Genomic DNA, 288,358 nt, shown 5'->3' on the forward strand with positions numbered 1-288,358 from the left:
GTTACTTTATATACTGAATACAGTTGAGCGAACTTTGAGCACACTCGAGTCTGCAGCATTTAAATAGTGGTGCAGCCCTTGGGAGTCCTGGAAAACATGGATACAGACATAGCCAGGGGCGGATTAACTTCACCACAGGCCCCGGGCTGTTGACCAAGCTTGGGCTCCCCAACCCTACTGTAACTATGGCAACACTAGTGTGGTGTTCATGGTACAAGATAGATAATCTCATGATGCCCGGATTTGTGCAAAACTATGTTAAAAAAAAAGCAGCAATTTTTGCAAATCATGGCAGAACGGTGGTCAGGAGAAAATATACCACTGAAAGTATGTCTTTTAAGGTGGCCATAGGCCCCCCCAGGAGCTCAGGGCCCCGGGCTACTGCCCGAAAAGGACCTATTATAATCTGCTACTGGACATGGCCCATAGGCTGTATCCACCAGGACTCCCTAGGGTTGCATCCAACTTTAGTTTGTTCAACTCAAATACTAATAAAAAAAAAAAATGAGAAGCATTTTCTGTACATTAGAAAGCAAGAGGAAGAGCATATCTGGGATCTGAAAACAGCATGCATGTTAAGCTTTTGTGAATGTGTATGTTATTGTATTGAGAATAAGTAGATACCAAACTCTTCTAATTCGGCTCTATTTCTTTTGTAAAGACAGACCATGCCAGGCCCCCAACTATCCTGTTTTTTTGCAAGACCTCAAAATACCTGGAGTAATACAAATGTTCCTTATTGAAAGTGTTTAGTTAATGAGAGTTCAAATGTTAAAGAGAACCAATCCTGACAACATAATATAGCCTGCAGCTATAAAAAAAAAAAGTATTATATATCATCCAGCACTGTCAGCGTTACTTATATGGCCCGAAAATGTACTGACACTGTATGTAAATCAGGGGTAGAGAACCTTCAGCCCTCCAGCTAAAGCTGTGGCTTTCCAGGCATGGTGGGATTTGTAGTTTTGCAACAGCTGGAAGGCCGCAGGTTGCCCACTCCTGATGTAAATCATACCTCTGCAGGCATTGGGGTGGACATTTCCACCCCACCTCATTTTCCTCTTCAATTCCTCATCTATTCCTCAGTGTGAACATATTAGAAAGACGGAAAGTGGGGGAGGGGTGTTAAATGATTTCTTGGGTAGCATCTTTGCAGATTTCTTTGTTTTGTTTGTAAGGATTGTATATTCTACATTTAGTATTCCTTTTACTCAGACATATACAGTTATGAATATAAATACAATTTGTCTAATCTTTATGTAGCTATCTGGCGTACACAGTTTTACAGCATTACAGCAAATGCTAAATGTGCAATTAATATGAACCGGCTGGAGGTTTTCTGTGCTATTAAGTATTGAAAAGCTGCTTGGTAAAAAAAATCTGTCTTTTAGCACAAAAGCACAACAGGACTGTTTAGATTAAGAATGTTATTATCAAATGTAATGCTGTAGAATAAAAGCATTAGTGAAAATGTGCGGCGTATTTAAAACGTCATAGTGAAAGATGTTTGCTGGACTAATCCCTACAGCCTGTCTAATAGAGCTGTGCGCTTAGTCCTTTACTAAACATAAACTATAAACTGAACGATGTCTGGATATTAAGAGTATGATAAGCATAACGCAGGGCAACATGATCTACTGTATGTACTGCAAACATCAATACAAACTATATAACCCACTCTGCAGAAAATAATCCCTCACCCAGCTCCAGACATGGACAAATTAAATACAGTAGTTAAAAGTAATTTGTAAGTAATTAAAACTTAATTCATGTTGGTAAATTGTAATGTGAACTTGCCCTAAAACATGACTAGAGAATTGCTGATTCAGTGCCCCTATATTGCCATGGCCCCCACCAAGGGCTGCACAAATGATCTAGTGATTGTCCATGTGGCCCTTCCCACACAATAGCCAAGCCTCATAATAGGCTCTTTAAAGGGGTACTCCGGCGGGGGGGCATTTTTCTCCTGGGACCGGGGATGAGGTGGCTGAAGGAAACAACGTCCACTCACCTCCCTAGTTCCAGCGGCGGGTCCCACATCGCGGCGCTCCAGTCTCCGGTTCCCGGCCACTTCCTGGTGTCTGACGCAGGCCGTGACAATATGTCTTAGGTCCACTCAGCCAGTCAGTGACGGAGGCGGGATCCGTTTCAAGTCCGCTCAGATCCCGTCTCTGTCACTGACTGGCTGAGCGGACCTCAGACGTATTGTCTCGGACCCGCGTCAGACACCAGGAAGCGGCGGGGAACCGAGGACCGAATCGCCGCGATGCGGGACCCACCGCTGGAACCGGGGAGGTGAGTGGACGTCGTTTCCCTCAGCCACCTCATCCCCGGTCCCAGGAAAAAAAATGCCCCCCCACCGGAGTACCCTTTTAAAGGCTCTTTTTCATAACTAACCAGGTAAAAAATAAACGAACAGCAGCAGCCTAGGGTGGGAAGAGCCATATATTTTGACCCTCCCCGGCCTACGAACAGCAGCAGCCTAGGGTGGGAAGAGCCATATATTTTGACCCTCCCTGGCCTATTAATACCAGCCTGCTACCACCCAGTCCAAAAGTGCCTTTTTTTTTACTCTATTGGTACCCGGCTCTTACCAGTACCCCTGTGGCAGTAGGTACAGGCATAATAATGTTGAGGTTAGTGTTAGCCATTTAACGGGCTAACACTAGCCCCAGCTTAGTAATGGATGCTGTCTATCAGATGGCTTCCACAACTAAGCCTGTACAGTAAATAAAAAAGACAATACACAGTCCATTAGTCCATTAGGATACTGATATCTGAAAAACAAAATGGAGAGATGCAAAAAAAAAAAAAAAAAGGCAGGAGCAGATCACCCATTGTTTTAACAGGTTCACTGCTCCGTACAGTATGCAGTATTTGTACAAATAGTTGCTTACAGCCTGGCCCTGAGAGGGTTAAGTGGGGATTTTCTGCATCCCCACTTAACCCTTTGAGGGCCCAACTGACAACCTGGCCCTCAAGGGGTTAATTGAGGATGCTATACACCCCCATTTAACCCCACAGGGGATTAAGCGAGGGTGCTCAGCAGCCTTTCAGCTGTTTGTTTTTTTTTATTAGCCAATGAGCACCTAAGCTTGTCAAGGTATGAGCACCTAAGCTTGTCAAGGTACTTGTTGAGCATTGAGCATTCTCTAGTAGCCCTATGCTTAACGAGTATCATACATTTCAGACAAGCATTCTCACTCAACAATGGATTAGGTGAAGGAGTATGATACCGGCTCAGGAGACAGGATTTATACCTACGATAATCTAAAACTAAAGTTTTCTGTTAACCTATTATTTCCAGTGATCCTAAAGGAAATGTGACCAAATGTGTAGTGTCCCGGTACAGGTGAAACACTAAGGGGGAGATTTATCAAAGGGTGTAAAATTTAGACTGGTGCAAACTACCCACAGCAACCAATCACAGCTCAGCTTTCGGCAGTGCTGAAAGGAAAGCTGAGCTGTGATTGGTTGCTGTGGGCAGTTTGCACCAGTCTAAATTTTAAACCCTTTGATAAATCTCCCCCAGTGTCTTCCATTCCACCTGAACAAAGGTAACTCTGTCAAGTGTCATACTCTGGGATGATGGATGCCTTTCTGAGCCATCACCCCTTGGTGTCTCACTTTCCCCTGTCTGTTGGCACAGCTGAAGGTGTAAAAGGGTTAAAGGACAACTCCCGCGGGACCCCAAAAAAAAAAAAAACACAGACACACACAGACACCATACTCACCATCTCTCCGGTGACGATCGCCACTCGATTCGCCCGCCGTCCGCCTCTCCGTCGCCGCCGTCCGCCATCCAGCGATGTCTCCGACTTCCGGGTCCAGGGGATGGAAAAGGCTGCCAGTGCGCTTGCGCACCGGCAGCCTTTTCATTGGCTGGAGCGCATCACATGGCTTCCAGCAAGCTCAGCCAATCAGGGCTGAGCAAGCTGGAAGCCATGTGATGCGCTCCAGCCAATGAAAAGGCTGCTGGTGCGCATGTGCACCAGCAGCCTTTTCATCCCCATTCACTTTGCATGAAGACGCCGAGGAGGAAGAAGACCCGGACCGCCCCGAGCTCTGACGTCGTCGTCACCAGATGCCGCCCCGGAGAAGAGGACTGTGACGATCGTAATAGGTAATGTATACATTCTTTAACTTCCGGGGTGGGGGGTCGGGGGTCCGAAAGTGGGGGAAGGGGGCCAGGCCGGGTATTTAACCACATTACGAAGTTATATAACTTTGTAATGTGTGTTAAATGAGCAAAAAAAAAATTTTGTGGGAGTTGTCCTTTAACTGATGTGTTCACTGTGTTGGGTTCACACTACGTTTTTCTTTATGCAGTTTTTCCTTCATTTTTACTAAAGAACACATGAAAAAAAAACGGATGGGAAAACATGCATTTGTGTGCATCTGTTTTGATCCGTTTTTCCATTGACAAATGATCTAGTGATTGTTCATGTGACCCTTCCCACACAATAGACTCCAAAAATGAGTACCAATTAGAGATGTAGAATTTGGTTACCGATGACTAAAAAAGTTGGATGCAGCCCTAAGGCTGCCTGAAAAGCATGGATACAGCTATAGGCGGTATCCATGTTTTCCAGGACTCCGTAGGGCTGCACCAAACTTCTGCAGCTACTGGTAATCAAATGCCTCACGTTCACATCTGCCTGCTCGAAATTCGGGAGTATAATTATTGATAAATGACACCCATGCAGTAGCGTAATTTGGTGGGGGCAGAGGGGGCAGCTGCTCCCAGGCCCACAAAGCCAGGGGGCCCACCGAAGATTTTGCCAGTTAATGCTGTCCACAAAAGTTATTGCGTTTGAAGACAGACTTAACAAATGTCTATTGGCTGTAGGTGGCCCCTGGCCAGAAACCAGTGCTCCTGGGGGGCCCACACAGCTACCAAATGTTGTGTCTGACCATTTAGTTATATGCGCTTGTATGCGAGGAGAACATGCAGTTGAATACAGCAGGGTGATTGACAAGGCAAGGAGAGCAATGGCTTTCCACCCTGCCAATCACAGTTATGGCCACAAGAGGCCGTTCCCTTTCTTGGAGCTGTGGGACATGAGTGATGTCACTTGTGTGCTCAGAGAGCAGTGAGAGAGTTGACATCAGAAGACAACAGTACTGCAACCACGCAGCAGGTAAGTATGTCTTTTTTTCCCTTAGTTATAGAGGAGGAGACCTATGTGGGTGGGTGGGTGGGGATAACTCCTGGGAAGGATGTTATCTATGGGGGTTGGGGTATGGGATGTGCTGGCTAACTGCAAAGGGGGTACCTAATTTACAGGAACAGTCTACTCAAAGTGATGGTGGTGGTGGTGTCTAACCACCAGGAGGATTACCAGGGACATATTACTGCTGGGGAAGGTGGTGGCTGCATGGGGAATACATACCGGGGGCATTACCTACATGACATGGTGCTGACATGGAGGATACTTCCCTTTTTTTTTTTTTTTTTTTTTTGAGGCGGGGGGGGGGGGGGGGTGGATTGCCTACACAGAGAGGTCTAAATGCTAGACAGATGCTCAGAGGGGAGTCTTACTTCTATATGAGGGCACAGATGGCCCTATATGGAAACAGAGGGTAATAATAACTATATTGGGGCACAGAAGGCCTAACTAGCATATGGATGCACGGAGAAGCTGAATTTCAATATGAAGGTACAGAGGGGCCTGACTACTATATGGGGGTGCACAGGGAGGGTCTATCTTCTATATGGAGGAACATGGAGGTATTATCTACTATGTTAGGGTATAGATGGTGGCCTTTTTACTATATGGGAGCATAGAGGGACCCTGCAAACTATATGAGGGCTAAAATTGGGTCTGAATACTACATATGTACATAGTACATATAGTTTATTTAGTATAGTTGCCTTAAACTGCATGGTACTATTTATTGTTATTACCCAGCATTTGTACTATACATTTACTCTATTGGTACTGCGGGTATCCCCTTCTGGTGTTGCTAATTTGGTCAATGACCATCAGTTAAGGTGTAGTCCTCAAGCTGCCCAATAGATATTAGACAGATAGATATGAGTTAAAGAGTGAGAAGAATGGATAGATGGCTAATTAGAAAACAAAAACAGCGCTATAGCTTCCTCTATGTTGTTTGTGGTATTACAACTTGGAATTGGGCTGAACTACTACATCCAAGCTTTGGAGGAGAGCTGTTTCTGGAAAAAGGCAGCTATGTATTTGCAATGCTGGATAACCCCTTTAATTTTTACATGGTTATATATGTGAAATGTAAAAAGTCTTTTCCACCGTTCTCAGTCCCTGTTCACTATGAGTATATGAGTAATATAGCTGAATATGACCTATATTATTCGGAAAGCATTGTCATCTACTGAGGTTCCCTAGGGGTAACATAATCGGTTTGGGGCCTACTAAGACTAACTCACCCCCCCCAGGCTGAACCCCTAGCTTCGCCCCTGCACCCATGGATCAGATTTTTTTTAACCTGTCTATGCTATCACAGTCATAACTGAGACAACTACTATAGTAAAAAGGACTTGCATTCTTTTCAGGATGGAATACTTATGTTTCTCCTTCTCTATACACGTATTATTGCTGACCTTGTTTTCTTCCTTGTTTTTTTAATTACATTTTTTCTGATTTCAGTAAATGTTCTCTCAAAAACTCAGTAAATCTATTGCAACCATTTAGATAACACTAAAGCTTCTGGTTCGTCCTCAGGCATGTAGAGCAATAGGCCAAATTCTGCTAATACGTCTATAAGCATCAGACCTTCTGGTCACACTACAAAACTGGTTCCAGGATTTTCTCCCTGGTTACACATATTTCATCATGTGGGTGTGTAATTGTGTATCCTACATATGAGCCAATCAAGATGAGTCTGAGAGGAAAAGCCTTCATTGGCAAGAGATGGAAGAACTGTCAATACAGCACTGGGTGATGGCCATGACGTGTTAGGTAAGTCTGTTCAATAAACTCAGATAACCGACCTCTTACAGTGCGGGGATCAGGCCAAACTGACCTCCTTCAACTAGACTGCAGTCAATGACCTGTTTTCTGTTGGCTAAAATATTTCCCCATCTCATGCAGCAATACAGCTATCTAGAACATTACCAAATCTGTCAACTCATTGCACATTTAGCATTATTATGTACAAACACATATATAATATATATATATATATATATATTATACACACACACACACACACAGTGGACAAAATAAGTATTTTAAGTATTTGTGAGAGACAGACTCTATAAAAAAAATTCCAGAAAATCACATTGAATGATTTTTTAATAATTATTTAGCATTTTATTGCATAAAATAAGGATTTCATACAATAGAAAAACAGAACTTAATATTTCGTGCAGAAACCATTGTATCCAGAAACCTCCTCCAAACACATCTTTCGGTGTTGTCGCTGACCAACGTTGAGTTTCTGCTCCCTCCAAAGATTTTCTATTAGGTTCAGGTGTGGAGAATGGCTAGGCCACTCCAGGACATTGAAATGCTTGTTACAAAGCTGCTCCTTAGTTGCTCCTGGCACTGTGTTTCGAGTCATTGTCATGCTGGAAGACCCAGCCATGACCCATCTTTAGTGCTCTTAGGGTATGTTCACACTGAGTAATATAGGTGGAATTAGGTGGAGAGCACCGCCACGGAATCCTGCCTACCTCAATGTCTCTATGGAATGGCTCGCGCATCTCCACTTCCTGCTAAAAGAATTGACATGCCAATTCTTAGTGTAAAGAGCGACGGAAGCGGAGGCACGTGAGCCATCCTATAGAGACACTGTGTGACACTGAGTCAGGTGGGGTTCCGCGGCGGAGCTCTCTACGTACTGTATATTACTCAGTGTTGTAACGCCTGGAGTCGTGGATCCACTGAATCGTCACTAGCGATGGCACAAACCTCACCAGGGAGCGGAGTCTACGGGGCCGCTGGTTTTCACCAGATCCCGCCGCAAGGCGGGATGGGCTTGCTGCGACAGGCGACCCCCAGGTCGCTACCCCTGGCTTGGTAGCTAGTGACGGCAGGCGAGGCGTAGCAGAAGCAGTAGGCAGGAGATAGTGCTGGCAATGGTCTGTAGGCGTAATCGCAGGTGGCAGACAGTACTCTGGAACAATAGGAAGACAGCGGACAGGAACTAGGGACCGGGTAGCGAACAGGAACAAGGAACAAGGACTGAGGTCAGGAACAACAGGGAGCTGGGCCAAACGCTATGGGAAGCATGTAGAGGCTCCAACACCTGAGGTGAGGCAGGGCTGGAATTTATAGGAGAGTGTGTGGGCAGCAACCAATTAGGGGCGGACTGCCCCTTTAACTCTGAGACAGCTGGCGTGTGCGCACCCTAGGAGGTGGGGACGCGCACGCCGGCTGGCACAGCGAGACAGGAGCTGGGCGAGATAAGGCGCCCCCCGGGGCCCAACTAGTAGCAGCGCCGGGTCCCTGCACATGGACCCCAGCGGCTGCATGGGGCAGGGGAAGGTTGCGGCGGCGGCCCGGAGCACGGGACGCTGTCGCGGCCGTGACAAGTGTGAACATATCCTTACTGAGGGAAGGAGGTTGTTGACCAAAATCTCACAATCCATGGCCCCATCCATCCTCCCTTCAATACTCTGCAGTCATCCTGTCCTCTTTGCAAAAGGCATCCCCAAAGTATGATGTTTCCACCCCCATGCTTCACTGTTGAGACTGAGCTCTTGGGCTTGTACTCACATCTGACCACATGACCTTCTCCCATGCCTCCTCTGGATCACCTGGATATTGGTGAACTTTAAACAGGCCTGGACATGTGCTGGTGTGAGCAGGGGAAGCCTTGCGTGCCCTGCAGGATTTTACTCCATGATGGCGTAGTGTGTTACTAACTGTAATCTTTGAGGCTGTGCTCCAAGCAGAGACAAAAGCCAAGATTTTGTGTTACATCTCAATAAATGCAAAACTAGAGTAGGTAATTGTCACGTAATCAAACTTATATTATTTATATTAGTGTTACATAGTGTAACATTTAAGGAAAAATATTGTCAATAATTATACAAACAATGGCTAATATTTGTCCTTCAATGACGGCTATCCAATAAAAACCACCATCATTTAACTTTGTGTTATATTTATGCGCTGACTGACGGCAACAAACATTCCTAGGAACACTCGTTTGTTCAATGTTCAGGTTTTTCTATCACAGCATCAGGTTTTACTCTCTCTTTAAAACTGATACATGGTTCAAACATACATACATGGTATATACTGTACCTATATTACAAAGTTATAGAATATACTATTTATGTAATCCACATGTGCAGTATACAGTATATCCATTTATAATACACACAGATATACCCAAAGTATAGAGTATAGATCCATATGTAATACACCCCTGTGTGGTACAATGTTTTGACCTAATATAGGTCTTTGTTTCTCTGGATTTCTGCTGTGACTTTGTTTTCTATACTTAAAATTCTCTCAAAGTGATTTTTGCGTTTCTTCGAAGTAAAAACCAGAAAAATCAAGTTTTTAAGCTTTTTTTTTTTCATAGACACAACCCAGAATAGGTTATGTAAGTACAAATACCATGACCTGTAGCCTGGAAGATTTGCAATGTCACACTGTATGTTACACATTATTTTAAGGTATTGTATCGGAGGGCCCAATTATGGTGCGAACGAGCCACAACCAATGACATCAATGACTAGCTATTCATCGCGGCATCTAAACATTTTGCTGGCATGGCAGGATATGTTATTAAAAAGAAGACACTGTCCTCTTCTGAAGCGAGCAGTCAATGAAACTGCCGGAAACGCCATAGTCTACATTTTAATACACTTGCAGTCTACGGCAAGTCTAGGTTCTGTATTTTCTTAGGAAGTCCGGTCCAGAGTCTAGGTTTGGTATTTGAATTTGTGTTCCTATAGAGCCACTGCGCTCTGCACAGTAACTATAAGCCCTCGTAACGAGCGCTCAAGAGGGGAAGAGAAGACTCCCAGACCTAGGTGAGTATAGGAGTTTTTTTTAATGTTATATGCTATATGAGAGGGGAGCACAGGGGGGCTATATACTACTGGGGAACACAAAGTGGGGGGTCTATATACTACTGGGGGAGCGCACAGGGGGGCTATATACTACTGGGGAGTGCGCAGGGATCTATATACTACTGGGGGAGCACACAGGGGATCTATATACTACTGCGGGAGCGCACAGGAGGGCTATATACTACTGGGGGAGCGCACAGGGGAAATATGTACTACTGAGGGAATGCACAGGGGGTCTATATACTACTAGGGGAGCGCACAGGGGGCTATATACTACTGGGAAGCACAAAGCGGGGGGTCTTTATACAACTGGGGGTGCACTCAGGGGGGCTATATACTACTGCGGGAGCGCACAGGGGGGCTATATACTACTGGAGGAGCGCACAGGGGGGATATGTACTACTATGGGAGCGCACAGGGGGCTATATACTACTAGGGGAGCACACAGGGGGCTATATACTATTGGGGGAGCACACAGGGGGACTATATACTACTGGGAGAGCACATAGGGGATCTATATACTACTGGGAGAACGCATAGGGGATCTATATACTACTGGGGGAGCGCAAGGGGGGGCTATATACTACTGGGGGAGCGCACAGGGGGGATATGTACTACTAGGGGAGCACACAGGGGGGCTATATACTACTAGGGGAGCGCACATGGGGCTATATACTACGAGGTGAGTGCACAAGGGCTATATACTACTGGGGAAGCGCACAGGGGACTATATACTACTGGGAGAGCACAAAGGGAGCTATATACTACTGGGGGAGCACACAGGAGGGCTATATACTACTGTGGGAGCACACAGGAAGTCTATATAGTACTGGGGGAGCGCACAGGGGGGGATATATACTACTGGAGGAGCGCACAGGGGGGATATATACTACAGGTCTAGGTTCTTTATTTTCTTAGGAAGTCCGGTCCAGAGTCTAGGTATGATACTTGAATTTGTGTTCCTATAGAGCTGCTGCTCTTTGCACAGTAACTATAAGCTCTTGTAACAAGCGCTCAAGAAGGGAAGAGAAGAGGAGATGCCCAGACCTAGGTGAGTATAGGTGTTTTTTAATGTTATATACTATATGAGAGGAGGAGCACAGGGGGGCTATATACTTCTGGGGAACACAAAGTGGGGGTCTATATACTACTTGGGGAGCGCACAGGGGGGCTATATACTACTGAGGAGCACAAAGCAGGGGTCTATATACTACTGGGGGAGAACACAAGCAGGACTATATACTACTGGGGAGTGCACAGGGGATCTATATACTACTGGAGGGGCGCACAGGGGATCTATATACTACTGGTGGAGCGCACAAGGGATCTATATACTACTGGTGGAGCGCACAGAGGGGCTATATACTACTGGGGGAGCACACAGAAATTTGTACTACTGGGGGAGCGCACAGGGGGGATATGTACTACTGGGGGAGCGCACATGGGGCTATATACTACTGGGGGAGCACACAGGGGGACTATATACTACATGCGGAGCGCACAGGCGGCTATATAGTACTGGCGGAGCGCACAGGGGGGATATGTACTACTGGGAAAGCGCACAGGGGGATATGTACTACTGAGGGAGAGCACATGGAGCTATATACTACTAGGGGAGCGCATGGGGGCTATATACTACTGGGGGAGCGCACAGGGGGACTATATACTACTGGGGGAGAGCACAGGGGGCTATATAGTACTGGGGGAGCGCACAGGGGGATATGTACTACTGGGGGAGCGCACATGGGGCTATATACTACTAGGGGAGCACGGGGGGGCTATATACTACTGAGGGAGCGCACAGGGGGACTATATACCACTGGGGGAGAGCACAGGGGGCTATATAGTACTGGGGGAGTGCACAGGGGGATATAAACTAGTGGGGGAGCGCACAGGGGGATATATACTACTGGGGGAGCACACAGGGGGGCTATATGAGGGCTGCTGTGAGAGAAAAAATGCCAGTTTTCCCAATAGGCATTAATTCTGAATGTAAATAGTTCAACAATGTTTACTACATTACATTACTACATAGTAAACAACATGTTTACAACATGTAAACAACATGTTTACTACTGATGTTAAGTAGCCTTCACCTGGCAACAGACCCTGGTAAGTGGACCTTCACTAAAAGTTGTTGAGTACCCCTGCTATAGAGGATAGGGGTGTCTGCAAAAATTAGGGACCAAAGGAGTCTTGGAAACGTCAACAGGAGAAGTTATAGGTTTGGGCCAGAATGTGAAGAAAAGACAGAGAATGTTCAGATAGTGTTCTATAGTGGATCTGTCATACAGTGTCCGATTCCCCGTTATCTCAGCTGCTGAAGTGTACTATAGTACACTGTGGTAGTGGTAGGGTACCTGCTATATGACCACTGTATGGCAGTATTATTGGATAAATAAGTATTTATATAGTGGTAGTATACAGAGCCTATGTAGACTCGCTATATGACCACTGTATGGTGATATATGGCTACATTAGTGCTAGTGGTATCATAGGCCTGTCCATGTGATTAGGTAAACCCTAATTTTAACTTTATACAGTTTTTTGGTTGGGGACCCCATAAATCCTAGCTATGACCCTGTGTAGGACACTACAAACAGGAGGAGCCATTTACTGTAAGCCAGACATATAGTTTACAATGTATAACAGGTGCTCTTCTAGTATTGTTTTGTCACAGTGCCCTATGTTTCCTGATAAAGGGCTTAAACTTGCGTGAGCTGCATAGTTTGGGCATCAGGACAGATCGACTGCTCCGGTTGCTCTGACTCAGGGAAGGGTCCAGAAAAGAGTTCCTGGGAGCATGGTGGTGGATCTGAATCCCTTCTTTTCCTGGAGTGGCCAGGCTGTGGGGAAGGAGGCTGAGCTAATGGAGCAAGGGTTCCACTCCCTTGGGTAGAGTGGGCGGACTGCGTTGAAGACTGGGTGGTGGATAAGTTACTGGACACATTATCCGCTATCCACGTGATCACCTGTTCACACTGCTGCGGTTTCAATATCGGTCTACCTTGAGACCCTGTAAGTTGGGCAAAGAAGCTAGGGAGTGGACGTCTGCGGTGTGCCAATGCTACCTCCTCAACAGGTGCTGCTGTGTCACCCTGCCCTGAACCACGGCCTCCTGGGGTTCACCATTTTATGGACACTGCACAATATGGAATTTAGATAGGCCTTGCGTATGAAATACAGAAATCAGGAAAAATACTTGTGATCCCACAAGTTTTGGGGGGGCTGTACGGTACAATCTGGTAGTGGCTGGACCTAGATACACGCTGTGATACCCCCTTACAATGAGCAGTGAAGTTTTATAAAAATGTACTACAAATCCCAGCAATACAGTGTAGTACCCACTAGTTTAGGGGGGGCTGTACGGTACTATCTGGTAGTGGCTGGACCTAGATACACGCTGTGAGCAGTGAAGTTTTATAAAGGTGTACTACAAATCCCAGCAATCCAATGTAGTATAGCAGGACCACCAGCCCCCAAATCAAAAAAGAGTACACTGAGCACTTCTTAGGGGTCTGTATGCAACACCTAATGTCCCCTTTCTGCCAGCAGCCGATCACCACAGTGTGCTGCTGAATTCGTGGTAGCAGCACTGCAAGTCCCAGCCAGCAGTCTGTAGTAATAGTATAAAAAAACGATTTGAAGCCCTGAAAAGGGCTGTTTGTTTATATTGCTAGTATATATCCTGCCTACTGGAACGCCAAATCTTACACTGACACTCTCAGCTCTGTCCCTGATCTCTCACAGCATGCGTCTAAAGCGAGTACTGCCAGCTGCGCGTTTTATATGACAGGGTCATCTGATCTGGCCAACCAATCGCTGCTATCGACATGTATGGGTCCCACGTCATCGCAGGATGTACCAAAGAGTCTCCTGCATGTTTATTGGCTGAGAAATAGTGCCCAAACTTACAGGAAATGGATGAGATTTTCTCGAGTATCGCGAGATGCTCGTCCGAGTAACGAGTACCATCTAGTACCCTAATACTCGATCGAGTACCAAGCACGGACGAGCATGCTCGCTCATCACTAGCTTAAAGTCTTTTAATCATTAATATTGCTTAAATGCAACCAACCTTTCCTGCCCTCTGTATCTTATACAGCCCTGCATGCAGCTTAAACCAGATGGCAAATGAGCAGAAGGAATTCAGAGCTGACACACCAGCAAAAGCAAGCTAAAACTAGTCACCCTCACGAAAGGTGCAGTATGTGGGAGAACAGCATTGAGCAGCAGGCTCCTTTAAGATCACCTTTTTTTAAAGGAAATGTATTATAGAAGGAACTGAAGGAGGAGTGTGTCTCCTTGAGGACACTGCCATATAGAGTCTTACAAGCCATGCAATGCTTCATGGGAGAATAAAAATCAATGCTTCTCATAGACTGATGAAGTTGCAGGCCAATAGCAAGAGATCTTGTATTACTTACAATCCAGTAGTAGTTCCCCTTTTATTAATGTATGGCTATTTTCCCCACATATACCTTCAATGTACACTTATGTCTGATGCCACTCCCGTGTTACAACATTTATACTGTGTAGTATACATTGTTTTTCTGTATACTGCTTTATATAAAAATGCAGCAGCTTGTGTTATTTCACCCAGAAAATCTTAATCTCAATGTAAATTACTTTAGATGAGCGAGCACCAAAATACTCAATGGGAGACTTAAGTATTTAACTAGGTGCCCCAAACTTGGCAGAGGGAAGGGTGCCTAGTTAATCTGAAAGTGCAGTCTGACCACCAGGGGGTTAAAGGTGTGCTCATGCAGAAGCATTTTTCCTTTATATTAACTGGTGTCAGAAAGTGCCAGAGATTTGTAATTTACTTCTATTAACAGATCTTAAGTCTTTTAGTACTTATTAGCTGCTGTATGTCCTGCAGGAAGTGGTGTATTCTTTCCAGTCTGACACAATGATCTCTGCTGCCACCTCTGTCCATATCAGGAACTGTCCAGAGAAGAAGCAAATCCCCACAGAAAACTTTTCTGCTCTGCAGACTGAAAATAATACACCACTTTTTGCAGGGCATACAGTAGCTAAATAAATTACAAATCTCTGGCACTTTCTAGTTCCAGTTCATTTGAAATATTTTTTTTTCAGCTGGAGTACCCCTTTAAGTTAAATCTCTGGGGGGGCAAGGTTGTGCTCTGTTGGTGGGGATTGGGGAAAGTATATGTTCTGCTCCGGTCTTCTATAGTATACATTCCCCACTTTTCCTCCCAAAATTTAAAGTGTACCTTTGACGACTGGCCCCTCTGGGTCAGTGGTGAGATTCTAATCCGGAAGGTAAGGTGTCCATGGATATGGAGATGGAATCAAATGATAATGCATTATCGTGTTATTGCGCGACCTTCTGGATAAGAAGAGGGTCTTGCTGCTGATCAGGTAAACTTTACTAAGGCTTTGGAAATGCATTATGCTCAGCAGTAGGGATGGTCCGAACCTGCCGAGGTTTGGGTCCGTACGAACCTGAACTCTCGGCAATGATTCCCGCTGTCTGCCCGCTCCATGGAGAGGGTGGATACAGCTGAAGGACCGCCTGGAAAACTGGGATACAGCCATAGCCATAGGCTGTATCCCAGTTTTCCAGGCGGTCCTCCAGCTGTATCCACCCTCTCCACGGAGGTGGAAGACAGCGGGAATCATTGCCGAGAGTTCAGGTTCGTACGAACCCGAACCTCAGCATGTTCAGACCATCCCTACTCAGCAGCCTTTCAACAAGCTTTCTGATAATGAGAAGCTGAGCAGCAGGCAGTAATCACTCCAGTACCGAGAACTTTCAAGTAGCCTGAAACTCCTGTAAATACTATACCCAGTAGAGCATGCTCACTTGTCTCTGTAAGTTACCAAACAAATGACACTACTTTGGCTTCTGTCAGATAATGAGGGTTATGGTTGTATACCATATACAAGATTTCCCAACACATACAGCAAACAGGCACCAAAAACTCATGATGCTAAAATAACCTAAGTTAACCAGGATGTACCTTCAATTTAAAGGATGCTGGGACCCCCACCGATCACTAGAACAAGTCGGAAGAAGCATTTCTCTCCCCTTCCTGCAGGTGACACATTCTACAGAAAAACTTTTTTACACCTTTTAAAATCTTTTTTTTTCTTTTCACTTTTTAAGTCCCCCTAGGGGACATTTTTATGTATTCATTAGATTAGGTTGTACAAGCAAATTTACATTGTGTTGCGGGGGTGGCAGTTTGGCCCCTGACAGGTACGACACCTGTCAGGTCACATGCCGCAATTGCTATTGATTTAGAGGATTAAACAGCTGGGATAAGACTAAAGTCCACTCGCAGTAGTTGCAGGCAAATGTCAGCTGTAATATTAAGCCGGCACCTGCCGTATATAGAGCACAACTTAGCTAAATTAAAGGAAATGTCTCAACTAAATTTTCTTTTAAAAACAAAAGAAACAAAAATTGTTTTTAAAAAATTTTTCTTTTTTTTCCTAATCTGTTTCTATTTTCTGACTGCAATTTTTTATATTTCACTTTTTGTACATTGTTATGGGGGCTGCCATCTTGCCTGACTCAAACACACTAGTTTACATAATAGTAAACTAGCAGCATACACTAATGCTAGAATCACATATGGCAGGTTTTGTTTTTGTTTTTTTGAAAACTACGACTGCAGTTTTTGGGCCAAAGCCAGAAGTGGATTCCACTGGGATGGAAAATATACTGGAAAGACTTGTACTTCTCCTTCCTGTTGGATCCACTTCTGGTTTTGGCATAAAAACTGCAGTGGCAATTTTCCAAAAACACTTAGGGGGGCATTTATTAAGTCCGGCGTTTTTTACGCCGGACTTATAAATGCCCCCGCAGCTCCGGCGCTACGGGGATTTATGTAGAGGCGGACTGCCTCTACATAAATCCCGTGCGCGCCGGTGCGCACTGCCGAAAACCTACGCCAGCTGAGGACTGGAGTAGGTTTTCGGCGTACATTTGGGCGGAACGGATGGTAAATCGCGCGGACTCTGAGTCTGCGCCCTCTGTTCCGCCCACTACACGCCCCCTTTCCGCCTCCCTGGTGTACTAGGCGGAAAGTGCCGAATTTGCGAATATTTTATTCGCAGATCGGCCATTTGCATATAAAAAAATACGCAAATCGGCACTTTCCGCCGAAAATCATCCGTTCGCCGGATGATACATGTGGCCCTTAAGACTTTGCGGCAGATTCAGATGTGAGTAGAGGGTTATGGGGCCGTCTAGAACCACCACTCAAAACATTTACCCACATTTCTATTCCCTTCCCCAATATATACATTACTCCCATAGGGATGCTTAATCTGTTCTGCTGTTTACAGCCACTTTTCTGCTCTCAGCTGCTGCCCAGGAAGATCTGTAGTTGCTACTTTTTCTATTACTGTTGACCCCTCTTATCTGTAGCTGCTGCCATTTTGTGTCAGCCTGTCAGTGTGCCGCCATTTGTTGTCAGCCTGTCAGTGTGCAGCCATTTTGTGTCAGCCTGTCAGTGTGTCGCCATTTGCTGTCAGCCTGTCAGTGTGCAGTCACTGCTCTGGGCTGGGGATTCTCTCTCATGGGTTGTAAACCATCCCCCTTCCTCATGGCTCATTTTCATCAGTTGTCCTGTCACTTCTGATTGGTCTGTTAGTCACATGGTGCTTGCTGGCCAATAACGAGGCAGGTTAGGATACTGATCACATGCTCATGCTGAACTAAGGGAATCTCTCATATATGGATCTCAGTCAGGGATTTGCACCTTCCCAGCTACAATATACTGCTCTTTCCTCATACAGGCAGCTCCTCTACTTTCCTATGGGCCAGTGGAATTCCCTGTCAAGTGATCTCATAATAACGTGTGCTGAGCAGGTGTGAGAGGAGAGGTATATAGGATGAGATATACAGAGATAGCAGGAAATGGAGAGACAGAGACAGTGAGGTGTTAGTGCACAATGTATATGACCCTGCTTTTCTAGGTGCAGAAACATCTTCAACTCATCCTAATTCCTGTAAGTGGCTGTAGTTCTTACTACTTCCTAAGCTTGGTTTATCAGCACCTGGAAAAGTTGGGTGGTTGTTATCAAGAAGTGCATTATTCTCTCTCTGCCTATTCTTTCCCTATCCCTTTTCACCTCCCTATCTGTCTCTCGCTTTACCCTCCCCCTTCTCTGTCTCTCAATTTCCTGCTATCTCTGCATATCTCACTCTCTTTCTGTCTCCATTTTGTTATAAGATCACAATCATCCAATTGTGATGAAAGCCTGTGCAGGAATACATATACACTTATGCCCTTCTGTTTGATTCATACAGGCAGGCACCCAGCTTTCCCAGGTGCTGTGATTGTTACATTCTCTCTGCAGGCTGAGGCAGTAGGAGCTGTGGGGTGTCTGTTGGGTTGTGTGATATGGCCTCATTGAGATAAGGAGGTGGGGAGTGGGCTATCTTAGCAGCTGTGGGTATTACTGAGAGGGCTGTCTTGGCAGCAGTGGCTGTGGCTGAGCAGTGGGTGTTACTGAGGGGGCTGGCTTAGCAGCTGTGGCTGAGCAGTGGGTGTTACTGAGGGGGCTGGCTTAGCAGCAGTGGCTGTGGCTGAGCAGTGGGTGTTACTGAGGGGGCTGGCTTAGCAGCAGTGGGTGTGGCTGAGCATTGGGTGTTACTGAGGTGGCTGGCTTAGCAGCAGTGGGTGTTACTGAGGGGGCTGGCTTAGCAGCAGTGGGTGTGGCTGAGCAGTGGGCGGTACTGAGGGGGCTGGCTTAGCAACAGTGGGTGTTACTGAGGGGGCTGGCTTAGCAGCAGTGGGCGGTACTAAGGGGGGCTGGCTTAGCAGCAGTGGGTTTTACTGAGGGGGCTAGCTTAGCAGCAGTGGGTGTTACTGAGGGGGCTGGCTTAGCAGCAGTGGGTGTTACTGAGGGGGCTAGCTTAGCAGCAGTGGGTGTTAGTGAAGCGGCTGGCTTAGCAGCAGTGGGCAGTACTGAGAGGGCTGGCTTAGCAGCAGTGGGTGTTACTGAGGGGGCTGGCTTAACAGCAGTGGGTGTTACTGAGGGGGCTGGCTTAACAGCAGTGGGTGGTACTGAGGGGGCTGGCTTAACAGCATTGGGCGGTACTGAAGAGGCTGGCTTAGCAGCAGTGGGTGTTACTGAGGGGGCTGGCTTAGCAGCAGTGGGTGGTACTGAAGAGGCTGGCTTAGCAGCAGTGGGTGTTACTGAGGGGGCTGGCTTAGCAGCAGTGGGCGGTACTGAGGGGGCTGGCTTAGCAGCAGTGGGCGGTACTGAGGGGGCTGTCTTAGCAACAGTGGACGGTACTGAAGAGGCTGGCTTAGCAGCAGTGGGTGTTACTGAGGGGGCTGGCTTAGCAGCAGTGGCTGTGGCTGAGCAGTGGGTGTTACTGAGGGGGCTGGCTTAGCAGCAGTGGGTGTTACTGAGGGGGCTGTATTAGCAGCAGAAGGCTGTACTGAGGGGGCTGGCTTAGCAGCAGTGGGTGTGGCTGAGCATTGGGTGTTACTGAGGTGGCTGGCTTAGCAGCAGTGGGTGTTACTGAGGGGGCTGGCTTAGCAGCAGTGGGTGTTGCTGAGCAGTGGGCGGTACTGAGGGGGCTGGCTTAGCAACAGTGGGTGTTACTGAGGGGGCTGGCTTAGCAGCAGTGGGCGGTACTGAGGGGGGCTGGCTTAGCAGCAGTGGGCGTTACTGAGGGGGCTGGCTTAGCAGCAGTGGGCGTTACTGAGGGGGCTGGCTTAGCAGCAGTGGGCGGTACTGGGGGGGCTGGCTTAGCAGCAGTGGGTTTTACTGAGGGGGCTAGCTTAGCAGCAGTGGGTGTTACTGAGGGGGCTGGCTTAGCAGCAGTGGGTGTTACTGAGGGGGCTAGCTTAGCAGCAGTGGGTGTTACTGAGGGGGCTGGCTTAGCAGCAGTGGGCAGTACTGAGGGGGCTGGCTTAGCAGCAGTGGGTGTGGCTGAGCAGTGGGCGGTACTGAGGGGGCTGGCTTAACAGCAGTGGGTGTTACTGAGGGGGCTGGCTTAACAGCAGTGGGTGGTACCGAGGGGGCTGGCTTAACAGCATTGGGCGGTACTGAAGAGGCTGGCTTAGCAGCAGTGAGTGTTACTGAGGGGGCTGGCTTAGCAGCAGTGGGTGGTACTGAAGAGGTTGGCTTAGCAGCAGTTGGTGTTACTGAGGGGGCTGGCTTAGCAGCAGTGGGCGGTACTGAGGGGGCTGTCTTAGCAACAGTGGATGGTACTGAGGGGGCTGTCTTAGCAGCAGTGGGCGGTACTGAAGAGGGTGGCTTAGCAGCAGTGGGTGTTACTGAGGGGGCTGGCTTAGCAGTGGGTGGTACTGAGAGGGGTGGCTTAGCAACAGTGGGCGGTACTGAGGGGGCTGGCTTAGCAGCAGTGGGCGGTACTAAGGGGGGATGGCTTGGACACTCAAGGAATGCTGGCCTTGCACAAAAAATGCATTGCAAAGAACACGCGTGGTAATACTGATCACATTGCAGTCCAGACACACAGGGGGAGATTTATGGTGTATAGTAGAATTGTCTTAGTTGCCCCTAGCAACCAATCAGATTCCACCTCTCATTTTTCAAAGAATCTGTAAGGAATGAAAAGTGGAATCTGATAAAAATGGCTGCATCCCCACCATATGGGGCAACCACTATAAAAAAAACAAAAAAACAAAACAATTTTACTCACCTGTGACCCATTCCTGGCAACCGTGCAGGCAGTGTGACATACCCTGCCTGCACCAAAGGTCCCCAAAGCTCTCCCGGGCAGTCGAGCGTCTCATCGGAGAAGCTTGGCTGCCGGGAGAGCTTCCAGAAAATAACAGAGGCTCCGGAAGAGGACAGGAGACGCGTGGCTGCTGGGACCGGGTCACAGGTGAGTTGATTGTTGTTGTTTCTTTTCTTTAGCTGCAGTTAACCTCTGCCTGACCGCAGCAGGTCTCCAGCTAGTAAACCCTGCTGCGGTCAGGCAGGGATTAACATTTTCCAGCGTATAAGGCGAACCCCTAACAATCTTCTTTAAAGTCAGGGGTCGTCTTATACGCTGGTAAATATGGTATGTGACCAAAGAAATGCAACAAAAACGCAAATGTGGGAACATAGCCTTAAGCACATTGGAATCCCCTTTAATTTCCAAAAGTGTTACTGTTACTTCTGGTATGTCGTCACACATGTCAAACTGCTGAGCAACGCGGCAGTCCTGAGATACAGCTGGGGGGTATTGTGCAGCAGTGTGCTCCATTCCTATTATAACTATCATGAAGCAAAAGAGTGAGATTTGGTTAACAGCCAGATAGAGATACGTGCGATCACAGTGGGTCTCAGCAGTGACTGGGTGCGATCAATAACTTTTGGCATCTCTGATAACTAGAGATGATCAAACTGGACTATACGTTTTTGCAAAATTCTTAAAGTGATATTATCACCTCCCTTACTCTATGTACAGTTCTCTGCATCATCCACAAGCTTAGACTCTGCACATTCAACATATACCTGTATAACACTTGTCTGTGTCTTCTTTCTGCTCTAACTTCGCTTTATTTTATCGGTGGACAGTGTCACCTAGGTGGAGCTTCATGGCAGTTAGGCCCTCTACCCACCTGGGAGATAGAGCCTTACTGTTGCGATGCCCCAGGCCCCTAGGGGCCACTCCGCAGTATAGATGGTGCTAACAGGCAGGAACGGGTGCAGCTGTAGGGTATAGCGTTGTCACGGTGTAGGCACGAGGGTGATACAGCTGGAAAACGGGCTCCTGACCATGCGGGAATACTGGGCATGCGATTTCTCGTTGTCCTTAGTCAGGGCACCAATTATAACACCAATGCCAAGGTTCAGAAACAACGGTAGTTGTATATTTATTGTAACGGTGGTAACTAGTAGCAACAGTCTCTCAGGATGCAACCGGGAATAAGGCAATTTTGAATAAAGCAAAGTAATGGGTGATGCTGCAATAGGCTTTGAGAGTAGCGTGCTGAATGATGGGAGTAGTAGTGAAACTGAAGTTGAGATGCTGGGTGGAATGAGACTTGAATGAAATACTTGCTGTTGATGATTAGAGAAGATGATGAGAGGAACAATTGAAGAATCGACACCCAGATGAGAATCTTGAGACTTGAGACAGGAACACAGCCAGTGGACTGGAGCAGCAGAGCACACGCAGGCCTCTCTCTTAGCAGGGAGAGAGGACAGACAGAACTTGTCTCCTGAAGGTGGAGGACAAGACAAGACTGAGGTAGAACAGGAAGTCACATGGTAACCCCAGCCAAAGCTCGATGACCATTGGAGTTACCATGGAAGCAGGGGCACAGTCACAAGACATCCAGCCATTGCATCATCACACCATTAGGCATATACAGAGAAATATACATGAGAAGTACCATACTTGAACACTGGGGGGCGACATAATACCATTAGGCACTGATACCTGAATAGATATACAAGAAATGAATGGAATAGCAGACCTGAATACTGAGAAGGGTAACACAATACACGCAGTTTGCAGTGGACCATAGCTTTCCAGAACAGAACTGGTTATAATACAAGTGTGAGCATGAGAAGGGCTGTTCTGGGACACTGCACTTTCACTGTCCATATAGGAGAGAGGGCCCAACTGCCATGAAGCTCCACCAAGGCGCCTCTGTCCACCGATAGGATGCATCATATGTGGGTGTGGATGGTCAGGGTTAGGCCGGGTTCACACTGAGCAAAACTAGCGGAATTCGTTAGCCTCCCTCTCTTAATGTGAGTCTATGGGAGGCGCGCGCTGCTGTTCTCACATTGTCTCTCCGCGCTGAAGAATGAACATGTTCATTCTTCAGCGCGGACAGAGCAGGAGCGCGCGCCTCCTATACAATCCCATTATGAGAGGGAGGAATTCCGCTTGTTTTGCTCAGTGTGAACCCGGCCTTAAGATAACCATATAGATAATCCAAATGTCACCACAGTGTCCTTTACAGACAAAAAACAACTAACATGACAATTGTGGTTGACTCCTAAAAGGATAAAACATAGCTTTTATTATTTTCTAGTATAAAAATTTGTGCTGTAAATAAACAAAAAAGTACTCAAAAAACTCTGACCTAGAAAAGTCTTATAGGATGGTATATATGGTCAGAATGTCACCCTATCAAGTCCCTGCCTATAGCTAGATGTGGCCGCCTGGTGTGGGCGTCCCCTCTTGCCAGGCGGGACTAGCCCTACCTCTGCAGAGTAAGAATAGTGATCAAGGTGTGAACACTGTCAGTGTAGGGTACTGCATTAGTGTAGTACCCTACAGGTACTACACTACCTGTAGTCTGTATGTAGTCTGGTGTAGACCCTAATCACAAGGCTATATGGTGGAACCATACGTCAATGTCCATTTGATATGCAGTCAATACAATATCATGCAAACTGCCAATTTGACCCTGTGCCGTCATCCGACGCGTTTCTCCCAGTCTGTAGCGCTGGGTTCCTCAGGGATTGGATGGGTCAGCCGTGTATGATGTGCAGCTAGTCAAATTGTCACTGATGTTGCATTGGACCATAGCCCCTAGTGCAAGTATCTAGTGCTCCATACCAATATGTACAATTCACTGATCATGAGGGGATGTTGAAGATATCATATGATCCCTTTGTCAATAGATAGTAATAGTGTGAGGTCTCTTTGTATGTTATCCTGGGTCCTTTGGGTGATATAAATGTACCCCAGGATAGGGAGGGTTTGTAGGTGGCCCCGGATACTAATAAGGGTTAACAGGTCCCTATTGATTGATTGATTGAGATTCTGTAGACTTACCCAGTGCGTGAATCATGTGGTGCTGATGATTGTCAGGCCATACCATCAAGAGTATGACATGCAGTGGCGTTGGAGCAATGGATCCTCGCGTCCCAGAAGATGATCGGAACTGCTGGTGGGCGTGATAGGATGCAGCAGTTTTAGAGCAGAAAGAAGATGCAGACAAGTGTTATACAGGTATATATTAAATGTGGAGCATGTAAGCTTGTGGATGGTGTGGAAAACTGCACATAGAGTAAGGGGGTGAAAATATCACTTTTTAGAATTTTGCTAAACGTTTTGCAAAGTTCTTAATGAACCCGGTCCAAGATGGCAGTCTCACAATTTAATACACATAGAAAACAAAAGAATTCACATCAGCATGAGAAAGTGTTCACCCTGGTACATAAAAGTAATCCATTTGCTCTGGGATTCAAAAAAACAGGATATAAGATCCTGCCCTGATTGTATAGAGTCCCGGACAGGTTGCATGTCTTCTGGCCTCATGTGGACCTGTTGTGTTGGTGGTGCGGCTCAGCGGAGAGGATGCATCTTCATATTTTTTGGTCATGTCCTCTCCTGGTATCCTTTTAGGCTTCGGTGAAAAGGACTATTTAATGGGTAACTAGGACTGCAGTGACCCTCTCACCTGCTTCATTCCTTCTTCAGCATTCTTCACTCCCTGTGAAAGTATACAAGAAATCTTAAATTTTTGGTAATGGCAACAAGGGCTTGTATCCCCTTGAGGTAGAAGAAAACGGTTCCCCCGCTGTTGTCTCTGTGGATCGCAAAGGTCAACGACTTGCAGAATATGAAGGACCTGAGTTCTTCTATTCAAGTTTACTAAAACCTGGTATGACTGGTTGTGTTTCAAGAACACACCTGAATATGTGTCCCTGTTGAGTGCGGTAGACCCAGGTTGAATGTCAGTCGGTCTTGACCTTTGTGTTTCAGGCAGCCTAACCCCTCTTACTGCCTTTCTATGCCGCCGAAGCCTCCTGCCCCACTAGGGGCGTAGCTAGGGGTTCAGCCTAGGAGGGTGAGTGAATCTTAGTGGGCCCCAAGTAGATGACAATTCTTTCAAAATAATAAAGGTTATTTTCTACTACATTATTCATAGTGAACAGGGGAAAAAACTTTCTACATTTCACACATATGTAACCATGTAAAAATTAAAAGGGTTATCCACCAATACAAAAACATAGCTGCCTTTTTCCAGAAACAGAGCCACTCTCCTCCAAAGCTTCTTTTCCTTCAGTTCCACTAAAAGAGAATGGAACCAAGTTGTAATACCAAAAACCACATAAAGGGAGCTATGGCGCTGTTTTTGTTTTTAAATTAGCCATCTATCCATTCTTCTCTCTCTTTATCTCATCTGTCTAATATCTATTGGGCAGCATGAGGACTACACCATAGCTGATGGTCAATGGCCAAATTAGTAACATCTGAAGGGGATACCCGCAGTACCAGTAGAGTAAATGTATAGTACAAATGCTGGGTAATAACAATAAATAGTCTAATAATACTAAATAACCTATATACAAAAAAGCCAAACTACTGCAACATAACTAAATGGAATAATTACTTTATTAATCCATAGAAACAATACATGACAATACATCAAATATGTAGGAGAAATCAGCCCCCATAATCATGGTGTACAGGGTATATGAGAGCAGACAATTTATGGCTTCATGTAGTATTTAGACCCAATTTTAACCCTCATATAGTTCACAGGGTCCCTCTATGCTCCCATATAGTAAAAAGGCCACCATCTATATGCTAACATAGTAGATTATCCCCCTTGATCCTCCATATAGAAGATAAACCCTCCCTGTGCACCCCCATATAGTAGTGAGGCCCCTCTGTACCTTCATATTGAAATCCAGCTTCTCTGTGCATCCATATAGTAGTTAGGCCTTCTGTGCCCCAATATAGTTATTATTTCCCTCTGTTGCCATGTAGTAGTAAGTAGGGCCTTCTGTGCGTTTATCCAGTATTTAGACCTCTCTATGCAGGCAATCCCCCTACCCATAAGGTAGTATCCTCCATGAAGGCATCCCCTCCATCACAATCTCATGTAGGTAATCCCCCTGGTATGTATTCCCAATGCCCCCTTTCCCTAGCAGTAATCTCCCTGGTAATTCTCCTGGTAGTTAGACACACCACCACCACTGTGAGTAGACTGTACCTCCAGATTAGGTACCCCCTTTTTAGTTAGCCAGCACATCCCATGCCCCAACCCCCAAAGATATAATCCTTCCCAGGAGTTAGCCCGCCCACATACAGTAGGTCTCCTCCTCTATAACTAAGAGGGGAAAAGCCATACTTACCTGCTGTGCGGTTGCAGTACTGTAGTCTTCTGATATCAACTCTCTCCCTGCTTTGTCAGCGCACAAGTGACATCACTCATGTCTCACAGCTCTAAGGGAGGGAACAGCCTCTTGTGGCCAAAAAAGTGATTGGCAAGGTGAAGAGCCAATGCTCACCTCTCCTTGTCAATCTTTCTGCTGCATTTAACTCTATGTTCTCGCATACAAGCCGATACAGCTAAATGGTCAGACACAGCAATCGGTAGCCGTGTGGGCCCCCCAGGAGCACTGGTTGCTGACCAGGGGCCACCTACAGCCAATAGACATTTGTTAAGTCTGTCTGCAAAAACAATAACTTTTGCAGACAGCATTAACTGGTGACATCTTCACTGGGTCCCCTGCCTGTGTGGGCCCGGGAGCGGCCGCCCCCCCCTGCCCCCACCAAATTACGCTACTGTGCCCCACCAACAACTCTCCGGCCCTCCCTTTCACCTCCTTATTTGTTTCTTACTGTATTTATACAATCCCCCCTTCTCTCTCTCTCTCTCCACGTCTTCCTTCCCTCTCCTTTCTTCCGTTATCCTAATCTCTTAATCTCATTATTCCTACTGCTCTCTTCTCCTCAATTCTTTGTCTCACTTGAGACCTTTTTTTCTCTGTTTACACTCATGGGTGTACTTATTCTAAAAAAAACCTTTTTGGATGACGGGGGAGGGTCTGGTGTGACCCCTGGACCCTTGTTTTGTATTTTGGTCTATTGGTTTTTTTTCTGTTATTTTGGATCTGATCTCATTCTGGATGCTGTTAGGACCTCTTCTCTTCAATGTCTGATGTCATGTCAAAAGTTATTTTAAATTACAGTGACTCTTTAAGCATTGAAAACATCAGAGTTTACCTCCAGGGGTCAAGGACTGTTGATGTATTATTGTGACATAATATTTTTGTCAGTCACATGAGGCTCGATTCTAAGTATAAAGGCATTGCCCTTTACATTTACATGTAACAAATATGGCCAAAGCATTGACTGTCATACCTAAATACAGATGGAACTATAATAAATGTGGCGTAAATTAAAAATATCCAGCATATGGATGATCCAAACCTATTAGATAAGTGAATGAATGGACCAACTAGAGTAAATATTGAAAACTTCATCAATATAGAAATCACTGGAATTCTTATAATCTTTTTAAGCCTAAAAAAAATTACATAACCTGATTTGCAAACTTTGCAAAATTTGCAATTTCCTAACCTATGCTAAGCCCTGCCCCTACTTCCTGCGTTCTGTCTTGGTATCTGTTACTAGAGACCGTGAACAGCATTGCACTGAAGTGAGAAGTCTACTGGCCAAAACATTGCTGTTTTTCTGTGTTAAAGAGTCATTTTTGGTAAATGACTTGATTTACAACAATATTAGGAAAGTTCTATATAATGGATTAAAAATTAATTTTAGGCGGATGATATGCTTCTTTATACAGCTGATATTCACCGTTCTATTACACCCATTATGAGTATCATCCATGATTTTGGGACCAAATCTGGACTCAACATCAACTGGCATAAATCGGTCATTCTTCTGCTTGCTTCTTCCTCTCCTCCTCTTCAGCTGCCATCTGTACTACTCCAGGTGGTCGAGAAATTTAAGTATTTGGGGATAATTGTGACACCTAAGGTCCAGGACTATGTCAGGGAAAACTTAATGCCCTTGTTACAAAAGTGCACTGCTAAGGTGGCGGCGAGGCTTTGGCTTCCCCTATCGGTTGTGGGTCGATGCAATCTCCTAAAGATGATAACGATGCCACAGATTCTTTATATATTACATAATATGGATTCTAAAATTATATTTAAGGAAAATAGACTCACTTTTTAGGGAATTAATCTGGAATCGGGGCAGTGCGAGGATACGATTAGACACTCTCCACCGGGGTAAAGCAGATGGTGGGTTAGCGGTCCCCAATCCCTTTCTCTCCTTTCTGACAGCACAATTGCAGCACCTAAAAGGTAGGGGCCAAACTGACGGTTTGGGGAGGTCAGGTAAGTTGGTGGAGTGGATGACTGGTCACTCTCCACTGATTGCCACTATAGAAACTAGTACTGTGACAGCTTTTGGCCGTGTGACCCCTACATTAACGCTAATTAGAAAGGTGTGGGAGAGTGTTTGGACATTGTTGGGTCTGCAGGGCTTTTCAGTATATGCACCGTTATGGAAAAATCCTAAATTACCGAAACTGTTCCGATTAGGTTTCTCACCATGGTCAGCCAAGGGAATACACTACCTTTCTCAGGTGTGGAAAAATGGTTTGATGGTTCCTTTTGACCACTTTGCTCTAACTAATACACAATTCTACCAGTATTTACAACTGTGACATGCCCTGCAGGCTCAGCATGCGTGAGCACCCCTAATCATCTCTACACACAGCCTGATACAGGAAGTTGGGGAACAGTGGCTCTCCAGAGGAGCCATTTTGGTGGCTTATGCACAGTAATTGGAGGCAAGTCTGAATACTATACCTCTGACTGTGCGGCATAAATGGGAAACTGATGTAGGCACATTGGATGACTCCCAGTGGGACACAGTGTTGGGAATCACTCCTACTCCCTCTTTGGGAGAGGTACAGCGGTTGTCGTAATTATATATTTTACATAGAGTGTACAGAATGCCTGCTCTACTGCACAGAATTGGTCTCCGGTCTGATTCCAACTGCCCCAGATGCCATTTGCCAGACGTGCACATCATGCATATGTTTTGGAGCTGTGGGGAGTTGGAGTCATACTGGAAGGATGTTGTGTCTCTGATACATCAGGTATTTTGGCTGACATACAAAACACAGTTATCACTGAACTCAAGGAGAACAGTGAAAAAAATTCCAATGAAGTACTCAATCAAGAGTCTCCACTGATGCCCCCAAAAATTTAAATATGCAAAACAGGAGTCCGTGGAGCCTCGGTTGCGAGTCTCAAAACACGGGATAGCCAGATATCTCTAGCCTGTTGCCACGGGGTGCCTCCATGATAGGGAGAGCACCACACCACCCTGATAAATAGCCCCTTAAGTCCCACTCGGTTGCGAGATTTGGAACATAAATAGGGAAACACCAGGGTGGCCCCTTTTTGTCAATGTCTAACTCAAGGTGCGAGTATTGCGATCATGACAAGGGCTTGCCAAGGCAGGCTTCCATCCACAGACAGCCGTTTCGCAACCGAGGCTCCACGGACTCCTGTTTTGCATATTTAAATTTTTTGGGGCATCAGTGGAGACTCTTGATTGAGTACTTCATTGGAATTTTTTTCACTGTTCTCCTTGAGTTCAGTGATTACTGTGTTTTGTTGGTCGATTTGCTATTGCCCCAACTAGCCAGAATCCTACTCCACACTGACGAGGGGCAAAAACCCCGAAACGGCTGTCTGTGGATGGAAGCCAGGCTAGAGATATCTGGCTATCCCGTGTTTTGAGACTCGCAACCGAGGCTCCACGGACTCCTGTTTTGCATATTTTGGCTGACATACCCTTGACGCCTAAACAATGTCTTTTAGGGATATTGGATGACTTAAATATCATAGAACATGTCACCCTGGGCATCCAACGCATTCTGTATCAGGCCCGAAAAACAATTGCCTACCATTGGATGAGCGCTGTGGCTCCTACTAAATGTGAATTGGTGAATAGACTGAATGCTACTATTCGTTTGGAAAGGAGTGTGTATGTTAAACGTAAGTGTATGTAAATTTGAACTCATTTGGGATCGTTGGCTTGACACCCCTGGCCTGCCCATACCTATCCTTTTACAGATAGGTAGAAACCTGCTGCAGTTATTCTTAAATAACTTCTCATCTCGCTAGAAATATTGGAGGGGGAGTTGGGAGGGATGGGAGGGAGTGCAGTTCTTCTCTGTCTTCTAGGGGGGAGGGAAGTGACAATTTTCCTAGACGTCAACAGTTACTTCGATAGGGATGAACAGGCCGTTATTACTTTCTGTATTTGTATAACCTGCACGTGGCTGGAAAGTAGTTTAGTTAGTATAAATATTTATCAGAAATGTATGACTTTCATGTTACTTTTTGTTTTAAGTTGTTTGAATGTTTTATTCAAAAAAAAAACCCACGAAAAATCAAGATTGCCATGAATATTGCTTTTATTGATGTTTCCAACATGCACATTGTCTATATTAATGTCTCAATTCTTTCTGTTTTGTCCTGCGAGACAAATTGCAGTGCTTTTGTCATTTGATGGCCTTCTTCAATAAAAAAAAACATCTGATTTAAAAAAAAAAAATTTAATTAATTTTAGCAATGTCTTTCTAATTCTATTCTTATCCCATGAGAAGTAACAAATTATGCTACGCAGGACAAATATAATAAATGTAAAAAAAATAAATGCAGTTAACCATAAGGCTTCAATTAGATAAATAATTGAGGCCTTTATAGGTGCACTTGGGGGACAGAAAAAGTCCCTTCATATACAGCGAGAGAATGACATTCCTTTCCCACATTTAAATGGCCCCATGGATCATCAACACACACACTGCCAGACACCCTCTATATACAAAGCAGTCAAAACTACAGCCATTCAAAAGATAACATAAAACAAGATAGAAGGACACCCAGCCAAAGAGCGAGGAAATGTCATCCCTTTCCCAAAGGCAGTATAAACAGTAGATGTCTCTATGCTGTAGTAAATGTAGACACTGCAGAGAGAGGACCTACAAGAAGAAGCAGACTTCAGATAGTGACACTTATTTATAGTGGAATTAAGCATGTAAATTATCCTTAAGTGCTCAATACGCATTTGACAGCTGATCTGATTTTTTTTTTTACCAGGTTGCTGTAATTTTTATTTTTCAGTCCAAGCCTCTTGTTTCTGCAGATAACATGACGGTGCTGTGTGGCATGTCAGAGGCATTTATCTGAAAGGCCTCTGCAGATTCATCCTGCCCTAACTGCAGCAATATTAAATGCCCACAGACTCCCTTATTACACAGTTTCTAAGAAAACACTCTTAGGCTATGTTCACACACCCTTACAATGACGGCTGTTCTTATTAAATGGCCATCACTTAACAGCAAATAATAATTATTATTTGTATGACAGCCATCCAATAGAAACAGCTGTCATTTTGACGTTGTGTGAACATAGTCTTAAGCCCCTATTCCATGGCCCGACAGTGAGGAGCAAACTAGCGCTATCAGCGCTAGTTTGCTCCTCGTTCTGGGTGAGTGCGGGAAGGGCCACTGGGGGGGGGGGGGGACTGCCCGGGTGATCACTGGATCGTCCGGGCAGCCCATAGAGGATAGCAGCAGTCTACTGCCGCCGTTCCTATTCTGCGGAGCGACGCCAGCAGATCACTGCTAACACAGTCATTTGTTTTTCAACATGTTTGGAAGACAAACGACTGCAACGATCAGCCGATATGAACGATGTCAGCTGATCGTGGCCTTCTATTAGAATAGAATAGGGCCTTTAGGAACTATTGGGTCCATAGAGAAAAGTCCATGGTGTAACTCCTTTTCAGCCTCATCTTTGCCCAGCTCATCTTGATTGATGCATGCCAGGGCATCTTTAAAAGTTTGCAAAGAATGTTTGAACCAACCTGCCTTTGTACAGTTACTTTGTTTAATGAGATGTTTAATTTTCCATAGAAATGACACAGAAGAAGTCTTCATTTCTCAGAGGTCTGGCCAGGACCCATTTAAAAAAAAAACAACTCCCGGGGAGTGGGTGGGTGAAAACAATAACATCCACTTACCTCCATGACTCCATCGCTGCCATGCACAGACGCAAACAAGTGACGATCAGCGAGTCAGCGCTAGTTTGCTGTGCCTTTGTAATTAATCGAGTGGCTGGGCTGCCCAAACAATCCCTGCATCATTTGTGTGGCTATGGAAAATGACAGCACAGATATGCATATATCCATCTTTTGTGATCTGAAAACTGACAGCACAGATATATATGCATATCCTTGCTGTCAGTTTTCCTGATGATGTGCAGCTGATAGCAATACATTTTAAACCCTGCTCTTAAGATGCGATTAGCATCTGGACAACAAATAAATGATCATATACTGTAACTTCTGAATTTAAGAGAAATATTTAAGTGGTTTAGTAGATATCCCTGTGGATTTGTAACAACTTTAGAAAGTACTTAACAATAACAGATTTCACTGGACCCTCTGTACTAGAACAGTTATTTGCCAGTGCAGGGAACATGCTGTTATTCCATGTTCTCATAGATTCTGAGAATAAGCTCATATGTACCAAATGAGCAACCAAAGATTACAACTTAATTCATAGCAAAGTCTTAGCAACCCTTTTTGAAACTTACGTAAAGTAAGCTAAGTACATCAAAAACAGGTAGAAAACATGAAATGGACAAATAAATAACCTGCAGCACTCCAAACATAGGTGCAAAAAATCAGGGGAGATTTATTCCATTATATCCAAACTCAACCCACAGGCACGTGTTCTGTCATACAGCCAAAGCAATGCATGCAACAGTTCTGGAGGTCATTTGCAAGAACACTTTTTTTTTTTTAATGGACACAAAAATGAGGTTGACTACATCATTGTGTACGTTAAAAAAAACGGATCAGTTTTTTTTTAATAATGGAATACAATGAAAAAAATGGCTGCACACACATCCATCTGTTTTTCCTAAAAAAAATTGATGAAAAAAACTGATTGCAAAAAGAGAGTGTGAACGCAGCCTTATTCTGTTATACAGTATGTTTAATAGTGCCTGGTAAGGCCAAATTCACACATGTGCACCCGCAACCATCCACAACCTGCCCTTGGTTGCACAGATCCTTTCATTAACAACACGTACAGGTGTGTATGGGGCCATATAGATGAATAGGTCTGCATTTAATGGATGTGTGAAAGGGGCCTAACTGTGCTATTTTTGTTGTGCCACTCTCTTGAATTATAGATAGATGGCTGCACATAACTGGCTGAGTGGGGCTGGAACATCACAACCTGGGTCTACACCAGAAAGCAGCCAGGGGACCGGGAACCAGAGCTGTGGACAGTGGATCCCTGCGCTGGAGCTGGGCAGGTAGGTGCATGTTATATAAAGCCACTTCCTCCCCTGCTCTTTTAAAAAGAATGGCCGACATTTACGCCATGCAGTGGCAGTAATAATTAAAAGGTAGCTCTGGCAAAAAAAATCTTTCTGGCAAAACAAAATCTTTAAAATCAGCTGCTGTATATCCTGCTGGAAGTGGTGTATTCATTTCAGTCTGACACAGTGCTCTCTGCTGCCACCTCTGTCCATGTCAGAAACTGTCAAGAGCCGGAAAGGTTTTACCGTATATTGTCCGTGTAGTGTTAATAGTAGAATTTTTAGTTTTTGTTTTTTCTTTGCAGTAGGTTTCTTATTAACTGCATACTTAGGTGTTTTGGTGTTAGCTTGTCTAATAGAAATGAAAAGGCTCTGTTGGTGGATTCTGATGGGGTTTTTTTTACAAAAAAACTGCAAAACAAGTGACTAGTGGGATGGACACTTCATCATTATGCTGCGTTTACACATAACGATTATTGTGCGAATTTGTGCGATGACGTTAATCGAACGATAATCGTGCGTGTAAATGCCGCGAACGATCAAGCAACGAGCGAGAAATTGTTCATTTTGATCTTTGAACATGTTCTCAAATCGTAGTTGATCGTTCGCAAAAAATTTGCAGATCTTTCCGTGTGAACAGTCATTCGCTGATTTAACCAATGTGTGAGATAGGCTTAAGCGATCGCAAAACGAATCTTCCATACGATATATCGTACCGTCTAAACGCTGATCGTTATGAAAAAAAAAATTGTTACTCCGACATCATTAATCGTACGATCGGGCCAATTATCGTTTCGTGTAAACGCAGCATTACTGGGAAATTTTCAATCATAGTGTATGTTATTCAGCTGTTGTGGCATTATTTGGTCAATGCAGTGTCAACTAGTTTCCCAATGCGTTCTAGGTGTTTTTAGAGTTTAGCAACAGCCCTGGCGATAAATAAAGTAACAGTAAAAATAAATAAATAAATAAACCAAGATGAATAAACATGCTAAGAATAATACATTGTGTCCTCACGTGTCACACTACAGGAATCACAGGCAGAAATCTTATCTATACAGCCTGAAAACATTTAAGTATTGCGTAAGTAGCTTCAACTTTGTTCATTTTTCTTCAGTGTATTGTCCAGGAACATAGGGGTTTTTTTTGTTATTGACGACAAAGCTATATAGCTTTTATATTGTGAGTAGGCCATTTTCAAAATGATTATTGCTGTCATTCACAAACCCCCACAGCATTATGATGGTCTTGATTTATACCTTCTATTGGTATATGGCTAAATACTGGGACCAAGAGTAAAGCCATGTCTCCCCAAGTGTCCCTCTTTTTGACCTAGGAATTAGATTGACATTAAGAAACTTTTTATGTTGCTGTAGAAAGTGTCTGGTTTCTTACTGTATAATAGACCCAAACATGCAAAATATTCCGTCATGTGGTACACGATAAATCCTAAAAATTGTTATATTCAGATGAATCATATGACATTATGCCCCCTTTGATACATCCATACACACATGCAGTTCATATGGCCCCATACACACATCTGTAGGTGTTATGGGGCCATAATCCATGCCACAAAAAATGATTAAGCGCTTGTGCGTCTGTGTCACCTATATGACAGTGGGTCCCCGCAAATGTGGACAGTTACTGAAACACATAGTAATCCTGTCCACAGTTGCGGGTCCATAGTTACATACAGGGTTACTGATGTGTGATTGGGACCTAAGGATGCAGTCCCACATACAGGGTCTACTGCAGATTTGCAGATATCAATGTAACTAAATGCAGCAATCTGCAGCAGATCCTGTATGTGTGATTGCAGCAATCTGCAACAGATCCTGTATGTGTGATTGCATCAATCTGCAGCAGATCCTGCATGTGTGGATGCATCCTTGAATTAAAAGTATAAAGATGTCTGTAAGATTTTCCTAGACTGAACCACAAGTGTCTCTCTTTGGCTGTCTAAATAATTGGGCTGCAGCATCCTCTATTCCGGTGTTCAGGCAGCCTAGATCTTACGTTCACAGACGTAACCCAGCAGTGAGCACTTCAGCTCCTTAGAGCCTTGTCTGGACATCTCCTGCTGCTGCCGTGCATGTTTCGCCCTGGATGGTGTTTGACCACTGCTTGCCTCTGAAGCCCGCACTAGTACCAGGTACCAGCACCAGCAGGTTTGCAGCCACCTGGAGAGTTGTGTGTGAAAGGAGAGTTAACTGTTTAACCCCTTCTTTACTGTTACAGTGTTCTTTATTAATACAGAACACCTTCCCTACCTTATTTTTGGGTTGTGGAATGAATCGTTAGCATTTCAATTATTTCTTATGGGAAAATTGATTTTGATATAACAGTGATTTGGATTACAAGCACATTCCCGGAACAAACTATACTCGTAATCCAAGGTTTCTATGTAGTATAATATATACTTGCTAAAGGAATTATTGATTTTAGACCTAGGAAAAATATAATCATAAACTCTTGCAATACAGGGAATTCAGATTGGATGCAACAAGATTACAATAAGTCTTACTTGCAACAAAGGTGCCAAGACAAGATCACCCTCACCAATCTTACAGCCAGGGGGTTCCATGTGCTGACATGTAATAGAGGTGATGTGTGAGGAGGAAGTCATCAGTAGCAGTGCTACCACTACATCTATATTGTAGGCAAATGAAAGGTGATACCGCAGAATGTAATCAAGGAAGTATTATGAATATAAATGAAAAGAAGTCATTTGAAAGCATGAGTCAGTCTTCCTTATAAACGTCAGTGGGAACACCTATGTTTTGCATGCAATTCCTCCGGCATTGCTATGTTTTGCATCGACTATTTGATCGTTTATCTGTTTTTAATAAAAATGTAATCATTAGTGTTGGCGTTAGCAGTATGCAAACCTCGGCAAATGCCAGGAAGCATGGTGACCTTGGGAATCACTCTCTGCACCAGCAAATGGGTAAAATACAGTAGACATAAGTGGCCCTTTATCTCTCATGAGCCCACATGCACGTGGAGTAAGCTGAAGTAATACCCAAACAAGGTGTGCAAAGTATGTTTTATAAAACCACATGCTTATTAAAGATCAGATACTGATATGTAATGAGCACAACATAATATACATTTTATTATTTTTTACATCAGCAACGTGTAGTTTCAAAACTTATGTTGCAACATTGTTCATTGAAATCCATGAAAGTAGGTCAATGACAAGTCTGCAAAACACTATTGTATGTCTGTCACAGCAAAAATGATGACACCTACAGTAGGTGAACTTTATCCCTCTATCCTTTTATTCAAATGCAGTACACTTTTATTATATTTTCAATATTATGGGACAGATTTTCCAATCTCAGAAACTGACAGCAATGATTGCCCCCTCCCCAGACGTGTTCACACTGACTCTGTCCCGGTATACAATGCACCGTATTAGACAATTGAGCTGAAACTGCCAGAACTAATACAGAATGTTCAGGTTAAAAAAAATAAATAAATAATTTGCATTTAAGTTGTCATCAAAGTTCTGATTAAAGTTCTTCTATAAAACTCCACTCTTACCATTATATGGTAATTTCCATAAAACATGAGACCCAATAACTATGGGGTTATGATATTATTAAGTATACTAGGATTTTGTTTGCGACATTTGTATCGCTAGGGCCTCCATCCTTATCCATTGTAACTAAGGACTTATGCCTTGTAAGTTGCTAGTGACATGATAGTAACATGCCCTTAAGTTACTGGTGAGTGACACTTGTACTTTCACTGCTTACTGTTAAAGCACTCATTGTCTCTCTTGTACTCTAACACTCCTTGTCACATTTTCTCACGCTATCCATCACTAATGGTCATTTTCACTCACAAGCACACTTGCTTTCACTGACACACACACACAGGGCTCTATAGAAATAGGAATACAGTAGCTGGCATTATAGTGTACTATGACTTTTAACACCATGGTAGGGATCATGTGGTACTAAAATAGGCATTATACATATTTACAGTATAGTGTTTTGAGCCAGTTTTTTTTTTTAGCTCATTATAGAACTATTTAGACAGTGCACCATTATTATACTGTATGTCTCTGTACATTACCACAATGGACCATCCAAATATAACTGAAGCATAGACTTTCAGCTCTGATTAAAGGTCTATATCAAAATGATTCCCTTCCATTCCATTTAGAATTACAGCTATCCCTTTATTTTCACAGGCTTAAAAGTAACTGGGCAATAGAGCAGCAGCTTTGTGGTCTGGTGTGGACTATTCCCTCACTATTTTATGGCAGATTAGGGACTTCTAAAAAACAATTCAGTTACATTAGGTAAATGCCATGAAATAAAAAAAAGTAGCTTGATAAATCCTCTGCTGCTCCAGTAATTCAGATCCAGTCCAGTGGGGCCAAATGTGGGTATAGTGGTAGAGGGTGTATAGTACCTTCTCCTGAGGGTGGAGGATATGGAAAAGAGTTCCCTTATGATGTGATGAAGCATAGCCTGAGTAATTATTGTTTTTCTAAATTCAGATTTTACACTGCTTTTGATAGATCAATTTATAATTTCATTTAAAATCTTATCAGCTGCTGTATTGTATGTACTGCAGGAAATGGCGTATTTTTTCCAGTCTAACAAAAACGGTGCTAAACATAGGAAGGGGGAAGAGGGAACTGTTACTATCTATACACTTAGGGCCATTAGCCCACTAGGGCCCCCTCTATCTTGAAGCGTCCCCTACTGTTACTAGGTGTAGATAGTATTAGATATGAATAAAAAATTTAACTTTTGTTAGGGCAATCTGCCCTGTGCCTGAAGACGCCTGTGTTAGGGCGAAACTAGTCGCAGGGGCAGTGTGTGTCAGTTTTTACTAGCAGCAGCTGTTCGAGTGTATCTATGTGCACATTTAGATCTAGCAGGGGGATATACAGTAAAGTCATAATATTGCAGCATCGATACTATCTGGGAGTATGTGATATATTTGCTACTAGCGATACAGGATACAGACTATCGGGCAAGGACCCCTGGTGGCCACAGGGGCCGTGGTGCCAACACAGTGACTGGTGCTCTATGTGTTGACAGCACTAAATGAGTATATGTATCCTGTGGGACGGCACAGAGTTATCTTATATGGGCTATACGCAATGACTACATAAATATATATCATGTCCTGCTTGATCTCCTAGTATATACCACATTGCATACGAAGGTTATACATATACTTACCTATATACCCCCAACCTAATTGGGGTCTTGTCTGCACGTTATATGTGTGATTGTTTTAGTACAACACTGATTCAGCAGCTGTGTTTTTAATTAACCTATCAGTTTATTAGAGCATACTAACAAAAGTTAAATTTTTTATTCATATCTAATACTATCTACACCTAGTAACAGTAATTGACTTTTTTCCAGTCTGACACAGTGCCCACTGCTGCCACCTCTGTCCGTGACAGGAACTATCCACAGCAGTAGCATATCCCCACAGAAAACATCTCCTGCTCTGGACACTTCCTGACACAGACAGAGGTGGCAGCAAAGAGCACTGTGTCAGACTGGAAATAATACACCACTTCCTGCAGGACATACAGGAGCTGATATATAGTGGAAGGGGTACTCCAGCAGGGGGGCTTTTATTTCGATCTAGCCGGGGAGGAGGTGGCTGAGGGCAGCGACGTCCACTCACCTCCCCGGTTCCAGCGGCGGGTCCCGCATGGCGGAGCGCCGGTCCCCGCTGCCCGGCCGCTTCCTGGTCTCTGACGCGGGCTTGAGACGTAATGTTTCAAGTCCGCTCAGCCAGTCAGTGACTGAGGCGGGATAAAAACGGTTGTTTTATGAGGGCATGGGAACTCAGAATAATCATCTGCCCCCTATAAACTCCAATAACATTTCAGGTAGGGGCTTCCCATGCTAGACCCTGCTCTCTACATCGCAACCACATGCCACCCTAAGCATAAACTAGGTTAGCAATACCATGGTGGCTCCTAGCTTTATCCTCCTTACAGACCATATACAGCATTTGCAATGCATTATGGGTGGTAATGGAGATGTAGCCTGTTGAGTCAGGGACATGACTGTGATAAAAGCTGTAGAGTGGAAAACATGCACTGCACATTTCTGTGCCCATTCCATTCATTTTTCCCTCTACTTTCAAATATTCATTCTGTACTGTAGTATATCCTCTCCTTGACTTTAGACGCATGGTAGAAGACTCTTAAGAGATGAATAGTCAAATATTTGTCAATTATAATATTCTATATGCATTTTGCAATGATGGAATAAGCGTCAATATCTACAGAGTTAGAGATTTCAGTGTAAACAATTGTCTGTTACGTCAGGCTTTCTTAGCCTCCCTTGTACTAAAATTCCTTTTTAGCCTGACATCAAGATTTAAAAGCATTAGCTGATCCGACAAGCGTTATCCACTTAATCTTATGTTATTAGCTTTTCCCTGAATCTAACCATGACTTGGAACACAATGACTTACTTAAACCTAGAACAGATCCTATCACAGGACTGGACCATAGTCATTTTACTTGTTATGTAACATAGTTACTAATATATATATATAGATTCACATACATACAAACAAACACACACACACATATACACTTACGGCCACTTTATTAGGTACACCTGTCCAACTGCACGTTACCACTTAATTTCTAATCAGCCAATCACATGGCGGCAACTCAGTGCATTTAGGCATGTAGACATGGTCAAGACAATCTCCTGCAGTTCAAACCGAGCATCAGTATGGGGAAGAAAGGTGATTTGAGTGCCTTTGAACATGGCATGGTTGTTGGTGCCAGAAGGGCTGGTCTGAGTATTTCAGAAACTGCTGATCTACTGGGATTTTCACGCACAACCATCTCTAGGGTTTACAGAGAATGGTCCGAAAAAGAAAAAACATCCAGTGAGCGGCAGTTCTGTGGGCGGAAATGCCTTGTTGATGCCAGAGGTCAGAGGAGAATGGGCAGACTGGTTCGAGGTGATAGAAAGGCAACAGTGACTCAAATAGCCAACCGTTACAACCGAGGTAGGCAGAAGAGCATCTCTGAACGCACAGTACGTCCAACTTTGAGGCAGATGGGCTACAGCAGCAGAAGACCACACCAGGTGCCACTCCTTTCAGCTAAGAACAGGAAACTGAGGCTACAATTTGCACAAGCTCATCGAAATTGGACAGTAGAAGATTGGAAAAACGTTGCCTGGTCTGATGAGTCTCGATTTCTGCTGCAACATTCGGATGGTAGGGTCAGAATTTGGCGTCAACAACATGAAAGCATGGATCCATCCTGCCTTGTATCAACGGTTCAGGCTGGTGGTGGTGGTGTCATGGTGTGGGGAATATTTTCTTGGCACTCTTTGGGCCCCTTGGTCCCAATTGAGCATCGTTGCAACGCCACAGCCTACCTGAGTATTGTTGCTGACCATGTCCATCCCTTTATGACCACAATGTACCCAACATCTGATGGCTACTTTCAGCAGGATAATGCGCCATGTCATAAAGCTAGAATCATCTCAGACTGGTTTCTTGAACCTGACAATGAGTTCACTGTACTCCAATGGCCTCCACAATCACCAGATCTCAATCCAATAGAGCATCTTTGGGATGTGGTGGAACGGGAGATTCGCATCATGGATGTGCAGCCGACAAATCTGCGGCAACTGTGTGATACCATCATGTCAATATGGACCAAAATCTCTGAGGAATGCTTCCAGCACCTTGTTGAATCTATGCCACCAAGAATTGAGGCAGTTCTGAAGGCAAAAGGGGGTCCAACCCGTTACTAGCATGGTGTACCTAATAAAGTGGCCGGTGAGTGTATATATACAGTGGTACCTCAGTTTAAGAGTAACTTGGATTAAGAGCGTTTTGCAAGAACAAATTGTGACTTGGTATAAGAGCATTGCTTTGGTTTAAGAGCATAGCGGGGTCTACAACCCTGTACTCTGAGGGTGCCTTTACACAGAGAGATTTATCTGACAGATTTTGGAAGCCAAAGCCAGGAACAGACTATAAACAGGGAACAGGTCATAATGAAAAGGCCGAGATTTCCCTTGTTTTCAAATCCATTCCTGGCTTTGGCTTCAAAAATCTGTCAGGTAAATCTCTGTGTAAAGGCACCATAACTCTTCCCCCCACACAACTCCCCAGTGAACCTGCTGGTATTAGTGGCGGCTTCCTGGACCAGCTATTGGTAAAGGAGTCAGAGGTGGTGACACGTTCACGGCAGCGGTGGGAGGTGGCCGGGCAAGGCCTTGAGCAGTTTAAGTACTCACCCTTTGGGTTCTGTCTGTGCACACAGGATCTAGGCTGCCTGAACACTGGAATAAGAGGGCACCACAGCCTCCCTCACACTTAGTATTGGGCTTTCTACCCAGTACAGTATCAGGATGGGGACCCAGGGGGCTCATATTACCAAATCTTGCTTGTTTACCAAGTTACAACTTTTTAAAACTGTTACCCTGTGTTGCAAAATGCTCTCAGACCAAGTTACTTGTAATCCAAGGTTTCACTGTATCTATATTAAAGGCTTGCCATTAATCTAATCCTACACTTATATTATAGGCGATGTGGCAACTCCCTGGTATACTTCTCATTACTGCCTTTATATATGAAGCTTCCTGATGATATCAGAGTAGGGCACTGTCTGAATAATACCGGGAGGCCAAAGTAGAGATCATTCCAACTCATTATGGCAACCAAAGATAATTTGAATATTGCAAGTATATTAGGGAATAGTTCCATATGCATCTAGTCCTCTATATACCGCTACATACATACATACATACATACAAACAAACAAACACATTATTATCAAGATTATAGGCAAAATTTATAGCCCTGCAAAGAGAGAAATGTAAACAGCAGAAAATCTATGCAATAGTGTCAATTTAAGCAGAATCCTTACAATCAAATGATGTTAGCAAATGGGGTAGTATTTAATAGTGAATATTGCAATATTGAAAAGTGAATATTGCAATAAAAATAAGTGAATGGTGCAATACAAGCTCCCTTGCTGGTACGGCCAGTGAAATCAGTGTTCTCAGTGTGCTCCTTCTTCTCTGCTCTGCAGGAGAAGCACCAGGCAGATAGCTGCGACGTGATGCCGGCTCAGTGTAATGCACTTCAGATGGTGGCCATCACTAGAGCTTGTTTTTTGCCAGGTATGTTTCATTTTTTCAATAATTCCAATGGGCAAAAACTAGTTAATCTAAATTAAAACAGCACCAAGTGAATGCCAACAGTCCCTACCAGACTATATACAAGACTTGCCATCCATATGATCAGTCATAGTGGCTGAGCAATAGTATCTTGTCTAGTTTGGTAAATCACACACACACACACACACACACACATATTATATATATATATATATTCAGCCCTTGCTTAACGATTATCGAACCATGTAATAGGCTTCATAAACGAGTTCCAATCTAGCAGATAAGAGCTCATTTACATTATTGATCGGGCTGTCATCAGTTCATCTTATAGGACTCCAGTTCAGGTAAAAATGCAAAGTGATATGTAAAGCGCTAAAAGACCAGGTGACACTAAAGAAAGCGCATGTATGGGATCAGCAATCATTTTAAATTGGGTATATTTAATCCTTATTAAAGCTGAACAAATTTCGAGCATGCTCTGCGTTGTCCGATCCCAATTGCTCATCATTTGATTAGTGGTGGTGGGGGAAGTTGGATGCAGCCCTAGGGAGTCATGGAAAACACGGATACAGCCATAGGCCATAGGCTGTATCTTCCAGGACTGCATCCTCCTGTATCCAGATTCAGCAGCCACCGCTAATCAGATGCTGAGCAATTGGGATTGGGCAAACCAGAGAGTACTCACAGTTCACTCAACTGTAATCTTTAAGTTATAACATATACCTTTGTGCCATATCACTTTCCTATACAAAGTATTTTCACAAAGAAATTATTACTACTCAATGGAAATATTTCAGTTGGTCCAGACTGACATAAGACAGAACCAATCCCTTAGATGATTCATGAGGTTTAACGCTGACCTCTGTAACTCCTAGTAATTCACTCTAAGTCTAATTATGTAATGTATCCAGTTAAGGGAGATTACAGAAATAAGGTTAGCAATCACATCATGCTATTCTGAGAAGTTTTCCAATCCATCTCTAGTATACCTATTTACCATGCACTATATTTATACATAACGGATGGGATGTTTTGCTAGATTTTAAAGTAATCCATTTTCCCTAAGAGCCTTTTCCCCAAAGTATCCCAGATGACATAATAAATGGTACGTCCCTCTCATGGGGAGCTAAAGCTCTGTTCATTCTCTATAAGGCCGCCTAATATTTGTGAGCACTTAAAGGGGTATTCTGCTCAAAAATAAAATTTCATATGTTGGTGCCCATGGGGAGAATATAACAGACAGGCTATTCTTTCCTTTCCATGCTCCCCCAGTGTCCTTCTCTGTAATCATCGGCTATCTAGTGCCATTTCCACTTCCAAGACAGACCCGCTGGCAGTGACAGCCGCTCAGAAAATCACCAGCCGCAGAGCTGTCCCATCAGTAACTGTTGGTGAGTGGGCTGTCACTGCCAGACGAGTCTGTCTCGGATGTGTAGGCAGGATCATTCAGCTGCAGTGGCATAGCTACCAGGGGTCTGCCTGGTTTGCCTTCATGGTATGCCACTGGCAGCACAGATTACAGCAGCACCTACCACTTGCAAGCCTGCCCACACATACTCACCTGGCTCAATGCAGCAGTCCTTTCTTCTCTTAGCTTCCTGTCCCTCGTGTGGCACCAGCACTCCCACCCCCCCTGGACAGCTTGCGTTGGAGGGGGGTGTACAGGATTTATGGAAATACAGTTTTTGCTAGGGGGCCCCATAAATCCTAGCTATGCCCCTCTTCATTCAGGACCAGAAGAGGAGGACATTGGGGGAGCATAGAAAGGTATGAATAGTTATAATATAATAATAATAAAAGGTAATAATTGTTAAGTCTCCCTAAGGGCAGCAGCATATTAAAAATGTCATTTGAGCAGAATGACTATTTAATTGTAACTAAATTTTTATGCCCCTATAGGGAATGAATAAAGGACTAGCTATACACAGTGGGTACCATTCATTTTGGAGACAATTTTGCCCCCATTTATGTAATTGGTAGGGGTCCCAGAGGTGCCCCCCCCCCCTCAATTTAGTGATCATACATATATGAACTATATTGTAGACTGGTGAAACATGTTATTTGCTAGAAAAGAGTTATATATTTATATATACTCTTATATATTTTTGCCCCTTTATAAAGCATAATAAACATTTTATTCTTACTTTTACATGCTCCCCCGTGTCCTCCTGCAGCATCTCCAGGTCCCTTGCTGATTGTAGCTGCCAACACATCTGAGAAAAACTTGTCTTGGCAGTGACAGCGATATGCCGTCTCAGTCAGTGATTGGCTGGGTTCGTCTCAGAAAGGGCAGTGATTGCAATCACTCGGGGACTCTGATATGGTGCAGGACACTGAGGGGGGAAAGAAAGGAAAGGCGAGAATAAAATGTTTATTATGTTTTATATATTATATTATGTTTTATATATGTAGTACCCCTTCCATTAAAACCCCATACTTAACCTATGCCTCACTGTGAGGGTAAACCATAAATGCCCACATGCTGACCTCCTGTGTTGTTCTTTTTTCCAATAACATCCTGCGCCCAGCTCAGCCAATCACAGAGCTGAGTGTTGAAATGGGATGTCATCCAAACCAGGAAAACAACATGAAGCTCTGACAGCTGCAGCATTGGGGGCAGGGGCGGATTAACTTTACCATAGGCCCCGGGCTGTTCACCAAGCCTGGGCCCCCCCACCCCACTGTAACTATGGCAGCACTAGCCTGGCGTTCATAGTACAGGACAGATAATGTCATGATGTCCTGATTTGTGCAAAATTGCCATAAAAAACAGTGATTTTTTTGCAAATCATGGCGGAAGTGTAGCCAGGAGACAGTACACCACTGAAAGTATAAGTCTTTTTGGGTGGTCATGGGCCCTCCAGAAGCTCAGGGCCCCGGGCTGCCGCCCGAAACGCCCCTATTATAATCCACTACTGATTGGGGGAGCAGGTCAGGTAAGTATGCATGCATTTATTGCTTAAATGGAGGCATAGGGTTAATGCATTTTCTGCAACTTGTACAACATGGTACATGCATGCATACATCAAAATCTGCAGCTGATCTATTGGATCAGTTATTAATAGCAATCACAGTTGATGATACTGTAAATGTAACATGTATATTGTAGTAGCACTGTTGACCAATATATTGTGCTATTGACCTAAAGCAGTGCTTCTCAATTCCAGTCCTCATAGCCCACCCATGTTTTTTTAGGGTTTCCTTAGTATTACACAGGTAATATAATTACACTCAATGCATCAGGTATTAGGCTATGTTCACACCACGTGAACAACCGGCTGTTCCGTGACCCCGGCCGGGTCACGGAACGGCCAGTCTTAGCCTGGATCATCCTGGCCGGTACTTAAGTACCGGCCGGGTGATCTTTCCGGCCACGGAGCTCTGATACGGGCGCATCAGCGCGCACCCGCATTAGAGCTTCCCATAGCCCGTAGTGAAGCAAGCGGCTGGAGCCGCTTGCTTCACTGTGTGAACTGACAGGTCTTTCTGCGGCCGGAATTCACTGAATTCCGGCCGCAGAAAACTGGCATGTCTGTTTTTTTCGGCGCCACACGGGATCCCGGCCGGAGCGCACACAATGTTTGTACGCTCCGGCCGGGATCCCATTAAAAATAGAGCTATGTCCACCCCGCAAAACTACGGCCGTAGTTCTGCGGCAAGAACTACGGCCATAGTTTTACGTAGTGTGAACGTAGCCTTATATTGTATATCCTCAAAACATGACCTGTAGAATGCCCATGAGGACTGGAATTGAGAAGCACTGGTATACACAACAGATATGTGATTGATTTACACTTATAGGCTATGTTTGTATGTATCCCAAACATATTTGTGGATTTACCGTAAGTAACATGCAAAGTAGTGTATTACTAAGTGATCTGCCTGTATTTTCAGTCATGTGATCATTAACTACTACTGTCTGCCAAATGTCTGTGTACAGTATATCCTAGCTTCAGCTGGTTCACAGTGGTTGTGGATATCTACACTGTACATCTCTATTGACTTGGGTTCAACAATGTTAAGTGCATTTTCCAAGAAGACCATTACAGTGCTGTTTCACCTCCACCCATAAATGTAGGGATCTAAAGGTTAGTTGTAACAGACAGTGAGTGTGAACCCGCAGTGCTACTCTACCAGTTTGGCTTTCGGCCGCACCAGGGAGCAAAGCCCTCTAGGTCTTCACCTTTTATCCCGCTTTAGAATGTGGATGCTGGACTTCTGCTATAAGGCACCAGGTCGCTCGAGTGTGGTACCAGTGTGAGCAGCAACTGGAACCAGACAGAGTTGGTGCAAGGCACTGGAGAACCAGCCAAATATATGTGGCCAGCAAACCAGGTTGTCAGCAGGAAAATCAGTTCTGACCAGCCATGAGACAGGTATCATAGTCAGGCAGGCAAAGGGTCAGGGCAGGCAGCTTCAGAGGCTGGTCAGGCAATACGAGTCAGCAACAGGAGAGGCAGACAGTATAGACAAGGGTCAGCAAAAAAGCATAATCCAAAGAACAGGCACAAGTCAGGATACCCAGGAATAAAGCAGAGTCGCAGACACCTTCATTTGGAATGCTAGAATACAACAACGCTCAGGCAGGAAAGAGCAGGTGGATCTGGTTTAAATAGGCTCCAGATTGGCAGATGGCGATAGCAGCTGGAGACAAGCTGCTTCTATAAATCTAGAGCAGTTGGCTGCCTGCACACCCTGGTGGCTAGAGGTGTCATTGCAGCAGCAATAGGAAGAAGATGCCAGAAAGCCGAAGCGGGCAGGAGAGTGCCACTGCTGGTGAATCTCATACGGCAGTGTTATATTAGTGTTCCTCTTACTGTGATGCCCTTTTGCTGCAGAAGACTTCTCCATTGACTTTCACAATGGAGACTGTCACCTACAGTGAGACAAAAAAAGCTATCGAGCAGGGGAGTGAAGCACTTAGCCAAGCAATTCTTCTGGGTCTATCTGGCGATCGGCAAGGGTCTGAACATCCAGACCCCTTCTAATCCAAATCTTTTACATTTCTCTAGGATCTGTTTGTGTGAAGTGGCAAGGAAGATGCTCAACCACCACTGTATACAGACATGGCTGTGTGAGTGGGGTAGAAAAGAGGTTCCTCTTATTACGGTCTATGGGGCCCCTGCGATCAACCGCTTATCCTTTATTATTGTTTTATTTTACTTTATTTTTGTTTTTTATATGTTATTTATAACTTTCCTTATTTTGTGAAAATCTAATGCTTGTGAATGTTTAATGCTTTGACTACAAATAAACAAACTTAAATGCAATCTAAATATAATATCAGCATTTGATCCCGTCCTTGGTAAACTGTCCTTGCTAGCAGATGGTACTTTCAGTAAGAAGAGATAATAAGACTGTTAGATATTTGACCGGCATGTCATAGCAGTTTTTATAATGACCTTGGTATAGGATGAACTTTCATTTCATTTGTCGTTTTATTTAGAATGATCATTGTATTACTGTGAAACGCTGTGTATATTTACCCAGACAGCACCAACAGTAGCTGAATATGGGCCTTGTTCTAGAGGCTAGTAAAATCTGAGAATAAATGAATTCTTTACATGATATGTCTTCTTCGAAGATTATAGACTATATACAAAAGGCCTCTTGTCTGAAAATAGAAAACATATGCAAACACTGAAATAGTTTAAATTGTCAACCCACATTGAAGAATAGCAGTAAAATCTAAAACACACGTTGTGATAGGGCATTTTTGCATACCAGTGTCACATCATGGATTGCGTATGAAAATATATTTAGCAATATAAGAAGTTTATTTGACTATTACGGTACTAGACATGTCACAGGCGGATGCACATTTATTTTAAAGGAAAACTTTACTAAGCTAAGGAGAAGAGCAGGAGATCATCAGAATTCAAGTGGCACAAATACATGCTCAGCAAGACCAGGCTTCACAGATAGGCCCAGAGGGACACAATGCTAAAAATTATATACGCTACTTTAGGGTTTTATATAGTAACAAGGAGACAATTCTGTAAAATTCAAACTATTTCCAATTGATTATCAGAGATGAGCGCACTTAAGTCAGATCGCTTGGTATTTGAACACTGTAGATGAGGAAGTTGAATGCCGCCCTAGGGAGTCCTGGAAAACATGGATATAATCTATGGCTGTATCCATGTTTTCCAGGACTCCGTAGGGCTGCATCCAAATTGTACAACCACCGTATTCAAATGCCTAAGGATCAAGTCAAGCATGCTCATCTCTAGTTATTAGGTTTATAAAACCAATTTTTAACAATACCCTGTTAATAGAGTGAGATCCCTTATTCAAGACCCTTATGCATTAGCCAGGGCAAAGAAAAGCTGCAAAGACCTTCTCTATCTCTGGAGGACCTACCATGTCAATGCATTGTAAAGACAGTTTATTAAAGGGATAAGTGTCAGATTGTGGCGGGTCCAACAGGCCTCCAACTCCATTGTGTTAAATGGAGTGGCAGATCAGCATGTACACCACTTCTCCATTCAATCGCTATGGAAGCTGCCGAAGATAGCCATGAATATCTCTCAAATTAATTGCCTGCTTCCCCATTGAGTAAAGCTTTAAGAGGGTTGTCTGGGATAATATGATAATTGGGCCTCCAGTCAGCGCTGTGGGTTACATGTATACTGTCCCGCTCACCTGCCGTTGCCAGATCCCAGGCCGCCCACCTGCAATATCCTGTAACATTTTGCTTCCTCCGAAAATGGCTGGTTAGAGTAGAGTCTATGTTTTCAAAACACTGGCTGCGAGTGGGCGGCCCACGATCTTGCAACAGCAGGTAAGTATGCATTACTGACATGTCCTCCGCAGCCCTGCAGGATGCCCAATTATTAAGTTATTCCGGACAACCATTTTAAGGCCTAGTAACATTGGGGAACCCCCTTTAACAAAAAGATATTGTTTAAAGACAATAACTGTTCCTTCCTTGGTGGCCGAGGTTAACATTTGTTTATCAGACAGATACTTGACCAGTAGTCTTCCTATTGGCATTACTATGACTCCCCAGGATCTTCTAACAAACCTCCCTTCATCACAGCTTGGGAATAGTAATAGGACCCTAAGTCTTTAAGGAGCACAAGGCACTTAAATAGCTTCATGGCACAAAGTTTTACTGCTTATTTTACTACAACAGGACAGCAAACCAGTTTGGGATGGATTTATCCTGCCTGTTTTCCATGTCAGATTAGTCTTTAGGTGTTATTTCTGCCCATCGTTTCCATTCAGTGCCATTGAATAGCTCACATTTCATGTGCTCTGCTGAGTTCTGATTTGTGGACACTGCACTGCGGCGCTCAGGCAATACGAGTCAACAGTCAAGCGGTAAAAAACATCCACACACCATGAAGGTAAGCAGCCAAAAAATATCACTTTATACTGTTGAAAGGACAGACAGATGTCTTTAGAAAATACTTACTGAGGCATGATATGTTATCACAATATGTGGCCCAAAAGTTGTCTTATCTAAGTGGGTTGTTGGCGTGAGGCTTTGGATATTAAGTAAGCAGTCACATTACTAATACAAAGCATAGGATGGAATGCCAATGTTATCTTAGTAATGACCTGTTCACAATGAGTCCATAACCCCCTGTCTGTGTAAGGGCAAAAAACATAATAACACATCATATTCCTGGTATCACACCAGTGTGTAATACAGCTGGGAAGGATGTATAACAGCAAATGGCAGATCTACAAGCTGATCTAATACAAAATAGCCATTGTTATGCTGAATAGTAGCTGAATAAGGTTCACTCCTTCCCTGCGTCCAGTGTTCCCTCATTACATAGATTTACGAGATGGTGTATCTGATACTAGACTGCATAGATGGAACACACTACTATATGGGGGTACGGGGGGGGTAATACTACATGGAGGGCGGAGAGGAAACATCTGTTCTAAATGGTGGCAAGAGTGCCTGACTATTTGGGAGCACAAATTGGGCCTAATTACTATATGGAGGCACAGAGTGGGTACTATTACTATGTGGGGAATACAATTGGGGAGTTTGCGTACAGAGGAGGAGGGTGGTGGGGTGAAGAGGCTAAAATGCCTGCAATATTCTGCAGAGACAGTTTGTGGCTGGGAGAGGTCTTCATAATGGCTGAAGACAGATGGAAAGGAAAAGAAAAAGTGAGAATTCGGTAGAACCTGTGTAGCATTGGCATCTACCCCTGCTTAGGATCACTGCTTAGGATCATGACTTGATCACATCATGACCTGGCTCAGAAATGCCCACCCAGCCAGGCGAGACACCTCTGTGGTCACTGATAGGTACTTCCCACCAGGTCGTAATGACACAGGAAGCCAGGAAAAACTAGAGACCAGCTGAGATCAAGCTGGTTGCACTGCAGGGGCACCACGACAGGTAAGTATCACTTTTTTATTATGTTCCAATCACCCCTACCAGCCCTAGATTTTTACTTTTCACTGGAGTACTTCTTTAATGCATGTGGCCATGCCTGAGGAGGAAGCAGAATTGTCATTTAAACCTCAGAAGTAGGAGTTAGCCTTCCATTTACCATGTCAGCAGGAGCAGCAGCAGTGGGTGACACCTGTCTATATCAGGATGTTACTACAACTTTTATTTTAGACTGTGGAACAGGACAGGAGCAAAGCCTCAGAGAGCTTCAGAAGCAGAAGTCTGCTCAGAGTTTTGGCAGTTAAGTATTAGATGGCATTGACAATCTCCGTATAGTAAGGGGGGCACAGCATTGATAGTAACAACAGGAAAGCAGTGTTAAAGAATTAAGGCTTTAAGTTAATATACACTGTGGAGAAGTAAAGGCAAAGATGGCAGACTTACACCAGGCTGCACTGGAAGGAAAAGAATCGGAAAGTGAACAACTGAAATCAGAAAAGATCTACCCTTGATGATACCCTGCTGTTCTGATACTCTGGTTACTGTATGACCATTGTATTAGTTTTTTTTATTCTTCCATTATTTTATGTTTATTTTATTTATTTAGATTTTGCCCCCAGATCCAGTTGCAGTTGAGGGTCCTAGGTACCCCAATTCAACCCTGCATACAAATACTCAATATGAAGGTGGCCACATACATAATATATGGTATATTTAAAGAGGTATTCCGCTCAGAATGAACTTTTAATTTGTTGCTGCCCAGGCACAAAACATAAAAAACAGCCTATCCTTATCTTTCTGCTCTCCTTTGGTGTCCTGCTGCATTCTCTACTTCTGAGACGGACTTGTCAGGCAGTAACGAGTCCGCTGAGCCATTCACTGACTAAGAGGGAACAGTGCTGTGGGCAGTGATTGGCTGAGCGGGGTGACACTGCCAGAAAAGTCAGTCTCGAAAGAGGAGGTGGGAAAGTTCAGCCGGGGACTGAAGATGACGCAGGAGGTCAGCAGGGGAGTGGGTAGAGGTAAGAGTATGCTGTTTGTTATGTTCTGCACCTGGGCAGCATCATATTAAGGGTGCCTTCACATGTACCGGATCTGCAGCTTATCACGGTGGTCCGGAGTGAAGTTGTGACCCACCTGGACTATTGGTACCGCCACCCACAGAAAGGGGAGATGACCCAAGGAAGGTGCAATTGCTGTGTAGGTGTTTAAGTAATAATCACTGAGTCTTGTTACCATAAATAAACTCTTCTTTACTTCAGGAATGCTTAATACAATAGTAGACAATAGACTTCTGACTTGGTAATATACTTTGGCCTTGACTGACAAGACTTGTGCTGAGAGCTTGAGAGGTAGTATAGCCGTGCTGGCTTAGTTACGTGCTGAGAAGTAGAGTAAGTTCAGAGAAGTGGAGAGGAGAATGTCACAAGACTCCCAACCCACGTAGTAATGTGCTCTGCCAGAACTTTTAGAGATAGGAGAAATAGAATACTTGAGAATAGAGAGAATACTTGTGCTTGTTTTGACCTTAGTCTTTGCACCACATAATGCCCTACAGTGTTGGGTGATCTGTCCTCCTAGGGTGACACAAGCCCCAGACCTCGTTACCTAGGTTGAGCAGAGTGGTCAGAATTTTCTTGTTACACCCGTATTGCGACTTTCCTCTATCCGGTTAAGTTCCTTTTGCTTCAGGATACTGTCCTGCACCTATAGATATGTTCACAGCGTGGGGTGGGATGATCCCTGACTTTGTCCTCTCTGTGAGCGTTTAGCACTTTATAGTGAGTAGAAGTGCTGCTTTCAAGAAACAGATGTCTGTTCTTCCCATGTGTGTCTGTGCACTTTTGCTTCAGACTACACTGGACCCGTTGCCTCTTAGAGGATCTGGCATAAGCCAGGGCCCACCTTGACTGTTGTAGGGATCGTTCTGGCTTGTGTCCTCTCTGTACAGGAACCAGACTAAGACTGACTAAGTGTGTGTCTACACTTCCTCTCCCTATGTGACAACTTCCTACAGGGTATGTAATACCTGCTGTGAGTGGGTGAGAAGAAGTGCAAAAGAAGAAAGAGAACAGGGATAGGTGGAGAAGAGGAAAGAGCTCTCATTGGTGCACAAATCACAAACAACAATAACCCCTTGATTACTACAGCTGTGCAATACTTGAGTACAAAGTATACATACTAGCGAAATCTAGTGGTAAAACTTAGGTACAACCTCATTACCACTTTGACTTAGAGTACAGGCTTTTGTGAGGGACACCACATACATATATCCAGGGGCTGGCTGGCAGATTTTAGCCTGGGGGGCAAGCACACGGCACTGGCCCTTGACTGGCAGGCTAGCGGCCCATCCACCACCCTGGCCCTTACCTGGTATTACCCTCCCCAAATAAGTGCGGGAAAGGAAGATTACACATGCGCCACAGAATTATAGTGGCCAGTGTTCCCAGCCACGAAAAGCCCTTGTGATATACATCTATTGGATTAAAGGGAACCTAGCTCCAGGTGCACAGCATAGTACCTTAGGATGCCTTTAAACAGAGAGATTTATCTGACCGATGTTTGAAGCCAAAGCCAGGAACAGACTATAAGCAGAGAACAGGTAATAAAGGAAAAACTGAGATTTCTCCTCTTTTCAACTCCTTTCCTGGCTTTGGCTTCAAAAATCTGTCAGCTAAATCTGTCTGTGTGAATGCACCCTTAAGGTACCATGCTGTGTACCCGGTGACCCTGTTATCAGTGCTGTAATGCCCTTTTGGTTCTCTTATCATGTTAAAACCATCAGCCCTGAATCTCTGCAGCACCAGCTGTTATCAGAGGATGTACTACAACTCCCAGCATATCCTGAGGGCTGCAGACTGTAAGTAAATGCTGGGAGTTGTAGTGTTTGCAGCTGTTGTACTTGGAGGATTCCTGGTGTATTGTATACTGGAGGCTTTGTGAGAGATCAGTATACAGAGTTCTGTGGGGGATCAGTGTGTGGATGTGACCCCAGAACAGAACTAATAGGGGATAGAAGAAATATACCGTTACTGACCAAATCCAATACACCAGTATATAAGAAACATATATTGTCACTGTGACCACAACCATTACCACCCTATACTAACTAATACCACCACACCATAACTGAGATCCAGTATAACAAGACCAATAATACCAGTATAAAAGAAACAAATATCACAACCCCTTCACCACCACCGCCATTACTAACTAACATCCACTGTACAAATACCAGGATCCTCCCCATAGAAGGTTCTCATTATTAAAATGTGTCTGCTGGTTGTGATCTCATGTGTAATCAAAGATACATAATGAACTGCTAGATAGCTATTTCCTACTGGATATCTATCTATCTTCTATCTATCTATCTATCTCCTATCTATCTATCCATCTCCTATCTATCCATCTCCTATCTATCTATCTCCTATCTATCTATCTCCTATCTATCTCCTATCTATCTATCTCCTATCTATCTCCTATCTATCTATCTCCTATCTATCTATCTCCTATCTATCTATCTCCTATCTATCTATCTCCTATCTATCTATCTCCTATCTATCTATCTCCTATCTATCTATCTCCTATCTATCTATCTCCTATCTATCTATCTATCTATCTCCTATCTATCTATCTCCTATCTATCCATCTCCTATCTATCCATCTCCTATCTATCTATCTCCTATCTATCTATCTCCTATCTATCTATCTCCTATCTATCTATCTCCTATCTATCTATCTCCTATCTATCTATCTCCTATCTATCTATCTCCTATCTATCTATCTCCTATCTATCTATCTCCTATCTATCTATCTATCTATCTCCTATCTATCTATCTCCTATCTATCTATCTCCTATCTATCCATCTCCTATCTATCTATCTCCTATCTATCTATCTCCTATCTATCTATCTCCTATCTATCTATCTCCTATCTATCTATCTCCTATCTATCTATCTCCTATCTATCTATCTCCTATCTATCTATCTCCTATCTATCTATCTCCTATCTATCTATCTATCTATCTCCTATCTATCTATCTATCTATCTATCTATCCATCCATCTCCTATCTATCTATCTATCTCCTATCTATCTATCTATCTATCTATCTATCTATCTATCTATCTATCTATCTATCTATCTATCTCCTATCTATCTATCTATCTTTCTCCTATCTATCTATCTATCTATCTATCCATTATCTATCTCCTATCTATCTATCTATCTATCTCCTACCTATCTATCTCCTATCTATCTCCTATCTATCTATCTATCTATCTATCTATCTATCTATCTCATATCTATCTACCTATCTATCTCCTATCTACCTATCTATCTCCTATCTATCTATCTATCTATCTATCTATCTATCTATCTATCTATCTATCTATCTATCACCTATCTATCTATCTATCTCCTACCTATCTATCTCCTATCTATCTATCTATCTATCTCCTATCTATCTCCTATCTATCTCCTATCTATCTATCTATCTATCTATCTCCTATCTATCTCCTATCTATCTATCTATCTATCTATCTATCTACTATCTATCTATCTCCTACCTATCTATCTCCTATCTATCTATCTATCTATCTCCTACCTATCTATCTATCTATCTCCTATCTACCTATCTATCTCCTATCTATCTATCTATCTATCTATCTATCTATCTATCTATCTATCTATCTATCTATCACCTATCTATCTATCTATCTCCTACCTATCTATCTCCTATCTATCTATCTATCCCCTATCTATCTATCTATCTATCTATCTATCTCCTATCTATCTATCTATCTATCTATCCCATATCTATCTACCTATCTATCTCCTATCTACCTATCTATCTATCTATCTATCTATCTATCACCTATCTATCTATCTATCTCCTACCTATCTATCTCCTATCTATCTATCTATCTATCTCCTACCTATCTATCTATCTATCTATCTATCCCATATCTATCTATCTACCTATCTCCTATCTATCTATCTCCTATCTATCTATCTATCTATCTATCTATCTATCTATCTATCTATCTATCTATCTCCTATCTATCTATCTATCTATCTATCTCCTATCTATCTCCGGTATAAGAACACTGACAATAGAACACAGTTGTCAAACTCCGACCCTCCAGTTGTTACAACACTACAAATCCCATCATGACTGGACAGATAAACCATGACGGGAATTGTAGTTTTGCAACATCTGGAGGGACATAGTTTGACACCCTTGATAAGTTATAAGACCTTATAAGTTATTATAGTGCAGTTACATTCAGTGACTCACAGTAGGCGTCTTCTCTGCATGAAGAGACGTCCACTTTTCCTTTTCTTCTCCATCCGGCTCCGGCCATCATGAAGGCTTCTCTGGCCATGACTCCTCTCCACGGGATCTGTCAGACAGACATTTTAGGCTTCTTGCTCCAGCAACATCCTCATCAATACATCCCTCCATATAGAATAGCCCCCCGCTGCACATCTCTCCATATAGAATAGCCCACCTGTGCATCCCCCATATAGGATAGCCCCCCTGTGCATCCCCCCATATAGAATAGCCCCCCCCTGTGCATCTCCCCATATAGAATAGCCCCCCCCTGTGCATCTCCCCATATAGAATAGCCCCCCCTGTGCATCCCCCCATATAGAATAGCCCCCTTGTGCAACCCCCCTCGTAGAATAGCCCCCTGTGCATCCCCCCTCATAGAATAGCCCCCTGTGCATCCCCCTTCATAGAATAGCCCCCCTGTGCGTTCTCCTTTATAGAATAGCTCCCCCTGTGCATCCCCCTTATAGAATAGCTCCCCCTGTGCATCCCCCCTCATAGAATAGCCCCCTGTGCATCCCCCCAATATAGAATAGCCCCCCTGTGCATCCCCCCATATAGAATAGCCCCCCTGTGCATTCTCCCTTATAGAATAGCCCCCCTGTGCATCCCCTTCATAGAATAGCTCCCCCTGTGCATCCCCCCCCTCATAGAATAGCCCCCCTGTGCATCCCCCCAATATAGAATAGCCCCCCTGTGCATCCTCCCATATAGAATAGCCCCCTGTGCACCCCCTCATAGAATAGCCCCCTGTGCATCCCCTTCATAGAATAGCTCCCCCTGTGCACCCCCCCCCCCCTCATAGAATAGCTCCCCCTGTGCATTCGTTCCCTCATAGAATAGCCCCCCTGTGCATCCCCCCATATAGAATAGCTCCCCCTGTGCACCCCCCCTCATAGAATAGCCCCCTGTGCATTCCCCTTCATAGAATAGCCCCCCTGTGCATCCCCCTTCATAGAATAGCTCCCCCTGTGCATCCCCCCATATAGAATAGCCCCCCTGTGCATTCTCCCTTATAGAATAGCCCCCCTGTGCATCCCCCCTTATAGAATAGCCCCCCCCCTGTGCATCCCCCCAATATAGAATAGCTCCCCCTGTGCATCCCCCCAATATAGAATAGCCCCCCTGTGCATTCTCCCTTATAGAATAGCTCCCCCTGTGCATCCCCCTTTATAGAATAGCCCCCCTGTGCATTCCCCAATATAGAATAACCCCCCCTGTGCATCCTCCCATATAGAATAGCCCCCATGCACCCCCCCATATAGAATAGCCCCCATGCACCCCCCCATATAGAATAGCCCCCTGTGCATCCCCCTTCATAGAATAGCCCCCTGTGCATCCCCCTTCATAGAATAGCCCCCCTGTGCATTCTCCTTTATAGAATAGCCCCCCTGTGCATCCCCCCTTATAGAATAGCTCCCCCTGTGCATCCCCCTAATAGAATAGCCCCCCTGTGCATCCCCCTTCATAGAATAGCCCCCCTGTGCATCCCCCTTCATAGAATAGCCCCCTGTGCATCCCCCTTCATAGAATAGCCCCCCTGTGCATTCTCCTTTATAGAATAGCTCCCCCTGTGCATCCCCCCCTCATAATATAGCCCCCTGTGCATCCCCCCCTAATAGAATACCCCCCCTGTGCATTCTCCTTTATAGAATAGCCCCCCTGTGCATCCCCCCTAATAGAATATCCCCCTGTGCATCCCCCCTCATAGAATAGCCCCCTGTGCATCCCCCCTCATAGAATAGCCTCCCTGTGCATCCCCCCTTATAGAATAGCTCCCCCTGTGCATCCCCCCTCATAGAATAGCCCCCCTGTGCATCCCCCCCTAATAGAATACCCCCCCTGTGCATTCTCCTTTATAGAATAGCCCCCCTGTGCATCCCCCCTAATAGAATATCCCCCTGTGCATCCCCCCTCATAGAATAGCCCCCTGTGCATCCCCCCTCATAGAATAGCCCCCCTGTGCATCCCCCCTTATAGAATAGCCCCCCTGTGCATCCCCCCTAATAGAATAGCCCCCCTGTGCATCCCCCTTCATAGAATAGCCCCCCTGTGCATCCCCCCTCATAGAATAGCCCCCCTGTGCATCCCCCTTCATAGAATAGCCCCCCTGTGCATCCCCCCCTCATAGAATAGCCCCCCTGTGCATCCCCCCCTCATAGAATAGCCCCCCTGTGCACCCCCCCCCCTTATAGAATAGCTCCCCCTGTGCATCCCCCCCTCATAGAATAGCCCCCTGTGCATCCCCCCCTAATAGAATACCCCCCCTGTGCATTCTCCTTTATAGAATAGCCCCCTGTGCATCCCCCCTAATAGAATAGCCCCCATGCACCCCCCCATATAGAATAGCCTCCTTGTCCATCCCCCCTCATAGAATAGCCCCCCTGTGCATCCCCCCTCATAGAATAGCCCCCCTGTGCATCCCCCTCATAGAATAGCCCCCCTGTGCATCCCCCTCATAGAATAGCCCCCCTGTGCATCCCTCCCTCATAGAATAGCCCCCCTGTGCATCCCCCCCTAATAGAATAGCCCCCCTGTGCATCCCCCTTCATAGAATAGCCCCCCTGTGCATTCCCCCCCCCCTCATAGAATAGCCCCCCTGTGCATTCCCCCCCCCCTCATAGAATAGCCCCCCTGTGCATCCCCCCTCATAGAATAGCCCCCCTGTGCATCCCCCTTCATAGAATAGCCCCCCTGTGCATCCCCCCAATATAGAATAGCCCCCCTGTGCATCCCCCCCCCTCATAGAATAGCCCCCTGTGCATCCCCCTCATAGAATAGCCCCCCTGTGCATCCCCCCAATATAGAATAGCCCCCCTGTGCATCCCCCCCCCCTCATAGAATAGCCACCTTGTGCATCCCCCCTCATAGAATAGCCCCCTTGTGCACCCCCCCCCCTCATAGAATAGCCCCCTTGTGCACCCCCCCCCTCGGTGTGGCCACATGTTAATGGGTTTAGAAAAAAAGAAAAACAACTCACCTCTCCTCGGGCCTGATCTTCAGTGTGCAGCAGCTTCTCCCTGCTGCTGCAGCGCGGCGGCTCCTCTCCTCTCCCTTTCCTATCAGGTCCTCAGCGGCGCGTCAGGGAAGTGACGTCACCGCTGGGGACCTGATGTAGGTGCCTGCAGACGTGCCTGCGTACAGCACGTCTGCGGCTACTGGGGGGATCAGGCGGCCCGGAAGAGACTGAGGGAATAGCGCGGCGGCCGGCCGCGCTATTCTTTCAGTCTCAATTACTGCAGAGAGTCGGCCGCGGGTCGCGGCCCACTCATTGGTGGGGGAGACCGGCCCGGGGGGCACATGCCCTCCTGCCCCCTGGCCCAGCCCGCCCCTGCATATATCGTATTACACTTACAGTGAGGAATAACAACCAAAAGGTAAAATGTAACTACAGTCAACTAAAGGTCTAACTGGAAAATACTAACTTTGCATCCCATAAAATGCTGTCATGTGACCAAAAAGGCGTAGTGCAAGTAAATTGGATAAATGACTTTGCTTTCTATTACTGTACTAAGGACAGTCAGTCAAGCATTTGCTGGTTAGATATTAGAAGGGCATACAGAGAGACACTGAGGGTTATAAATACCTCTGTTTCAATGAAGCTCATGAATAAAGTTAGTGCTATATAATGTAACAATTTAAAACGAATGTACCACTTCAAAGCACATATTAAGCTTTTCACACAACCTTATTGGTGCTGATTCTGATAGCGTGGTCCTTTTCTCAATCTGCCGGATCAGATTATGTCGGTTCAATGAGCAACTTACTGGTCTATGCAATGTCGTAGCATGCATGGATCATTATTAGCAATCGAATAATCGCTTATGAAAGTTCCCTAGGGGGGGGGGGCAAAAAAAAATGTAAAAAAAAAAAAGTTTCAAAAAATATATTTTCCCATGATTAAAATAAACTGTAAACAAAGATAAATATATGTTTGATATCCACACATGCAGAATTGTCTGAGATATCAAATATAAGGCTATGTTCACACACAGTTCTTTTGCTCAGTAGTTTGGTCCTCATTTTATAACCAAATGTGCATTGAAAACACAGAAAGGGTATGTTCACACACTGTTGGAATTTAGTGGATGTCCGTCATTTTATGACAAATTATGGCCGTTATTTCATAACGGCCAATGTTTTAAAATAACACCAATTAATTGCTATTAAATGACGGCCATCCACTAAATTTCAACAGTGTGTGAACATAACCTGTGTTTTTAATCCACTCCTGGTTTTGGTTGCAATATGAGGACCAAAATACTGAGCAAAATTACTGTATGTGAACATAGCCTAATGTTATAAATCCTGCTCAGTAAACGGTGTAAAGAAAATGGGTATATTACGCATCTGAAAAGGCACATTAAAAAAAAATCACGGAAATACTATGTGAGAACATAGCCTATAGAGCTTTTAGAATTATTGTTAGGCTAGGTTTACACTATGTAAAAATGACGTCTCTCTTTCATAACAATTCTGTAATTTTTTGGATTGTATACTTGGTAATAACGGATTTTATTTGCACAATGACGGCCGTTGTTATTAGTGTGAACCTAGCCTTAAGAGCCCCTGCTAGTTCAAGGACACTTTTATCATTTGTCTTTCACTATGTGACCATCCTGCTGAGTACTTGTCTGCACATCCACAGAGATGGACTTTTTTTTTTTTAACTTAAAGTTTTTGTTTACAGACTTTAGATTTCAAGACTATAATATGCCGCTATCCATAACACTTATGACATCAGTGGAATCGTATATCCACCTATACACAATACATACATCTGTGTGAAGGACATCAGTGGAATCGTATATCCACCTATACACAATACATACATCTGTGTGAAGGAGTGTAATGGATGGTAATGTCAGTGTCTATGCCTGAAGTGATAGCTCTTACCTATGTAGTTCACTAACATGTATGTTATTACAGTCTAAGGGCGCCACCTGAAGGCAGCTAGCTGTATAGCAGTAGAAGTAATATTCACTAATTTATATTGTCATTGTTTACGCTGTATTCACATATGCAGAAACACAATGAAAATGCAATGTGTATGCGTCACTCCACTACAGTAATTAATCATTTAATTGCCATCCAGCTATCATTCATTGCTTTAACGCAGTGAAACTCCAACGTGTGTGAATATTGGTTAATCAGCTACCCATTGTGAACAAAACATTAAACATTGATTATTTTCTTACCCCTCGCCTTCTAAAACCTGTAACACTTTTATTTTTCTATATACAGAGCCATGTGAGGGCTTTTTTTTCAGGACTATGCTATGTTTAGTAGTTTTTCAGGACCGTATATAATGTCTGGAATCATCCTCATTCCATAGAAAATGTATTCATTTTGCATCCGTAATCTATATTTTTTGCAGATCAGCAAAAAAGAGAAAAGGTGATAGTTAAATAATTGGGAATGGTTTAAAATGATGACTTATCCGCATTTTTTACGTATTTGCAGATGTTATGGATGTTCATCTGTAAAAATTGTGGACGCTCCCAGAGACTTCTATAGGACAGTCTGTGCCGCAATTACTGTTCGTACTAGGAATTGCGGAATTGCGGGCATGTGAATAGGAACATAGGAAGCAATGGGACCATAGGTTGTCCCCAATTGCTGATCTGCAATTACGGAAAAATTGTGTGTGTGTGTATGTGTGTGTGTGTGTGTGTGTATGAAGCCTAATTGTACATTCTCATCACTCTTTACAGCAAAACTGGAAAAAAATGTGGGGTGAAATTGGGGGAAAAAACAGCAATATAGCAAACTTTGGGGGATTTTGTGCTTACACTGTTCACGTGACTGTTAGGCTATGTTCCCAAAACGATTTTCAATGGCCGTTATTTGATACTCAAAGTAACAGATTTTGGCAGCTGTTATTGGCGGCCAATCGGACACATGGCAGGTGCAGCACCTGTCAATCAACCCATTTAATGTTGCGATTGTGTTACATCGCAGCATTGAAAGGGTTAAAGGGGAACTCCAGTTCTGTATTGTGTCGCTGTTCCTTAAACATAAAATATACCGTAGAGTGCGCAATCGTCCGATCTAATAAAATAAATCAATATTGTTCCCACACGGTGAACGGCGTAAAAAAAAGTTAAAAACGTCAGGATTGATTATTTTTATTAAATTTTATTTGAAATAAAATGAGTAAAAATTGATCAATCATGTCTCATCTCCACACATATGGTATTAATAAAAACTAGAGATCATGGCGCAAAAAATTACACCCCAAACAGCCGCGTATGTAAAACAATAGAAACGCTATAAGAGTCACAATAGGGCCATTGTAATCACACCTATTTGCAAAAATAAGTTTTACTGTTAATAAAAATAGTAAAACATTAGAAAAGCTTTATAACCTGCATATGGCTGTATTCAGACTGATATATAGAATTAAGATAAAATATCGGTTTTACTGTAAAGTCCATTGCGTAAACAGGAAACCCCACACACACACAATTCGCAGAATTGTATTTTCTTCCCCAATTTCACCCCATAAATGATATTTTGGGGGTTCCGTCAAATGTACACCTGAAAAAAACAAGCTCTTACATGGCCCTGTAGGTGGAAAAATAAAAGAGTTATGGGTCTTAGAAGACGAGGAGAAAAAACAAAAACCCTAAATTGAAAATCATTCCGGTCCATAAGGCCATTATGTGGCCCAGGGTAAGCTTGACTGTCACTGTCAAGGGTTAATTACCTCTGTCTGACAGTTAGAGAATGCAAGTAGTTCCAGCACACAACATTTCTAGTTGTCCAGCAGTAAGGGAGTTAACAGTGACAGTTGTGCTGTGCATGCTGGGAGAGAAGGGGCAGAGAAGAATCAGGAAGACAGTCCAGCCAGTGTTGTGAGCTAAAAAGAAGCAAGATTCTGTGTGTGAGGTAGAAAAAGTGACAGAGAGTGCCAGATTTATGTGAAAACAGCAGCCAGAGATAACAGCACAGTAGCTGGATTTGCCACAAGGGCAGAGAATTCAGCCCAGTGGGAATGAGATGGATTACAGGATAGGACTGGTTGAACTCAGGTACCTGTAACTTATTCCCCCTGTGAGAAGCAGCCAGACTGTGTGGGCGCTAGGAAGCATTTCATCATTGTCACCACTGATATTTCTTTCTGCTGGAGTTCACTGTGAACTGCACTAAAATGGAGAATGTTTAAAGTAATATTGTCACCTTATATTCTGGACATTTTATAAAGGATTTCTTGGTGGTCTCTCCCCTCAAAGATGCATGTTGTTTTTGGACAGTGCCATATGGGCGGGGCTTAATGGCAGTGGTGTTCCATATCTCCGCCCACATTGACACTGTAGGCCCTGCCTCCATGAGAGCATTACTGTCTAGGCCACACCCCCTCCACGGCCATTGAAATGGGCCGGCCTAGAGGGGGCTGGCCTAGGTCTCCCTTTAAGAAGATGGCACCATCTTGGATATAGACCTCCTTTTAGAAAAACATGTAGCTAAGGAACAGCAGCAGCTAGAAAGATGGGAGACTGCTCAAAATAGTCAGGGGGACTTGATGAGTAAGACCAGCTAGGATGGGGGCATTTTATTTTTTAGCTCTTGGGTGGAATACCCCTTTAAATGCATTGAATGTAAGCAAAGCTCCAGGGCCTGATGGATTACACTCGAGTTCTTAGAGACCTTAGTTCAGTAATTATCTGGTGACTGCTATTGTGCCAAGGAACTTGCATAAGGCAAATGTAATGTCACTCTTCAAGAAGGGCTCTAGTATAGGCCAGTTAGCTTAACCCCTTGGGGATACACCCAGGTTTGGTGTTTATGAAGTCATTATCACCGTCATTGGTGGATTTTTATTGATCCTCTTATGCCAGCGATCACCGGTGCTGGACCCCAATTTTCACAATATCACTCATATCACTCCTCTGAATAACAATATACGGTGGCATCAAGACAGGACAGTTCCAAAGGTAAAAATTGTACTGTATTGTCACTGCACAATAAAAAAAAAATAATTAAAATAAGATAAAATAAGAATTTTTTTAAAAAAGTCAGAATTGTACCTTCAGAACAGTGCCAAGGAACAAATCAAGACTTCATAATAAAACACTGATGAGGGAAAAGAGAGACAGTATTGTGGCATCACAATAGATCTCTGCCAAGGATAAATTACACAGCATTGGGACATCACTTAAGAACTGGGCCAAGGATCAGAAGACACTGTATTGTGGTTTTACAATGGCACTCCTCCATGGAGGAAGAAAAGCATGGTATTGTGACATAACAAAGAATAATGTCAGGGAGAAAACATACGTTATTGTGACATAATACAGTAAAGTGTACGTGTCATGGAATTTGTCACGACCGCTTCTGAGTGGAGACCCGGGTTGTTATGTGTTAGGCCCACTCAGCCAGTCAATGGCCAAGGAAGGACCCTGCTATGGCTGCTGACTGGCTGAGCGGACCTGGCACGTCACATCCCAGGTCCCCACCCAGACCCAGAAGTGTCCAGGACCGAGGGACTGAAGCTGCGGGATACAGACATCAGAGCTGGGGCGGGGGTGGGGAGAGCATGTTATTTTCTTCATCCTCCTCCTTCCCAGCACTCCCCAGCCAAAAGTCACCCCAACCCTCCTTTAAGTTCTCCTTTAAGTGTGAAAATTGTCTGTTTAACACTTTATGGACCAGGCCTCAAATGGCCTTAAGGACCGGGCCAATTGTCACTTTTGCGTTTTCGTTTTTTTCCTCTTCGCCTTCTAAGACCCATAACTCTTTCATCTTTCCACCTACAGGGCCATGTAGGGCTTGGGGCCATGGGGCTTTTTTTTCAGGAGTAGGGGTACTTTGTAATGGCATCTTTCAATCAGCCATAAAATGAATGACGGAACCCCCAAAATATCATTTATGGGGTGAATTTGGGTCAAAGAATGTGATTCCGCAAATTTTGGGAGGGTTCCATCTTTACGGAATGCACTTAATGGTAAAGCTGGCATTTTTCCTTTATTCTATAGGTCAGTCTGAACACAGCGATATGCAGGTTTACTATGTTTTTATCATTTTACTATTTTTATTAGCAGTAAAACAGTTTTTTTGCAAATAGGTATATTTAAAATGGTCCTATTGTAACTCCTATAGCGCTTTTATTTTTTCACCTATGGGGTCGTATGGGGTGTCATTTTTTTGCGTCATGATCTCTAGATTTTATTAATAAAAATTTTTTCTAGATCAAACGTATTGGTCACTTTTAAAAAAAAATTTTATACATAAAATGTCATTTTAAAAAAGCAATCTCTACTTTTTTTACCGCTTTTTGTTCACGCCATTCACCGTGCGGGAATAGTATTGTTTTATTACATATACATATATACAGTATATAATATGTTAATTAACTATTACTTTTTATGTGTTTAATGTATGGGGGTGATTTACACTTTTATTGGGGGAGGGGCTTTGGGGCATTTTGTAAAACATTTATTTATTTACACTTTTATAGTTTCCTTAGGGAACTATCACTTTCATACATTAGATCAGTAACACTGATACCTGCTATGCCATAGCATTGCAGGGATTAGTGTTATCTGTGATCTTCTGATTCAGCCTGCCTGTGGTAGATCAGATGACCGATCCGAGGACTGCACGGAGGTAAGGAGAAGACCTCCGGCAGTCAGGAAATGCGATTTGGACCCCTGCAGACATGCTGCGGGGGTCCCGATCGCTAAGTGACCGTAGATGCTCAGGTCACTTATACTTAAACGCTGCGGTCGCCATTGAGGGTGAGGGCCTGGCTGCAGATAGCAGCCGGTCCTCCCCTACTATAGGGCGGGCTCAGCTCGTGAGCCTGCTCCATAGCCCGGGACCGCGGCAGGGCGTACATTTACGTCCTCCTGCCTTAAGGCCCAGGCATAAATGTACGCCCGCGGTCCTTAAGGGGTTAAAGTAAAATAAAAGTTCTAGAGGTCAGAGCTGCATGTAGTACATGAACATATTCATTTTACCGCTTGTTGCAATGCAAAGAAATCCAGCATTATTCCAATCTTTCTTGGTTTTCGATGCATTCTTAGGAGATGTTCTATAATAATTGTACAGTATGATTAAAGGTCAGACGATTTATGATTGTTTGGTCTTGTGTTGGACCTCTTATCCACTAGCTATCCTTGTATAATATGCTTTTGACATACTGGCGAAACAAAAATATTTTATTGAAAGGAAAGTACAAATTTATAGAGCAGCAGAGTACATGATGTCTCCCAACATTTGGCTTCTGATGACAGTTACATTCAATGTTCTTCATTGGGTCTGAATTCTTTCTAGGTCATTGACTTGCATACAGTAATCTATTCGATTTCTTGTAAACTGAACCTGAATGTCCTAGCAGGAAACCTGTACAAATGTCATGTCATAATGTAACCAAACAGAAGTTTGCATTTGTGGTCACTGGACCATTTATTTAATCCAAGCAATTCCTTGCAGTTTTTGTGGGGGTTTTTTCTAAACTAACAAGAATTGGAAGAAAAAGTCATGAGACATATCCTTGAACTTCCGCCTTTCCCCACACATCTGTATGTCATTCCCACGTCTGCAAGACTTGTCCTCAATTTCGGTCAAATTTAGAACCCATTGGTCTCTACAGCCTAATTTACACATCCACAATATTTGCGGATCTGTGATCTGTGTCGCAAAAAAGGACATGCCCTAGTGCAGACCACAATTGCGACACAGACACACCAACAGAAGTCAATAGGATCCATTTTATGTGGATTGCAGATCCGTTGGGTCTTTTTTTGCAGATTAGCAAATTGTGACATCGCTGTTTTAGCTCCTCATGCCAGCAAATTGAACCTGTATTGGCAAGGGAAAATGGTTCCCAAGCTATTATATGAACTTTTATAGGCCTCTTTCACACATGCATATGTTTTTGTGGACTATATTTAAAGTCTGCAATCCGTGAAAGGATGTCCGTATTACACGTTTTTTTTGCCGATCTGCAAAGTTTGTAAAGTTAATTTAGTTGAACTAGTTTAAAAAATGTAATGTAACAATTTGCAAATCCACAAATACCGGACGCCAAGGATCTGCAATCCACAAAAAATAGATTCAATTGGCTTCTTTTGGTGTGTCTGTGCCGCAATTGCAGTCCTAGGTTCATGTCCTTTTTTTTCGTGGGACGGACATGCAAATTTTCAGTGAGGCCTAACTCTATGGCAAGATCAGAAAAGTATAAATGCATAAGCTCTAAATTAGCAGGCTTCACCAACCCTACACTGGTCTCAACACCGAACAAATCAAGTGAAGATACAAAGTCCCCAGAGCAACAACTACTTAAAGAAGTATTCCACAATTTTTTTTTTTATCTATCCCCCCGCTGCACGCTGGGGCATATGCTCACCAGCGATGATCGTGTCTCGCATGCGGTGTCGTCACTGCTGTTGTGACCTCTCTTCTGTGTCCATGTCTATTGAAGGCCCAAAGTCACATTCTCCAATGCATCTCTAGGACAGTGCTCTCATAGAGATGGATTGGAGAGCATAACTTCCTGCCTTTAATAGACATGGAGACTTAAGAGGGGTCAGAAGAGTGGTGACATCACCGCGCAGGGGGATTTGAATGGCACCGCAGGACTGGAACAAAGCCGCGCTGTGGGACACCGATCATTGCTGGTGAGTATATGCGCCAGCGTGCAACAGGTGGACAAATAAAAAAAATTGTGGAATGCCTCTTTAAAGTAATGTTCTGGCCATACCCACTATATTTAAAGAGCAAGAGCTAATCACTGTGAGACTTTATTAGTTAACCCAAAATAAGTCTTTTAGGGAATCTAGAGTCTCAAGGTTTCTCAGCGTTTTAAAACTCTCCAGTAGTTTTCAGTGTTAAAGTAGAGTTAGAGCAAGTTGCTAAAGCTTCCCAGGATCATGTTTACTACTACAGGAGTCAATGCAGATAACAAAATCATTCTGTGTACAGTCTTTACCCAGATCTAAAAAAAAAAAAAAACTCTCTTAGAAAAGGTGAAGCCACAGGAAGAAAAGTTTTGGTCTCTCCAGTGCCCCTGAACCCAACCTAAATCCAAGCTCAAGAACTTCAATGGATTCAACATCTCAAATTGCTTTATGTAACCACTAGAGATGAGTGCAGCTCAAGCATGCTCGTCTGACAGTTTGGCATTTGATCACTGTTGGCTGAAGAAGTTTGATACCACCATACAGTCATAGGCTGGTTCACACACTATATTTCAGTCAGTATTTGGCAACCTCAACCAGGACTGGATTGAAAACACAGAAAGGCTCTGTCCACACACTGTTGAAATTGAGTGGATGGCCGCCATTTAACGGTAAATAACTGCCATTATTTCAATACAACAGCCGTTGTTTTAAAATAACAGCAAATATTTGCCATTAAATGGCGGCCATCCACTCAATTTCAACATTGTGTGAACAGAGCCTTTCTGTGTTTTTCAATCCACTCCTGGTTCAGGTTGCAATATGAGGACCAAAATACTGACTGAAATATACTGTGTGCGAACCCAGACATAGTCTGTATCCATGTTTTCCAGGACTCTGCAGGGCTGCATGAAACTTCTTCAGCCACCTGTAATCAAATGCTGAGTGATCAGACTTGAGCATGCTGAAGTTGTGCTCATCTCTAGTAACCACTCCACACAGGTTAACTTTTTCAGTGCCATCATCTGCCTAAGCCTGTATATACTGTATGTTAGCACCGACTGATGTCTGTGTGACAGTAACACTTTAAACTGGACAATCAATCATGGGCAGATGTTTTGTACTATTATACAGAGGGTGCAACAAATACTATGCTGTTTGATATTAGCTCATAAGAACAAAATATGGAAAAAATTACATTGGCACATTGGTTTACATGGACAAGTCAGTCACTTTTTCCATCTGCGATGGTAAAATAGCTTGTGTACTTTTGCTAGTAGTAAAGAATATGGCCTGTTATTTCCCCTTTCTCCTGAATAGAAAGTACATATTGATCTCCTCACTTTATTGCTTTATACTGTTTTGAAGGAAATAAACAAAGGCAACCAGTTTTATGAAGTCTTGTCATGAGCTCACATTAGGGGTTACTGGACACGAGCACATAGTAACTGCCCGAAGAAGGACAGCAACATACAAAAACAGACACTACTATCATCTAATAGTAAGAGTCACACTACATCACGCATTGCAACTAATGAAAGTTTTGTTTTATAAAACCCTTAGATGTCGAATAGTAGTACTATAGCCAAAATCACAGCAATTTATAATAATAATGTCATGAACACCAGCATTTCCCCTTATATCATTAAATGCACCTCCAAAAATCTGTTGGTATGATGGCAAAGTAGTCATGCTAAGTCTCTTAAGAAGGGAATTCCACTGATACAATACCTCCAATTGAAAACAAAGGGTAATCGTACACACTCAAATCTTCGGCAGTCTGTGGCTGCAAACAAGTGCCATTCAGTGAGATAGGTATTTAATTCCTTTAGACGGCACAACTAATAAAGCGGCCAGGTCTTACAAACAATAACTGTTTCGTTTGTGCAGCCATTTAAATCTATTGTTATTTGCTGTACATGCCTTGATTATGCAGGGAGATGAGCAGCCGATAGTCATAGATTTTAAAGCCCACTTAAAAAATTTGATCAGCTGAGAATCAGGCATTTTCCTGAGGCCGATTATCAGCCAAAGGAGCATTTACAGCAACACTTCTGGCCGATAATCACCTTTATAAAAGGCCCTAAACTGCTTTAATAAGCCCAGGTTAGTACAAATAAGGGATTTGAACTCTGGAGTCTTACTGCTCCCAGATAGGATAGCTTAAAAACTGTGATAGGTTCCTTTTAAGGAGTTGGAGGAAAAACTAAGGAAATTTTTTACCAGTTTTCAGCAGTTATTGAGTATGTTTACCAAATTTGCAAATTGTCTCTGGTTATAGAGGTGCCCTTAAACGCACATTATTAACCCCTTATCAACATATGCAGCACAGTTACAGCACGGGTACCTGGGAATTTGTGCATCCTTCCTCAACTGTATGTCTTCTCCTACTGTTATACTATGAAGCAAGCTGAGCTCGCTTCATAGAGAGCTGTCAGCAGCAGGATACTCACACTCAGTCAATGACAGAGAGCAGCAATGACGACATTTAAGTGTCATTGACCGAAGCTGCTCCTGTCAACGTCCGACTGGAACCCCTGCAGTGTTTCCCTGACTGTTGGAGATCTAATCTCTGTATATTTACCTCTGTGCAGTCTGATTGGCAATCTGCATCAACATTATCTGGATACATATTTTGACATAGTGACTGGGGAAATAATAGATGGCAGGTATGTTTCTCCCAGATTCCTATCATATGTGTTATAGCTCCAGGGAGTGCCCAGTAGTGTGTGTTTGGAAAAAACCTTATCTGGCTTTGCAAGGAAGCCAAAATAGGGCCTGGAGTTTTCTGGATTGGGGAAGAGTTGGGCGGGTTCCCCAATCCATAGTCCACTTCTGGTAGTGGATTAGGCTGAGGCCTAATCAGCTGCACCTGCAGCCGGTGCATATAAAGAAGCTAAACGAGTGCTCACTCTCCTCCTCAGTCCTGTGTCATGCCTGGAGGTGCCAAACAGTGCCTGGTAGTAAGGTGCTGGAGTTAGTTAGTAGTTTCTGTTTAGTTAGTGCTCAGACAAGTAGGGTTTTGTTTTGTGTTTTGCCATTGAACCTGTCTGATGTGTAAAGGCTGTTTATTTTCTGTTGCCGGCACCACAATAAACTGGACTTTTGTTATTCAACTTTATGCCTGTGTGTCCCTGTCTCTGTCTGCCAAATGAGTCAATCCTGCGTATACCACAGCTAATTCCCTTCTAATATATATATAAGTATATAACATAAAAATGCTGATTTTGTCCTATCTCTATAAATCCCCAATATATTTGCAAATACAGTTCTATTTAAAGTGAATTGGTCAGTTGCAAGTCATGTTCCAGATTGTTAGGTCTGTGCTTCCTGAATCTAGAAGAATACTTTTAATCTATAGTGCAGTCACAGAGGCCAAGCTCCTGACTGGCTACAAGATGGAATACCTCCTTGCTCCCCCTCCCACACCTTACCCTGCATGATTGGCAGTCAGCTGTAAGCTAAACTCCAAGTAGAGGTGGCAGGGGAGAAGGTGTTACAGGGCTTAGAAGAGCAGGCAAAGCCTCTCTGACACCTCTCACTGGAGCATAAAATCCTTCTACATTCTGGAAGCATAGATATATGGAAGGTACCACGTCTCCTCATCCTAACAGCCAGTGGCATTGCTACCAGGGTCGCAGCGGTCGCCGCTGCGACCCGGCCCGCCATGAGGGGGGGCTCGCGAGGCCCTCCCTCGCCACTGCACTCTCTTGTGACCGCAAGCATAATTTTGCTTGCGGTCACAAGAGTTCTATGTTCCCCGACTGATGCGCGGCTGCCAGGGGTGTCCCGTCCTATCCCCGGCAGCGCGGCGAATCAGTAAGCTCCCTATGCCGGCTGGGGCCCTGACTTCCGGCACAGGAAGCGCACGTCAGAGACGCTTCCTGTGCCGCAAGTCCCAGCCCCGGCGTACAGGGAGTTCACTGATGCGTGGCGCTGCCGGGGATAGGACGGGACACCCCCGGCAGCCGCGCATCAGTCAGGGACCGGACCAGGAGGCGAGAGGTTCGACGTGGGAACGGATGGCAGGTGAGTTTTTTTTTTTTTTTTGTTATCTGCTGTGCACAGGGGGAGGAGAGGAGGGGGGTAATCTATAAGAAGGGAGGAGAGGGAAGCCATCTATAATGGGGGGAGGGAGAGGGAAGCCATCTATAATGGGGGGAGGGAGAGGGAAGCCATCTATAATGGGGGGAGGGAGAGGGAAGCCATCTATAATGGGGGAGGGGGGAGAGGGAAGCCATCTATAATGGGGGGGGAAGCCATCTATAATGGGGGGGAGAGGGAAGCCATCTATAAGAAGGGGGAGAGGGAAGCCATCTATAATGGGGGGAGGGAGAGGGAAGCCATCTATAATGGGGGAGGGGGGAGAGGGAAGCCATCTATAATGGGGGAGAGGGGAGAGGGAAGCCATCTATAATGGGGGGAGGGAGAGGGAAGCCATCTATAATGGGGGAGAGGGAAGCCATCTATAATGGGGGGAGAGGGAAGCCATCTAAGAAGAGGGGAGAGGGAAGCCATCTATAAGGGAGGGGGAGGGAGAGGGAAGTCATCTATAAGGGAGGGGGGAGAGGGAAGCCATCTATGGGGGAGTGGGGGGCCATCTGTAAGCAGGGGGGAAAGGGAGCCATCTATAAGGAGGGGGGAGAGGGGAGCCATCTATAAGGGGGTATAAGTAAGGGGGGAGAGGGCCTATAAGGAGGCTACACAGAGGGGGCATATACTATAAGGGGGATCACATAGTGTCAGCCTACCCACTAAATGAGGGCATATAGGGACCAATACAGATGTGCAGTTAGTAGAGAGATAAGGATGGTGCCTAATGGAGTGAGGAGCCTAATATGTTTGTCTGGCAGATTCTGTGGATTCGTGGCTCGGAGAAGTTCTCATAACGGCCCAGGACGGATGGAGGAGAAAATTAAAACGACTCTGATCAGAGAAGACGCCCCTTGTGAGTCACCTGATATAACTGCACTATAATGTTTATGGTGTACAGAGCCTGTGTAGGGCTGGGTCAGCCTCTATATGACTGGATGAGGTGATAGTGATCTGTGTACAGTGGATTATTCAGTAGCAGCAGTGGGGTTAGTCAGTATGTGGTGGTAATATTTGTTACTTTTATCTGGTACTGTGTTTTATTGGTCTCAGTATGGATTTGGTCAGTAACAATATGGTGGTGATGGTAGTGGGTGTGGTGTAGCGGTAATATTTCCCTCCTATATACTGGTAATATTGGTCTCAGTGTACAGGATTTGGTCAATAACAGTATGGCGGTAATATGTATGGTGATAAAATGTTCTCTTCCTATAGGCTGGTGTTATTGGTAATATCGGTCTTGGTCGTGAAAATGGGGGGGGGGGGCCCAAGTCGACCTCTCGCACCAGGGCCCAGGAGACATTAGCTACGCCCCTGCTAACAGCTATCTAACAGTGTCAGCAGTCTGAAACGTGAATTATAGCTGACAGATTTTCTTTAAGTTGGAACATTTTGCCTTAGGGTATAAACCCACACACCGTATACGCAGCAAATACGCAGCAGATGTGAAGGTGAAGATTTCATGCTGTTCAGTTATTTAGATCTAATCTGCTGCGTATTTGCTGCGTATCGCAGTAGTAAATATGCTGCATATACGGTGTGTGGGTTTGTACCCTTAACCTTTATCTTTAACACCAACACCACTTCTTTAGGGTATATTCACACGAACGGGCTCGCAGCGAGATTCTCGCTGCGAGCCCGGCAGGTCCTGGCAGTTCCCATACACTACATACTTGCTGCGGTCTAAACGACCGCAGCGAGTATGTAATTCTGCCGTCCTTAACATCTTCTGCTCCCCCGGCTCCCCCGCTGTAAGCATACATTACCTGTCCTTGCTGCACGGGTTCGGCGTCCTGCTCTCCCGTCCGGCCAATCAGTGTGTTTCCCAGCCGCAGCCACCGATTGGCCGGACGGGAGAGCAGGACGCCGGACCCGTGCAGCGAGGAGACAGGTAATGTATGCTTACAGCGGGGGAGCCGGGCGGGAGCAGAAGGGGTTAAGGGCAGTAGAATTACATACTAGCTGCGGTTGTTTAGACCGCAGCAAGTATGTAGCGTATGGGAACTGCCAGGACCTGCCGGGCTCGCAGCGAGAATCTCGCTGCGAGCCCGTTCGTGTGAATATACCCTTAAAGAGATTTGTATTCTTAAGGGTCCATTTACACAGAAAGATTATCTGACAGATTATCTGCCAAAGATTTGAAGCCAAAACCAGGAATGGATTTGAAAAGAGAAGAAATCTCAGGCTTTCCTTTATGACCTGATCTCTGTTATAGTCTGTTTCTGGCTTTGGCTTCAAATCTTTGGCAGATAATCTGTCAGATAATCTTTCTGTGTAAATGGACCCTTATGCTAAGTTTACACGAGGCAATTATTGGCCCGATCGCACGATTAACGATTTCGAAGTAACGATTTTTTTTTATAACGATCAGCGTTTAGACGGTACGATATATCGTACGGAAAAATCATTTTGCGATCATACGCCCGCAGCCCGCCTCCCCCCGCTCAAGCGCAGCCCCCTGCGCCGCCCTGATCGCCACCCCCGCCGCTCCGATCGCCCCCCCGCCGCCGCTGCTATCGCCCCCACCACCGCCGCTCCGATTGCCCCCACCGCCGCGGTGAAGAACATACGTTACCTGGTCCGCGCAGAAGGTCTTCGGACATCCCCGGCTCCCCTCTTCAGCGCACTGATTGGCTGAAGAGATGAGCCGGGAATTTCAAACGGCTCCTCTTCAGCCAATCAGTGCTCCTCTTCAGCACTGATTGGCTGAAGGGGAGCCGTTTGAAATTCCCGACTCATCTCTTCAGCCAATCAATGCACGGCAGCACTGATTGGCTGAAGGGGAGCCGTTTGAAATTCCCGGCTCCCCTCTTCAGCCAATCAGTGCTGCCGTGCATTGATTGGCTGAAGAGTCCAACCAAGTCCAACCCATGAGGTCTGCAGGCAATTGAGGGGCCAGAGATTTAGGGAAATGTGAGATTAATTTCCTAAAAGAGTGGGTGAATTTCTAATGACATAAGGGCTGCTTCCTCCACACTAAGAGGATTTTGCTCCTAAAGATATTATATAACATATAAAACTAGAATTCTTGTAGAGTCATGGATTATGTAACTCTATGATGTTAAAATGAGGCACCTGGTTTATGCAAACAAAGACCGCTTTTCTCCTCTGACAACCCATTCATTAAAAGCCCTACAGATTGACGTTTAACTGGACATTCTTTCTACCATCTCCCATGTCTGTATCCACATGATTCTTAAAATAGAAGTCACATCATTCAGAAAGGGAAATGGGAGCGTTGCTAACCATGGCCCCTACCGTGTCATGAGCCCGCCATGTGACTAACTCAGCATTATGACCTTTACTACAACTGATAGAAATATCAAAGACAACAGTCTTCACCCTTGTATCTCATCATTGTAGGAACTTTACATAACTTCTCATCTAATTTTGTCCTTACACAGAAACCTTTCACTGGCAACATCCCAAGGAAAGGAAGAGCATTTAGAGGTGAAACTTCACAAGAACAATGTTTATTCGCTCTCTAGCTTGTAAATTCAGAGTACACTACTTCAGTCGAGCACCATCACTGAGTGCTTCACGTTTTTAGAGTGGCAGCCCTGTCAGAAGTGCACTGTATAGGGTGGCATAAACATGGCTGTGTTATACCAGCACAGCTAATGGCCATGGGTTGTGCATGTAAAGTGAATGGGGCTGAGCTGCAATACCACACACAACCAGTGGACAGATGTGGCACTGTTTTTGAAAGAAAGCAGCACTGTTTTACTTATCCTGTACAATTATTTTAATATTTTATTCCATCTCCAATATAGGCCAAACACATTTGCCCAGTACACGACCTTACAGCCACTGCTCGAGTTTAAACTAAGTTTGGAGCTGGCATAAATTTTCACTACAATACAGTATATGCCTCCTATAAGGTGTAACTACTAGAGAGGGGTGGATCTTGAGCATGCAGTATTTGATTACCGGTAGCTGGTAATTGGAAGTTGGATGCAGCCCTAAGGTGCCCTGGGAAACATGGATACAGCTATCGGCCATAGGCTGTATCCATGTTTTCCAGGCAGCTCTAGGGCAGCGTCCAATTTTTGCAGCCAGAGGGAATCAAATGCAGCACGCTGTGGTTCGGGCAGACCCAAGCATGCTCGGGATTCATCTCTAAAAAATACAGCATGCAGGGGTGGTCACACAGCCATCTTGGCAAGCCCCACCCAAAAGGCACAATTTTGCAGCTATTGGCCTATAATAAGTTGGCCATAATAAGTTCCACTGTAAGTTTCTATATGAAATGTGGCAGTGTTCAGAATAAAACAAAGTGGTTTATAACTATAGCATTAATCAGATAGCATAAATTACTGGCTCCCTTAATTACAATAACTTAATTCAATAGTCCATCTAAATCAAACATAGTGTATGTTATAGAATGCTATTCTGTGAAGTTTATGCACAGAATAACAAGTGTATATAGTTATTATCTGCTTACTAGTATTGAGCGAACACTAAAATGCTTGCACACTTGTTACTCGAGTTGAGTATTTTTAAATGCTCAAATTAAGTAACAAGCCGAAATCAATGGGACACTCGAGCATTTAACCAGGCTCCCCCTACTCGACAGAGCGGAGGGAACCTGGTTCACCTAAAAGTCTCATAAAGTGAGTCTTAATCCCCTGGGGGCCAGAATGTGCTCTGTTGTTGGTGGTGGTGGTGATGGGGTTAACTCACTCACCCTCCTGGAATCCCAGTATGTGGTATCTTCTTTCTTCAGCTCCTTCATCTGCAATGAGCCAATCAGTGGCTGAAGCAGAACATCGCCACAGCTGCTGATTGGCTGAGGGGAGACTCCTGCAGTTTCTGCTTAGCCAATCAGCGGCTGCAGTGGTGTCCCGTTTCAATTGCCGATTGGATTGTTGCAGATTAAAGTGACTGTACCACCAGGCCCCGGCTGAAGCACTGGAGGCGGGCCGACCCACCCTTAGTGGGAAGAAACTCCAGCCCCTCCATGATGTGACTCCATTAGAATCAATTGAACTTTATCATAGAGGGGCTAGGGTTTCCTCCCACTAAGGGTGGCCTCCAGTGCTTCAGCCTGGGCCTGGTGGTACAGTCACTTTAAGTAGCCCGAGAGAAAGTCCTGCTTACATAAGAGCTACAGTACTCTATATGCACTGAGTAAAGATATACGACTGCATGACTGAAATGTATAACCAGATTTGTCTGAGAAAACTCAAAGTGGTTGTCCAGCTATATATTTTTAGTTCTATAAGTTGTCCCTATTTTAGGAGCCTCATCAATCAGCCAGCGGTAAGCAGCTACAGTACAAGAACATCTCCCAGTGGAGGACCTATATACCTATATGTCTTATATAGATTTCCCAGGCATTTTCCTTGTTGATTTCAGCAAAGACTAGGCAACCTCCCCTGAGGTTGTCAAATAGAGATACTTGCTGCCAGGAGTCTCAAGAGATTACAGATGATTACTGAAGTATCAGCAGCAGCAGAGAGCCCAACTGGAGCATGCTCATATCTGCTTGTCCAGCATTTGATTACCGGTGGCTGAAAAATGCCACCCTAAGGAGTCTGGGAAAACATGGGTGCAGCCTATGGTCATAGGAGTGAATAGATTATCCAGATTATTGTGCCCACACCCATGGGGCTCGCTGCAATGCATATTTCTAAATGCTGTTAAAGCAAATCTATACCCACTTAACCCCTCCCCCCAAAAAACTACTGGTACCAACTCATAGATGAGGCAAAGCCCTTTGTGGATGTCTTCTCCAAAATGCTGCTGATGCCGTCTTTTGGGTGAAAAATCATCTTTTATTCCTCAGTAGTGTTGTCAATGAGATGGGGCCTAGAGCATTTGTGCCCTAGGCCTGCGCCGCCTTTGTGGTGGTATTCTACAACAAGTGTTGGAGACAAGAGATCTGGCCCAGGGGGGCAGTACAAGAATCCAGGGGATGCAGAGAATACTACAAAGGCAGTGCAGGCCTAGGGCACAAACACTCTAGGCCCTGCATCATTGACACCGCTACTGAGGAATAAAAGATTATTTATTTACCCAAAAGATGGCACCAGCAGCATTGGGGGGGGGGGGGGGGGTAGGTGGTGTCAGTAAGTACAGATTTGCTTTAAAAAAAAAATATGGACAACTCCTATTCATCTAACAAGGAACCATGCAATTAACGTGTTATAGATGTATTCCTGATATTACATAAAGTCTGGCACCCATGTATCAACTCTACCATATACTGTACGTGTACCATTCCTTTAGATACATTTTGCTCATCATATTCATGCAAGAACATGTTATGACTGTATTATTCCTAGAGATTCAAAGGCAAGGTACCATGTGAGAACTGAACTCGACGACTATGAAGATTGTAAAAACGTGGTACAGAGTGTGATGGTAGGTGTTATTATCAGCACATTGTTATGTCCAGAATAATAAAAGTCAGATGCCTTCTCCCCTATTAAACTCTGATCTAGTTGGTTCAAACCCTGTTCCCTACCTCAACACAAAACACGCTAGATCTTCTCAGCTAATAGAAAAAATTACACTACAAGCTCCTGTAATCACATAACCAGCATATTACATTTACAGCTATATACATATTATTAAAACAATCCAATTTTTTAGAGTTGGTCTCCTATTTAAAAGTTTAACCCCTGTAATAACTTTCAAAATCTAGATCAGCAGGGGATGTGATATAAAGCAAGTTTTTAATTTACATTCATTATTATTTTTTAGTTATTATGCTGTTAAACAAAGAGCGATAATAGGCCGAATTGACAGATTATCGCTCTGTGTAATAGAGACAACAATCAGTCGATGATCGTTTCTTTAGACCCTAACCTAAAATCGTGGGGCGCACAACTCTACGTGTGATAGCGATGTGTGGCCGACGGTGACAATTGAAAAACAGTTAATGTCGCTCCATGCTCCCAATCTTTTCCTGAGCTCTGCATGCATCCCGCCATTGCAATTGCAGCTTTACAGCCAGTCTCTGAGCTGACAGGCCGCTCAGCCAACCACTGGCCGCGCCTCTTCCAGCCAATGATTGGCAGAGCAGCCTGTCAGCTCAGAGATTGCAGTCACGGTATGGGGAAGAATGCAGAGTGCAGGAAAAGATCGGAAGCGTGTAGAGGTAATGTATTAACTAGGCGCTCATTTAAATATTGATCAGGCCTTCATCATCCTGTGTAATAATACCCTTACTTGTATCTAGGTCCCATCTTCTGAAGCTTTTTAGTCTTGTGCTTGTTGAAAAAAAAGAGACTAAACACATAAAATACCAGCCAGTACAGAGTGTCACGGCTTAATATGTCCATCTTTCACATGACTGCCTTCTCTCTGTAAGTAGAGATGACTGGGACTTCATGTGTTTAGTCTCCTTTTTTCAACCAGCACAAGACTAAAAAGTTTCAGGAGACCGGACCTGGATACAAGTAAGTATAGCTTTGTTATAAAGCATGAGAATTAAAAATAATAATGAATGTAAATTGCAAACCTTCTTTATATCACATCCCTGTGCGCTCACGACTCAAGCCCTCCCTATATCTTACGGATCATGGCTAATCAGGAGCTATCTCTGTTGCCAGCTATATTAACGGTTTAAATGTTGCTGTCATTGATGATGCAGAGGTGGGATGGGGATAATGTGATCTGTTGTAAAGACAGCCTCTGCAATTGCTTTAGGCTGCCTTCAGCAGGTTGTAGCATTCTAGTGCACATTTAAATCACTCCACTTTTCCTCTTAAAAAATGTAAACAAAAAAATAATAAACATGTTTGGTATCACCACATGTGTAATTGCCAAACTATTTAATGATGATAGTCATTCCCTATGGGTGTCAGACTCATCTCTGGTGAGCGCACGCACGGTTTCCGACGGGGATTTCTCAGAGGCGGGACGGGGTCGGGGCCAGGATTTTGAGAGGGGGGTAAGTATAAGGAGCTCCACTGGGGGCTTCACCCCAGCAGCCGGAGTGACAGGCAGTGCTGTGGAGTCGGTAAGCTGCAGCTCCGACTCCAACTCCTGAATTTTATCAGGACCGACTCATAAATGGCCAGTCATATACCAGGGGAGTTATTTATCACACTGGCTCAGCAGCTTCTCCCTAATGTCCTACATGATCCTGGGGCGACTTCTGAGGGAATGAGGAAAGATATAAAGCAGATTCTGCTGTGTGTGCAGTGGAAGCAGCCAGTCTCCAGCCTCCATGTCCTGAACTACTCACAACTAGGGATGGTCCGAACCTGCCGAGGTTCGGGTTCGTATGAACCCGAATGCTCAGCAGCAGATTCCCGCGGGAGTAACGCCTGGAAAACTGGATGAATTAGGAATGACATTACGAAGTACAATTGGTGTCACAATGATAAAAGCTCAAATGGGTTTGTATTTAACAAAGAAATATGGCCTTTTAAACGGGAGGGTAAAAAAAAAAGTGCAAAAATAAAAATTGTCCCAGTGACAAAGGGGTTAACACTGCGCAAATTAAATTATGTTCATACAGTATTTCCATCAGTCTTTTTTCAACCAAAACCAGAAGTGGGTTGAAAACACAGAAACTGGGCAATTTTTTCCATTATAATGTTATAATTTTGCCCTATCAGTTCCACTCCGGGGTTTATTTAAAAAAAAAAAAAAAAAGACTGACCAAAAGACTGATGGAAATACTATGTGTGAACATAGCCAAAAAGAGATTTGGAATGGAGTTGTCCAACAATGTTTCCTCCATACTTCACTATAATTGGCCAATAATCTGTGTAAAAATGGCCGCACACCTATATATCCTGATCCTTGTTAGATGCAATGCTTTTTTTTTTTTTTGCTATTTTTATAAAATCTATACAAATGGAGGTTTATACAAAGATTCTTTTGGGAAAACCTTGGAAAACATTCAAAAACATCACAGGAATTTCAACAGATATTTACTGTTCTCAGTTCCCATCAAGGTTGTAGCCTGACAGATAGTGATATACAGGAGCATGGATCACATGAATATTTCTCCTTATGTTTCAACAAGTTTGATTCCTGGCATCACATGAGTTTCCTTTCCTTCCCCACCCATCCCATGAATAGATAAAGGAGTATCTTCCTGTACAAGGTCATACCTCCGTACGATAAGAAAGCCATTGTCATGAGAACGGTGGATGAGTAGCAGACATCACAGATGATCTCACATGCAGTAGCATGCAAAGAGATAGAGGTCTATTGCCAGGTCAGTACTTGGAGGGGAAATACAACTTTACAAACCTGTTACTGACAGTGGTAGAATATCTGATACAGATTAGCAGACACTAAGCTCCTAACTTAAAGGAGAACTCCAGCAAAAGATTTTTTTCTTTCAAATCAATCAAAAGGTTATATGCAGATCTGTAATTTACTTCTATTTAAAAATCTCATGTCGTGCAGTACTTATCAGCTGCTGTATGTCCTGCAGGAAGTGGTGGATTCTTTCCAGTCTGACACAGTGCTGTCTGCTACCATCTCTGTCCATGTCAGGAACTGTTCAGAGCAGGAGAGGTTCTCTATAGGGATTTGCTGCTGCCCTGGACAGTTCCTGACATGGCAGCAGAGAGCACTGTGTGAGACTGTATGAATACACCACTTCCTGCAGGACATGCAGCAGCTGATAAGACATGGAAGACTTGAGATTTTAAAATAGAAGTAAATTACAGATCAAGGTAACTTTCTAAAACCATTTGATTTGAAAGGAAAAAAAAAATGCTGGAGTTCCCCTCTGTCCTAGTGATGTGATGGCCATACAGGTGCAGGACCGATTACACTAAAGGACCTTCTACATGGTTGATGATTGGGTGAATACCTATCTTGTAGAATGTGCTGCCAATGAACAATGTATGTCTATGATAGAAGGGTTTGCACAAAAGGTCACAGAAACATTCTTTCCTTAAGGGTACGTTCACACTTACCGGATCCGCAACGTATTTTCTACTACGGATCCGCAGCAGATTTAATTTAAATAACTGAACACAGCATCAAATCTGCACCATCAAATCTGCTGCAGATCTGCTGCAGATCCTGTAGGTGTGAACGCTCAATCCTCTCAACAATCGGTTAGTAAAAATAAATGTACACAAGTGCTAACTGACTTTATTTTTCTTAGAAACACATTGTAAATGGAATCAATTTAAACTTTTATTTTTTAACTGTCAGAAAACAAAAACCTGTAGATCAATGTTTAATTGTAACAGTTTTCACTTCGGTGAAGAACTCATATGAATCCTTTGCCCCTTCTCTACCCAGGCCGGATGCTTTCATGCCACCAAATGGTAAATTAAGGTCCCTCACTAACCAGCAGTTAGTCCATACCAGCCCTGCCTGAAGTTTCTTGGCAACGCGGTGAGTGCGGCCCACATCCCTTGTCCAAATAGTTGCAGCTAGGCCGTATTTCACACCATTAGCTTTTTCAATTGCCTCTTCTTCGGTATCAAACGGGACCACACATGTCACCGGACCGAAAATCTCTTCTTGCATGCAGCAGGACTCTTCCTTTAATCCAGTGATAACCGTGGGTAACATGAAATAACCACCCTGGTTATTTGATGGGATGTTCAGGGTGTCAACACCTTCGCCACATTTAATTGTAGCTCCTTCTGCCAAAGCCTTCCTGACATAGCTCCTTACCTACGGACAGATCATGGTCATAGTGTTAACGTTAATCTTGCAGAGTTGGGCAAAAGAATCATGGATCCAGAATTTCTAAAGATAATAGTGGGCAGGTCAAAAGTAAATTATGAATTAAAAGCAACAGCTGCGAGTATGTAAATGCCAGCCCCCTTAATTCCCCACGGCCTGTAACATACTTTACTTGGTCCGCGCTCCGGCTGCATCTGAGGCTCTCGTCCCTGTAAGTCCCACTCAGCCTGGGCAGGACCTACAGGAGCTGGGAGCCTCAGATGCAGCCGGTGCGCGGACCAGGTACAGTATGCTTCAGTCCACGGTGGGTTACAATCCCGCTGCGAGTATGTACTCTCATGGAAATTACAGTTTTTTGATCCGCAGCAGATTCTTCCTGTGTTAATCTAGCCTAAAGCTGTATTAAGGGCAAAATAAACTAATGAGCTATGCACAGCAGTGTCTCCGAACTCCAGCCATCAAGGCCCACCAACAGGTCATGTTTTAAGGATATCCCATACAAACACCACCTGTGGCAAAGCATGATGCACTGACTAATGGGCCATGAGGACTGGCGTTGGGGAACACTGCTTTAAAGGAGTGATTCAGAATGAAAAACATATACATAGTTACTGAATAATATTGGATACCCCTTTAAATGCCAGTTACAAAGGGCTGGTTCCTTATTGGCATCATTATTTAATTATAACATTTCCCATGAAACATTTTATTCTAATATGCCATCTAGCTTTTATTTGGACTAATCTGACCTCCCCCCCCCCCCCCCCCGCCTGCAGCCCTGTGTCAAACTGGCGTGGCCTAGATTGTGTATGCATTAGGCTGGCACAACCTCTCTGTCCCTCCTCCCCACCCTCCTCATCATTAGGAATGCTCCAGCCAGGTATTCTCCTATTCCTCACATATCAGAATGTAGTGATCCCCAGTGATGTTGTGTCGGAGGATCGGCCGATCACTTGCTAGATGGTAGGGTGTGACGCCACTCCGATGGTGGTTGGCCGAGATACAGCCAGGCCATAGGATGTTATGTTGTAACGCCAGTGCTGGTTGGGCACACAGGTATGATGGCACACCTGCTTTTAGTTTAAGGCTGGTTGTACCCTTTTCCCTTGTGGACAGTGTCCTGACGGGGTGCTACTGGGTACCTTGGGTTAGTATAGTCATGGATGGTGGTATTGTGACCCTCCCGGACTATCGGAACTGCCACCCACTTGAAAAAGGGTGTAACCAACAGCAACCCCCGTGGTAGGACACCACAAGAACACTGCACGGGTGTCTTAACGATCCAGCCCATGTGCCATGCTCACACAGTTGATAGATAGTAGAAAATCTGCCAGGAGCATTCCTAATGATGAAGAGGGTGGGGAGGAGGGACAGAGAGGTTGTGACAGCCTAATGCACAGACACTCTGGGCCACACCAGTACACAGGACTGCAAGTTGTTTTTCAGGACAATAACTGCATCACCTGCCGAACGGACCCCAGGACAGATCTTGGATTAAAAGCAGCTATCCGAAGCTACAAGTGGTTTGGGGGGGTCAGATTGTGGGTACAGAGTCACTTTAAGTTCTGAGGGGGGCAAGACATCAGTATCCTATTTGACAACAGTAGGTTGGTCCCATGTTACATATTTTGCATTGAAGCCTCAAGGTAAATCTCTGTAATTATTATTTCTTAGGATTAACTGGAAGAAAGGAATAAACCTAAATTGTTCTCTACTTCAAGCCCATGAAGAAGCCCATCGAGCCCATAAGGACTAGTGATTACCTTCCATCTTCTGTCACATTAACATTTCATTAATGAAACTCATCCACTATAAAAATACATAACATTGTATTTAACTGAAATAGCGATCTTTGTTTATTTTGTAGAAAAATTCAATAAAAACTATTGAACCAAAAACCATAACATTACCTTTGTTAAATGTGTCTGACTAATCAAAGCTCCCATATTGGCTGTGGGGTCAGAGGGAATGGACACCTTCCATTTTCTTGTTGCTTCCACAAACTTCTGCAGAAACTCAGTATAAATTGAGCTGTGAACATAAATTCTGCTTGTGCAAAGACAAATCTCCCCCTGCAAAACAGCATTTACCACCATAAGCGCAAAGAACTGGAAGTTTCTCTTTAAACCCTTAAGAATGCAGCCAATTGTGGCCTTCAGGACACAGCCCTAGTTTTCAAATGTGACCGCCCTAATTTATGTGGTAATAACTGTGTAAAAGAGACAATGTTACCAATTTTTTTGTTTAAAGGGAACCTGTCACCCCCCGTGCTGGGGCAGAGCCCGACCGACCCCCTGGTGGAGACCCTTATTCTTACCTCATGCACGAAGTTCCGCTCCTAGACCCGCTCCCGTTGCCGAGATATCACCGTCAGAAGCCCAGTGTGCGCTCATCAGAGATGAGTCCGATGCTCATAGAGAGTGACGGCTCCATTCATTCTCTATGAGCGTCGGACTGATCTCTGATGAGTGCGCGCTGGGCTTCCGACGGCGATATCTCGGCAACGGGAGCGGGTCCAGGAGTGGGACTTCGTGCACAGGGTAAGTATAAGGGTCTCCACCGGGGGGTCGGCCGGGTTCTCCACCGGCACGGGGGGTGACATGTCCTCTTTAAGAATTTTTAAGCAGTTCATCAAAATACTCCAATTTTTTTCTATGTTTAAATCAACATTAAACATACAGCCCCTTGGTGTCTCTCTACCTGTCAAATTGCAGTCCAAGCCCCCTTTGTGATGAGAGACCAAACACAGGAAGTCCCAGTCCTTTGCCCACACACATGGCTTAGTATTGATTAACATTAGAGATGAGCGAACCGGGTTCGGGTTCGAGTCGATCCGAACCCGAACGTGCGGTATTTGATTAGCTGGGGCTGCTGAACTTGGATAAAGCTCTAAGGTCGTCTGGAAAACATGGATACAGCCAATGACTATATCCATGTTTTCTACATAGCCTTAGGGCTTTATCCAACTTCAGCAGCCACCACTAATCAAATGCAGAAAGTTCGGGTTCGGATGGACTCAAGCATGCTCGAGGTTCGCTCATCTCTATTTAACATCCATTCCTGAGTGCGCACATAGCAGTGCAAGTCTTCACTGTGCATGTATACAGCTGCTGCATGTCCACATTCAGTAGCAGAGAATCCTGGAGGTGCTTGTATTGTATGGTCAGCTCTCCTGTCACACTGCTCCAAAAACCTCTGTACCCACACAGTGACATTATACTGACTAAATTGTTATATAATAAAGAGCATTGTCTCCTGGTAAGCTGCAGAGCTGATAATATAATTAGTAAAAGTTAATAATATAATGAGCCTAAGTTACTTGCCCTCAGCTGATGTACAACCTGGATGATGAACAGGTGTCTTTCTTTGTGTGAGCACACAAAGGACAGGGACTTCCCGTGTTTGATCTCTTTTCTTTAAAAAATATCGGCATGGAGCACAGTTTGGCCATATGTGTAATGTTGACTTAAATAAAAACTTAAATAAAATAAATAAAATAAAGCCAGTATATTGGAAAACTACTTTCCCCACTCCCCTTTATATATGATCCCCTATGAATAAAATACACATATTTGGTACCCCCTCTATTAACCCGTTACATTAATTATCCCGCCCGATTAACGCCGAAAATATTAATATAGTCCCGCCCCCTAAAAAATATAGAAAAAAAGCTATCAAAACGTCACATGTACCCAAAAGGTATATCGCTTACGCCAACTTATGCCGCAAAAAAAAGCCCTCACATAACTCCATTGGTGAAAAAACAAAAATATTGTTTGCACAGTATGCAAGACACAAACAGTAATTATAGTATAAATGCCATAAACTATAACAAAAGCTATATAACATGGATATCGCTGTACTCGTACCGACCTGACGAATAACAATAACGTCATATGTAACGTATAGTAAACGACATACAAAAAATAGATGAAAAACTGCTGCTAAATTGTGTTGTTTTTTTTCGTACCACCTCATAAAAAATTTAATAAAAAATTATCAGGGTGTCACATGGCCTCTGTGACATGGCATAATGGCTAAAAAGGGTTAATAAACTTATGAAATGTTACTTTGAATACTTTGAGGGGTGCAGTTTTTACAGTGGAGGGATTTATGGGGATAACTAACATACAGGCCCCACAAATCCACTTCAGAGCTGAACTGGTCCCTAATAAAATCAGAATTTTAAATGTTCCTGAAAATTTTAAAAATCACTGCAAAATTTTTAAGCGCTCCTAACAAGTAAAAGAACATTAACTAAATGACGTCACCATAAAGCAGACATGTTGCAGATGTTGCATTAATAATTAGTTTATGTGACATAACTATTTTTTCTTAAAACAAGAGAATTTTGAATATAAAGAAACATAATTTTTTCAAGTTTTTGTGCAAATGTTGTGTTTTTTACAAAAATCTACTGAATGTATCAACCAAAGTATACCACAAACATAAAGAGGAATATGTCATGAAAAAACAATCTCAGAATAACCGTGATAATTAAAAGCATCGCAGAGTTATCACTACATAAAGAGAGACACAACAATTTCTATATAGGCAGTAGTGAGCTTTTGACCCTCATAGATGTTTCACAGAATTAATTGCAATTTGGCTGTGAAAATAAAAAATTACAATTTTACCAATAATGTGCAGTTTTAGCTTAAAGGGGTTATCCAGCACTACAAAAACATGGCCACTTTTGCACCACTCTTGTCTCCAGATTGGGTGGGGTCTGAAACTCAGATCCATTGAAATAAATGGAGCTTAATTGCAAACCACACCTGAACTGGAGACAAGAGTGGGGCAAAAGTGGCCATGTTTTTGTAGCACTGGATAACCCCTTTAATGTTTTACACTTTTTAAAGGAGAATATTTACACCAAAATGTGTTATACCATTGCTCCTAAGTTTGTCAGTACCACATATGTGACAATAAATAGTATAAATAAAACTATTTATATAATAATATAATATAATATACAAATTAGACTCTTCATTAGTAGATACTATAAGTCTTTCTATAGTCCAACATTCTAGGCAGCAAAGAATATGTTGTGAGGTACAACAGCACCATCTTGTGGTGAAAATAGGCATGTGCAGAAGGGGATTTGGGTATGCCAATGAATTGACCTGTCATATATGTATTTAATCTAAACTAGGAAATGAATGCTAAGTTTCCAGTTTCATAGTTCCACATTGATCTCAGAGATAGACGAGCAACCTGATTGATTCTGCTAAAAAAAACAAACAAAAAAAAACGATCTTATAAAAAGCAATGAACTTTAAAGGCTGAAACTTAATTCCAGTAAATGTTGAAAATATTATTGTTATTTTGCTGAATTTTCATTGTTATTTTTTACATCTCACCTACAATATGCTAAGGTTATTTATTCTTATTGTACCTGTTTAAAACCTTCATTTCACAACCAATTTTCATTTTTACACTTTTTTTCCCCTCATGTTTAAAAAGCATGGCGATTTTTTTTTTACCTAAAGACCCACATGAGCCCTTATTTTTTTGCAACACCAATTGTACTTTGTAAGGACATGCTTCATTTTTCCATAAAATATGCTGCAAAACTGAAAAAAAAAATTAGAAAATTTAAAAAAGTTTTTTTTCAAATTTCAGGGGGCTTCTTGTTTATGCCATTCCCCATGTGGTAAAGCTGACATGTTATCTATATTCCCAAAGTCGGTTACAATATTAGGCAATGTATATAACTTATACTTCATTTGACTTCTTTTAAAAAAAAAAAAACTAAAAACTTAAAAAAAAAAAAAAAAAAAACTAAATATGGTTAAAATTGCTCTATTCTAATCCTTATAACGCTATTATTTTTGGTCTATGGATCTGTTTGAGGTGTCATTACCTGTACTTTTTTATCGGTACCATGCTTGCAAATATGCAACTTTTTAATAATATTTTATTCAAATTTGTATGGATAGGATGTGACCCAAAAAATTTTTTTGCGCTTATGCCATGAGAGATCAGGGATGTGATAATTTAATAGTTCAAATGATTCCGCACACGAAAATAGCAAAAAAAATATAAACAGTGGTACCTTGGTTTAAGAGCGATTTGGTTTAAGAGCTCACAGTTTTCAAAATTGTGACTTGGTTTAAGAGCATTGCTTTGGTTTAAGAGCTCCCTGTACTGAGTTGGAATGCAAGTGAAGGAGGGGGATGGTCTGCATAGCGGGTTCTACAGCCCTGTACTCTGACCCAGGAAGTCTCCCTCACCTTCCAAATCATAGCAGATCCACTTCAGGCTGGGGCCCACATCAGGGGACAGGACTGTGGAGGTAATCTCTCCATAGCTATACCCCCTCTCTCCGGACAGAGAGTGCTGCATGTATGTGCCCACATATGTCCTGCTCATTCCTTCATGCTCCCTGCAGTCTCTGTCAGCCCTTGTGTTTCCCATTCTCTCCATTACTGTACAGTAACCTATAATATCACATATTCTGCTGTTTCTGAATGTTTGTTTCATCTGTTTTACATGTTATTCAGAATAATAAATCATTATTTTTGGGGTGTGGAACCAATTGTCTGCATTTCTATGATTTCTTATGGGAAAATTTGCTTTGGTTGTGGAGTGGATTTGAATTACAAATTATGCTCGTAACCCAAGGCACCACTGTATGTGTATGTCTATGTATATATATATATATTTTTTTTTATTATATATTTTATTATATATTTTTTTGCTAATGCTATTAATGTTTATGGGCTGCTGGAGCCCGTAGTAATCAAGTGTCTAGCCGGGATCAGTGTCATTACATGTGCAGATGGCTGCTCAAATATGTGTAAGTGTTGAAAGAAGAGGCACTAGAGCTTCGGTACTGGTTGAGGGAATTTACCACAGTTAATTTGTAAAACTTTCAAACAACTTAATTTTTTTAAGGATTTCCTCCTCTTTCAGGCCCCCTTTACACTTTAGGAAAATCCATGCCAAATAGAACCCTATGTTACTCCATAGGGTTCTTTTAGGCATGGATACCTTTAAGGATTTTTCCATCATGGGTGTTAGTGCTGGAAAATAGGCCTGGAAATTAAAAGAAATATCCTAACAAGTGAAAAAACAAACAGAAAGAAACAGGAGTGTCAGAATGTTCTGCTTGTGTCAGAAATTGGTTGAACGAAATGAGCTTTACATATCAAGACAAAAGAAAACACCTAAACAGAAGAAACTAACTAAACTAACCTAACACTTAAACAGAAGAAAACAAGATCACAGTGAGATAAAGAAATGGGACCATGGAGTGTGGAAGACTAGATGAAAGAGATTTTCATTAATGCCCCCGAAAAAATGTTTGAAGAAATTGTTTTTTTTGGGGGGGTAAATTCCAATGCTTGCTGCTGGCACCAACCTGGTCCCGGTCCTGCCCACGCTGCTCTCCACCTTAGGTGTGGTCCTACCTGCTACTCCACCGCATTCCCAGGGCCGCTGGAGTCATCTGACGCCATTGCTCCTACCGGTCTCTGCTGCCTCCTTTTGACTGCCGTTGCAACGTCATCTATTTCCACTGGTTCGCTTGCTTGAAATTTAGAGCCATTATGTATCTACCTATTTCTGCCTCCTTCAATCCTGTTCCACCTAAACCTATTTAAAGGAGTATTTTGCTGAAATTAAACTTTTTAATATGTTGCTGCCCTGGCATAGAACATAACAAACAGCCGATTCTTACCATTGTGACTTCCCCTAGTGTCCTTCTGTGTCATTTTCGGGTCCTGGCAGAAAATTCCCACCACCACTTAACAAAGACGATAGACTTGTCTTGGGTGGGGGGGTGATAGTCCGCTAAGGCAATCACTTACTGAGACAGGACAGTGTTTGGCTTGAACGGGCTGTCATACTTTGAAGTGGAGGCAAGGTCACTCAGCAAGGACCCGAAGATGACACAGGAGGACACTGGGGGAGCACAGAAAGGTAGGAATAGGCTGTGCTATTTTCTGCGCCAGGGAAACAACATATAAAAAGTCTGTTTTTACCTGCCTGAATGTTGTTGAACCCTTGTGTTCCTGAGCAAAGTTGTGTTCACTATCCTCTCAGATTACATCTGCATGCCTGACCCTTTCTGTACCATTTGCCTCTCCCATTGCCAACCCAGACTCTCTGACCTGCCTCTGATGCGCCTACCTTGATCCTGCACTTGATTGGCTACGCTGCTATCTCATTCCTGGAACCATGCTGTTTTTCTCACTGATGACTCCCCTTGCTGACTACCTTTAACCAGTCGCTACTCAGACTTGGACCATGCTTGTGGAGCTAACCTGGTGCCCTCTAGGTGCAGAATTCCAGCTTCTGTGTCCTGGAGCAGGATGAAGGGTGAAGACCTAGAGTAGGGGTGTCAAACTCAGGTCCTCCAGCTGTTGCAAAATTACAATTCCAATCATGCCTGGATAGGTAAAGCTTTATAACAGCTGGAGGGCCTGAGTTTGACACCTGTGACAGAAGGACCTTTAGGCCATGCCAGGGAGCAGAGTCTAAGCTAAAGAGCATGTAATATATCTTTGTGATTTAGTGGAAACTTCTATATACTGTATATAGAGATGAGCGAATCTACAGTGGGAACGAAGTGAATCGTTTCGTTCCTATCTGCATTTCAGTCATGAGGCTGTGGGCTCTCTCTGAAGTCTGCTCCGCTCCATGCTGCTCCTCCCCAGGTGCTGGGAAAAGATGGATCCAGTCCTGGGAAAAGATGGATCCAGTACCAGGAAGCTTACAGCACCTGGGGAAAAGCAGCACGGAACGGAGCAGGCTTAAAACCTCACAGTCTGATGAGAAGAATGCAGATAGGAACCAAAGGCTTCACTTCGTTCCTACTGTAGATTAGCTCATAGCTCTCTCTATTTATTTTTGATTTATACATATACATGTAACCTACCTGGTTAGAAAAGCTGGACCTTACAGTGGTAGTCACACATTCTTCTAGGTTTGCATCTTCAAAAACAATAGCTGGGTTTTTTCCTCCTAGCTCTAATGACAGCTTTTTGCAATGGGGGGCGCTTTTTTCAATTATACGCTGAGCAGTCACTGTACTTCCAGTAAAGGAGATAATGGGTACATCGGGATGACAAACAAGAGCCTCCCCTGCTTTTGGACCGGTACCAAACACGATATTAACAACTCCTGGTGGAATATCTTTAAGGATATAAAGAATAGTAGGTTAAATGTAACAATCACTTGGAAGCAGAGAAATATTTCCTCCTAAAACAGTAGTATCCATCTCAACATAGAATTTATTTATTTATTGATTGCCCTTGCAGTCCCACTTTACTTAGAGCAAGGCCATGCCTTAAGAGATTGAAATGTTAAAGGAGTACTCCAGCAGGGGGGAAAAAATTCTTTCAAATCAACTGGTGTCAGAAAGTTATACAGATTTGTAATTCTATTTAAAAAATCTCCAATCTTCCAATACTTATCAGCTGCTGTATGTCCAGCAGCTCTGCTGCCACCTCTGTCCATGACCGGAACTGTCCAAAGCAGGAAAGGTTTTCTATGGGGATTTGCTATTGCTCTAGACAGTTCCTGTCATGGACAGAGGTGGCAGCAGAGAGCACTGTGTTATACTGGAAAGAATACACCACTTCCTGCAGGATATACAGCAGCTGATAAGTACTGGAAGAGTTGGTATTTTAAATAGAATTATATTACAAATCTGTACATCTTTCTGACACCAGTAGATTTGAAAGAAAAAAAATTGCTGGAGTACCTGTTAACAGTGAAGTTAAGCTCCACATGTTCCGTTTTGAAACTGATGTTCATACCTACTGTCAGCTAAGAGTTTATCACTTTCTCAGTACTCTTTATAAAGATTTACAATTGTAAATACCTGCTTCACTCAGAAACCTGCACATCATCCAGGCAGTAACTGAGGACATCTCACTTGGCTTTGCCACAACTGTATTTCCGCATGCTATAGCAGGGGCAATCTTCCAGGTCAGCAAATATAGGGGTAGGTTCCAAGGGCTGATGAGTCCAGCTGACAGAAAAGAAACACAGTAAGGGTGGGTTCACTAGTACCAGAATTGCAACGGATTTCACGCTGCGATTCCTGATATTGTCAGTTTTTCAGGACAGTGCACCGATTAGCTGATCGGGACGTCAAGGAGCGTCAGAAGTAGGCTGGAGCGCAGATGGGTAACGTATTCACCGGGCCACGGCGGGTTAATGGGGGTGGGGTTTACATACTCCCAGCGGAATGAACATTCTACTGCAAGTGTGTAAACCTATAGTAACTGACAGTAGCGGGAACAGCAACGGATTTCACTGCGAAACTCACAGCGTGAAGTCCGCTGCGATTCCAATAAGTGTGAACCCACCCATCTGCAGCAAGTTTGATGGCGCAGATTTGAATGTGCAGCAGATTTGATGGCCCAGAGTTACTTTGCATTGAATCTGCAACTTCAAATCTGAGCCATCAAATCTGCTGCAGATCCTGTAGGTGTGAACACACTCTTAAAGTAAACCAGTGTTAGGTGATTAAAAACCCAGCCAGCCTATGACTTGAATATATTACCAACTCCAATCGGGGTGCGCACAGTGTAATTCATGCAGTTCAGGTGGTCCATCTGTGTGCATTCTGTGGTGTGATGTAGGATGGATGACGCAAAGAAGCGAAAGTTGTACGCAGAACGGGGTATATCCACAGTACGTGCAAATGTAATGGTTTTCCCTGGAAATTTAAGGAAGAGTCGGATTATTCTTAAAGGAATTTTCCAACAAATAAAAAAGTCAGTATTTTATTAGTATGTATGGAAAAAACAACAACATTTTAGCCACATCAATTGATTGAGGCAAATATGCTGGGAGAGGGTTTGTCTGACACTAACTTATACAGTGCCTTTATCTGACCAGCTCCCTCCCCCTGTTCAGCTTCCAAGTCTTGGGGCCATGACATTGTAGGTGCAGTGTCCCAGAGTGGGTGTCCACTGCTGTCTGTCTATAGCAACAAGCGTAGGTCGGTAACAATGGGGGAGATTTATCAAACATGGTGTAAAGTGAAACTGGCTCTGTTGCCCCTAGCAACCAATCAGATTCCATTTTACATTCCTCACAGACTCTTTGGAAAATGAAAGGTGGAATCTGATTGGTTGCTAGTAATGGAACTGGTTTGATAAATCTCCCCCTATGTGTTTATATGCTCTGGGACTGAAGCCTGTAGTATGCTACTCCCACCACCAGGTGTCACTGTATCTTGTGTCTTAGGGTGCGTTGACGTGTCAATTCTTTGGGTGGACGGCAGAATCTGCCTGACCATAGAATGGAGACAATGGCGAGTGACAGAATCCAGTTGGGGCAAGTGGCAGAATCCACTGCGGGTTATCCATTCGGATTCCATAGTGTGAATGCACCCTTAGGGTATGTGCATACTGAGGAATTCAGATGGAACCTCCGTCATGAAATTCCCAGCTCGAGTTCAAAGAATGAACTTGATCATTCTTTGGACAGAGGGCGGAATCCACCCGTGCATAGAATGGAGTCTATGACATGGGCGGAGACGCACGCGCCGGCTGCAGTCCGCGAGCGGGTGCAAGCTGGGAATTCCTCAGTTTGCACATACCCTGACCCTAGCACAGCTGAAGGAAAGTAATAAAGGGCTACCTGTGTTTCTAATTGATTGTCTGCCTTATCCTGTTATATGCCACTGTTTTCTGTGATTTTATTATTTAACTAATACTTGAGCTAATAGCGCTCGTTTGCTCCTCCAAACGACTCGTGGAATAGGGGCATAAGTCTCCTTAGGAGTTGCCTCAATGGCTAGCTCTACCCACAAGGTGGGGTCTACATCACTGGATCTGTGTCACTCATGCCCAAAGTTCATACCCATGGGTGTAGGTACTCTTTCTCCAAAGCCAGGCTGTGATCTATAAAATACTCTATTCTAAGGTCTATTCCATTATATTTAAAGTTACCCAGCTCATGTTATGTCAGGAGTATTATTCTTGTGACTGCACCTTTATTGAAAGAGACTGTAATATTCTGTACTGACACAGTAGCCGTTGTTCCTGGTTATGTCTATTGCTGGTTCCTCTCACACCACACCTTCATTACACCTGTCCTAAACCTAAAAAACAGTGTGTCAGCACATCCAGGGGTTGGTGCAGCCCACTCCTGGCCACAGTGGCAAGTACCTTGTTGGCACAGCACCATCTTGTCCAGCTTAACAACACCTGGCAACCCCGGGTTCCTGCAAAGGCCCACCCAGCCAATCAGCGACTGAGATGGGAAGTAAATTACAAACCTATGTCATTTTCTGACACCTGAGATTTAAATGAAAAAAAAAAAAACCCTTTAAAACAAAGAAAAAATAAGAGGCTCTTCAGCAGCAGTAGCAGCCGGAAAGTACTAGGTGATATGATATACCTCAGCTGTCTCAACAGCAGCAGAATTTCTTTATCAAATGGATAAGAACATTATATATATATCAACTGAGAAAAATAATCTATACGATTATACAGATTATTCTATTCTTCTAATCAGTAAATGTACCCAGTGTAATACCTGGACAAACGCTTCTTTTGAGAGCCCTATGACAATTTTTACCATGTGATTTCTGGGAAATGTGGCTGCCAAGAATAATATCTCTTTTCATCTATGGGTGAGGCGTAGAAAGACACTTTCCACATTTGGTGCAGGTACCTTTTAGAGGAAATGGTTGATGTACAGTTCAGGCAGAGGCGTGTTGACTGCTTCTTTAGGAAATACCCATGCACATTTTATTTTAGTAGATCTGGTGCAAACCAACTTAGATGTTATGCAAACTCATTTCCTTTAGCATGCAGCTAACTTTCCCTGTTTGGGATTTTGCAGGCATAAAAAGTTATTTTGTGACTCATTTCTGATCCGCTACTACAACACCTATAAATGTGCTTGCAAATCAAGTGGTTTCCATCTAAGGTGATGGCTGAATCATGTTTCACTGAACTTTGGCTACACTGTGATAAATCCAGTATGTTATAACGCTAGATTCCAATAATGCCTTAAAAAATGGCAATGTTATTAAGGGGAAATCCGCCCATGGATAAAGTAGGACAGTGTTGTGGGTGTACACAGGGGACTAAGCAATGGTATATTGTCCTGGATATGCCTTTTAGTAAGGCCTCATCCACACATCCTTTTTTTATGCCAATAAATGATTTACAGACAGAAAAAGCACCAACTGATTTCTATGGGGTCATCCTCATATCTGTTTAGAAAATGGATTCATATGTGGCTGGGGCCTTAACCAGGGCCTTAAAGGGGTACCCTGCAAAAATATTTATTTCAAATCAACTGGTGCCAGAAAGTTATATAGATTTGAAATTTACTTATTTGAAAATGTCCAGTCTTCCAGTACTTATCAGCTGCTATATGTCCTGTAGGAAGTCATGTATTTTTCCAGTCTGACATGGTGCTTTCTGCTGCCACCTCTGTCCATGTCAGAAACTGTGCAGAGCAGGAGAGGTTTTCTATGGAGATTTGCTCCTGCTCTAGACAGTTCCTGATATGGACAGACGTGGCAGTAGAGAGCACTGAAGAGAATACACAACTTCCTGCAGGACATACAACAGCTGATAAGTACTGGAAGACTGTAAATTAGAGATGAGCGAACCCCGAGCATGCTCGAGTCCATCCGAACCCGATTGTTTGGCATTTGATTAGCGGTGGCTGCTGAAGTTGGATAAAGTTCTAAGGTTGTCTGGAAAACATTTATACAGCCAATGACTATATCCATGTTTTCCACATAGCCTTAGGGCTTTATCCAACTTCAGCAGCCACCGCTATACAAATGCCGAACGCTCGGGTTCGGATTGACCCAAGCATGCTCAAGGTTCGCTCATCACTAATGAAGATTTTTAAATAGAATTTACAAATCTATATTTTTCTAAAATCTGTTTAAAAAATATTTGATTTTATATTACTTGCCAGAGTTCCCCTTTAGAGGACTGGACACTAGCAGTAATTATTAAATAGTAAAGATCTATACAATAAAAATGTCACCTTGGTCTTTAGACTCTGCTTGTGCAAACTCCTCCAAGTGGTTTTCAATAAGGTCTGCTAACTTGTTCATGACTCTTGATCTGTCTTGGGCGCTCCAAGAAGACCAGATGGGGAATGCAGCTTTGGCAGCATTGACAGCTGCATCAACCTGATGAGGAAATAGGAGGTGTATACTGCACATTAGCCATACATTGCTGGCAGAATGGATTCACTCTAGCAGTCTATATTAGGATAGGCCATTAATGTGTGATCAGAAGGGAGTCCAACCACTGGTTAGTACAATAATGGAGTGGTGGCATTCCTTTAAAAGGGGAACTTTGGAAAGGTAAAAATTGTTTTCAAATAAACAGGAAACTCATATTTGTAAATTACTTCTATTAAAAAATCTCCAGTCTTTCAGTATCAGCTGCTGTATGTCCTGCAGGAGGTGGCGTAGTCTTTCCAATCTGACACAGTGCTCTCTGCTGCCACCTCTGTCCATGTCAGGAACTGCAGAGAGTAGCAGCAAATTCCCATAGAAAACCTCTCCTTCTTTGGACAGTTTGTGACATGGACAGAGGTGACAGCAGAGAGCCCATGTCAGACTGGAAAGACTAAACCACTTTTTGCAGGCCATACAGAAGCTGATAAGTACTGGAAGACTTAAGATTTTTTTTAATAGAGGTAATTTACAAATCAATAAAACATTCCCTTTAAAGGGGTTATCCAATGTTAGAAAACCATGGAACTTTCTTCCAGAGACAACATAACTCCAGTGTCCAAGTTCAGGTGTGGTTTGCAAGCCCCATTCACGTTAGTGGGACAGAGCTGCAAAACCTGCAACCAAAGGGCAGATAAGAGTGGTGCTGTCTCTGGAAGAAAGTAGCCATGTTTTTTTAACGCTGGATAACCCCTTTAAGCAGACACTCCAATTGAGTGTACAGGTTTGTAACAGTGCTCCATAGGATAAAATGTGATATTAAATTCTGAATAATCCCACATTTTCTGTATATTATTGTATGTGTTTAATTATGTATACATCAGAACATGGCACTGTGACAGCTATGACTATATGTATATGGCGGGGTATTAGTTTCTTTCTTACAGTATAAATAAACAAGATCATTGCAGTCAGTCTCCTCACCTCCTCTTTGCCACTATCAGGCACTTTGCAGTAGACTTCCCCTGTAGAAGGATCATGTGAACTGATGTGGGATTTAGTAGGGACAAATCTTCCACCAATGTAATTTTCCAGCTGCAGAAAAGCCTTTCCAGTCTCCATGTTAACTAGAGTTGTGTTCTCCCCGGGTTTCGAAACACAGAAACTCTTCTGGAATTTGGACTGTAAACTTCATCAGGATCAGCTCCTCCCTATTCTGCTAATATACAACTCACTGCACCTATTCCAGCCTTAATGTGGCTAAAGAGTAAATAACGGTATTTGTGCCATATTATTTGGTGTAATATTTGGCTTTATCCGTACTCTGTGGTTTTTTCATCATACTCTCATATAAAGTTATATTATACGATGACCTTGCTGCATCTTGGTATACTCTATTTTTGACAACTGACTGCTCTTTTATTTTTTTATTTTATTATACAATGATTAATGAATTTTGTTTATTAATAATGCTTTATTGGATAAGATACATGTGAGACACATGCCATCCCAAGCTTGGAAACTTCACATGCAATCTGAAGGAGGGAAGTTATATTCACAAAACGTCATCGTATTCATTGACACATTCCTCAACTTTCTCTATACTTGTCGCCACAATGCCAGTTCCAGAGATCTGCTCAACACTAATCATAAAGAGTCCATGGATTCTGAAGACCCTGAGAGGTTACAAAATAGAGTTTTCCTCCATACTTCCTTAAAACTTTGTGTAACCAACCTTAAAAAACATAACACAGACTTTGTGAGTCTTAGATCTACTTACCTCTGAGCCACATCTCCTGTTCCTCAGCTAGAGCCAAGAGGTCAAGGACAATATTCAAACCATTTCCTATTCCCACAGCCAAATAGCTTATATCAGACAATTAGAAATATCGAGTCCCTCAATCAGCATGGTCTTCTCCCTGCTCGTTCCTCTGATAGGACTGATAAAAATTTTAATAAAAAATTTTTTTTCCTGACATTTACCCTTTAAAGCGACTCTGTACCCACAATCTGTCCCCCCCAAACCACTTGTACCTTCAGATAGCTGCTTTTAATCCAAGATCTGTCCTGGGGTCCGTTCGGCAGGGGATGCAGTTATTGTCATAAAAACAACTTTTAATCCGGCAGCGCTGTCTCTAATGGCCGGGGCTTACATTTGTATATGCATTAGGCTGGCACAGCCTCTCTGTCCTTCCTCCCCACCCTCCTCATCATTAGGAATGATCCAGGAACATTTACTGCTGTTTGAGCTTTGCACAGGTGTATTAACGATCCAGCCCATGTTCATTATGCACACAGGTGGGGAATAGGAGACAATCTGCCTGGGTCATTCCTAATCATGAGGAGGGCGAGGAAGAGGGACAGAGAGGGTGTGCCAGCCTAATGCATATACAAATGTAAGCCCCAACCGTTAGACACAGGGCTGCAAGTTTAAAAGTAGTTTTTTAGGACAATAACTGCATCACCTGCCGAACTGACCCCAGGACAGATCTTGGAGTAAAAGCAGCTATCCGAAGGTACAAGTGGTTTGGTGGGGGTGGGGGTGGGGTTGTGGGTACGGAGCCGCTTTAAGGAATGTGCCCTCAGAGCTTGTAGGGACATTATTTTTCGTAATAACAAATAAAGGGTGATACGAATCGGGCTCTAGCCCAGAGTCAGCATCGGAAGAAAACTGAATCCCGATGCAGATAGATGATTTATTAGACTAAAAAGCCCTGAAGGGCGTTGAAGCAAGCTGTCCATGGCTTTTTACTTCAAACATAACCATTTTTTATGTAAGTTTTATAAAGGATAAAAGTTTTATTGGATATAACGTCCCTGTGGCCTGGAATCTCAATTGAAGGCTACCTGTGCCAGGATACTGCTCTTTTCCATGCGGTCTATAGGAGTCAGCTCCTCCCCCTGAGGATTACTGTAATAAATGCAGGAAGAAATGTGTAAAGGTAATAAACAGAAATAACATACTAAGGGCAGGTTTCTGTGTAGGGCTTAAAAGATTAGAACCAAATGTTTCCAATTTCACGTACAGTAACGACAATCAGATACAGTAACAGGAGCGACAATTACATGCTGTAACAATAGCAGTGATAGCATACACTTACAGTGGCGACAATCAGATACACTAACATATGAAACTTTATCAAATAAATTCAATCACAAATATATATAATCATGTGTTCAATGTGGGAAGAGGAAAACACAAATACAATGGAAAAGAGCCAATAAACTTTACTGTGATAAGTGTTTTCCTCTTCTCCTCACATTGAATACATAATTTTATATATTTGTGATGAATCAATTCAATAAAATTCTGTATGCTTGCTAATAAAGTATGTTTTTTCTTTTTTCTGGGGGGGATATATATCTTTTTCTTAGGAGTACATTGATTGATTTGGTAACTCTTATTTTTTTCCCCGAGTGGGATCCAGGGGGTAGTAGACTTTATTAGTTACAGTAACAGGGGACAGGGATAGCTGTTAGGTAAAGCAACAGGTGATAGAGGCAACTACTAAATACAGCAACTGGTGTCAAGAGATGACTATTAGATACAATGGCAGGAAGGGGTTAATCTGTGCTTTACTCATGACATATCTGTGCCAGCTCTCCTGTTTTCTCCCACCTCTAAACTCCTCCCACAGAGAGAGGTGGAGATTGGGGCCAGAAGAGCTTTCAGATGCCAGCCCATTCCTGTCAAGCCAAGTGACAATAGGTCCCTGGCTGGATGACAGACCTAAAGTGACTGTACCACCAGGCCCGGGCTGAAGCACTGGAGGCGGACCGACCCACCCTTAGTGGGAAGAAACTCCAGCCCCTCCATGACGTGACTCCATTAGAATCAATGGAACCCTATCATAGAGGGGCGGGGGTTCCTCCCACTAAGGGGGGGTCGGTCCGCCTCCAGTGCTTCAGCCCGGGCCTGGTGGTACAGTCACTTTAAAGCGGTCATAAGTATGTGGGGTTGCGCTAAGGGCACCATATGCAGATGTACATGTACATGACTTTGCGGAAGGGGTTAAAGGGGTTATTCAAGGCTTAGAAAAAGATGGCTGCTTTCTTACAGAATCAGTACTTCTTCTTTCTTCAGTTTTGGTGGGTTTGTATGTGTCAGCAGCTCAGTTCCATTGAAGTCAATGAAGCTAAATTGTAATACCAAACACAAAACATCCTGTGGTGCTGTTTTTCCAAGAAAGTAGCTGTTGTGGTTTTTTTTTTACCCTGAATAACCCCTTTAACTAAAAAGTTAGCACTATTTAGAGAAACAGCACCGCTTGTTTTCATTGCATTGAAGCGATAGTCTTTTTACTCACAATGTGAGTACAATACGAGATAGAGTTGCAATTCAAGAAGTGAGAATGAGGTCATGCTTTGAATTAAGACCTTGTGGTGTCCTAGTGGCCAGTCTAAATATCCAAAAGTATTCCCTGTTAAGGAGCTGTCTCCTATGACACCCACCTCTTCTTGAATTGCAATGCGGTTTAGATGCCCTTATAATGTGGTTTGAAAACTAGATATCTATAGGCTTATATGTTATGACATTATGAAGCCATCATCATATCTTTGCAGTTAGAAACATTCTTTATACTATGCTGCACTTTCTTATGTCTACTTTGTTCCTCATGCTTTTAATCATGTGTTTCTTATGAGATTTTAATTATTGATTATGTGATCTAGTGTTCATACCCCATAAAAATGGGTGTGTGTTAGAGGTCTTTGTCAGACCAAGTTGTGAACAAGGCGTGTGCCTACGCCGAAACGCGTCAACTGTCTTTTATTCCTGGTGATTTATTGATCTACAGTTACATTTTTTGGATACAAAGCTTTATCTCGTTCTGTGGTGCTGGACCCAAAAAGATCATAATAGATATGGTAACAGCCATGAACACAGTTTTTTGGTCCAATTTGTACCAGAAGCTGTCCCAGTGTATTTAAGGAGGGGTTATACATTTTGTAAAACAGAATGTAGACAGATATAATAAATATAGGGAAAGTATCCTCACATAGCATGTTACCATTATAGTATGACGTGGGCTTGCTGGTAGGAAGGAACCTGGAATACTTCACCTAAAACATCAGACTTTTTACATGGCATGACATGGGTCAGTGCAAGAACGCAAACGAGCACCGATTGGTGAGCTTGCGTTCATCGAGCTGCACGGATAATATTTGTATAGTTCACACAGCCATGAAAACGGACAGCATGTATATGCATAAATCTGTGCTGTCACAAGCAATGTATACTTACCTTCTAAGCAAGTCTGGTGAACAAGAAAATAGCTGCACATCTCACAAATGTTTGATACTAAAGCTTTCAGCTTTGTGTTGTCTCTGAAAGAAAGCGGCCATGTTTTTGTAGCACTCGATAACCCCCTATATTTTACTAATTAGCGGGAAGTTGTACGCATGGTAAGTACCTCCTCTTTCCCAGTCTAGCTAAGAGCACATGGAGTGAGCTTTTAGATCTGTTCACACTGGTGTTGGTTGGCGGCCATCACCTCTGCTTACTGTGTCTGCAGGGTGGTGCGGCCCTGGCCCTGGGAGCTTGGTCCTGTGACATTGGGGTTGCTGGACCGTTAGGTTGTTCTCCCGTGGGCGCTGGCTTTGCGGTGGTGGCGGACGACGGACAATGCGTCATTGCTAGAGTAGGAATGTGTATCAGAGTAGAGTAGGAATGTGTATCAGAAGACCTGCACGTGGTACATAATGCAATATAGTTTCATCCAATTATATACTAACTTCTGATGTTGTTTTTTATTGTAGCCGAACAAGCTTTAGTATCAAACATGTTGTTCTCTAGGTTTCTATACTTACCTTCTGGGCTGCTTGTGAACCAGCATCCAGCTTTTCGGACTCTGCCCCCGCTGCTCCGACTATCAATCAATCTGGAGGAGGCAGTGGCCTGAAGATACAGCGGCGGCTGGAGGACGGAAGAACCAAAGAGAAGGATGCCGGATCAAAAGCAGCACAGTAAGTATGCTATGACATCTGCCACCTCCTAAGCAAGCGACATAATGACATGTTTGCGTGGGTTTCCTCCGGGTGCTCCGGTTTCCTCCCACATGCAAAAACAAACATTAAATATAAAAAAAAAAAAAAAAAAAAAAATAAGCTAACTTCCTACCTGGTGAGCAGCCTGGCTGCTAATAAAGCCATCTGATTACATATCCACATGTAAATATATTTATATATAGATTTATATGTCATCGATGCCTTTATGACATCACGCCAGCTAGCTAGAGACGACCTTTGCCCTATGAGCTGGCTGGATACGAACCTTGCCTTTTGTTTCTATGGCAACCAAGACAGGACAACAGTGCATTAGAAATGCCGCCATCTTGTCCACGCCCCCACGGAGCGGCTAAGAACGGCCAAATTATCGGACAGACACAGATACACTCCGAGCAAGGCCTTTATTTTTGGGGAAACCTGTTGGCGTCAACCGACCACACGTTATCTTAGCTGAAAGGCAGACATGCAATGCCCATAGTTGGCAACAGTCAGCCCCGGTAAGCCCCACCCCCCTTCGTGGCCAGACAGCAGACGACATCACTGACTTAGCAACAACAGACATTTTTTTTTTTTCTTTCTTCTGTGCAGAAGCCTGGAATGCCCCCCAAAATATTAGCATTACCCTATGTTGCCATGGCAACCAAGACAGGCAGTGCTTTTGAAATGCCGCCGTCTTGTGCACGCCCCCAGGCAGCGGCTAAGAACGGCCAAATTATTGCCCGCAAACAGCAAGGGCTTAATTTTGGGGATAACACGTTTGGGTGCAATGCTACGCTATGCAACGCTACGTTTGTGATCTGAAAACCGAAATATGGTTACTATCTGAGACAACATTTAGATACTATTCTGCAACAGTTGCATGGAAAAACAGGACTTTGAATTTTTCCAGCATAAGAATAAGCCATCAGATCAAAGAAAAGCAGAACAGAGACAATGTATATGTTATGCTCAAACCAAGGTTTTTTTAATGAGTCTAAATTAAATTCATGTTCATTATTAATAAAATTGGCACACACAGCATATCCCATCTCTCATTACTTTTCAATGGTCGGCCATGCTCTAAAACTTAAAAAAAATATTGTCCTTCAGTTTTGTTCCACTGCACGTAAAGCAATTCATATTTAGCACTAAATATTTTAAACCAAATTTCATTAATATAAAGGGAGAAAAAAAGGAAGAGACTGCAGACATTTCAGAAGAGAGAACTGTAAACGTGTCTGCCATTGACAGCATTATGCCAAGTCCCAAAAAATTTCTATAAATTAATTTAGCATTTTGTAGGAGAAGCTGCTGCAAGTCATTAATAGTTACATAGGACGGTAGAGAGAGCTGGAGACCCTTGATCAATGGTCTTGTGTTCATCAAGATTCCGGACAAGGCCTCCGGGCCCTTTGTTCTATGAGATGGTGAGACTGAGTAGGGGTCTGCCTGTAACTGTCCACAGTGGCTCTCTGTTCTTTTAATTGCACTTTTGTCTTCAGCCGGGCATTCTAAGATAGAGAACTTGAGCGGCCAAGCTGGATGTACCCAACTGGTTGCAAATTTTTCTCTGTAACGGGTCAAGTGTCATTCTTTAATCTGAGAATTATATAAAAAAAAAAATAAAAAAAAAAACACATTAAAAATATGTATACTATAATACAGAAATCTCTACCATCTATGTATACCCAGGGCTATAGATACACTATGGGGGAGATTTATCAAACGTGTAAAGTGAAACTTGCTCAGTTGCCCCTAGCAACCATCAGATTCCACTTTTTATTCCTCACAGGCTCTTTGGAAAATAAAGATGGAATCTGATTGGTTGCTAAGGGCAATCAAGCCAGTTTCACTTTACACCATGTGCACAATTTTTAGGTAAGTTTAATTTTTCAGGATTAGTTCATTTATATTACTGTCCTAAATTGTAATAAACCTCAAACGTGAATATTTAAGAACGTAAAAGTGAGGGTTTGTATTTCTTAGGAGAATATCTGTGTGTGCATAACTGCAATTATTAAGGCCCTTTTACACAGGCCGATTATTGGGCAGGGGAGTTGCAAGAAAATCTCCTTCAGCTGATAACTGGCCCATGTAAGCGACAGCCATCAACCGAGGAGCAGAATAACGTCCTATCCTCAGCTCTCTAAGAAAATCTAGAATGCTGCTGAAACGTTGGTGTCATGGATATGCTGCACTATGCCTTTGCTAAATAAACCTCACATTTGAATTTATTCCTCTGGAGTGTCAAGGATTTTCTCCTGATATTTACGTACGATGTGAGGTCGAGACCTGGGTGTATGCTGGCAATACCTGTTATCTTTGCTGCTTCATTTTCTTAGCATATTTTACCATCTTACTTTTTACTTTCCTCTTCGAAATATGAGATTAATAAGAACCCAAAATTACAAAAAAAAAAATATTACATTTTAAATACACCCCCCCCCCCCCAAAAAAAAAATAACAAACAATATAGCTATCCTTCCAGTCTGTTTCTTAATCTGTTGACGATCAACTTTTTGTGCAGCACAGCCACATTTTTATTGTCATGTGGGCACAAGGGCCATATCGTTACTCTTTTATCTTTAAAGTGACACTGTCACCCCTTTTTGCATTATACCTTCTCTACACAGATGTGAAAGGGTAAATTTTGCAGTTTTCATATCTTATTTTATATCATATGTCATGGTGCTTGTTCCAGTAAAAAGTGATCTTTTATCATCTGCAGATTGGGCTATCTGGGCGAGGCTTCACGGACGAAGTGCCATTTAGCCCCGTCCACAATGCCACCGGGGCCAATGGTGGTAATTAGCAAGTAATTTACATCTTTGAAGAACAGGCACTTAGAAATGTATTCCAGCGCCAAATTCAAAATATATTAACATTACAAAAATGGGGGTGTGGCCTGGACATGGCGCTGACCGGACGCGTGGTGTGAGAGCTCCGTCCCGCCGCCGGCCCTAACCGCCCTTCACTAGCGTCTGACAGCTTCAGCATTGAGCCCACATGCCGGGGAAGCCCCGCCGCAGGTCCCCGCTCGTCTCTACAGCCCCCCCGGGTCCAAGATGGCCGCCCGCAACACGCTCTCTGCTGCGCACCAGAGCCCTCTGCAGGACGCGACACCCGCTCTCTCACAGGACTTTCCTGCCCTGTTAAGGGAACAACCACCTCCTGACCAGCCTGCCACCTCCACCTTCAGCCTGCCTGGGCCCTCGGGTAAGGAACTGCAAACCCTACAGTCCCATATAGCTGCAATGCCCACAAAATCAGACATGGAGGGCTACATAGCCCGTATGGAGGCTGTTTGTAAGTCTGAAATTAGATCCTTAAAGGACGACCTGGTTTCTCTCACTACTACGGTGCAGGCCCTAGAACACACTACAGGGGACCTGCAGGACGAACAGCAAACGCAGCGATCCCAGCTTGATCTACATACGCAGCAGATCCAGATGTTGTTCGACATGGCGGACGATGCCGAAAATAGAAACCGCCGGAACAACATCCGGGTAAGGGGGATCCCAGAATCAATTAAGCCCCCGGACCTCATGTCCACTTTGCAGGGACTCTTTAATCACTTACTGGGGAAACCCCCCACTGCACCCCTGGAAATGGACCGAGCCCATAGGACACTAGGCCCACCTAGCAATGACCCTGCCAGACCCCGAGACATAGTGTGCAGGGTGCATTATTTTCAAGTCAAAGAGACTATAATGCGCAAAGCCAGAGATCGCGATCACATTGACTTTCATGGTGCCGCTATTCAGCTGCTAACGGACCTGTCCAGGACCACCCTGGCTAAGCGGAGAGCGCTTCGTCCCTTGCTATCCCTACTCCGGGAGCGCAATGTCCCTTACTCGTGGGGCTACCCGTTCCAGCTCCAGATCCGCCACGAGGGGGGCCAGGTTCATCTTCGTACACCTTCTGACCTACCACATGTCCTGGAGACCCTGGACCTCCCCCGCTTAGAGATCCCGGAATGGCCGTTTCAGCCTCCCCTACTACAAGGTGCAGCGCGAGCAGGCCAACCAAGACCCCCACGGGAGCGGAGGCGTGGACGTCGCTCTCCAGAGAGGGTGTGACCTGACGGTTGCACAGGAGCTGTCTTTACTTAGCCCACATGAATGACTTCCATCGCATGTTGGGGCCTCGTTGGTGATTGCAGAGACTGCTGCGGATGCTGTGACTGTGATATCACTGCCATGGAAGTTGAGATGTCCTCACTCCCCCCCGCTCCCTCCCCACCCCTCCTCACCCCTCCTCTCCGCCTTCCTTCCCCCCCCCCCTTTTCCCCCACTCCTTTCCCCCTCCCCCCCCCCCCCCTCTCCCCCTTCCCTCTCCCCCCCCCCCTCCTCCCCCTTCCCTCCCCTCCTTCCCTCTCCCTTTCACCCCTTCCTTCCCTTGGAGTGTTGTGTCCTCCTCCTTGGGGGCCATACAGGAGGTCATTCATCGTGGACTTTATAGCCCTGGTTAAGGTTGGCTTGTATGTCAGCTATTAGGAGGTGGTGTGGATGCAGCTTGTTTGGGGGCCGGCCTGGGGTGGTCTCTTGTTTAGGCACCCTGACAGGGGCCGAATGTGGAACCGCTCTTGCGGTCAGTTATTATTACCTGCAGATTGTTGGGACCCACCCGGGACCGGCTACCCATGTATTCCATAACGCCGACTGGACGAATGTTGCTCTACCGCCAGGCTGGGTTTGTATTATACACATGCATTATTTCGCCCCGGTGTATTGCGGCCTTTAGTCGTTACATACAGGCATAGGCTGCAAAGGAGGGGGACCGCATATGTGAGAGCGAGTCGGGTGCGTGATAACATACCTAGTGGCACGGCTGTGACCCTGATTTTACTCTGCAGACCACATATGCGCTCCACCTCCGCTCTCCCTCATATATTTCTTTTTGGGGTTCCCCCTTTGGGGTAGTTTGTGTTCATATCCTCTGGGTTTGCTGACACAAGATGTTTAGGCGGCGAGGTGCTGGAGGCGTTTGGCGCATACGTTGGTGTCACTCCAGTCACTTCCCCACATAGCCTACCTTAGGTGTTTACTATAAACACGATAACACGTAAGTGTTTATACTTTCCTCTGTCCTTAGTGGATTGAGGCGGGCAGAATCTATCCTTCTGCCTTTTTTCTTTCCGTCAGTGTTTTCACTCATCTATTTGCCTCTTCTCTTTCTTCTGCTCCCTGTCCTCCGCCTTCCTCTCCTCCCTTGATACCACCCTTTCCCTCTCCACTTCCCTATACCCACCATGACGTCCCTACGGGTCACGACATTAAATGTGCGGGGTTTTAACAAGCCTGAAAAACGCTCACAAATTCTTTATCATATGCACAAAAAACGGATCCATGTTTTACTCCTTCAGGAAACACATTTCAGAACGGGTCATGTCCCGGCGCTACCCACCCGTCATTACAACTTATGGTACCATAGTACCAACGCAGCTGCTAAGACAAAGGGCGTCAGTATTGCCTTGCATAAATCTCTGGCGGCATCTGTGGTGGATACCTGTGTAGACACTGAGGGACGGTACCTTTTTTTAAAACTCAAACTTTCTGGGAGAGTGTTTACTATCGCTAATCTCTATCTTCCCAATCATAATCAGGTACAGGTGGGCAGGCGATACCTCCGGGAGTTCAGCCGCTTCGCGGAGGGCCTTCTCATCACGGCGGGCGACTTCAATTTGGTGATGGACCGGCAGTCGGACTCCTCCGCGGGTAGATCTTCTATTCCCTCCTCTCAGCTTCGCGCTCTGAAAAGAACGCTATTTGACAATAGACTAGTGGATGTCTGGAGGATTCTCCACCCAGGGGTAAGAGACTACACGTATTACTCATCTGTGCATGACTCCTATAGCCGGATTGATCTCATCCTTGTAGATCACCACCTCCTCTCCTGGCGCCCTCAAGTAGTCATAGACCCGATCATATGGGCAGACCATGCCGCAGTAACCCTGTCACTCCCCCTTCCTGATCAGGTACCGCGTGAGTGGACGTGGCGCCTGAATCCTAATTTACTGAAAGACATAGTGTGCCAGGCTCAGGTCAGGTCCGCCATCTCGGACTTTCTTGCCACCCACGGGGCTGATGATACCCAATTACCCCTTCAATGGGAAGCACTCAAGTGCGTAATTAGGGGGGTCTTCATCCAAAACGGAGCTAGACTTAAGAAAGACAATGGCCTTAAAATTCAAAAACTCCTTTCCCAAATACAGGCTGCTGAACTCAAGCACAAACAGACACGGGATACGGAGGTCCTGGCGACCCTCCTAGAAGCCAGAACTCAACTAAAAGCCCTTATTGACCAAAAGTATACACGCTTCCGTGAACGCCTACGGCGTTCTTATTACGAGCACTCCAACAAATGTGGCGCTCCGCTAGCCAGATTCCTACACCCCAAATCGGGCAGTACATTTATCCCCTCCATAGACTCTGGACATGGAACTAAGCATAACCCGACGGACATAGTCACGGTTTTCAGAGAGTACTACCAAAGCCTATATAACCTGAAAGGACCCCTACACGACATGGACCCGGCTGCCTTCTCGGACAGGGTGGAGTCATACATCACGTCTAGTGCGTTACCAGTCCTTTCGGGGGAGGCGGTTGATTCGTTGGAGGCCCCATTTTCTGAGATTGAGCTATCCACAGTCATTAAAAATACGCCAAATGGGAAGAGCCCGGGTCCAGACGGGTATACCGCACAGTTCTACAAGCAGTTCTCTGACCAGCTCGCGCCCTTTCTTGCCCGGGTTTTCAACTCCATTTCCCCGACCTGTCCCTTCCCACCCCAGTCCCTAATGGCCACAATAGTAGTGATCCCTAAACCGGGTAAAGACACGTCTTCGTGCGCCAACTACCGGCCAATCTCCCTAATTAACTCAGACATTAAATTCTTCTCTAAAATGATAGCCGGCAGACTGGCCCCCTCGCTCCCCCCGATCATCCATACCGATCAGGTGGGTTTTGTCCCGAGACGTGAAGCAAGGGACAACCTCAATAAAACGTTACTGTTGATGTCCCATGCCCAGGGGACGCGGTCCCCAGCGTGTATGCTATCAATCGATGCTGAGAAAGCATTTGACCGCGTCCACTGGGCATTTCTCTGGGCCACACTACGCCAGCTGGGTATGGGAGATGGGATGATGGGCAGGATAGGCGCCTTATACCACGGACCAACAGCCAGGGTCAAAGTAAATGGACTCCTTTCAGCCCCCCTCACAATTGCAAATGGGACACGTCAGGGGTGCCCGCTTTCTCCCCTGCTGTATGTCCTGGTTATGGAGCACTTGGCGGTGGCACTGCGGGCATCTCCTGATATAGCGGGCATACGTCTGAAGGGCTCCCATTATAAGGCGGCACTTTACGCAGATGACCTGCTGCTGTATATATCTAACCCTGTTACAACCCTTCCAGCAGTCCTGCGGGAACTCGAGCTTTATGGCCAGGTCAGCAATTTTAAGGTCAACTACTCAAAAACGGAGGCCTTAAACATTTCCCTCCCGGCCCCTATGGCACGGCAGCTCAGGGATGCCTTTTCATTTAAATGGCAATCACAAGCCCTCAAATATCTGGGAATCTGGGTCCCCACGGACCTATCATTGCTGTTCTCTTTAAATTTCTCCCCATTGCTAGCTCGAACAAAGACTGACCTTTCTAACTATAATCGCTCCCTCCTCTCCTGGTTCGGAAGAATCAACGTGATCAAAATGGATGTCCTGCCTAGATTCTTGTATCTCTTCCAGGCCCTCCCTTTACACATACCCGGCTCGTTCTTTAAACAACTGCGAACTGTTGTCCGGAACTTTGTCTGGGGCTCTGTCAGACCCCGCATCAAATACAAGACGCTCACGCGTGCGAAGCACTCGGGAGGCGCTGGACTACCAGATTTCTCCATCTATAGTAAGGCATGTACGCTGTTGCGCCTTGTGGATTGGTTCCACAGAGCCTCAGACAAACAGTGGGTGGGGTTGGAGGAGGCCTTGTCCCCGATCCCATTAAAGTCCCTGCCTTGGGTGCTTCCTGTAGACCGCCCTGCTATCTCCGCCTTTCCCCCGCTGACTGGACAGTTCCTGTCGGTGTGGGACAGGCTCCTCCCATTATATAGTCTCTCACATCGCCCGGGTCTCATGAGCCCCTTGTTTGGTGACCCAGCTTTCCCTCCAGCTTGCGGTAGGGAATCTTTTCTGCTTTGGTCAGCCCCGGAGGGCACCCGGATAGCCCAGGTCTTAGGCGCTAATGCCACTCTTCCACCGCTAGCAACTATGCAACAACTCTGCCCCGAGAAAAATCTATCCTGGTTCGAGCATGCACAGTTGAGAGCATACCTGACCCTGCATTTCCCAGGAGGAGTCCGCACTGTGGAACGGACTGACTTGGAGTCCTTGCTCCTGTCTCCGTCGCCGCCCGAGGGGGTCGTCTCCCAGCTGTATCGCCTTCTCATGGCTAAAGATGCAGATACGGCTCTTGCTTTCATTTCGGCCAGGGAAACGGACCTGGGCGTCACATTCTCAGAGCCAGACTTGCAGAAAATCTTCACCCTGACACATAAATGGCCACTGGCTTGTCACGCGCAGGAGAAGAACTTTAAGATACTCACCCGTTGGTACCGTTGTCCCTCGCTGCTTCACAGGTTCTACCCGGACGTGCCCGACACATGCTGGCGCTGCGCCATAGGGGTGGGATCTATGCTCCACATTTGGTGGGACTGCCCGGTCCTGCGCCCCTTCTGGAATGCAGTCTTCGAAATCTATACCACGGTCACGGACAAAAGGTTGGTCCCTTCCCCTGCTCTTGCCCTGCTCTCCTTAGTCCCGGGCCCTCCCTCGGCCGCCAAGAAAGGCCTACTTCGTCATTTTCTGACGGCTGCCAGAGCTGTTATTCCTAGGTACTGGAAGTCCACAGCAGCCCCTTCTATTGCTGATTGGCTAGCCGAGATGGATTCCCTCTATAGAATGGAATCCTTGACGGCGGAGGAACACGGCCGCAGTAAAAAAGTGGATCATACCTGGCTCCCATGGGCGACCTTCAAGGCCAGCCCTTCCCTTGCGAGGTGGCTCACATGAGCTGTCAGGACGAGGCTAGCCCTCTCCCGGGCCCCGTTCTTGGGGGTTGTTTCTCTTGCACTGGGGACGTCATGGCCCCCCCCTGCCCTCACATATACCCCCCCCTCCCTGACCCCCCCCTTCCCCCACATGTTCCCCCCCCCTCCTTGACCTCCCCCTACCCCCACAAGTTCCCCCCCTCCCTCCTTGATCCCTCACATGTACCCCCCCCTCCCTGACCCCCCCTTCCCCCACATGTTCCCCCCCCCCTCCTTGACCTCCCCCTACCCCCACAAGTTCCCCCCCTCCCTCCTTGATCCCTCACATGTACCCCCCCCTCCCCCCTCCCTGACCCCCCCCCCCCTGACCCCCCCTTCCCCCACATGTTCCCCCCCCCTCCTTGACCTCCCCCTACCCCCACAAGTTCCCCCCCTCCCTCCTTGATCCCTCACATGTACCCCCCCCCTCCCTGACCCCCCCCCCCTGACCCCCCCTTCCCCCACATGTTCCCCCCCCCTCCTTGACCTCCCCCTACCCCCACAAGTTCCCCCCCTCCCTCCTTGATCCCTCACATGTACCCCCCCCTCCCCCCTCCCCCCTCCCTGACCCCCCCCCTCCCCCCTCCCTGACCCCCCCCCCCCCCCTCCTTCCTCTTTTCTTCTTTCCTTTACTTCTTTTCTTACTCTTCTGATGGGAAGTAGTATTACGCACCATATGCCTCTTCTCTTTTATTCTGTACTTCCTTTTTCTCTCCTCTTTTACGGAGTGGTGCTTTGAACAAGTTAACCGCCTAGACGGGCGTTTCTGTTATACTATTGAATTGTATGGTGGACACAAAAGCCCACAGTTCCGTCCTGGGTGGGCGGAATTGTTCCAATATACTGCTTGCTTCAACGAATACCTCGATCTGTTCCTCTCCTGGACTATTAGCTGGCTGAGGACTCATTATTTGTTGGATTCGGATTGGTCTACCATTACTTTACTACTTTACTACTTTATTACTTTATTACTTTGTTCTTGTCTGCTTTGTTGTTGTGACATACCTTTCAATAAAAGCCTGATTTACAAAAAAAAAAAAACATTACAAAAATGACTATGGTGCATAGGATTGCATGATAGACTTTTCTGGGGAAAAAAAAGCTAGAGGTATACTCACAAATTGTTCTTTTAAATCAGTTTTTTGGCCATTTTTCCCCAAGGAAAACAAGATGCCTAATAATTATGTTTACCTTGTAGAGGCAGTGTCCAGAAAAAAAATGTTTAAGAAATCAACAGGGGTAGTGATTGCAAGCAGTTTTGCAATATACTCTCTATTTTATTTATTTATTTATTTATTTATTTAAGGGGTTACCCAGTTAACCTCTTAAGGACAGAGCCAATTTTCGTTTTTTCCTCCTTTTGTTTAAAAGGCCATAGCACTTGCATTTTTCTGCCTAGAAACCCACATGAGCCCTTATTTTTTGCGTCACTAATTGTACTTTGCAATGACAGGCGGAATTTTTGCATAAAGTACACTGGGAAACCAGGAAAAAATTCAATGTGTGGTAAAATTGAAGAAAAAAAAAACCTTTTCTTTTATTTGGGGGTTATTTGTTTTTACGCCATTCGCCCTGGGGTACAACTGACTTGTTATATATGTTCCTCAAGTCGTTACGATTAAAACAATATAAAACATGTAGAACTTTTCTTGTATCTGATGGCCTGTAAAAAATTCAAACCATTGTTAACAAATATACGTTCCTTAAATCGCTCCATTCCCAGGCTTATAACGCTTTTATCCTTTGGTCTATGGGGCTGTGTCTGGTGTCATTTTTTGCGCCATGATGTGTTCTTTCTATCGGTACCTTGATTGCGCATATACAACTTTTTGATCACTTTTTATTACATTTTTTCTGGATTTGATGCGACCAAAAATGCGCAATTTTGCACTTAGGGATTTTTTTGCGCTGACGCCGTTTACCGTGCGAGATCAGGAATGTGATTAATTAATAGTTCGGGCGATTATGCACGCAGCGATACCAAACATGTTTATTTATTTATTTACTTTTATTAAAAACATGGGAAAAGGGGGGTGATTCAGACTTTTATTAGGGGGAGGGGGCTTTTTATTGGCAACACTTTTTTTTTTTTAACACTTATACTAGAAGTTCCCCAGGGGGGCTTCTAGTATAATTGCACTAATCTCTCATTGAGATATTTGCTGTATACTTATACAGTCAAGATCATTGAGATCGGCACTCGTTTGCCGAAGACAAACGAGTGCCGAGTCGGGATCAGCACCATCTTGGCAGAGACTCCGGCCGGCACCAGACACTGAGATCGCTCCTCCGGGACAACGTCCCGTGGGGGGCGATCTCCGCCACTAGACACCAGGGAAGTGCTGCAGAAGGTAATCTGATGCAGCTGTCAACTTTGACAGCTGCATCTGATTACCTGATTAGCAGGCACGGCGATTGGACCGTGCCCGCTAATAGCCGCGGTCACGGGATCGTGGCGGTTCAGAGCGGGGTCGCCGCGTAGCCCCGCTCTGAACACCTCTTGCGGACGCATGACGTACGGGTATGTCATGGGTCCTTAAGAGGTTAAAGGAGAAGTCAGGCAAAAATTTTTATTAAAGTATTGTACTGCCCCCTAAAAGTAATACAAATTACCAATATACCCTTATTACGGGAAATGCTTATAAAGTGCTTTTTTTCCCTGCACTTACTGCTGCATCAAGGCTTCACTTCCTGGATAAAATGGTGATGTCACGACCCGACTCCCAGAGCTGTGCGGGCTGTGGCTGCTGGAGAGGATGATGGCAGAGGGATGCTCTGTGTCCCTTCAGTGCCCTGTGTCCCTCAGTCTCCCTCTGTCATCATCCTCTCCAGCAGCCACAGCCCACACAGCTCTGACGTGAAGGGGCTTTTTTTGTGAATAATTAAAATTTGTGCTATTGTGACTCTTATAATGCTTTTTTTTACCTATGGGGCTGTATGGGATGTCAATTTGTGTGCCATAATCTTTAGTTTAAATTAATATATTTGGGTAGATCAGACATTTTGATCACTTTTTATTAATTTTTTTAAAATATACTGTAACAAAACAACAACAAAAAAACTAAGACCAAATATTGGCACAAAACAAGCATGGAGCAAAGTTTGGCCATATGTATAATGATAATTTAAACATAGAAAACTTTAAAAATAAAGCAAACATATTGCTAAACTTCTTGGAATCACAACTCCTGCTGAGTTCTTAAAATAAATTGCAACAGGTACACTTATACAGCTTGGAGTTGGAAAATATGTATAACAATTATATAGTCAAAATACTCACTTGCCAAATACTTGGGAACAATGTGTACAACAAAGGGACATCCCCTTCATCCAACATTACAGTTTAGAGTTACTAGATTCTACCTCACGGGGGTTTTACCTCTGGAACACTGCAGGGCAACAGGCTAAATATTGGGACCTCAAGGGTCAGTGTATCTCTGGAATCCTATTAGTTACATGTTGGCAGAGTCTCGCATGGAGATTTTAGCTATTTCTTTAGGAAAATAAGTATGTTTGTGGATATTTATTGTATTAACAAATAAGCTATGTTCTACTTTTCTGCAATGTCTGCCGGGGCACAAACCAAACAGTAGCAATAAAATGTAAATGGTATTTTACATTCTATGCACCACAAACCTATAAAGGTTTTTTGTAAACAATGTGAAGAGTATGCTCTAGCGACAGTAGCCACTACTACCCCGCTGCCCAAACAATGTGTTCATTTTATATAAAAATGTGACCGATTTTATTATTATTACATGTAAATATTTAGAATGAGTGCAATCAGTTATAGAGGAAGTATAGGAACAGCTAGATTTCTACAGATTCCACTGCCATATGCTTATTAACAAGCATGCTGATCAAGCCTGCTTCAAATCACATTCACCATTTAGAATGGAGTTTGGACACCTCATGCTGTGATGTAGTTCAAATGGCTGCAAGAAAAAAGGTAGCAAACAAGTAATCTAACCCAGGGAACCAGAGAAAACAGCACTGCCGCAACTCACCTCTGTGACAACTCCAGCTGCTATAGATGACCCACTGTATCGAAGCATGAACCTGCCAAGTTCCTTAAAGTCTTTGTATAATTCTAAAGCAACAGGTCTCTGTGTCTGCAGCTCTATTATGGCATTCATTCCTTTTGTTAGACACCTGAAAAACAAGTTCGAGCAAGAGGATGAAAACAAACATGTATAATAAAAAATAAAAGCAAATAAATACATGCGGAGGGTTTTCTGCTGTGTTTTGAAGTGGCCCTGCATGTAAATTATCTCATAATGAGTCTGTGCATGCGATTATTTTGTGGTTTGTCACATAATTACACTGTTCACGCGGCTCTAAATATGATTATATTATGGGGGTGATTCGGCTCTAAATATGATTATATTGTGGGGGTAATTCGGCTCTGAATATGATTATATTGTGGGGGTAATTCAGCTCTGAATATGATTATATCGTGGGGGGTGATACGGCTCTGTATATGATTATATTGTGGGGGTGATTTGGCTCCGTATATAATTATATTGGGGGGGGGGGGGTGATTCGGTCCTGCCTGTGATTGTACTGTACTAGAGGGATGAAGCAACTATCCATGTAATTGTATTATTCACAGTCCACTAGATGCCATACTGGTCTGCGCCAGAGAAAAAACAAATTGGTGTCAGAAAATTATATAGATTTGGAATTTACTTTTATTAAAAAATCCCAAGTCTTCCAGTTTTTATCAGCTGCTGTATGTCCTGCAGGATCAGCTTGATTCTTTGCAGTCTGACACAGTGCTCTCTGCTGCCACCTCTGTCCATAGCAATAGGAAATCCCCATTAAAAAAACCTCTACTGATCTGGACAGTACCTGCCACGGACAAAGGTGGCAGCAGAGAGCAATGTGTCAGACTGAAAAAACACAACACTGGAAGACTTGAAATTTTCTTAAGAGACGTTATTACAAATTATTTAACTAAGGGTGGTATTACACGGAACGATTATTGTTCGAAAAATCATTAAATAGTTCGGATTTGAACGATAATCATTTCGTGTAATAGCAGGCAACGATTAAACGACCAACAAGAAATCGTTGATCGTTTAACCCATAGCTGCACCAGGACGTTATTGAACGTCCTCGTGCCGCTATGGGAGTTCAGAGGGGGGTCGCGCGGCGACCACCCTCTGAACTGCCGCGATCCCGGGTGCCGCGTGTAGCCCGGGCTCGCGGCTATTAACGGGCACGGTCCGATCGCCGTGCCCGCTAATTAAGTACTTAGAAGCAGCTGTCATACTTGCTTTTATTCATACCTGGTGGTCTAGTGGGGGGATCGCCCCCCTGCGGCGCGATTGCGGGGGGGCGATCCCTGCATCCATCCCGGGCCGGGGTCTGCTCCGTAATGGCGCTGATCCCGGCTCGGCATTCTATTGCTTTTGGCTGCAGCAGCCAAAAGTAATAGAACACCGATCTCATGGATTCATGCAGTATAACTATACTGCATGGATCTCTATGAGAGATCAGAGTACATATACTAGAAGTCCCCCAGGGGGGCTTCTAGTATATGTGTAAAGTAAAAGACAAATGTATTTTTAATAACACAAAACCCCCTCCCCTAATAAAAGTCTGAATCACCCCCCTTTCCCCATTTTATAAATAAAAATAAATTAATTAATTAACAAACATGTTTGCTATCGCCGCGTACGTAATCGCCCAAACTATTAATTAATCACATTCCTGATCTCACACGGTAAACGGCGTCAGCGCAAAAAAAATCCCAAAGTGCAAAATTGCGCAATTTCTGTTGCATCAAATCCAGAATAATTGTAATAAAAAGCGATCAAAAAGTCATATATGCGCAATCAAGGTACCGATAGAAAGATCACATCATGGCGCAAAAAATGACACCTCACACAGACCCATAGACCAAAGGATAAAAGCGCTATAAGCCTGGGAATGGAGCCATTTTAAGTGACGTATATTTGTTAACAACGGTTTGAATTTTTTACAGGCCATCAGATACAATATAAGTTATACATGTTACATATCGTTTTAATCGTAACAACTTGAGGAACATGCATAACAAGTCAGTTTTACCCCAGGGTGAATGGCGTAAAAACACATTTCCCCCAAATAAAAGAAATGCGTTTTTTTTTTTCAATTTCACCACACTTTGAATTTTTTTCTGGTTTCCCGGCACATTTTAGGCAAAAAATTACATCTGCCATAGCAAAGTACAATTAGTTGCGCAAAAAATAAGGGCTCACTTGGGTCTCTAGGTGGAAAAATGCAGGCGCTATGGCCTTATATACACGAGGAGGGAAAAACGAAAACGCAAAAATGAAAACTGGCTGTGTCCCCTAAGGGTTAATAGGATCCGGACCTATTTTTATCGTTCGATCGTTCGCTCATCGTTCGTCGTTTAAGATCGTTTATCGTTAATCGTTAGTCGTCGGAAAATTGCTTGGTGTAATAATACCCTTACTGACACCAGGTAATTTGAACGCAATATTTTTTTTCACAGGAGTAGCCCCTAAAGTGACACTGTCACCCCCTTTTTGCATTTTGACATCTCTACATAGGTGTAAAAGGTAAATTTAGCAGTTTTCATACCTCATTTTATATCATACGTCATGGAGCTTGTTTAAATAAAAAGTCATCTTTTATCAACTGCAGATTGTGGTAAATGGGCGGGGCGTCACAGCAAAATTGCCACTTAGCCCTGCACACAGCACCACCGTTGGTCCTACCCCTTCATGACGTCATAGCCACATAGCCCACGCCCCCTCATCGACCATTGGAACAGGCTGGCCTAAAGGTCTAGGCCCCCCCTCTCTAGGTCGGCCCATCAAGGGGGCGGAGCCTATGTGCCAATGGCATCACTGAGGGGCGAGGCCATTGGCAGCGCTGAGGGTTGTGCAAAGTGGCGTAGTTGCGGTGAGGCCCCGCCCACTTTGCACAGTCAATAAAAGGTCACTTTTTACTGGAACAAGCACCATGACGTATGATAAAAAATAAGGTATGAAAACTGCTAAATTTACCCTTTACACCTGTGTAGAGAAGTCATACTGCAAAAAGAGGGTGACAGTGTCACTTTAACTGTAAGAGGGTTAAGCGGCTAGGACAAGAGTTATACAGAAGTTTATGACTTTCATGAAGCAGGATAATTCAGAAAAGGTATTTGATATCTACAGCTAATGAAGCGGAAGTTATTACACTGTAAGATATGTGTCTTGTAATGCACTGCGTAGCTAATGCATGATCAGAACAGATTATTATTCACTGGAAGTGACAAGGATGCTTCCTAAAGAATGACTGCACGCAGGGATCTTAGAGCATTACCATGACAAGATATTAGGTCTAACTGCTGGCGCCGCTGCAGTCCTGAGATACAGCTGGGGAGAGTGCAGAAGCGTGTCTCCTCCCAGCTGTCAATCAAAACAGACTCTTTCCTTTCATTATAGTCTATGACGTAAAAGAGTTGGATCTTTGGCTTCCAGTGCATATTTTCCCCTGGTTGTATCTCAGGATTACAGCAGGTCTCAGCAGTGAATATGCTGCTCAGTAGCGCCCCATCAGTACACTTTTTCTTTCCATACAGTACAAAAGGTACATATCCAGGACATAAACTATATCTCACTTTGGCTTTTTCTTCATCACTTCTCCTGTGCTCTTGTGTAGTACACTGATCAGCTTCCTGATGGTAGCAGGCTCACTCACAGTTTGATAGTGTATAATAACCTACAGAGGCAGGAAATAAAAGTAAATAAAATGCACAGATTAAATAACTTATACAGACTTATAAATTACTTCTATTTAAAAATTTGCTGTATGTCCTGCAGGAAGTGGTGTATTCTTTCCAGTCTGACAGTGCTCCCCTGCTGCCACCTCTGTCTATGACAGGAACTGTCTAGACTAGCAGCAAATCCCCATAGAAAACCTCCTGCTCTGGACAGTTTCTGACATGGACAGAGGTGGCAGCAGAGAGCACTGTGTCAGACTGGAAAGAATACACCACATCCTGCAGGACATACAGCAGCTGAAATATTGGAAGACTGGAGGTTTTTAAATAGAAGTAAATTGCAAACCTATATAACTTTGACACTAGTTGATCTGAAAGAAAAAGTTCCCCCTTAATAAAAACATTAAAAGGCGGACATCATGTAGCTGACAAGTTTTTAGAAAGGCTTTAACGTAATTTTAGCCAAGGACTAAACATAATAAATCAAACTTACTGGGAATCCTTGCGTTATAGGAACATCAAAATTAAAGATGAGAACTCTGGCTCGGAAACGTGTGCAGGCTCTGGTGGGTTCACTAGGACTGCAAAACACAAAGCCCACGCTGCAAAAGAGATTATTCACTGTCAGGCTGTATTACATATATATGCTGCCATAAAGGCTTCAGAAATGTGACTACAGCTGGCCAGAGGTTATGCTCACACATCACCATTTTCCTATAGCAAATAGCAATTACTATTAAAGTACATCTAAGCATTTTTATTAGAAAGCACCCAAACCCTTAAAATAGGTACCCGTCATGATGTTTCCTCACCCGATCGCAGTGGATTTACTTCTACCACAAGTAGTTCAAATTACTATGGATATGACTATGCTGGAGTTGGCACAATGCCTATTAGATCAGAACAGGGCTTGTGCCGTGGCCCGGGTTGCAGGAACTGATGTTGGGCCTACTGGTGGGTTCTGGTGTTTTTTGGGCTACTAGTTACAGTGGCCAGGAGTGGTAACACCCACCACCGGACACACGGCAACTGAACCTTGGTTAGGTCAGAGGTGAGGTGCAAAGTGTATGTGCGTGTCCAAACTTTACTTATAGAAGGTATCTATAATAACAGTAACAGTGCTTAGGTACTTAGTGCAAAAAGAAATCAACAACAGTATTAGGAACCTACAAATAAGTGAGTTGATAGAAGTTAAACAGTAGAAGGCGCCAGGGCCGGGATAGAAGGGCCTCTTGTCTTCCCCCCCCCCCCCCCACCCCACACACACACCCCATCCCCCCAAAGAATATCTTCCAATTGAATCCATGGGCCAATACAAACCCTCCTTTTCCCATAGAGTCGATCCCGCGGGACATCCTCCAATAGTTCTCGTATTACGAGGTGCTTCAACTCTGACTCGCACTTCCACCTCCCCCTAACTTATTTGAGTAACTAATTTATTCTATCCGTGCAGGGTCTCCGACAACCCCCCCCCCCCCCCAACCCGCTTGCGGGACGCGCCCCAGGCCAGACCAAACAAACCACTCCAAAAAAAATAAAAAAAATAAATAGATAAGTAAATAATAAAATAAAGTAATAGAAAGAAAGAAAAGGGAAAAAAGAAAAAAAAGAAAAGACACCCCCTCTTGTATTTTTATAATATAACTATTAATACATTTCACCTCTCTTCAGCAGACCAGGCCACGGCAGCCCCCCATCTCACAGTCGGTATATTCGCCAGCGTCAGTCGCCCACCTTCCTCAGATGGATTCCCAACACACAGCAAATTCACCCCAGTTTTTAACACTGCGCAAACCCTCTCCAGTACCACTGTGGAGGTTACACGCTTATTCTGCTCTCTCCTGATGGCAAACAACCATATATTATGATCTAATCTGACACCCTGGAAGGCAGATTCCATACACACCCCACACTGGGGCTGCCCCTGGATAAGGTCCACCTGAGGCTAGAGAAACAAAAAAAAGAGTATCATCTTCTTCCCTCTATTTTAAATAATTAGCTTCATTTATGTCCTCATATATATATATATATATAGAACACAAAAAAAAGGGGGAAAAAAAAGGAAAAAATAAACCCACAGAGCATTTCATACCTAGTCGTCTCAGCCCGAACCCAGGGCACGCCCCCCCCCCGGACGGGCGCAAGCGGCCCCCCCGCACGGTCACCCCCAGGACTAACACCAATATCTTATCACAAAACACAGGTGTCCCTCAAGCACTCCACCGGTCACAATCTCTCATAGATGTATTACCCCCCCCCCCCCCCCCCCCCCCAAAAAAAAAAAAAAAAAAAAAATTCATAATTATACATAATCTCTTGCCCACCCTTAATAGTAAACATTACAAATATATAGAAAGTAAAAAAAAATAAAAGTTATTTTATCCAAAACAAAAATAAAGCCTAAACCTCTCTCTCACTTCTATCCTCCCCTCTCTCCCCCCTCCATCAGTTATTCCCAACTTACTTCCCAATGGCCACATCTTCCATGTTTTCTTAAACAACTGGATCTTATTGCTTTTCTTAGCTCTTATATACTGCATCACTATTATATTATTTACAGCTTTTTTCCAGCTAGAAATCTCTGATGGCCGAGGTTGTATCCACTGGCTTAAAATACAATTTCTAGCTGCAAATAAGGTTCTAGCAAGCATATTTTTTATATGTACAGGGCATCTTACATCTGTGAAAATCCCCAATATACAACAGAGGTTCAAAATAAATTTTGATCCTACTAAGTTTTTCTAGTTCTGTTATTACATCTCGCCAGTATCTAAAAAGTTTGGGGCATCTCCACAGCATATGTATCAAATCTCCCCTTGCTCCTAAACATCTAGTGCATACATCTGAATTTCTGATCTTCATTTTTGCTAGTTTCAAAGGAGTATAGTGTGTCCTATAGATTATAGCTAGCTGCGAGACCGTATGATTAAGACGGGGACTGTAATCCTTTGCCTCTTCGAAAACTGCAGACCAATCTATGTTTTGTAACCCAAGATCCTCTTCCCATTTTATTTTATAGTGTGCATTTACTCTATATTTAGTTCTCTGTACAATAAGTTTATATATTTTCCCTATAAGTCCTTTCTTAGCGTGCATTATTTGTGGTTGAAATATAATGTGATCCTGTGTATTAAATATATCTTTATCCTGTGTTGCCATAAATCCATGCCTAATTTGCATATATCTAAAATGCTCTCTATAACTAACTCCAAATTCTTTTTGCAAACTCAAACTTCTTAATATTACTACTCCCCTTATCTACTAAGTGATCTATCTTATGAATTCCCTTCTTTACCCAAAATATAGGATCGTCTATTTTGTTTAGTTCTTTAATTTGTGAGTTTTTCCATAACAGTGTAATATGATTTAATCCCTTTAAGCTCTAGCTTCCTTTTAACACTATACCATACTTTTTTTTTATCATATAATCTATAGGGTTACTTTTATTACCAATCTTATCCGCCTCTAGCAAAGTCGGGAGATCTGGATGGAATTGATTCACCTGTCGCTCCCACGTCCCCGTGGAGTCGTACACCTTCCAGTTTACAATATACATCATTTGGGCAGCTAGAAAATAAAGCTCATAGTCTGGTAGTTTAAAGCCACCCTTATTCCTATCTTGGATCAACGTGTCATATCTAATTCTCACATTCTTATTCTTCCATATAAGCATATTACATAGAGTAATTATATAACGAAAACATTTTTTTGTTATCCACACGGGGCAATTTGCTAACACAAAAAGGACTTGAGGTAGTATGGTCATTTTGATAATACTCATCAGAGCAGCCATGCCAATCGGAAGTTTATTCCATATTTGGATTTTCTTTTTGATTTTGGAAACGAGCGGTATCACATTGAGGCCAATAAATTTTTCTATTTCGACCGAGAGCTCTATCCCCAAATATCTAATTGACTCCCCTGGAGTACATACTCTTAATAGTCCAAAATCGCCACGGTCACTTTCATGAAATAACATTAACGACGATTTAGTCCAATTAATAGCAAAACCTGAGTGATCCCCAAATGCATCTATAAGTTGCATCAGCTTTGGGACCGAAGTTTTTATATCAGAAAGAAAAAGCAGAAGGTCATCAGCAAATAGCGATATCTTCTCGATTCTATCAGGATATACAAAGCCCCCTATATCTACGTCATCCCTAATCATAATGGCCAAAGGCTCTACTGCTAAGTTAAACAGGAGTGGGGACAGAGGGCACTCCCGTCTCGTACCTCTCGTCAAACAAAAAGCTTCAGACAAAACAGAATTAACAAGAACACGAGCCTTGGGGGCCGCATATAAAATCCGTATCCATTGCATAAAACTCGGGCCAAATCCCATACGCTCCATGACAATCCACAGATTGATCGCGTCAAGTGAAACCAACGCCCTGCCTCCAGAGTTGCCCCTGACCTCCTGTATATTAGAATATACTCTACGTATACTAGAATATACTCCCCTCTCCTGTATGAAGCCCGATTGGTCCCTATGCACCAACGATGTCATAACCCCAGCCAACCGTTTTGCCAGAACTGTAGCGAGAACCTTGACATCCGAATTAATCAAGGATAAGGTTTCTCCAGGTCCCTCATCTGTTCATCTGTAAGTCTAGGAATCGAAACTCTCTGTAAAAAATCACCTATAGCCTCACACCCACACTTCAATTCTGATGAGTATAGTGCTTCATAATAGTTCTTAAACACCTCTAATATTTCCTTAGTGGATGTAACTATCTTAATCTCCACTCTTTATAGCCACAATCCCCTTATTACTCTGTTGATGACTAATTACACGGGACAAGAGCCTCCCCGGCCCCTCGCTTTCTATACCATTTTTAGCTTTCCAAAACTGATCTCTAATTTCTACTTTAAGAGCTAGCGCTTCATCTAGTTTCTCTCCTTCCTGTATCCATTTTTTCCAGTTATCCTCTGTTGGTACCTCCCTATATCTTGCCTCAAAGCTTTTAACCGCATCGTATAGTTCCTCTTCTCTTTGCGCCTTTTTTGCACAATGATATTTTATGATGTAGTGTGCCTCGTAAAGTCGCCTTAAACGCATCCCAAACAATACTTAAGCATGCAGTGCCTTTATTAATCTCAAAGAAAAAACTTATTTTCATCTTCTAAATCTATCTGAATTAAATTCAACCAAAATGCATTAATTCTTATGGGTTTACAGATTATACATTCACTCTTATACAATTCAAGTATTAACGGGGCATGATCTGACAGTCCTCGCCTTCCAATTTTTATCCTCTTCACTAAGGACACACTATCATCTGTACCCAGCGCTAGGTCTATACAAGACATCATCTTATGGGATTTATTAACACAAGAATACTCTTGACTGTCTCCGTTTACCTCCCTCCATAAGTCTCTCCAGCCCAGTTCTCTTGTCATTTTGTAAAGCTGTGTATTTCCCTGACTCCCCAACCTCCCATCCAGTCTATATCTATCTAGAGAGTCCAAAAACACTTCATTAAAATCTCCTATGATATATTTGGAGCATCTTGCCATTTTATGCATATGAGTATCTCTCTCTATAAACATCCTGGAGGAGAAGGGGGGGAGGGAAGTACACAGCCGCCAACACCATCTCTATGCCCTCACACCGCATATGAACTATAACAAACCTTCCCAGTTTATCTATATGTGAATTAATTATTTCTACTTTAAGAGACCTATGGAACAGGATACTAACCCCTCTAGAGTAAGAAGAAAAGGTAGAGAGTGATAATTCTCCGCTATCCATCTCTTTTTTACCTTTTCTAGTGTTTCCGAGACTAGATGAGTTTCCTGCAATAAAATAATTGCTGGCAAATAATGGTTGAGAGCACTAAATACTGCAGCCCTCTTAATTCTATCAGACAGCCCCCGTATATTCCAAGAAACAATTCTAAGGGTCTCTGTCATTGTTCAAAGAAAGTAATATACGGGAGCACAAATATGTAGGAAGCCAGAGCAAAGGAGGATCCACAAGAGGACAAGAGGAGAAGAGGGAAGAGGAGGAGAGAGAAAGAGAGGAGAGAGAGAGAAAGAGAAGGGGGGGGGGGGGGGAAGGGGGAATACCAACCACTCCCTCCCTCCCCCCGACCACCCTCTTACCCCCCCACCCATTTGACCGACTACATAGCATTTACGCAGTCTCTAACCTAACCATCCCCCTCCCCCCTCACCACCACAATACTTCACTATAATAAAGAAAAAGGAAAAGAAAAAAAAACATCATTTTACATCGGGCAACTAATATATCAAATTCCCTTCAGCTCCATCCACCGGGAAGCCTCAGCAACATCATCAAAAAAAATGTGGTATCAGAGTATATCTCTAAGTCGTGCTGGGAATAATAGGGCATACTTAATCCCCGCTGCCAACAGTCTTTTTTTTACCCCTATGAAGCTCGTCTTCTTTTTATGTGTGTCGTAGGAGAAATCTGGATACATACTTATTCGATTGTTATTGTACATTCTTTCGCTATGCTTTCTATTAAGATCCAACAGAGTGTCTCTATCCTTGTAGAAGAAAACCTTAGCCAGAATTGGTCTAGGGTGAGCTCCTGGAGCCCCCCCCCCTTTCATTGGTACTCTGTGAGCCCGCTCAATTCCAAAGTATTTGGACAAGTTTTCCGTACCATATGTCCCAACCAACCAATCATAGATGAATTGCGTGCAGTCTTGACCCTCGCTCCCTTCGGGGAAACCAACCAGCTTCACATTGGAGCGCCTATCTCTGTCCTCAATCTCTACCAATTTTTTCTGAGTATGTTCAACCTTTTGTTTCAACTCTTTCACTTCCTCCAAACAAGAAATCTGCAAATTTTTCACAGAAACTACTCTGCCTTCAATTTCGTTCATTTTTTCATTCATTTTACCTAGGTCATTCCGAACAAACAGAACCTCTGCCTTAATGGATCCCATCTGCGTCAGAACCTCTGTTAGCGAATTATCCAACTTCTGTATCATATCGAACATCTTTCCCAATAACTCTGTGTCCTGAGTCTTATGCATTGAGGCAACCGCCCCCCTGTTCTCTTCCTCCTCCATTCCCTCTGATGTTTGTCCAGACTCATCTAAGGGGGGATGTGCAATTACAGAGTCACTAAGCAAGCTCCTCCTCCTATCTGCACTTGCAGGCGTTTGTAAAAATTTCTAAATTTTTTGACCTGGACCCTTGGGCCCTAATAGACTACTACTAGCCGGACCCCCTGATTTACGAGTTTGCTGCTCTTCAGGTTTCTTTTTTGCAGCATCTCACTTATCGGCTCCCCTGCACCAGTATACAGCTATAGCTTACAATCACAATACAGTCACAGTACTATCACAAGGTACAACCAGCAAAGAAAGAAAAGAGAAGATCAATTCCAGTAAGTACCGGCGCTAGTTTATTAAAAAAAAAAAAAAAAAGGGAGAAGAAAAATGTTAGTGTAGATTAATTCAAGTCTCTTGTTAGGGCTCCAAGTACACAGTGTTAGTACAGATTGGACCAAGTCTCTTGTTAGGGCTTCAGGCACACAGTGCCAATATGGATTAGATTTAGGGCTCCAAATGCACAGTATTGATGTGGATTAGATCAAGCCTCTTGCTAGGGCTCCAAGCATAAAATGTTAATGTGGATTAGATCACGTCTCCTGCTAGGGCTCCAGGTATACAATGTTAGTGTGAACTAGATCAAGTCTCTTGCTAAGGTTTCAAGCATACAATATTAATATGGATTAAATCAAATATCTTGCTAGGGCTCCAAGTACACAGCGTTAATGTGGATTAAATCAAGTCTCTTGCTAGGGCTCCAGGTATACAATGTTAATGTGAACTAGATCAAGTCTCTTGCTAAGGTTTCAAGCATACAATATTAATATGGATTAAATCAAATATCTTGCTAGGGCTCCAAGTACACAGCGTTAATGTCGATTAAATCAAGTCTCTTGCTAGGGCTCCAGGTATACAATGTTAATGTGAACTAGATCAAGTCTCTTGCTAAGGTTCCAAGCACACAATGTTAATATGGATTGGATCAAGTCTCTTGCTAGGGCTCCAAGTACACAGCGTTAATATAGATTAAGTCAAGTCTCTTGCTAGGGCTCCAACTACACAGCGTTAATGTGGATTAAATCAAGTCTCTTGCCAGGACTCCAAGTACACAATGTTAGTGTGGGTTAGATCAAGTCTCTTACTAGGGCTCCGAATACACAATGTTAATGTAGGTTAGATCAAGTCTCTTGCTAGGGGCTCCAAGCACACAGCATTAATGTGATTTCAATTGAGTCTCTTACTAGGGCTCTAAATATACAGTACTAATGTGGATTAAATCAAGTCTCTTACTAGGGTTCCAAACACCAGTACCGATGTAGATTAGATCAAGACTTTTGCTAGAGCTCAAAGCACACACAGTGCCATACAGTTAAATAGTGCTTCACATAGCTTCAGTAGTACACTATTCAGAACGATCTCACCCGTCTTCACAGGGTAGCAGGCTCCTCAGCAGCTGACTCGGCTCTCTTCCTCAGCCACTGTTACATACAAGATTCCCTTCAACACTGCACCTCCATTAAGTGTGCACAATGCACTTCCCCGGCACACAGCATTCAGGACTCGGCACTTCAACTCAGACAGCGTCCAGCCACTGTATCTCCGCCGCTTTCACAGCTTTCACAAGTAGCCACGATTCTGCTACTCAGTTGTCTCACGTTCTCCCAGCTCATCGGGTCTCTCTGGTAGCTTCACCGAAGGTAGCACATCTCATTGCCGGAGCCTAGCGCGCGGTTACCCGACGTCCGGAAGCATGTGATGGATGGGGGCAGGAGCTACGAGCGCTCACGTCTCATGCGTCCGCTCTCATGGTTCCCCCATTCCGGCCCTTTGTCTAATTCGTGAGTACTCTGCCGGGTTGTGGTGAAATGTCTCTATGAAATGTCTCTATAGTGTTATGTAGTAATCCTCCTACTCACCTCACTGTCTGGAACTAGACTCTAAGAACAGGTTAGCATGTCCCATCCGGCCTGAAGCCAGGCACTAAGTAAAACTAAAGGAAGTGCTTGCTATAGGGGGAGGTGTGTAGCGGAACCTAGTTTGTCTGCAGCTGTGCGGTCAAGGTGTGTGACACCTAGTGGTTGGAATAAGGTACAGCAGCTTACTGTCCTAACTGTGACACTGCAGAGAAACACTTTTGTCTAGGTCTAAGAAAGAAAAAAAAGAAACGCATAGTGGGACACTGAACCGACGCAGCATAGTCCTATCTATAGTTACCCAAAGTTCCAGTGGCACAAGCAAATCCACGACGATCGGGTGAGGAAACATCATGACAGGCACCCTTTAAGTATAGCTGGCTTAAAGGGGTACTCCACTCAAGTAAATTACATGCTGAATCATCCCTCCCTCCTGTAGACTAACAATTTGTTTCATCCTTCTTATGATCTTTTTAGTTTCCTTTCTTCCGTTCTGAGCTGCTGCATTCTGTAGACACAGAACACTGTGTGCAAGCTGTTCTCTCTGTCTCTACCCTGATCTCACGTAAACGGTGGCCCTGGCCGCTTGTCTCTTCACTCAGCACGCCATGAAGCTTAAAAAAAAAATGAAACTTCTGCAGAAGCATAACGCATTACTTACCTGTCTATCCCAGGTTTGAAACTACCAAAAATCCATTTGTTTGGGGCGGGGGTTTGCTCTGTTTTGTGTTTCTGTTCTTCCTGGTTTGGCATTTCTCAGAATGCAATGCTTTCCCTCATGTGATCATCACAGCCCCCACCCATTACAATCAGTAAAATTAGTGCAGCAGCTACTTCTGGCCGGACAGAGATGGTGAATCGCTCAGGGGATTGGGTTATCAAGCCAAGCCTCCTCTGACATCCCGCCCTGCCCCCTGTCTACATCATAAGCAAAAACACACAATGTGAGACAGAGGCATGTAAGATTTGTCCCCTAGCCCCCCTAGCAGCAGGAGCAGGAGACCATGTGAATTGGCACAGAGGTCATTTTTTTCACTTCCAGCTACCAGTGTGGCAGAACTGTACAGATACAGTAATACATTGTATAGACAAGTCATATACATCAACTTTTAAAGTACTTTTAATAGAAAACAAGTTTTTCTTATCTGGTGTTCCCCTTTAGAAGAGTTATCCAGTGCTACAAAACATGGCGTTTGAACATCGGGTTTGAAACTCAGTTCAAATAAAGTAAATGAAGCTTAACTGCAAACCACACCTGAACTGGAGACAAAAGAGGGGGGAAAAGTGGCCATGTTTTGGTAGCACTAGATAACCCCTTTAAGCTGAGGTCAAGTTGCTGGTGACCTCACTGTGATTAACTCTCCCCGCTTCAGAGTGCGCAGAGACGGTAAGGGACACTGTATATATGAGCCGTCTCGGAAGGGAGGGGGAAGGAGGGAGATCAGCACAGAGACAGAGTGAACAGCTTACACATAGTTTTCTGTGTCTTCAGCAGAAAGCAGCATGCTCATAATTGGGTGGATAACCCCTTTAATACCAAGTTTGCTCATTCTATTCTATTAACAGAAGAAATTAAAAAATGCATCCGTTATACAAATATATTTCCTTATTAGTGATGGCATGGGTTTCTACTAAGAAAACTGCTTGCCACTTCAAGGAATGCCACCAACTGCTGTGGTTAGGGGCTTGACATATGATATACACTTCCTGAAATGCCTGTATTTTGTAGTGTAGCATGTAAGACTGGGTTCATACACCTCAATGTGTTCCTAGAATTTTTATCAGTGTTCAGTAATACAAATGTTTGGATTTGCAGTGGTCAAATCTGTACTGATCAGGTAGTTATCACTTATCTTGTGGATAGGGGATACCTAGGAGGCATCTTTATTTTCTTTACTCATCAGGGGAGATGAATAATAATGCAAATGTTGCACCAAATCTGATCAGCCACACGCTGTATGCTATGAAGACCTATCACTCCTGTTTCCTGTCTCAGACACTGCTGACACGTAATTTGGACCAGTTGGATATTGCGCCCAACACGCCAGCACCATTATTCCTCCTCCTTGACGAGTTCTATTGGATGAAACGCGTAGGAGGCATTGCAAGGGTGAGTGTAGGGCCCCTTGACTAGGGGTAGCATGGGCAGCCCTTATTAGAGCATTCACCCTGACAGCTTCCTAAGTGAGCAGGGATAGTTTGGTGCACAGACCTCAGGGACACCTAGGGATTGCTGCTCTCGCCTATTGCAATATTTACAACTACCCCTCATACACAGGACCCAAACAAATGTAATTAAAAAGAAGTGTCCTCACTAACAGACAACTGAGGTGGTAAGATTGCTATTCCTTTTGTTTACATTGGGGCATGTGCAATACTATATGGAGACTTGTCTACTTGTGGCCACCTGGGTTTTGTTGTAGTTTGTCTGTGGAGGATGCACTATTTGTGTGTATTCTTATCCATTATAATGCATATCTATTAAAGGTTATATTTTATTGAAATACCACTCTGTAGTTAATTGCTCTACGTATTGTTACACATCCGCGTGGATCAATTGTCTGTGCATATAAGTATTAAACGTGACATCAACGTCTAGCATGCAGACAAAACACTACTTGGCCACAAGACAATCCCAAAATCAATGTCCAATAACCCGGTAACCACTATGCAAATGAATAAACCACTAACGTGAGTAAAAGACTACAAGGGAGAGGAGCCACACCCAGAGTTCTGCAAAGGTTGCAATGTGGTGACAACTGAAGTCTTTTTGGCTGAGAACAGACGCTATAAAGAAGTTACAAACTGCAGAGTAATATGTTCCTGTTTACGGGAGATTAAGTTTCAGACCCGGTTTCATTAATAATTGACAAAAATTTCAAGTAACAGTCAATTCTGTCTAAAAATAAAACCACGTAACTCTCGGAGGCTACGCCCTGCTCGCAGTGTCCCGAAACTGCTGCTGAGTCAGACACTGATTGATGAGCACTTACTTGATTTTGATGATATCCACACCGGTCAAAGTGAGACTAACATGATCTCCGGCGGCGGCCCAATCAACTGCTTCATCATGTAATGTGATTCCTGGAAATGAGTAAGATCACAACGTTATAGCTGGATGCAAGAAACAGAACCTTTTCTCTGCGTCAATTGCGATACATGACTCAGTCATGGCTTTTCAGTTACAAATAGGGCCAGAGTATAGATAATACTTGTGGCTTTAACTATGGGCCATCAGAGACAGGGGTTCACATTGTTATTACCTCTTATATTCAGTACCCATCTGACAATAGAGCCCTGTGTTCTGGGTCCAGGGCAATTCTCATCTGTTCGTAGTGCAACAAATATCATGCAACAAGTTCCCCTTTATCACCGACCACATTCAGAATACAAATACAGTGGCACCATGGTTTTCAAATGCTTCTATGTTCAAATGAAAATTACATTCAGAACTCACACACATAATGTCTAATGTTTTAAGGTCCCAAGTTAGAGATGGGTTAACTTCCCGATTGTTCGGCCTCGGACGAACGTTTCCGAACCTGAACATTCAGCAAGTAAGTTCATCAACAGTGATGCACATATTCCTGTGCCGCTTGTCTGCCCCTTCCTCCTCTTCCTGGTATCCTGACTCCTCCTGCCCCCCTTGTGTGTCTCCCCACCCACTGAAGTGGGTCTGAAGTGTCATTTTTCCAGGCATGGATTGTAGGTGACATTAGCACTAGAGTCCTAACATATAGTACAGCACAATGCTGATTGCTTTTCAATGCTATAGCTGAGATCTCTAGTTAATGTAAATGTGTTTAATTGGTCCCAGCACCTACCAATAATTATTTCCTAGAAGAAAACATTGCTTGGTTCTCAAAACTGCCTTCCAGAAACTATTAAGTTCAAGAATAGAGGGACCACTGTACTGGATGATTTATTGGGTTTTCATTTCAGTCTTATATCACAAACCCAAAACCTACATAGAATTATTGGGTGACTAAGACTGACAGTATTACAGAAAGAGAACTGTTTCAGTCTCCTGGATTCGTGGGATTACTCCTGCAAACATTCTAATATACTGCAACTTTTTAGGATATCTGCTAGTTTTCTACCCAGAAGATGAAAAACAATCCAAAAAATATCTAAAAGGTAATAGGTGCACATCCCATAAAAAAATGGCATGCACTTAATGGGCCATATACCTGTGTCAAACTTTGAGCATGTTTGGGTTCTTCTGAAAGTGAACTCTCTGCATTTGATTACCATCAGCTAAAGTGGTAGGATTAAGCCCTAGGGAGTCCTGGAAAACATGGGTACAGCCTATGGCTTTCAGGTTTCCAGGCAGCCTTAGTACTGCATCCATTTTCTACAGCCACCGGTAATCAAATGCAGAAAGTTCGGGTTTTGAATGTGCTCGAATTTTGCTCATTTCTACTCAGAAATAGTTAGAAATTGATACACTAACTATATAAATCAAAACTTTATTACGCAATAAATCTCTAATCGCATGAAACTGGTATGGGCCGTCAGAGATCAGCAGTATCCTTCATGGGTTTAATAATATGATCGAGAGTAATGTTTAAATGAGATAAAATATATGTTCAAAAGCAAGACTGCAGTTCTAACTGCTGTTACACAGGTTTTCACTAGAGGGCGCTAAATGCACATAACATATTTCTAACATAGACCCCCTGGACTTTACAAAGCACTTCTACATTTTCTATACCTCTCTATGAATGTATAAGAAAAAAAAAAGTAAAGCAACACTAAAAAAATATTGCCGCTTGCATTCTGCTGCTCTGGTCACCTGTGTCAGGCCGCTTCTTCCACAGGTCTGAGATGTGATGCAGCATCCCTGCTCAGCCACTGAAGCAGCTACAGCTAGGTCCCACCTTTACTACTGACTGACTAAGTGGGTCTGTTATATCACCCTCAGAACCCTGGAAGCAGCGAAATGTGGGCGGTAGTGATGGACCAGGGAAGTGGATGCAATCATTATCGCCCACACACTCACTGGGCATTGCCAAATTTGAGATTCTGTCATTAGGTGTATGTTGCCTTGAATGATGACTAGTGACAGAAATGCTGACCAGCTCGGTATACTACTTACATCATTTTGTCCAGTTGTTCTCCCGATATGTCTGAGAATGGGCTTCATGCCACAGAGGAAGGGCAGAGGAAGCTGGTGTACATGAATAATCAGGACTACTGTGGCACATAATGGACTCAGAGTCCTCAATATTCAGGAGGATATTTCAGAATCAGCCGCATAAAACAAAGTGATACATCATTCTGCTCAGCTACTCTGTCCCTAGTTTATGCTACTCTTATGATAAACCTACTGAAAGGGATTGTCTCAAGACTACAAATCCTGTCCTATTGATGCAGTCAGACATTAAGTGCCAAAACAGAGAGCCACTCTGTAAGAACAGAACTTGTGTCTAACATACATTGCATGAAACATGATCCCATGATAACCTGCTTTCAGCTTTAATTCTCCCTGAGATAACCGTATTGGCCGGTACCTGCCTGACAGGTGCCTGCCTTAGGTCTGCCATGTATGTACTCCCATTACACCCCATCAGATTATCACATTATTTATTCTACGTAGTAAAGACTATGTCCATTTTCCCAAAACTGAGAAGGAAAGGATCAAAATGTACCCCAAAATGGTACCAATGCAAACTGATGTATATGGCAAAATAGTACTATTGGGGTAGAGTGCTGTGTGCAGTAACTGTGCACTTTTTCTTTCGAGGTTAGACATTTGTACTACACAGTTTGATTTCTGATTCTGTACACGGTGGTGCCAAAAATCCAAGGACCCCTTCTAAGTTCTCTCTTACAAGCCACCAGGAAAGTGAACAGAGAGTCTAAAGATAATCTGATCTTTGCATTTAACCATGAAAACCAAAAAGAAGCACTTGGATGGCATTTATCTGCACCTTTTACATATACTAATGTAATTTCCTATTACAATCCAGTATTTAGCAACTTCAATTGCATCCTGAAAAAAGGAAGATCTCCAAAACATAGCTGTGGGTGTGTCATGACACCATTAGAGATGAGCCAACTGCGAGTACGTTCGGTTTCGTCCAAACCCGAACTCTCTGCATTTGATTACCGGTAGCTGAAGCTGTTGGATGCAGCCCAAGGGAGTTCTGGAATACATGGATACAGACTATGGCCTATGGCTGTATCCATTTTTTCCAGGCAGCCTTAGCGCTGTATTAAACTTCTTCAGTCACTGGCAAACAAACTGCCGTGAGTTTGGATGGACTCGAGTGTAATTGAATTACTTTTGCCTGCCTGACCCTTTCTGTACTATTTGCCTCTTCTGTTGCTGCCTTAGACTGTCTGACCTGCACCTGAAGCCACCTGCCCAGATCCAGCACCCGATTGACTACACTGCTGCTTCACCCGTGGTACCATCCGGATTCTCTCATTAACAAACCTGCTTACTGACTACATCCTTCATTTGGCCTGTTATCACATCTGGTACCTGGTGTTCTCTAAATGCAAAAGTGCAGCTTCTCCATCCTGGAGCGGTATAAAGGGTGGAGATCTAGAGGGCACTTAGACTCTTCTTCCTGGTGTGGCCCAAAGCCAAACTGGGTTGTGCAGCTTGCACATCTATCCATGTTCTTGTCCACAGAATTACATAGTGTAAAATTTATAAAGGACCTTAAACAATGCATTCACGTGGACACGATGATGCAGAAGTGTCCTCCAGACTGCAGTCTCTGTTCCAGCAGGAGCTCCAGCAGTACATACTAAATAATCACTGCAGTGCTTCCCTCTATGATGGATTCTCTGTAAGGTTTTACAGAGAAGAAGCAACTGCAATCTCTTTACATAGGAACATGAGACTATTTTCACTCTGGTCTACACTAAAAAGACAAGTTCCTGCCCTTCCAGGAAAAGCAGTCTCATAAATTCACATCTTTATTTCTTTCTTTTTATTTAGCTGTAGAATGCACACTTAAAGAGGGACTGTCACAATTTTTTCCATTTTAAAAAACTGGGGCTTTGCAGTTTTGCAATATACTCACTTTACTTATTTTTAAGTTTGCTATATATAAAGCAATGTCACACATATGGCCACTAGGTGTTAAAGGACAACTCCGGTAATTTTCTTTTTTAGCTTATTTAACACACATTACAAAGTTATATAACTTTGTAATGTGTGTGAAGAGCTATCTGCCCCCCTTCACCCACATCCAGGCAAGCCTCCTGTGAGATCACACCCTGCCCCCTGTCTGCATCATCAGCCTGTGCTCAGCAAACACACACAATGGGAGACAGAGGCATGGAATATTTGTCTCCTAAGGTGGGAGAGCAGTGGGAGTGGAGTTGGAGTTCCCCTTTAAATAAATTAAACATACCCAATAATTTTCGAACCCGTCCTCTTCTCCCGATGTCGACAGAGCAGGGAGCGGGGCTTCGGGCCAGGTCCTCCTCGCGTGTTCTGCTAAAGTGAATGGAAGAGGAAAAGGCTTCTGGTGCACTTGCGCCCCAGCAGTCTTTTCATTGGCTGGAGCGCATCACATGGCTTTCAGCCTGCTCAGCCCCGATTGTGATGTGATGCACTCCAGCCAATGAAAAGACTGCCGGAGTTGTCCTTTAACTGCACATGTGTACAGCTTCTGTGTGTCCACATTCAGAAGTACAGAATCCTACTAATTATATTAAGTTAATTGCCCTCAGCTGATATACAACCTGCATGATGAACAGGTGTCTTTCCTTGTGTGAGGGTGCAAGGGTCTGGGACTTCCAGTGTTTGGTCTCTTTTTGTGAACAGAGAAAAGACCAAATATCGGTATAGGACCACAGTTGGCAAAATATATAATGTTGATATAAACATAGAAAACGTTGAAAATAAATAAAGTGAGTATTTAGCAAAACTGCTTGCAATCACAACCCCAGCTGATTTCTTTAATATAAATTTTCACGACAGGTACACTTCAGTCTGATAAGCTTGCATTTATATAGCCGAGGCAACAAGAGACATCAGACTTTCGAAATGATTTCATACAAGTATATACATTTTATTTTTAGGACGTTAAAGCAAAAACATAACCCCTCTCACTAGTCCTAACAGAGTGTGATGTAAAGGGGTACCAAGCTAAGCAACAGTGTATAAACAAGATGACTAATAGAACAATGTGGGAATCATATGGTGGCGTGAGAAAAAGAAGAATCAAGCTCAAGCATCAAGAGAAAAAAAAGTCTCACAGACACGCAACCCCAGAAACGTTCAGACACAGTCACCTGTGAGGAGATTCGTTTCAAGATTCTGGATAAATTATTCAACAGTCAGTATCAGTTTGACAGCACGTTCCAGTTTCAGCTGCAGAAAGGGCTTTCAGAAGTTGTCCCAAAACAGATGCTGTGAGAAGTGAAATAGGGCATCCTTCGATAGCAGACTTCAGCAACATCTATCCACTTACCTTTTACTGTACAGGATTCATTAGGGGGCAAAGCTAGTAAGCGGTCTCCACTCTGGACATACCCAGCTTCTATCTTGCCAGTCACACAAAATCCAGAACCTTGATCTGCACAAAAAAAAAAAGAGTAGTAGATGCTTGAAACAAACTTCCAGCAGATGTGGTAGGTATATTTACACTAACTGAGTGTAAACCTGCCTGGGATAAACATATATATCGATCCTAAGATGATAAAAAAGGAAATACTAATAGGACAGACTAAATGGGGGGGGGGGGGGGCTTTTTCTGCCGCCAATATTCGTCAATGGCCTATGTCTCGTGTCTGTATCCTGTGTATACCGCTTGATATAAGAATAAAGGGAATGTTTTCCCTACAGTGGTGAGCACGGCCGCCGATAGGGCAGTACAAGTGGTACTGCCGTATGGGGCCCGGACCCTAAGAGACACGGTAGGGGGCCCGGCGGGCCCGCCGGCCCCCGACCGCTACACTAGGGGGGCCCGCACGGCCCCCCTTGCCAACTGTTTTTGAGCATCCCGAAAAGCTGCGGCCACGCAGCTTCTCGGGATGCACTGATCGCTTTAATGTTCCGCCCGCACAGCGGGCGGAACATTAAAGCGATCAGAATACAGGAGAAGGACCTGTCAGCGTCCTCCTCCTGTATTCTCTCCCATAGGCTGCCGGCACTTCATACCAGCAGCCTATGGGAGGCCGGGCCGTGGTCATGTGCTCCTCCGGCAGGCATGATGATGTGACGTCATCACGTCTGCCGGAAGTCCCGTCCCTGCGGCTCGCAAGATGGAGCCCGAAGAGGAGGAGGAAGAGCTGCTGCCTGCACAGCGCGGATTAGGTGAGTAGGATGTTTGTTTTTTTTAGGGGCACCTCTGGGGGCATTATTAGTGTATGGGGGCACCTCTGGGGGCATTATTAGTGTATGGGGGCACCTCTGGGGGCATTATTAGTGTATGGGGGCACCTCTGGGGGCATTATTAGTCCATGGGGGCACCTCTGGGGGCGTTATTAGTATATGGGGGCACCTCTGGGGGCATTATTAGTATATGGGGGCACCTCTGGAGGCATTATTAGTGTATGGGGGCACCTCTGGGGGCATTATTGGTCTACGGGGGCACCTCTGGGGGCATTATTAGTGTATGGGGGCACCTCTGGGGGCATTATTGGTGTATGGGGGCACCTCTGGGGACATTATTAGTATATGGGGGCACCTCTGGGGGCATTATTAGTATATGGGGCACCTCTGGGGGCATTATTAGTGTATGGGGGCACCTCTGGGGGCATTATTGGTCTACGGGGGCACCTCTGGGGGCATTATTGGCTACGGGGGCACCTCTGGGGGCATTATTGGTGTATGGGGGCACCTCTGGGGGCATTATTGGTGTATGGGGGCACCTCTGGGGGCATTATTAGTATATGGGGCCACCTCTGGGGGCATTATTGGTGTATGGGGGCACCTCTGGGGGCATTATTAGTATATGGGGGCGCCTCTGGGGGCATTATTGGTATATGGGGGCACCTCTGGGGGCATTATTGGTGTATGGGGGCACCTCTGGGGGCATTATTGGTGTATGGGGGCACCTCTGGGGACATTATTAGTATATGGGGGCACCTCTGGGGGCATTATTAGTATATGGGGGCACCTCTGGGGGCATTATTAGTATATGGGGGCACCTCTGGGGGCATTATTAGTGTATGGGCGCACCTCTGGGGGCATTATTAGTGTATGGGCGCACCTCTGGGGGCATTATTAGCTCATGGGGGAACCTCTGGGGGCATTATTAGTATATGGGGGGCACCTCTGGGGGCATTATTAGTTCATGGGGGCACCTCTGGGGGCATTATTAGTTCATGGGGGCACCTTTGGGGGCATTATTAGTATATGGGGGCACCTTTGGGGGCATTATTAGTATATGGGGGCACCTCTGGGGGCATTATTAGTATATGGGGGCACCTCTGGGGGCATTATTAGTATATGGGGCCACCTCTGGGGGCATTATTAGTATATGGGGCCACCTCTGGGGGCATTATTAGTATATGGGGCCACCTCTGGGGGCATTATTAGTATATGGGGCCACCTCTGGGGGCATTATTAGTATATGGGGCCACCTCTGGGGGCATTATTAGCTCATGGGGGAACCTCTGGGGGCATTATTAGTATATGGGGGCACCTCTGGGGGCATTATTAACTCATGGGGGCATCTCTGGGGGCATTATTAGTGCATGGGGGTACCTCTGGGGGCATTATTAGTTCATGGGGGCCACCTCTAGGGGCATTATTAGCTCATGGGGGCACAGCTGGGAATCCTACATACAGGGGGCACAGCAGGGGATCCTACATACAGGGGACATCCCACACAGCGCAGTTACTATGGGAGCCTACAGGGGGGAGAAAGGAAAGGAAGTTGCTAGAAATGTGCGGAGCCTAAATTGTTTGTCTCGCAGGTTCTAAGGGGATGAAACGTATCTGGAAGGAATCATCATGGAGGTCTGGGCCGGATGGAGAGGAAAAGGGAAAGTGACGCCTCAGATCAAAGAAGACGTCACCTGTGAGTCACTGTATGACACTTTTCTTATTTTGTAGAACATCATTTAGTAGGGGCGCCCCGAGGTGACAGCTACTACATTATCTGTACTCAGAGATATCACTGTGTTATCTGTTGTGTTACATAGGACTGCAGGTGACTACTACATTATCTGTACTCAGAGATATCACTGTGTTATCTGTAGTGTTACATAGGACTGCAGGTGACAGCTACTACATTATCTGTACTCAAGAGATATCACTGTGTTATCTGTGGTGTTACATAGGACTGCAGGTGACTACTACATTATCTGTACTCAGAGATATCACTGTGTTATCTGTGGTGTTACATAGGACTGCAGGTGACATCTACATTATCTGTACTCAGAGGGATATCACTGTGTTATCTGTGCTGTTACATAGGACTGCAGGTGACATCTACTACATGATCTATACTCAGAGGTATCACTGTGTTATCTGTGCTGTTACATAGGACTGCAGGTGAAATCTACTACATTATCTGTACTCAGAGATACCACTGTGTTATGTGGTTTTACATAGGACTGCAGGTGATATCAGGTGATTTCTCCAGGTTGCAGAAGTTCAAACTTCATCGTGCCCTGGTGTGCTGGTGTCTGTATGTGTGTATACATGTGTGCTGGTGTCTGTGTGTGAGATCAATTCTAGAGAACTGGCTCATATACCCCATTTTCCCCAGTGGCTTAAAATGTAACCTCTGTTATACAGTTATAGAATTGTAGAAATTAAATGTGAACAAGGTGCAATTCAAATAGACACTTACTTGTATAGCTGCCTCTTGTGCTCTGTATGCAGTGCATTATATTCACCCTTGCAACGTACAATTTATAGCGTGTCTACAAGCCCAGCGGGGCTCATTATGATGGAGACTAAAACTTATACAAGAGTGGGGTAGGGGTTCCCCTGTATTCAGAATGCTGTTGAGTGCTAGGCAATGCCCCGTCTGGGATTATTGAATTTCGAGGGTCTATGCAGAGCAGGATAAAGACACCTCTGCTGCACAAACAGGATCTCCTAGAAAGCGTTCTCACCGCCATGTATTCGCTATCACTGGCTTGGGTGAGCTAAACTAGTCTGCCTGGGGGGGGGATGATTTGTATATGCTCACTAACATGGAACAGCCTCATTATATTAGCCTTATCAACATATTCTATGTTAGTGAGCATACCGGGGGGGATATTGGTGAACATATACAAATCACACAGCCCCCCAGACCCTCGAAATTCAATAACCCCAAACGGGGCATTGCCTAGTACTCAACAGCATTCTGAATACAGGGGAACCCCTACCCCACTCTTGTATAAGTTTTAGTCTCCATCATAATGAGCCCCGCTGGGCTTGTAGACACGCTATAAATTGTACGTTGCAGGGGTGAATATAATGCACTGCATACAGAGCACAAGAGGCAGCTATACAAGTAAGTGTCTATTTGAATTGCACCTTGTTCACATTTAATTTCTACAATTCTATAACTGTATAACAGAGGTTACATTTTAAGCCACTGGGGAAAATGGGGAATATGAGCCAGTTCTCTAGAATTGATCTGAACCAAATTATACCTCCCAGCAAGGCGTGGGGCAAACACACAATTTTTTTTTTTTTTATTAATGTGGGGGGCCCAGACACTTTGGTTGTATGGGGCCCCGAAATTCCTGATGGCGGCCCTGGTGGTGAGTGCCGCTGATCGGAGCTATTGAATGTTATATCTAGGTCATCAATGTGGGTTGCTGTGCACTGGAATAAAGGTTAATACTGTTTGTATCCTATTTTACTGTATGTAGGTGGCCAAGACAGAGTAGTTTTTCTATATGAACACGATCTATGTGAACCCTGCTGTAAGCAAACAGATTTGAATGTTTGAATGAGATTTGTATAGCCCTCTTTATACCCAAAAGCATGCATCACCACAGGTTTTTTCCTGGTACTGCCATGTTAAACATCTAATAAAATGATCCCATGATCAGCATAGGGGATAACAAGCTGATTGGTAGGGATCCAACTCCTGCGACCCCCCCACTCTTAAGGAGAACAGAGGTGAAACATCCTTTGGATGAGCGGAGCACACTGCCATGATCAGAGGTAATCTGTGCACATAAATAATATTTTACAGTAAGTACTGTTGTCTTCTGTCTATTTTACTCCATTGGCTCTGATAATAAAATACAGAGGAAGAAAAAAAAAAAAACAGCAAAGCAAACATGATTTTCGTTATATTTTTATATAAGTATACTGGTGGCAGAGAAAAAGCTACAACAGCCATTTATATGTAAATACAGGTACCTAGGACAGAATGGGCTGTATCTGGATAAGGAAACCATGTAAGCACATATGACTAATCCAAGAAAGGGAAACTCTTACCTTTGAAAACATCAGATGCACACAACCTAAAAGGCTTATCAACTGAACGCTGTGGAGCTTTAAAAGAATCTGCATTGAAAAAAAAAAATTAAATAGCCATCAGTAGGTTTATCAGCCAGTTTCCCCAGACGGTCTAGTTTTGCATGGTTAAAGTAGAACTCCAGCAAAAAAAATTCTGAAATCCTTGGTCCATCTGATTTTGAAAGAACAAACAGCACCGAGGATTAAGGTAACAGACATACCCTCCACCTTTAGCGCCCCGTGCGCACTATGGAGCTACCCGCAGATTTGATTAATATAACCTGCTGATAGTTCCCCTTTAATAAAAAAATATTCGCTACAGTGTAATTTTAAACAGTCAACTAACACACAGACACACTGTTTATATGGGGGGGGGGTACCTGTTGTGTGAATAAAGTAGTGATGACTTTGACTTGTGCATTTTTTGTAGTAATTCTCTGTATTGGTCCATAAAAGATTATACAAAAATTGTTTGGATAATATGTAAAATAAAATCTTACCGATCTGGTCAATAAGGCACGGTCCTTGGTACCAACTTGTCAGTTCTTGTATTTCACTCTTTTTTGCCAAATTTTCACCACTCAGACCACTGGTAGGAACGTAATAAACATCACTGTCCTGCAAGAGGTGAAATAAATAAGTAGTACAACAGATTGCACATGCCCTGTGTCATATCAGAAATGTTATCCAAAACTAGATCACCTTGAAACCAGCTTGCTTTAGGAAGTGTCCAAGCTTACTAGTAACTTCACGAAATCTTTCCTCCTGCCAATTAACCTGAAAAAGGTCAAATGTTTTATTATGTACCATGGTATAAAGCACATCTGTGAAATATCAAAGTAAATGAAGCATTTCCCTTGTCTAATAATACCTTGTCTCCTGTATACAGATGACTCGAGCACCTCAATCCTTAAGGGGTATTTCCATTGCCTAAACTTTTGCAATTTTTTTGCTTTCTTTTGCAGTTTGGCCCCTTTCTCTTCTGTTGTCAACTTGTTGCCTAGGTTCCCGGCCACCGCTGTCCGCTCTGAGACTGGTGGCCAGGATCCTCGGGTAAGTATAGTTTCACTCCCTCTCTGAGCTAACATACATCTCCATTTATTGACTCATATTTCATATTTTTAATGATCAAATTCCAAGTTGTCTCATCTAGAACTTAAAAAGCTTTTTCACACCGAATTCTTGCCCTACGCAAATGAGGGGATTTCTTTTCCTCTACCAACTACTTCCTACCCCAATCTTCCTTAATACAGTGAAACTAATTTTTATTCTGTTAAATTATGTGTGCAAGACCTGTAAATACCAAAATTTATGGTTCAGGAAAAATACCATAAATTAAATAAAATATAAAAAAAATGCTTTCTTTCAAAGACAATAAATTTTTACATTGAAATCTACTTGGCGATCCGCTGATCAGTGCAGATCCATTGCGGATCTCCAAGCCCAGCTGTGACCATTGAGGAAAAGCTATACCTGATCCATCTTATTGACTACCACTGCTAACTGAGTTACACCGAGAGATCGGACCAGAAGAGCATGTTCACGTGTCTGTCCGCCAGCTTCAAAGCCTGCTTCAAACTCCCCACGACTGGCATCTACAACCAAAATGGCGACATCAGCCTAAAAGACAGGAGGACAGCTTGTATACAGAAAAGCCACACAGTACAAGAAACTGATAAAACAGGTTACAGATACAATCATATAAAAATGTAGACATGTAAAAGGATTTACAATAATTTATTGAAAATGTTTAGGAGATGCTGCCAATGGCTGTATCCAAGTTTTCCAGGCAGTTCTTAGACTGCATCCACCTTCAAATTCAGATGCTGATCATTCGGGTCTGTGCAAACCCCAACTTTCAGCAAGTTTGCTGTAGTCCTGAGTTATAACTATATGCACTAACTACTGACGACATTGCTTCCTGCGCTCCCAGCTAATTTGGACTGTATAAAACTAGTGTCAAATTTAACATTGAAACATCTGCAAATTTCTTGTCTCCTCACATTTAAAGCGAATGTACCATCAGGTGTTGCATATCAAAAGAACGGTGCCGGCACAGGGAAGACAGTGCCACGGTCCCTTTTTTTGAACCGCAGCCACGGTTCTATGGCGCCGGTCTGTTACTAAGCGCCGGCCTGGGCTGAAGCACTGGGGAGGAAGCCCCTCTGTGATGCTGTTCCATTGATTCTAAGGGGCGGTGGTTTCCTCCCACTGGGGGCAGGCCGGCTCACCTCCAGTGCTTCAGCCCAAGCCGGTGCCCGGTAATAGACCGCGCTGGCGCCGTATTATTCATATGCAACACTTAAAGCGAATGTAACTCAAAAATGAGTTCGCTTTGTTAAAATACTAAAGTTGTGGACCTCTAATCTCTGGAATATCATAAACCTTAATAGCTCATCCCATTTAGATACACAAGATCTTCTCCTATCATAACAGATTCTAATCATAAAGGAAGATTCTAATCTAAACATTTATGGTATATCTACAGGACAAGCCATACTGTACATGTCTGAGACATGTAGGTCCTGCAATATTGAAAAGATCAGACCTCTACTCTCATACCCTAACTGCAATCACCAAAAGAGGTTGGGAAGCTAAAACAACCAAGCCGACTGTTCGAAGCAGTTAACACAACTCCCACAGAACTTAATTGGAAATGAGCATAGCACTGGGGGCTTCGGTTACCAAAACCCCCAAATTATGAGAACAGAGCAACTCTGTGCAACTCCCACTAACCTCTATGGGACTTACAGAAACCACATGAAACAGTCCCTAGCTATTTTCAGCTTTCTGAGCACCTACAAAGTAGATAGAAATATTTTTGGTTTGTGTCCGAGCCGACACAAGGAACTTGATTTTCTACCATCTCTTATATTTTAAAATAGTGTTTTTTTTAAATACATTGCTTTAGTAGTCATCACTGCTCGCTGTTTAGACGCTACTGCACACAAAGCGGTACTGAAAGGCCACATCCCCTGTGTATTATATCAATAGCACTCTGCACCAGCGCTAGATCAAAGCAGCAAAGTAGGGACCATGGCTTAGACAGACCTGCAGCTCCCAAAGCAGCAGAGGAGCACATGCTCCACTTGCTTGAACTCAACGTAAAATGATGTATAAATAAAAATATATATACAATTATTTTACTGACATTATATTACAAAGTAAAATAAATTTATTAAAGCAATGTATTAAAAAAAAACAAACACACACACACACACACACACACACACACACACACCACACCACACCACACCACATTACTTTCCGGGGTATCCATTTGACTGTTTTGTTGGTCAAAAGGTCTTGATTTATTTTTGGCTTATACGTTGATAATTTTGTTTTCTTTCTATAGCGGACTTGTATTAACATGCGGTCAGAGAAAAGGGGGTCTCTGACAGCACAAGGGGGAAAAAAAATGTGCAAAATGACTACTTACTTGTGCAGCTCCGGTAATCATGTTTGGGATGAAATCTTTGTGCCCCGGGGCGTCCATCAGATTAATGACTTTAGTCTTCGTTTCAAATTTGGTCATGCCAACATCCATAGTTACTCCTCTACCACAACCAAATGAAAAAAGCAACATCAATCACAAAAAATAGGTATTATCTGCACAACCTCATCAGTCAGCTTTATCAAAAGGATAGCTGCGCGAACGCTGGAGCCTCTTCAATGTTTACCTTTGCTTGTCCTTCACATATCGTACTATTGGGAGATGACAATGATTACAATGTACTATAGCACTGTGCCTTTCAAGAGTGCTTCACCCCTTTCAAACAGTTGATCTGCAGAAGTTCACAATAGGCCACCAATTCTGTAACCCCTTTATAGTTGACCAGTAATGGCTGGGTAGGGCTAGTCATCATAACTCTGGATCTACCTATATAGCACATGTGCTGGAGTCACATGGGCTTCTGCAGTATTGAGCCTCATTTACATATTAAAAAAGGATTATATATAGGCACTGGAAAGGTCTATGGAGATTAAAAAAAGGTAAGCCCAAAAGCCATTTACCCATGTTTTCCTGCACACAGGTCAGCTTTAAGGCACAGGGAAGTCAGAGTGGGCAAGGGGGTCTTCCATCTATAAACCAAAATAAGGGTGATCGTTCTCTGTATTTCACCGAACGATAATCGGCTGAATCGGGCCAAATGGGGCCGATCATCGTTACTGTGGAATAGGGCCCTAAGTAGTTGCTAACAAGACCAGGTATATCCATGCATTATATTCACTGGAATAGCTGGATCTAATACTACAAGCTGTTTTGCAGCTAGGCCAATCAAGTTGTTTATATTAAAATGGGTGAAAGGGAACTGGTCATTAGGTCTACTGGTGCCTTCTCCAACAGAAGGCTTCTGTCAAAGAGTTCAGCTCCAGTAACGTTCTCTGAACCCGTAAGCCTGGCATTTGATTTCCCCTGGCGGGAAAGGTTAGATGCCCATGGCTGTATCCATGTTTTCCAGGACTCCCTAAAGCAGCATCCAATTTCTTCAGCCACCAGGAGTCAAAGTGAAGTCCACTCAACATTACTTGACAGAAAGAATAACCCAGACAATGCCAAAAACATTTATATGCCATAGTTTAAGAAGCTGTCCATTTTTCCATATTGCAATAGAGAATCATTTGTAATCTGCCCCTTTCCTATTGTTGTTTCCACGCCTCTGTGTTCCTGGGCACACTCCTCTGTTGCTGTTTTTTAGATTTGTGTTTGTTCACATAAAGAACTTATCCCAGGTACCAGGGGTCAGCAGTGAAATCACAGCTTTGGAAGCTTTCTGCTCCACCCCTTCCTCTCGGAATCTAGCTCCACCTACAGGGCTGGGAAATGTATGTCTCAGTGGTTAGTAATGTTCCCTTCCCTCCTCTCCATATTATAGGCAGTAGCAGCACTGCCCTAACACTGTAGATCTTTACAGTGCAATAGTAACAATGTTCCTTTATTCATATAGCACCAACTTATTCTGTAGTGCTGTACAGAAATTGTAAAAGAACATTGAGAGACAGCACTTCCAAAGCAATAAGTGGAATTTAATTGACACACCAGTGCGCGACGTTTCGGCTGTATTAGCCGTTGTTGTCTCACGACGTGATGGTTCACCCATTGGGCCAGGTGTGGATCTGGACCCGTTACCCCTCATTTTGTCTCACAGTCTACACTTATTTAGACCCTTATGCTATCCCCCTGAGCGATTTCACAATCTATGATATACTCTCCTTGTCCACATTATATATACAATCGGATTATTCCATTTAGTTACCCTTTAGAGTCCCCTTTTATTTATTTATTTATTTACTTTATTCTGTTATATTTATTCTGTTTACTTTACCTAGTGCCACTTTTATGTTGATCAGTTTATGTCCACAATTTCCGTGTATGGGCAATCCTTGCCCACTATCATCATGGCTGCCATGGGTTTCGGACTTCCTGTCTGTGGATTGGCCTCGGTGCGCTCATGCGCATGCGCGCGACTGGGCATGGTCGGTCCGGTCATGTGATGCAGGTCGTGGTCACGTGATCAGATCCGCCGGCTCGGACCAGTGATCATGTGTTCATACTGGGGACGCGCTGACGTGACGCAGCACCGGAGCGACTGCACTGTCTGGCGTCCTGACCCTCATCCAGCCTCCTGGTCTGATGTATGTACATGCCTTTTTTGTTTATCTTTTTGATGTTCATTACTGGAACCTGCAACGTTGTCACCCCATTAACACTAACATGTATTTTAGTATGTTGATCTTTGGTGTTTTCTATGATCAACCCTCATCACTGTGGCTGAATTTTGAGTATGTTCACATACACAATGTGGTATGTCATTTTTATTCACTGTATCAAGAATTTTGTTCAATTATGCACTATTGATTGTATTATCACACTTGGATTTGTAATTACTTGCACTTGGATATATATCCCTGACTTTGTAATGAAGTGTATCACTGCTTGAGAAAGGCTAATACAGCCGAAACGTCGCGCACTGGTGTGTCAATAAAATTCCACTTATTGCTTTGGAAGTGCTGTCTCTCAACGTTCTTTTGGATTTGCTGCCGCCCCTGGGCCGGAGTGGTGAGACAGGCACCCGCCCCATTCTACTTTTGGTTTGTGCTGCTGTGAACTTTACTCATGTACAGAAATTGTAGTCAGTCATATTGTAGTCACCCAATGGTGCTCACAATAAGTTAGAGTGTGTGATAAAATCCATGCAGGCATTGGAGGCATACATGCAAACGTTATCCTTGATGGCATTTGATCCCAGGACTCCAACACTACAAAGCAACATGGCTAACCTCTGTGCCCCCCACAACATAGCTATCAGCTCCTGGTCTCCACCATGTGATGCTGCTGCAGTTTCTACTTGGCTCAGATATTAGCCCCTCCCACAGGGGGTGGGGCTACATCAATGTGGACACATAACCACACCCACCTAAATGACCAGATACTTTGGAACACAGTGGAAATAGACAGGGAGCGTGACACAGGAAATAGAGAAAACGCAGGCAGAATGGTCATTTGAGCCAAAGAACACTAAATAAAAAATGAAAGTGTATATAGAACATACAACACCCACAGAAGCAATGCTAGTTTATAGAAAATCCCAGACAACCCCAAAAATACCTTTGCCTTTCTTCTCCCGTCTCATCTAGCACCCACGCATATGCAAATGAAGCTTTTCCCGCTTTCTTGGACTCTTGTTCATATTTATGCATAGTTCTCTTGTTTACATGTCCCAGGAGATATAATAAATGGCCCATTAGTGTGCTTTTACCGGCATCCACATGACCTGGATTAAGAAAGAATACAGCATAAACACTCACACCTTTGTCCCAACCTACTGCAGTAACTCAGGTTTTCAGCTTCTAAAAATAAACCTTACAGAACAGTAGGCAACCAAGCAATGCGCTTTGGAACGTACAAACCTAGACAACATGGTAAGTACCCTTTCATTAAAGAAAGAAGGGTGAAGGTAAGGAAATAAACTTCATCCTCAGGGCCCCATGCACTATAGGAACATAGGTTAGATGCTTCTAACCTGCTGTTAAGTTTGCCTTTAAGATTCCCGATGCCAGATAAACCCTAAAACATAACTGAGCCTCCTCCATGTTCATTGTACAGTAGGTACAAAGTCCTTTTGTATTTTTCAATTCAGAATTTTCTCTTGTGCCCACATTCAGGAAGGTTGGCTACAGTCCCATAGATCTTAAACTCTTGAATTGTATCAAGCTGTTTGGAGACAGTCTTAAAGTCTTAACCTTTAACTTGTTTGTCTATACTTTTCGCTTTAATCTTCTGAAACAAGTATGTCCTTTCTTTGGTTTCCATGTTCAGTGCGGTACACATCATAATACCAAAGCGCACAGTGACTACTTCTCACCCTAAAAATAGAATGACCGAAGGGTAAAGACACCTGTGGTGCTAATAAATAGTAACACAACTTAGGCCCGGTTCACACTGCGTTTTTGCAGTCTATTTAAAGTATACCTTTTATAAAAAAAAATAAAAAAATGGATGTAATTGTGTGCAAACCTTTTGAATTCGTTTTCTTTCCCATTTACTTCCATTATAAAGAAAACAGATCAAAAGCAGTTGAATTTTCTTCTTTTTTTCAACGTACACAAAAATGTAGTTGACCATTTTTTTGATATGTTAAAAGTAACCATTTAAAAAGGGATAGTGCGGAGCTAAAAAATTATTCACAGAATATGTTGTATACCTTTGTAACGTGTGTTATTCTGTGAATAATTTTTTTGCGCCGCACTACCCCTGCAAAAAAAGACTCTTGTTTAATAAAACCGATTAGAGTTTCTTAACCCCTTCACTTCCACAATTTGTGTATACATGGTCCTATTGCACATGCACCGTGCGGTAGGAATGTATTTATACGTTCCTGTAGTGAAGGGGCTTTAAAAGTGTGCAGGACCGCTCCAATGAGAGCCATCCCTCACACAGCAGTGAGGCCAGAGCGAATGGCAGACAGCCAAGTTCATGCGGCTGCCTCTCATTAACTACGTGATGCATAGTGATCATGGACTTTAAGGATAAGCACTAGAGCTGAGCGAACCTCGAGCATGCTCGAGTCCAACCGATCCCGAACTTTCGGCATATGATTAGCGGTGGCTGCTGAAGTTGGATAAAGCCATGAGGCTATGTGGAAAACATGGATAGTCTCATTCGCTGTATCCATGTTTTCCAGACAACCTTAGAGCTTTATTCAAGTTCAGCAGCCCCAGCTAATCAAATGCTAATCATTCGGGTTCGGATGGACTCAAACCCGAACCCGGTACGCTCATCTCTAATAAGCACCAGTCACTGAATGATTGGGGCTGTGGGGGTCCTGATCATTTAGACTGACAGGTGGGGTTAAACCACTTTACAATATCCTGATTCCTTCTGATTTATGGATAAAGTCTGCTCTGTCAGACTCTATGCACAGACTGCCGATAACACCGATCAATGCTATGATATGGCATAGCATTAAATTAGTATATGCAATCAAAGCATATATAAGCCCCCTAAGGGACTTACAAATGCAATATAAAATGAGTAAAAAAATAAAAAGTTTTAAAACTTTTTTAAAAACCCTAATAAAATACCCCAACAAAAATTTATATTACCTCCTTTCCCATTATTCAAATAAAAATATTTAAACTATATAATAATTAAACATATTACATATGACAGCGTGGAGAATTATATTTAAAATATAACAATGGTCCCAAACGATGAACAGCGTAAATTAAAAAAAAAAAAATCACACACACACACACACACACACACACACACACACGGATTGCTGACTTTTTAAAATGATATATTAGAAGAAAATTATAAAAAAGATAATCAAAGTTTTACTCTTACACTAATATGATACCAATAAAAACTAGAAATCATGGCACAAAGAAATGACATTTCACTCTTTACCGAAATGGTACCAACAGTTTTGTCTAGGTCTGTACTGCCTGAATGACCTCAATGGCTGAAATCTGTCAGATTTACTACAACATTAGAGGAAAGTGCAAGGTGAGATATAAGATTTCAATTGCTAAAAACGCAAGGGCAAACTCGAATATTTTAACTGGTGTAGAAAGCAGGCATAATAACAAAATGTAATACATATCAGCATATCATAAGATAGTGGTGCTCGTACCTATGACAACAAGGTTGAGTAGTTGCTTTCCTCCCTGTCTTTTCTCCAGCTCCTCTTTAACATTTATCTTTTGCTTTGATTTGCCAATACTTTTCACTTGGGATGGGGTAGAATTCAGGTCTTCTGTGTTGTTAGATGCGTTGGATAACGTAGGGGATAGCCCATTGTTATCAGCTTCTTCAATTATGTCATCCATAGCCTGGCCTTTTGTACCATTCAGTTCAGATGATGCACTGTTAGAAGCAAGAAACTAAACATTATATATGCACATACTACTCACAAAAAGTTAGGGATGTTTGGCTTACAGGTGAAATTTGTGAAAAATGTAAAAAAGTGATAAAGTAGGACATATAAGTAGAAGCATGTAATGGCGATTTCATTATGTCAATTTATTAAACCAAAACAAATATGTTATTATACCCCAACAAAATATGTCACTATATCAGTAACATGTCATGTGCCCAGCTTTGTTGTTGTTTACAAGTCGCGTTAATGTCTGCAGAGGCATGGCATCCCACTCTTCTTTAAGGGCGGCCCTTAGGTTATTGAGGTATTAGGGTAAAGAGATAGGGCCCTATTACACCAACACATTATCTGACAGATTTTTTTTAAACCAAAGCCAGGAACAGACTATAAGCAGGGAACAAGTAATAAAGGAAAGACAGATCTCTCCTCTTTTCAAATCTATTCCTGGCTTTGGCTTAAAAAAATCTGTCAGATAATGTGTTGGTGTAATAGGGCCCTTACAAGGCTCTACAGGGCTGATCCCATACGTTTTCTTTAGGATTCAGGTCTGCAGAAAGTACAGGTCACCTTATGCGAGGTCCCACAGTCTCCAGCAGTTGTTCCCTAATGATGCGACCTTGATGAGCTGGAGCATTATCCTCCATGAAGATATAATTAGGCCGTTGTTTTTCATGCAGAGGCACAATGACTGGATACCTGGGGTTTTACAATTAGTAAGCGCTTGTCACTCTACCATTCACAAAGCGTTGGGCAGTTCTGTATTGACTAGACACACCTGCCGACGCTGTAACACCATCATTACAAAAGGCACAAGTGGCTGATGCATAATGCTCTCCTAGAAGATCATTGGTGGCCATAATTTCTGGTCAGCATGAATCGACTTTCATCAGTGGACAGCACTGACACCCACTGGTACCTCATCCAGAGTAGGAGAGAATTAGGCATCAGCTACTGTTGCCTTTGGTGGTGTTACAGTGGGGGCAGGTGTGTCTAGTCACTACAGAACTGCAAGCCAAACATCCAAAACTTTTTGTGAGGTATATGACTCCAGACAATTATAGAATATATCCTATAATTTCCAGCCCTATTTCCCAGCACGGACATCCTTCAGGAAGAATCATGAAGGGTGTTCCCGTGTCCAATAGAATCAGATGGGTCAAGAAACTTTCCTGAAGTATGAAGGGGACCTTATTGTTTCCTTCCAGATATCTGTCCTGGTCATGTGATGGACACACTGGTGCAGGGCATCTCTGCGTAATAAGTAGATGAAGTCTGCAGTATCAAATCCACATGTATGTGTAAACATGCCCTTATTGTACATCTATAAGGGTGCGTTCGGCACATACTTGATTTGGTGTGGATTTGAGGTACTTATTTATATTGGTCAAACCTGCAGTGGATAAAGTACAAGAATGTATCCTAGCCATAAAAATCTGTGCGTCCAGCACATGAGTGGGACAGAGGTTTATTTACCAGAGAGGGTTACCCCCTCGAAACAGGTCTGCTCAATAAAAGAATTATTCTGTGCCTCCACAAGTCTTCTAACTCTCATGCTCTGCAATAATACCGTTGATCCGTTCTATGGAAAGGCAGAAGACTGCACACGTACACGCACACTCGCACCTAATGTGATAGTGTACAATATATATTATATATATATATACATACACACATATACACACACACACACACATACATACATACATACATACCTACCGTATTTTTAACACTCACTTCCTCCTAGTAGGCACTGATCAGAGATCAGCGCCAGTCTGGTGAGGAATGTAGAGATGATGTGCATGTGCATTCCTACATGTACAAGCCCACAGGAAATTATCCAGAACAGAGTTGAATACCAGAAGGACCTTTAGTGATGTCAGTCATATAATTGGTCACAAGACTGGAAGATGGGCTCCCTATAGGTACTGTAAGGGTCCTATTACACTGAGCGATTTTTAACGATTAACGATAAACTCGCAAACGAGATTGTTTATCGGTAACCTGAAATCATATTGCACAGAATGATAATCGTTAGTTACGATCATTACTACGATCATTACTATGATTATTCCTTCTGAACCCAGAAAAACAAACAATCAACAATGTGCAATTAAACTAAACGAGTTCTGTGTCTGTGGGTATGAAGAGCTGTGTCTGATGTAGCAGAGCTGTATGTGTTTTGATCTAGCAGAGCTGAGTGTGTGTATTGTACAATCATCAAAGCTGTATGGTATAACCAGGTCACAGATGTTATATAATCATGTATCATTTGTAGTTTAAGTTATTCCAATGTATTATAAACATTGTTACATGTGTAAGGCTGGGTTCACACTGTTTTTTTGATGTCCGTTTACTAAATGCATTTTATTTAAAATAAAATGAAAAAAAAAAAAAAATGGATGCAATTGTGTGGACTGTATGTTTGGATCCATTTTCCAGTGACTTCCTTTATTTATATAATTTTTATTTTATTTTCCATAAAAAGACAATACAAATAGTTCTCCTTGCAGGGAGTACAAATACCTACTAATCCAAAGTACTATAAATCCCCCCCTCCCCCCCACCCCTGACACTGGCCAGAGAGGGGGGGGGGGGACAAAAAAAAAACAAAAAACATACAACTCCTTTAGTCCTCAGACCATTTCCTCCAGGTTTTCAAATATTTTTTCCTGGATTTATCCCTTGCCCCAGCTAATATTTTTTCATACTTTTGTATTTTCCCCATGAGGTTAAACCACCGTTCAAACACAGGGGGATTGGGGTCCAGCCAAGCCCTCAGAATTACTATCCTGGCTAAGAGCAAAGCTTTAAGTACAAAGGTCTGATGGCTTTCCAAGCCCACCGAGCAGCCAAGTATAATATATTTCGCACAATATGGTACCACAATCTCCATTTTCTCAACCATACAGTCCACAACCTTCCTCCAGAAGACCTGTATTACATTGCACCTCCATAACATGTGGATATAATTTGCCCCAACCTGGCCACATTTAGGACATGTGTCATCCAATCTAACCCCAACCTTACGTAAAAAGGTCAGATGATAATGTAAACGATGTAAGATTTTAAACTGGACCATCTGATGGTTTTTATTCAAACTACACCTCCTAACATTACCTAGGATATTATCCCACTCTACTTCTGTCACCTCTCCTACTTCTTCTTCCCACTCTGTTCTTTTCTTACTACTAATAAACCAATCTGCGTATAAATTTTCTGTGAAAATCATATATAGTCTCTTCAGTTCCCCTTTCTTATTACCGTGCATTTCTTCTACTTTTTCCATAAAACTAAAAATATGAAACTTAGCCCTACTCCCACCCATCTGGGTTTTCATTGCGTAAAATAATTGCCTAAATCTTAACCAGTGAGATCAGTGTAGTGCAAATTCTATTTTAATTTCCTCAAAGGTCTTCAAATATCCAGCCCTAAATAAATGCTCCACACGAGTGATCCCGTGAGTGTACCAAAAACCATGATCTCTGACCGTATCCAATTGTGTCTGTAAATTCCCCCACAGAGGTGTATAAGATGTGTACCCTATAATACCCAAATATTTCTTAATTTTTCCCCATACTTTCCCCCACATTCGCACCATCTTCCAATCTTTATATGTGGGAAGAGACCACGATTGATAATTCAAATTTTCAATCCTAAAAACCATCTCTCTCCAGTGTACATTATCATTACCCCTAATGTGAAGAATTTTATACGTAAAAAATAAAAACAAAAATCTGGCAAAGACCAACCCCCCATATCGGATGGAAGAGTAAAAGTATGATACCTAAGTCAGCATCTCTTACCTCCCCAAATCAGTTTACCTAGCAACACTTCAAGACGCATAAAATATCCATCCGGGATCCAGGCCGGTGCCGCCTTAAGAAAATAAAGTACTTGTGGCTGAACCACCAGTACTTGTGGCTGAACCACCATTTTCACCAGGGCTATCCTATCAGTCATAGACAGCGGTAGTCTAAGCCAAACTTTGATCTTTCCCTCCAATCTATGCAAATAAGGCTTAAGGTTTAACATGGCATATCTTTCCAGTTTTGCAGAAACTTTTACTCCCAAATACTCTATAAAGTCCACCCGTCTCTGAAGCTCTAGATTCTCTGCTGTTTCCATTTGAGGGTGGTCAAGTTCTAACAGTGTTGATTTAGACCAATTAATCTGAAACCCTGAATAGGAGCCAAATAATGTAAACTGTTCACTGGGTCCCAGATGAACATCAGCACATCATCGGCATACATAATCACTTTACTATCTCTGCCCTTTAGCCCAAAACCCTCTATCCTTTGATCTTTTTTAATAACTGGGAAAGGGGTTCTATGTAAAGAGCGAACAGGACTGGCGAAAGGGGACAGCCTTGTCTAGTACCTCTATTTAGGCAAAATGCCTCAGAGACTACCCCGTTCACCATTATGCTCGCTACAGGCTTTAAATACAACATTTTTATATACCGACAGATTCCCTCCCCCAAACCAAACGCCCTAAGGGCTTCCCACAAGAACCCCCACTCCACCCTGTCGAACGCTTTAACAGCATCTATCGACAGGATGAAGCGGGGAATCCCCCCAGTCATCTGAATATTAGCAAATGTCTCCTCTATATTGGAGAATACTGATCTGCCAGCTATGAATTCCCTCTGATCTTCACTAATCAATACCGGCATTAAATCTATGAGCCTTTGAACAATAACTTTTGCAAAAATTTTACCACCCCTATTTAATAACGAGATCGGCCTATATGATCCTACATCAAGAGGGTCTAGAATAAGTCTAGAGGTCAGAAAAATGTTTCACCCAACTTGCATGCTGCAAATAAGGGATCTCGCTATTCAGGTTTGGAATCGGAAGATGGTGCCTCACTTTCGGGGGCCTCTATATCCGAGGGACAAGAGACAGAGGATCCTATACTCTCAAAAATTCTGTCCGAAGTGCAGAGATGCAATGTTGGAATGTCTGAAATGCAACTACAAATAGGTGGTTTAGTTACGGACGTTTCTTTGATCCGGGATGATCTCCACAAAATCCGAGACCGGGTCCATAATGTGGAAAAAACTGTTAGATCGTATTCAGTCTCAACTTAAGGGTTTAGAGGTTGAAATGAAGTCGCTTAAATCTAACTACTGGGCAGTAGCTAATCGCCTTACAGAAATGGAGGACAGGTCTAGGTGGGCTAACATACGAATGGTGGGTTTCCCGGAGGGGACGGAGGGAGAGAAGTGCATTGAATTCTGTGTTCAATGGATAAGGGATAATATGGATGCATCTCTCCTCTCTCCACATTTTGATATAGAAAGGGCACATAGGGTGCCTTCTAAACCGTTACCTCCGGGCTCCCCACCCGGCGAGAGGGTTTTTTTTTTTTTAAATATTTTTTGAATGGTTAACCCTGTAAGAGTACTTGTGTGGAATGTGAGAGGTCTTGGAGATAGGGTTAAGAGAAGAGCAGTTTTTGACTTGGTAAAGCGCCACCTCCCTACTGTAGTCTGTCTGACAGAGACTCATACCACAGAGGATACAACCTTCAGACTGCAGCAGAGATGGGCGGCACAGGAATTTCACGCCCCTTTACAAGTTACTCTGCGGGTCTCTCCATTTATATTCACAGACAGATTTATTTTTCTTTGATACATAAAAGGATGGATAGAAGGGGTCTATACATTTTTTTACACGCAAAAATTAATGGAGAAGTAATGGTCCTAGCATTTGTGTATCTGCCTCTACCATTTAAAACGGACGTACTTAGAACGCCGGTTGAATATATGAAGGATAAGCCTAACACCCCCCTGATAATATCAGGGGATTTTAATGCAGTAATGTGTCCAGAATTGGACAGGCATTACGAGGTTTGCTGGGGAGGTGGGGTGGAGGGATGTGTGGCGCTCTCTTTATTCTAATAGGATAGCTTTTTCTTGTTATAGTGCATCCTATAAAACGGCTTCTAGAATTGACATGGTTTTGTCGGATGCACTTGCACTCCTTAAAATCAATAACATGAGGTACGAAGGTAAATCACTGTCTGACCATGTCCCTGTTACATTCGAAATAAGGCCGGCCGGGGTGGGGGATCCTGGGAATGTAAAAATTAATTGTTTTAGGATCAACTCATACTGGTTAGAACTGATGAACAACACAGAACTAATAAATAAGGAAATAAATGAATTTTGGGCTATTAATAAAGGGTCCACTTCGGTTCTAATAGTTTGGGACACATTGAAAGCTTTTGTTAGGGGCCTCCTCTATCGGGAGGTAGTACGCCTTAAAAAACTTTAGGCAAGAGGAAAATAAACTCATAGAGGAGGTTAGGACCTCAGAGGCTTCTTATAAGTAAGAGGGGACAATAGAAACCTTTGATCTGATGAAATTAACTCAAGATAAACTCACTGGTTTTCTCTTGGAAAAAGCTCAGCATAAGTTGTTTTTCCAGGGGCAGAAAAATTTTGTTGAGTCAGGGAAACCTAATAAAACTCTGGGAGACGTAGTGAGGACCCAGGACTCTAGACCTGAGATCCCAGCTATTAGGAATGAGAGGGGAGAATTGGTGCTGGGCACCTCATCCGTGTCCTAGGTCCTGGAAAGATATTTTGAGGGGCTATATACCAGCCAAAGTCATCCTGAGCCGGAGTTGATTTCTCAGTTTCTAGAGGATCTGAATCTTCCAAAGGTCTCAGAGGAACAAAAAACAGAGCTGGATTCTTCTATTACAGAATCGGAGATAGAATGTGCCCTGAGATTGTTGGGGAAAAATTCTGCCCCTGGCCCTGATGGTATTCCATTTGCAGTGTACAAGAAATATAAAAAAGCTTTCCTGCCCATAATGTATGAGATGATTAAAGAATCCTGTATACTAGGTGAACTACCCCCTTCAATGTATGAAGCTACGATTATACTTTTACCAAAAAAAGGGAAAGACTTCCATTATATTTATAAAAAAAAAAAAAAAAAAAAAAAAAAAAAAAAGTGATGAAAACGTTTTTTTTGTTTTTTTTTTAGGCTACACAAAACCTGGTTGACCATGTCTATGTGTACATTAAAAGGAACCATTTAAAAACGGATCAGTTAATTGGTCTGCAAAAACCTGGAACTTACACTAACCTTTGTAAATTCCACACAAGTGAAAAACTAAAATTGAAGGCACTGAGTTTAAGAACAAAAAGGTCTGCAACTGCTACGAGTGCAACCTAGCTGGGACTTTAACAGCCATTCACATACAGAAAAATGCAAAACCCCAAATGATTTAAGTAACGGACACAGATATTAGTCATCTCTGCACTTGTTACCTACTGAATCTTCCTGCTACAATGCCTTGTTCTCAATTTATATGCTCGTCTTTCGACTTTGACTCAATTCACCCCACCTGTCCAAGTGAAATATACATGCCTATCCTTCCTCAGCAGTCTCATATCCTGTTCCAGATGACAAGTCAACTACACTACAGAACAACGTGAATAGGGGGAGGAAGATGGAAGAAACTGTGTATAGACTGTCTCTACTGCTGTCATATTGATGTTTCTATTATTGATCTTGAGTTTCAAGTTGAGCATACTTGTAATATATTTAGGCAAAAAAATATGTTTTTATACAGAGTACTGTTTGCATGCCTTTCTTCCTTTATAGTGTGCTTCTCATCTGCTGGTTTCCACTCTGTGTTCTTGCTTTCTTCATGCAGTGTACTGTCAGGTATGAAGACAAGTTATGAGAGTATAAAAAATAGCTTTAATTGCTAATTCTGCTTCTAAATAGTAGCCACGGTCAGTGCTGCTCATGCATAGGCCCTGCTCTCTGTATAGGCAACAGCGCAGTACCATTTACAGGGAAACTTGTGAAAGGTTTTCGTTTAATTAAACTGGCATCAGAAAAGTTATATAGATTTTTTAGACCACCCGGGCATCCCCCCCATCACCCCCCCCCCTCCATCTCTACATCAAAGAGCCTTGGATATGTTTGTTACATAACCTGCCCACTGAGAAATGTAAAATATGTTACTTAATACGTGTATTCTATGCAATTGTACCTCATACTCCTTGTCATACCACAACTTATCTCTGGGGGTATCTACCCACCTTGATTGTTTGTAAACTGTTTACTATGCAAAAAACGATAAAATAATAAAACATGTTTTATAAAGAAAAGTTATATAGATTTTTAATTTAATTCTATTTAAAAAATCTTAGGTCTTCTAGTACTTATGAGCTGCTGTATGTCCTGCAGGAAGTAGTGTATTCTCTCTAGTCTGACACAGTGCTCTCTGCTGCCACCTCTGTCCATGACAGGAACTGTCCAGAGCAGAAGAGGTTTTCTGTGGGGATTTGCTACTGCTCTGGACAGTTCCTGACATGTACAGAGAGCACTGTGTCATACTAGAAATAATACACCTCTTCCTGCAAAACATGCAGCAGCTGATAATTACTAGAAGACTGTTTTTTTTTTAAACAGAAGTTAATAACTTTCTGACACCAGTTGATGTGAAATTCACCTGCGTACCCCTTTAATTTGAGTCCAACACCATAGCTGAGGATGATGGGTGAGGCTGAGGAGTCCTACTTGGTTGCAGTTTTATTACTATCCATACCTATTTTACAGTCAGGGAAAGTTACACAGTTTTGCTCATCCATGTCCTTTATCATACACACCTTGGAACTGCGAATCCCATTGTTTGCTTATTTCCAGAGACTGTCAACTTCGCAATTTTAGGAACAATTTGTGTATCCGGAGAAGGCAGTTCCCTTACTTTGCCTATAACGTGAAAAAAAAAAAAAAGTGAATTTTTTTAAATCAGACTCTGCTTTTCCTACTTTTACTCATCCCCAAAAGATTTAAATTCAAAGGTTTCAAGGTGTGCGTGATCAGAGAAGAATTACTAAAGTGATGATACAGCCATAGATTAAATTCCTACCTGCGCAGCCTGAATATACCCAGATAGGATCCTAAGTAGAGTACAATTACAGTGTTTAATGTCTGGTTTAAGATGCATTTAAAAAAAAACAAAAACGACAGGACTCTTGTGAGACATCTTATCTGAGTAATGAGGCGAAAATCAGTGATCAATTTCAAATATATTCCAATAGCCAACAAAATGTGAAAAATTCATTTTTGGCAGCTTTCACACAAGTGTAATACAGACATACTTGCACATCCATATTATGGTTGCAAGTAATGGTCTGACCACTGGTCTTATGACCCAAACTGACGGCCACCAGTAGTAATATGGATGCAGAAATGCATCTGCTTAATGGTATTCCGCTCAGAATTAACCAAGGTGCAGAACATAAACAACCTATTTTTACCTTTCTGCGTTCCCCCGGTATTCTCCTACATCATCTTCAGTCTTTGGCCGAACAATCCCGCCTCCACCTCAGAGACTAGCTTGTCTGCCAATGACAGCCCGCTCAGCCAACCACTGACTGATCATGCATTTTATCTAATGAAGAGGAGTATACCTCCTGAACGCATCATGTTCTCTGCTGCATGAAATAAACTTTTTGCATTCTCCTACTACTGGACATCTTTGGGCACTTTGTTTGGATAGTGCTACGGAGTACCATAACCTTTTGCACTTTCCATTCTTTTTATATCACTGACTGTGAAAGGACATCGATGCAGCCAGTGATTGGTTGAGCGGGCTGTCACTGCCAGGTGATTCTGTCTCTGAGGAGGAGACAGGAACGTTCAGCCGGAAACCGAAGATGGCACACTGGGGGAGTGCGGAAGGGCAAGAATAGGCTGTTTGTTAGCTTCTGCACCATGAGCCATTGATGTGAGAAGTAAAAGGTCGACTATGAAGGTTTGTGTAGGCAGCCTCATGCGCTACAGTGAAGCAGCTCACTGCCCAAATGAACCAGGGGGCTTCCAGATATGTAAAACAGCAAACTGTACTACATATGGGGTTTCAAAAGCAGGCGGGTGGTCACTGCACCTCAGCTAACAAAGTTACATAGCAAGCAATGGCTTCAATTGGACTAGTATAAAAATGACATCTCCGCTGATCAGCAAGAAGTTGCCCGAATCATGTTTTCTGAAATGTCAGAGAACAAACACCCAGCAATCTTTTTAAAAAAATCTTTAGAGCAGTTTTTTAAATTACGTGTATATGGAGAGGGCAAGAGTGTATATATATATATATGGTATGTCCTAGCACTTGCAGGTTGCTGTTGCACTCTTCTGGTTTTATTTTTATAATTTCTGGAAGACCACCAGCTGGGGAATGCTTTTGAGAGCCCACTCACCCATGTGAAAAGCACTCAACAGTTGTATATGAATCCATCTTGCACATCATATAGACTAGGGATGAGCGCAACTCGAGCAAGCTCAGATTCGATTGTTCTCCATTTGATTACCAGTAGTTGAATGCAGCCCTAGCGAGTCCTAGAAAACATGAATATGGGCTATGGCTGTATCTAGGTTTTCCTGGACCTCATAAGGCTGCATCCAGCTTCTTCAGCCACTGGTATACAAATGCCTCAGGCTCAGGTTTGCTCATCTTTAGTACCTGCATACCATGTATCATAGCACTGTTGGATTGAATTACTGGAGAATAAGCTGTACTTTAGGACTATGCAGTTGTGCATTTGAACAAGAAATTCACAAGAAAGTTAGGGGTGGAAAGACTTCCAAATTGTATTATACATAAGGACACCAAACGCTTCTTGGACGGTAATTGGCCAAGTACGGTGCAATCAATCGGTGCAATAAGGCCTTTAACGGAATTGATCATTTCTCAATTAAAAGGTATAGAAAAACCCCATAGAGGTGGTGATAAAGACACTCGTTCTCTTGAGAACATTTCAGTTGTGTATAGTAGTTATGATTGTAACCACATTTGGTTTTTAAGGTTAGAGAGACTGCCTAGTTAATAACTTTTATCTTCTGAACCACAAACGTCTGGGGCTTGGCTCTTGCCACATAAGCTTCACCTTTTCATAAAAGTCTGGCCACAATGAAGACGTACTATAGCCGTGGTGTATGTGAAGTAAAAGTACATCCTTTGCTAATACTTTAGATATTATCTAGAAAGATACTAGCTCTACTCATATGACAGAAACAGATAAACAACTGGTATACTGAGAAATATCATATTATAGAAATAGCAAGATTTTTCACTAAAGTCAATGGAATAACATTTTCCAAGTGAAATACACACAAAAATACACCTATGGCTGTATCCATGTTTTCCAGGACTCACTAGGGCTGCATCCAACTTCTTCAGCCACCAGTAATCAAATGCCGAACGATCGGACTCGAGCATGGTTAAGTTGTGCTTATCTCTAGTCACGATCCGATTGTATCGTAGGAGTCGTGTAGTCCGTGGAGTGTGGAGTTGGATTGTTATCCGATGCAGTGCGAAGTTGGTTGTATCGTAGGGACTTGTATCAGAGAAAAGGTGCTTACATACAAATGTAAGAAAGCCAAACTGTTAAAAAATTTGCACTTCAATTGCACATCATTTTGGTGCCAAAGCGTGGCTATAATTTGCATAAAACAGAAACAACTAAGGTGCCAAAATGACGTTCAACAACGTTTGCAAAACGGAAAAAAAAAAAAGACACTGTGGGAACATACTGTAGCCTTTCACTACGTTTTTGCCAGCAGTTTATTGATAAATTGAGCCAGAAACCAGAGAGTGCTATATACAAAGCAATAAAACATGTATGCTTAATAATGTGCACAATCGTGGTGTGAACACAGTCTAAGTCCTGTTTGGAACAGTTTTTTTTTTATTGTTGTTCTTTTCTTTTTTTTTTCTGGGGGGGGGGGGCAACCGTGGCTTTCTATTTGGCATCATTCTTTCTATTCCTATATTCCTGCATTCAGTTCTTAAAAACAAAACAGCCATTCCCCTTCTCTATGGAACAGTTCTGGTAAATTCTCTGAGCTCCCACAATGCACTAATCCATGCAAACAGGAAGCGAACACAATTCTGAAATGAGCTTCACACATCAGCGGAGGAGAATCATGTATGTGACTCATCATTAGATCTGTACAAGACAAGCAACATGCCTGCAAGTCCACACGTTTATTGTACTACTGTAAAATACAGTTCAATCATTAAGGGTCCTATAAGACAAAGCAATATTTCGTTTTCTCAGATTACAATTACAATCGGTATTTATATGAATTATCAAAATGACCAACGAATGATGTGTACATACACTTAAGGCTTGAGAATGATTAACAATGGTTTTATGGTCAGCTCAAAAGATACGATCAACAACGCACAAACAAATTTTCGTTAGTCGTTTGATCGTTGCCTGCATACACATGGAAGAAATACTGGTTACATTTGATAACATGTTAAGATTTTTCTGCACAATAATCATTCCATTTAATAGGGCCCTAAGACATTAAAAAAAAAGGAAAATACCCTGCGCAATCCGGAGAAAAATTTTATACACAAACTGTTGGATTATGTACTAAGTAACCCACTTTAAATTCATTAACCCAATACTTGTGTGCAAGTAATATTTTTACAGTAGTGTTCCACAGATTTACTGTTCTCATGGTAAAGACGACAATCTTTTTTTCCTCCAGGCAGAGACCTGGTTTTTTTAAGGGGTATTTACATCTTTTCACCATATTTCTTATACAGGTAATTTATATACTAAGTGTAAAAGTCATTAAAACTTTTTTTTTTCCTTTCCAGAACTCAATTGTACAAGCGATTTTAAGAAATTCTGTAATGGGTTTTATTAGGCGAAAAAGCCTCTTTCTGTTCTCAAAAAGCTGTTCTGCAGCCCCCCGCCTCACTTTTTATCTGCTCAATATTAGGCCTTATGCACACGTTCAGTAATTTTTTCTGGTCCTGAAACAACCTGCTAAAATTTACGGATTGGACATCCGTATTGCATCCGTATTTCCGTAAATCCATTTTTACTACTCCAATGCTTTTCAATGCACTTCATCCGTATTTTTTTACGGAAATACGGATGCCAACATGTTACAATCCGCAAACAATTGATTTCAATGAGAGGATCCGAAAAAAAAAAAAAATAAATCAGGGTCCGCACCGGGTCCGTACTAGGACATGTCCTTTTTTTTTCAGGATTGATTTTCATCCATTTCTGCTACTGATAGTGTGAATAGCCCAATAGACATCAATGTGCACTAACTCGGATCCGTAAATTACGGAACGTGTGCATAAGGCCTTAGCCAAATCCATCTTTATTACAGAGAAGTAAATTGAAGGCAGGTTCTGCTGTGTCCATTATATCCTATGGAGGGAGGAGGGTCTGAGGACGATGGGTGAGCAGGAAGAGGACAGAACCAGCCCCTGGAGCTTGCAGACCGTCTTGGCACGTAAACCGCTGGATTCCCAGGTCAGAAAGCCCAGTGCTCATCTGGGAACTTGGTGAGATAAGATTGCAGGGTGTTGTGTTATGCTCTCTGCTATACACAAGCTGTTTGTCTCCTCTCTGTGCTCCCTCACCCCCCTCCTCCATAGAACATAATGGGGCTGCAAAACAGCTTTTTGAGTACTAAAAGGAAACTCTTACTTAATAAAAACTATTACAGGAATTCTCGCTGATAATTTGCAGTGTTTTCTGCCACTCTGCCCCACGCATTCCCACTTCACTCTCCGTCCATGACACAGACATGTCAATTCTTTGGACGGACGGCGGAATCTGCCTGAGTCTATGGCATGGGAAGAGAGTGGAGCGGGAGTGTGTGGGGACGAGCAGAGAAATCCGCTGCAAGTTATCCGCCAGAATTCCTTAGTGTGCACATGAACACATAAAAATGAACGTACGTACGTCGCCTATGGACATCCACACGCCTGAACCGCCTGACCCCAAATTTGGTTAATGCGGTGGGGGTGGGGGATATCCCTCAATGCCTATGGTTGGCCCGAAGGCTTAAAAAAACTTAACCTTTATTATCTATTCAATTTAAAATAAGAATGTGCTCAAAACAATTATAGTGGTGCAGTTGTAAATTAAAATAGGATTGGGTTGGTGTGTTACCTTCGGGGGGTGAGCAACAGGAGTTTTGTACTCCTTGAGAAAGAGATAGCGGTCAGAATAGAAGCACCACGGCTGCTGGTGCTAAGCTAGTGAACTCCCGTTCTATCAAATTGCAAGACGTGACAGACAAATGATAAGCACAAAACACGTTTGCTGTCTAAGACCACTGTAAGGATTCTTCCCCCAAAAAAACAACCTCTCATTAATCCTAACGCTGAGAGATGCAGCCGTGTCCCATTGGGGACAACGCTGTATGGCTCAGTATATGCGATTTAGTATACGCATCTGTTGCAAAGGCAACAGTGGGTTTTAATCTAGGATATGGGAATCTAAACTGAGTGGGTTGATAGGTATGAGTTTGATAGAATGTGAGTTTACTGAGTGGGTTTGATAGAGTGGGTTAGAGTTCACTAGCTTAGCACCAGCGGCGGTGGTGCTTCTATTCTGACCGCTCTCTCTTTCTCAAGGAGTACAAATTGAATAGATAATTAAGGTTCAAGAGGACCTGTCACCCCCGATGCCAGGGTGGCAGGCTCCCGACCCCCCCGCTAGAGCCGCTCATACTTAATTGATCACTGAGATGAGTCCGACGCTCATAGAGAATGAATGGACTCACCATTCAATCTCTATGAGCGTCGGACTCATCTCAGCGGCGCACGCGCCAGGCTTGCCCGGCACTGGCCGAAGAAGCGGGACACGGCGCGGTCAAGTAAGTGTGAGGGTCTCTAGCGGGGGGTCGGGAGCCTGACACCCTGGTTGTAAGTCTCCGGGCTAACCACAGGCATTCAGGGATATCCCCCCACCGTATTAACCAATTAAACGTGCCTCCTGGACTAGGCTGGGATCCCCCCCCCTTGTCTGACCCTAAATTTGGCACGAAGATACATTGGGTGCCCTGAAAAGTTAGAGCAAAGGTTCTGTCCTTTCCAGATGTACAGGAGAGGAGGGGGATGGGGGAAGATGGCCCCATAGAAATGAATGTGAGAATCACCACACTGCCCACACAGGTGACATAAGAGCTGTGTGTCTCCCCAGTAAGGGTATGTTCACACTGAGCAAATACAGCAGGAATCCCGCCGTGTTCAGTGTCTGACAGTGAGTGAATGAGAAGGCACGCGCGTCCGCTTCCTCCTCTCTCAAAGAAGTGACATGGCACCTCTTTGAGCAGATAGCCGCGGCAGCGCTCTCCCATAGACAGGCAATGACACACTGAATTCTGCCTGATTTGCTTGGTGTGAACATACCATCATGCACAGGTGAGGGAATTAGCCTCAGCCAGAGCTATAGATACATGAATGTGCAGAACCAAAGAACCACAATCACAAATATGACCAGGCCTGGTGGTAGCTTAGGAGGAGTTTGGGGAAAAAAACACCCACAAAAATAAAATAGTAGAATGTTCTGGAGAACAGATTTTAATCACAAAGATGCTGTCAGTGTTTGATCACACACCCCTCCTCTCACACTAATGGTAGTTGGGAAGGTATACTGAAGCCTTAGCAACCAGTATGTTTACTACTTTCATTTTCAAAGGGAGCTGGAATCTGTTTGGTTGCTAGGGGCCTCATCTCCCATTCTATCCTCCACTCTTTGGGCACAGAACTGCTCAGATCTCCCACCACCACACACAATGGACTCTTCCATCTCAGAAAGAAAACTCCAACTTTTCCCTGACCACCCTTAAAGGGGTTGGTCACTTTATAGAGTAATTGTTCTGTGTACAGTATTAGTAAGTGTATTTACATTACTTACTGACAGCAGCTCCCTGTGTACCTCATAGAGCTAAAAATCAGACTCATATCCTCCAGGCTGGGCTGTCCTGCTCTGCGGTCAGTCTGTCCTTAAGATGGCCGACATGTGGAAGCATGTGACCATCTTCTACACAGCCTGACCATAGAGCAGGACAGCACAGTCTGGAGGAGGGGAGTCTGATTTTAGTTGTATGGAACACATAGGGAGCTGCTGTCGGTATATACAGTAAGTACACTTACTAATACTGTACAATGAATTTTACTATAGCCCTGGTGCTTTATTACTGATCTATAGAGAAAATTCTTAAAGTGACTCTGTACCCACAACCTGACTCTCCGCCTGTACCTTTGGATAGCTGCTTTTAATCCAAGATCTGTCCTGGGGTACGTTTGGCAGGTGATGCAGTTATTGTCATAAAAAATAAAGTTTAAACTTGCAGCCCTGTGTCAAATTGACCTGGCCTAGAGTGTGTGTGCCCTAGGATTGCACCACCCCTCCATGCCTCCTTCCCACCCTCTTCATCATTAGGAATGCCCCTAGAACAATTTCTTCTATTCATCACCTGTATGAACACTGCCCATAAGCTGGATCGTTAAGGAACCTGTGCAGTGTTCAGGTGATGAAGCCCGGGGGCTTTCCTAGTGAAGAGGAGGGCGGGGAGGAGGGAAGGAGGGGTAGTGAAATGCTAGGGCACACACACACACACACACACACTACGCCACGTCAATTTGACACAGCACTGCAAGTTTAAAAGTTGTTTTTAGGACAATAACTGCATCACCTGCCGAACGGACCCCAGGACAGATGTTGGATTAAAGCAGCTATCCAAAGGTACAAGTGGTTTGGAAGGGTCTGGTTGTGGGTACAGTTGCTTTAACCCTTTGTAACTAAATGTATGTGAGAAAATGTTTTTTTTTTCTGGTTTTAATAATTAAGGGGGAGATTTATCAAACATGGTGTAAAGTGAAATTGGCTCAGTTGCCCCTAGCAACCAATCAGATTCCATCTTTCATTCCTCACAGACTCTCTGGAAAATGAAAGGTGGAATCTGATTGGTTGCTAGGGGCAACTGATCCAGTTTCACTTTACACCATGTATGATAAATCTTCCCCAAGGTCCTTAGATTGAAAGAACACAAAATATCAGTGAGGAATATTTATACAATTCATCTGAAAATTCATTCATAAAATTTTGAAAGATTTTTTTTAAAGCTGGAGTTGATACATTTTTCCGACTCCACAGCCCTGGTTAATACATACCAGCAATATGCAGTGAGTGAAAATATTCATTTACATGACACATTGGCAATACTAATATAAAAACTATGTACATCTTGAGTCTTCTTTCACGAGACAAATGTCATTTACATACCACATTATCAATCGCTGCTTAGGTTACATTTTGTGGTTACAGATGTTACACATTTGCTTCAGGTAAGGAAGCAGCAAACCGCAAGCTTGCTATCCGTGGACAAAAGCAAAAATAGATAAACTACAAGTGCTCGATTGATCGAGGACAAGATGTACAGCCTGAACATTCAGATATAAATTCAGTAAACCCCAAGACAGGTTTCCCAGGGGGTCAAGGAAATGAAGTTTTGGGAAGCCATTTGCTAGGTGCCTTTTTTGAGTAATAATTAACCATTTAAAAATGGCAATTTAAGTTATGACTAAAATTTGCCATACAGCTTACAAGCCTTTATAACTTTCTGACAAATGTTGCTTTAAAAACAATTTTCCCCCTGGAGTAACCCTGTTGCATCTGTACTATGGATTCCAGTTACTTCTGTGCCAGAAACATTTGATACAAGGGTGCATTCACACGTAATGGATCCGCAGTGGATTTTATGCTGCGAGTTTGCAGCAAAATCAACTGTGAATCCTGGTAATGTGAAGTTCAATGGGGTTACATACTCCCAGCAGAATTTTCATTCCGCTGCAAATATATAACCTGGCCCGTTTAACCGCCCGCAGCATACATTACCTGCTCAGCGCCGCGGCTGCTTGCGAGGCTCCTGCCTCTAGTCGGTTCCCATCAGCCAATCCGTCCATGGCACCACTGATTGGCTGAGCGGGACAGACGGGAGCCTCACATGCAGCCGCAGCGCCGAGCAGGTAATGTTTGCTGCGGGCGGTTAAAGGGGCCAGGTTTTATACTCGCAGCAGAATGAAATTCCGCTGCAGGTATGTAACCCCATCGAACTTCACACTACCAGGATTCACAGCGGATTTCGCTGAAAACTGGTACGTGTGAATGCATCACTTTTTTTTTTAGATAGAGAGAAAAAAAAAAAAAAAAAAAAGGGAGACCCTTAAAGGACAGATGCCCATAGAGAATGAATGGGGAGTCCGATGCTCCGTCATTCTCTATGGGCATCGGACTCATCTCTCAGCGCGCGCGCAGGGCTTCGGGCGCTGAAATCTCCGTGACCCACCCGGCTCAGGAAGCGGGACCCGGCGGGATCACGTGAGTATAGGTGGATCTAACAGGGGGTCGGGAGCCTGTCACCCCGGCACGGGGGGTGACAGGTCCTCTTTAATGCCTGCAGTCACATGCTAAGAATTATTAGCAGCGCTCTTCTGCATATCTTTATACACCCAAAAATACAGAACATCTGCTGCACAATTACTGCTGAATAGGACTTTCAGGTTGACCTTCAAGCACAGGGGTGGTCCTTTTCAGGACAACAAATCAGTTTTTCCTGAAGAATCAGATGTGATGGGCTAGGCTTGGGCTATGTAGATTTGCAATTTATTAAGTTAAAATCATTTATATATATAATACCTAGAAGTACCCACTTATACTTTAGAGAATGCAAGATCAGACCATCAGGAAAGCGTACAATGTAGCATCCAGTTGTAGGGAAATGATTTGTATGACTCACAGTGGAGAGCACCAGTGGTGGTCACCAGTCCCCCAGCTTCTTTCCACTGGCAAAACACAGTGACCCTTGAAGGGATTGTCCAGCGAATTTTTTATTTTTTATTTTTTTTTCCAAATCAACTGGTGGCAGAAAGTTTTGTAGATTTGTAATTTACTTCCATTTGAAAATCTCCAGTCTTCAGTACTAATCTCCAGTACTTATTAGCTGCTGTAAGTCCTGCAGGAAGTGGGGTTTTCTTTTTAGTCTGACACAGTGCTCTCTACTGACATCTCTGTCCGAGACAGGAACTGTTCACAGCAGCAGCAAATCCCCATAGAAAACCCATACTGCTCTGCACAGTTCCTGTCTCAGACAGACATGTCAGGAGAGAGCACTGTGTCAGACTAAAAAGAAAACATTTCCCATAGAGCATACCGCAGCTGATAAGTATGGGAAGATTTGAGACTTTTAACTAGAAGTAAATTACGAATCTATATAACTTTCTGAAACCAGTTGATTTGAAAGAAAAAGATTTTTGCTGGATATCCCCTTTAAGTGAAAAATAGGCATCAGCAGCTTCATGGCATGGCTTTCCATAGCTAAGCAGCTGCATCCAAGCCTTACATCACCACACACAATGGCAAGTGCCAGATGGCACGGTGGAATCTGAAGCAGTAGGGATGAGTTCTTTGTAGTGAGCAATCACCACATCTATCTGGTAGTATGATGGATAAGTCTGGGTACAGCAAATGCTAGGGCAATGTTACTCATCTGATTGCATTGTGTGTGTGTGTGTGTGTGTGTGTGTGTGTATATATATGTCACCTACTGACTACCTCCAGTGTATGATGGATAAATCCACAGGCTGCCATGGGTGACATTAATTACATCCTGAACCGGAAAACTCATGTGAGCGATGTATGGTAAGAAGGATATGCCGCCACACATGAATTTTCAGATATGGAGGAAAAATGTTCTAGGTTTCCATTCCTAGTGATTTCCAGGGAACACCATATGGCTGGTTAGTAATGTCCTGTAGGCCTTTCAGTTAGATGTCCATGAATCCCATTGATGTCATGTCAGTGTTAGAAGATGGAGCCAATAGTATCTGAATGCATTTGAGCACAAGGAATGACAGTTCAAGGTACTTCTTGAGTGCCACCTACTGGCAAAATGCAGTCAAAGCAGCAAATCTGGACAGTAGCCATACATGTTAAACTGACCATGTTAATCTCACCTGTATAAGGGCTTCCCAAGGAAGAATGAAAGATCAGGATCAGTCATGGTGGACTTATAACTTTTATTCTGTCCAGAGATATGAGCTGGACAGAGAGGTCTACCAGTGGCTTGTCTGTTTGTTCCTTTACAACATGAGAAGAGGAGGGAGGAGATATTGGGTGGTCTTTAAAGGGGTTATCCAGCGCTACAAAAACATGGCCATTTTCCCCTGTCTTGTCTCCAGTTTGGGTTGGGTTTTGAAACTCAGTTCCATTGAAGTAAATGGAGCTTAATTGCAAACTGCACCTGAACTGGAGACAACAGTAGGGGGAAAAGTGGCCATGTTTTTATAGCGCTGGAAAACCCCTTTAAGCATACAGCACATCTTTTACACCACAAGGGAAAAGCTCATCTAATCAATAGGCTTGAAGACAAAGTACACCTGTGAAAAATGTGCTCACCTGTGAACACAGTCCATCATGTGCAGAACTGCTGTTTTGTCCCTTTTTATTTATTGAAAGGGGTATTCCACTCAGGTAGAATACATGTTGAATCATCCCCCCATTCTATACATGTCATTATATTTTCAGTCTTCTTCCCAAAGTTCAGAGCTGCTGCTTTCTGCTGAAGACACAGAAATCTGTGTGTGAGCCTATCACCGTCTCCCACCTCCTCCCCCAGCCTTTCGAAACGGCTCATGTAAACCGTGTCCCTGCTGCCTCTGTCTCTGCATTGTGTAATGTCTGAAGGGTCCATCTGAAGTCAAGTTGCTGGCGGTTTCATTGTAATTAACCCTCCCGGCATTACACAATGCAGAGACAGACGGACAGGAACAATGTTTACATGAGCCACCTCAGAAGGTGGGGGGGGGGGGATGGAGAGAACAACTCTCATAGTTTGAGTCTTCAGCAGAAGCAGTAGCTCAGAACTGGGAGAAGGAGACTGAAAAGATAATAGGTATGAAAGGAACTGTTAGTCTCCAGGAGGGGGATAATTCAACATGTATTTTAACTGAGCGGAATACCCCTTTTCAACAGTGTGTGAACACAGCCTTTTGTGTTTTCAATCCACTCCTGGTTTTGGTTGCAAAATACTGTGTAAGAACATATCCTAAGGTTCCAAGCACAGGGAGCAAAAGTGGCAGACTTCTCCATCGTGGAATGCCACCAGCCTCAAGTTCATTCTTTAGCGTGGAGAGAGGAGGTGCACGATCCTCCCATCAACTGTCATTATGACAGGGGGGGCTGGCGGCATTCCACGGGGGAGAATTCCACCACAGAATTCCGTCACTTTTGCTCCATATGCACAGAGCCTAAATATGTATTTAGTGGAATTGTCCAGGTGTCTGCGTTCTTCCAAAACAGTGCCACACCTGTGCATGGGTTGTGCTTGGTGCTGCAACTTGGATTCACTTCAATGAAGCAGAGCGGCAACAGCCAACAGCTCCTACAGGTAGGCATGGTCCTAGTTCTGGTAGTTTTCAGAGGATATCTATAGGTCTTACAGATCACATCAGCAACACTTCCTATTGACAAGTCATACACTAACAATTTGGGAAAGCCCCTTAATACAAAAGAATGGGATGGTTCAGCGGATTCCAGTTCTTAATGTAACTTGCCTGTGACACTATAATGTATTCTACTTATACTATTTCTGGTATGGTGGTAATAGCTTTCATTTATTTGAGTTTATCTACAAGTATACAAATGTTACACAGAACAGGGTTATTCAGGTACCCTGACTGGGGCTTTCTTGAGCGACTACGAACATTTACTTGCAGACAGTTTCAATCTGTCTGTACAAGATACTCAGAACACTACTGTGTAAAGATTCAGAGAACATCAGACTTTTTCAAAGAAGCTCACTAAACGCAAAACAAATACTGGTTACAAAACAAGGCTACCTGCAAGCACGGCGAAAGTAAGCGTTCACACGGTAACTGCAAGAACGGACACCAACAGAGGAGGAGAAGAGAATGTTATAATAAGTAGGCTCTATGGCCTTTAAGTGATTCTGTACCCGTTGACACCCCCCCCCCCCCCCTGAACCACTGGTTCCATTTGTTAGATGAATTCAAGTATGTCCCCGATCTGTTTTTCAAAATCTTCCTGGTGCTGTTTTTGGTGTTAAAATCCACCCTTTATTGTGCAGCAGCGTCAATAAGGCCAGGCCTGGAGCATTTATTCATACTATAGGCTTGTAACGCCTCTAAATACTCCTCTTATACTACTTATTTTATTAAAGGGCCACTCTAGTGAAAATTTTCTTTCAAATCAACTGGTGTTAGAAAGCTATATAGATTTGTAACTAACTTTAATTATCTGAGGTTCTTCCAGTACTTATCAGCTGCTGTATGTCCTGCAGTAAGTGGTGTCTTTCTAGTCTGACAGTGCTCTCTGCTGCCACCTCTGTCCATGACAGGAACTGTCCAGAGCTGTAGCAAATGCCCACACAAAATCTCTCCTGCTCTGGACAGTTCATGGCATGGACAGAGGTGGCAGCAGAGAGCACTGTGTGAGACTGGAAAGTATACACGTTTTTCTAATGTTTATGGCTAATTTTGGTGGACTTGTATCTTTTTCACCCTTGCTATGTAAAGGTCATTTGCATGGTTTCTGTATGTCTTATGTTACTTGTTTCCCAACCTCATGAATAGAACATGCAGAAGCACATGACAGATTTCACAGATTTCGCCACAGAACCCACACATATTCTGCATCAATTCTACCTCCAAACCACATCCCATTCTTTTAAAATGAAATCCGTGTCGCCGTGTAATGCAGCACAGAGTTTTCCCCATTTCCCATTCTGATAACTGTAATGCAGGAAAGGCGACATTTCACTTTTGAATACGTGAAGAAAGCAACCTTAACAATCTTGTGCCCAAGATTCCATGGTCCTATCTGTGTTCTGGACGCCAGCTGCTTCATCATAGCTGGACAGACACAGGCAGAGGACCAGGGAAAGGTAGGCACATGAGCTGCAATGGGATGGTGAGTGTACAGGGTTTTATTTTCCCCTTTAAAAATAAAAAACGGGAAAAAGTAGCTGGCACGCTGCATCTTTAAGCTAGTGATAACAATTACCAGCTGAGGGCGCTAGAGCACTGTAAAAAAAAAAAAAAAAAAAAAATTCTAATATATAATAGAAGGATCATATGCACTGTGCTCACATAGTATTGTGGTCAGAGTTAGCCACTTAGCCAGAACTAGGAGTGGAACTGACAGATTAAAAACATTGTTACTGACTGACACAGCATGTCATAATGAATGATGATGTCGGGGGTTCTGAATTCAGGTCTGTAAAACATTGTCAGTTCACGTACCATGAATGTCCCATTACCCTGTACAGCAGCACCCTGGCCTCTCACTGTGCAGGGTCTGACTCCACTTGTGACTCCAAATAAATGGAATTGTACTGCAGGAGCCGGCCTTACTGGGAGACTGGGAGTGCTGCTGCACAAATAAAAAACTTAGGACAGGGCTGATTTAGTGCTGTAGTCCTTTAAAGAGGTTTTCCAGAGCTACAAAAACATGGCCACTTTCTTCCAAAGACAGCCCCGCTCTTGTCTCCAGCTTGTGCAGGTTTTGCTGCTCAGTTCCATTGAAGTGAATGGAGCTTAATTGCAAACCACACCTGAACTGGAGACGAGAGTGGTGTTATCTCAAAGAAAGTGGCCATGTTTTGTAGCACTGAAGGACCCCTTTAAAGGATAACTCCCGTGCTAAGAAGAAAGGGGGGAGATAAGACGGGGGTCTGTCATGAAGGGAAGATAAACAAGTGACAGGACTCCTTCACTCACTGAGTCCACTCGGCAGCAGGAAGGGGGGGTGTCGTGTCCTGTAGCTGGTTATGTGCTGGCAGTCAGTCCCGAGGGAAGATAAGCAAGTGACATGACTCAGATAGCTTGCAGTTGCTCAGCCAATCGGAGCTGAGCAAGCTGAGTCACCTGACAAGGCAGGGGAGGGGGAGGCTGGTGTAACAGGAGCTAGACCAGCCCTCCTGCTGATGACTCATGGTCACAAGAAGGAGCTGAGAGAAGAAACTGGTGACGACAGTAATTAGGTATGTGTGAGTTAGGACACTTCCTGGTGGGGGGTGGAGGGGGGAAAAGACAGGGAAGGGAGGCAGATAGGTGATTGAAGCACATTACAGAGTTATAAAACTTTGTAATGTGCTTCAATTGCTGGGAAAAAGTTTTTCATGGGAGTTGTCCTTTAATCTCAGGATTAGGGGATGTCAGACCTCTGGAACCTGACAATACACTATCACATTATAGATGGGAATTCACACGGCAAGACCTACAAATTTTCTTTTTGAAACTCTTGGCCTCCATTTGCCCTTTGCCCTTTTTGACCCGATTAGAGTAAAAATATGATATGTTTCAATTTGCATCAGTTACCACTGATGATACCAAAGTACCAGATTTTGGTATATGTTTCCATCCCTGTGTATGTGGGTTATAATACTTATCAACACAATCTACATTCTAGCTTTCACCTTGTTCTCGGTGCTATACATAATGTTATTGCATTTCCCCCATAAATGAGCTGCCGTGTCTAGTCCTTCAGACAAAAATATTAATGTGTTATTCCCATTATAAACTACACTTCATTCTATCCCTCCCAATTAGAGTTAAAAGAAGCAGAGTTGTTAAAGGAGAAACAGGCAAAAACTATTTCAAATAGACAGAAAGTTACACATTTGTAGTTTTCTTCTATTTTAAACTCTGAAGGCATTCAGCACTTATCTGCTATATATCCTGCAGGAAGAAATGTATTGATTCCAATCTGACACAGTGCTCTCTGCTGCCACCTCTGTCCATTTCAGGAACTGTCCAGAGTAGGAGAGGTTTTCTATGGGGATTTGCTACTGTTCTGGACAGTTCCTGATATGGACAGAGGTGGCAGCAGAGAGCACTGTGTCAGACTGGAGAAAATACACCACTTCCTGCAGGACATGCAGCAGCTGATAATACTGGAAGGTTATATAACTTTCTGACACCAGTTTATTTGAGAGAAAAATACATTTCACTGTTAGACCGCTTTAATTACTGACCACACTAGGCCGGTATCCACATTGTATGGACCTTTCATTATCAGAATAATCTCCTCCATACATATCCCAATGGGAATGCGAGCTACACTGTGAATTCTCCTCTACTGATTTAGTGAAATCAATGTCTGGTGAGCGCGTCCATCACAATTCTGGAGTAGTGTAATTTTCATTACTTCTAAAGTCACTGGAGTTCAGCTGTCAAATGATCTGGTAACTGTACAGCTATCCATGATACCAGGAACTCTAAAAGCACTCTAATGTTTCCTACTTATAGCCACAAGGACGGTTATTCCCCATAAACGGAACAGCATAGAAGAAACATCTGTATTAGAATGGTTTGCTGAGATCAGCCACTTACAGAGAATGGAGGAGTTAGTCACAGAACTTACGCCCATGGAGGTTCTTTACAGTAAGGTTTGGCTTGTGTGGGCCCAATTTGTCGACTCCCTAGAGTTTCTTACTGCACAAAAATAGTTGTCTCAAAATGTAGGCCTTTGCTACCTTCATTGTTTTACCTCTCTCTCGAGGGGGGGGGGGGGGAATGTAGCAAGACCTCATCTGCTGCACATTCGCTTCCACACCTCACCTTGGTTCCATCCCCATCTTTACCTTTCTTTAAATAAATTTCCCTCCCCATCTTTATCTTTAAATAAAATTCATATTTTTGAATGCAAATATCAGTATGCTATAATGGTGAATACCAAAATCAGCAAGTGAGGATAAAAAAACTTTGTAATATGCTATTAGATAATTTCCTCTTTTGTCTCCTTTCAATGTGTCACCAACCTTCTTAAAGGGTTGTTCTGGTTTTATGACACTGATGGCCTATCCACAGGATAAATCATCAGTGTCTGATTGGTGGGGTGCCAACACCCCTGCCGATCAGCTGTTTTGTTTTTTTCTTTAATCAAAAAGATTTTTTTTTTACAAAACAAGTTATCTCCCATTGCAAACAAAAAAACCCCAAGAGGGCATACCCTCCATCCCGATCCCTCCCCCCACCCCCAACACTACCCGCTCTACAATGTATGTAAACAAACATACAGCAACAGTTCGAAAATCCTGACGTCTCTGTGCAATGTATGTAGGGCCTGACGACCGACTGAGAAGGACCAGGCCAAGGCCTGCATACTGTCTTCTGGCAGGGGGTGACTGAAAGGTGAAGAAGAAACACAGATAACTATTCTAACGTGTAAGAAACCTAGTTTATGTGCGAGTACCGGGGACGCAAGTTCAGGAATAGCCATCCATTTACCCCAGAGCTTCTCAAATTTCTTAGTAGCTTTTCGTTTCTCATATGTGCACTTCTCTATACTGATTAACCAATTAACCTTTCCCACAAATTCCGACACCGAGGGGGGGGGGGGGGGGGCCTCATCAAGCCAGTGTTGGGCAATGAGTTTTCGTGCCATAAACAAGATAAAGGCCACTGCAGTTTGTTCCTCTGCATTTAACGCTAAGTCATCTACATACCCCAATATATATACCAGTGGAGATTGCTGCCGATCAGCTGTTTAATGAAGTTGCTGCAATGGCACACATACACAGCTAACAACCCTGCACTATGGGTCCGGACGAACCAGGGCATGCTCAAGATTCACTCATCTCTATTGTTAACCTGTCACAGACTAACCACCCACAGGTCAGCATTTCTAACGCCATGCTATCCTATCCTATCCTATTCAATCTCAAGCACTGGACTCTCTTCTACAGGTCAGAGCCCTCATCTGAAGAAGGTTTAATCTGAATAAAGACATTTCCTAAAATAATGTCCCTGCCCTGTGACCATCGGTCAACATCCCATGTCTGCAGATCTATAAACTAAAAGTAATGTAAATCTCTGGCTTCTGTCAAAAGCATACATGCATGATGAGAATTATGTAGATAAAGAACAAAAAAAAACAAAAACACTACATTTCAGAAAACCAGAAAGACTAAGTAAATAAATATGACATCTACAACAGAAAGCAGAGATATTGATCAGCAGATCCTTGTCGATTACCCAGCATCTACTTATAGGCTACTCAATATATTTATACATGTTTACATGAAAGAAAACCATAAAAACACTGGAGTCTCAGACTTTCCAGTGTGGGCGTACTGGTAAAAAAAAATAAAAAATAAAAATGATGCATTTGAAGTGTTCACTCTTAGCACCATGTTTTGTTGTAATAGAAGCCACATCCTCTGCTCAGTACCCACAGTACAAAATACCAGTGTAGGGAAGAACCTGCACAAACCCAAAACCCATCGCCACCATAACAATATGAACAATATGTAAGGAAATAAAAAAAATATATCTATTTATATCCCTACAACATTTACACATTTAAATTGGAACTCCAATGATTTTTCTTTCAAATCAATTAGTGTCATAAATGTATATAGAATTGTAATTTGCTTCAATTTAAAAAATTTTTAGTCTTCCTGCAAAGCATATGCGGGGACGAGCAACGGAATACGCCGCGGGTTATACGCAGCAATTCCGTAGTGTGCACACACCCTCACACAGTGCTCTCAGCTGCCTCCTCTGACTGGGACAGGAACTACACAGAGCAGGAGCAAATCCCCATAGAAAACCTCTCCCTCTCTGTACAGTTTCTGTCATGGACAGTGGTGGCATCAGAGAGCTCTGTGTCAGACTGGGGGAAAAAAAAAAACACTTCCTGTAAGACATACAGTCCAATTTAGAACTCAAAGAATGGAGCAACAGGTGGGGTCTGTGCAGGTACCTCTCTACACCCATCCTAACTAAAACCCCACCCATGTCTCGCCGCAGATTGAGTAATTTTGACGGAAATTCAGTCGCGGAATTCTCAGCTCGCGCCCGCCGCAGTCAGTCCAAAGAATGATCAAGTTCAGTCTTTGGACGGAGGGCGGAATCCACCCGTGCATAGAATGGAGTCTATGACACGGGTGTCCCGAGCTGAGAATTCCACAATGGAGTTTCCGTCAAAATTACTCAGTGTACGCATACCCTTATTGAGAGGAACAGCTGGTGTAGATTACCAGCATGATTTACATCTGTTTGCAGTGCCCCGTCCACCCATCAGCCAAGCAGGGTGTAATTTACAAAAAGGTGCAAATATTTGTGCAAAAATGTGCAACTTTTTTTTTTTGTATGGGCATGGTTTCATGTGAACATGATAATCAGGACTTCCACCCGCCCCTTATATCTCTGAAGGTATACTTCCGAAATGTGAGAAAAGCAGAAGAGCCAGGAAAAAGAATGCATTAGCTCTTTTCTGCTCCCCGTAAAAGGGGTTATCAAAGATTAGAAAAAGACAGCTGCTTTCTTTTAAAAATAGCGCCACCCCTGTCTTCAGGTTGTGTGTGGTGATATAACTTGGCACCATACTTCAATTGATCAGAGCTGCACTACAACCACAGAAACTAAAGACAAGAGTGGCGCTGTTTCTGGAAAATATCACCTATGATTTTTCTAATCCTTGCTAACCCCCTTTAAAGGGGTTGGCCACTTTATAGTAAAATTGCTCAGTGTACAGTATTAGTAGGTGTACTCACTGGATATACTGACAGCAGCTGCCTGTGTACCTCATAGAGCTAAAATCAGACACCCCTCCTCCAGGCTGTTCTGCCCTGCTCTGTGGTGATTTGGTCCATAAGATTGCTGACATGGAGGAGCATGTTACCGTACCCCGCCCCCATTGTCCACCAATGAGCCTGTATATGCCTATAGAGGAAACAGGGGACAGGGCCTGGTCACATGCTCCTCCGTGTCGGCCATTTTATGGACAGAAACAAAAGAGAACAGGGCAGCCCAGCCTGGTGAAGGGGAGTCTGATTTTAGCTCTATGAGGTACACAGGGAGCTGCTGTCAGTATATACAGTGAGAACACTTACTAATACTGTACACTGACCTATTTTACTATAAAGTGGCCAACCCCTTTAGGGAAAAGCAGGAAGAGAGGATCCAGGTGGATCATGACAGTCTCTTCCGACAGATGGACAGGCCAGTGCATTTAGCAGAATTTTTTTTATTTTAGAGAGTTTCGTGTTTACGCCATTCGCCCTATGGTAAAACTGACATGTTATCTATGTTCCTCATGTGAGTACAATATGTAACGTGTATAACTTAATTTGATGGCTTTTAAAAAATTAAAACCTCTATTGCCATCCTTATAACGCTTCTATTTGTTGGTCTATGGGGCTGTAAGGTGTTATTTTTTTGCACGGCGATCTGTACTTTCTATCGGTACCTTGCTTGTGTAAATGCGACTTTTTGATCACTTATTACAATTTCTGTATTTTATGCGACCAAACATGCGCAATTTTGCTGCTGGAGCCCAGAGCAATGTACTGCGACGCTAAGGCATGGCCATGTAAGGTTTAACAGCTGCATTTAAATGCTTAAATAGCTGGCATGGCGAGCGGACTGCGTTGGCTAAAAAAGGTGTCATTCAGAGTGGGCTCCTGGCACGCCCCCCTCTCTGAACACACCTTGGGCCACCATGGCATATGGAGGTACGTCATGTGGCGTTAAGGGGTTAAGTATTACTACAGGAATTAGTCTTTTTTTTTTTTTATTATTTTGACAAGGTTTTTTTCTAAGGCAATGTAAAAAAAAAAAAAAAAAGACATACGAACAATTTTTTTTCATTGTTTGATCAATGCTGCGTTTACATCTAAAGATTATTGCTTAAATTTGAATGATTTAACGATTTTTGGCACAGTAATAGGCCCATGTAAAAAGCCCTTTAGACCAGTGCTTCTCAAACTGAGGCGCCCCCTAGTTGCTGGTGAGGCGCAGCTTGGGAGGCAGTTCTCACAAAAGTGACTATAAGCTGCACAGTCCTTTCCCGGACTCCAACAATCTCTGTTTTAGGAACATTTTTGACTCATTTTGTACTTATTTTATGTTATACAGAGATAAGGAGACAAATGGAGGGTAGACTGAGCAATAGTTTTTATATTTGCATGGACTTCCACCACAAATGATGAGGCCTCAGCTTCCCCTTGCTCAGTCTGGTGAGGCCCAGGCATCATTTTGTCTGTTGGGTGAGGCTCCAGTAGAAAAAGTTTGAGAAGCACTGCTTTAGACCACCTTCTTCCCTAATGTTCAGGTACAGTGCTGATTTAGCTCTGTGTCTGACTGCTGAGTGATGTGCAGTGGACAGTCCTCTCCCTTCTCCTGCTGCATACTGGTTAGTAAGACCAGCACCGGGCAGCAGAGGAATCTGGTTGTAATGTGCATCACCTTTAGATTTCTACACACAAAAGCCACATCTGAGAACTTACTCAGAATGAAGACGCTCCCAAGATGTCACAGTCATGTAATTAATCACGACATGTACATTCCAGATACTGCTGGCAGAGACTTTCTATTAAAATTAGTGTGCTTGTACATATGTCTGTATGTAGCAGAACTGTTTGTGTATGGTGATTAAGTAGAGGGGGGGGGTGTCTGTATAGTGATGTAGTAGCACCGTGTATGTCTGTGGGTATGTTTATGTAGCACAGCTGTGTGTGTGTGTGTGTGTGTGTGTGTGTGTGGCAGCACTTTTTGTGTATGATGATGTGGCAGAGGTATGCGCCAGATGAGGTAGATCAGTGGGTATGTTTATGTAGCAGAGCTGGAAGTGTATTGTGCATGCTGCAAAGGTGTGTGTGTGTATGTATGTATGTATATATATATATATATATATATATATATATATATATATATATATATATACACACACACACACATACATCTTATATTCACTGCCTTAAAACACCATATAGCATGAAACATTTTTTTCCTGTATTTCACCATATAGCATGAAACATTTTTTTCCTGTATTCAGTAGTCTACACCAGGTGCGTCTTATAAAGCGAAAGATACGGTAATATGTACAGTACTGCAAAATAAATAATCAACATTAAAAATATGGCAAGTGTGAGCACAGTAATAAACTGTACACACTAGTCCTGATAAACAGAGAAATCTTCAGATGTTCAAATGAGGCATTTTTTCTTGTTTCACCTTTATTGATATACAGCATACACAAGCACCAACACATCTGATTAAAAAAAATACTATATTTCTATACTGTTTAAAAAGTTTTGAGGGGAAAAAAATTCTGACCAGAATAAGAAAGTTTTTCTGCCAAAAGTTAAAAAGGTATTTAAAAAAAAAAAAAAAAAAAAAGTTTTTACAATCTATACATATCACTATATTCATTTACGAAGACAAAAAAAAAATAATCCAAGCAGATTGACTAAAAAGATATTTAAGTAGTTAATATGTACACTCACTACATACAGTGCATTTTTGGTGGCATTTTTAGGCACTCGCTTAGAAAAAACAAATGTGGGAAAGATTTAAAGGGGTACTCCAGCAAAATTGTCTCTTTCAGATTAACTGGTGTCAGAAAATTACAATGATTTTTTATTTACTTCTATTTTAAAATCTCCAGTCTTTCAGTACTCATCAGCTGCTGTATGTAATGCGGGAAGTGGTGCATTCTTTTAAGTCTGACACAGTGCTCAGTTCTGCCGCCTCTGTCCATGACAGATACTGCCCAAAGCAATAGTGATTTTCTATGGGGGTTTGCTATGGCTCTTAACAGTTCCTGACATGGAAAGAGGTGGCAGCAGAGAGCACTGTCAGACTGGAAAGAATACACCACTTCCTGCAGGACATACAGCAACTGATAAGTGTTAGAAGACTGGAGATTTTTAAATAAAAGTCCCCCTTTAAGGGTATATTCCCATGCATCAGATTTTTTGTAGAGATTTATGCAAACCCATTCATGTAAATGAGGCTTGCAAAAAAAATAATAATAATAGTTTCAGTCGCCAGAAATTCTGCTAATGATTTGCTGCATGCCCTAATGCATTGTTATGAAAGTGAAACACACAAGCCTGCATTCCTAATGCTGGAATCACAGACGGCAGTTTTTTTGGAAAACTATCACTGCAGTTTTTGTGCCTAAACCAGAAGTGGATAGAAGATATAAGATATACAGGGGGGACTTGTACTTCTCTTTTCTGTTGGATCCACATCTGGTTCTGGCACAAAAATTGCAGTGGCAGTTTTCCAGCATAAATTATATACCCACAACTGAATATGCCAAGCCTTTGCTTTATATTACGACTAATACCGAGACACAAAGGGCACTGTATATATTGGGGGGGGGGGGGGGGGGGTTGGAGGATTGCTGTCCTGCAAAGACGATTGGATCGGCAAGTATCTCCTGTGCCATGCCGACAGGGCAATGCAGTTTTCATAAGCAGTTTATTTGTAGGAAAAGGCATTTGATACAAATAAAATAGTTCATAACAAGTATAAAAATGTGGTGTCATCACTAATAAAATGATTGGTAAAAAAAAAGAAAATAAATAAATTAACAAACTGAGTGAGTTATAAGGTAGGCTTCACAAACATATCTTCCCAGTAGCTGAATTAACTGACCTTAAAAGTCAGTTTAAGCCCATAAGTTTAAGGAGAAGCGCGGCAAAAATAAAAAATCCAATGGAGGCAGGGGAAACATAAAGGATGTATACTTACCCATCAGAAGGTCTCTGCAGCATATGCGTCACTGTTCCCGGACTCCCGCCAGCCTCTTCCAGCTGCTGCAACGTTACGACCCAGCTGATGGATTGTACGCTCTGTGGGCAATCCATCAGCTGGGTCACAACATGACAGAAAGCTAGGAGAAAACGAGTTCATGCCACTGTCAGGGAGCTGGTTATGTTGTGCTGCAGGGGAACGGAGACAGGTAAGTGTACATTCTTTATGTTCTCGCCCCCCTGCCTGCATTGGATTTTTTTAAACTCTGCCGGAATTCTCCTTTTATGCCAAAAATACTGTCAAGGAAAAGATACTGCTTCTGGATCTAAAAGTATTAAAAATCCTCAGGGTATAATGAAGTATAAAAATAAATGTTTGTAAAAACTAAATATATAGCTTCATTTATGCCAACTCTACATACAATGCAGGTAATAGCACTGTATATAAAAAAAGGGGGGAAAACTTCTATAGTATAAGACTTTATCTCATAAAAGCTTTCTTCTGACTCTCTTTTACAATATCATCAGGGGAGGGAGTCAAGAAATCGAATGGTGCAATCTCCGGATGAGCTGTGTGACTAGTCAGCCTCAGTTCATTGCTATTACAGTCAGGTGGATGAGTTAGTGGAGGAGATTTCCTGCACACTTTGGGAATGTAGGTAAAGCACAAACTTAATGCAAATGTGGAAGGTTTGGCTTTCATTGACTTGACCCAACGGCTGGGTTTCTTGCGATTTTTAGAAGCCAGAATTTTCACAGTGCGTACACATTTGTCACTGGAGAGTTTGGGCTGTTCATGGGCAGTAAATTTTGTATCGACACTTGAAGGACTAAGTCCACCAAGAGGCTCGCTAATAAGAAAGCGGAGATCAATGTTAGCATCGGCCTCGGTCAGAGTCACTCCGCTCGACTGAAACAAATTGTGGATGTCATCAGGTTTGTTACTTGCTTCAGCAATGAGATCAGACAAAGGAACGTGATGGTCTATCTGATCAGTGCTCTGAGAAACAGCCAGGGACGAGAGAGAGGTTGTCAATGATGGAAGATCTATCAATGTCTTAGGGCCGTCACATAACTGAGACAAAGGAACGAGTGATCCGGTCTGCAAGTCTATACTACGTGGACTCTTCCGAGGAGAATCAATCACAAGCTTTTGTAAAGGGTTCCTCTCTTTGTGCTCCTGGATCAGATCAGCCAGTGACGGACTTCCATATTTTGGAACAGACAGATTTTCACCATCAGATGATAGACTATCCTCAGAATGTAAGACCGAGCTTAGGCTTCCAAATAAAGTGGACTTTTCGAGCAGGACCTGATTTTCTGGCCCAATGTATTTGGGGAAGAAAGTTGCTTGAGAGTTTGGTGCATGCTCAGATGCCCTGGAATGGCCTATCTGCATGGAATCAGGAATGTTGGCTACAGGTTTAGGTGCAGACAGCTCTAAGTCACTGAAGGCACCAGAGTTACCAAGTGAAGGGTTCATCAAATCCAACAAACTCATCCGAGGCAGTACAACGGGTTCCCCACTGCCAGCATTCTGCTGTGAGCTCACATTTATGAGAGTGGATAAAGATAAACTGGGAGTGAAATCAAATGACGTATCCCCTCCGTTACCACCTAATATATCACCAGAACACATGCTACCCTGGGCTTGTCTATCGGGTGGGCTATTGCAGCTTGACCCTAAATTGTCAGTACATTGTGGTTTGTGTGGAAGTAAAGAAGATAAAGGTTCATTGATTAAGTGCTGTAAAGAGGTAAATATGGCTTCTTACCTTACCATGGCCAATAATATTCAGGGTGTCAGAAAGAGAGGTAGAGCCCAATGCATGGAGTTAACAGGAACAAAACATAAAGGGGGGAGGGGAGATATAAAAAGGCATTTATTTGCTAAATGTCACAATAAAAAGAATTTATACAGTAGATGAATTTAAAGAATTTTCTCAAGGAGATGAAAACCATTCAGCTTTTTCTATCGAACTTTGAAATATCAGAAACCACTCTTAGTGATGTATCTGGCCACTTCTACAAAACGCATGGATCAGGCAGACATCACTAAAAAGAAGGATTACAGATGAGCATGCTTGAGTCGGATTGCTTGGCATTTGATTACCTGTGGCTAACGTATTTGGATACAACCCATAAACTATAGCCATGTTTTACAGGACTCCCTAGGGCTGTATCAAACTTCTCTTCAGCCACCAGTAATCATATGCCGAACAATCTAACTCGAGGAAATTGTGAAGGGAACCCTATTGCTTTACAGACTAAATTAAAGGACAAGTGCCATGAAAAACTTTTTCCCAGTAATTGAAGCACATTACAAAGTTATATAACTCTGTAATATGCCCCCACCAGGAAGTGTCCTGACTCACACAGACCTAATTACTGTCTGTCACTAAGCTCTTCTCTCAGCTCCTTCTCCTGTTACACTAGCCTCCCCCCTCCCCTGCCTTGTCAGGTGACAGGCTTGCTCAGCTCCCATTGGCTGAACACGGCTCTCCTGCTGCCGTGGACTCAGTGAAGAAGTCATGTCACTAGAGAAGATAAGCTGAGCAAGCAGAGTCACCTGACAAGGAGGGGGAGGCAGCCCTCCTGCTGATGACTCATCCTCACAAGAAGGAGCTGCCTGGTGACGGTGACGACAGTAATCAGGTCTGTGTGAGTCAGGACACTTCCTGGTGGGGGGTGGAGGGGGGAAAAGACAGGGAAGGGAGGCAGATAGGTGATTGAAGCATATTACAGAGTTATATAACTTTGTAATGTGCTTCAATTACTGGGGAAAAGTTTATCATGGCACTTGTCCTTTAATAACCCTAATGCAGCTAAATCCCAGCAACCTGATATCACTGGGACCTGAAAGCAGTAAAGTATATCAATATTATCAAAGGCCAGTATAATAAGGTTACATTTCTGCATTTGTATTATGGATGTGAGTCCCAGATAAACTGTAATGCCATCTATTTGGGTCATAGATCCCTACAACTTTATGCTGCAATCACTTCTACTTAAAAAATAGACAGGGCTTTGTGGCAAGGGATGCGGGGCCACCACAGACCAGAACACGACATGCCTTATTTACTAATTTACTGAGCAGCAAGGCACAAATAGGCACTGTTTTAACAAAGCAAGCAAATGTTAGAAACTTTGTAATATATCTTATCAGACAAAACAGACATTCCCATCTTTGCTTAACTATCTTTCACTCTGAAAAAACAGCTCAGTCTTGTCCTGTGGTTAAAGAGGAAGTCCTACAAACTGTAAAAAAACGCAGGCAGGTGGGGGTGGGTGAGAAAAAAAGTGAACTCTGTTGCACCGCATCAGGGTCCCAATCATCGCTGCCGGCTGTTATCTTCTGCAGGAAACCGGGTACCATACCCAGCTCATTGCAAGCTAAGCCAGTCAGTGACTGGGGCGGTGTCCCGCCCCAGTGACTGATTGGCTGGGCGGGCAGTCACTCAGCCGGGGTTATGACGTAGCAGCTAGCAGAGCTGCAGAACCTTGGCTAAAGTAAACAGGACCTGGGAACGGTGCTATAGAGGCACGGGCATAGAAGAGTTCACTTGTTTGCTATTTTCTCCCACCCCTGCCTGACGTTTTTACAGCTCAATGGACTTCTCCTTTAACTCAGGGATCAAGTTACATGCAAGGCAAGTCTATAGAAGGAGATGAGGGTAATGGCTGAAAACACAGGCAGAGAGAGACAAGCTCTGCAAGTACGGGTCCTATAATACAAAATGATTATTGGCCGTACTTGGCCGATTACCGACCGATAATGGTTTTGTATAACAGCTTATGTTGAAAGGCAACATTTAGCTGATATGCACGCATGTCGACTTATTGGGATCACCGAAAATGCTGAAAGACAACAAGCAGTCGACATGCATGCATGTCAGTTGATCGTTGCCTTTCAACATGAGCTATTAAACGAAACGATTATCGTATTTTATCTATAGTTTAGGATTACAGATTAAACATTTTAATAGTTAAGGTATGCCTTGAAGCTTCCTTATCAAATACACCATATTCATAAACAAGATTATTGAATACAGGTGCGAGAAGGACAAAAGTACAATTTAGATAGGAGGTACAATAGGGATTTTTATTTATTTTATTAACATTTTAACACCCCAAAGCTTAGACAAACCCATCTGGCATAGGTTTAGTAAAGTTATCAGACAGTGAGCTCCCTCAGCCATTAATATAAGAGAACATACCTTTTCCTGGTCTGTCAGCAGAGGAAGCATCTTGGGTAGCCGGTTTCTTGGTTGTATTGCTGTCCCGTCCAAACACCAAGTCCAGAGCCTTTGGCACATCAAAGCCACCTTGTAATACGGCATCCATCATGATTTGCTCTGATACAGATTCTCCAAGGACTTCCCTCATTTGGTCAAGACATGAATACATACGAGCTGAAATATATATGAAATGTGTCAAGTGCTTCCCAAACAGCGCAGACTGTGGCCAAATGAAAAATAAGCTTCTATTACCTTGATCTAAAGGACTCAGGGAGGCACAGGAAGGTTTGGATTTGTTATCCTCCTCATATTCATCTTCTTCCTCTTCCAAGGGCTCCGTAAAGCTTGAATGTCTGTCCCGCTTAGAATATATGAACTGAGCAGCTGCAAATAAGAAGGAAAGGAGGCGGAGAAGGAAATTAGGGGTCATTGCTTTCACTGCACAACCTACATAATGGATAGGCAAAAAATGACAAGGAAGTTATGCATATATTATGGCATAAATGCCCCATGAAGTTCTTCTACAACCATCTTATGTTGGCATCCCACCTACCAGGGTATTGTGTGTTTGTGAAATGGACTAAATGCAGTCACAATTAGACTATGTATGGCCTATTACAGCCTATGGGCCTGGCGGCAACATGCTGAGCTTTACATTAGCAAGATCGGTGAAACATGTCAGGCGGCATGTTAAACCTTAATCTTACCACCCAGTCCCGGGCTACTTGCAGAAACCCAGTACCTCCATCTTAATACATGAGGAGCGAATGCAGACTTTGACATCATGAGATAGCCGCCGCCGCAGCAAGCTAGCACTATTAGGTAGAGAGGACGATACGTTTAGCCAAATCCCTGGACAGAGTAGCGATTACCCTCCTCCTCTAAAATAGCCACTGTACTAGCAACTTGCATAGCCACGACTTACAGCAGATCCCTGAACTGCAGCCCAGCTCTAGCTTTGCCTGTCCAGGCATGATGGAAATTGTAGTTTTGCAACAGCTGGAGAGCCAAGGTTCCCTACCCTGTCAGACTCTTCCGGAGACCAAATCAGTGGGGGGTGGGCCTACTATGCATGTCATAGTACTAGTTGCTGAAAGGATATGCCAAAAATATACAATATGCATAAATAGCCCAAGCAGGTAAAATGAAAAAACACAAGAATATGATGTCAAATTAAAAAGAAAAACTTCCAACCTCCTTTCATATTTTTGGGGGATTACAGAATGGTAAAGAACGTGGGGCTGTATCAATGAGGCTCGGCCAGGAATGAATACTAACAAGCAAGGCAACTCACAGAAGGCAGAACTTACTGGAAAAAACTGTATATATGGTCACCAGGAGTCAAAATTGCCATTGACAACACTATTGTTCAGAAATGTACTGACAGTCACAGAGGCTAAGCAAGCACAATGGATGCTGCAGAATGTCAATTGTATCTGTGTTACTACACAGTGACAGGAGGCAAGGTGCAGGGGACATCGTTGCCCACTAGCTTGGCTTGGATCCACCTGCGGCAGGTGAACAGATCGGGTTAACAGTTTCTGGCACTCAGCTAAATCAGCCGTGTGGTGGCTGTGTCAGTACAGCGGCGCAAACTTTTAAACTGTTTTAGAGCTCCCGGCATTATAATGAATCAGAATACCAGGAGTTCCAATATAAAGTCTGAAGAATACTGTCCATGCACGGACGTGTAAATGCCCCCCCTTTTTTCCATGTCTGTTCAGTTTTTAGAACCTGAACTGCATTTAGAAAAGTCATGAAAGTTTCCTATAGGACACAGCATATATAAATAAATACAATGTAATGCACAAAAAGTGTAACTGATGAAGCTATGTGGGGTTGGATTGGCCTGCCAGCACATTAAATAACATAACCACTCAACACAGCTGGAGTATACCTGTGGCTGGTGAGATACAGTAGTCATCCTCCACTGACTGTCCATACATGTCATCATCATCAAAATCTGAAAAATAAAAGACACACATGAAGTCTAAATAAAGCAGCAGCGCATCATTTCATGTACGTAATGACTTAATGTAATGTTATAAGGATTCACAAACATGAACCAGTGCCTAGGAATAATGACAAATGTAATGGGGCACTCCCTGAGCTGCTCAGGTTTACCTTGGTAAAGTAATTACATGCGATCCCCCCCCCCCCTCCAACTGGGCCATTGGGTTTTCCAGTAGCATGACTGGATTAGGCACGGATTCAGGGATTATTCAGAATACTACATTTGAAAAAGCATGGGCAATAATCATAGTAGCATGGTGGCGACTGGAATCTGCATCATAACGGGGGATGGGGGTTGCCTTCCTCTGGGTCAACACAGTGGAAGTTATAAATTGAACATGGATAACTCTAGAACTATGCGTGATCACGGTCTGTTTGCTTAAAGGGGTTGTCCGGCGATAAAAAAATATTAACAGAATAACACACATTACAAAGTTATACAACTTTGTAATGTATGTTATGTCTGTGAATGGCCCCCTTCCCCGTGTCCCACCACCCCCACCCGTGTACCCGGAAGTGTGGTGCGCTATACATTACCTGTCACGTGCCGACCACGGTCTCCGATCCTCAGCAGTGACGTCTTCTTCGAGAGGCCGGCGGATCTTCCCGAGTGCCGGCCGCCCTCTGCAGCGTCATCCGAAGCTCAGCCGCGATTGGCTGAGCATAACTGTGCTCAGCCAATCGCAGCTGAGCAGCTGATGACGTGGCTGCGTCATCAGCCGCGATTGGCTGAGCACAGTTATGCTCAGCCAATCGCGGCTGAGCTTCGGATGACGCTGCAGAGGGTGGCCGGCACTCGGGAAGATCCGCCGGCCTCCCGAAGAAGACGTCACTGCTGACGATCGGAGACCGTGGACGACACGAGATGCGGTGAGTATAATGCACCACACTTCCGGGTCTAGCGTGGGTGGGGGGAAACACGGGGAAGGGGGCCATTCACAGACATAACATACATTACAAAGTTGTATAACTTTGTAATGTGTGTTATTCTGTGAATAATTTTTTATCGTCGGACAACCCCTTTAAATGGGGACTGTCACCAAAAAAAGCTATTGATATGTCATAGAGACATAGCAAAAAATTTTTGTGGTTGGGGTCCAAGTGTTCATACCATGACCGATCAGGAGAACAAGTCAGGGAAAGCGTGCTTGGCATGTTCTCATGTGACTGAGACGGCTGCACAATGAAAGTCTATGGGGACATCACACTGGTATAGACAGAACTGGCTCATTCTCTTGATAAATACTTCTGGCCTGGGTATCTGAGTATCTTGGCAAGTACTGAACTGAAAGCATTGCTATGTATAGAAGAATGAAGGATAAGGACGGTTTATGTTGGAATGTAATAAGCTTCTAGGGCTGAGATAATGTGTGTGACATTTTTAGCCAAAACCAGTAATGGAGACAACTGAGACAAAGACTAAAATTGAAGGATTTGCACCTTCTTCTGGGTCGGTCCCAGTAGGGTTTGAAAATCAAATATTGAGCAAAAATGTGAAGCCAGACATACGCATGTCAGCAATATCCATACGGCCATATGGAAACATCTATCATTGCCATATTCTGCCAGTTATGAATTTCCGTTTTATGAATTTTAGAAAAAGGGTTATGCTTGCAAGTCACTTGACTTTGCTACTTTTTTTGTATAGCCACCAGTGGTCAGGAGTGGGGCAGCACAGCTCCTGACCAGTGTTGAGCTGACCTGTCAAACCATTTGAGTTTGGCAGTGTTCTCCAAACCTCAACCTGGGCATTTGATTCCTGGTGACTGCAGAATTTGAATGCTGCCCTGGGGTTGTCAGGAAAACACATTTCCACAACTCCCTAGGGCAGCATCCAACTTCTGCAGCCACTGGGACTCAAATGCCCAGCGTTCAGGTATGGAGAACATTGCCGAACCCCAATGGTTTGACAGGTCCGCTCAATACTGATCAGAGGCTGTGCTGTCCTCCTCAAACACTACATAATTCCATACTAGAGCACTGGGATAGATATATATATATATATATATGCGCCCCATCTTTTGTCACATATTTAACACATTGTTTCTACTGTGGGGAAAATCCCCTAGTGCCTATGGGTAGCCTGGAGGCTTAACACTTAACCTTTATTGATTGTACTATAAAATTGGTAAGTGCTCAAACAAACATAGTGCAGTAGTGAAGTTAAAATAGAACCAGGTGGCTCATACCTCTCTTGCAAGGACGAATGGGTTAATGTATGTTAGGCAGAGATAACGGTCAGAATGGAAGCACCTCGGCCGTAGGTGCTAGGCTAGTGAACTTAATGTTCTATCGACTTTTACAGAGCGTGACAACCAAGCGATGAGCATAAAACACGCTTAGTTGTCCTGACCGCTAAGGTTTCTCTCCTAATAGTCTCTCGCATTTAAGCAATGTTGAGAGATGCAGACGCGTCCACTCAGGAGCATGCTGAATGTCTGAGTACAGACAACTAGATGCGATTTAGCCCCAATAATCTTCACCCATGTTCTAGTCTAAAATCGTACTGCTGCCTTTTCCTAACATGTTTCACCAGCAGCTCGCTGGCTTTTTCAAAGTATCGGCAAGTTTTAACACATAGTTTATACATAGATGTCTTTCTATGTTTTTAAAGAAAAACTATCAGCAGGCTAGAAGTATGTAAACTGCTGAAATGTCCCTATAGCGCACAGGGCTCTGAGCATTCAGTAAATTTTCATACGTTTATCCTTGGCGCTGTTTAATGTTTATGCTATTTTGGTGGTTTGGTGCACTGGGGGCGGAGCTACTCCCCCCCCCCCCCCCCCGGCCTGTCCTCTCCACTGATTAATTAGAAAGGGTGGGCAGGCCAGGGCATATCCATGCGCTATAGGGACAGATCAGCAGGTTACCTTGATTTATCAAAGGGGTCTAAAATAGAATTGTCTCAGTTGCCTCAAGGAACCAATCAGATTCCACCTTTCATTTTCCAAGGGGCACCATCCTCAGCTGGCCATTCCTGCCCCTATGTTTAGTGATGGGTGGGGGTCTCATCGCCGGACCCCACTGATCACCATTCAGGATGCGTCCCAATGATATGTCAGTAGTAACACTGGTAGATATGCCTAAGTGGCCCCCAGCAGCCAATCACAATACAGCTTGCAGAAGTTCCCTTGGAGACAAGAATGCAGCATCCTGATTGGTTATTCCAGCCATACCGCACTACTCCCCTCCTGTGGGGATCTACAGGCTGAGCTATGTAGTGGTGTCACGTGTCTATACTAACCTATACAGGGGCCTAGAGTTATTATAGGTCACTATACACAGAGGCCAGCTAATGCCAGTCACTATGTGCAGGAGTGACGTTCTGGGCCAGACAATAACTCATCAAAATGGCTACAACATGCTGTACAGGCGCTCCCCACCCCCACCGTGTGTCCACAAACATATGGACAGCTCACACAGCCACCGATCACTGGGCCGCAGGCTCCTCCCACTCTGGGGCCACCCGCCCAGTGCCTCACCGTCGTCATAGTTGTACCCGCGCACATTGCGGTGCCTGGCCATGACGGTCGCAGCTCTCTTGGCTGTAGAACCCTCACCACCTGCACATCTTCTGCCGCTACCGCGCCGGCGCCGCCACTCTGACACGGCAGCTAACGTCACCGTATGTGTCCGCTACGTACGGAGCGGCGCGTCACTAGAGGCCGACACGTTTCGTAAGCTGTGTCATTGGCGGCCATTTTATCGAAGACCACGTGTATTATTCCCCACTGTATCCGCTCACTTATTTGGAGGACAGGAAAAGGTAACGGATTGTCAGGCAACACGTGAAAGCGCGTAGTCTTCGAGAGAAAGTTTTGAACTAACTTTATGAAATGAACAGTGGCAAGTTACTGCTCCATGATAACCACTGCTGGGTGATGGTGACTCCGTGGACAGCTGGCAGTTGTAGTGCTTGTGGTCACCCTCTAAGCCCCTGCACACTTTCCAGATTTAGCTCTTAGTGAAAATGAGGCGTACAGATGGTGATAATGTATACCAGTCATACCACTCCTCTTAGCCTAGACAGCGAGCTGCCAACAGGGGTTTAGTGTCCCAGTACAGGAGTACCACTAGGCCAGCCATGGGGAGCCTTCCGCACTGCAGCTGTTGTAAAACTACAATTCCCATCATGCATGGACAGCCAAAGCTTCTCTTTGATCATGCATGATGGGAATTGTAGTTTTGCAACACTTATAGGGGAGATTTATCAAACATGGTGTAAAGTGAAACTGGCTCAGTTGCCCCTAGCAACCAATCAGATCCCACCTTTCATTTTCCAGGGAGTCTGTGAGGAATGAAAGGTGGAATCTGATTGGTTGCTAGGGGCAACTGAGCCAGTTTCACTTTACACCATGTTTGATAAATCTCCCCTTATGCCTTTATTCCACCTGTCAAAAGGTATCTCTGTTAGGTCTCACACTCTGGGATGATGGGTGCCATTCTGCACATCACCACGATAATTTGCCCAATCGATCGTTTACCAATTTTGGGGCACCAATTTGGTTTTTATAACGATCAGTGTTTAGACGGAAAGATAAATCGTTTGAAAAATCATTATTGCGATCATTTTAAAATCGCTTAAGCCCATCTCACACATAGGGTGAATCTTTGACAGACTGTTTCAATGAAGCAAACTGTGAATTTTCAGCGAACGACCAACGGCGGTTTGAGAACATGTTGAAAGATCACGATGAATGATTTCTCGCTCGTCGCTTGTTCGTACCGCTGTGTTTACACAAGACGATTATCGCTTAAATGCCATCGTTATCGCAATTCGTTCAGCGATAATCGCTTCATCTAAACGCACCATTACTCTTGTCTTTTCCTTGAGCGGAGAGCAGAGGTGCGCAGGTTCTCCCATAGAGATGCCGTTTAACACTAAGGCAGGCAGGATTCAGCTGCACAGCTTCGCCGCAGTATTCCATTGAAATTGCTCAGTGTAAACATACCCCTAGAGATACAGAGCAATCTCACGAGATTGCTCTGTAAATCAAGAGCACAGGAGATGCCGGGAACATCCGGCAGGGCTGTCACGCTCTGACTCTTTGGACAGTTCTTAAAAATTGCTGTAGCGCCTCATAGAGGCAATAAAAATAATGGCATATATTTACAGTTATGCAGTGGCACTTAAGGCCATTGCATTACTGTAAAGTTAAAATGTGGTGATAGGTTCTCTTTAAAGGGGTTATCCAGCGCTACAAAAATATGGCCACTTTCCCCCCTACTGATGTCTCCAGTTTAGGTGCGGTTTGCAATTAAGCTCCATTTACTTCAATGGAACTGAGTTTCAAAACCCCACCCAAACTGGAGACAACAGCAGGGGGAAAGTGGCCATGTTTTGTAGCGCTGGATAACCCCTTTAAGTTTTCAAATGGTAACAGTCTCTTTTCTGCCCATAGCAACCAATCACAGCTTAGCTTTCATATTCCCAGAGCAATGTGAGAATTGAAAGCTGAGCTGTGATTGGTGAAGGTCTCACTGGCGGTTATGAGCCAAAACCACCTGTTGCAGAGGCTGGTCACCCAGGTGAGTAGCTGAATACTTGTGGCAATCCACAACAGCTTCTCACTGACATCAAATTTAGCAGCTCACCGGTGCTAGTGGTGGTGATGCAGCTTGTTACAGTTGTCCAAATGTGCTGTTAGCTCCTGCGGGTGAGGGTTCATATGATCAAGTTACTGTTGCTGCAGATCCAGGACATGATATCATTGGTGGTGGTGATCCAACTTAGCTGCTGAACACTGGCAGTGATCCATGTGAGCAGGTGGCTGCCAGTGAAAATCCAGCTCAGCAGGTGGCTGGTGGTGGACACCCAACTGAGCACATCACTAATAGCGGTGATCCAGCTGAGCAGGGCAAAGAAGGCGCTTTCCACACCGTGCAGATGAATGGTGATGGAGATCAGGCTGATCGGGTCTCCGGTGGTCATATTCCAGTTGAGCAGCTCTCCAGTGGTGGTGTTTGGACCCTGGAGGGTGCTGGAACTGGACCTCTGCACATTTCTGGTGGTAAAGTTGGGACACTGCAGGTTGGTGGTGGTAGAATTCCACCTGGGCAGGTCTCTGATGGTAGGATTCAGCCTCTGCAGGTTCCTGGTGAAGTTGTCCCAGCTGAGTGGGTCGCCGATGGAATTGCCCCAGCTCAGCGGGTTGCTAAAGGTTTCAATCAAGATGAACAGGTGTCTGGTAGAGAGACAGCCCGTCAGGATTGGAAACACATAGCACGGGAGGTTGCCAAAAATAGCAAGACCCCTGTCAATCCTTTCCTCTCTATCCATGTTCTGACAAAAATCAGAGGCACTAGAAAAAAACTGGCAGTATATGCAGGCAGAACGCACGGGCAGTACAGACAGTGTGATCGCTAGTGAGTCCCTAAGGTGGGACCCGGTGGTTCCTGGCACTGCAGGATTTCAAGTTCTGTGTGGAACATCGTCCGGGGTCCCAACAAGCGAATGCGGATGCATTATCACGTGTCTACAGTTTCGGGGCACAAGGTGCTCTGCCCCACAGGCCTGAGCAGATGGGGGGGATATGTAAGGCAGCCGCTGGAAAAGTCTGCAATGGTATATATATCCCGGCCAGGTTCTTGGTATATACCTGGAGAGACGCAGGCGCATGTTACCAAGGTATGGAGCCTTGGTGAAATAAGAGCCTTTAGATGGTGTCAGCGGTGTTAGGCAGCTGATACGTGTAGTGTTAAATTGACTGTTTAGTCAGTTCCGGGCCGGCTCTTATTGGGAGCAGGCAAAGTGTTGGGTGGGTGCCTGCTCCCCATGTTCCAGGCCGGGACTTGTTGGGTATATCTAAGTCAGCAAGTCAGCTGACTAGGTGTGGCTACTACCCTGGACTAACTGTTTTGGCCCTGGGAGAAGGAAGACTGGAGCAAGCCAGTATCTGCCACACAAGGTTCTGTTTGGTTTACTACAAGGTATAGTGAGGGAACTTACCTGTATAGTAAGTGCTCAGACGAGCAGGTTTTTCTTTATGTTCTGTATGTGTTACTGCTGTATGCATCTTATGCTGCAATAAACCCCTAATACGGGAAAACCCCGCATTGGAAAAAAAAGACTGCTCCTGTCTCTGTGCCATAACAAGGACTATGCTACGATCCCAGAGCTGTAAAGCTAACAATATATATATATATATATATATATATATATACAGCCCCTAGTGCTGTGCATCCCCCATAGAGAGATATATATATATATATATATATATATATATATATATATATGGGGGATGCACTGCACTAGGGGCTGTGTATATATATATATATATATATATATATATATATATATATATATATATATATATATATATATATATATATATATGGGGGATGCACAGCACTAGGGGCTATATATATATACATATATATACATATATACAGCCCCTAGTGCTGTGCATCCCCCATATATATACAGCCCCCAGTGTTCCCCTCTGATAAAAATAAAAAAACTCACAACTCACCTAACAACACGATCCCCCGTCGGTCGCAGGCCTCTTCTTCTCTCTTCATCTGCACCCGACAGATCAGCAGCTTCCAGGCGAAGTCCCGGGCAGCGCCACCACTGAGCTCAGTGTGCGCCGCGGCGGCTGGGACTTCCGGTACAGGGTGCGCGTCACTTCCTATACCAGAAGTCCCAGCCGCCGCGACGCACACTGACCTCAGTGATGTCGCTGCCCGGGACTTCGCCTGGAAGCTGCTGATCTGTCGGGGGCGGGGGCAACACTCTTGTGATCGCAAGCAAATGCTGCTTGCGGTCACAAGAGTGATTGACAGGGCGGGAAGCCTATGGCTTCTCGCGCTGCCAATCAGAACACTGAACACCCGGGAGGCCCGCTCGGACACCGGGTGTTGTAGGCAGTAAGCTCCGGGGGCCCAGGCCACGGGCCCCCCGATGCTAGGGGCCCCGTAGCAGCCGCTACGGCGGTAGTTCTGTCCCTGCCTTTAGGGGAGTCACAGAAATAAAAGCTAAGTGTGTAAGAAATTTGAAAATTGTAATTTTCTGTGCAGAGATTTTATTGTAATCCAATATTTTTCATAATTATAAACTTATTACCAAAGAAATGCACCCCAATATTGATTGCTCCGTTTCTGCAGTTTATAGAAATACCCCATATGTGGCCCTATTGCGCTATTTGACGCAACCACAAGCCTCAGATATAAAGGAGTGCCTAGTGAATTTCAACGCCTCCGTTATATTTGGTCATTTCTGACTGTACCACTTCAGGTTGGCAGAGGCTCTGGGGTGCCAAAACCTAAAAAACACCCCTAAAGGGACACCATTTAGAAAACTACACCCCTCAATGAATGTAACAAGGGGTGCGGTGAGCATCTGGACCCCACAGGTGCTTCACAGATTTTCCGAACAATATGGCGTGAAAAAAGAAAAAAAAATTTTTTACACTAAAACGTTGTTCTAGCCTTCAATTTTTCATTTTCTTTAAGGGATAAGAGGAAAAAAAAGACACAAAATGTGTAGAGCAGTTTCTCCCGAGTACGGAAATACCCCACATGTGGCGATAAAGCGCCAAGGGGGCGCAGGACAAGCCTCCAAAGGAAAGGAGCGCCAATTGGCTTTTGGAAGCTGAATTTCACTGGAAAGGATTTCAAGGGCCATATCGCATTTACAGAGCCCTCGTGCTGCCAAGACACTGGAAACCCCCCACAAGTGACCCCATTCTGGAAACTACACCCCTCAAGGAATCTAACAAGGGGTTCAGTGAGCATATGGACCCCACTGGTGACAGGCACAAATGTGGAACAATGTGACGTGAAAGGGAAAACTTTCATTTTTTCACTTTCATGGCACAAATGTGCCCGTCATCAAGGGGTCAATATCCTCACTGCACCCCTTGTTAGATTCCATGAGGGGTGTAGTTTCCAGAATGGGGTCACTTGTGGGGGGTTTCCAGTGTTTTGGCAGCACGAGGGCTCTGTAAATGCGACATGGCGTTCATCATCCATTCTAGCCAAATCCAACCTCCAAAATCCAAATGGCGCTCCTTCCCTTCGGAGGCTTACCCTGCACCCGCATGGCGCTTTATGTCCACATGTGGGGTATTTCCGTACTCAGGGGAAATTGCGCTACACATTTAGTGTTTTTTTTTATCTTTTAGCCCCTTGTGAAAATGAAAAAAATCATGACAAGATTAATGATTTAGAGTAAAAATTTTACAAAAATTACACTAAATGTTGGTCTAGCCTTGATTTTTTCCATTTCCACAAGGGGTTAAAAAAGAAAATGAACACAAAACGTGTAGGGTAGTTTCCCCTGAGTACGAAAATACCCCACATGTGGATATAATGTGCCATATGGGCACAGGGCAAGCCACCAAAGGGACAGAGCGCCATTTAGAGGCTGGAATGGAGGATGGAGGCCATGTCGCAATTACAAAGCTCCTGTGCTGCCAGGACAGTAGAAACTCCCGACAAGTGACCCCATTCTGGAAACTACACTCCATAAGGAATCTAACAAGGGGTGCAGTGAGCATATGGACCCCACTGGTGACGGGCACTTACGTAGAACATGTGCCGAGAAAATAAAAAATACAATTTTTTTCATTTTCACGTCCCAAATGTGGCCGTCACCAGGGGGCCATATCCCCGCTGCCCCCTTGTTAGATTCCTTATGGGGTGTAGTTTCCAGAATGGGGTCACTTGTGGGGGGTTTCTACTGTCCTGGCAGCACAGAGGCTTTGTAATTGCATCATGGCAAGTCTCTAATGGGAATGGCGGCCATACCTATTTAGCTGGGGAAAATGGACCATTCTAATTTATTTGGTGGTATTAGGCCAATTATTAGTTTATAAGGTTGAAAATGACAGGTGTCCATCAAATTCAACCTGTGTTGATCCAGAGGAAGGCAAAAAATCCTTGTGAGGCAGACGACAGTAGCCTCATCACAGGGGAAAAATTCCTTCCCGACTCCATATTGGCGATTAGAATAATCCCTGGATCAACGTGACCCCTGAAATAGGAATAAGGGACAGAATTTAGAAAATGTAGAACTCCATTGACCTGTGGTACGCCTTGAAGCGATCCAGTATGCAGAGGCCGGGGTGATCAGGACAGGCGTTACACTGGAAAATGGTGTCCTTCCTGATCACCCTCTTACGCCACACTCTGCACTTCTTCTGGGGTCTCCCATTCTCCAGTGTGGGGGACGTCACCTGGAAAATGTTGTCCTGGTGTGATACGGGGTCCTTCATATCCAGAAGCGCTGGGTCCGCTCCATGGCTGCTAAATATTAGGGCTCTGTTACTGCTTCTGATATTTTCGGATCGTGCCGCAAGCTACAGTAACTCGGGCAGCGAGGGACCAGAAGAGGGGGATAAAAGTTATCCCCGTACAGGTGGTGACCTTTATCCAGCAGTCGGAAGATCAGTTCCCCGACGATCTTCCCACTTGTTCCGAGGATGGGGGGGAGGGGGCATCTTGGGCTGGATTCGGGTGTCCCTTCCTACATACACTCTAAGGGTACGTGCACACTGCGGAATCGCGACAGATAACCCTTCGTGCATTCCACAGCTGGCACACACCGGCGGACTGATGCGGGCGCACGTCTCCATCCGTGTCATAGACTCCATTCTATGCACGGGTGGATTCCGCTCTCCGTCCAACGTGATTATTCTTTGGATGGACGATGGAATCCGCCCATGCATAGATTGGAGTCTATGACACGGGTGGAGACACGCGCCCGCATTAGTCCACCAGCGGGTGCCAGCTGCGGAATGCACAAAGGGTTATCCTTCGCCATTCCGCAGTGTGCACGTACCCTAAATCTGTAAGTGTACCCTGAGGTACTCTCACAGAGTTTGGAGAATTTCACGCCATACCGTGATCTCTTATTGGGACAGTACTGGCGGAAAAGACGTGTCTGGGGGCAGCGTACGCTATGCTACCCCCAGATACGTCACTGGATGATGAGGATGAATGGAGTAAAGAAGGATCCCCCCCGTTCATCCTCACTGGCTGTTTCGGTGTCGGAGGCAATAATAACGTATCCCTCTGACACCAAAAACACCCTGGGGGCCATCTTTATACGGGGATTGGTATATGGGGTATGTAGTGGTGTAGTGTCAAACTTTATTCAATGTAGTGTGGTGTAATGTAGTTTTTTTACGTGTTTTTTTTACAGTAAGTATAAAAAAAAAACCTACGCCAACAAAGGAGTTGCTGATAAATGCCGCACTTATCAGCAGACCGTGGCAGTAGAATATAGAAAAAAAACACCCTACGCCAAAAAGGAGAAGTTGCTGATTAGCAGCGCACTTTCGTGCGATGCTGATCAACACTCAGCGGCGATAGGGTGCGGAAAATAGAAGAAAAAAAATTTGGAAAAAAAAAAATTTTTCTACATTCTGAACATCCCTGTAGCTGCTAATAAGTGTATTACACATATCAGCCGCTAGAGGGCAGCATATCGCAAAATCCAGAAAAAGACGAGGCTGGAGCCGAAAAAAGCCGATGGGGACCGCCGGAAATAGCTAAAGACCCGACAGAAAGACGGAGGACGCCGTGAACCCGGAAGACGCCGATCAGGATCCCGGGACAGGTGAATAATGTACAAATACCTGCTCTGGACCCCTCAGCTACCTAGCTGAGGGGTCCAGAGCAGGTATTTACTATTTTTGTGGACTCTGATCGCCGTGCCACCGGCCCGATCGCCGTGAACGGCCGGCCGGTACCGGCCGGCCGTTCACGGCGATCGGGCCGGTGGCACCGTGACCACCATTACTTTTTTTCCGGGTCATCGGGTCACCGATGACCCGGAAAGGTTCTGATCGCCGCTATTGGCTGATCTGAATTGATCAGCCAATAGTGGCGATCGTAAGCCGCCCCCCGTGCCGAGAAGCTAAGATGGCCTGCTATGATTTATAGCAGGCCATCTTCCCCGATCGCTGTGTGCGAACACACAGCGATTGGGGAAACATCAGGCGTAAATTTACGCCCTGATGCGTTAAGTACCAGGGCGCAAGGGCGTAAATTTACGCCCAATGTCGTTAAGGGGTTAAATGAGTGGAGAGTGATCTCCAATGCCAACCAGTGACAGTGAGCACACTCAATTCGAATAATAGATCAGGAAGGGTTCGTTAGCTGTATGAGGAAAGGATGTAGAATGTGTGGGTCCATCCCCGTATGAGTCGATCTTATCGTGGTGGGATGGTTTACACTATTTGCAAATGGTAACCAAGAGCCTTATTATTTTTATGGAGATTTTTTGGGCAATTTTCATGTCTGTATTGGGTCTGTATCTTGCCATTAGCGGTGAGCTGTTGCATTTTTTTTGTGTTTTTGTGTGCTTACCATTTCAGCCATAGCAACGTGCCTAGTGTGAATGGTGTTGTAGAAGAGCTGATCAAATTTGTCTTTTTTGCTCTCTGAAACAGCACCTGTCCAGCCCAATACATTACCTGTCCACGTTCCTGGTCTTCTCCTGCTCTCTGCTTCCTCCCTGGTTCCGTGTCTCTCAACTTCAGAGTGGCCTATCTGAGCTGACAGGCCACTCAGCCAATCACTGGACGGGAATGCCGTGGCCATTGTTTGGATCTTAAGGTTCCGCGCCTGGGATCATGGAGGAAGCACATAAAAGGAGGAGATTGGGACAGGTAATGTACACTGTTTGAATCTTCAGCTGTCGGCCATGCATTGCTATTATACGTAACGACGCACAGTCAGCGTCCGATAATTTTAGGTCAGGGCCAAAAGAAACAATCAGCCAATGATCGTTTTATTGGTTGATTGTTGTCTCTATTAGGCCGGGTTCACAATGAGCAAAACTAGCAGAATTCCGAGGCGGAATTGTACGCAGCGGAATGCCGTTAGCCTCCCTCTCATAATGGGCGTCTATGAGAGGAGCGCGCTCCTGCTCTGTCCACGCTGAAGAATGAACATGTTCATTCTTCAGCGCGGAGAGACGATGTGAGAACAGCAGCGCTTCCCATAGACTCACATTATGAGAGGGAGGCTAACGGCATTCCGCGGCGGAAAATTCCGCCACGGAATTCCACTAGTTTTGCTCAGTGTGAACCCGGTCTTACATGGAACGATAATCAGCCGAATCGGGCCAATATTGCACCGTGTAATAGGGCCCTTAGGGCCTCCATGGCTCATGGTCATGATTCTAATCATATTACACAGTGTAATATGCCAAGTTCACTTCTTGCACCAGGGCCCATGAGACATTAGCTACACCCCTGGTCATGCATGATTTTATTTTGGTTGTAAAACAGTGTTTTATTAGCCAAATGGTTACAACTGGAGATGTGCAAATTTGCAGTAATAACAAAGCTTTGTTGAAAAAGGGAGAAGCTGCCTTTCAACTCTGTGCCGCTCTTCCTGGGTGCTGGGAAAAGCTGGATCCAACCCTAGGAAACTGGGAGAAGATTCCCAGGACTGGATCCAGCTTTTCTGAGCACCTGGGAGGAGCGGCACGGAGCAGCAGTCAGTTAAAAGGCAGATGGCTAATACGTGGATTTGGGAGATAACAAAATGCTTCACTTCATTATTATTGCAAATTTGCTCATCTCTAATTACAACCCTCACTTTCTTCAATTTCTGAGGTCTTGGGCTAGATAAAATGTTTCCTTAGGATAGACCAGTTAGATACTGAGCAACAAAAAGATAAGAAGGTGAGATATTTTATTGGTAAATGGAAAACCTACAAATGTGCCTTTCTTGAACCTCAAATAATCATACAGGTGGTGAAACCATTTTGTTGGATGGAATGGTACTTAAAGGTACATTAGGGAAACTGAAACTCCCACAGGGGACAAGTTAACTTGTAGTTAAAGGGGTTGTCCAGGATATTTTAATAAACTAGCATTGCATTGACCTTTGTGGGTGTTGCATATTCTACATACACTTCTATTTTTTATTTAGAGTGCTTACTGTGTGGCTCAGTCACATGACCACTCTGCCTGTGTTTTCTTTACTTCCTGTGATGTCACGTTCTCTTTCTGTTTCCTGTTCCTGCCAGTGAGGGAACAGTGAGTCATCAGGTGGGTGGGGTTATGCATCCACATGGATTTAGCCCCACCCCTAACATCTAACTGACATCTGAGCCCAGAAGAAACTGCAGCAGTAAGGAGAGCATGACAGGCCACAATCTCTGTACAGCACTGCAGCATAGGTTGGAGCTATATACAGTAAATAAAGGAACTATGGGGGTGATTTATCAAAACTCAAAACAGAGGAACAGGGAAGCAGTTACCAATAGCAACCAGTCACATTCCAGGTTTCATTTTTCAAGGCCTTTTTAAAAATGAAAAAAGCGATCTGATTGGTTGCTATGGGTAACTGCTCCCCTGCACAGGCTTTGCTAAATCTCTCCGTATATTGTTATTATTGTAGTGTAAAGATGTACAGTGTTAGGGCAGTGCTGCTGCTGTGTGTAATATGGAGAGAAGAAATACTTCACCTCATGGCAGCCACCATTCTATCTATTTCTTGCTGAGGTATACTTGCAGCAGATTTCTGGCTCGTTGAAACCCACCCACCTGTAGGATGGCTACTGTAGTGTATATGTAATCAAGGACTACAACTCCTAACATGTACCTGTGTGCTACAGCAGATAAGCTTCTAAATGGTGATCTTGGCTGGAATCGACGGACAAAAGAATCCCCTTGTGTCTGAGCACAGGAGACTCAAATTTAAGTCCTGTATGGATCTGGTCGCGGCTGTGGAATAGGTCTCACAGACTGATCCAATGCAAGTAATGTACAGATTTTTTATTGGTATAAGCAACATGTTTCGGCATGTGCATACTATCAGGCCTTTCTCAAGCATAAACCAATAAGCGTCGCTTATACCAATTTGTACATTACTGTAGTATTGGATCAGTCTGTGAGACTTATTCCACCGCCGCGACCAGATCCATACAGCATTGAAATTTGAGTCTCCTGCGCTCAGCCACAAGGGGGATTCTTTAGTCCCTCGATCCCAGCCGGGATCACCGTTTAGAAGCTTGTCTGCACCCCTGCCTCAGGGTCCCCCGGAGGAGCTGCGTTGATATCTAAGCGATCTATAGTGTTGTGCCTATATTCTAGCACAACCTTCTCAGGTGAGTGGGATAACTCCCCACACTTCTGCACACACTATAGAAAGCGCATTGCCAGTATTGCACCAGGGAACGCCCCTATTTTCCTTTCTTCTACAACAGATGAAAGATTTTAAAAAACTAGTTGATTTGATAACAAAAGTAATTGGCAGACCATGAGCCACCATGCTGCTCAAAGGACACTTGTAGTAATAAAGACATTTCTTGCCTATGGGTAGAGCGGGTGTAGCCATATTTAGAGAGAAGTGGGTGGAGCTACAGGCTTGCAGAGCTGTGATGTCACCGCTGACCCCTGTGACCTGGAAGTTCTTTATGTAAACAAACACAAATCCAAAAAGCAGCAACAGAGGAGGAGGCCCGGGGCCACAAAGGAGAAAAAAGTTAGAGAAAACCACTAAGGGAAAGGGACAGATTACAAATTATTCACATTTCCAATAAGAAAAAAATGTTGGACAACCTCTTTAACTAGATAGTATAGATAGGGGGAGGGTGGGGGTTCTCTTCACAAAATTGGGGGTGGAAAGGGTGTTCTTACTTTTTGTTGTCCTATTACAATGACCATTGTCTCTGTTACTTGCTATATGACACTTGCACAACTCGAGAGGTCATTCCTTTGCTGGTATAAAATTCAGTGAATTTATGTCTGGATATATTTGTACCTTTTATTTATGTATTTGATGTATGCAATGTGACATATAACTGTACCTTATTGCTATGCTGTATTGCTTGTTGGAAAAAAAATTATTGAACATTTTAATTAAAAAAAAATATATACAATTTTTTTTATAATAAAGGACCCTAAGTCAGTTTTAGTAAATCTGTCTCAGTGTATTATGTATAAGACAAATTGGTTAATCAGGTACTCTGGAGAAAAAAAAACAGTTTTCCAATCAACTAGTGTCAGATAGTTGTATAGATTTGTAACTTACTTCTATTTAAAATTTCCAGTACTTATCAGCTGTTGTATGTCCTGCAGGAAATGGTGTATTCTCTCCATTCTGTGCTCTCTGCTGCCACCTCTGTCCATGTCAGAATCATCCAGAGCAGGGGAGGTTTGCTATGGGGATTTGCTACTGCTCTGGACAGTTCCTGACATGAAGATTTTTTTTTAATAGAAGTTATTTACAAACCTGTAGAACTTTCTGATACCAGTTGATATGAAAACTATTTTTATTTCTCCGGAGTACCCCTTTAACTTTTCAGGAGGTTGAATACTTTAGTAAAGAGCTGTATATATTCCAAGTGAAATATAAAAGTCTATGAGACAATTATTTATTTCACCTATACTAGTCTTTCTGTAAACTATTGCTCATCCTAAACACTGATGAATGAATATGTGGGAACCGTCCAAAGACAAAGGACGGTTAATTTAATATACTCAATTAGTGCTGTGGGGGTGTGAGAGGCAAAAAGAGCCTCACAATGTATGAATAAATAAAATAATCTGTGGTTTGTTTCAAAGAAACCATTACTTGGCTCTGGGCAATGGTGAGGGTACATCAGCTACCTATAGACACAGCTCAAGGCATAGTACCTTGCCTGTAAACACGAACAGCACTATTGTACAACCAACACAAAGCCCGGCTATACAAAGTTCTGGCCCGCTAATCAACTAGCATCTGTTTTTTTTTTTTATCAGTAGCTCTGACTCAGTAAAAAAATTCCCCTTGGCTAGTATTCACAATAAGACTTTTATGCAATGAAATTGCATAATTCACCTTTCATAGATTTTGTACTTTAATGACAATGTCTGAGGATGTTAAAATTAGTTGGTAGTATGATTAGGACTAGTGAAAAAGATCACTTCTTCCCTTAAAGGTACGTTCACATGTACAGAGTTCACAGTGGATTTCATGCTGCGAGTTCCACTGCAAAATCCACTGTGATACTCTGTACTGTTATTAAGTGATTATAGGAAACTCTGTATTAGGTTTTATTACGCAAAAAAGCCTCTTTCTGTCCTCAAAAAGCTGTTTTTCAGCCTCCCCCCTCCTTACATCTTATCTGTTCATTATCAGCTACATTACAGAGGAGCAAAGTGAGGACGGGTTTACTTAGAGGGCGGTGGAGTCAGAGCTAGCTTTGGCTGGAGTAGGGTTTGGAAAAAATGTACCAATTCCAGCTTTAAAAAAATCCCTTTCTTACTCCCCACTCGCTTCCTGGTCTGAGATGGGACTTGAGACGTCACATGGGCAGGCCTGCCCAGCCATTCAGCGGGTGGGACGGTGTCTCGTCTCTCCTGCTAAATGGTTGAGCAGGCCTGCCCGCATCATGTATCACATCCCATCTCAGACCAGGAAGCGGATGGCAGCCCAGGAGCCCAGGAGGTAAGTAGATGTAATTGTTTTCAACTACCCCCTCCCCAGTGATTGTGATAAAAGGGGTCCCAGCCAGAGTTCCCCTTTAAGTAAGATAAATTCCACAAACAAACATTATAGGCATAGCACAGCATTAAAACGTTTCCCATGCTGTATCTTGTACCAGACATTGATGTACATTGAAGCTACCAAATTCTCTGTACATCACATTGGTGCTTCACTGGATTATGATCTGTGGAGAATGTGCAGGCATTGTAAGATGAGGTGTGTTTTGGTAACATGGTGGTTGGAATAGCCATTAGAAGACAAGTATACTGTGGTGCACATACAGAACCTCCAGCCTGAAATGTTGACCCAACATTTGAAGCATCCATGTACTTTTGTAGCTTACAGCGTTTTTGTTCTGCCATTTGCATGCTACAACAAAAAAATTATAATAACCAGATGTGACATTTTTTTTCCAAAACTGTTCAGTTTTGTTGCATTAATTCCCACCATAGCTTCAGTTTCCTGTTACTGGCTGACAGGTGTGAAATGCAATGTGTTGTACTGAAAGCCCATCCATTTCAGATGTCAATGTACTCAAGAAGTATTTAAAGCAGCACATAGGGGGAGATTTATCAAAGGGTGTAAAATATAGACTGGTGTAAACTGCCCACAGCAACCAATCACAGCTCAGCTTCAAGCTCTGGTAAAATGACAGCTGAACTGTGTTTGGTTGCTGTCGGCAGTCTACACTAGTGTATATTTTACACCCTTTGATAAAGTAAACTTACCCATCCTCGTGCCTGCAGCACCACTCCTGGGTCAAGCTGACAGCCGCCGGCCTCCTGCAGCTCTTTCAGCTGCAACATCACGTCCCTGGCTAAGATATTGGCGGCTCAGACAGTTGGTTATTGGGGTGGGACACCGCCCCAGTCGCTGACTGGCTGAATGGGCGTTCGCTCAGCCGTGCCGTTGCACCTGGAAGGGTCGGGTACATGATGTATCGGTTTCCAGCCGAACACGACATCCGGCGGCCGTCAGCGGGACCCAGGAGGCGCTGAGATGGGTGAATTAACTTGTTTATTATTTTCCCGCAAACATTACCCCAACACCCCCCCCCCCCCCCCGCCTTTTTGAATTAGGTGGGACTTATTCTTTAAGAACCAATATATTTATGAAGATGAGAATACCCCTTTAACTCCATAGTATTACATAGCAAAAAATTTTTACACTACTAACCATTTCTAAACATTGAAATTGCAACACTAAGAAGCAAAAGTCATGGGATTATGGAAATCACAGAATCAATGGAAATGTTAGTGATATTCAAATAAGAAAAAAAGGAAACAAACGATTCAAAACATCTCTTCATTTATTCAGTATTGGCATACTTACACACCTTGGTTATTAATGTTTGTCTGAAGAATGTTCTCCACGCTGAATACACTTAGGCACACAAATCATTGAATCAGCGTCTTTGCTACTGCAGACCAATGACATTTAGGCCAAGCAGGCCGCTCACTAACAACTGGCTGTAGCACTAACAACATGCAGCCTAGTACCTCTGGTTTTCCGACCAAATCAATGTAAGTCCATGCTGTCAAAGCAGAAGTCCGGGCAGGAAGATTTTTTTTCTAAGTGTCTGGGAGGGGGAGGTAGAAAAAAAAACCATGCACTTACCTCCCTGCTCTAACACACAGTCATGACGTGATGTTCCAGGCCCACTCAGCCAGTCAGAGGCGAAACCCCACTTCAGCTGCTGACTGGCTCAGTGGGCCAGGAATGTCCCAGGTCTCCGCTCAAACCAGGAAGCCAAGAATCGGAGTGGTGGTATGTAGCACCAGCACATGTGGATTAAAAAATCTCCTTACCTGGACTTCTCCTTTAACCCCTAGACGACCCTGGACGTAGAGTTACGTCATGGAAGTCTGTCCCCTGACAACCTTGGATGTAACTGTACGTCCAGGGCATTCCGCGGCTGCAAGGGGTTAATAATAACATATAAAGTAAAGATGGCTGCTGATCCTCTCAGCAGCTATGTTTTGCTCACCTGCAGCCGCGAAATCACGCGTCCCCCACGCCATTACGATTGCTGTGATTGGCTGGCCAATTAAGGGCATACCGGTGCATTGTGGGCCGGTATGACGTTAATAAACCGTGATTGGTGCTGTCCGAGACAGCACCAATCATGGTTATGCCTGGGGCCGTGTGCCACGTGACCCCCGTCCCCCAACACCCGGGTAACTGGCCAATCACGGGCGAGGCGAGCGATCCAAAATATTGATCCCTCCCTGCTCGCCCTCCTTTTTGTCAGGATCGGCGAGCAGAGAGGGTGTATGTGAGTGCCCGTTGCTGCCCCGTTGCCCTTAGCAGGGAGATCGTGTTAGCAGCACACTCTGTGATCCGCCCCCGCCCACTCCCTTGTGCCATCCGCCCCCACCCCTGTGCCATCCGCCCCCACCTCTGTGCCATCCGCCCCCCCTGTGAGATCCACCCTCCTCTGCCATCTGCCCCCTGTGCCATCCGCCCCCTGTGCCATCTGCCCCCTGTGCCATCCTCCATCAGCCTCTCCCCTTCCTTACCCCCTGTCATCCTCCTCTTCTCCTCCCTGTCATCCTCTCCTTCTCCCTTGTGCCCTCCCACTGTTTTTGTCCTTCCCCCCATCCGTGCCAGCCTCGTTGGTGGCATAGTGCAGGGTGATCAGCCAGCAGTGCCCTCTGTGTGCTGCCTGGCTGATCCCCTGAAATTTCTGACTGTGCAGCAGCAGCAGTAGTTCTACTGCTGCTGCTGCTCCTGTCTCTCTTGTTCTGATCAGTGACTCATCACTGATCAGCAACAAGTGGGCACAGGTTTTATTTTTTTGTAAAAAAATAAAAATTGTTTTCTTGTTTTGATTCCCCCTGCGCCGCTCCATGCCGCCCGTGCTGTCGTGTCCGTCAGTGGCATAGTGTGTGCAGGGAGATCCTGCTAGCAGCATCCTTTGTGCTGCTAGCAGTCCCCCTGGCTCTCTTTGCCCCCCTCAGACCGTTCCTCTGCACCTCCCCCTCACCTGCCCACCTCACTTTCCCACCCCTGTTCCATCCTCCCCCTGCATCTTTTCGACCCCTCAGACTGTTCCTCCACCAGCCTTACCTGCCCACCCCTGTGTGCCATCCTCCCCCTGCCTCTTTTTGACCCCTCAGACCGTTCCTCCACCTGCCCACCCCTGTGCCATCCTCTCTCTCTGCCCCTCTTTGCCCCCTCAGACAGTTCCCCCCCACCTCACCTGCCCACCCCTGTGCCATCCTCCACCCTTGCCTCTTTGTTCCTCCCCACCCCCCGTCTCTCTTGTTCTGATCAGTGACTAATCACTGATCAGCAACAAGTGGGCCCTTTTTTTTTCTCTAACAAATAAGTTTTTTCCCCCTTTTTTTTTTGCGTCCGTGCTGCCCAGTCCCTCTGCCTCTCTTTGCCCCCTTAGACCTCACCTGCCCCCCTCACCTACCCACCCCTGTGCCAGCCTCTCCCCCCTGAGTCTCTTTGCCCACTCAGACCGTTCCTCTGCCACCCTCCCCCTCACCTGCCCACCCCTGTGCCAGCCTCTCCCCCCTGACTCTCTTTGCCCACTCAGACAGTTCCTTCGCCACCCACCCCCTCACCTGCCCACCCTTCTGCCATCCCCCCTGTCCCTCTTGTTCTGATCAGTGACTATTCACTGATAAGCAACAAGTGGGCACAGTTTTTTTTCCACTGAAAAGTTAAGTGTAAAAAACACACTACACATAAAGTTTACTGATTTACTTAATCCCCCCTCTAAATCTTTAAAAAAAATGGCCCATCGTCTGTATTCGGCTGAAAAGGCATATGCTCTCATTGCCTCTGACACCGATACAGCCAGTGAGGGAGAAGAGGAAGATCCTACTTTCCTCGTTTCGACCTCCTCCTCCTCTTCATCATTTAGCGATGATAAAACCCGAAGGCGTCCAAGGTGATCGCCTCGGGCAGCCTCCCCTGATCTCCACCCCAGTGACCCCATCTCCACCCCAGCCCCCCATACAAGTGAGCCCATCTGGACCCCAATTCCCCCTCAATTTTGAGCCACAGATTCCCGATTTTGTGGGACAATCGGGAATCCAATTTGACCCCTCAGGCTTCACTGAAATAGACTTTTTTAAGCTCTTTTTCAGTGAAGAACTGATAAGTCTGATGGTCGTGCAAACTAATTTGTAAGCCCAGCAGGTTCTGGCTCAGAACCCCGTCTCCTCTTTTTTTTCGGGATCCCACAGCTGGACCCCAGTTGATGCAGCAGAAATGACCACGTTTTGGGGTCTTCTGCTGCACATGGGGCTAGTTAAAAAACCCCGAATTAGGGTAGCTTCACACGGGCGGGCTCGCAGCGAGATTCTCGCTGCGAGCCCGGCAGGTCCTGTCAGTTTCCATAAACTACATACTTGCTGCGGACCGCAGCGAGTATGTAATTGTACCGCGCTTAACCCCTTCTACTCCCGCCGGCTCCCCCGCTGTAAGCAGCATACATTACCTGTCCTTGCTGCTCGGGTCCGGCGTCCTGCTCTCCCGCCCGGCCAATCAGTGGCTGCGGCTGGGCAACACACTAATTGGCCGGACGGGAGAGCAGGACGCCGGACCCGAGCAGCAAGGACAGGTAATGTATGCTGCTTACAGCGGGGGAGCCGGGCGGGAGTAGAAGGGGTTAAGCGCGGTACAATTACATACTCGCTGCGGTCCGCAGCAAGTATGTAGTTTATGGGAACTGCCAGGACCTGCCGGGCTCGCAGCGAGAATCTCGCTGCGAGCCCGCCCGTGTGAAGCTACCCTTAGGCAGTATTGGCGTGTGGAGATTTTATATAACACTCCAATACACCGGATGACCATGACAAGGCATCGCTTCGAGGCCATCCTCAAATTCCTGCATTACATCGATAATGCAAGGTGCCCCCCCCCCCCCCCCGGGATGATTCCTCTTACGACCGCCTATACAAAGTTAGGCCGGTCATTGATCATCTCGCGGCCAAATTTTCGGAGGTATATATCCCAGGGAAATATATCTCCATTGACGAATCCCTTGTCAGCTTCAAGGGGAGACTCCAATTTCGCCAGTACCTGCCAAGTAAGAGGGCAAGGTACGGCATCAAACTCTACAAACTCTGTGAGAGTACCTCAGGGTACACTCACAGATTTAGAGTTTATGAAGGGAGGGACACCCACATCCAACCTCCAGAATGTCCCCCACTCTGGGAGTTAGTGGGAAGCTTGTGTGGGAACTGATGTTCCCACTACTGGATAAAGGTTACCACCTCTACGTGGATAACTTTTATACCAGTTGTCAGACTCGGTAGGCAGAAATAGTACGAGACAGTGAGCCCTGAAGCTAAACCCACCTTCTGACCCTACCTGCTTGCCGCAACGACCCTAAACGGTCGCGGACAACCACGGTGCCGGTCCCTATACTGATATAAGTGTAAACATGAAACAAAGACAGACAAACGAACACAATAGAGCGAAGTCAACAAGCCAAGTCAGTAACACACGGGCAGCGAGGTACAAAATCGAAAGACAAGCGGGAAGTCAGTAACAAGCAGAAGGTCAGAAAACGCAGCAACAACAGAGGAAGGATAGGGCAGGGAAGGCAGAACCAGGATCAGGGGAGCTGGGACTAGAACAATCTAATAGCCAGCACATGAGTCTGATACTGGCTATACTTTATACTGGATCAGGAGTCCAGACCAGCCTCTCATTGGTCCGGCCTCCTGAATCCAAAGTCTGTGCAGCTGAGACACTGCAGGCTGAATGGCAGAGCGATCTGCCCCTCAGCCTGAGTGTGACCGCACTCAGCTGTGAGAGGTAAATCTGTTATGAAGTCCATTGAGATGTGGGTCAAAGGTCTAGCAGGTACCGGTAGGGGTTGGAGAAGTCCCTTGGGTAATCTGCGAGGAACCTTGGACCTGGCGCAAATCTCACAAGCCTCTACAAACAGCTTAGTATCTCTGACCCAAGATGGCCACCAATAATGGCGAGATAACAAATACTTAGTACCAGCAATACCTGGATGACCTGCCAAAACTGAACAATGTGTTTCTTCCAGAACTTTCAAACGAAGATTTGGGGGAACAAATAGTTTGTTCTCCGGGGCATTTCTAGGAACCATAGATTGAGACTGGACAACTTGGGCAGCCAGATCGGGCTGCAGTATAGCCACCACCACCCCCGGAGATAAGATGGTTTCAGACTCCTTTATGGGGACTTCATTGACGTTGAAACTACGAGATAAAGCATCTGCCTTTACATTTTTGGAACCCGGTCTGAAGGTGATTTCAAAGTTAAAAGAGTGCCCATCTGGCCTGTCGTGGAGTAAGACGCTTGGCTTTATCTAAATAAACAAGGTTTTTGTGGTCGGTTAAAACCTTAATTTTTAGCCCCCTCTAGAAAGTGCCTCCATTCATCGAATGCCCACTTAATGGCAAGGAGTTCCCTATTGCCTATATCATAGTTGCATTCCGCTTTGGAGAACTTTCTAGAGAAATAGGCTATGGGTCGGAGATTGGTGAGTGTTTCAGGACCCTGTGAAAGAACAGCCCCCACCCCTACCTCTGAGGCATCCACCTCGACAATAAAAGGTTGTTCAAAGTTAGGTTGAATCAACACCGGAGCTACAGAAAAACATCTTTTAAGTTTGTCAAATGCCAGAATGGCCTCAGGAGTCCAGTTATCCACATCAGCTCCCTTTCTGGTAAGATCTGTTAAGGGCTTAGCAATCACGGAGAACCCCTTAATAAATTTTCTGTAATAGTTAGCGAATCCCAAAAATCTCTGTAAAGCTTTAAGATTCCTTGGGCGCTCCCACTTTTCAATGGCCGCCACCTTAAGGGGATCCATACCAAAAGAACTAGGGGTGATTTTATATCCCAAAAAAGAGACCTCCTGAACACCAAACTGGCACTTTGACAACTTAGCAAATAAATGGTTTAGTCTTAGGAGTTCCATAACCTTACGGACATGACCAACATGTGAAGACCAATCTGGAGAGAAAATCAGGATATCGTCCAGGTATACCACTAAAAAACGTCCCAGGTAGTCGCGAAATACATCGTTAACAAAACGTTGAAAAACTGCAGGTGCATTACACAACCCGAAGGGCATGACAAGGTATTCAAAGTGTCCCTCGGGGGTATTGAAGGCAGTTTTCCATTCATCACCCTCCTTTATACGAATCAAATTATACGCCCCCCGGAGGTCAATTTTGGAGACCCACCGGGCCCCCACAATCTGATCAAACAAATCAGGAATCAGAGGGAGAGGATGTTGATTTTTAATCGTGATTTTATTTAACTCCTGATAGTCAATGCAAGGGCGTAGGCCACCATCCTTTTTACCCACAAAGAAAAACCCAGCACCAAGGGGAGAACAGGAAGGACGGATGTGACCCTTATGTAAACTCTCTTTAACATATTCACGCATTGCCTCTCTCTCTGGTTTAGACAAGTTAAAAATTCGTCCTTTCGGGTACTTGGATTCAGGAACTAAATCAATAGCACAATCGTATGGACGATGAGGAGGTAGCTCGTCCACCGATTTTTCATCAAAGACATCAAGAAAATCAGATAGAAACTCAGGGAGCTCCCCTTCTAACAAAGAACATTCAGTTAAATTCAAAGAAATACAATGGGCGGCACAACCTGGTCCCCATTGGACAAGTTCTCTATTTACCCAATCAAACACAGGATTATGTTGGGTCAACCACGGTAAACCTAAAATAACATCAGAGGACAAATTGTCCATAACCAAAAAATCCAGACACTCAGAATGGATCGACCCCACTTTCACTTCGAGGGGAGGAGTGATATATTTTACTCTACCTTGGGCCAATGGAGTAAAATCCGCCCCCGTGATACTCAGCGGGCATTTAAGCTGAAGTGGACATACCCCCAGACTGGATCAAAACCCGGAATTAATAAAATTAGCGGATGCCCCTGAATCAACATGGGCAAACCCCGAGATACATCTCTCGCCCAAACATAGCGAGATGGGAACCATCAACTTATTCTTATCGAGTGGTACCTGTGCGCCTGAGTGACCCCCTCGATAGTCACTCAGGCGCTGGAGTTTTCCGACGATGTTCCAGGCCTGGAGGTACATTCCCGAACATGGTGTCCAGCTTTGCCGCAGTACAAACAAAGATTATGCTGCATACGATGGGCTCGTCTAGTTCTTGCATCGGTGGCACCAATTTGCATAGGTTCTTCCGGTGGTGGCAACAGGGAAGAAGGGGTTTTAGGAAAAGACACAAGAGAGGAAGAGGTACTACAGGGTTCAGGGGTACATTTCTCCCTTCGTCTGTCTCGCATCCGGCGATCTACCCTAATGGCTAACGTCATGGTCTCTTCTAATGTTTCAGGGGGAGGATAAGCTATTAACAGGTCCTTCAACTGGTCAGAGAGACCCACCCGGAACTGGTAGCGCAGGGCAGAGTCGTTCCAACCAGATGGGATACACCACTGGCGGAACTCTGCGCAATAATCCTCAACTGGCCTTTTCCCCTGTTTTAGGGACGTCAATTGTCGCTCGGCTACTGCAGTCCTGTCAGGGTCATCGTACAATAGTCCCAAGGCCGAAAAGAAAAAGTCAACAGAAGTTAATTCTATGGCATTGGGAGGGAGAGAGAATGCCCACTCTTGTGGCGGACCTTGCAGAAGGGACATGATAATTCCCACTCTTTGGGCCTCATCCCCTGAGGAACGGGGACGTAGTCGAAAGAACAACCGGCACCCTTCTCTGAAGGTTCGGAAACTCTTTCTATCCCCCTTTAATTTTTCCGGGAGTTGTATAGGCGGTTCAGGGGGAGAGGGGGTGGTCATCGTTACTTGTCGAGGAGCAGCCTCCTGCTCTTGAACCCGTTCAGCGAGATTCTGAACCAATGTGTTCAGATTCTGCATCTGTTCCACTAGCGCCTTCATAGGATCCATGATAAAAAATCCTTGGCACACGTCACACCATATTTTTAGGCTGGCTATTCTGTCAGACTCGGTAGGCAGAAATAGTACGAGACAGTGAGCCCTGAAGCTAAACCCACCTTCTGACCCTACCTGCTTGCCGCAACGACCCTAAACGGTCGCGGACAACCACGGTGCTGGTCCCTATACTGATATAAGTGTAAACATGAAACAAAGACAGACAAACGAACACAATAGAGCGAAGTCAACAAGCCAAGTCAGTAACACAAGGGCAGCGAGGTACAAAATCGAAAGACAAGCGGGAAGTCAGTAACAAGCAGAAGGTCAGAAAACGCAGCAACAACAGAGGAAGGATAGGGCAGGGAAGGCAGAACCAGGATCAGGGGAGCTGGGACTAGAACAATCTAATAGCCAGCACATGAGTCTGATACTGGCTATACTTTATACTGGATCAGGAGTCCAGACCAGCCTCTCATTGGTCCGGCCTCCTGAATCCAAAGTCTGTGCAGCTGAGACACTGCAGGCTGAATGGCAGAGCGATCTGCCCCTCAGCCTGAGTGTGACCGCACTCAGCTGTGAGAGCTGGGCGGAGGCCGGCCGTGACACGGAGCCGCGGCGTCCCAGGTTGTCAGGGACGCCGTCGGGTCTCCGTGACGTCACGCGGCTCCGGCGGCTGATGCGGCGCTGAGTCCTAGCGCCGTCAGACGGGGCTGAGGCCGAGGAGGACGCGGCTGGATCCACGGCAGGTGAGTTGCTTACACCAGTCTTCCTCTTTCCAAATCCCTCAGAGCCCGAGCAAGTGTAGCTTGTGGCACTGTGAGGAAAAATCAGAGAGGCCTCCAGAGTTCTCCTGTGGATTCCTGCGGAATCCCGTCGTGCTCAGTGTGCTGCTGTAAGTAAATGAAAGGGCGCACGCTAGTCCGCTGGCGCTGCTCTCCACTCAAAGGAGTAACATGTTACTTCTTTGAGCGGAGAGGAGAGGGAGTGGACGAGCACGCACCCTCTCATTCACTTACAAGAGCACACTGAGCATGGCGGGATTACGCCGTGTTTACTGTGAACTGGCCCTTTTGTGGAGGGCAGACTTTCCATGACGGCATCAAATACCGACGTGGAGAGTCATACTGGCCTAACAGTTGAGCAGTGTGAAAATTGGCATTTCTAATTTTCAACCAATGCAGCACATTCAGTCCAGGAAAATACATTTTTGAAATGCTCATGCACCCTACACCTCCTAAATACATTTCTTGGGTGGTGTAGTTTCTGTAATTTCATTTTTCTATTTATTTTCCTGAGAATGTCTGCAACTGTCAGCCAACTCCGTGCATGTCTAATTTATTTTTCTCTTTTAACCCTACCTATGTGCCTGTCACCAGTGAGGTCCGTGTAGCATGAGGGCGCAAAAGGGCATTCCGGCCTCAAAAGGGCACTCAGTCCTTTTGGAGGCTTGTCCTGTGCCCACATAGCAATTCATTTCCACACCTATATGCAAAGTGGATACCCCCCACAAGTGGTGTCCATATGCTCACTACACCCCTTGTTAAATTCCATGAGGGGTGTAGTTTCCATAATGGGGTCACTTGTGGGGCATATCTACTGTCCTGGTAGCCTGGGGGCTGTTAATTTAACATGGCTTCCATCATCCATCCCGGCCTTCGGGGGAAATTGCTCTACTCATTCCCACTCCATCCCGCTTTTAACCCCTTGAGAAAATGAAAGATTCCAGGCTAGACCAAACTTTTAGTCTAAAAAATTAACTTTTTTAGACTAAAATGTTGGTCTGGCCTGGAATCTTTCATTTTCACAAGGGGTTAGAAGAAAAAAAATACCCACTAAACATGTAGAGAATTTGCCCAAGAGTATGGAAATAACCCCATGTGGACTTAAAGTGCCAAGCGGGCACAAGGAAAGCCTCCAAAGGGAAGGAGCACCTTTTTGGAAGCTGGATTTGGCCAGAATGGAGGATGGAGTCCATGTTGATTTTACAAAGGGCCCGTGCTGCCAAAACAGTGGAAACCACCCACAAGTGACCCCATTATGGAAAGTACACCCCTCAAGGAATCTAACAAGGGGTATATTAAGCATATGGACCCCATATGGACCTCCAATCTGGCCAAATTCAGCTTCCAAAATCCAAACTGCGCTCCTTCCCTTTGCACCCGCAATTAACATTCACATGTGGGGTATTTCTCTACATGTGTAGCAGGTTTTTTTCTTTTTTCACCCCTTGTGAAAATGAAAAATTTGAGGCTAGACTAACATTTTAGTTTAAAATATAACATTTTTCATTTTCACGGCACATTGTTCCACATTTGTACCGGTCACCAGTGGGGTCCATATGGCCACTATACCCCTTGTTACGTTCCTTGAGGGGTGTAGTTTCCATAATGGGGTCACTTGTGGGGGGTTTACAATGTTTTGGCAGCACGGGGGCTCTGCGAACCCGACATGGCCTCTGTCCTCCAATCTGGCCAAATCCAGCTTCCAAAATCAAAACAGCGCTGCTTCCCTTTGGAGGCTCTCCTAGTGCCCGCTTGGCACTTTATGTCCACATATGGGGTATTTCTCTAAGCTGCAGAAGCAGGGCAATAAATTTTGTGGTGCATTTCTCTGGTAAAAGGTTTTCTATTATGAGAGAAATTGGATTACAATATAATTTGTGCACAGAAAATTGAAGTTGGGAGTGATTTTGAACAGTTTAGGGGGTGCAGTTTCTAAAATGTGGTGATTTGTGGGGGGTTATTACATATAATCCCCTTAAATTCACTTCAAACTGTAACGCCTGGAGTAGTGGATCCACTGGACCGACACCAGCGATGGCACTAACCTCACCAGGGAGCGGAGTCTAAGGGGCCGCTGGTTTTCACCAGAGCCCGCCGCAAGGCGGGATGGACTTGCTGCGGCAGGCGACCCCCAGGTCGCTACCCCTGGCTTGGTTGCTAGTGACGGCAGGCGAGGCGTGGTAGGAGCAGTAGGCAGGAGATGGTGCTGGCAGAGGTCTGTAGGCGTAACCGCAGGTGACAGGCTGAACACAGGAGCAGTGGTGTAACAGGGGAGCAGGAACCAGGAACAAGGACTAGGGACCAGGTAGCGGATAGGAATCAGGAACAACGGGAAGGCAGCGGGCAAGGACTAGGGACAAGGACTGGAGACAGGAACAAGGAACAGGGACTAAGGTCAGGAACAACAGGGGGCTGGGCCAAACGCTATGGGAAGCATGTAGAGGCTCCAACACGAGGGACAGGGCACTCTGGGATTTATAGGAAGTGATTGGGTGCAACTACCAATTAGGGGCGGACTGGCCCTTTAAATCTGAGACAGCCGGCGCGCGCGCGCCTTAGGAGGCGGGGACGCGCGCGCCGGCCGGCACAGACGGAGACAGGAGCGGAGGAGAGGTAAGGCGCCCCCAGGGGCCGAACTAGCAGCAGCGCCGGGTCCCTGCACAAGGACCCCGGCGGCTGCATGGGGCAGGAGGAGGTCGCGGCAGCGGCCCGGAACACGGGACACCGCCGCGGCCGTGACAGTACCCCCCCCCTTTGGCCTCCCCCTCTTTCTTGCCTGCAGATGGAGGCATCAGGCAAATCTTGGTATTCCGCCTGTAGGCCGGACAAAGGCTTGGCGGGCTCGGGTGACGACATAGAGTACTTGGGCTGAGGTGACCTCAGACACTGGTTGGAACAGTCCTGACCCCAACTGAGAATCTTCCTGGTTCTCCAGTCCAGCTTAGGGGCATGTAATTTCAGCCAACGGAGTCCCAGGAGGATGGTGGAAGAAGAATGGGGCAGGACGTAGAAGGAGATCTTCTCCAGATGTGAAGTGCCCACCTGGAGGACTAGAGGTGCGGTCTGGTAGTGCACATGATCGGTAAGAATCTCGCCCGTGACCGAGGAGATAGTCAGGGGTCTGGCTAGTGGGGTCACGGGTAGCCGCCATCTCTGGACCAATGTAGCTGCAATAAAATTGCCTGCTGACCCAGAATCGAGAAAGGCAGTAGTCTGGAGAGTTTGTCCTGAGGGTGTCTGGATGGAAACTGGCACTGACAACTTTGGAGAGGTGGCATTCACACTCAGGGAGACCTCTCCCACCGGACCTAGGTGCTGGAGTTTCCCGGACGCTTGAGGACGTTGGGGACATCTCAGCCGAAAGTGATCCGAACCACCGCAGTAGAGGCAGAGATTCAGCTCCAGACGACTAATTCTTTCATCAGGCGTCAGGTGAGTCCGTTCCACCTGCATAGGAATCTCAGGAGTCGACTGGGACTCCGGAACGTCAGGATTCTGGAAGACCGGCGCCAGTTGGTGATGGCGACGGGACAGGCCTAGTCGCTGTTTATGCCAGACCTCCTCCTCTCTCTCAGAAAAACGAGTATCGACCCTGGTGGCCAGTAGGATGAGTTCGTTCATGGAGGTAGGTAGGTCTCGGGCGGAAAGCACGTCTCTCACCCGACTGGACAGGCCCTTCTTGAAGGTGGCTATTAGAGCGGCCTCATTCCAGTCTAATTCTGCCGCCAGGGTGTGGAACTGGATGGCGTAGTCACCAACAGAGGAAGTTCCTTGGGATAGGTTGAGGAGAGCAGTCTCAGCCGAAGACGCACGGGCAGGTTCTTCAAAGACAGAGCGGAACTCGGCCAGGAAAATTCGGAGATTAGCAGCCACAGGATCATCACAGTCCCACAGTGGTGTGGCCCAGGCCAGAGCTCTACCTTCCAATAGGCTGATGATGAAAGCCACTTTAGAGCGCTCGGTGGCAAACTGACTGCTTAGAAGTTCGATATGCATGGTGCATTGGGTCAGGAATCCTCTGCACAACTTGGAGTCACCAGAGTATTTACTTGGGAGAGCCAGTCGAAGTGTAGAAAAAGCAGCAGGAGGTGGTGAGCGCTGGGCTGCAGTATGCTGCTGTAAGGCGGCAGTGAGTTGCTGGATCTGCTGCGACTGTTGCTGGATTTGTTGCGCCTGTTGGGCGACCACTCGGGCTATGTCACGGATATCAGGCACCTCGCCGGGATCCATGGTTGGAGCCTACTGTAACGCCTGGAGTAGTGGATCCACTGGACCGTCACCAGCGATGGCACTAACCTCACCAGCTTTAAGCTTTCTAGTGTCTTATAAAATTGAAAGCAAGTTTAAAAAATGCTGCCAACATAAAGAAGACATATTGCTAATGTTATTTAGTGTCTAATTTATGTGGTATAACTATTTTCCTTACAGGCAGAATATTTCAAATTTTCACTTTTCATTTTTCACATTATTTTGTGATTTTTCATAAGGATTCGCTATAAATATCCACTCAAATTTACCAGTAATATAAAGTAGAATATGTCACGAGAAAACAATCTCAATCATTAGGATATGTAAAAGCATCTAGACATTATTAATGGATAAAGTGAAACAGGTCAAATTCACAAAATTTGGCCTGGTCCACTGGGTCATTTTAGGCTTCGTCCTCAAGGGGTTAATGTACCTGGAATAGAGACTATAGCAGCTACAGGATATTATGCTACCCAACACCATAATCCCAGGACTATAATCGTATGTGACATTACATGTGAGGTCCTCTTCATGACATTGCCCACGTGATCTTTAGACTTTGATAGCCCTTGAGAACATTGGTGAAGGTCACTGGAACAACTGAAGCTGGACATCTTTGCTACAAGATGTCCAGCTAGAGTTGTTCCAGTGACCTCCACCAATGTCCTCAAGGGCTATCAAAGTCTAAAGACCACGTGGCAATAATGTGCCATAAAGACTGCCATTTTGTATCGGGAAGGAATTTTTCTCCCTGTGATGGGACAATTGCCATTTGTATCATAGGGGTTTTTCCTTTCTCTGGTTCAACACAGTAGAGTTCTGTAGGTTGAACTTGATGGACTCTCGTGTCTCCCTAGGGGGAGAGCAGAGGGAGCAGTAGACAATGTGGATTGGCACAGAGGCCAGTTTTCTTCACTTCCTGGATGTCTATCAGCTACCAGTGTTGCAGATATGGGAATACATTGTATAGGCACGTCTATATAACTTTTAATGTACTTTTAATAGAAAACAAGTTTTCCTAGTGTGGAGTGTCAGAAACAATTTTTTTAGTAGAATACAGTATGTTGTATTTTTTCATGGTTGGACCATGTATCATGCTTTTGGTGGTGTCTTTTTGTAAGTATAATCTAGTTATACATTTTACACTGATTCTGCTTGGATGTGCATTCCTTATAGTAACACATCACTTTGTGTATACACATACTGTATATGATACATCTATCATACACTCACAAAACACATACACATGTATACAGTGGCGGATTAAATGTACCCTGGGCCCCGGGCTGTCCGCCCTACCTGGGCCCCCCTCCTTCCGCTTCGTACACAACCGACCCCAACTAGAAAAAAAATACACTAATTTCTTTATAGTAAACTATTAACTTTTATTGTATGTATGATGCACCTAGGACCCAAGTACAACAGCTGCAGGCACTACAACTCCTAGCATGTACTGACAGTCTGCAGCCCTTAGGATATGCTGGGAGTTGTAGTGCCTGCAGCTGTTGTAGTTGGGTTCTAGTTTAAAAGTTTGCGCTAGTGTACTGTAGTGACTGCAGGGCTGTGTCAGTACACTACCGCAAACAATACACTGACCCATTGAGACCCCAATAGTACACAGGCTCTGCACACTATAGAAGTGATTACAGTGCAGTTACTAATGACTCACAGGTGTCGTCTTCTTAAATTGCCGTTGCTCACTTTTTGCTTTCATCTCCATCTGGCGCAGCATCATGAAGACTTCTCCGTGCAGGAGGAGAAGCTGGGGGGTGCAGGGGGAGAGGCTGGGGGGTGCAGGGGGAGAGGCTGGGGGGTGCAGGGTAGCAAGGGGAGCAGCAGGGGGTCAGGGGTGAAGCTGGGGGGCAGGGGAGAAGCTGGGGGGCAGGGGCTGGATGGCAGGGGGAGCAGCAGGTAGAGACGCTGGGGGGCAGGGGGAGCATCAGGGGAGAAGCTGGGGATGCAGGGGGAGACGCTGGAGGGCAGTGGAGAAGCTGGGGGGGCAGGGGGAGAAGCTGGGGGGTGCAGGGGGATAGGCTGGGGGGTGCAGGGGGAGAGGCTGGGGGGGTGCAGGGTAGCAAGGGGAGCAGCAGGGGGTCAGGGGTGAAGCTGGGGGGCAGGGGGAGCAGCAGGGGAGAAGCTGGGGGGCAGGAGAAGTAGGGTGGCAGGGGGAGAAGCTGGGGGTGCAGGGGGAGGGGCTGGATTGCAGGGGGAGACGCTGGGGGGCAGGGGAAGTAGGGGGGCAGGGGGAGAAGTTGGGGGGCAGGGGGAGCATCAGGGGAGAAGCTGGGGGTGCAGGGGGAGACGCTGGAGGGCAGGGGAGAAGCTGGGGGTGCAGGGGGAGAAGCTGGGGGTGCAGGGGGGAGACGCTGGAGGGCAGGGGAAGTAGGGGGGTAGGGGAGAAGCTAGGGGGTGCAGGGGGAGAAGCTGGGGGTGCAGGGGGAGAGGCTGGGGGTGCAGGGGGAGACACTGGAGGGCAGGGGAAGTAGGGGGTAGGGGTGAAGCTGGGGGTGCAGGGGGAGAAGCTGGGGGTGCAGGGGGAGAGGCTGGGGGTGCAGGGGGAGACGCTGGAGGGCAGGGGAAGTAGGGGGGTAGGGGAGAAGCTGGGGGTGAAGGGGGAGACGCTGGAGGGCAGGGGAAGTAGGGGAGAAGCTGGGGGTGCAGGGGGAGAGGCTGGGGGTGCAGGGGGAGACGCTGGAGGGCAGGGGAAGTAGGGGGGTAGGGGAGAAGCTGGGGGTGCAGGGGGAGACGCTGGAAGGCAGGGGAAGTAGGGGAGAAGCTGGGGGTGCAGGGGGAGACGCTGGAGGGCAGGGGAAGTAGGGTGGCAGGTGGAGAACCTGGGGGTCAGGGGGAGAGACTGGGGGGCAGGGGGAGCAGCAGGGGAGAAGCTTGGGGGCATGGGAAGTAGGGTGGCAGGTGGAGAAGCTGGGGGTCAGGGGGAGAGACTGGGGGGCAGGGGGAGCAGCAGGGGAGAAGCTTGGGGGCATGGGAGAAACAGGGGGAGAGGCTGGGGGGCGGTGGGGGAGACGGAGCGGACGAGGGCAGCCGGAGGGCAGGGGGAGCAGAGGCAGGCTGGGCAGGCCCGCTGGGGGCGTAGCTTCGGGGCCGGCGTGAGCTTCCAGCAGAGAGAGCCTGTATCCCAGGTCGGAAGCTCACAGCTGCAGCCTCGCGGTCCCGAACTTCTCTCGGCGGCGGCGCGCACATGTGACGTCATCGCCAAGCAATAGAGTTCGGGCATCACGGGGCTGCAGCTGTGAGCTTCCGACCTAGGATACAGGCTCTCTCTGCTGGAAGCTCACGCCGGCCCCTCAGCTGAAGATAATCGCCCGGACTCCAGAGGCAGGAGAGAGGCTGGGCGGGAGCTGGGCGGGAGCTGGGCGCTGCTGCGGCCGGCCGCGGCGTACGCATGCAATGACGTCATCCCGCACTTGTTCATTGGATGCGTGCGCCGCGGCGGTACCTGGGAGCTGGCAATGCGAGCAGGCCGCGGATGACTATTAGAGGCCGCGGCTGCTGTTTTTTGAGCGCTGGCGAGCCGCGGGGCGGGTGGAAGATACTTTCGGGGCTAGGCATGAATATTCGGGGCTTGTGCCCCGAATATTCATGCCTAGCGACACCACTGGCGGGCGGTATGGGCCCCTCCGGAGCCTCGGGCCCCGGGCGGCCGCCCAAACCGCCCATATTATAATCCGCCACTGCATGTATACTATACATCCATCATATACACACAGCACACATACCGTATGCATCACATACAATCACACTGTCAAGGCATGATGGGAGTTGTAGTTTTGCAGCAGCTTCAAAGCCAAGGTTCCCTGCCCCTGTACTAACATATGCACGCGCACACAAACACACACCAGAATACTTAATTTGAAGCATACCAGAATACTTACTCTGATACTTAGGGCCCTATTTCACAGTAGCGATAATCGGCCGGATCGGCCCATTTGGCCCGATTCGTCCGATTATCATTCGGTGAAATAGAGAGAACGATCAGCCGTTCGTGTCATCGGCTGATCGTTCAATTAGGGCCAGACCTAAAATCATCGTTCCCCCACCGTGCATCGCTACGGTTGAATAGCGATGCGCGGCGGGCGACCGACTATTTGACAAGCAGCAGCAGCATACATTACCTGTCCAGGCTTCTTCTCCACGCTGTCTTCACCCCCGGGTCCCGGTCTTCATGACCGGCCATTCTGAAGATAGAGCGCGTGGGACCCGGGGATGAAGACAGCGCGGAGAAGAAGCCTGGACAGGTAATGTATGATGCTGCAAGGGCTGCAAGGACATCGGTAACGATCTAGCAGATCGCCGCTCGTTTACATTGTTGATCGGGCTCCTCGGCCTGAGGAATAGGACCCTTACTCTAACTTGTTGGGTAATGAGAGATCCAAACTACCGCAGCCAAAGACACTCAGATCTGATGTTTCCTCCATTTTTGCACTGATTAATGCACTATGACCATAGATGAATAAACTCAGAATTCAGAATAGTCTTTTCCACACTATAAGAACTGTCAGACCACAAAACGGCAGACTGGAAGCATTGTAGTGTAAATGTATCCATGTGTGGCACTCAGTATTACGACATTGTATTATACATATTTTTATTGAAATACAAAAGCTATTGTGTGCAAAATAATGACATTCTGTGTTGATGACTGTCAGTAAACAGTATGTTATATGGAATTAATCCATGTAGATTGTAAATAACACATTTTGTGAGACATTGTAACCCTTAGTCATGGAAAGCTTGAATAGGTATACAAGACAATATTCACAGAAAGCTGCCTTTACATGGCTGTAGTCCAGCAGGCCAGATGTTTGCGTGACATGTAGGTCTTTCATCAGCAGAACTAGTTTGGTTATAATGTGAGATGTATGCATGTATTTACATTCATTTACATAGATTACAAGTACAGTGGTGCCTTGGATTACGAGCACAATTCGTTCCGGGACCGTGCTTGTAATCCAAATCCAAAACAGCAGCAGTTTGTAAATACAGGGTGGGACTGTGAGATGCCCATAATGCAGCAGAGTAGTACAACAGGCTAGAATAGAGAAGTAGGGCTGCTATCAGAGGTCTGTGTGGTCACATGACAGCAATGGAGAAAGAGTGTATTCAGCATGGACCAATTAGGAAGTGAGAATCACAGAGCTGTGCAGGAGGACAGTGAGAGAAACTTCTATACAGCAGTGTGTATAGCTGAGTGTGAGTGCAGTCACATTATATCAGCAGTGTGTATAGCTGAGTGTAAGTGCAGGCACATCAAAGCATTAATGGAGAGGATGGGAAACACAAGGGCTGACAGAGACTGCAGGGAGCATTAAGGAATGAGTAGGGCAGATGTGGGCACATACAGGGGTTACAGCTATAAAGAGATTACCTCCACAGTCCTGTCCCCTGATGCAAGCCCCAGCCTGAAGTGGATCTGCTATGAATTGAAGGGTGAGTGAGACTTCCTGGGTAGACCACCCTGTGCAGACCATGCTCCTCCCCCACTCCCCCTCCCACCCTGTACAGTGAGCTTTTAAACCAAACTACAATTTTGAAAAACTGTTTGCTCTTCTTGCAAAACGCTTTCAATCCAAGTAACTCTCAAACCAAGGTACCTCTGTACTAGTATTTGTCTTCCCTATGACATTACAAAACTGATATCTGTATACTGTGCTATACCTGGGGGGGCGAGTTATCTAAAATAGTCAGCAAAAAATGAAATTCTCACTCCAGCAAAGGGGATTAGGTTCAAAACTGGCTGCCAAGAGCAACAGCAAATTTCACCTTATACTTAACCACTTAACACATTAAGGCTATGTTCACACACAGTATTTCCATCAGTTTTTTGTCAGTCTTTTTTTAACCAAAACCAGGACTGGATTGAAAACACAGAAACTGTGGAAATCTTTCCATTATAGTTTTGCCCTGTCAACTCCCCTTCTGGTTTTGGCTACAAAAACCGACCAAAATACTGACCAAAATACCATGTGTGAACATTAATTGGGAAAAAAATCCTCCTGACAATGTTGTTTTTTATTGTTGTTTTTAAAGCATTTAAGTAAATCTTGGAAAAGAAAACTAGGTCTATACTGATACATTATGTTAATTGAATCATTTTTACATGTACAGGTTCCTAAAATGTAAGGATCCTAAAAAGTCTCTCAAATCATACATTTCCTAAAATGTTGCCTTGGTTATGGCCTGCCGGACATCCATTAGGGTGGGTCACTCATGCTCAGCTCAGTTGCAGTCTCCTAATGTGACCCATTAGTACTATCAGTTGGTTTTCACTTCACATTCAAGCTAAGGGGATTGTGAGAAAGTGTCTGCACTGTTCACAGCAGGGTCACAGAGAAGAAACCAGAAAGTAACCAGATACATAGGCAAGAAAAGAATTACAGTGATGTAAGCTTCTTAACTAAAAACAGTGAATTTGTTCTTCTTCACACATACTATATGTATGTGGTCCACATCTGATTTTACTTCATGACACTTCACCCCTATTTTTAACTCAGCGAGAAAACTAATTTTAGTTTTAAAGATGGGTAAAAAAATGTTTCCATCAGTTATAATTTCTTATGTTAAAGGCCTTGTATTTTGCAGGAAGAGGTACAGTATGTCCAAAAACATGTCCACGTCTGCTAAAAAAAAATATGTGTTTTGATCTGTTTATATACTTTTTTCTTATAATGGAAGTCAATGGAAAAACAGATCAAAACGGATTAACACAAAGGCATCCATTTTTTTTATCCGTTTTTCATCTTTTTTTTTTTTTTGCATAAAATGGACAGAAAAAATTGAACTGCAAAAGTGCAGTGTGGACCCAGCCTTACTGCATTCCAAGAGCTATAACCTTCTTTATTTTTCCCATCAAAGCAGATGTATGATGTTTTTTGTGGTATGGGCTTTAGTTTTTTGTTGGGCTCTTCTGAAGTATATAAAATGATTTTTTTAACACATCAGAGAAAGGTTGGCTTAACCTGCTAATTTCAGTGGGATCAGGTGACTATCTAATGTATATGGGGAATTTCAGTAGATGTCAGGAGGGAGAAGGGTATGTTGAATTTTACCATGTCCAAGTGTTTTTGTCATTTGTTCTCAGGGAGATAAGCAGCTGCCTACTTCCCTCTCTACATTTACTATACTTGATAGCAAGTATTCATGTCTGTGGGGAGATCAAGAGAGATAGCTTTTATCTGAATGAGCATTCAGTTACAAGCTTTTGAAAATTTCCAAGGTTATGGTTTTCTATGCACTTTATTTTAAAACATAGGAAACTTTAAACACAAGCTAACTCAGTTCTGAGGCTTGGGGACCCCCACAAGAGAAAAATGCTGACAGATACCAGAATAACAATGCTGTCTGCAGTGGTACCAGGGAGTCAAAAGAACTGCAGAAATATGGAGATAAGTATCTGGTCTGAGGTCTGTATGCATCAGAGGTTTGGTCTGAGGTCTGTATCCAGCGGAGGTTAGGTGTGAGGTCTGTATTCAGCGGAGGTTTGGTCTGAGGCCTGTATGCAGCAGAGGTTTGGTCTTAGGCCTGTATGCAGCAGAGGTTTGGTGTGAGCTCTGTATGCAGCAGAGGTTTGGTCTGAGGCCTGTATGCAGCAGAGGTTTGGTGTGAGGTCTGTATGCAGCAGAGGTTTGGTGTGAGGTCTGTATGCAGCAGAGGTTTGGTGTGAGGTCTGTATGCAGCAGAGGTTTGGTCTGAGGCCTGTATGCAGCGGAGGTTTGGTCTGAGGTCTGTATGCAGCAGAGGTTTGGTGTGAGCTCTGTATGCAGCAGAGGTTTGGTCTGAGGCCTGTATGCAGCAGAGGTTTGGTGTGAGGTCTGTATGCAGCAGAGGTTTGGTGTGAGGTCTGTATGCAGCAGAGGTTTGGTGTGAGGTCTGTATGCAGCAGAGGCTTGGTCTGAGGCCTGTATGCAGCGGAGGTTTGGTCTGAGGTCTGTATGCAGCAGAGGTTTGGTGTGAGGTCTGTAAGCAGCGGAGGTTTGGTGTGAGGTCTGTATGCAGCGGAGGTTTGGTCTGAGGCCTGTATGCAGCAGAGGTTTGGTCTGATGTCTGTATGCAGCAGAGGTTTGGTGTGAGGTCTGTATGCAGCAGAGTTTTGGTGTGAGGTCTGTAAGCAGCGGAGGTTTGGTGTGAGGTCTGTATGCAGCGGAGGTTTGGTGTGAGGTCTGTTTGCAGCAGAGGTTTGGTCTGAGGCCTGTATGCAGCGGAGGTTTGGTCTGAGGTCTGTATGCAGCAGAGGTTTGGTGTGAGGTCTGTATGCAGCAGAGGTTTGGTGTGAGGTCTGTAAGCAGCGGAGGTTTGGTGTGAGGTCTGTATGCAGCGGAGGTTTCGTCTGAGGCCTGTATGTGGCAGAGGTTTGGTGTGAGGTCTGTATGCAGCAGAGGTTTGGTGTGAGGTCTGTATGCAGAAGAGGTATGGTCTGAGGTCTGTATGCAGCAGAGGTTTGGTGTAAGGTCTGTATGCAGCAGAGGTTTGGTGTGAGGTCTGTATGCAGCAGAGGTTTGATGTGAGGCCTATATGCAGCAGAGGTTTGGTCTGAGGCCTATATGCAGCAGAGGTTTGGTCTGAGGCCTGTATGCAGCAGAGGTTTGGTGTGAGTTCTGTATGCAGCAGAGGTTTGGTGTGAGGTCTGTATACAACAGAGGTTTGGTGTGAGGTCTGTATGCAGCAGAGGTTTGGTGTGAGGCTTATATGCAGCAGAGGTTTGGTGTGAGGTCTGTATGCAGCAGAGGTTTGGTGTGAGGCTTATATGCAGCAGAGGTTTGGTGTGAGGCTTATATGCAGCAGAGGTTTGGTGTAAGGTTTGTATGCAGCAGAGGTTTGGTGTGAGGTCTGTATGCAGCAGAGTTTAGGTGTGAGGTCTGTATACAACAGAGGTTTGGTGTGAGGTCTGTATGCAGCAGAGGTTTGGTGTGAGGCTTATATGCAGCAGAGGTTTGGTGTGAGGTCTGTATGCAGCAGAGGTTTGGTGTGAGGCTTATATGCAGCAGAGGTTTGGTGTGAGGTCTGTATGCAGCAGAGGTTTGGTGTAAGGTTTGTATGCAGCAGAGGTTTGGTCTGAGGCCTGTATGCAGCGGAGGTTTGGTGTGAGGTTTGTATGCAGCAGAGGTTTGGTGTGAGGTTTGTATGCAGCAGAGGTTTCGTGTGAGGTCTGTATGTAGCAGAGGTTTGGTGTGAGGTCTGTATGCAGCAGAGGTTTGGTCTGAGGCCCTTATGCAAGATGGCTATATGAAGGGGTCTGATCTTGCATCTATGCATTAGGGTCTGGTGTCTGTATGCAATGGGGTAAAGTATTGTGTCTGAAGGAAAGCAAGGAAAGCTAGAGGAAGTTTTGGCCTTCAGTTGGTATACAAGGTCTAGTCTCTAGTCTCTCAGGGGTCTGTATACAGAGGGCTGTATGCTGGTCTAGAGTCTACATGCAGGTAGTAGTCTAATCTGGTGTCAGTATGCAAACAGTCTGGGGGCTGTATATAGGGTGTTTTGTACATGGGGTCTGGACTGGGATATGTATAAAGGGGGATCTTGTCGGGGGTCTGTATGGATTCTGTACACATGTACACAGGGACTTGTGCAGGTGGGCTCTGGACTGGGTTCTGTATAAAGGGGGATCTTGTCGGGGGTCTGTATGGATTCTGTACACATGTACACAGGGGCTTGTGCAGGTGGGCTCTGGTCTGGGTTCTGTATATAGGGGCATCTAGTTTGATGTTTGCAGGGAAGTTTTGTCTGGAGTCTGTAAACAGATATCTAGCCTGGGATCTGAATTCAGGGGCCCCTGGTTTGGTGTCTGTATAAAAGGGGGTCTAATCTGGTGCACAAAATGGACCCTCTGCGGTAGGCAGACATTAAAGTGGTTTTCCAGGAGAAAACGATTGAGAGCAAATTTTTAGGTATTAGGTAAAGTATTTTATTGTAAATAATCCTGCTTTCAAGTGAGCACTATTCCTGTTCTGATTTGAAGATGAATGTGTACGGTGAGATTTGACATTGCTGACTGCCATACAGTGTTGTGAATGTGATCTGTTTAATTATAATCTCAGATTTGATCCTGCCACACATAAAAGCCACTAAAGACTTTATTCTAAATCAAATAATATAATGACAAATGTACGTATAATACACCGTCATATATCTGCCTTTATCCATCATACAGTATATAGACTACATATTTTATATACTGTGCATGTTATTAAATATCATCTTTTTGAGATCCCTGATATGCGGGGTATGTGTGCATAACTATATTGTGTTTCATTTAAAATATTTTCCTCAGATGCTTCCTCCCAAGCAGTCTTACCATATCTTAAGAATACTAATCTTTTGAAAAAGCAGCCTTTGAGAATTGAAAATAAATCTATCTGGAAACCAATCAGATAGCAAATGCATGCCTGCAGACAGATGATTCATGTTATATCTGTGGACTTGTCACTCAGACTCTTCTTAAAGAAAAAACTAGGCAGCCATGGTTTGGGTGGGTGTTGAATATGTGAGCAAATGATAATAGGAAACCATTTGCCACAAAGATTAAAAGAACACAAACATACCAAGCCTCTGCCCAGTATTTCATTATCCAGGGCACAATTTTCTCACTTTCTAACACCATGGCTTCCTCATGGTCCTCCAGGTATCCCAGTATCATATCGTTATATGAAACATATTGTGCTACACCAAACAATGCTCAATGACAACTTCCTATAAGTGCTATGAAAACGGTAAGTGTGTATTGAGCAAGAGCGGAGGACACCCCCTAAGGGTCCTTTTTGACATGGGGCCATGTAAACTAGAAACTATAGTACAGTTGGGATGTCAGGAGCCAGAATATGTCCACCACAGCCATTCAGTCAGGTGGTCATATGCCATGCTATTGGCATCACCGCACAGTGATCATGGGTTCATGATGCCAGTAATACAGAGCATACACTGCTAAATCAATGTGTGATCAGAGAAGTTGGTAAAGTTGTTTTTTTTACTTAATTTGCTGCTTTTTTTCTAATTTTGTTAAACTTGGATGACCTCTTACAATTCAATAGAAAGCACTTGCATACGACTCAAGACAATGATGACCTAAAAGAAAAAAAAATCATAGCCACCAATTATTGCTGTATGCCATTGCAAAACTCTGAAGGATGAGATGGGAACAGGGAAATATTGCGAGGTCAATGAAACATTGTTTTAGATTGTCAGCAGAAAAAGACCACTTTGTCCATTCTGCCTTCCCATTTTAGTAATGACTTTCGTATTATGTCAGGATAGATATATGTGTATCCCAGGAATGTTCACATTTAGTAACTAGATTCACCAACCACGTCTGCAGAAGCATAGCATTAGCTCACATAAAAATGTGAAAAGAAAAAATAATAATGGGGAGATATATCAAACTGGTGTAAAGTAGAATTGTCTTAGTTACCCCTAGCAACCAGATCCCAGCTTTCATTTTTCAAAGAGTCTGTGAGGAATGAAAGGGGAAATCTGATTGGTTGCTAGGGGCAACTAAGACAATTCTACTTTACACCAGTTTGATAAATCTCCCACAATGTTCTTAACCCCTAAACGACCTAGGACGTACCTGTATGCCCTGGCCGCCTGTCACCAGACGACCCCGGGTGTACAGGTACGTTATAGGTTATGAAGGGCGTTCCGGAGCGGATCGTGCTTCATAGGAGGTGGGGGCCGGCTGCACTCAGCAGCTGGGGCCTCACCGTTAATGACAGGCTGCAGCGATTTCGCTGCAGCCTGTCATTAATCCCTTAAAAGTCGTGATCGCAGCGATTGCATGTAAAAGTCCCTCCCCCAATAAAGATTAAAATCACCCTCCTATCCCATAATATAAATAAAACATATTAAAAAAATAAATAAACATATTATATACTATAGCGTGCGTTATTGACAGATATGTTAAAACATATTTTGTTTACACCGGTGAACGGTATAAACGAAAAGAGGGAAAAAAGCACCAGGATTACCAATTTTTTGTTACATTATTTATAAAAAATTAAGAAAAAGTGATCAAAACGCCCCATCGACACAAATATGATATTAATAAAAAGTAAAGATGATGGCGCAATTACACCCAATACAAGCCCCGTTGGTGAATAAACTAAAACTGTTCTAGGAGTCACAATATGGCCGTTTTATTAACCCCTTGCCGCTTAAGGACGTACCGGCACGTCCAAATCTGCAGCCCGTTCCTGCAGATGGACGTGCCGGTACGTCCTCGGGATGACAGGGGCGCAGGAGCTGCGCTCCTGTCATCCCCGGCTGTCAGTGATAGCCGGGCACCCGTCGCAACTGCCTCGGATCTCGGCAGCGCAATGGATCTCGGCAGTTAACCCCTTAGTGACCGCCAATACGGCGGTCACTAATGGGCCGGCGCTGCACTGCCTTTCATTTCCCCCCACCGTGAATCCACGGTGGGGGGGGAGATGAAATAAGTCAATCAGACCCCAGATCAGCCCCCCTAGTGGGCTGGTCACTAACCCGCTCCCTCCCCCGGCGGCCATCAGATCCAAGATGGCCGCCGCCATCGCTGTGAACAGACTATGGAAAATAAATAAAGCCCCATGCTCTCCCCCACCGGAGGTAGCGGAGAGCATGGGGCAGTGATCGGGGATACTATATACCGCTGATCGCTTGTACCATGTGCTGCCGGCACTTTTTATCCCCTGTCACCATAAATGATTGGTGACAGGGGATAAAAAGTGATGTGTCCTGTCCCCCCCAAGTCGCCCCCACCCCCCCAGTCACCCCCCGTCCCCCAGTCACCCTCCCTTCCCCATATACATTACCTGATCCAGGGAGGTCCTTCCTCCTCGGCGTCTTGACTGCTTCTGAAGTGCGCATGCGCGTCAGAAGCAGCCAACTGAACTATGATTACTGTGATAGAAAATATCACAGTAATCATAGAAATATGGTGAAAATGACTGTGTAAAAGTAAAAAAAAATGAAAAACACACAAAAAAATAAAACACACACTTTTTATTATAGTAATAATTGCAGTTTACTCCCAGATTACCCCTAACCCCCCCAGATTACCGGTAACCACCGCAGGTTGCCCGTAACCACCCCAGGTTGTCCGTAATCACGCCAGATTACACGTAACCACCGCACGTTGCCCGTAACCACCGCAAATTGAACGTAACCCCCGCACGCTGCCCGTAACCCCCCGCACGTTGCCCCTAACCACTGCACGCTGCCTCTGACAACCGCACGCTGCCTCTGACAACCGCACGTCGCCTCTGACCACCGCACGTCGCCTCTGACCATCGCAGGTTACCACTGACCACCACAGGTTGCCTCTTACCACCGCACGTTGCCTCTGACCACCGCACGTTGCCTCTGACCACCGAACATTGCCTCTGACCACCGCACGCTGTCACTGAGCACCGCATGTCGCCACTGACCACCGCACGCTGCCTCTAACCACAAGTTGCCTCTGAGCACCGCACTTCGCCTCTGACCACCGCACGTCGCCTCTGACCATCGCAGGTTACCACTGACCACCACAGGTTGCCTCTTACCACCGCACTTTGCCTCTAACCACCGCACGTTGCCTCTGACCACCGCACGTTGCCTCTGACCACCGCACGTTGCCTCTGACCACCGCACGCTGCCACTGACCACCGCATGTCGCCACTGACCAACGCACGCTGCCTCTAACCACCACCAGTTGCCTCTGAGCACCGCATGTTGCCACTGACCACCGCAAGTTACCTTTAACCACCGCACGTTGCCTCTAACCAACACAAATTGCCAATGACCCCCTCCAGATTGCCAGTAACCCTTTCAGTTTATCCGTAACCACCCCAGATTGTCCGTAACCATCCCAGATTGTCCGTAACCACCCCACGTTGCCCGTAACCACCCCACGTTGCCCGTAACCACAGCAGGTTGCCTGTATCCACCCTAGATTGTCTGTAACCACAGCAAGTTGTCCGTATCCACCCCACGTTGCCCATAACCACCCCAGGTTGCCTGTAACCACCCCAGGTTACCTGTAACCACCCCAGGTTGCCGTAACCACAGCAGGTTGCCCATGACCACCCCATGTTGACCGTATCCACCCTAGATTATCCGTAACCACCTCAGGTTGTCCATATACACCCCAGATTACCCGTAACCACCCCAGGTTGCCTGTAACCACCTCCAGATTACCTGTATCCACCCCAGACTGTCCGTAACCACCCCACATTACCTGTAATATCATTTTTTATTGTATTTTAGTAACTGCGCTATTCTAGAAACTATTACTAGCTGCGGTTTTGCTCCAACAAATTGGCGCTCCCTTCCTTCTGAGCCCTGCTGTGTGCCCATACAGTGGTTTATGCCCACATATGGGGTACCGTTATACTCAGGAGAACCTGCGTTACAGATTTTGTGGTACATTTTTTCTCCTGTTCCTTGTGAAATTTAGAAATTTCAAACTAAACCAACATATTATTGGAAAAATTTGAGTTTTTCATTTTTACTGGCCAATTTTGAATACTTTCCTCTAATACCTGTGGGGTCAAAATGCTCACCGCACCCCAAGATGTATTCTTTGAGGGGTGCACTTTCCAAAATGGGGTGACTTTTGGGGGGGGGGTTCTATTCTGCTGACACTACAGGGGCGCTGCAAACGCACCTGGTGCTCAGAAACTTCTTCAGATAAATCATGCACTGAAAATGCTAATTGGCGCTCCCTTCCTTCTGAGCCCTGCTGTGTGCCCCAGTAAATTATGCCCACATATGGGATACTGTTCTACAGGAGAACCTGTGTTACAGATTTTGGGGTGAATTTTCTCTCCTGTTCCTCGTGAAATTGAGAAATTTCAAACTAAAGGAACATATTATTTGAAAAATTCGAGTTTTTCATTTTTACTGTCTACTTTTGAATACTTTCCTCTAATACCTGTGGGGTCAAAATGCTCACCACACCCCAAAATGAATTCTTACAGGGGCACTGCAAACGCACCTGGCGCTCAGAAACTTCTTCAGCAAAATCTGCATTGAAAAAGCTAATTGGCTCTCCTTCCCTTCTGATTCCCTTCTGTGTGCCCAAACAGTGGTTTGCGCCCACATATGGGGTACCGTTGTACTCAAGAGAACCTGCGTTACAAATTATGGGGTGCTTTTTCTCTCATGTTCCTTTTGAAAATGAGAAACTTTAATCTAAACGTATATATTATTTGAAAATTTTAATTTTCCATTTTTTTTACTGCCTTGATGGTGAATACTTTCCTCCAGCCCCTGTAGGGTTAAAATGCTCATTATACCCCTAGATTAATTCTTTAAGATGTGTAGTTTCCAAAACTTTCCAGTATACAAGCCTCCTAAATCAACTTAAAAAAAGAACTGGTCCCTAAAAAAAAATCAGTTTTGGAAACTTTCACGAAAATGTGGTAATTTGCTGATAAATTTCTAAGCCCCATAACACCCTAAAAAAGTGAAATATGTTTATGAAATGAAGCCAGAATAAAGAAGACATATTTGTAATGTGACTTAGTAACTAATTTATGTGATACGACTTTCTTTTTTTAGAAGCAGAGAATTTAATTTTTCATGTTATTTTGATGTTTTTCACAAAAAAACACAAAGTAGTGACCAAATTTTGCCACTAATATAAAGTGCCATATGTGATGAAAAAACAATCTCAGAATCGCTAGCATACATTAAAACATCACTAAGCTATAAGCGCATAAAGTGAGACAGGTCAGATTTTGAAAAATGAGCCTGGTCATTAAGGTCCAAATAGGCTTGGTCTTGAAGGGGTTAATACTTAATTGCAAAAAAAGGATTTCATTACCAAAAAAAAAAAGCAAGCATTAGAAAATCTGTGTAAACCTACATATGGTTGTGCTCGGACTGACCTATAGAATAATGGTATCATGTCGCTTAAACCGTATAGTGCATTACGTAGACACAGGAACCCCCCAAACGTTACCATATTGCATTTTTTTTTTCCAATTTCACCAATTTAGATTTTCATAAATAATATTATAGGGGATACATCATACATGTTATGGTAGAATGAAAGGCGCCATTACAAAGCACACCTATTCCTGAAAAACAACCCCAATGAGGTTATAGAAGTCAAAATATAGCGATTCAAAACCATGTTTGTTTGTTTTTCTAAAAAGTTTTATGTTTTTAAAGTTTGCAAAGTAAACAATGTAGGAGCAAAATGCCTTAATATGTGCAGAACAATTTTTTTTCTGTTTTGCAGTATGTTTCTTTATTTAAAGGGGTTATTCAACAGTAGGGGAAAAGTGGCCATGTTTTTGTAGCACTGGAAAACCCCTTTAAGATTTCTATAAAGAATAACAGGAGTATTGTGAATACTGTGCAAGGCGTTTACAGAGGTGATATTATGAAGCTACATAGCATGGAAGGAAAAAGTAACAACGGAATGTCATAACTGGATTAACGGTGACTAAACATGTCAATATAAATCAACATGAATCAATATGGTGCTGAGACGTGTGTCCATATTCTTGCTGATTAGGGTGACCGATGAACTACTAGTCACTTATAACTGACCGTTACACACATAATACAGTCGCAAGTTTGGAAGCAGACTGGGGGAGACAGAACAAGACAGACAAACATATATAGCCAAAAGGGAAAGGCAAGAGGAGAGTGGGGGAGGGAAGGGGGGGATTAATAGAATGGGTCTGAGTTTCCTTGACTCAATTTGGCAGGGAGTCTCTGTAGGTGAGCCACGGTGACCATGTTTTTATAAATTCATGCATGTGGTTCAGTATGCTTGTCAGTTCTTGTAGCCTACAAATTTGTTTTACCTTTTCGGCCTTATGGGCCACTGTCGGGGGAGTCTGACATTGATATTAGGAGTTTTGCAGCTGCGAGTTGCAGTTTGACAAAATGAAGGAATTCATTAAAAAACAGGTCTATTTGTTCCACAAAAATTAAGCCTTCATATGGCCCATTTTACAGAAAATATAAGAATATGAGCAGTTACAAATTTGCCAAAAATCTCATGTGCACAATATCCCATTAGGCCCTGAGATATTATTGGAGCAGCACAAAGTGGGTGCATGCCAATCATTATGGGGGGAATTGATCAAGACCAGCGTATCTACACATTTTCCCCGATGTACGGCAGTCACAGGCTTCATAAATCCCCCCTATGTGTCTGTCCCATACTTCTACCTGTCTGAAGATGCCACAATAAAGATACATTACTGCTTTTTTAAGGGCGAGTACTGAAGATTGCTCTTCAGCTTCTGGTTATAATGATTAAATTGCACTGATTACAGTTACACTAATTGGGTATTTGCTGCAATAAAACATTTCTAGGCAACAAGATTTCCGCACAAGTTTTAATTATCACAGCTTTAAATTACTGGATGGGAAAATCCCAACAGCCAGCTTCAAAGTTAATCCTATATTTAAACGTATATGTGTCCCTGGCACAGCGCTCAAAGAGACGACTCAATATGCATAAGCTTTCAAATTTCAAAAGGAGTTTTTTTGCCATAGGCATGAACATGGGGAAGTCCTGTTTAGAAGTAAGCAGCTATTATATATAGTAATTGAGTTCCATCTAAGACAAACATAGAGAAGCCTGAGACAAGTAGGTTTATAACTGAGTTCAAACCAGGCTAAAGGTCTACTGTGTTTATATATGCTATATATATACCGTATGTGTGTCAGCCCTTAGGTGACCATGACAATTTGGGCCATTTAGGAGCTCTCAACCTTTATTTTCACCGAATTCTGGCTAATATGGAGTCATCTTTACCTTTTATTTAACCAGATAAGTAATCTAAAATACGATTGATAGGGAATTGTTTATTTACAACATTTAGGCTGAGTTCATACAAAGTATTTTTTGTATTAATCACGGCCGTATTTGCCGATTTGCAACGATGCGCGTGACAAATTAATACAAAAGACACATTGCAGGTAGGGGGAAAGTTATCAAGCAAAAAAGTTGTATTTGTTGGCGTAAAACGGCCTGATTCGACTTAATTTATCCGCAAATGGCCGTTTTGCGAATAAAATATTCGCATCTGGCCATTTTACGCCACCTTCGCCAGTGGGGCAGGGGTGTGGAGGGGGCGGGGCAGGGGTGTGGAGGGGGCGGGACAGGGGGGCGCGGACTCTGCTGCATCCGCTGCATTCAGCATTTTTTGCGACAAAAAATTATACTGAAACCTACGCCAGCTCTGAGTTGGCGTAGGTTTCAAAATTTTCACATGGAGAGGCTCAGTGAAATCAGGATTTATGTAGAGGCAATGCGCGTCTACATAAATCCCCTAAGCTCTGGAGCTGCGGGGACATTTTTACGCCCGGTATAAAAAACACCGGACTTAATAAATGTCCCCCATAGTATACAGTCCGTCCAGGATTCCAACCGGCTGCATAAAAAACTGATATGTCAGTTTTGTGTGGCCGCTATTCACTGATTAGTGGCCGCACAGACCTGTCAGTTCACAAAATGGAGAGTGCAGCTCCGGCCACACGCTCCATTGTGTCCAACATAAATGAAGTTCATTCGGTCGGTACTGCAGTGGGATGATCTTCACTGACACCGGCCATTCTGTTACACGTCTGGATCACTGAACGGAAGATGTCTTACGTAGTGTGAACCCAGCTTTAAAGTGAATGTACTATTAAGAGTAGTACAATTTTTTTTTTCACTTCCCTGTCGATGCTGACACAGAGATCCCGGAAGTAAGATTCATTTTCCAAAATGTCCCCCGGTACCAACAATCGGCAACACTTTCTTCTTGTGCATAGGGCTGCTCTATGTGCTGGAGGCAGGTAGTGTAACAATATTCCCTCCCGTTGGTGACAGGCCTCCATTACAATCAAGTATGGCTGCTTCACTGAGGGGAGGAGATATTGTTACAATGGGGGTGCTGGGCCCGCCTCCAGTGTGTAAACAAGGCAGGTGCACAAGAAAAAAACGCAGGAGCCGGATGGTGTTTTAAAAGATGGACTGTGCCACCGGGATCTCCGTGCTGGCACCAACAAGATGGTCCGTTTGCTTCAAAGAGATTTAAAAAGTATTAAAAAAAACATAATAAGGCTTTGTTACCACACTGTAAAAATGACGGACGTTGTTATGACAGCCATTCTTTTAAAATAACAGTCATAATTGGCTGTAAAATGACGACCAATAAAATAATATATAGATTCTGATATTTATGCTGCTGTATGTGTAATCCCTTAAGGACCTATGACGTACCGTTATGTCATGGGAGCCTGTCACTTACGGACCCATGAATTACCCGTAGGCCAGTGGTTCCAGCGGCCCTATGAAGTGAGCTCACTTCATATCAAGTGGGGATTGGCTGCTACCAGCAGCGGGGTCCTCACTGTTAAAGGACAACTCCCGCGGGACCCCCCCCCCCCCAAAAAAAAACACAGACACACACAGACACCATACTCACCATCCCTCCGGTGATTATCGCCACTCGATTCGCCCACCGTCCACCTCTCCGTCGCCGCCGTCCAGTGATGTCTCTCACTTCCGGGTCCTGGGGATGGAAAAGGCTGTATACATTACCTATTACGATTGTCACGGTCCTCTTCTCCCGGGCGGCATCTGGTGACAATGACGTCAGAGCCGGGGGGCGGTCCGGGTCTTCTTCCTCCTCGACGTCTTCATAGAAAGTGAATGGGATGGAAAAGGCTGCTGGTGCACATGCGCACCAGCAGCCTTTTCATTGGCTGGAGCGCATCACATGGCTTCCAGCAACCTCAGCCAATCAGGGCTGAGCAAGCTGGAAGCCATGTGATGCACTCCAGCCAATGAAAAGGCTGCTGGTGCGCATGTGCACCAGCAGCCTTTTCCATCCCATTCACTTTCTATGAAGACGCCGAGGAGGAAGAAGACCCGGACCGCCCCCCGACTCTGACGTCGTTGTCACCAGATGCCGCCCGGGAGAAGAGGACGATCGTAATAGGTAATGTATACATTCTTTAACTTCCGGGGGGGGGGGGGGGGGCGAAGGGGGCCAGACCGGTTATTTAACCACATTACAAAGTTATATAACTTTGTAATGTGTGTTAAATAAGCTAAAAAAAAATTTTGCGTGGGAGTTGTCCTTTAATGACGAGCCGCAGCAATGCAACGACGCAGCAACCTCTGCAATGCGATGATCACAGCATTTAAATGTCAGTAACAGGAGCTTCACTCCAGTTGCTGTTCGATCAGGACCCCTGGAGTGTAATGCGGGGTTCCCATCGTTCTAGCTGACTGCCGGAAGTCTCTTACCTTCCTCCTGGCAGTCAGATGGGCGATCCATGCATAGAGTCTGCCACAGACAGGCGCTATACATTGATCGCAGATAACACTGATCAATGCTATGCTATGGCATAGCAATGATCAGTGTTATTGATTTAATGTAAAAATGTTAAAGTCCCCTAGAAGAACTTAAAAAGTGTAAAATGAAAAAAACTTTAAAAAAATGCCATAGCACCTCCCCCATTTAAAAGTTTAAATCACCCCCCTTTCCCATTTTATAAATAAAACACATAAAAATAAACGTATTATAAACAATGTTGTCCTCGATCAGACTCAAGCAGAATGCTAATCACTAAGCCACCCTTTAGTTTTCAGTGCAATTTAAAGATTCTCTAATTTCTCTAATTCTCTAAATACAGGTTCTCTAATTTGGTATTTTAATTTATTCATTGTATAACTTAATATATAACCTGTAATGTATTTATATATTTGAATAAGCGCTGCGGAATCTGTTGGCGCTATACAAATAAATATTATTATTATTATATGGGGTCACCATATACTTGTATATAAACAAGGGAGAGCTGAGTTGTATAAGGCTAGCAGCTACATACCCCTCTAACACACTGGATAGGGTGTCATCTGAGGCAAAAGGCTCATCTGGCCTCATGGAAGGTGTGGTCTAGACCTATCACACTCCAAAGACATAGCGGGACACTTATCAAGGGCTTTCCGACTGTTTTACGGTGAATAAGTGTTGTTTGCACCCTTTTTTTTTTGTCTAAGTGGTATTTATGCGAATTATTAGATGCAATTTTTTCATAATCTGTCTGTTTTATGTATTCACCTAAATATTTGAATATTCCAGGATTTACTTATTTATCATATGCACAAAAATTAAAATTTGTCCCCAATGGCGCAGGTCTATGTCTTCCCAGTTAAGGATAAATAGGAGAAGTTATGAGCACTAGGGTATGCTGGAAAAAGGTGGTGGAGACCGCTGAAATGTCACATCGTACTCTGTTTTTTGTTTGCTGTGCTGCACTGTTGTTTGATTGCAACATGGAATAAATTACAAGTTTTCTCTACTACAAGAAGTGCTGTGGGAAATTTGCAGCTATTAGACTCAACAATACACTTCCCATAGAGTATAAGAACACTAGGAGGTGTCTGTAACTTAGGGTGCTGTTACACCAAATGATTATCAGCCATACCGTTACGGACAATAATCGCTTAGTGTAATAGGTCATGCTAAAAAACCCATAATGATAGCAACAGTCTGCTGCACATCACCCTGTGTAATAGGAGCAATGGCAGAAGACCACCACTCTCTTCTATGGGCTACCTGGATCGTTCAGACAGCCCCTCCTGGCCCCCCTGCTTCTCCCCGCTCGATATCTGTGTGTGTGTGTAATAGCACAGACAGCGAGCAGGGAACGAGAAGCAATGACCTGACAGGTTGGCACTCCCTTGCTTCTAAATATCGGCCATGGAATATGGCCCTTACGGTGACAACACATGCACTGGGAAATCATTATTCTTAAGATCAGGAGAGTCCCAGATATTAGACCGGGACTGAGAATACAATTATGACATGTCTCATCAACATGTGATCACAGTGCAAAATCCCTTGAGGGTCTAGAGATGAGAGTCAGATGTTATTCTGACAGTTCTGATAAACAGACAAAAGACAAGTGGCATATAGAACAAGAGCTGAGAACGTAGATTGTGGCGCAAGGTGCTAGCTGGGATAGTAATATAGTTTAGTTCTTTCTTAGAGCATGAATACTGTTTGCGAGTAGATCACATTAGACTACATGAGTAAGAGATTTTCTATTCATGCCCCAGGGTCTTTATCTCAACAGATGTATTCCTGAACTACATCTGCTGGAAAGTATTAAACTTTATTTTAGGCCATAAAGTTTCCTAGTTCTTATTACTTAAAGTCATGTTATTGTCTTTTTTCTTCAGTTTTGTTGTAAGCGTCATACTTTATGTATTTATGACTTGTTGATAATGATACTTTTCAGACAGGTCTTTAGCATGTATAATGATACCATGAGACACATAATACACAAATATTTTGTCTGAGTGATGCAGGAAAAGGGGTTGCTATCTAATTTCTCAATGGTTGATTTGTTTGAATTGTCTGCTGGAGGGAACTCCAAATGCCATAATTCTTAATCCTGTGCTTCAGTTTTACTTGTGCTGTATCCATCGCACTTAACTGCAAAACACTGAAACTTAAAGGGGTACTCCAGCATTTTCTTTTTTTTTTTTCAAATCAACTGGTCAGAAACCTATACAGATTTATCATTTAGTCTGGGTTCACACTGCGTTTTTAGCATACATTTAACATATCCGTTTTTTTTAACAGACAAAAAAAATAGTGTCAGCAAGGTTTTTGTGTCCGTCAAAAAAAAGGATCCGTTTTTTTTTTATAATGGAAGTCAATGGAAAAATGGATCAAAACGGATGCACACAAATGCATCCGTTTTTCATCCGTTTTTTTTCAAAAAATGGATGAAAAAAACGGATTGCAAAAACGCAGTGTGAACCCAGCCTTACTTCTATTTAAAAAAAATCTCCAGTCTTCAAATACTTATTAGCTGCAGTATGTCTTCTCCTGTGCACCCATAAGATTCTATTCACACTAGGTTTGGCCATACAGCTGCCATTATTTGGAGCAGAAAACAATGTAAAAGCATTTACTGTATAGTACACAGAGACTTCAAGGGAGCAGACTGCACTGAATGGAAAAAAAACAGAATATGTCTGACATACTATAGAATAAAAAAGTTGCATGAGCCTAGCTTTAGCTTTATTAAATGAGTGATTTTTTTCCTTTCAAATCAACTGGTGTTCGAAAGTTTAAGAGATTAAAAATGTACTTCTATTTAAAGAATCTAAAGTATTCCAGTATTTATCAGCTGCTGCATGTACTCCAGAAAGTGGTGTATTTTTTTTTCCAGTCGGACACAGTGCTCTCTGCTGCCACCTCTGTTAGTGACAGGAACTGTCCAGAACAGGAGAGGTTTTCTATGGGGATTTGCTACTGCTCTGGACAATACCTGCCACAGAAAGAGGTGGCAGCAGAGAGCACTGTGTCAGACCGGAAAGAAAACACCACTTCCTGCAAGACATATAGCAGCTGATAAGTACTTGAAGACTTCAGATTTTTAAATAGAAGTAAATTACAAATTTATATAACTTTCTGACACTCATTCAATTAAAAGAAAAAAAGTACCACTTTTAAGGGTAAGCCATGGCTAAACAGGTGTCTATGAACAGCAGACACCTGTTTAAAGGGAATCTGTCACCTCCATATCAGAGCTGCAGATACTGGCAGATATACAATGGGGAGATATAACAAATAATTCCCTTTTCTTTGCTGATGGCCATTTTCAAATTGTATTTTTCATCTGAAGTTCCACAGAAGTGATGTTGAGCCAAAGCATGCACATGCTTTTCCTAACCCGTGTGCGGTGCAGGCAGGGCGCTATAAACTAGTCATGGGGGCAGAGTCGGCGCCATACCTACTCGCTGCTCTCTGCCTATTAGTGCGCTCTGTGAGGGTGATAGATAGAAGCCTCTTTGCCTACACTGTGCACTGGATTAAAAGACATTTTGCAGGGATATGACAAGTAAGGAACCTCAGATCTGGTTAATACATATCTCAGCTTTCTAGCACACACACTTTCAGGACTGGTGAAGTTTGGTGCATCCTTCCACAGCGTTATGTAAGCTGTTAAAAAAAAACTATTCATTTGTATATTATGCCTGGGGTTAAAGATAATTTGTAGGAAAGAGATAATCTACTAAGATGACCTTAAAGACAACACAAATGTGACAAATTAGTGGGAGGGGGAGGAAGGGCATTATTAGTTTAAAGCAAGTCCGTATCATAGAAATGAAATGCGATAGTGCTACAAAGTTCACCGATAATATCATATATAGCATGCTGCATGCTTGTCATATGTCGCGTCCTAAAGTAACAAGTGGAAATCTTATTGCCTGGTAAATTCAGCCAGAATTGGAATTATTCTGTCATTATTCATTCATTTCATTCGTTTAACAAGCAATTAGACCACAGCAAGTCAATATCCACATTGTGAAAGGAAGGGTACTCACAGCACAGAACCATAATGAAGGGCACATAAACCCCAGGACAGTGTGCAACAGAATGAATTAGCAGAATCTCAGCATCATAAATCATTATGATGCCGGGTTGCTCTGAAACAGTTTAAATCCTTGCAGTACTGTACTGTGTCAGTACAGTACCATGAAGATTTACACTGTTTCGGAGCTCCTGGCATGATAATGAGTTATGATGCTGAGAGTTCTGCTAATTCGTTCCGTTGCACAATGTCTGCAGGCTGTGCATGGAACCTGGGAATAAGGCATAAGGCTACACTTGTACTTGACGGCCTAAGCAGAGCGGTACACTGCAGGGGGAGTTTCCCCGTATTATTTTTCCTAAAAATGTTGGCCCTACAACAGTCAAACCAAAGTTTCAGCAGTGCCAGCCACTATGCCAGCTGCCTTCAGTGCTATATTCCTGGCCGGTGCTTGGGAAAAGACCAGCACCGTGCACAGGAACTGGGCGGAGGTTCACCAAAAAGGACCAAAGAACAGATCCAAAGGAATTCACACAATTGCATCCGTTTTTGCATCTATTCGTTTTCCATTAAACGGATATGTTGAACAAACTGCAAAAACGCAGTGTGGCCCTACCTTTAGGCTGAGGTTTGCAGCTTGGTTTTGTATACCAGAATGATCTCTGCTGCTGTTTTGTTTGCTGTTTCTATTATTTTCATGGTTACAATAGAATACTGTGTGAATTGTATGTACCTGAGACCACAGGGTTTATCTTTCCAGGGGAACACTCTCACCGCAGCTCCTTGTGACTCACTATTAGTGAGTCTTTTGTGATTCATGGCTGTTCAGGAGATCTGTTTTTATCGGTTGTTTGACATTTCCTTACAATGAAGAAAAATAATGAGCCTTATGTTGAGAAATGAAAGCAATATTCTGAGGTTTACAATTCGATGGTATTTTGATGTTGAACTAAAATATGACTTTTCTTCATAATATAAACTAAAAGACTTCCTGTTGCCAGCCACAACCCTGTCTAGCACTTTATCGAAACTGTGCTCAGATGCAGATATATGGGTTGTAGCTAGGTTCTCAGTGTGATATAAAACTGTATGCACATCTACCCAGATTATATTACAGAATAAAGGGAGACAGAGCTCATGTGCTAAACCCAAGGTCTGAATTAATACATAACAAGGAAACTTACTGACCTAGAAGCGTTGTACTAAAGGCACAATACAAAGGAGCTGCCCATGATCCTGGTCAGGTAACTTCAGTATACCAGAATACACAGAAACTTGAAGTGACTGTCAGTAGGTTTATATTAACCTATCTAGGGGTAGCATAAACTAGTGACAGAGAAGCTGAACAGAATTACATATCACTTACATTGTTCTCTGCAGCGGATTCAGAGATATCCTCCTGAATAACATGGACAATATGTAGTCCTCTCCATTATGTAAGTGAGACCAGGAATCCTAGATATTTATGAGCAATAGCAAAATTATCTCTTCATGCTGTGTATAGGCAGTCAACTGTCAATCTGCAGCTAGAGGACGGTGGGAGGGGTGTGGCACGAATCCTATTCTCCTGCATATTAGAGGAACAGCTGTACCGAATGATATAAGTAATACACTAGTAAGTCACTAGTTTATGCTGCCCTCATTTAAGACACCATAAGCCTACTGACAGGTTCCCTTTAACCTTGGAGATGACTTGGATTGATGGAAGCATTGCAACTGCATAATTTCCTAAAAATTTTTAGGCTATGTTCACACAACGTATATTTTCGTAAAACCACGGCCGTTGTACAATGATTATTGCGGAAATATATGTTATCCTTCCTTCTATGGGACCCTGGCTGGAGCGTATACACATAGTATATGCTCTGGCCGGGATCCCTAGCGGCGCCCCAAACAACTGACGTGTCAGTTTTCAATGAATAGCGGCCGCAGAAAACCATGTCAGTGCACACTGTGGAGAGAGCGTCTCCGGCCGCTCCCTCCATAGCGTGCACGGATGCGCCTGCAACAGAACACTGCGGCCGAAAAGATCATCTGACTGATACTGCAGTATCGGCTAGGATGATCTTTTCAGAGACCGACCGTTCTGTGACCCAGCCAGGTCACGGAAAGGCCGGTCTCTTACGACGTGGGAACATAGCCTTATAGTGCGAAAATTTTGGTGTCAAAATGCAGACATATTATGCAAAGTATGATTGTAATTTGCATAATACAACTGTATCTTGGTGCCAAATTAAAGCACTGTCTAAAAAAGCGACCGTAAAATGGCCAAAAGAAGAGGGGTAAAAGACACCTCTAGTTCAACCTTTCTCATATCATGATGTTGATATGGTGTTGTAGAAGAGCTGACCAAGGTTTCTATATCTGTGCTTGCAGATGGGGGGAGTGGACACCTCTTCTTGGTCGTGCACTCCACCCATCTCACCTGGGGGGGGGGGGTATTTTGGCCAGTATTAGTTGGATCCTGCATGCCCAGAATACAGGCTCATTATTAGCCCAGGAGAGGTCACAGTTAGTGTAGGTTCCACCCAGTATATAGGGCCACCATACCGTGGTGAAATATTACACAACATTTGCAAATGGTATGCCAAGAGCCTCATTATTTTTTATTAGCAGTTTGGGGGGGGGCTGTTTCTAGCACTTTTGCAGTTTTCATATCTGTATTGGGTTTCTGTCTTGGTATTAGCAGTGAGCTGTTGCATTTCTTGTGTTTTTGTGCTTCTTTATTATATCAATTATATATCATTCATTGGTAAATTATTTATGACTCTTAATTTCATTTGCTATTATTTCAATATCTAACCCTATTCTTGAATGTGTTTATAGTATCTGCCATTACTACCTTTTGGGGTAGGACATTCGCTAGTTCGACTGCTCAAGCTGTAAGGAAGTATTTCCTATATAATTGTCTGAATAGGATCTTTCTTTTTTGCATAAAAGAAATGCCGCACGATGTTCTGTACAATTCTTGAAATCAATAAACTATGTGCCAGATTAGAACCATATAAGCTATACGTTAAAAATGTATCTGATTTTACAGAACTGAATCCCATATTTAGGCTATGTTCACACACCATCAAAATAACATCCATTTTTATTGGATGGCTGTCATTTATATTTTTAGAACCCAGGGTTCCACAGATGAGCCCTCTAGTTTCAGTCTAGAAGTTACATTTAGGTCTCATTAACACGATCCGTGCTGCGATGACCGGAGGAGGATCGCTGCACGGACTCCCCTCCTGTCATCACATCTGACTACTCCTGTGTGCTCCTGTCATCGCATCTGACTACCCCTGTGTGCTCCTGTTATCGTAACCTGCCGCAATCCGCACTAGGACATGTCCTATTTTTTTGCAGTGCAGATTGCGGTGGGAGTCGCGTCATGAATCGTGTGACTGGCTGCATTCATTGTTCCTAAAATTGTCCGTGGTCACAGATCCGCGACCACAGACAATTTTATGGGTCGTGTGAATGCAGCCTTACAACTCAAAAACACATAAGATGCACATTTTAACAATACATAAGGAAATCTCTGGATGACATTTTTAGAGCCGCAAAGTGCTTTAGAAATGAACCTCCCTATATCAGATTATCATATCTTTTTATCTATGGCCACATTTACATGCTATATAAGCTTGTGACATACAGTATGTGTATATTTAGTGTTAAATCATTTATATTCATGAATAGAAAATAAATAAAAATGTCATTTCTCCTAACATGTTTGTTTTATTAAATACTTGCTTCCCATAAAGCAATTGTGGAGCATCTTTTATTAGAACCAAATCGGGTCTAAATTTACTATGGCTGTTGTGCCAGAATGTTGCCTCTGAAAAGAGAATTCTGGGCTGGGGTGATTTTTGGCAAAGTGCCGGACAGGATTAAAGAAGAACCCTGCATCTCCGGTCCTCCCAGTCCCCGGCCACTTCTTGGTAAGAGGGGACCTGGGACGTCATGTGCCAGACCCACTCAGTCAGACAGCGGCCGCAGCAGGGTCTCGCCTCGGCCACTGACTGTTTAATGTATGTTAGGAACTTGTAACCAGGGTGAATAGGTAGGGAAGACACAACAGTAAGCCCTAGGGCTAGGCCCCCAACTGTCCCTAGCTACTTGCCCATCCGATGATGAGTGCAACTAGAACATTCTGGAGTCCGATCGTTCGGCATTTGATTTCCAGTGGCTGGATATGTTGGATACAGCCCTAGGAAGTCCAGGAAAACATGAATACAGCCACAGGTTGTTTCCATGTTTTCCAGGACTCACTAAGGCTGCATCCAACTTCAGCAACTAGTATTCAAATGCCGAACGATGGGACTGAAGCATGCTCCAATTGTGCTCATCTCTAATAATGGCTGCACAAATGATCCATCGTATGGTCCAACCACTCGATCAATTGAGCTATCTAGGTGACCCATAATGAGCGCTGATCATGGGGATCAGTGCTCATTATCTGGAGCCTTGAGTGCCATTAAGAGTAAGAGGAAAAGCACAGTGCAGTTTTCTTAGATCAGGTGCTCCAGAATCCTTATTTATTAAGAAAAAAAGAATATACTAACTGGACACATCAGGAGATGTGTCATCTGTTTCATGTTCCCAAACCAAGGGCAACATGAAGCAGACATGGACAGCTTCTCTACACTCTATGATTTATTCTGTTTTAACACTAAGGGGGAGAATTATGAAAGAGTGTAAATATACAACTGGTGTAAACTGCCCACAGCGACCAATCACAGCTCCAATTTTGTTCTGCCAGAGCTGTGACTGGTTGCTGTGGGCAGTTTACACCAGGTGTTCATTCTTCATCATGGAGAGAAAAGGTGCACAAGCCTCCCATAGAGTGTCATTATAAGGGTATGTGCACACTGAGCAATTCTCGAGGAATTGTAGCTGAATGTTTTCAGGCAGAATTCAAGCAGAATTTAAGCCCCCCATTGACTTCTATAGGATTCCTCTAGCAGATCTACAGCAGAAAATTCTGTTCGGAAATTCTGCAGTGTGAACAACAGAGCAGAAAACCCATTGAACACAATGGGACTTTGCTCTATACATATTTTACGGGAGGAATTTTAAGCTGAATTTCAAGCTGAATTTCAAGCTGAATTCCTCGCCTTTTCCTCAGTGTGCACATACCCTGACAGGGAGGCTGGCGGCATTCCATGGCAGAGAATTCCGCCACTTTTGCTCTGTGTGCACATAGCCTAAGAAATAAGTGAGGAATTAGCGTATGTGCACACTGAGGAAAAGGCGAGGAATTAGATGAGGAATTGAAGAGGAATTTCAGCTTGAAATTCCTCCCGTAAAATATGTACAGAGCAAAGTTTTCTGCTCTGTTGTTCACACTGCAGAATTTCCGATCAGAATTTTCTGCTGTAGATCTGCTAGAGGAATCCTATAGAAGTCAATGGATGGCTTAAATTCTGCTTGAATTCTGCCTGAAAACTTTTTGCTTCAATTCCTGGAGAATTGCTCAGTGTGCACATACCCTAAGGGCGGGTTCACACTACGGAATTCTTGCGGACAAGGTCCGCGGAATTCCGTCAGCTGTCCGCCCGCACGGGCACGCGCTTTTCCGCCGGCCCCATAGACACCATTCTATGGGCCGGCGTATTCCACGATCCGCTAAAAGAAGTGACATGACACTTCTTTCAGCGTATAGCGGAATACGCCGACCCATAGAATGGTGTCTATGGGACCGGCGGAAAGGCGCCCAGATGTGCGGGCGGACAGCTGACGGAATTCCGCGGACATTGTCCGTGAGAATTCCGTAGTGTGAACCCGCCCTTAGGGTATGTGCACACTAAGGAAAATGCGAGGAATTCAGCTTGAAATTCCTTGTGTAAAATATGTACAGAGCAAAGTCCCATTGTGTTCAATGGGTTTTCTGCTCTGTTGTTCACACTGCAGAATTTCCAAGCAGAATTTTCTGCTGTAGATCTGCTAGAGGAATCCTATAGAAGTCAATGGGGGGCTTACATTCTGCTTGAATTCTGCCTGAAAACTTTCAGCTACAATTCCTCGAGAATTGCTAAGTGTGAGCCCACCCCTATTTAGGAACCAGGCAGGGGCGTAACTACCACTGTAGCAGCCATAGCAGCTGCTGTGGGGCCCACCGCATCTGGAAGCCCGGTGGCCAGCTCCTTCAATACACTAAGCTCTCTGAGCTGTCATCATTTGCAGCACTAGGTGGCCTCTTGGGTGCTATGTTTATCGAATATTTTAACAAATCTTGGGGAATTCAATTCACATAACAAAGCGAATTAACAGCGCAATTTGTAGTGAATTCTGATTAATTTTAATCCGGAGTACTGGCCAAAATGCTCCACTATGCCATTTCCGTTTTATAATATCCTCTATATGACACCTGAAGAATACCAGGATGATTTCATTTCTTGCACACGCACTGTTTAGACACTAGAGGAATCCTGCCAAAAAAGGACAGAAAATGAGTTTGTTATAGTATGCCAGACACAAACCTCATCCAGTCTACATTTCCAAGAAGCTACAACGAAGGGGATAACAAAGATTTGTATTCATTATAATGTTCATCAAGCCAATTTTGCCACATTATAAAACATGTGAAATGAATTTACTCTACTGTATGGAAATGCTATACCTTAAACCCCACACTTGTCAAATTTTGAGGTGGCCTTAAGATGTTCCCTTTGATCAAGTATTTAGTACTTTATCCATTTCTGGGGAACATGGATGAGAACTAATATAGTTTCCACAGGTTATAGCCCTATAGGTTAAGGCTCTCTGAGTATGAGTTTATGTCTGGGCAGAAGACACAACAGGCTAGGGGGATAGGTTTTTTTTTATCATCGGTGTATGACTGCTGAGACACCCCACAATCCTGAAAACAGGGTCCCAAACCTTCTGCCAGACCAGTTGACATGTGTGTTCACTGCCACTCCATTCATATTCTATGGAAGATGACAATGATAGCAGAGTACAATAATTGGCAGCTAAATCTCTGGCAGCTCCAACAGACAGTGGCGGGAAAACACCTTTAATTTCTAAGGGGGGCACCCCTAATGCTGTGTTTACAAGGAACGATTATCGTTTGAATTTTCGCAATAACGATCGCATTTGAGCGATAATCGTTCTTTGTAAACACAGCAAATCATTCATTTTGATCTTTCAACATGTTCTTAAATCATCGTTCATCGTTTGCTAAAAATTCGCAGATCGTTTCGTGTAAACAGTCTTTCAAAGATTCACCCTATGTAAAAGATGGGCTTAAGCGATCTTAAAAACAATCGCATTAACGATTTTTCTTACAAATTTTCTTTTGATTTTTCTAACGATTTATTCGTCTAAACGCTGATCGTTATAAAAACCAAATCGTTGCTTCAAAATCGTTAAACGATCGATTGGGCGAATTATCCGTGTAAACGTAGCATAAGGTGCTCATATACATTAGACAGAACTAAGCCACACCCACTGATTGGGGCCACCTGACTCCTTCAACAGCATTGTATCTGCTTAAGTAGTCTGACAGAGGCTTAAAGGCCTTTTACACAGGCCGATTATCAGCCAGTAGTGTTGCTAGAAATGCTCCTGCGACTGATAATCGCCCCATATAAAGGTGACACTGATCAGCTGAGGACGAGGAAAACGCCCGATCCTTGGCTGATCTGTCTTTACAGCAGGGTTTAAAATTTTTGTTGACAGCTGGCAGCCGTGGATGGGAGACCTGGATCTCGGATCACAAGCAGCTGTGTATACTTGTGGTGTATCCCTATGGACGACCGGTTACTTGCCAGATGGTATTGTGTGACGCCACTACTGTAGTGGTTGGTCAGGATGTAGCTCAGCCAGAGGGTAGGTTGTCGTGACACCAGTGCCAGTTGGGCACACAGGTGTGGAGATACACCTGCTTTTATTTTAAGATGGCTGGCTTTACCCTTTCCCATGTGGTCGGTGACCTGCCGGGCTGTAAGGGGGTACTTATCACGGTGGTCAGGGGTGGAGTTGTGACCCACCCGGACAATCAATACAGCCACCCACAGAAAGGGCAGATGACCCAAGGATGGTGTAACTACTGTGTAGGTGCCTGTTACCATAAATAAAATCTTCTTTACTTTGGGAATGCTTAATACAGTAGCTGATAATAGACTTCTGACTTGACTAGACACAATCTACGTTAAGAGGTTTTAGAGCAGAATAGCTGTGCTGACTTGGTTGTGTGCTGAGAAGTAGAGTGAGTTTAGAGCAGTAGAGAGGAGTTTGCACTGAGAGTTCAAAGTAGTAGAGAGAAGTTTGTGCTGAGAGTCCCAATCCAGGATAGAAGTGTGCTGTGCCTGAACTTTAGAAGAAGAAGTAGAATACTGAAGAATACTTAAAAATAGAAGACTACTTGTGCCCGTGTTTTGCCTTTGTTGTCGCTGTACCACCTGTTGCCCTACAGTGTCGGTTGACCCATCCTCCTAGGGTGACATAAGCCCCAAACCTTGTTACCTGAGTTTAGCAAGGTGGCCAAGTTTACCTGGTTAACTGAGTACGTAGGCTTGTAGCAACTTTGCTCTATCCGGATTAGTTCCTCTTGTTTCAGGATGCTGTCCTGCACTGTTAGAAATGTTCATGGCGTGGGTTGGGGTGATCTCTGACTTTTCCTCTCCTGAGTAGCTTAGTAGTTTAGCCCTGCATAATAAGGCTAAGTCTTGCTTTGCAAAAGAAAAGAGTCTCTGTTTCTCCCATACGTCTGTCCACTACAACACACCAGACTAGACTACTCTGGACTGACTAAGGTTGGGAGTGTACTTCCTCTCCCCCTGTGACAACCTCCTACAGGGTATGTAATACCTCCTGTGAGTGGTGGAGAAGAAAGTGCAGGGAATAAAAAGGAGAATAGAGATAGGTGGAGAACAGAAAAGATCTGTTATTTGGTGTGCAGATTACTAACAAACAATAACCCCTTGTTCACTACAGCTGTGCAATATGCAAGTACATTTACGAATAGTAGCAACATCTAGTGGCAAAAATTAGGCACAACTTCATTACCACTTTTACTTAGAATACAGGCTTTTGCGAGGGGTGTATAGACTAGTAACACCACTACTTAGGGTCCTATTACACTGAGCGATTTTTTAACGATTACCAACTAACGATCTTGATCGCAAACGAGATTGTTTATCGTTAACCTGAAATCGTTCAACCTATTACCCAGAGCGATAATCATTAGTTACGATCAGGGCTGTATTAACAGCTGCTGCTGCCCTAGGCACTAAACCTGAAGACGCCCCATCTTCACGCACCTATTGACGATACCAGACCTGACCAATACCACCATACCCCCCACCCCCCCGGAAAAGACACCAGATTTACTGGCAAGTCTGAACGGGAGGAGGGAGACTAAAACAAAAAATATATATAGTTTTTTCTGTCCCCCTGCAAGGTGCTGCCCTAGGCACCAGACCACGGGTGCCTAGTGGTAAATACGGCCCTGGTTACGATCGTTACTATGATCGTTATTGCGATCGTTACTATGATCGTTTATTCCTTCTGATACCAGAAAAAGAATGAACAATGTGCAATTACACTGAACGATTAGTGAAAAAAAACACAACTTGAGCGAACGAACATGGAATAACAGCGAACGATTAACAATAATTTTAGGTTCAAATCTAAATCAACGACATACAAAATTTTTTCGATCGTTGCCTGCAATTACACAGAACAATTATTGTTTAAATTCAAACGATTTAACGATTTTTTGCACGATAATCGTCCCGTGTAATAGGGCCCTTACAGCCATGTGTATACTTACAGCACGTCTCTCCAGTCCTGCGGCCTCCACCTGTAATTTTAAACTCGCTTCCTACAGAATAATTGTCAGCCGGAGGAGGTGAGGCCTGAAGATACAGCCAGTGGCGTGGAAGACGAGAGACCTGAATGCTGGATCACAAGCAGCGCAGATGTAAGTATATCCTGCTGCTTGTGATGTTTAAACTGACAGCACAAATATATACATAGGTTATATGTGCAGTATACCCTATATACATAACTGTGCTGTCAGTTACCCAGGCTGCATGGATGATACAAGGATCGGTCGTGTAACTCAGGCCCCTTGATTTGTCGTGCCATGTAAAGACGCAGCAAACTAGCACAAATCTTGCTCATCGGTTCCTGACAGTTTCCGACATGTACAGAGGTGCGAGCATAAGTACTGGAAAACTTGAGGTTTTTAAATAGAAGTAAATAAATTTATATAACTTTCTGACACCAGTTGATAGAAAGAATTTTTATTCCACCAAAGTACCCCTTTAATCCTTCCGATAAATTGAATTTTTTTCTTATCCAGTTTCATCTATTTCTATTGGCAACAACATTTGTGCTCTTGATGTACATTGTATTGCAGTGGATTATTGTCATATTTTTTGTCTGCTATTAGAGCTTTATGGCACTATGAAACATCGGAGACGTTCCACTGTGAATCAGTAAACCTACTGATAACTGGCATCACAGCACTAAACAGTATACCTGAACTCCTCCATATTCCTTTAAGTCTAAACTTCTCGCAGCTCAGATTGTGCAATAAATAAATATACAGTAAACTGAATGCACCTCAGTCTGGTTCTTCAAGACCTGTTGTAGCATGTAATGGGAAATCCGGTTCATGTTAGAAGAACAAGTAAAAGCAAAGGTGGAGTTTCCCTTCTAACATATTTGTGATCTTTATATACTTTAATGTAAATAATTTGTGCATAACCACTAATTTTACATTGTAATCTCATACGTGTTCTCTTTACTGCATATAATTACATTGACGATTAAATGTGTAGGTTAAATAACAGAAAGAATGGAACCTCTTACTGGAAGTAATGGTACAAAATAGAGGGGAAAATTTATATAGATATCAGTGTTCTAGTATTATTAACCCCTTGTCTCTGCAGATACTTTTGTTGTTAAGGACCAAACCGTATTTTTAAAATCTGACTGATCTAATTTTATGTGCTAATAACTTTTTGACACTTAAACTTATCCAAGTGATTCTGAGAATGTTTTCTTAAGACAAAATGTGCTTCATGTAAGTAGTGTTTTGGTTGCTTTCTTTGTGAAAAAACTCTAAAATGGCATAAAAAATATATGTTTTAGATTTGAATTTCTCTAGGTTTGAAATTCTTGGTCTATAACAAAGATAGTGACGCAACATAAATGAGATAATAGTTTACATTTACAATATGTCTACTCTGTACCAGCATTATTTGGTAAAGGTCCTTTTAGTTTTAAGAATGTTATAGGGCTTAGAAGTTTAGCAGCATTTTTTCAAATTTCACACAGCAAGGACAATCAGGTACAGTAACAGCAGCGACAATCAGGTACAGTAACAGGAGCAAAAATTTGGTACAGAAAAAGGAGTGAATCATGTAGACCAATAGGGAAAAAAGATGAGTATCAGCTGCATCAACAGGAGTGACTACTGGTACAGTAATGGTGGACAGTGGAGATGGCACAGAACAGCAACAGGGGACAGGGTAGATTATCAGATATAGCAGGTGGGAGACTATATTAATTACAGGGACAGAAGACAAGGATGACTGTGGGCGAACCAACAGGAGACAGGGCTGACTATAAGATACAGGGGTCGGAGGCAACTATTTAATACTGCTTCAAAGCAGGGGGGACAACTGCTTTACGTGCATGTACATGAGCATCTGGAGGCCTCTTGACTCCACTAATAAAATTAAGTCTTGCGATCTTTATAATCCTTAAAAAGACATAATAATAATCACTGCAAAACAACCTCAACAATCCCTGCAAAATAACCCCCAGCTTTGACAATAACCTTGACTCTGACCTTATGTAACTTTATGTTCTATTCCAATATTAGGTGCACATACCAAATAGACACTTTCTGTGTCTAAAGCTTTTACGTCAATCTCTTTTCCTTGTGTTCATGCTATCATATTCAGATAGTGTGTTATCTAGGGCCTGTACATCACAAGATAACTGTCCTAGTGTACTTCCTGATTATTATCATAGTTCACTGTTGTGATATTTATAAAATATCATGGTATGGCAAACAATAGATTCAGGAATACATGCATTATAATAGCAGATGAGACGATGTATTAGCTGCATGCTGAGAATGTGTCCATAATGTTATACTGCACAAAATCATGTGTGCACTGGAGGTGGCAAAAAAAAAGAAAATATTGTTTCAAGTATCAATTGTTTCTAAAATCTTTAAGGACTTTGCAGGGTTTTTGTTGTTGTTGTTGTTGGTTTGTCGTTTTTTTTTTTTTTGCTTAACTTTATTCTAAAAACTTTCTTATTATTTCTTGGAATAACTGTACAAGGTCTTGTTTTTTTTGCAGGATTAAATCTATATTTCTTTTTATATAACCTTACTTTAAACTTACATTTTTAGAGGGGTGTAAAATAAGCAGTTCTCTTGTTGTTTTTTTTTATTTTTTAAAGCTCTTCCGTTGTATAAAAAGAAAAATTGCTTAAATTGCCTATGTGCCTGTTTTGTTAAGTTAATTCCATCCTGTTGAACTTTTTTGTTCCATGTTTAACTACAATTCAAATATATAGCAGAAACATAGGGGAGTCCCTTTATCCTCAAAGACAATAACTAATGTTTAGATATAGACACATTTAGTAGAATGTTACATTCATTTAGTTACAGAGATGTATACATACAGTAGATTAGTTTTCATTTTTTTCCAATATGTATACTGTAGAACCTTAAAAAACAAGCATAGTTACGAAGGTGCTTGTGATCCAAATCACATGTATATCAAAGCAAATTTTTCCATTAAAAATAATTGAAACCCAGAACCAAAAATAAGGTAGGGAAGGTGTTCTTTACTGATATAGTGTTCTTTATTGATACAGAAGGGGTTAATCATTTCCCTCTCCTTCCACACACAACTCCCTAGGTGGCTGCAAACCTGCTGGTGCTGGTACCTGCTGATACTTGTGCCGGCTGCCTCGGTGAAGGGGTTAATTCACGGAAGAGGAAGCAGCGGTCATACACCACCCAGCTCCACATGTAGGCAAGATAGCAATGGGATAAAATGAGTGGGCTTTCTACCTAGTACAGTACCTAAATGGGGACGCAGAAGTATCCGCTCGTATCATGAAATCTTGCAATTTATAAAATTATTAGCTTGTCTCTCAGACAAAGTTACTTGTAATTAGAGATGAGCCAATTTACATTACAAAAAAGGGAATTGTTTCCTATTCTTGGCAGTCGGCTTATAAGATGGCCATGCCGCTTCCTGCTGCTCCACGCCGCTCCACCTCAGGTGCCGAAAAAAGCTGTTTCCCAGGACTGGATCCAGCTTTTCCAGGCAACCACGGTGGTGCGGCAAGGAGTGTCATGGAGATTGAAGGCAGCTGGCGTATAAGTCGACTGCTGAGCACACGAAGAAATATTGTATTATCATATAGATATAAAATTATTATATGTATTTGCTACTTTTATAATTACCAACATGTGTATAAAAACATATGTAAATATGAAGAAGAAAACTATAAAATACAATCAAGGTCTTTAGGAGAAATAACTTTCTGTATAACCGAAGTACACAAAATCGCAACTGTCAGAAACCACTATGAAAAGAATCCATGCTGCCCAAAATTATTATGAGCATAACAGAGCATTTTACCTTGATGGTATTGAGGTGTTTCTTTTGCATTGATTCTCATATAGCTGTGCCAAATACACTGTGGTGTAAGAAATTGTAAGAATTTGTGAAGTAACAATAATTGTAATGTAAGAAAAATCAGTTTTATTGATAATAAAGTAGACTTTCATCAATTATCTTGTTTTGCACTTACACCGTATCCTATTACACAATTTACACATCATATAGGTGGATTTTCTCTTTTAGATCTTTAAAGGGGTATTCCAATTATTATTTTTCATATCAACTAATGTCAGAAAGTTATACAGATTTGTAATTTACTTCTGTTCAAAAATCTCCATTCTTCCAGTACTTATCAGCTGTTGTATGTTCTACAGGAAGTAATGTATTCTTTCCAGTCTGACACAGTGCTCTCTGCTGCCACCTCTGTCCATGTCAGGAACTGTCCAGAGCAGTAGCAAATCCCCATAGAAAACCTCTCCTGTTCCGGATAGTTCCTGACATGGACAGAGGTGGCAGCAGAGAGCACTTTGTCAGAAAGGGAGGAATACACCACTTCATGCAGGACATACAGCAGCTGATAAGTACTTGAAGACTTCAGATTTTTAAACAGAAGTAAATTACAAATCTATAAAACTTTCTGAAACAAGTTAATTTGAAAGAAACAGAAGTTTGTGGGAGTACCACAGAAAGGGAAGTATTAGACAGCTACAACTACAGAGGAAGGATGAAGCTTTACAGTATGGAGGTTGGCTTACTGCAGAGGGTAGATCTGTATACAGTATGGGGGGAGAACTACAGGGGGGGGGACAGTATGGTGGGGCCTAACTACAGGGGAACTTACAATATGATAGAAGTGGGACATACAGTATGGTGGCTAACTACCATATAGAGTGGGGCTACAGTGTAGGGGCATACCATGTTACTCTGAAAAAAAGAACTACCCTAAAAATAAGCCCTAGACTTTTTTTAGAGAAAACAATAATATAATACCCAGTCTTTTTATTAAACACTGCAGTCACTAAAATATATCTTATATCTATATAAATATATCTTGTGCCATATGTTGGCAAAATATACCTTTTGTTCTTAAACAATTTGCCTTGTCATATAACTCATAATATCAATCTTGTTTCATTCATCTTTCGTTTTATCCATATCCAGTTTTGTAGAAAATGTTGGCTCAAACACAAGGGTGGGTCTGACAAGGGATTTTCCTTTGGAATAAAAACAACATAACCAGATTGAGTGTATCCTAAGGAGGTCTGTATACAAACCTGCCATTAAACTACTGTCAGTTGTACGTAGGTGATTTCCATGTGATATGTGCTCACCTTGAAAACAAATGAATGTGTTGCTTATACAATGGATGACAATATAACGGGCGAGCTTTGTATGGTGCTATGTCCTAGTATCAACCTCTATGGGTTATAACCTTGGTAGCCAATCTTATGTGGAACAATGGTACCCCAAGCTTCAATACCATTGAGACCCAATGAGGTGTGGATCCAGCTAGTCCCCTAGAACCCATTCTTTCTTATTACAATTTTTAAATTCCTTGCTCTATATATAAAAACAACATATTCCATTATTGAACATACAGAGATGATGACATATAATAAACAAGCAGAAAAAAAAACATTTGAAAATAAGAATGGAAATAACTAAAGATGAGCGAACCCGAGTGTGCAACTACTGGTGGGCGAAGAAGTTGGATGCAGCCCTAAGGTTGCCTAGGAAACATGGATACAGTCATAGGCCATAGGCTGTATGCATGTTTTCCAGGACTCCCTAGGGCTGCATCCAACTTCTTCAGCTGCCATAGAGGCATAGAGGTGCTGCCTTTTCCCCCCTTTTTTCTGTAGTATGTGTGTGTGTGGGGGGGGGGGGGGGGGCTACCTCCTGTTGGCTTGCACTCCACCCATGTCCCAAGGGTGCTACACGTAGAGATTTGGCTCCTATCTGCCCATTTGTAGGCTTAGTGTTATCCCAGGAGAGGCCATTGCTAGTGTGAGAATGCTAGACTAGGGACCATGTCTCTGAGGACAACTTAAAGTGGTGACATGGTACACTCTGTCTGATCAAATAGTTTGCTAAGATCCTCACTTTTTAATATCTACAGAGCAGGTTTTTATCGTGTGTACACTGGCGGGAGTATATACGGTAAGCACTTGCACCTGTAGGTTGCTGTTGCACCTTCAGTTTCTTTGTCTGCACTTAAGCCACACGCAGCAAGCAACCTGCAGTGTGAACAGAGGCATAGAGGTGTGGCCATTTATTTCGTTTTTTTTATACACAATAAAAAATATCAAAATATAGTTGTGATTTTGTGTGAACAAGTAATAAAACGTTGTATCTTGCAAAAGCAGGTGATAAATGCCAAACACGTTCATTATTTGGAATGCCGTAATCAATTGAAAATACTGCCATATATTATCAAAATTACATTTGTATTTTTTCTTTTATTCTACAGTGTGTGAACATAGCCGACAGAGAGTACAGCTGACAGGGAGATGATGTTCACAGTTAGGTCACATGATATTCCTGGAGGTCAGGGTCCGAACACTGAACCCTGACCAATCAAAACCGTGAAAAGTTTTATAAAAACTCTGTGCCTCTTTAAATATTTAAAAATTTCTATAATTACGTGTAAAGTAATCTAGAATGCTAGAATAACAAAATATTTGTTATTCATTTGTTAACAGGGTACTCCAGCAAAATGTTTTTCTTTTTTTTTAATAAACTTATGTCAGAAAGTTACACACATTTGTAATTTGCTTCTGTTTAAAAAATGTCAAGTCTTCCAGTACTTATTAGCTGCTGTATGTCCTGCAGGAAGGGGTGTATTCTTTCCAGTCCGGCACAGTGCTCTTAACTGCCACCTCTGTCCATGTCAGGAACTGTCCTGTGCAAAAAAAGGTTTTCTAGGGCGTTTGCTTCTGCCCTGGACAGTTCCTGACATGGACAGAGGTAACAGCAAAGAGCACTGTGCCGGACTGGAAAGAATACACCACTCCCTGCAGGACATACAGCAGCTAATAATTATTGGAAGACTTGAGATTTTAAACCTCTTCAGAACTGGGCTAATTTTTGTTTTAGTTTTTTTCCTCCTCGTGTTTAAAATGCCATAGTACTTGCATTTTTTCACCTACAGACCCACTTGAGCCCTTATTTTTTGCGCCACTAATTGTACTTTACAATGACAGACTTAATTTTTCCATAAAATATGCTGTGAAACCAGAAAAAAAAAATATTCGTGCAGTAAAATAAAAAAAATAAAAAAAAGGAATTTGTTTTCATTTAGGGGGGTTCGTGTTTATGCTATTCGCCTTATGGTAAAACTGACATGTTATAAACGTTCCTCAAGTCAGTACGATTAAAAAGATATGTAATTTAAACAACTTTTATTTTATCTGACTGCTTTTAAAAAATACAAATACACAATGCACTGACTGATGCAGGAAGGGGTTAAATAGAAGTAAATTACAAATCTATATAACTTTCTGACACCAACTGATTTGAAAGATTTGTTTGTTTGTTTTTTGCCAGGGTACCCCTTTAAACACAAGAGCCCAGGTCAGTTTGCAACAGAATCCAATTCATCCCACAGTTCTGAGCTAGCACCTCTTGCTGAATTACGGTTATCTTCCAATCTCTCTGTAAATCCGTCCCAGATGACATCTGTTAGATCCTGCTTACTGGTATTAGTGTTACTTTTAGATTGTGACCATTTACAGCCAGTAAGACCTTAAACAATTTACACTGTGGAATGAATAGAATAATGGGCTGTATTGCTTTAAGGCAGACGTTAGAGGTGAAATCTAGGCCCAGCACTCCAGCTGTTACTACTGATGATCCAGCTGTCAACCTTAAAAATAGTTTAGTTGACAGGTAGCATAAGTAGTTCTGAAATATTAACACATACTATATACTACACATAGGAAATCCATCCATCACATTTACTGTGCTGTTCAATAAACATACTGTTATACTAGACTATTATATTAATTTGGCCGCTATTATTATTACAGCCATTATTATTATATGACATATCAAGTGGTAAACTGTAGTGGCTGGACTGGTTATTATAAAGGGTTGTACCTAATGAGAAAACATGTCCATCTTTTTCTATAGACAGTGCCATACTGATGCAAGGTTTATTATGAGCAGTATAACAGCCAGCTCACCACGGTCACCAGTCTGCCTCGCACGGTCCGACACTCCAGCCAGTGTTCAGATACTTCAGAAAGATACCTGGACAGCGTTTGCAAGTGAATCAATTGGTTCAGTTGATGTGTCCATGATCTTATGGGTTCCAAATAAAATGCCTTTGGTCACCTGCAAACGCTGGTCCAAGTATCTTTCGCAAGGTTTATGAGGTTTATGGTATCAGCTCAGGTGAATGAAGCTTTACTACAATATCACATATAGCCTGTGGACTGCTATGGCACTTTTTAAAAGAAAGCAGTCGTTTCTGTACACATAATTTATAGTAACTTTTTACATGTCAACTAGGAGGACTGGGGGTGACACAAGAGCTTACAGACTAGGAGGACTGGGGGGACACAGAAGCTTACACACTAGGAGGACTGGGGGGACACAGAAGCTTACACACTAGGAGGACTGGGGGTGACACAAGAGCTTACAGACTAGGGGGACTGGGGGTGACACAAGAGTTTACACACTAGGAGGAGGACTGGGGGGACACAGAAGCTTACAGACTAGGAGGACTGGGGGGGACACAGGAGCTTACAGACTAGGGGGACTGGGGGTGACACAAGAGTTTACAGACTAGGAGGACTAGGGGTGACACAAGAGTTTACAGACTAGGAGGAGGACTGGGGGTGACACAAGAGTTTACAGACTAGGAGGACTGGGGGTGACACAATAGTTTACAGACTAGGAGGACTGGGGGTGACACAAGAGTTTACAGACTAGGAGGAGGACTGGGGGTGACACAAGAGTTTACAGACTAGGAGGACTGGGGGTGACACAATAGTTTACAGACTAGGAGGACTGGGGGGGGACACAAAAATTTACAGACTAGGAGGACTGGGGTGGCACAAGCGCTTACAGACTAGGAGGACTGGGGGGACACAAGAGCTTACAGATTAGGAGGACTGGGGGTGACACAAGAGTTTACAGACTAGGAGGACTGGGGGTGACACAAGAGTTTACAGACTAGGAGGACTGGGGGTGACACAAGAGTTTACAGACTAGGAGGACTGGGGGTGACACAAGAGTTTACAGACTAGGAGGACTGGGGGTGACACAAGAGCTTACAGACTAGGAGGAGGACTGGGGGTGACACAAGAGTTTACAGACTAGGAGGAGGACTGGGGGGACACAGGAGCTTACAGACTAGGAGGACTGGGGGTGACACAAGAGTTTACAGACTAGGAGGACTGGGGGGGACACAAAAACTTACAGACTAGGAGGACTGGGGTGGCACAAGCGCTTACAGACTAGGAGGACTGGGGGTGACACAAGAGTTTACAGACTAGGAGGACTGGGGGTGACACAAGAGTTTACAGACTAGGAGGACTGGGGGTGACACAAGAGCTTACAGACTAGGAGGAGGACTGGGGGTGACACAAGAGTTTACAGATTAGAAGGACTGGGGGTGACACAAGAGTTTACAGACTAGGAGGACTGGGGGTGACACAAGTGCTTACAGACTAGGAGGAGGACTGGGGGTGACACAAGAGTTTACAAATTAGAAGGACTGGGGGTGACACAAGAGTTTACAGACTAGGAGGACTGGGGGTGACACAAGTGCTTACAGATTAGACGGACTGAGGGGGGGGGGGTGACACAAGAGCTTACAGACTAGGAGGACTGGGGGTGACACAAGCTCTTACAGATTAGGAGGTGTCACACGAGTTCAGGATAGACAAGAGAGGGGAATACGAGTTAGAGAATACGAGAAGTTCAGTTTTAGAAAGGTTGATTTTGAGAAATAGAGAAGCCATAGAAGCCAGGTATCATCTGGCGTATTTTTTTTTTTTTTTGGCGTAAAGAGACGATTTGCGAATATTTTATTCGTTAAATGGCTGATTTGCAAATTGGCTCTTTACGCCGGGGGGCGGGGAGGGGGTGTGGAGGGGGCGGAACGGGGGGTGCGGACTCATAGTCCACGCGATTTATCTTATTTTTTTTTTAAAGATATGCCGAAAACCTACTGCAGTCCTCAGCTGGCGTAGGTTTTTCCCGGCTCGCACGGGATTTATGTAGAGGCAGTCCGCCTCTACATAAATCTCTGTAGCGCTGGAGATGCGGGGGCATTTATAAGTCCAGCGCAGAAAATGTCCCCCATAGTGTTAGAGAGAGCGGGCAGACAGACAGTCATTTGTATTTTGTAGGAATGCAGGGGGGATGTCACGGGAGGAGGTATATAGCTAGGTGTCATCAGTGTAAGGCTGGGTTCACACACAGTATATTTCAGGCAGTATTTGGTCCTCATGTCAGGTCCTCATAGCAACCAAAACCAGGAGTGGATTGAAAACACAGAAATGTTCACATAATGTTGAAATTGAGTGGATGGCCGCCATATAACGGTAAATAACTGCCATTATTTAGAGGGAGAAGAGAAGAAGACTCAGGACTAATGCCTGGGGAACCCCAACAGTAACAGGTAAGGGAGAAGAAGTAGAGCCAGAGAAGCAGTTGAACCATTGAAAGAGCAGTCAGAGAGGTAGGAAGAAAACCAGGAGAAAACAGTCTTTGAGGCCAAGAGAGCTGAGCATGGAGAGGAGGAGCTGGTGGTCTACGGTGTCAAACGCTGCTGAGGGATCCAAGAGAATCAGCAAAGAGTAGTTTCCTGGTGCCTTGGCCTTCAGGAGATCTATTCACACCTTGGTGAGAGCAGTTTCAGTGGAATGAAGAGACTGGAAGCCGGACTGTAGAGGGTCAAGAATAGAGTTATCGGAGAGATAGCGGGTTAGGTGAGAATAGACCAAACATTCCAGGAGATAAAATTAAGATTAGAGACAGTTTGATAGTTAGATGCACAGGATGGGTGGAGAGATGTAGTGGGGTTATTACAGAATTTTTGAAGGAGGACGGAAAGATCCCAGAGGAGAGAGGTTGAATATTTTGGTGAGGTGAGTAGTTACGGCAGGAGAGAGTGACTGGATGAGGTGCAAGGGAATAGGACCAATGCATGAGAAAAGCTGTTTAGAGCAAAAACGTGTTGCTTTTTTAAAATAAAATAACTTTTTTATTTTTGTTATATTTGTCTGACGAGCTGCGGAGGAAACACTGTTCTATGCTTTCTGTAGCGTTGTGCCTATAATATTGCACAACCTAAATAGGTGAGTGTATTTATACTTCCCTGGTCTGAAAGTTTTGGACAAGTGTTGACATTTGGAAAATACTACATCAGAAAGCACCTCTCCCTTTTCCCTAGGGTTGATAATGTGAACAGAGACATAGATTCATGTGTGCCTTTATTGACTACTATTTTTATTAAAGCTTTAAACGGGTATTCTGCTCAAATACCCTCTCTCCCCAAAAATAAGACATCCCCTAAAAATATGTCATAGTAGGGTATTTATAGGATAGCTTAAAATAAGGCATCCCCCGAAAAAAAGCCCCCCCCCCCCTGGAAAGTAAGACCCCCACCCGTATGTATGACTGGTGTGCATTGGGACAGATTATCAGAACTATAATGTTCTAATAATTCATTGTGATGCTCACCATCTGTATATAGTATATACAGTTTAAGTATTCATAATACTGAATGCCGACCCTACCAATTGTTTCATAAACAAAAGACTGAGAGCAAACCATAGAAGTTTTCTTTACAGTTAGGTCACCTAACCTGCCGGTGATTCATATGCACCATAAAGGAAAACTCCTTTGTGTGAGTCAAGCTGTGGGCTTCTACCACGAAAATATGTTTGTTCTTAGGTGCCAATACAATGAAAGCTAGGGCTTCCCTCATATTGCTGTACCCTGAGTGCACCCGCACAGCGACAGTTACCTCTTCCTGTATCTATTTTTAAGGGATCCCATGAACACTCCTACACTGCCTATTTGCCCTTTTCTTGTGGTTTTCGTGTGATATAAAGATAAACCAAACATTAACTTTTGTTAGAAGAAAACATATTGTGATCGTTCCTCAGATGTTTGATAATCCTGATAATAATCAGTCATTTCAAAATGTTCCACTTTATAAGAGATTTTACCTTCAGTTCAATTGTCTTGTTTGTCACATAATGAAACATTTATTATAACTCAGAAAGAAATTTAACTTATAGAAATGTACATTAAGTAGCTCGGTGCTATTTGCCATGCCAAGTGACGGCCAGAATCATAGAATTATAAGTGCAGTATGTAACAGCTCTGACATAACTGATTTATACTGCACTGTGCCTCTCTTCTGTATAATATACTCACCTGCCCCCTGATCAGGGCCGGCCTTAGGGGTGTGCGAGCAGTGCGGCAGGAAGGGGGCGCCACCCGCGTCCCCCTGAGCCCATATATCCGGCCCTGCCTCTGCACAGCAGCCTGGCTGAGAGACACCAAGGAAGAAGCCTCCTCTCCCCCGTACATGTGACTGCAGCCTGGCCCCACCGCCCACAGCATCTCCAGGCTCACAGATGGCCATAACCCCGCCCCCTCTCCCCACGGAGACACCAGCTGTGTGATCCTTCGCTCTACCTCCTCATGGACAGAGACATCCTCCACTGATCCTTCTGTGTGAGTATATATGTCTATCTGTCTGTGTGTATGTCTGTGTGTTAGTGTGTGCGTGCGTAGAGTTTGTATGTGCTCTGTGTGTGTTAGGGCTCTGTGTGTTAGGACAACAACTCCCAGCGTGCTCGGTGTGGTAGGACAACAACTCCCAGCATGCTCCTGTGTGGCTGTGTGTGGTAGGACAACTCCTCCCAGCATGCTCCTGTGTGGTAGGACAACAACTCCCAGCATGCTCCTGTGTGGCTGTGTGTGGTAGGACAACAACTCCCATCATGATCCTGTGTGGCTGTGTGTGTTAGGACAACAACTCCCAGCATGCTCCTGTGTGGCTGTGTGTGTGTGTGTGGTAGGACAACTCCCAGCATGATCCTCTGTGTGTGGTAGGACAACAACTCCCAGCATGCTCCTGTGTGTCTGTATGCTGAATACAACAACTCCCAGCATGCTCCTGTGTGGCTGTGTGTGTGTGTGTCGTAGGACAACTCCCAGCATGCTCCTGTGTGTGTGGTAGGACAACAACACCCAGCATGCTCCTGTGTGTCTGTATGTGGAATACAACTCCCAGCATGCTCCTGTTTGTCTTTATGTGGAATACAACAACTCCCAGCATGCTCCTGTATGGCTGTGTGTGTGTGTGGTAGGACAACTCCCAGCATGCTCCTGTGTGTGTGGTACGACAACAACTCCCAGCATGCTCCTGTGTGTCTGTATGTGGACAACAACAACTCTCAGCATGCTCCTGTGTGGCTGTGTGTGGACAACTACAACTCCCAGCATGCTCCTGTGTGGCCGTGTGTGGAATACAACAACTCCCAGCATGCTCCTGTGTGGCTGTGTGTGGAATACAACTCCCAGTATGCTCCTGTGTGTCTGTATGTGGAATACAACAGCTCCCAGCATGCTCCTTTGTGGCTGTGTGTGGACAACAACTCCCAGCATGCTCCTATGTGGCTGTGTGTGGAATACAACAACTCCCAGCATGCTCTTGTGTGACTGTGTGTGGACAACAACTCCCAGCATGCTCCTGTGTGGCTGTGTGTGGAATACAACAACTCCCAGCATGCTCCTGTGTGGCTGTGTGTGGAATACAACAACTCCCAACATATTCCTGTGTTGCTGTGTGTGGACAACAACTCCCAGCATGCTCCTGTGTGGCTGTGTGTGGAATACAACAACTCCCAGCATGGTCCTGTGTGGCTGTGTGTGGAATACAACAACTCCCAGCTTGGTCCTGTGTGGTGTTTATGTGTATATGTGACTGTATGTGTGTCTGTGTTTGCAGGATATATATACTGTGTGTCTGTATGTGTCTGTGTAAACAGTATATACACTGTGGGAGAGATTTATCAAACATGGGGTGAAGTGAAACTGGCTTAGTTGCCCCTAGCAACCAATCAGATTCCACCTTTCATTTTCCAAAGAGTTTGTGAGGAATGAAAAGTGGAATCTGATTGGTTGCCGGGGGCAACTGAGCCAGTTTCACTTTACACCATGTTTGATAAATCTCCCCCTGTGTGTCTGTATGTGTATATCTATCTGTGTAAGCAGTATATACAGTGTGTGTCTCCAAGAGATAGGCTTGGGATGGGGTACAATCAGAATATTCTGCACAGGGCGCCATCTACCCTAAGGCCGGCCCTGCCCCTGATCGCCCTTGTGCCAGCCTCACTGATCTGGGATCAGCTACACACACTTGACACCTAGATACAGATGGAGGCAGGGTGATTACGCTCCCTGCATCCCAGAAAGAGTGCCGAGCAGTGATGCTGGGAACCTATAGCTTCTGTACACTGTTGACCAATTCATTAGTAAGTGCATTGTACTGATATGCTTACAAACTGAAGCAACAGAGAACCAGTACAGGTATGAGGCTTCTCCACAGTTTTCCAAACCAGCTGATATTTTAACAGCCGACTCCCTGAAGCGACTCCCTGAAGCTAGGGAGAACTCAATTCCACTGCACGGCAAGGCATGGAGGCGTAAGTCATGGCAAAAATCTACATTAGTGATAAGCGAACTGTGCCGAGGTTCGTACGAAATCGAACCATCGGATTTGACATCGGCTGTCTTCCCGTTCCTTGGGGGAGGTGGAGACAGCCATGGGGCGGGGGAAAGGGGTTTTAGGTGCGTACAGATATGCCAGTTTTGATAAATCCCCCCCTGGTACCTTTCATATACTGGTGTTTGCTTCCATAATATGGAAATATGCTTAGATTCCCTTAGTGTCAATAAGGCCAAGTTCCCAAGTTCCTGAAGTGCAGCAGGCTGTAATGTCTCCTTGCTCTATTTCCAATGACTATCCCGGCTTGATTGACAGTCAGCTGGAAGCTGAGCCCCAAGCAGATTCACTTTAAGCACCCCATATGTGGTCATAAACTGCTGTTTAGGCATATGACAGGGTTCAAAAGTGATGGAGCATCAGTCTACATATTTGGCACAGATTAGGTAACCAGTAGCCCTCAAGCCAGTCAGCCCTCCCCCATAGTCTCTTATATAGTAGCCAGCCCTCCCAATAGTGTCTTATATAGTAGCCAGCCCTCCCAATAGCCTCTTATATAGTAGCCAGCCCTCCCAATAGTCTCTTATATAGTAGCCAGCCCTCCCAATAGTGTCTTATATAGTAGCCAGCCCTCCCAATAGTGTCTTATATAGTAGCCAGCCCTCCCAATAGTTTCTTATATAGTGGCCAGCCCTCTCCCATAGTCTCTTATATAGTAGCCAGCCCTCCCAATAGTCTCTTATATAGAAGCCAGTCCCTGAAATATTCTCTTATATAGAAGCCTGCGGCCGACGAGATTATGATATGGGCGGCCTGAGCAGCCATCTGGACCACCCATATTATAATCTGCTGCAACGTCAGGAGGGCCAGATTTAACACAGCAATGGAAAAGAGTGGGGGGGGGGCAAAAATAATGGCACCACTGAATGGCAACATTCTATGACATGACTGCCATAGAATGTTGCTGAACCCAAACACTCGGCAAGTCAGCTCAACACTACTGAGCAGTCTGAGTTGTAAATGAAGCCCTAAGGTTAACTTAGAGTGAGTTCCTGTACTATCTCTTTTGCCTTCCTGTTTGCTTCTGGCTCTTTCCAGCCAACCCCCCTTCTCTACCCTCTCTCAGTCAATGTTTGGTTCTTTAGGCAGCATGTAACTGATCCCTCAGTGAGATGATGCAAAAAGGGGAAATACGACTTACTACATTATGAAAATAACATGTTAACGTTACTCAGCAAATAAACTAGTAGAAAATGAGTCTAAAGGACCCTGTTTTAAACTCCAGGATAGGCAGTGGCAACAAGGGGGGGGGGGAGGGGGTTGAAGATGTTGGGGAAGGTAAGCTGGCAAGTTATGTGTGTTATTAGTGAGAGATGAAAGTACTGCCTGTGTGACCATGGCATTATATTTTACAGGCTTAAAAATACAAAGGATACCACTGGCAGTGGTTGCAATACCACTTCAATGCTGTGTTATTTGTTGACCAATGGAATTCTCTTCACCGCGGCCTCCATATTTGTGACAAAATAGGAGACTAATTGCAACCAATCACAGAGCTCATTAAAGGGATTATCCAGTACTACAAAAACATGGCCACTTTCTTTTAGAGACAACACGACTCTTGTTCAGGTGTGGTTTCCAATTAAGCTCCATTCACTTCAATGTAACTGAGCAGCAAAACCCTGCCCAAGCTGGAGACAAGAGTGGGGCTGTCTCTGGAAGAAAGTGGCCATGTTTTTGTAGCGCTGGATAACCCCTTTAAGATATGAAACCTAAGTTCTGATTAGTTGCTGTGAGAAAGTCAAACAGTTTTGCTGTAAGGTTATTTATTCATTCTTCCTACTGTATAGAAAAAACTTAAAGGGGCACTTTTGTGAAAATGTTTATTTTTTTACATTAACATGGGTTGTGTTCACAAGCATTTTTGCAATAAATATATTTTGTTTTCTATGCTTAAAGGACAAGTGCCATGAAAAACTTTTTCTCAGTAATTGAAGCACATTACAAAGTTATATAACTCTGTAATATGCTTCAATCACCTATCTGCCTCCCTTCCCTGTCTTTTCCCCCCTCCACCCCCCACCAGGAAGTGTCCTAATTCACACAGACCTGATTACTGTCGTCACCGTCACCAGGCAGCTCTTTCTTGTGAGGATGAGTCATCAGCAGAAGGGCTGCTCTAGAACCTGTTACAGCAGCCCCCCCTCCCCAGTCCAAGTGATGGCTTGCAATTGTTCAGCCAATGGGAGCTGAGCAAGCTGAGTCACCTGACAAGGCAAAAGGAGGGGGGAGGCTAGTGTAACAGGAGAAGGAGCTGAGAGAAGAGCTTGGTGACGTGACGACAGTGATTAGGTCTGCGTGAGTAAGGACACTTCCTGGTGGGGGGTGGAGGGGGAAAAAAAAGACGGGGAAGGAAGGCAGATAGGTTATTTAAGCATATTACAGAGTTATATAACTTTGTAATGTGCTTCAATTACTGGGAAAAAGTTTTTCATGGCACTTGTCCTTTAAATGAAAGTTATACATATTGTCACTAGGTGTCTCCATTTACTGTGCATGTGTATAGCTGCTGTACGTCCACATTTAGTAGCAGAGAATCCTAGGGATGCTCGCATTGTATGGTCAGCTCTCCTGTTACACAGTACCAAAACCTCTGTAACCACACAGTGACATTATACTGACTGAATTTTTACATAATAAAGAACATTGTCTCCTGGTAAGCTGCAGAGCTGTTATATAATTATTTAAAAAATAATAATCTAATTAGCCTAAGTTAAAGGAGAAGTTCGGCGAAAAATTTTGTTTAAGTATTGTATTGCCCCCCAAAAGTTATAAAAATTACCGATATACACTTATTATGGGAAATGCTTATAGTTATAAAGTACTTTTTTCCCTGCACTTACTACTGCGTCAAGGCTTTACTTCCTGGATAAAATGCTGATGTCACGACCCGACTCCCAGAGCAGTGCAGGCTGTGGCTGCTGGAGAGGATGATGGCAGAGGGATGCTCAGTGTCCCTTCAGTGCCCTGTGTCCCTCAGTGTCCCCCTGCCATCATCCTCTCCAGCAGCCACAGCCCGCACAGCTCTGGGAGTCGGGTCGTGACATCATCATGTTATCCAGGAAGTTAAGCCTTGATGCAGTAGTAAGTGCAGGGAAAAAAGCACTTTATAAGCATTTCCTGTTAAAAGTGTATATCTGTAAATTTTATAACTTTTGGGGGGCAATACAATACTTAAATAAAAATTTTGGCCAAACTTCTCCTTTAATTGCCCTCGGCTGATATACAACCTGCATGATGAACAGGTGTCTTTCCTTTTGCACAAAGGACTGGGACTTCCTGCGTTTAGTCTTTTTTTAAATTTTGAGCAGAGAAAAAATGAAATATTGGCACAGAGGGAGCATGGAGCATAGTTTGGCCATATATATAATGTGGATTTAAACATAGAAAACTTATATTTATACAAAAAAAAAGTATATTGTAACATTACTAAAGTATATATGTAACATTACTCCGACAAGTTTGCAAACTAGCTCAAGTTCAGAAAGAATACAGCCGTATATCTGAAGTAAATGATTACAATTTTCTCTTGTACATTGAAAAACTGCAACAATTATGCAATTGACAATGTTGTTAGCTTTGCTTGTTCAAACATTACGAATTGCCTAACAATACTAAGGGCTATAATTTAATTCCCTGGATTAAATGTGAAAAGTGGAATGCTTGTTGAAGGTTTGTTGGAAAGCAGCACACTTGTCTGGCATTTAATATTTTGGCACTATCTGAACATATATAAATATATATAAATAAATGTATATATATATATATATATATATATATATATATATATATATACACTTACCGGCCACTTTATTAGGTACACCTGTCCAACTGCACGTTACCACTTAATTTCTAATCAGCCAATCACATGGCGGCAACTCAGTGCATTTAGGCATGTAGACATGGTCAAGACAATCTCCTGCAGTTCAAACCGAGCATCAGTATGGGGAAGAAAGGTGATTTGAGTGCCTTTGAACGTGGCATGGTTGTTGGTGCCAGAAGGGCTGGTCTGAGTATTTCAGAAACTGCTGATCTACTGGGATTTTAACGCACAACCATCTCTAGGGTTTACAGAGAATGGTCCGAAAAAGAAAAAACATCCAGTGAGTGGCAGTTCCGTGGGCGGAAATGCCTTGTTGATGCCAGAGGTCAGAGGAGAATGGGCAGACTGGTTCGAGCTGATAGAAAGGCAACAGTGACTTAAATAGCCAACCGTTACAACCAAGGTAGGCAGAAGAGCATCTGTGAACGCACAGTACGTCGAACTTTGAGGCAGATGGGCTACAGCAGCAGAAGACCACACCAGGTGCCACTCCTTTCAGCTAAGAACAGGAAACTGAGGCTACAATTTGCACAAGCTCATCGAAATTGGACAGTAGAAGATTGGAAAAACGTTGCCTGGTCTGATGAGTCTCGATTTCTGCTGCGACATTCGGATGGTAGGGTCAGAATTTGGCGTCAACAACATGAAAGCATGGATCCATCCTGCCTTGTATCAACGGTTCAGGCTGGTGGTGGTGGTGTCATGGTGTGGGGAATATTTTCTTGGCACTCTTTGGGCCCCTTGGTACCAACTGAGCATCGTTGCAACGCCACAGCCTACCTGAGTATTGTTGCTGACCATGTCCATCCCTTTATGACCACAATGTACCCAACATCTGATGGCTACTTTCAGCAGGATAATGCGCCATGTCATAAAGCTAGAATCATCTCAGACTGGTTTCTTGAACATGACAATGAGTTCACTGTACTCAAATGGCCTCCACAGTCACCAGATCTCAATCCAATAGAGCATCTTTGGGATGTGGTGGAACAGGAGATTCGCATCATGGATGTGCAGCCGACAAATCTGCGGCAACTGTGTGATACCATCATGTCAATATGGACCAAAATCTCTGAGGAATGCTTCCAGCACCTTGTTGTATCTATGCCACGAAGAATTGAGGCAGTTCTGAAGGCAAAAGGGGGTCCAACCCGTTACTAGCATGGTGTACCTAATAAAGTGGCCGGTGAGTGTATATATACTGCATATAATACTTTAAGGGAAGTTGAAGTTGCAGCCATCTCTACTGGTGTTGGCATGGCTTGTAATATAATATCTAGATAGTAAGAGACAGACAATAATTATACAGCTTAAGGCTATGTTCACACAATGTATATTGTAGTAAAACCACGGCCATTTTACAACGGCTGCGATTTATACAAAAATATACGTGCCATTGCTGCCTATGGGATCCCAGCCAAAGCGTAGACACATAGTATCCGCTCCGGCCTGCATCCCTAGCGGCGCCGCAAACAACTGACATGTCATACAATAGCGGCCGTATATAAAAGCAGTCAAATAAAATCAAAGTTATATAGTCTTAAAAGGGTATTCCCCCAAAAATTATTTTTGCATTAATACGTTGCCCAGCCAAAGCTTTTCATCTTTCCAATATAAAGTTATTATGGATTTTGCACAGTTTTGCTGTTATCTAGATGCATTCACTCCCACCCAATGTATAGAATCATCAAATCTCAGTCCAACCCGACACACTCCTTGCTCCTGGCCCCCACCCTCCGAGGGATCACGTGTCCTCAGTCTCTTCAATGGGCCGGGTTGGTGCTTCTAACCCAGCACACTGAAGTGAGGGAGGACACTAAGACAGTGACAGCTGCTGCTGTTCTTCCTTTCTGACAGCAGCCCCCCCCCCCCACAGTGTGTAACCCCATTTCCCCCTCGGTGGCACCCCAACCCCTCCATCAGACTTGATGGCCGGCGGCACCCCCTCCCCCCCCCCCCCCCCCGCATCACAGCTGATGGCCGGCGGTGCCCCCCCACCATTACAGCTGATGCCCGGCTACGACTTTTTCATCGCTTTTCATTACAATGTTTCTGGATCTGATGCGACCAAAAATGCACAATTATTGCACTTTGGCGGGTCTTTGCCCTTACGCCTTTTACCGTGTGAGATCAGGAATGTAATAAATTAATAGTTTGCACGATTACCCACTCGGCGATACCAAACATGTTTATTTATTTATTCCGACGCTGAGTCCCGGCTTGGTAAGACCAAGGGATCCCCCCTCCGTGATCGCATCGGGGGGGGATCCTGCCACTAGACCCCAGGGATGGGCTGCAAATAACACTGTTAGATGCAGCTGTCATGTTTGTCGGTGTTAATTAGCGGGAGCTGCGATTGGCCCGCTCCCACCAATAGCTGCGGCCCCGTGCTGCAGATAGCAGTCGGCATCGCGCAGTTCAGAGCGGGGTCGCGGCGCGGCCCCCCTCTGAACACCTCCTGCGGACATATGCTGTACTGGTACGGCATATATCCTTAAGAGGTTATGGTTGTTGACTTTAAAGGGGTTATCCAGTGCTACAAAAACATGGCCACTTTTCCCCCTCTCTTGTCTCAAGTTAAGGTGTTGTTTGCAATTAAGCTCCATTTACTTCAATGGAACTTAGTTTGAAACCCCACCCAATATGGAGACAAGAGAGCGGGAAAAGTGGCCATGTTTTTGTAGCGCTGGATATCCCCTTTAACTCATGTCCTAAGGCATCAAGATGGCACATTAAAAAAAAACTAATTTTTAAATATCCCACCGTTAATTTGGGAATTAAAGTGGTATTCAGGTAAAATACATGTTGACACATCCCCTCTCCTGGAGATTAACTTTTCATTCCATACTTAACATTATCGTTTTCCCCAGTTGTCTCCTTCCCCCAGTTCTGAGCTGCTGTTTTCTGCTGAAGACACAGAAAACTGTGTGTGAGTTGTTTTCTCCTTTTTCAGTTGGATCTCCTCCTCCCTTCCGAGGTGGTTCATGTAAACAGCGTCCCTGGGCTGTCTCTGCACTCTGTTATGCCATTAAGGTTATTCACAATAAGGTCACCAGCAACTTGACCTCAGATTGAGCCTCCTGGCATTACACAGTGCAGAGATAACCAGCCATCTCAAAAGCAGGAGAAGATGGAGAGATCAGCTCACACACAGTTTTCTGTGTCTTCAGCAGAAAGCAAAAGCTCAAAACTGGGGGAAGGAGACTGAAATGATAATAACAAGTATGGAAGGAATGGTAAGTCTTACCATGGCCAGCAACATATAAAAAGTTATGTTTAAGCCGAATACCCCTTTACAGGTATAAACACACACACCATATACGCAGCGTATTTACTGCTGCGATACGCAGCAAATACGCAACAAATACGCAGCAGATTAGATCTAAATAACTGAACACAGCATCAAATCTGCACCATCAAATCTGCTGCAGATCTGCTGCGTATCTGCTGCGTATACGGTGTGTGTGTTTGTACCCTACAAATTGTATGGAAAGACTTGTTAGTCTCCACGAGGGGGATGACTCAACATATATTTTGCCTGACCAAAATACCTCTTTAATAGGCCCCAGGGCCCCCTGTTAAGGAGACTCATCTATCATTCAGAGATGAGAGTGGCTACATTACATGGACAACCCACTGGGTTTCATAACTTGTGTAAATATGCCCTTGTAGGACATACTAACCCAATAGAAAGGCAACTTTATTCAGGTCTCCTCCATGAGCCATATGATTCTCTTTAAGAAGTCTGCTTTCCATAGAGGGACACAAAAAATTCCATTGTTAGTTTTTAAAGGAGTACTCCAGCAAAAATATTTTCTTTCAAATTAACTGGTGCCAGAAAGTCCCAGAGATTTGTTATTTACGTCTTTTAAAAATCACCCGTTTTCCAGTACTTATCATCTACTGTATGTCCTGCAGGAAGTAGTGTATTCTTTCCAGTATGGAGAGCAGGAAAGGTTTTTTGATTTACTCCAGCTCTGGACAGTTCATAACATGGACAGAGGTGGCAGCAGAGAACACTGTGTCAGACTGGAAAGAATACACCACATCCTGCAGTATATACAGCAGATGATAATTACTGGAAGACTTGAGATTTTTAATGGAGGTAAATGACAAATCTCTGCCACTTTCTGATACCAGTTAATTTTAAAGATTTTTTTCCGCTGGATTACCCCTTTAACTCCTGAGATTCCTCCCTCTGATTTACATTTGATAATCCTATATTATACATAATTTTAGATGGTAATGTATGGTCGTGTAACTTGTATCTGAATAGGAAATTATATAATCAGAAAGTAACAGAAACAATAGAACTCTTGAATTCTGAGTAGTTACAACCTGGGTGGTAAAAAGTCAGTAATTCATCCGGATCGAGCACTCATCCTGTAGAAAACAAATACTTTTATTAAGTATTAACTTAGATTTTCCAGGACTTTATCACTCAAAAGACAGGACTGTATTTCATGAAATATGGATTGTGTTGGCCAAAACTTGGACAGAATGTTGGAAGTGGTTTGCCTCTGAATGTTTGCGGAATATGCTACAGAGTTATACTTCCAGGGAAGACATGTATTGGGATTAGAAGATTTATTTAAAAAGAGATCTACATAGCATTGTATGACAGTACTTGCTTAAGGCAACTAGGATTTGGAAAACAGATTTATCCGGACGTTACATCCGGGTGTGGAAAATGAAAACCACTTTTCTCTAAATATGTTCTAAACATGACCGATTTTAAATTTCTTTGCATGGTTCCCCCTTCAAAGCAGACACTCACAGACTAGTGTAATTCAAACAGATCAAATTTACTTAGAGGGGTTGAGGGATTTTCCATCTCATCAGGTGATGATATATCACTAGGATATGCCCCTGTTTTGTGCATACTCCTACCTGATAGGCTACCTCCTCTATCCAAAGTCGCTCTTGTGATCCACAGTTTTTTTTTAGAAATTTGATCCAGTACAAATATGGAGCACTGGGGGCATTCCTTGGTTTGACAGTGGCGGTTTTGGCCCACCCGCCGCCTCCTACGGTCACGTTTACTAATGCATATTGCAGTATGCCAGAAAACCAGCCTGCTTATGTATGAATATGCATAAGCAGGAGTAGGCATCAGAGGCAGTGAGTAAGGGCTCTTACCAAAAGCAAAGTGATGGTAACACCCCTACATTGTAATCTTATGGGTGCCCTCACACTAGTTTTCTGACCTCCAAAAAACACCTGAAAAAAACCCATGCGGAGAATGGCACATTAATCAGTCATGGCTTTATTATTTATGATTTTTTTTTTTTTGTCCGCCAAGATGGTTGAACTTCCATTTCCTCTGCCATCACGTGACATAGTTGCTGAACCAAAAGGGTACAAAAATGCTATATATACAGCAATGGCGTTTTTAATATGAACAGAACAATCCCATTGAAGTCTATAGAAGAAAATTGACATAGTTTGCAAAAAAAAAAACACACCCTCAGCATGCTGCATTTTGGAAAAACAGCCACAGTCTCAAAAACACCAGAGAGGAGAGAAAAATGCCACTCTTCAAAAAACGCCATTGACTTCTAGCTAACATCTGGCCGCTGGTGGTTTTGCAAAAAAAAAACAAAAAAACATGGCAATTTTATTTGCGTTTTCCAGATATTTTAAGGCAATGTAAAGCCAGTATAAAGGATACAGTTCTTAGATAAAACACAAAAGCTTATTTGTTACTTTCATACCCAATGGCACAGAATAACAATGTTCAGTTCTCTGTGTTAGATTCCTGTTCTCTTTAGTAAGCGCACCCCTGGCCTGTTACTGGGCACAGGTCCATATCAGGTCCATATCAGGTTTCACACTTCCAACTGTCTGTCTGGCAACTGTTTCTGTTTCAGACCCCGTTATTTTGCCAGTGCTACTGCCCACAGTAGGGGCTTTACCCCTCTACTGGCGCCACTATGCCTCTCTACCTCCAGATCTCCTCTTTGCACTTTCTATGGTACACATAAACTAAAAATACAAACATGGTAGAAAAGTTAAATTGTAATGCATTATGTGTTCATACTTGCTCCATAGGCCAGATCGTAGCAACAGGTTCTCTTTTATAATGGTCACATGTCATATACTGCAACAGCTCCTCTTCTAGATCCATTGCAACCATATATTATAAAAGGGGTTGTCTAATTAGGCCAGCCTTTAAAACTCTGTCTTCCATGGATAACTCCTCATTTGTTTTAACACAGTTGTGGCAAGTAAGTACTCCCCTAAAGTAGCTGTAAGGGGCAACAATAGTTCAAAAAGGGCTTTCCTACCTGGAAACTAAATGAACCAGGCCAGTTTGGCAAAATGATGAATGTATTAGCCTGACATGTTTATATCAAACACTTATTTTTCCTTCTGCCTATGACCCTATATCCTCCCCAGCTCTTTCATTATATTTTGTGGTATACCAGTTCATTGATAGTAGGCCACACCTTAATTATACTTGCCACACTTTATGTTCTTGTCATCTTTCAGACTAACCACCCTCTAATTCTACGCCCTGATATCGATGGGGCTTTGACTGCAAGCATATGATAAAGATTTTGTTTTTGTTTATTCCTTTACATGAACTCAAATATAAGAATGGCAATTTATTAGTACACAGAACAGCAAAGGCACCCATGTCATTGTAGAGACTAAGGCTGGGTTCACACTCCATTTTTGCAATCTGTTTTTTTCATCCATTTTTTGAAAAAAAAAAAAAAAAACGGATGAAAAACAGATTGCAAAAACGGATGCATTTGTGTGCATCCGTTTTGATCCGTTTTTCAATTGACTTCCATTATAAAAAAAAAAAGGGATCAAAACGGATCTGGTTTTTTTTTGACGGACACAAAAACGTTGCTCACACTATTTTTTTTGTCTGTTAAAAAAAACGGATCCGTTAAACGTATGCTAAAAACGCAGTGTGAACCCAGCCTAACATTGCTATGTGGTCATTCAGTAAACTAGTGTAGAAACGTAATGTATTATAAAATCCATTGTAACCTGGACTGTTTTAATGACCAATGAATCTTCTACTGTCAAAATGATGAGATCCCATCGATCTGCTATCCTTACTTCTTCTGGATGTCCAAAAGTAATCAGTCCATTGTTGCCTTTTTAGTGATTACTAAAGCAAAGTTGAGCCAACTTTGAGCATGCTTGGGTACGTCCAAGGACTCTCTAGGGCTGCATCCAACTTCTTCAGCCACCGCTAATCAAATGCTGCACGCTCAGGTTTAGATGATCCCCTGTAGGTAATACCCCCTGGGGCATTTATTTGCTGGGGCTGTCTCTTTAGAATCAAGTTAGTCCCAGCAAAACTGGACTGTTGGCGTCTGTGACCTAACAACACTTTTCTGGGGTTCTCTAACAGGTTACAAATGATGCATGTGCTAGTCAGGACAACGGAGCAGCACTGGCAGAGGGAACTTGGCAGTCAGCATGGAACTTTTCCCATCACCCTGTTTTTTTCTAATCTGGAACATGTAGTCTTATAACCAAGTAATAAACATGTCGACACGTGTGGACAAATGTCGCCGGAAGAAAGCATATTTTTCTAAACCTGCAATGCCCCTTTAATGCGCTTGAGTTCATTCTTATGTTTAGGTCATTTGTAATCTTTCTTATTTCTATGAAAATCACTCATACCAATAGGTATAAAAGTTGTAACCAGTATTCCGCATTCCTCATTCTTCGGACCCAAACACAGCATATGACTCCTGTTGGCTGGAGAAGTAGGATGCCACTCTAAGGAGTCCTGGAAAACATGCATACAGCCATAGGCCATATCTATGTTTTACTGACAAGCGTTTAAGTTCAGTTTGGCAAGTCCACTCAACACTCAACATTGCTGATCTTCAGCCTGTCTGCAGTCTAGTGGCCTACAACAATTTACAGATGGATCTGACACCATACACTTCATGGTTGCAGATCACACCTAAAGGCAGAAAACAGTTGATGGCTGTAGAATATGTTTAAAGGGGTTGATCTGTGGGTGAGGCCTCCAGAACTGGACAAAGTCTTCCAAAGGTGGTCTCACTACAGCTCCATCATGTGGATAAACCATAAATGTTATAAACCTGAACAAGCCCTTTGAAGACATAACCTGCTTGGTGGTTGAAACCTTTAAGAGTGGCACAGGACTTGCAAAATAGTCTTAAAAACATGGTATGAGCTCTTCTTAAACTTATGGTTCTTTCCTTGAATGGGTCTTTACTAGACCTGAGATGGTGTAGAACTCCACTGAACTACAGAGAGTTGGGATGAGCCATAAGTAGCCATGGGTAGCTTTTGTGAGCCTCAAGGGGCATGCTACCCCCTACCCCAAGGATGGGGACCCATCAGCCCTCCAGCTGTTGCAAAACTACATTTCCCATCATGCCTGGGCAGCTGCAGATTTAGCTTTGGCTGTCCAGGCATGATAGTAATTGTAGTTTTGCAACAGCTGGAGGGCTGAAGGTTCCTACCCTGCCTGGTAGTTACAGATTCTCATTAATGAAGGACTCAAAAAGCATATCAGTTTCTTGTATATACCAGTATTTATTATCTCTATTTGAATTGATAAAAAAATGATTTTTTTACTTCTTTGAATATATTTTAACAAAAATGTAGATTGTGTTTTCATGTTTTCACTTAATGCAATTATTAAAAATAACAGCTACAAAGAACTGTTTGCAGACCTTCGTACTGTAGCGTGATTTTTCCATTTAGTTACTGTACATGCTTGGTCTACTACTTGCAGTCATACATAAGTAGGCCAATACCAGGCATCTCTACGTTTAGTAAAGAACAGAATTCATACTGAAACCAATATAGAATTCTTTTTGTCATGCCACTGCCCTAGTTTTGTACATAAAAAAACCTGAGCCTCCCCTACCCAATTCTAATGTGAGTTTATCTGTATTTCATTATATTACTACTATTACTACTTTTATTATTTCTTCTTTTACCTTTCCTGATTACATAACTTAATAGAGAAATTCATAAGTCGCCCAAACCTGTCAGAGGTTGTCCACATACCATATGGTGAATATGTACTGAAAGCTTCACATAAATACAGCCCCAGAGGCCATGCTCGCAGTACAGTAGTTGTAGTTTCTATCTTTAAGCTGTTGGTTTTAAGCAGCTGTCAATAAAGTGAGTCGTCCAACATTTGGATAAGCCAATAACATGTACTCATAGAACATGAAAGCCATATACTGTTAAGCTCTGATAAATATTTAAAAACATTAATACAACTTTGTTCTATATCTCTTTGTGATTTAACATGACTGTTGTTTACTGCTGTAGATTCTGTTATTTTGCTGTTCTTGACTATGTTGACTAGAAGATGCCAGCTGGACTGGAGTAAAATCAGGATTATTTTTTTTTATACTAGAGATCACAATAGTTAGCCATTTGTGGCAGCTGATATTTTAAAGGGCAAGTAATAAGTAATAAGAGGGATACAAGTCAGAAGGATAAGATCTATCATCTGTTACAGAGTCCTATCATTGTCAGATAAGTAATTGAGTCATCTGAGATGGCTAAGCTTAGTAGTCCAGCTAAAGCAAAAGTTATAATGGACAATTTAAAGGGGAAGTATCAGCAGTAGAGATGAGCGAGTAGTGAAATATTCGACTTTCGAGAATTTGAATCGAATAGTCACAGAGATTCGACTATTCGAATGAATATTCAATCCCATTATAGTCTATGGGGAAAAAAATCTTGAAAATCCAAATTCGACCACTTGGAGGTCACCAAGTCCCCCCATGAAACCTCCCTAAACGATGCCAACACCTCTGGAATGACACTGGGACATTAGGGGGAGCATGCCTGCGTGCACCCAACACCCTAAAATTGCAGTATAATGCCACTCTCTGCAGTTGCGAAGCAAAAATATTTGCGAACGCTTTACGAACGTTTACGGCAATGTTCACACATTTCGTTCGTATTTCTTGCACAGCATTACATACATGATTCCAATGTGCTGCTGCTGCTAAGATCTATGTAGTAGCACCTAAAAGTGCTTTGGATTCAAAGATGATTTTTTCGCTGTGTGGTATCACTTGCCCTCAGCGGGCTTCTGGAACAGTATGTATAATGTGTCCTTAGTGGGCTACTGGAACAGTATGCATCACGCGCCTGCTGTAGGTTACTAGAACAGTATGTATCACTTGCCCTTAGTGGGCTGCCGGAACAGTATGTATAACGTGCCCTTAGTGGGCCACTGAAACAGTATGCATCACGTGCCCACTGTAGGCTACTAGAACAATATGTATCACGTGCCCTTAGTGGGCTACATGAACAGTATGTATCATGTGCCTTTACTGGGGTTCTAGAACAGTATGTATCACGTGCTCTTAGTGGGCTACTGGAACAGTATGTATCACGTGCCTTTACTGGACTTCTGGAACAATATGTAACACGTGCCCTTAGTGGGCTACTGGAACAGTATGTATCACGTGCCCTTAGTGGGCTACTGGAACAGTATGTATCACGTGCCCTTAGTGGGCTACTGGAACAGTATGTATCACGTGCCCTTAGTGGGCTACTGGAACAATATGTACAATGTGCCCTTAGTGGCCTACACCAGGGACACTATGAGTGACCTGCACACACAGGGTACTGGAATGAATACTTCTGCTGCTGCTGCTATCTGTCTTAGCACTGAGAAGTGCTTTGGATTCAGAGATGACTTTTTCGCTGTATCTTAGCCCTTAAAAGGACTTTTGGGTTCTGTAGTAAGCCTGCCTGACCAAAACGCTATCTCTCTCTGCTCCAAGATCTTTCCCTGGCTAGGTTGAAAGCGCATCTGCGTTCGAGAAGCCATGTGGTTCAGCCATCCAATGAGGGTAGACACTGTTCTCGCTATGCGTACTCCCAGGGTCCCTCAAAGCCTCCCTGCATGGTCATTGGATTAAAAAAGCGGCAACTGCGATAGGAGGGCTTTCAAATGTTTCCCACGTATACCACTATATTCGATTGAATACCATCTCGATCGAATCGTATTTGTTCATCTCTAATCAGCAGGTTAGACGAATCTAACATGCTGATAGCTCCCAATATCGCCCGGGACGCTGAGAAATAAGGTATGTGTCTTACTTTCCTACTTGGCACCAGTCCTGCGCTGTTAACTGGTAAAATCTTTGGCCAGTAACACTGTTAGTAGCACTGTCCCACCCCCACAGCGTCATCCGGCCTGCCCGCTCCATTGGTTTTCAACGGAGCAGGAGGGACGGATGACGCTGTGGGGGCAGGGTAGTGCTACTAACAGTGCTCCTGGCTGAAGAGTACACTGACTAACAGAACAGGAGCGGCGCCGAGGAGGAAAGTAAGACACATACCTTATTCTTCAGCGTCCCGGGAGATATAGGGGGCTATCATCAAGTTAGGTATGTGTACCATACAGAGTTTATTTTTATTTTATCTGGTGCTTTTTTATATACTGAATTCTTAGAAGCATCAAAAACACTAAAACACTTAAAAGGGAACCTTAGCAAAAGATTTTTTTGCAAGGCAACTGGTACCAACTGGCAACTGCTCTAGATCGTTTCTATCAGGGACAGAGGTGGCAGCAGAGAGCACAGAGGCAGTAGAGGCAGACTGAATACATCACTTTCTTCAGGACATATAGCAGCTGATAAGTACTGGAAGACTTGATTTTTTTTTACATAAAAGTAAATTACAAATCTATATAACTTTCTGGTACCAGTTGATTTGAAAACAATATTTTTCACCGGCGTACCCCTTTAACCCATAGCTGCACCAGGACGTTATTGAACGTCCTCGTGCCGCTATGGGAGCTCAGAGGGGGGTCGCGCGGCGACCCCCCTCTGAACTGCCGCGATCCCGGGTGCCGCATGTAGCCCGAGCTCGCGGCTATTAGCGGGCACGGTCCGATCGCCGTGCCCGCTAATTAAGTACTTAGAAGCAGCTGTCAAAGTTGACAGCTGCTTCTAAATACTTCCTTATATGCATCCCTGGTGGTCTAGTGGGGGGATCGCCCCCCTGCGGCGCGATTGCGGGGGGGCGATCCCTGCATCCATACCGGGCCAGGGTCTGCTCCGTAATGGCGCTGATCCCGGCTCGGCATTCTATTGCTTTTGGCTGCAGCAGCCAAAAGTAATAGAACACCGATCTCATGGATTCATGCAGTATAACTATACTGCATGGATCTCTATGAGAGATCAGAGTGCATATACTAGAAGTCCCCCAGGGGGGCTTCTAGTATATGTGTAAAGTAAAAGAAAAAAGTATTTTTAATAACACAAAATCCCCTCCCCTAATAAAAGTCTGAATCACCCCCCTTTCCCCATTTTATAAATAAAAATAAATAAATTAATTAATAAACAAACATGTTTGCTATCGCCGCGTGCGTAATCGCCCGAACTATTAGGTAATCACATTCCTGATCTCACACGGTAAACGGCGGCAGCGCAAAAAAATCCCAAAGTGCAAAATTGCGCATTTTTGGTCGCATCAAATCCAGAATAATTGTAATAAAAAGCGATCAAAAAGTCGTATATGTGCAATCAAGGTACCGATAGAAAGATCACATCATGGCGCAAAAAATGACACCTCACACAGCCCCATAGACCAAAGGATAAAAGCGCTATAAGCCTGGGAATGGAGCGATTTTAAGGAACGTATATTTTCTTTAAAAGGTTTTAATTTTTTACAAGCCATCAAATCAAATAAAAGTTATACATGTTACATATCGTTGTAATCGTAACAACTTAAGGAACATATATAACAAGTCAGTTTTACCCCAGGGCGAACATAGTAAAAACAACCCCCCCCCAAATAAAAAAAAAAAAACATTTTTTTTTTCAATTTCACCACACATATAATTTTTTTCTGGTTTCCCGGCACATTTTAGGCAAAAATTACATCTGCCATAGCAAAGTACAATTAGTTGCGCAAAAAATAAAGGCTCATTTGGGTCTCTAGGTGGAATAATGCAGGCGCTATGGCCTTATATACACGAGGAGGGAAAAACGAAAACGCAAAAATGAAAACTGGCTGTGTCCCCTAAGGGTTAAAGCATACCTGTAATTTAAAAAAATAAAAGACCCCTGAGAATGGAGAATGAACAGGAAGCAGTGTGAAGTAAAGCACTTCACCAGCGGCCCCTTAGACTTATAATGGACTCATCTAAAAAAAATCAATGCAAGTTGGGTAGTCAGGAACTTAATACTGGATGCTTCTCCCTGCTTTTCCTTATCGGTGGGGGTCAAATTGTTGTAATAATGACAGTGCCAATTTAAAGGAGAAGTTCAGCCAAAAGTATTTTTTAATATGTTATTACTTAAGGAAAGTTAGACAATTCCTAATGTACATTAATTATGGGAAATGCACATATAGTGCTATTTCCCTTAATTTAGTAGCTCAGGGAGGCTTTAAATTCCCTAAAAAACTGTGACATCACGAATCAGTTGTAATTCCTATGGATTGTCCAGTAGGGGGCGCAATATATGTAGGAGTCTATGGCACTGTATTGTCTATGGAAGAGTATGTAATGCAATGTAGTGTACTATAAACTACCCTTTATTGATGGACGCCGCTGCCGTTCACCTCCCTGCATAGTAACAGGTCCGGCCCCCATCACCAACCCCCCAGCCCCCCACCCCCACCGCATGCCCGTTCACTTCCCTGCTGTCCCGGACTTCCCGCTCACTGCCGTCCTGCGTCCTGTTGACTCAGTCCCTGATGTCACCCCCGGCAGCTCTCATTATCCGGACCGAGTCTGCAGGACACAGGGGCGGCAGTAAGCTGGCAGTCCAGGAGGGCAGGGAAGTGAATGGGCGTGCTGCGGTGGGGAGAGGGGGCTGGGGGGTTGGTCATAGGGACCGGTCTTGGTATTATGCAGGGCGGTGAACGTCATTGCAGCAACGAGGGTGGGGGTCGGTGGGAGGAGCTTGGTGATGGGGATCTCCCTGGTACTACTCCCCCATGATCTGCTCATACTATGAGCAGATGATGGGAGGAGTAGTAGTGTGTATCTGTCCCACTGCACCGAGCAGGGAAGAAGGGGGAGGTAGTCAGATGCACAGGCACCTCTCTCCCTCCCTGATTGGTGCCCTCCATTTGGGGAGCAAGTGTTCTTGCTCCCCAAATTATTCCATAAACATAGTCCATCAATAAAGGGTAGTTTACATTACATACCCTTCCATAGACAATACAGTGCCATAGACTTCTAAATATAGTGTGCCCACTGCTGGACACTCCATTGGAATTACAACTGATTCGTGACATCACAGTTTTATTTAGGGAATTTGAAGCTCCCTGATCTATTAAATTAAGGAAAATAGCACTATATGTGCATTTCCCATAATTAATGTACATTAGGAATTTGTCTAACTTTCCTTAAGTAATAACATATTAAAAAATACTTTTGGCCGGAGTTGTCCTTTAAGTTTCATTCCCTTTGCAATCATTTTGTGCATAAAAAGCTGCCATGAAAACCCTCAATGCATGTAAATGACCAATGGGGCTCAGTGACAAGAATTAATGTAAAACACATTACATTGTACAGCTCCCCTATCTTATAAACTGATCTTTGTACAAGATGGGGATGTCTCTGCAGCATGTACAGTATGTTATAGACCCCCTCCAGATCTGGGCCATAGCCATTCAGCACAGGAGTCATTAGGTTTACCTTTCAAACGAGGGACCCACTGAAAAATTATGTATACGTTATTTATTACATTTATTTATATATATATATATATATATATATATATATGTGTGTATGTATATATGTATATATATATATATATATATATATATATATATATAGCCATAATACTGATTGTGTGGATTTTATTTGGGTCATTCCACAATCCATCAGTAGGTGGCTTCCTTGGACATTCCATTGGAGGGCACAGACTTGTTTCTGCCGTCATTCTGTAGACAGCATAGAAATGGAAAGCATTGATGACATGCATTAGGTGTAGTGTAGTTTTATGCAGTGACTTGACATTCCCAGGTAGTGGGAATCA

General features: G+C 43.9%; 2 protein-coding genes across 4 annotated transcripts; both read right to left on the reverse strand.

Moving 5' to 3' along the window:
- Nucleotides 1-81,721: 81,721 nt before the first annotated feature.
- On the reverse strand, nt 81,722-97,575 carry ALDH8A1 (aldehyde dehydrogenase 8 family member A1). 2 transcript variants are annotated; one of them, XM_069974980.1, is made up of 7 exons: nt 97,390-97,575; nt 96,267-96,414; nt 92,803-92,958; nt 92,116-92,265; nt 91,168-91,424; nt 84,194-84,355; nt 81,722-82,271 (listed from the first exon to the last, which is right to left on the reverse strand). In XM_069974980.1, exons 1-7 carry the CDS (start codon nt 97,525-97,527, stop codon nt 81,819-81,821), a joined length of 1,464 nt encoding a protein of 487 aa, XP_069831081.1. In that variant the 5' UTR covers nt 97,528-97,575; the 3' UTR covers nt 81,722-81,818. The 2 variants fall into 2 exon arrangements, with proteins under 2 accessions (XP_069831081.1, XP_069831083.1); XM_069974982.1 differs by lacking the exon at nt 92,803-92,958.
- A 5,772-nt stretch (nt 97,576-103,347) lies between these two features.
- On the reverse strand, nt 103,348-193,186 carry HBS1L (HBS1 like translational GTPase). 2 transcript variants are annotated; one of them, XM_069974983.1, is made up of 18 exons: nt 193,008-193,178; nt 189,410-189,475; nt 187,765-187,896; nt 187,492-187,686; nt 159,544-159,646; nt 150,660-150,892; nt 148,130-148,295; nt 144,959-145,076; nt 142,993-143,139; nt 142,222-142,296; nt 142,020-142,137; nt 141,499-141,567; nt 136,571-136,675; nt 131,126-131,216; nt 119,685-119,793; nt 119,090-119,190; nt 115,479-115,623; nt 103,348-103,989 (listed from the first exon to the last, which is right to left on the reverse strand). In XM_069974983.1, exons 1-18 carry the CDS (start codon nt 193,048-193,050, stop codon nt 103,978-103,980), a joined length of 2,028 nt encoding a protein of 675 aa, XP_069831084.1. In that variant the 5' UTR covers nt 193,051-193,178; the 3' UTR covers nt 103,348-103,977. The 2 variants fall into 2 exon arrangements, with proteins under 2 accessions (XP_069831084.1, XP_069831085.1); XM_069974984.1 differs by lacking the exons at nt 103,348-103,989; nt 115,479-115,623; nt 119,090-119,190; ... (9 more) ...; nt 150,660-150,892; nt 159,544-159,646 and adding an exon at nt 181,788-185,044 and having other exon boundaries at nt 193,008-193,186.
- Nucleotides 193,187-288,358: the final 95,172 nt, after the last annotated feature.

Source organism: Dendropsophus ebraccatus, chromosome 6 (assembly GCF_027789765.1).
Source record: "Dendropsophus ebraccatus isolate aDenEbr1 chromosome 6, aDenEbr1.pat, whole genome shotgun sequence".
NCBI classification, from domain to species: domain Eukaryota; kingdom Metazoa; phylum Chordata; class Amphibia; order Anura; family Hylidae; genus Dendropsophus; species Dendropsophus ebraccatus.

Coding starts and splice junctions, on each gene's coding strand:
- ALDH8A1 (XM_069974980.1), bottom strand. CDS start 97,527: ATGGAGACTGGAAAGGCTTTTCTGCAGCTGGAAAATTACATTGGTGGA. Junction 91,425..92,115: donor CAGGTTTCTGAGTGAAGCAG/GTATTTACAATT, acceptor ATATCCTTAAAG/ATATTCCACCAGGAGTTGTT. Junction 84,356..91,167: donor GGTCCAGCTTTTCTAACCAG/GTAGGTTACATG, acceptor GCTGTTTTGCAG/GGGGAGATTTGTCTTTGCAC.
- HBS1L (XM_069974983.1), bottom strand. CDS start 193,050: ATGGCCAGGCACCGCAATGTGCGCGGGTACAACTATGACGACG. Junction 145,077..148,129: donor ACGGGAGAAGAAAGGCAAAG/GTATTTTTGGGG, acceptor TGGTTGTGGTAG/AGGAGTAACTATGGATGTTG. Junction 131,217..136,570: donor TGAATCCTGTACAGTAAAAG/GTAAGTGGATAG, acceptor ACTCATTTCCAG/GAATCACATTACATGATGAA.